General features: G+C 50.2%; 1 protein-coding gene across 4 annotated transcripts; it reads left to right on the top strand.

Moving 5' to 3' along the window:
- The first annotated feature begins 63,689 nt into the window (after positions 1 to 63,689).
- On the top strand, positions 63,690 to 255,490 carry SLCO3A1 (solute carrier organic anion transporter family member 3A1). 4 transcript variants are annotated; one of them, XM_054585186.1, is made up of 11 exons: positions 63,869 to 64,071; positions 109,278 to 109,743; positions 210,215 to 210,313; positions 217,203 to 217,466; positions 226,142 to 226,306; positions 229,624 to 229,822; positions 231,764 to 231,902; positions 241,002 to 241,177; positions 244,330 to 244,394; positions 246,974 to 247,216; positions 254,907 to 255,490. In XM_054585186.1, exons 1-11 carry the CDS (start codon positions 63,892 to 63,894, stop codon positions 254,987 to 254,989), a joined length of 2,079 nt encoding a protein of 692 aa, XP_054441161.1. In that variant the 5' UTR covers positions 63,869 to 63,891; the 3' UTR covers positions 254,990 to 255,490. The 4 variants fall into 4 exon arrangements, with proteins under 4 accessions (XP_054441187.1, XP_054441161.1, XP_054441169.1 ...); XM_054585194.1 differs by lacking the exon at positions 254,907 to 255,490 and adding an exon at positions 247,522 to 247,738; XM_054585212.1 differs by lacking the exon at positions 254,907 to 255,490 and having other exon boundaries at positions 63,690 to 64,071; positions 246,974 to 247,738.
- The last annotated feature ends 30,560 nt before the right edge of the window (positions 255,491 to 286,050 follow it).

Here is a 286,050-nt window from a genome sequence, read left to right as displayed (position 1 = left end):
TGGCACAACCAGGCTCTGTTTGGAAGGACAGGGCTGACTTGAAGGCGCTTCCAGTAATCAGATGCAAAGTAATTTGAACAAGAGTTAGTATAGTAACCCCTGGAATAAAGTAAGAACCCCTGAGTCCTCACTAAGATAAACAGTAAATGAGTACATAAATTAATGTCACTTATAAAAGCTTTCCCTAAAAAAAAAAAGTTCCAATAAAATGCAGAGGAAATTATACCATGAGAATAGTGCCATTTGGCAACTACTATAGTAATAGTTGTTTTGGATAAGAATTATCAAGGAGGCCGAAAGTCATGGGCAAAAGTGTGATGAGAAGTGGTGCATGTACATTGTCTCAATGTGTGACCTCACGAGATACCTGTTAATTCCAATGAAAAAAAGGAACTTTCCAGTGGAGAAATCTGGCAGGTGTCACCTTAAGTTAACATCATTAGTAATGAGAGAAAACGTCATTGTGTGCCTTCTGCTATGAGGCACTGAGAGGAATACAGCACTTTTGGGTATTCCTGACTAAAATGCATAGCATGAATTTAGACAGAAGGAAGCATCAAAGCTAAAATGAGGGACATTTTACAGAAGGTTTGCGTGCTGTGCTTATACTCTTTAAAAATGCCAACTCTTCACTAAAGAAAATATACAAATGGCCAATAAGCATATGAAAAGATGCTCCCATCCCAAGTCATCAAAATAATGCAAACTAAAGCAACAGCGAGATAACCGGTAGTCCCTATTAGAACGGCCAGGGCTGGGAGTCGGGAACACTTAAGGCACCGAATGCTGGCAAGGATGTGGAGCAGCAGGAACTCTCAGTCATTGCTGGTGGGAGTGCAGAATGGTACAGCCACTTTGGAAGATCAGTTCTGTAAGAAACTGCCAGACTTAACATACTATTAACGTATGATTAGCAGTTGCACTTCTTAGTATTTCCAAACTTTGGCCTTTAAAATTTCCTCATCACTAACTTATGTCTTACTTGTCTGCTCACACTGGCTGGTCCATTTGGATTATTGAGTCAATTTTCTGGTGTTGATCTGACATGCCCATGGGGTTCTGCTCCTAGAAACTTTCTGATTCAGGTGTGATAGCCTCAAGTGAGAGGTCTGCCTTCACTTGTGTCTCTCAAATTCAGGATATTGTAGTCCCAGCAGGTCAAGGCCTGAGGACTGGACATAGAGCGGTGGAAACGAAAGAAAAGAAAAGATTCAGACTTTCAAGAAACTTCTGAAAGCATTATTCACAGAGATTTAAGATACGCTTCTTCTCATTAAAAGTAATTCCATATCTCTAGATCATATTTGGCAAAATTTTCCATTTTAGTAACAGATATTAAGTATGAAATTGATGAAAACCACAGATGAGAGAGAACTTAGGGGTTACATGAGGCAACCAACTGCATCGAATCTGTAAACTGAAAAAGTGATTATTTCTTCAAATGATTATTTTCTGAGTTCACCCAAAATCAACATCTCCAGAGCACCCAATCAGTTCTAAATAACAGGGTTTGCGATTTTCCTGGAGCACGACATGGTGTTTATCATTTATGGTGGGTTTGTTTTTCAGAGGAATAAATCAGACTAGAATCAAATGTTTACATTTATTCTTCGGATATGTCCTGGCTTAATGATTCCCAATGTCTGCACTGTAGCATGGAATTAAACATTTTTAGAAGTCTTGTCTCTTTGTACATAGATTTTTCTTTATTTTCAGGGACTAATGTTAACAAGGGTATTGGTCTTGGGATTAGTATGTGAATCAGGCCAGATCATATCGGGAAGATCTGCTTTATAATTCCCTAAAGCTGTACACAGCGTATGTTAAAATACCTATAACCTAGATTCTTCAAATAAAACATACCTGTATTTGAAACATCTACAGGAAACTGAAAACCCAATTATATTGTTTTAATACTCTCACTGTGGTCAAAGGCAGCCAATGGCATTGTCGTAAATTAGGCAAGCTTTTGAGGGAAATTCTTAAAAATGGCATGTATGCATTGACAGCCGAGCAACTTTCCTGCTGTGCTATAGAAAGAGGTGCCAGCTCAATGAGGTGCTGTCGGAAGGACTGAAAACCACCTGCTGCCCGTTTCTACTCCACAGCAGGAAAACCAGCCTTCTTGCGGATTATCGCCGCTGGTCCAAGAAGAAAAATTGCATCTGCACGCCGTGCTCATTACGGTTAACCGGCTGGGGAGTCTGCATCCCGGCCTTGGAAAATTCATAGGACAGGAAGATGCCGAGTAACAGAAAGAGGACAGGGAAACCTGTGACAACACAGCCATTTATTCACAGGAAGTCAGGGAGGGACACAGGCTGGAGCACTCACTGCTGGAATGTAAGTGCTTCTTTAAAAAGTACATTTTTAAGTTAAAACAGTAATGATCTGACTTTTGAAAGCACCAAATATTAATTTTCTAGGAACCATGGCTCATTTGTTTGCCCTAGAAAAAAATTGTATGTGACTATAATATTTGGGAATTTTTTTAACCCAAAAATCAATTATTTTTATTTTTTAATATGACCTAATTTTGGACCATGTGAATAAATGGTAATATGAAAGTTACAATCAGAATGGATATAATAATTTATAATTCTTGGTTTAATAATGTAGTCCTGATAATTGCCTGGCATCTTTTCAGAATTATATTTAATAATAAATGCGTAATACCTCATGTATTTGGGATAAGTGGTATCTAAATTTATGAAATGTATGATCGTTTCTAAGTGTGGAAACTGAAAGCTAAAACATGATAAATGTTCCCAATTTTTCAGTGACATTGGTGAAAAAGAGTTAACACGTTTTTCTTCTGCAGAATTATTTTGTGAGATAAAATTCCAAGATAGGGTTATGGAGGTGAAAAGCACGAACCCCTAAGTGCGGCTTGCAGACGGTGCACTGCACACGCCCAAGGGGTGCTGCCTACAGTTTTCCATTGTGAGCGGCCCCCTTGCAGGTGTTCAGGGCTTCACCCGCGCAACCTTAGTGGCAGCCCCATAATGCAGCTCGAAATACTGACCCTTTGCTAGATCACTGTCTTACGGATCAGCCCAAAGACGTCTGAAAGGACAAACCAGACAGACCATCCCACTCTCCTGTGTAACTTCTTGTTTAAGGAATTAACTAGGGTTATAAGACCAGACTATTTAAAATCAAGAAAAGTAAAATTGGTTTATCCTTTCATAGAAATTATGAGTAGATAATAGTGTAGTGCTTAAGATAATTTTTTAGAGAAAATTAATAATCTGTGAATTTAGTTAAAATTTTACAAAGAATAAACATTTCAAGAGAAATTAAAGGTTGTAAATAAAGATAAGAAACAAATTTAGATAAATATATAAAAACATGGGAAATAATAAATAAATACAATCACTGCATCTAGGAAAACCATAATGTATTAAATAAATTGTTGGTAAATTTAGTGAGGGAAACTATAGAAAAATAATAAATGAACCACTTAAAACTGAGCAGTGTAAACAATCAATATAAAAGTGATTAACTTCATATAAATATTATGTTAATATATATTAACTCTGAACAAGGCAATGAATTATGTCTTATTTAAAAAAACCATAAATACCAATATGCAGGAATAAAATAAGAAGCCTAAGCAGATGTATGACCAAAAAAATTGACGAAGACATTACAGTTTACAAAAAAATCAGTTAAAAAAATCAGAATCTCATTCTTGTTTCAGACATTCAATAAATAAATAAATACTTCCTTGTTAAAGAAATAAATTGATGGTAAAAATAGAATAAGATGATAAAACTCTTTTATAAGGCATATTTCACTGTGATCTCCAAACTTAGAGAATATTACATATATAAATTTAAATTACTCATTTTTTAACATTAATTGGAGAAAGCTGGGATCAAAATTGTGTATATATAGTATGATTTCAGTCATGTAACAAAACTATACAATACAAAAAATGAAACCAGGAAGGAAAAATGTCAAAATATTAGGAATGTTTTACTCTGATTTGAGTGAGTGACTTCTTTTCGTTTTCTAAGACTTCCTATTTCTCACTGTAAGTTGATGGGTAGTGAGGACTGTTATAGGTGAATTATGCCCCCTTGCTCCCTCCCACCTAAAATTCACATGTTGAAGTCCTAACCCTCAGTACCTTCCTCAGAAGGTAACTGTGTTGGGAGACAGGGTCTTTAAGGAGGTAATTAAGTTAAAAGGAGGTCTTTAGGTTGGGCCCTATTCAAATAGGTGTCCTTATTAGGACACAGAAACACAGAGGAAAGACCACGTGGCAGATACAGGGAGGTGACAACCACTTACAAGCCAAAGACAGAGAGGTCTGTAACAGAGCTTCCCTTACAGCTCTTAAAAAGAACCAGCCTGCTGGCACCTTGATCTTGAACTTCTAGCCCCCAGAACTACAAGTACAGGTGTCTGTCTCTCTCTCACTCTTTCTTTCTCTCTCTCTCACCCCTCCCAAGATTCTTCCTTCCTTGATCATTCAAAATCATCTCATTGGAAAACATTGAAACAAACTTTAAAAGCATCTATTACTTTTACATATGGATTTTCTTCACACTACTTGTTAAGAACCTGACTGGTTGAGGAGAGTGATTGGGTTACTGGGGGTTGTATTCGTAATAGTATAATCAGCATTTGGAACCAACAACTTGGGCTAGGAGCGAGGCACTGGGCTAGCTATAAGGCAATTCTGTTTAAATGGCTTTGAGCTTTGTTCATCAGGTAGCAAATGTGCAAGAATGAGTGGAAGCTTTTTGTGCCAATAATAGAGTCAGTAAAAATGGGGGGGGGGGGAATTTGTTACTCCACATATCAGCTCCATTTGATCAAAACCGGATCACTCAATGACGTCAAATTTTTATAGCTGTTCTGTTATAGCTATAAAAATACCTTTACTCTTGATACTTCTGAAGGAAAAATAATGTTGTTGTGGCCAAGCCAAAACTGTAAACCACAAAGCATCAATTGCCTTTATGATTCAAGTCTCGGCAACACAAACGTTTCATAATATGAGAGTGGAAATTAAACTTGGTTATACTTAGAAAGAGAACTCTACAAGGTTTTAGTAGACTGTATCCTGGAGATTACTAAGTCAGAGGACCAGGCAGGTGAGCCTGATACTCGATGCATTGGTGTAAACTTCACCTCCACAAAGAAATAGGCTCTCTTCCATCATCCCTCTAAGTCTACCTTTTTATTTTCCTAAGGGCACATTTGCAGAGGACGGCCTCTCTACTGTAACGAGAACACACTGATAGCAGGTGGACGGTGCCCCTGACCCCAGTCTTCTTTGAGGAGAGGCTCTGGGCAGGCTTTCTGTCAGAAGGGCATGGCTGCCCGTAGCGTGGACTTTGCAAGCAGTCTGCCGGTGCGAAAGAGGAGAATGAACACCTTAGGGATCGCTAAGCACATTCTCCAAGTTTTTAGATGTTGGCTCAAAACAATTTCTACAGCACCCTGTTCACCGGGTTGATCGCTTTTCTGAGTAGGATGCAGCCAGTAGCGAGATAAAAAGAGTTATGCTCTGGAAGTCAGCAGAATGGAATCCGCCATCACTACTGCTGTGTGCCTTTATGGGTTGTACAAAGGTCTAACCACTATACTGTACACCTGAAAGTAATACAATGTTGTATGTCAGCTGTAATAGACATATGTTTTTAAAAAAGGTAGTTCAAGGTGAGATCATTGTGGTATTGAGAAGCTGGAAAGAGGGCACAAAGAGGGCCTCAGTCAGCTAAATACCAGGATGTGTTCTGCAACCAAAACCAATTCAGTGGCATGGCACTGGCGCCAAGATTAAACTGTCAATCCTCAGAAATAGATCAGTGTGTGACACGTTGCATAAGTGTTAACTAGTAATGACAAGGTAGCACGTTGAGGAGGGGAGAGTGAATTTATGTTTGTACATTATGCTATACATCAAATAAACTCTGGCTATATTACAGAGTTAAACAGATTTTAAATTTTAGTTTTAAAAACATATTCAAAGTACAGTAATTAGGGAAATTTGAGCAAGATGTTTTCAACATGAATCTGGGGGGGGAATCACTAAATGGAAGAAGGACCTTTTCAAATACATTCAACAATAATCTGATAAGAAAAAATAAAATTTAGCAGTACACAATGTGAAAAATTTGCATGAAATTTGATAAAACAACAGATTAATATTTGCAACACATGATGAGCTCATTCAATTTTATAGAGGAAGCAGGAAGACTCCTTAGCTAAATGGAGTGGGTGTTTTTTTGAGTGTTTTCACTGAGTCAAGCATTTATTTCTGTTAGCTTGTGTATATTTACATTAGCTCATTGCAACTCTGTGAGACAAGAGGTATTACTATCTCCACCTAACGGACATTATCCCACTTGGTCCCATAGACATAGGAAGCAGAGTTGGAAGTTTGGTGTAACCACAACTCTTTCTTTTTTATTTAGATATTCCAACAGCATAACGGTCAGAAATGTTCTGCAATTCATTGGCTTAATATTCATTGAACATCTATTACCTACCAAACCCTGGGCTGGGCACCTGGAATTGAGATGGATCAAGATACTCTCCAGATAGTCAGTGGAAGAAACAGGCAAGTAAAATAACCACTAACAGTATGATGTTATGTGCGTTCTACAGCAAAAATTAAAACAATGTTGGGGAACCATTTTGATGGCCAAGCCAACATTTGAAAGCTTTAAAGAACTGACGTAAATCTTTTAGAAAGCAATGTACTAGTATATATGAATGGCTTCAGAAAGCTTACTCCCTTCGACAGAGTGATCTCTCTTCTTCTTGGAAGTTTGTCCTAAAGAAATAATTCTTCACAAGGAAACAAAAGTATCATTTGTTAATTAACTTGATAAATATTTATTTGTGCCTATTGTCTACCAGATTTTGTGCAAGGATCTGAGGAGGTAAAAGTGAACAAAATTTCATTCCATGAGTCTGTCTCAGCATGCATTGTAACTAATGAAAACTGCAAACAACCTTAATACTAAATAATGGAGAGTTATTTTAGATATTATGGTATGGTTCATTGACTTGCATAATATAAAATATTAAAATTATATTTCAAAATTACATAGGAAAAAGGTAGTTTTCATGATACCATGCTAACTTATAAATATTAAATTCTGTATATCGTTTTGTTGCTGTAATAAATATTTATTTATAAAGCCAAAAGCTAGAAAAATATAGCTAACATGAAAAATTGTATTAGGGTCTGGGGATTGTGGATGATTTTTATTTTACAAGCTTAATGTTACTGCTATTCAACATTTTCAATGAAAAACAGAAAGAAGAACAAGAATTTCTGTAATCAAAGAGTGATCTTGGAAGAGATTAATAATTGATTACAAAGGGGTTTGCAAACACGAAGTTCTGTGTAGCAGCTCACAGAATGACAAATGAAAACTTTCAGGGGGTTGGGATCCTCCTGCCTGGCACAGACAGGCAGAAAGAGATGTTAGAGGATGGCGGAAGGGCCGCACTGACGTTCCCCCCGCAGAAAGCCATAATCACTCTGAAACGACTGGCTTTTAAAGTCCCACTAACAATTCAGTACTTGCTAAGGGTTGTCAAATATAATTTTATTCAGGATTCCCAAGGTCAAGTATTTAGCATAAAAATGTATTTTAACACACTTATGAAAATGATAAAACACTTCATTGATTCTTAGTCCCTTTGAGTCTTCCTCCAGTTGTCTAGCCCACTTATTTGCTCTTAAATCAACTGGCCCGCTGTTTAGAAAGCAGGAAGCCTGGTCCCTCTGTCTTTTTCCTTGAACTACATTCCCTTTTGCTGCCTTCCTGGTTTCTGATGCCTTGATATTCTTGAGTCTAAGCTTCTGTCAAAGAGTGAAATAGTGGAAAAAATAAGAAAAATATTCCTGAATGCAAGATCTAACATGGACTTCCCTGCATTGCACAAAGAAAGAACTCTTTGTGAGCAGGAGAAATAAAAGCGGCAAAGCAAGGACAAGCTTTTTCCCCAACTTTGGTGGCAAGGAGTGCATTCAACAAAGAAAAACAGAATATGTCAGTGAGGTAGAGAGTGCAGCTTCTGGGGTCCCGGGTGCTGTGCCGTGGCATCACTAGCTGTCCGAGTCAGCTGCGGACTTAGGTGTGTGTCTCATGATATCCAGTCCGTGGCTCGTGTAAACAGGACAGTAGACTGCAGTCCGACCAGGGGCTGGGACAGAATGAACACATCGGAGCCAGTGTGAGATGCGAGTCTGTGTCCAGGGTCGATTTCTGCTTGGCACGGGTGTGGCAGTTGGAGGAAAGCTTGGCTCTGTAGCCACAAATTACATCTGTATCTTTCCCAAATATGTCTACCTTGACCCATCGCTCTTGTGTCAATTCAGAATTGCCTTGATTGTTTCCTTTTTGATCACTAATATATTGGCCACAGATACCACTTCTGCCTCGGAGGAGGGTTGGTGGACCCCTCAGAGCCTGCGAGCAACACTGCTTCGTGCATACTTGGCAAAAGAGAATGTTATAAAACCAGTCAGAATTCTGCTTCTCTTTTTTTGTTATCTTTAGTTTTGTTTAAAATAAATGTTTTATTAAAGTATAAGGTACAAATAGAACAGTACCCAAATTTCAACTGCCGTGCTAAAGAGTCTTAGAAGTGAATGCATCCTTTTCACCAAAATCCAGACCAAGAAAGAGCATGAGCCAAATCCCCAGAGTCCCTTCCTGCCTTCTTTCAGCCATCATCCCCGCAAGTAACCCCTCTCCTGACTTCTGCCACCAGGAGTTCGTTTTGGGTGTTTGTATACTTGTGTAGATGAAAGCATATTGTGTGCACTCCTGGGTCCCCCTTCTTTTGCTCAGCTTATACCTGAGGTTGCCCATGATCACTGATTTTCATTGCTGTGTAGTACTTTGTCATATGACTATTTCACATTTATTTATCCATTTTACTACTCATGGACTTTTTGGTTGTTTACAGGTTCTGCCTATTGCAATAATGTTGTCATGAAGTTGTTGTATGTAACTTTTGGTAAACATCTTATAGTAGACATGTCTGGAGCTCGGTGCCCAGACCCCTGTGTGGCCCTCCTCCAGCCTGTGTGTGCCTTTGTTCTTGAGGCCCCAGAGCAAGAGGGACATAAATGGCTGGAAATTTAAATCATTGCCTCCCTGTCCCACCCGCGCCCCCTTAGCCAAAGCGTGACCTGAGTAGGTGTGTGAAAGCCTAGCTCCCTCGCCTCATGTGAGGATAAGCTCTGAGGCATAGAGCATAGCTCCCCCATAGGCGAGGCTGAAAGTACTCTCGTAGGACTTTGCCTGAACTCACAGCCTTGTTTGACTTCCTCCCCATCTCTCTCCAGCTGCCTGACTCACCCCTGCAAGTGCATCCTTACTACGCTGCTTGCGCACCGATCCTCACCTCAGGGTCTGCTTCTGGGAATCCTGCGTCACTCGCACAGGAATGCACGTCTCTCGGGCATATCTAGAGGTAGGACTGCTGCGTCAGAGAATACACCTGTGTTCGGTTTCCAATGTGGTTGCAGCGACTGGTACCCCCAGCAGCTGTTTATGAGAGTTCCAGTTACTTCAGATTCTTGTCAACACTTGCCAACGAGTCTTGTCCTCAGTTCCCCATTTTTCAATGGGATATCTTTTTCTTATTGATCTTTAGATGTTCTCTTTTATACATATTCTTGGTAAGAGCCCTTTGCTATATATATAAATAGTCCCATTCTTAATTTTATGTACTTGTACATTAGCAGGTCATCTGTGAACAATTATCATTTTAATTCTACTTTTTTAATTCTTGTAGCTTTAATTGCTTTCTCTTGCCTTCTTGTGCTATATAGGCCCTCCAGGGTGATGTTAAGTAGAAATGGTCACAGAGAGCACCCTTCTCTTAGACCCAAATTTGACTTTCATCATCACATGGGATATCTGTGGAAGAGTCTATAGATATACTTTATCAAATTAAATAAGTTTCCTTTTACTCCTATTTGTTAAAAGTATTTTTAGTTGATGTTTTCATGGTCAGTGACTGAACTTAATTAAGTGATTTTTATGCATCTATTAAGGTGATCATATGACTCTTCATCTTCTTTTCTGTCAGTGATAAAACTAACCTTGCATTCCTGGATTCCAACTTTGTTGTAGTGTATTATTCTTTTTATATATTGCTGGATTCTATTTGTTCTTTCTAATTTTTTCTTAGGACCTTTGCCTCTCTGTTCCTGAGAGATCTTAGCCAAAAGTTTTTTTATTTTATAATGTTCCCATCAGGGTTAGTATCAAAGTAATGCTGGTTTCATAAGCTATGCTGAGAAGCCCTCCCTCTTTTTCTCTTGTCTGGAAGATTTTGTGTAACGGTGTCCTTTATTCCTTAAATGTTTGGAAGACTTTATCCATACATTTTTCTTTTTTCTTGGACTTTGACCTCTGAAGTCCTGGCTGTTTTGACTAACTCGTGATCCTTTTACACAGCTATTTTTAAAAACTTAACCAGATTTTATAACTATTCTCAGTTAGATGTTGGTCTACTACCGCTGAATCATGATAAACTCCCTTTATGCGGGCCCTGTATAGATGGAGCAGAGATGATGAACAGTGAATGGTTGGACTTAGGACCATAAATATAGCGACGATGTCTGACATGAAAGGCAGGTAAGAGGCTGTCACAAAAGTTCAGTGATGAAGGCAAATAAGGGTCTGCCTAGGAGAGTGCAGTGGAAGTGTGAAAGGCTTCCTTCGAACCAGTGGTTCTCAGGGCGGGCACCTGGAGCAGCAGCAGAAGCTCCCCTGGGAACTTGGACGCAGCGCAGTCCTCAGCTCCGCCCAGGCCCTGAATCGCACGCAGCTCTAGGGCAGACGCCACCAGCTTGTGTGCTGACAGACCCCCGCAGGGATTCTGATGCCCATTCGGCGGAGGGGCCGTCACTTTAGACCCCAGCTTCGCCTCCCGCACAGGGAGACAGGCCCATGTGGCCGTGCCAGTTCTGGGCAGAGAAACGTGAGGGAAAGTCCCCTCGAGGCACTTGTGGGAGAGCTTTCGCTTTCTTGATAAAAAAGAACAGATGACGCTGGGCTGCCTGTTGTCCTTCCTCCTGCCATGGATGCTGATTGACCTTGTCACCAAGAGGCAAAAGGTCTGAGGACTGAGAAATTGAAGAGGTTGAGGATGGCGGGGCAGAAACACAAGAGTCAGGGGGCTGGATAACATTCAGGTGGCTCCCACTCACCCTGCACGGTCTCCCTTTACGTAATTAAGTGCATTTGTCATTCGATTCCCTGGTAACTGGCTGTTCTGCTGCTTGTGGCTAAATGAATTCCTGATATCTGTGTCAAGTTTCAATCACACCTAGTAGAAGAACCTAAGAGCTAGTTCCCCTTGATAAGTCAGAAAAAAAATGTAACCTACTTCTGAAGGAGAGATATCAGCTATGCATTTGTCTCCCTGTGGAAAGCACAGCTTTGAATAACATTTTATTTCTTCATACCTTGGGCAGAAAAGGCGTCTCGAATGTTGTAAGGTATTTCTTCACTGGATGAAGCCACTTCTGTAGGTGAGCCCAGAAAGCAAGGAGTCACAGGGCCACCTCTGTGGCATTACCACTTGCCTTTTCTCCACCCAGAAGGGGAAATCCATGGGGAATGAGTCCCACCCAGAAAGTCAAACCAGAGACAAGTCTTTTCCTCTCTAATTACTGCTCTTTGGATACATCACCGAATCCGATTTCCTGCTTTCCCGGGACTCAGTGATAAAGAGAATAGTAATTTCTGGCAAAGGAGTAAATTCCATCGCACGGTGGGCCGTGCCTGGCAGCTTCCTTGCTGTCTCTGGCTCACTTACTTGGAGCTCCCCTCCAAGTGTGCTCCAGATGGCAGCAGGTCACAGACATGCTCAGGCGGCATTTATGACTCGTGTGTGACAGTCCCTTTCTAAAGGGACTGACCCACAGTGCACGACAACAGTAACAACAACAAAAAAACCTCAGGTGGGAAACTTCAGCTGGGTGGCTCCCAAGGAGACTGCCTGGGAGTGCTATCCACATATCCACCTTCTGGCTCCCGATTTCTGCTTGGAGTTGTAGGCTATTCTGTGAATGTGTACAAATCCTGAATCACCGCCACAGAAAGCTTTTTGGCACTGACCACCCTGTTTAAAATTACAAACCCTGCTTCAAACTCTAACATGCATACTCCTCCATCCCCGCTTTATTTTTCAGCACAGTACTTATCACCATCTGGCATACTATATGCCTTACTTATTCAAGTTTTATTGTCTTTGCTTCTCCACTCGATTATAAGGTTTACGAGAGCAGTAATTTTTGCCTGTTCTGTTCATTGCTACATCTACAATATTTAGGAAAGTACCTGGCATGTAGCAGGTGCTCAGTAAATGTTCACATATGGATGGCTCCACACTGATTGGCTGCCAGGTCCTGACAAATGGCACATCCTCTTCCTGCCCTTTGCTGTTGTTTTTCTAAAGAATAAGCTTTAGAGGATATGAGGCTCCAAATTCTGCTATGATCTGCTCCATGTCAACAGGCACTGGTTGAATAATAATAATGATGATTAATAATAGCTATTATCTGTTTAAGGCTCACTGTGTAACAGATGAATGCTAGGTGCTTTAGAAGCATTTTCTTAATTCTCAGAATAGCTTTAGCCCCATTTTATCAGTGAGAACAAGAAGGCTCAGAGATCTCAGATTCAGGCTCTCACAGCTCATCAGTGGCAGAACTAGGGCTTGTACTTGGGGCTGTCTGACTCCAAAGCCTGGGGTTTCACCCCTCACTTCACTGGAGGACAATTACAGCCTTAGCTGACACACTTATATCACCCTGATTTCTCCTCCACTCTCCTAAAAGATGTTTTTGTGCAAACCCAGGACTCAAATGACTGATCAGAGATACCTACTTTATCCAGACCTCCCCCTACCTCGGTAGGTAGGTAGGTAGGTGGGTAGGTAGGTAGATTAGATAGATAGATAGATAGATAGATAGATAGATAGAATATTTGGCAGAAGTGAACTTGTGATTAAATGTTGACTCTTTAGATGTTTATGTACTTTCTGGAAGAAGAAAATGGAAGTATTTTATGTAGAATGAACTTATTTTGGCAAAGTATTTTTTTAAATATCCTAAGTCCCCAATGTTATGGATAGAATCTGCCACTTTACATGCAATGATGTGTAATGAAACCCATTTTAACCATAGGCTAGTTGAGTTCCTATGGCATCTCATCAACACTATAATGAAATAGTATAGAATGAAACAGCTCAAGGACCTGCATAGTATGAAGGCAGACAGTTTCAGAAGTCCTATTTCCTAAAGGAAGTGTGTAATATAACCAGACACTAGCACAAGTCGTAAAATTAGTAATAATAACAGTGATAAATACATAAAAAGTGCTTATGATGTGTTGGGCTTAAAATATACCACAGCCGAATGAGCAGACAGAAAGGTAAACTCATGTTTAAGCAGTTGCCTTTGAGGAAATGACTCACACTGTCTACCCCTCACCACTTCCCCCCCATGACCCACAGGTCATCCCCAGCTGCCCAGGTTGTTTCGTGCCTTCATTTGTACAGTTATCTCTTCCTGAAATGCTTTTTCCCGCTTGTTGTTGGCACTGGGGACTCCTGTTTCTCCTTTGGACTCACTTCCTCTAACAAACTGTCTTAGACCCTCTAAGTCTTAGTTATCTGTTTCTCCACTTGCATCCAGGGACCCTCTACTTCTCTGTGTAACACACAAGAATTGGTCATTTCTTTCCTTCGTTAAGGTAGGAACCTCGAGGGAAGGGACTGTGCCATGTCCATCTTTGCAACGAGTAACACCCAGGGTGATGCCTAGAACAAGAATTTTAAAGAACTGAGCTGAATCCAAAGAAGCTAGAAGGGAGTACATCATAACATGACTGCTCATGGAGTTAAGGAAGCCTATTGATGAATAATATACCCCAGGTGTGAGGCATCCGGAAGTCCCTCGCTGGATCATCTCTGCAGCCTTCGATGCTGCAGTTTTTGAGCATGTACTGTGGCTGTAATAGAGTGTTGAGCATAATCAGGGCAAAAGGGAGGTATAACACACGGCCCTTGAACTAACTCTGCACCCAAGGAAAAATGACCAAAAAGAAGAGCTCAGTGGGCTGCGGTCTGTTCCCTGGCCTGCGTCTCTAGCAGGTGGTGACTGCAGTGTGGCGTCTAAGAGACACATTCCATTGACCCAACTGCAGGAAATTGTTCAGATTTGATGCTTTAATTATTTTAGATCTAGACTAAAGGATTCCTCCCCTGGACTTTAGACACACCGCTTTGGAACACCTCAGCCAAGAGACAAGCTGACTGGCATTTTAATGGATTTCTCTGCCACAGCACTGACAAAGAGCTTCTACCCTCACTTTGTTCAACCAAGGGTGCAGAGGGATTGGCTTGGGTTCCACACTCTCTCCAGCATGTGTCTAGCAGCCGTCTCTGTGAAGGTGATGCTAGAACACTGTCTGAGAGTCTGAAGTGCTACAGGCTCCGTGCAGGGAGGAGACAGTGTGTTCACTAAGCAGAGGAATGTTTAGTTTGGGAACACTGGGAGGCAGCCAACTACCCACAGGATCTCTAAAACCTGACTTCTTTGGGAAAATTATTGAAATGAACTTTCTGCATAATCAGGGGATTTACCTCCACTTTCCAAATCTCTGTTTCTACAATCTGCTGTGAATTTCTCGTCTCAGCCATCTCTCCGCCCTGCACCCACGGAAGGGACTCTCTCCCTCTGGGACTGGGACCTGAACGCAGTTGGAATTGCTGACTTCGGCAACGCCGGGCCCATTCCTCTGTAGGGGGACTTCTCAGAGTCTCCAGTCTCCGTGACGTGTACGGAGCATGCAGCGTTTCCCAAGGTTATGCGACCATGGGGTCACTGCCTGCCTTTTCAGTGGAGTGTTTCACAGGGCTAGTGGGCCACATGTGCGCGCTCTGGGATAACCAGAAATTAGACCTCGTGTTCGAAAACTTTATGAGAGGCGCCAGGGAGCCAGTCATGAAAGACCGCGTGCTGTATGGTTGCTTTGGTACGAAATGTCTGAAACTGGCAAATCTGTACAGACGGACAGCGAGTGAGCATTTGCCAAGGGATAGGGGTGCAGGTGGGGAGCGAGGTGTGACCGCTAATGGGAGGGAGATTTCTCCTGAGGGGACAAAACGTTCTAAAGTTAGATTATGGTGATGATTGCATAATACTATAAATAATACTTAAAAAACCATGGAATTCTACACTTTAAAATGGTATGGCGTTCTGTGGTATGTAGATCAGATGTCAACCAAGCTGTTAAAATTTATTTTATAAAGATCCTATAGAGATCATTCCACTCCTTCCAATTAAACTAGTTCTTTGTTCCTCTTTGTTCTTTCCTCTCTTTTCACTCCGCAACCTTTTCTTGGTCTGCACTAACTCATACCCTGCCATTATTTTGTAATAGACTAATTTTGATTAAGAATGAATACATGTGCACAGTTTAAGAGTTACAGTGAGTTCTGAAAAGTACCTGCTGTCAACAGTTTATTCTGGGTCTCTTTAGAAATTGTTTACACATTCTTAGCCTGTGTCCATATGGTGCCTGTATTTTTATACAAATTGGATCACAGTCTATTCTGCATCTTGTTTGTCTCGTTTAGTGGTGTATTTTGGAGATCTTTTTATGTTTGCACATATATGCCAATTACATCTATTTAATAGCAGCATAGTATTCATTGAATATTTATGCCATATTTATATAATCAGTTCCCTATTAAGAGATATTTAAGTTGTCTCCAGAGGTGGGTGATTTTTATTTATGTTTCGCTATTACAAACTATACTACAATAAACATCGTTGTGTGTTGGTGCGGGGTAATTACTAGGAAGTAAAGCTATTCATATGGCTTTGAGTGTTGACAAATGCGAGCAGGTTGCCCTACAAAATAATGCCCCACATACAGTCCAGTCCTCCAGGAATGTAAGTGTCGTGTGCATTTTAACAGCTCTCCTTGCCTAGAGCAAGTTTCGTCCTCTCTCATTGCTTAGCCTGACCACACCCAAGCACTGCTTGGGCTGAAGTCCTGCACTGATGCTGTCGTGACCTGGTTCCTTCCAAGCACTCCACCCTCTTCACAGGAAGTACTTGTTCTCTCTGGTCTCTGAAGTCCGCTGTGACAGGCAGGCCTCCAAGACTTGCACAAGAGATGCAATCAAAATGCAAACGACCTTTTATTGTCTTGTCCAAGAAAGGGCCATGTCAGCTCATGTTCTGACTTTATGATTCTCTGATGGATGGTCCTAATTCGCCCTCTGAATTCCTGCTTATCCTTGAGGAAAGTCACGGCTGCAGCCTTCTGTCCCTGCATGGACTTAGTGGCTGGTCGGGATGGTGGTGGCAGAAGGTGGTGTTAGTCCTGAGTAGGGCTTCGAGTGTGCGTGTTGGTGGGGGGTGTATGTGGAAGCGTGCAGAAGGCCATGGAGTTGGGCAGATAACTGAAGAGCTATTGTTGAATTTGCAGGGAGCTAATAAAAATGTGGCTAGAATAATACTGTGAGCCTTTTCGTTTTCTTGGCGCACTCCGCTACAGCTCAGAGAGGCGTGGCCTCAGCCGTGACATAGGGCCCCCGCTCTCCAGAAAGGACTGGATAGAAGGGGGAAGTCCAAGCTTGCCGAAGGCTGAGCTCACTCGCGCAGTCAGGTCACGCCCAGTTGTATGACCCTCTTCCATGCTGGCAGTGGCCCCGGCTGCAGCCCCTTTTGTCGCATTCCCTGCTCTCAGGGTCCGATCCCCAGCCCAGGAGGGAAGAGAGTTGTGGTACCGTGTTAACGTAAGTGGCCTGGAAGTGACAACAGATGAAGAGAAAATACTCCCTGTTTTTAAGCTTTTGATCAGATTAAGCTCTGACCTCCATTCTAAAAAATGCAGGTTTGTGGCTCAACTGTGGCATTGGTATGTGGGGTGGGGTGGGGCGGTTTCCGCATAGTGGGCGGGAGGTAGTCCTGAGTTGTTCTGGACAGGTATTTCCTCAGCTATAAAATGAGGGTGTTGGCTTAGGGCCCTGAGCTGTATTTGCATGTGTGCAGCAGATCAGGGAGGCTGGACCCGAAGGGGACCTCACACCCCGCCCAGGGGCAGGGCTGGCTGCTTCCCAGTTACAGCTGATTGCTGCCCCTCGCTGGGTGAGATCCGGAGCCTGGGACACACCCGAGTGTGGCCTGCACGTCTGCAGGCTTGTCAGGTGGTCTCTCTGCCCACTGGCCCCGCTCGAACACTCTGCTGTTCTGATAAGTATAAAGTGAGAAGCATAGTGTATTAAGTATTCACTAGGCTTACACACTCTGCCAAGCACTTAATAAGAATTAGCTTATTCATTTCTCAAAACAACCCAATAAAGCGGAGACTGAAACTACCCCATTTTGCAGAGCAGAAAAATAAAATAGAAAAGCATATTAAGGACAGTTATTTGGGTCATGGTCTTAGTGTAGTCATATTTCTGCTTTGAAAATTAAAAGAGAAAGTATCTGAGGAATGGATTGTATCTGCTAGGGTATCTCCCCCATGATGAGACAGGAGACAGGATTGGGGGATTTGAAGCAGCCCTAAGAATATAATATTGTGCTACTAAGCTACAAAAATCCTGCCTGATTTGTAAATTTGCGTTTCCATGGTAACCCCTGTGTGTAGTTAAATAATCCTCACTTGTGGAGGACTGAATTCCAGCAACTCTTCCTAAACCTTCATCCTATTCTAATCCCACAGCTGTTGCCATGGAAATGATCAGATAAAATTCAGTCCTGGAAGCAGATGGGCCTATGAAAGCTAAGACCTGGCCTACATATAGCCCCAAAAATACGAGGTTTTGTTTTGATTTTTTTCCCCCTCAATCTTTGAATCATAGAAAGTAGCTACCTCCCAAGAGAGGTTAATGTCGCACATTGTCGTGAAAATCAGTCTTGGTGTTTTGGCATCTGGAAAAATGAGTCAAAGTTGCTTCCAAAACCCTGCTTCGGAACAGTCCTCCGACTCATTTGGGAAAGTCACTCTAAGAGACGGTCATGCCAGGGGGGCTTTCAGGAGAACCCACATCCCATTAGGGATTTCCCCAGGCTTCGTCCCACCCAGGAGGAGGAGGGGCCGTTCCCTTCCTTGTCCAAGAGGAGTGTCTTTCTTCATGGTTGATGGGAGTTTATGGCATGCCTCCAGGGTTCTCTCTGATTGTGTCAGCAATGTCCTTTAAAAAAAAGGAGTGACAGAATTTTTCAGTGCCTTCCTCAGCATCCTTTTATCATGCACATTCTTGAAAACAAATTGTTTGGGAAGACCCCATGTTTGAATCATTTTTTTTCCGAACCAATACCCAAATGAAGTTGGGCTTTATTTAAAACAGGAGCGATACCCTGTCTCTTTACTTTGAACCGTGTCATTATATTTGTTGTGACGTCTTTGCCAGATACTTCCCTTGGGGGGTGAGGTAAAGCCAGTCCCAAAGCAGTTGTGCCTTTCAGAGAGGCAAATCTGCTGGACTGTGAGCCTCAATATGTCCCATGCACATAAAACAAACCTCAGAGTAACATTTACTGAACGTCAGGAATGGAAGGGAACTTACAGGACTTGAGGCAGTTCAATACAGTGAGCAGTTTTCAGAGGAGGAACCTGAGGTTGGGGCTTCTAGTGCATCATAGTTTAGGATTTACTGCATTTTCCTCTGGAGCCTTTCCCACACTGCCCCCACCAGTTTAAGAAAGGATTCAAGAGTTACTGCTATCTTTATTTTCCTTTTTATTTTTTTAAAGATTTTATTTATTTTAGAGAGAGGGGAAGAGAGGAATAGAAACCTCAATATGTGAGAGAGAAGCATTGATCAGTTGCCTCTTGCACGTGCCCCTCCCAGGACCGGCCTGTAACCCAGGCATGTACCCTGACCAGGAATCGAACCAGCATCCCTTCGCTTTGCAGGACAAAGCCCCACCCACTAAGCCACACCAGTCAGGGCTCTTTTCCTTTTTCTTTTCCTGGGCAGCTCTAGCTGAATTCCTATAGTTTCGTTCTCATTGATTATTCTCCTTTAGAAGCTTTACATTCTTTCATAAATTTGCATTGTTTCATAAATTTTCACTTACATATAATTTGTTCAGTACATACCCGTTGAATTAATATATGTATTGCATGATTCGAGACACCAGGGCAGAGTGTTCGGAATAAGAAGCCGCTATCACAGTTAATATTTTTCTTGTTTTAGATGGCTCCTTTCACCGCAGTTACAGAACGATAGATAGTCAACTCTTAGAACCCGCTTGGTGCCTTCTGGGCAAGTTGTATGTTTTAGGTGGTAAAGGTGATGCTTCTCAGTGACACGAAGTAGAATTTCATTCTTGTTTTTCTCTCAATTTTCATAATTGCCAGTGATGTTGAAGAGAGACAAGAGCTGAATCATTTTTTGAAGGAAATGAAATGAAAAACTGCAACTGAAAGCTTGCCATTCTCCAGCTGACTTCTGTGACTCTAATCAGCACTACAAAATTACCTTCTGTTTCGCTGAGCACACATGTGGCTGTGTAGCCCTCCATTCATGCCTGAATGGAGCTCGAGCCAACGCAGGGGGCCTCCTTGTGTCTGACATTCAATTCTGATCACTGTTCCACCTCATGTTCATTTAAGCTCTGTGACCACCCTCTTCTCCTGAAGCTGAGCTGTATCTAACTTCAAAGAATACTCTGCATGTGCTAGGATGTGCACTTGTAATTGTGGTGGTGCATTGTGTCACTTGCACGGCCATGAGGAGGTCTGAGTTGGAAGTCCACAGTTACTGGGAGGAAGATGGTCCTAGACGTAGCCGTGCTAAATGCCTGTCTCTCTAGATCCAGTCAGTTCCAATCCTCATTGAGGTGCCTGAATATCTCTGAAATTCACCTTCTCTCAAGCCACTGCCACCTCTGTCCCTGGACAGCTGTGGTGGTCTGGATTAGCCTCCTGGATCCCCTCTTAGCCCGCACGGTGCAGGACCAGAGCAGTGTTTTTAAAAAATGTAGATCTGTTCGTGTCACTGTCTGGTGCGAGAGCTTTCAGTGACTCCTCTTTGCCTTGGATTGAAATCCCAAGCCCTTGGGATGGCTCTCCATGAGTGGCCCCCTTCCTACCTTCCTGGTGCAGCCTGGAGCCACCGTCCCTGTTTCCGTTGCCCCAGACACGCGCCCAGGTCTCTAGCGTGCACACTATGCTTGGATCACTCCTTCCTCTGCCCCTAGCTTTGGGGCGACTTCTACTCAACCTTTAGCCTCAGCTGAAATGTCGCTTCCCAAAATAAGCCTTTGATGAACTCCCAGGTTAGTTTGGGCCTTATTCTTGTAAACTCCCCTTGCACAGCATACATGCATTGAGAGGAATTTGCCACAACTATATAACCACATAGCAGTGGGTTTAGTACTTTATCTATCATCCCTTCTAGAATGTAAGTTCCATGAAGACAAGGACTGTGTTTGTCTTGTGCATCTTAGTCTCCCAAATGCGTGGCGCAAATGAGATGTCTAAAAAGGAGCTGTTAACATGAGAGACTGCCTTTGGCTTTGAACAGATTCAGACTGTTCAAGGTACATTACTGGCTAGGTTGCTGATGTTTACGAATAGATAGGGAATGAGGGATCCCTTTGGGTGCAGTTTAAATATTGAGCTCCTATATGTTCTGAGCCAGAAATCCTTTCCCTCAAGGAGTTCACAGTCTAATGAAAGTGACAAACCACAATGTAAATTATAGTGGAGACGTAGCGTATACACTTCTGAGGTACATGGATTCACTTGCAAGGGCCTCCTTCCACACAGAAAGATCCCCCCCCCCCACCCCATGCCATGTTATATGCCACAGCATGATTCGGGAGAGCTGAATATCCTATGCCTTCAGTCAGACGGGGCGCCAGCGGCATCTTTCCCCAATGAAGCTGATTCTAGAATTTGAAGAAGGGTATTTTTCTTATATCACTGGCCTTAACTTGAGCCAAATACTTTATCTGGCACTCAGCTAGAGCAGCCATGACGTGCTTCAGTGCTGGGGGAAGGAAGGCTGGAAACGGCGTTGGGTCAGGGGAGGAACTGAGTTTGACGCAGTCTCCACGAAGGCCTCAGCCAGCCCCACAGTGAGCGCTAGAGCTGGGCTGGCCCTCCGGAGCTGCCCTGGATGCGAGCAGTGGGGCTGGGCCTTGGCACCGCAGGCGGACAGCTATGTGATGTAAGGTTCCCCCACGGTGGGGGCACCTCAGATGAAGCAGCTTCGGTGGGCCGAGGGCAGTTCCTGGGGAGAACCCCAGCCAGCTGGGCGCTGGGGGAATGAGCGCCTCTGTCCTGAGGGTGGGCCTGGAGGGGAGGTGGGGGAGGTGACAGATTTTAGACACTGTTTGCTTCACAAGAACTCAATCCTTTCTTATCTACAACAGATAAGGTCAAGGTGAGCCAAAATGTCCTGTGCCTCCAGGAAAGAAATAATGTATTTCCTAAGGAAGAGCGCTGGCCGCTGACTTTTCCAGTAGGAAGAGAGAGGGACCTGCAGATGAGTCCCCCGGGCTCTTGTGGCCCCAGACAGTGCCGTGGGGCCAAGCTCTTTGTTCCCTTTGTACCTGTCTAGTTCTCATTTCGTTGGCCTTCTGCTGAAGGGCAGACTTGACTGTTGGGAGGGCACCCGGAGCTTCAAGCAGTCACGGAGATTTTGCCTCAGGCCACACAGGGCTGTAGGTGAGGCTGGCTTCACCGGCAGATCGAGGGCCCAGGCGGCCACCATATGTGTTTCAGAGCCCAGGTGCTCTCCAAGTCAGGTTCCAGCTAGTCATCCAAGTGGCAGAGCTGTAGCACTGACACGCTCTCTATCTTGTCCACCAATTGTACCTTCCAGGCAAAGGGTAGTTATTTATAACCACTCTGTTCTGAATAAATTGTCAGTGAGGCTGCAGTCCCTTCAGCCGTCCTGCACTGGTTTTCCAGGGCTCCAGCCTCCACCACACTCACGCCCCTTCCCTCCGCCCTTTGCACCCTGCTTGCAGTGCTGTGCAGTTATCACAGGGGCGGACGTCTTTCTGTAAAAGGGATGACAAGGTCAAGCAGGGATGGCTTTGCCACCTGTCTCTGTGTCATTCTAACATATCCCTGTCTAGGCCAAACACAATTAGGTGTTCAAATCCTTCCTTTTTAAGCTTATTATGGAATTTCTCAAAGCTCTGTCATCGCCCCAGAGAAACTGTAAAACGCTTGTGTTTCTGTAACCCCTTTTGAACTGCTGGGACCAACCTGCCACTGAGACCCCCCCCCGCCTCCCGCCTTTTCTTTTTTTGTAAAGACTGACAGTGTGGTTGAGGTTTAGATGGGACTCAGAATCAGGGGCCTTTAAAAAGTCAGCTAAAAGATTTTTATTCTTTTTAATCTCAGACTTGAAAACCTCTCATCACTCAGGAGGATCTGGAGGCTTTTTTATACTCACACATCTTCATTGAAAATAGAAGAAAATCCAGTTTAAATTTCTTTCGCCCCTACTACTAACCGGCGTTCCCACCTATCCCTTTATTCAAACATGTATGGAGCACCTGTTGTGAGCTAGGCTCCAGGCTCCATCCTGGGTTCTGGAGGCTGCAGAGGAGAGGAAAGGAGAAGGGAGAGGAGGGGAGGGGAGGGGAGACTGTTTACACCTTGAGGCTGTCCCATTACAGGACAAAATGCAGTGAGAGGGTGCCCCCTGGGGTTGTGCAAATGCAAGGACCACCTGCCCTCCACGACCTTAGTACCTAGGCCAGGGCTGCCCAGTGCTCAGGCACTGCCCACCTGTGGATGCTGAGCGTTTGAAATGCAACCAAGAGACTGAATTTGTAGTTGTCTTTAATTTCAGTGACATTTCATTGAAAAACTAATACTTGAATACTTTTAAGTATGGTTGGAACAACTTGAGAAAGTGAGTGTCCTTTTTGAACTGTTATGAAATATAAGTATAGATCAAGTATTTCTGGTGAAAATTTAGCACCCGAATTGAGATGTGCTATTAGTGTAAAACATACATTGGATTTCTAAGACTTCCTGTGAAAAAAAGAATGTATGATGTCCTATTAATAATGTATATATGTCGAAATGATAATACTTTGGAAATATTGTTAAAATATATTCAAATATTACAAAAGTATTTTATTAAAATTAATTTTCTGGGGTTTTATTTTTACCCTTTTAAATGTGGCTATTAGATAATTTTAAATTGCATATGTGGCACATGCTGTATTGGATAGTAGTTCTCTAGCAGGAAAAAAATAGGTAAGGAAATAGAAAATCAGCATTTTGTGTGGTAAGGGTTAGCTAGAGAGTAAGGAACAAATAGGTGGGGTATCTCATACAGGGATGTGGAGGAGTTCACAGACCTAAAAAACAAGAAGGAAAAGGGTGTTCCCCTCAGACAGTTTGACATGTACAATGACAAGGAAGCACATGGGACTAGAGATGAATGCAGTGTGAGAAACTGAAGAACCCTGTGTGCCAAACTAAGAGACCTGAGGTTTATCCTAAAGACAATGAGGAAGCACTGGGACCTGTTAAGGAAAGAAATGATCTGATCAGAGCTGCATTTAGAACCATCTCCCTCGTGGCCATGTGGAGGATGGATGGAAGCAGGCGGCCCAGGAGACCCTCCCACACGTGCGAGGGGAGCAAGACAGAAATCCTGGGGTCCTGGAGGAGGGCTGTTGAGTGAAGGCGAGGATGGGAAGTAATGATCTGGATTGTTCTGCTACTGTAGAACTATGAAGTCGGTCATAGATGGGAGTTTTTAGGAGAAGGAAATTTTATGTTTATGTTCATGCTACTTCCTTTTCAGAAAGACATCTAGTTCTTCTTAGAAAGTACAGACCAAACCTGTGAAAACTAACACATATACTCAGGGAGACAAGTTACAACCAGAAAACCCTGAAAATAAGAGTTTCTGACAAACCAAATCAATTAACTTACACCCTGTGGCATGAAAAATGCAATTACAAAAGACGGGGGGAAACTGGCCATGTTGCAAAGACAGATTTTCCAGGATTACTTCCAACCCTGACGTTACCCTGCGCTTGTTTATTTGAGGGCTCTGTGTGGTCAGGTCTCACTTTCATGTTCTTGGCCTTGAGACCCTTTGGACAAATGGCTTTGAATACAAGTATTTTAGTTTTTCCTTGGGACTCTCATTATATATTTGGACTTCATTATTAGTTCTAACCTCATTTTATTACTAATTTACATTTACTTTTGTGCTAGGAGGTCAGAGGGCTTTTTTAATAAGGAAATGTGAATTGCTGTGTTTCTGGTTTTTGTGAAGCTCCTACCACTTGGGAATTAGGTGTCATTCTCTAGCTCCCAAGAAGGACTGGATGAGTCAGAATTTAAAATGTGCAAATGCCGCAGCCTTCTTAGAGGGGTAATGTTCTGGAAACAAAGAATAGAAATAGGGTTTATCAGTGTCACAGGGAATGCCCTGGGCTTAATCAATGCAAAGGGTACCCAGTGATGGGGCGGCTCCTTGAACAGGTTTGGGAGCAGAAGTGAGGGGCTGGGTCTCCAGTCCTACTGGGCATCTGGCCTCCGTGCCAGATGGGCCGTTGACTTCATTGCCTGGGGCTTGCACCTCCTGGTGTGTGAAATTAAAATAATAATATCCTCCCTCTATACACCCCAGGGGTGCTGTTGGGAGAATAAAATAAACTATTTTTTGTAAAGCCAGTTGAAAAGCAGACACTTGCCTCTGAGTGTCACCAGAAGCGGCACATATTGGAGGACAGCAATGGTGATTATGGTGGTTGGTGTCGTCGTTTAATCTCTCCAAGCGCGGCAGTATGTCGGCACATGGCCCAGCACAGGCACTCAGTAAATAGGTGCAAATGGAGCCAGCATTCCTCAGGGAGTTCTTTTCATGACCTTATTTTGAGAGATCCTCCTTTCTAACCACAAAGCTGTCTTCTTTCATCTGCAGTTTATCCTCTTTGACTTTTCAGGACTGGCTTTCTATGCTAATTTCTCTCCCAGTCCCACTGCCTCCACTTGGGTCTCATCTGTGCCTTTCTCTTCGCCTGAACTTTGTTTCACCTTCCTCCCAGTTTGAGGCCTAGGACATCAGTCCCCCCCTCTTTAGCACACCCACAAATAACTGAAAATTTCAGTTCGCACTTAAACACGTCTACTGCTTTCTCCTGCTTTCCCCCTTCATATCAGCAAATCCTCTTTCTCTCGTCCTTTCTTTTGTCTTTTTTATGTAGTTCAGCTTTAGCACCCCTATAATCTTGCTCATCATGTGGTTTCCGTTTTGGTTAAACCTATTATTTTGGCACAGTTTGTAGCCTCCTTCCTTCCTTCTCTTCAAAAACTCGGCTCTTATTTAATACTAGGCTTCACATTGATTGTTTCCTTCTGGGTTACAGCCATTATTGATGCTGTAGTGTTTTATGATCATAGAGTATTTGGTCTCTTAGAAGTTATACAAGTGCAATGCATTTTGGAAAGGGCAAGCAAGATAAGACGGGCCACCATTTTAAAGGCACAACTGCTGTTTCTAACGGAAACTCAAATGGCATCACCGTCCGTTCACTGAAGTGCTAATTAGCCCTCTGTCTCACTAGACAGACTGTATTTATGTCCTTTCATATCTCTTTTTTTCTCATTACTCACTGCTTTGTTCAGTGTTATTCAGTTATTCTCAGCCAGGCAGAGGAGAAAAGGAAGTGATGAGGACAGTTGTAACAGCAACAACTGATTTTCTAGAGGCTTCACTGGATAAACCAGGCATTCTCCTAAACATGTTACATATACTAACTCATTTTATCCTCCCAACAATCGTATTGTGGGTGTAATTGTTATCCCAATATAAAGAAGGATATACAAGGCAAATTAATGTCATAGGTGTGTTTGCAGGAGGTGGGGCTGCCCGTGCCAGTGGGCTCGTGTCCCCTTACGGCACACCGTGGCAAGGGTGTCCTTGGCAGCGATTGTGGCTGATGTGGGAGCAGCTGTGAGGATCAGGGGAAGACACATTGGTGGGCCAGGCCTGCTAATCAGGAGTGGTAGGGCTTGGCTCATGGCCAGCTGCGTGGCAATCAAAGGTCAGAGTTTCCTCCCAGAAAATAGGTGCTGTCATAGTATGGCAGTCACGCTTTCTGATGGAAGTCCTGCTGTCCCTGTGGGCAGTACAGGGATAGCTCCCCTCGCACACTGGTGGCCCAAGGGGCACCAGGTCGGGATTCCTTGTCATGGCTCTGCAGTCCAGAGGGCCAGGATCTGGGATACTGTCTCTGTTGTGATCTTATTACCTGGTCTTTCTGTTTCCACGGGGCAATTCAGATTGGAGAGTAGGAAATGGAAGGGAAAAGGATCCGATTTTCACAGTGGGATATATAAACACTCACCTTCGGGCTAATCCATCCCCAGCATTGTTCAAAAACACTGCGAGTTATGAACTGAATGAGGCTTTCTGCAAGGAAGCTCACTGCCATCCCTCAAGCCTTTCCATGCCTCCTGTCTCTCCGGTGGTTTCCTGTCCATGCGCATACTGACCGCCCCTCTGGAAGCCTCTCCCAGTCTTGCCTAACTGGTAAGCCTCTACCCACCCAGTGCCTCTTAGTAAAGTCTTCCTGAAATGCACCTTTCTCTGTTTCCCAGCGGCACTTGTGCTTCCTCATTACAGCAGTTACCGTATCACACGATTCTTCTGTTTATTGCTCAGCTGTCAATAGGCTGTGAGTGTCTCTAAGGATCAATCCTGTGTACAGAATCAATATTACAGTCCCCTCGTGTTCAGAGCAAATGCATCACCCCCGTCTATACCTTCTTATTTCTGATTTCACACAGCTCAAGTGACTTCGAGATTTAACCTTCGATTCAGAAAACAAGGAAGGTGTCACCTGATACCCCTCCCAAACTTTTCTCACCTAAGCTCTCACTAATGAAAGAATCTGTACTGGGTGCTTGATTTTCCCCCAAATAATACCTAAGGGAAATGTTTGTGGGCGCTACCATGGACAAGGATGTGTTAAATTCTCAATGTACAGTGGTCCGTACCATCATTTATCACCTCCTCCCCCACCTTTTACTCTCACAGCTACGGTGAGATGCGAGTTTCATTTTCATACTTTTTACCAGAGAGGAAACTGAGGTTCAGTGAAGGTTAAGTGCCCCAAATATGTCCCGCAGCTAGGAAGGGGCTGAGCTGGGTTCCGACTGCAGCGTCGCCCATTGCTGACATGCCCGTCATGACGGCGCCACTCTGCATGGAGGAGTAATGACGGAGAGAGTCCCCGGGCACACATGGCCAGGGTCACGCACGCCTAACTACTGCAGAGCCTTATTATGCATGTTCATCTTCTTAGTGCTTTCTAATTAAAAAGGAGGGGAGTGGTGATCTTGTTGCTCTCTCACTTCTGTTTTCTCTGAGTGGGAAGCAGAAGACCCCCAATGAGAGCCTTTCCATAATAGAGCTTATTGTGTTGCAATCAGCTGGTTAAGTGCAGAGTTCTTCAAGGTCCCTCTTTACTAGAGAGAGTTAATTAACAGCACAGCCACTAATCACTTACCCATGCTTGGTCTTGATTACAGAGAATATGTGAACACACTTATCACCTAAAAGGCTAAAAGTGTGCCCCTACTGTAGCAGGCTTTAATGTACCAATAACAGTATATTTTTAATTGAATTTATGGGGGTGACATTGGTTGATAAAATCATATAGGCTTCACGCAGACAATTCTATAATCCATCATATGTATACTGCATTGTGTGTTCACCACCCCAAGTCTCTTCTCCCTCCATCACCATCTACCACCCCCCTTCCCCTCTGGTAACCGCCATGTTAGCAATAACAACGTCAACACTATCTGACATCAGTTGGGTGCTTACTAAGGACTAGATGCTCTGCTAAGTGCTTTTTATTTAATCCTCACAAGGACTTCAATTTGAAGCAGATACTACTCTCTTTCTCTCTGCCTTGCCTGTGGGAAGCCCAAGGCGAAGGTTAGGGTGAAAGTGAAAGCTGAGATTTGAACCCAAGTGCCACCTGAAGGCCCTAACGCTGGGTCCTGATGGCGTCCATGTCTTAGCCGATGGGGATAGTAAATCATTTCCTTTTATATTGTAGTGGAGCACCTCTTTACTCACATAGTAGAGCTCAGAGTCATGAAGTCTAAGAAATTAACAAAAGACCCTTTTGGCTGAAGTTACAGACCATTTAACTGTAACTAAGGAAACCTTCTTAAGACCCTTGAGTTTGGGTAAATGGTAGCTAGGCCTAAAACAAGCAGCAGTCTTCTCAAAGGGCGCCCCTATGACTGAGGCCTGAACAAGGCAGGTGTTGGCCTCCGAGTGTCCAAGTGCAAACCCAGGTGAGTAATACAGCTTATGAACTCTTCTAGCTAAGGCTGCTCCGGCACTGCACGGACTCTTCGAAACCAAAGGTGGGGTGGGGGGTGGGAGGTGGGGATCAGACAAAGGGCTTGGGATTATAAGACAGACATTTATGAGCATGATCAGGCCCTGGCTCTCTCCGCAGCCTTTCCCTGTGCCCACTTCTTTCTGTTGTTATGTTTGTGACTTCACAAGCTGTTTCTTCTGCCTAGAATATTTGTTCATGTTCATGCTCATCAAATTTTCCTCCGCAACTCCTGAGACCTTTTAGTGTCAGTTTTAAAGCTCCTTTTTTTTTCATGAAAACCTCTATTGACCCCCAGAAAAGGCGACACCTCAGCTTCCCCATGCCAGGGAACCCTCTTGTGTGTATCACAACCACGAATATGTATGTGTGTAATCGTGGATTCAGTATCTGTTGACAGTGCCTGATTGCAGGTTCTGTGTTCTGTCTGTAGCTTAGTACAATGCCTGACATATAATGACCACATCTAAATAGCAGCTGTATTAGTTGTGTATGACTTCTGTAACGAAGTACCAAGAACTGGATGGCATAAAGCAAAAGAAATTTATTACCTCACAGTTCTGGGGGCTAGAAGTCCGAAATGGAGCAGGGGTGCATCCCCTTGGACCCTTCCTTGTAGTGCACTGTGCAGGGAATGGCAGCGGCCCTCAGAGGCGCGGGGGTTAACAAGGGGCTTTTGGGTGAGACAGACCTGAGCTTGGGCCCTGGCTCTGTGGTTCCCTCTAACGTGGGGTTTAGTCCCCTAGAGTCTTAAGTTTCCTCATCCGTTGGGTGAGCCACCTACCCTTCCTCAGTTTTCCCACTGAGGGATGAGAATGATGGGCACGATACTAACCAGACCTGTCATTGTATGTAAAGTACCTGGCACATTGCCTGCTACATAATAAATACTAATGTGTTAGCTATTACACTTTTATATGTATATGAAAATTCCTGTTTTTAAAGCGCAAGGAATTACAGCAAAACTCAGAAAACAAGGCAGCTCAAATTGTGTTGGCATTCCAAGAATTTTTCAGGGAATAGAGGGGTTACCCTGTGTATTAATCTAAGTTGACCTTTTGTGCCTTCTTTAATCTGATTAAAGTGCTTTTCATTAAAGTACTTTTTATTTTTTACATAATGTTCATGATGGATTTTTTCCCCCTAGAAGTTTTAAAAAACAAACACAAGGATGTTGAGCTAGGTATTGCTGAACTGAGACCTGTTTATGCTTCCTTCGGCCCCATACGGGGGGCCTTCCTTGGAGACGCCCACTCCGATCTCCAGGGGAGCTTGGAGCATGGATGGCGGGCAGCTCCGGATTCCCCCCGTGCGTCCACCACTTGTGTGCCAGGAGCACATTTCCCCTACGTGGCTGACAGCCGATGACCAGGCACAGTAGGGGCCCTAGTGCCTGGCCATTCTGGCCGCCAGCATGGATTCCTTTACTGGGCAACTACTGCTGCGGGTTCCCGTGGACCTGGCCAAGTGAGACTACATACCTACCAAGCCAGTAACTCAAGAAGCGGGGGCTATAAAGAACTAGAGGATTAGTTTGTGTTGGTTGCTCCTTGCAAGGTTTTTCAAGAAAAATTGAGCTCCAGCAAGGTTTAGCAGTGTGCAAGCAGAGACGGAAGGGAAGAGAGTGAGAGAATCCAGGGATGAAGGTGTTCATTGTGCTAGAAAAGGCAGCTGCTTCTGTAGTTGGTTTCCTTGACTCTGTCCTTATTTACATGCTCAAAGGTGTCTCCATCTGAAAAGTAAATTATATGGTCATCCTATTTATGCCCAAATAGCTAGGTTTTTTGTGGTTCAAAATCTTTTTCAAAGACCTATTAAGATCTCCTAGTCAAACATTAGTCAAACGTATCTGTCTATCACTGGCTGAGAATCAAATTAAAACTGGTGCCTTTTAACACAACTTGTATTATTTCAAAAGGCTTCACTGTGCATCATTGTGAAGCCAAGGAGGAGGGTTGGATACAAAACAAAGAAAGCAGGTTTAAGACAAAGTCTAGGAAAGAACTCACATGTGGTTTCTGGCTTGGGACACTCACTAGAAGCAAACTCATTTATATTGCCACAGCAATGCTAAAATTGCTTTTCAGAAGTCTGCAACTACCAGATCTGTTAGCAATGCCCATATCCCCAGGTTCTCACACTAGCAGTGAGCTGTAAAAGTTGTGCCCCAAGAGCAGTGGCAATGACAGTGCTCTGGGGGAGGGAGAGGAGCACGTGGAAAAAACTGTTTTCTGAGTGACCGCGTGGAGCAGAACAGCCCCACTGATGCAGACAGTTCACTTGGAAACAGGTACAAAAGAGAGAAATAACCTGTGTTCTTTAAGCTACTGTATGGTTAGGTCTCTTGGCTGTTAAAGCTTAGGTTTGTATCTTAACTAATAGAAATGTTTTCAGTTTTTCATTGATCGAGTCATTCATTTATTCAAGCATCAATCATCACCTGTGTCCTGGATGCTCAGATAGGCACAGAAGATAAAAATATGGACAAAATAAATTCCTACGCCCAGGAAAGTCACTACCTACTAGGGGAGAGTAAAGAAACATACAGAAAAATATAGTGCAGGGTAATAAGAGCAACATAAGCAACATACTGAGGACGAAGAAGTGACATAGCCTAGGAATTTTTCTTAAAGGACATAATTGACAGATTGGGACTTGGAAGTTGAATAACAACTATCTCCACGAATGAATGAAAACCTGCTTTGTGGCAGGCCCGGTATCAGGTCCCTTAAAAACATAGTAATCTGACTTAACGCTCACAATACTTTTTGAGACAGAAGTGAAAACTCTACATTATAAAGATGGAGAAACAAATTCAGAGAGTTGAGTCATTTTTCTAGGACCACACAATTGATTGTCAAGATGTAAACCAGGTTGGCCCGACTCTAAATCCAATGTCCTTTCTGCCGTGGAAGCCATCTCTCTACCCCGTGAGCTTCAGTTTTGTGATACACTTAATAATGCGCCCACTGGATAGATGTCCTGCCTGCTCTAAACGTTTATTGAACTCATTGCTCAGGTCCGTGAGGGGAAGGGGGAGGAAAGCATGATGACGAGAAGCCACTCTCATTACTTGATTTATTTGCTTTATTTCTGACCAGAATAAGATGCTCACCACCAGCATGACTGCCCTTCTTATTTCATACCAGACTTGTTCTAAATGACTTTAGGCCGTTTCTCAAAAACGCCAAACTTAAAGGACAGAGAATTACCACCATGAAGGATGTTGAAAAGAAACACTTCAAGGCTCTGGCCACATTTAACGTCGCTGTCTCTGATGTTTCCTGGGCAGCTCAAAGGGGAAGGGAACCACTTCCCAATGGGTCTGAAGACCCCTTTTTTATGTATTTAATACATTTCTTATTAATTACAGTTGACATACAATATTATATTAGTTTCAGGTGTACAGCATACATTTATATAATTGACAAAGTGTTCACCAGATAAGTCTGGTACCCACCCGGAGTCATACATACTTATTACAGTATTATCGACTGTATTCCCTGTGCTGTACTTTGCATCGCTGTGACCGTTTTTATAACTGGCAATTTGCACATCTTAATCCCTTCTCCTTTTTCACCCATTCCCCCAATCCTCCTCCCACTGGCAACCATCAAAATGTTCTCCATCTGTGGGTTTGTTTCTGTTTTGTTTGTTTATTTTGTTTTTAGATTCCACGTATAAGTGAAATCATATGGTATTTGCCCTTCTCTCTGAAGACTCCATTTCTCTGTACCTGAGAAGGAGACAGTGTTACCTCTATTAACCCTAGGAGACATCTTCTAATGGCCAAGAATGTCAGTGACAAGGCCAACACTAACACATCCAAATACTAGATTAGCAAGTGAACAAGCTTGCAGCGCCCCATACAGCTCTCATTCTAGAGACTAACATGAGACTGACTGACATTCAGAGGGATTTTATCTGTGCATCTCCTTGGCATTCTAAGAGGGAATGAGAACTGAGAACTGTAGTTGATTATTAGAAAGGAATAACATTAGCTTGTTCAAACTTCCAGTCTTGCCCTTCTCTAACTAGTGTGCAGTGGCTAGCTTCTGCTGCTTTTGCAAATGATCTTTTATTTTATTTTATTTTATTGTATTAAGAAAGGATATTTTGAAGGTAAATGAGTTTTCAAAACAGGAAAAGCTGATGTCTCAGAGCGAGAGGATCATAAACTATGCTCTGTGATAGGCTGGCCATGGTGTGCCTGAGTTCGTAGGGAGAAGTCATCTATAATCACAAATTACAGGTAGACCACACAATGTCTTCCAGGAAGTTTCCAATGTTTGGCTCATTTGTTGTTCACAGAGTATTCACAAAAGTAAGTGTGTGGAGGGTGCATTGAGGCCACTGTCGCAGGGACAGAGACCAAGACAGGAAGTGATTATGCATACGATGGCAGAGAAAAAGGCACTGTGGGTACAGAGTCTAAAGTGTCTGGGTCAAGTGCCCACTCTAAGTGCCAGCCTTTTCTGTCCTAGGAGGCGTTTTTGCTTAAATCCGATACTGTCAGGGTGACCCATCTAATCAAGGTTTTACACAAACTTGATTGGGTATCGAGCTTGTCAGTATGCATATAAAATAAACCAGTTCACAAAAAGTCAAGAAATTATATCTCCATTCTCTCTTGGGGCAGTTCCTTAAAATCAAATCAGATCTGTTCACTGGATTTAGACCATTTGTAGGCCTCATACAAGGGTACAAGGGATATACCTTGATGAGCTTCATTGCTCCTTCAGATCGTAAGAATGAACTGAAAACAGAAAATACTTTTTGTGTATGTGAAGTAGTTTTTTCTCTGTTACTGTGAGTCTTCCAAGACTAGTTGAGAATTGGGAGAAAAGACATGAATTTTTCTATTTTCTTTTTTAAAGAATGGAAATACATTAAAGATATAAATTGCTCTGGGCCTAGAAGAATTTGTCACTTCTGTGTCAGAATAAAATCTGGCTCATCACTTGGTTTCAAGGTAATCCTGAGAGTGCCAGGCACCGTTTTTGCACTATCTCACCCTTAGGTTTGTCCTGGTGAGCGTGTCTGGGGATGTCCATTATATGCGGGCAGACCCCATTCCCTAACTACATGCACTCCCAAAATGAGATGATGGGGAGGGATGTAACAAACTAATAAAGTAAGAAATACTAAATTAACGTATCACATATCACTTGCCCAGAATCTCAAATTTTTCTAATAGTCACTGGGCGACTTGCATGCACGGATCTCCATTTCATACCCAGTAGAGGGGACAGGGAGTAGGAAAGGAGGCCTGGGTCTGGTGGGCAGGAGGCGGCCTTTGCGGGGCTGCCTCTGCTCCCAGCAGGCAGCCGCCGCATCATCCATCCCTCATTACTGCTGGCTTGTCTCCCTGCGGCCCTGTCGCCAGGGGAAGAAGGGCTCCAGTCCTCACAGCAGCCCCGCCACAGCCTCCAGTCCTCCTCTTACGCCCCCCCCCGTCGCCCCTGTCCTCGCTTCCTCTTCCTGCCTCCTCTGTTTGTGAATCTCCTCCGTTCCATGAGTCGTCCTCAAATTCCGATCCCACATGGTTTCCCTTTTCCTATTCCAGGGGGCCTTTTATCATCAGCCATGGAAAAACTGAGCCAGAGCAGCCAAGGGACGGCCTTGAGTGCAGCTGTGTCAGAGATGAAATGTCCTAGTTTAACTTGTGGAGTCGGGGGGAGGAGGCTTGGGGGCAGCGTCCCTGCTGGCCAGTGCGCCACTGAATGCAGCCACTTTCTTCTCTCTGGACTTGGACAGAGTGAACAGATTGGGGTCTTGTGTTTTCTTTCATTGTTTATTCAGCCTGTTTTCCAGCCTGTAGGTGATAAGAGAGGGCATCCCCATGGGCCCTCTCAGCCCCCAGAGCCCCCCACTATTCCCAGCTCCCATGGCCTGTCCCTTTGCACCTCCGCTCAAGAACCTTCCCCTTGCTTCTCCATTTGAAGAAGTAAGCTGTTTGGGCTGGACCAAAGGTAGGCAGCCACGGTTGGGGACCCCCAGCAGACTTTGCACTGAACCTGGTTTTATCAGTGTGCTGTGACTCCCAACACCCTTTTGTAAACTGAGATGACGAAAGTGCGGGTCCCTCAATGAACATTAGTGCTCTCCTGCTCTAGCATCTCCCTAAAGGACAGGAGACGGCTGAGAGAGGCTCACGGTTTCCAGTGGCTGGACATTCCTCAGGGCTCTAAGGAACCAAATGGAAAGAGATGGGTCACAGAAAGGGCTTCTGAATCTGTATACCAGAACAGAGAAGTTTTAGGTTAATTTTAACAAGGTTAAGTGTGAAGAAAGTGGTTCAGGACAAGAATAAATACAAATTGGAAATATGAATTGAGAGCCAAAGCTGTTGGCAAGTAATGGGCTCTGTGAAGACCGTGGAGTTGGACACTGAAGGTTATTTCTCTCACGCGCATAATGTGCGCACAATGCACGCACACACTTACACTCGCACTGAAACAGCAAGGGCGGTACCATTGTCACTATTCACTGGGAGAACTGACATACAGTCAGCTTAAGTAATTTGCCCAGTTTCACACAGCTACTACATGACAGAGCTTGAATTTCAGCCTGGCATCCTGGTGTCTGAGTCTGCCTTTTATTTTTTTGACTTTATATGAAAACGTTCAAACTATTTGAAAGAATAGGTCAGTGACAACCTAGGTACCCAGTGCCTGGCTTTAATAATTTTGTCAAATTTGCTTTATCTGTGTATATGTATTAGCGTATCATTCTTCTTGAGACATGTAACAGTGATTTTTTGTGCTTTCCCCGTAAACACTACAGCATACATCTCTTTACACTAAGAGGGTTCGTTGACGGGATAAGATGATTTATCACAGCTCAACTATTAGACGATCTCTGGCATCATCCATCACCCAACGCCCAATCTATATTAAGATGTCATCAATTGTTTTTAAAAATCATAAAGCTTTTTAAAAATCAGAAACAGTAAAAATTCACATATTACATTTGGTTATTTTACAGTTAAGACATAAATTGAAGAGTATCCCCTCAAAATGGCCCCAGCAGGGACCCCCTGAGGGAGGCCCAGCTCAGCCCTGAGTGCAGTTGCTCCCGCACGGGTGGCTGCGGCTGTCCGCCATTGGCTGGGCCTCAGCTGCTGTCCCTGTGACACCGACTGGGGTCAAGTGGACATGGGAACCGAGGGGTTTGATAACCCAGGCACAAAGGTCTGACAGAACAGGCCGCCTCTGTTCTTGATCTCTGGCTGCGGAATTTACTAATGCACTGGACTGAGCCCAGGTCCGTTCCCTGGTCACAAAGGCCCATTCTCACAAGGGCGAAAGGGGCACGCACATGCCCCCCTGGAATTCTGTGAAAACAGATGCCACGCTGATGTGTGTGTGTGCTTGCCCATATATGGCAAACATCTGAAAATGTTTTATGCTCCCATACTGGGTCATAGTTACTTAGATGTACTGCCTGATTCCAAAGTTCGTAGCTATTCTAGTTCACAGCTGGCTGTCTCATTAAAAGAGATTTCCTAGATTGACAGAAAATAATAGCCTCTAAACCACTGAGCTCTGCAGGCTATGTGATAAGTTGAAATAAAATATACCATCATAGGGGTACCTAATAATCAGCAAATGCTTATTGACACAAATGAATGATAGAATATTACGACTAGAAGAGACCTTACATTGAGTCATGAATTCAGCTAACATTTACTGAGAACCTCGCATTGAGTGTCCGCATTAAATACTCTGAGTATATAGAAATGAGAGAGATGGATTATTTGCCCTTATGGAGTTTACATTCTAGTATGAGATGCAGACAATAAAAAAGTAGAAAAATAGGTAAGATAAATTCTGCCCTCACTCCTGCTAACTCAAGGAAGACAGGAAATTCTTCCGCAGTGGTTTGGGCACAAGAAGTGGTTTGGGCACAAGAAGTATTTCTACTCCACAAGAAATAGTAGAAATAAAGGTTTCTAGAAGCAGACTTTGGGTTTGGGATTATGGTACATGACCTTTCCTTTCCAGAAAGCTGCCTATGTACACTCAAAATGGCTTAAGTTCCTATTTCTCTTTTCCCTGGAACTTTGATGTAGCTTCTGAGAAATAGTTGTACCCTTTCCTGGGCAGGCCTCCCACAGTGCCTTTCCTTCTAAGTAGTACACAGAGAGATACTAAAATGTCCCCAAAGAGGGCCTGTCCTAGCAGACAATGACACTGTCTCCGGGGCCAGCCTAAGCACGGCCCACACCTAGAGGAATGAGATCCTGGGTTTGCAAGTTAAAAACCACGTTGTTCTTCTTGCCCTTGTGGGTCATGTCTAGAGCTGAGTAGGTCTCTGGTACCATGGTGATATTCTGAAAGGGATCCTGCAAGCTGAAGTGCCTGGCAGGGTGGTGCCCGGTCTGTGACAGAGCTGAGGGTGGACACCTTGCTCTCGTCACCTGTTGCAGGACCTTGTCAATAAAGCAGCTGTGTGGACACGGCGTGGGGAGTGATACCACCTTGTGCAACAGAGGACGGAGCATTGTGTTCTGTGTGCAGCGCCTCCCTGAACGCTCATTGTCTCTCTCTGTCTCCTTCCTGCGGCTCTTTCCTTCCTCCTTTTTTTCTTTTTGCTTCCTTCCACCCTATCTCTTCTCCATCTAGATCAGCGCGAACATTCTTTAATACTAATCAATACCAAACCCTTGCTAGTTGGTGAATGGAATTTAGAGTTAAAATTCTTGGTTGGATTCGTTCTTTGTCATTCACTAATGGCACAAGCTTGGTCATCTCATTCATCAAATACTGTCTCCTAAGTGCTGGGTGCTGTCCTGGGCCCTCGGGCTAACACAGGAGAGCGGCAGGCCAGGCGGCTGTGCTGAGCAAGCTCAGTTCTTGTGAGCACAGACAGACCGTGAAGGGTAAATGCGGCAGTTATGTCGGTTAGAAAAGGACTGTGGGAGAAAGACAACATGAAGCTGGACTAGGAGGATGCACACTGGGCATGAGCGAAAACCATGGGGCGCCCTTTCCGACACTCCATGTGCTCATATATAAAATGTGGATGACGCCCCCTGGCTCTCCTTCCCAGGAAGAATGAGACAATATGGGTAAGAGGACCTTATAAATCATAAACCATTAGATGCACATTTACTGTGTGAGAAAGGATCCTCTCATCTGTGTGACCCAAACTTTAAAATAAATTCCTCATTTGGCTAAGAAAATGGTAAGGGACAGAAATTCACATTCGTGAGTGCCTGCCTACCTTGTGCCTTAGCTCTGGGGTCTCCTCTCTCTCCAAGGTGGGCATCATTACCCCAGCTTTGCAGCTGACAAAGGCAAGGCTCAGGGTAGAGAAACCCGCCCAGGGTCAGCTCACACGGCTTGGGGATCCAAGGCGAGGACCCATCTTCGTCTTTCCGAGGCTCTTTCCTCAGGGGACCTTAGGCGTTAACCAGGCTGGCTGACCTCTGAAGTCCCTCCAGTTCGGAGAGGGCACGATGTTTGGGTGATTGCTTTTCTGGGTGGGCATGATTGGATGACCCAGAGAAGAACATGTCTCCGAAGGAAATGAGCTCCTTGGTTTCTAATGGGAAGGTCGTTTCTCCACTCTCCTGGCAATGTGGATCTTGTGGACACAGGAGCTTTGACTCAAGGGACTTCCTCCATCTTGGGGGGTCCTGGACCCCTAGAAGAAAATAAGAGCATGAGGGATTTTGCTAGTATTTCCAGGCATTCTGATACAAAGTAAGAAGGATGGGCCACAGTTGAGGAGTCAGCTTCTGACAGCGAGGTAATTATCAGAAGAGAGCAACCTTGGCTTTCTTCTTTACAGAATTGAGCACAACACAGCTGAAAGTACAAGGTGGCTTAGGAAAGGCAAAAATGTATGTATCATTTCCAGTTCCAAGCTTGTGCACAGAAAGAATTGACAGGCATGTTAAATATTGCTCTCCAAGAAGTTAACTTGGAAAAAAGTGTTTTGTTCATGCTATTTTCCCAGTGTTTGAGGGTTTGAGATATTAAATCACTTAATATTATAGATAACATAGTGTTTTTCGGCTGTTATCTCATGTCTGATCCCTGCCAGGCTATAAATAAAGATAGTCTGATTTACATATTTATTAGCTACATTTTACAAGAAAACAGCAGCCCTGTACCTCCCATGGTCCTGAATCTCCACTGACTGACAAGGACATTTAAAATAAGCCCCTGTCACAAATTCTCATTTTATACTGGTCACAGTGATAGCTGTGCATGAAATTATAATAGGGTGAATCTCCCAAGTCTGAGCAGAATATCAAGTTTAAGTGCGATGAGGTCATTTGCTGAGTCTGTGACCCTTCTAATTAGGTAAGAGAGTTACTGATACCCCTGAATCCCTAGCTTGGGAACACAGTGGCCTCGATCGGCTCTCAGAACAAAAGTTCAGACTATACCACGCCCTGTCTTGCATCAGTGGTGGCATCGTGTTCTTTGCAGAGAGTCTCTCACCTGGAGGGGACAGTAAGTGCAGAGCCCTGTCTCCTGGCCCTGATGTCTGTGATAGGTTGTTTAGAAGGACCTGAACACTGCAGATTTGTCATTCTCCTGGGAATACCAGCTCCTTCAACCAGAAAACACTTAATACAATTAGTCTCCTAGTCCAGTTTTCTTTATCTTGCAGAAAAATATGTGTATATAAAATTTCCATGAGGGTTTGTCTTCCCAGACCTAGAAGGACTTGCAGAGTGAAAGGAATTTGATGAGGAAGTGCAGGCGCCCTGACTGAGGAGGAGGGCACCCCTGGTGTCTTTTTGTATCTTGGAGAAGAGATGCTCACCTGTGTTAGGTGAGCATGCCTGCAGGTGGATACAGAAGAATAAAACCCTGAATGGATCCAAATTTTCGTATCATTTCATTTGAGTTTAAATAAAATGTGTAACTTCTGATGTCACTGAGTGATGATTCGAGTATTGTGTGAGCAGCGTCGCCTACAGTGGCCCCAGATTGCTATGGAAAAGGAAATCTCTGTAACAGCCTACTGCTTAACTGTTAATCCACCAAGTCACTGACCCCTTGGCTATTTCTGTGGTCATGGGCAGAGCTATAAAACAATATGGATGTTTGGCACACAGCTTCTTCAAAGGAGGCATTCACTGCTGCTTTTCTCAAGGCTGGAAACAACTTTATATCCACTGCAAAAGGAGGCACTTTCTGAGTAGTTGGCCAATCCTAATTTGCATCCTTATCTAAGGAGAACATATGCATATAACCTCTGAATGTTTCCAGCACTTTCCATCCAGATAATATTCACGAAGAAAATATGTAGCATTCCCAGCTATGCATATGTGAACAGCTTCTTTCCTTTGAGAATTTCTGATACCTTTAAGATCATTAACATAATAATTCTGGTGGACTCTCCCTTCTTCTCAGCTGAGGTCCAGCTGATGGGCCATGGAGGGGAGGAGGGGAGGGATTAGGCTCAAGATTCCCCTCTGGCCCAGTGGCCCCTTGCACAGCATGTCTTCAGTTCCGAAGGGAGTTCCATCTGTCTACAGATGCAAGGAAAGCCACCCAAGACAGGCTCCCAGCTCCGTCACTTTGTCTGCATTCCTCTCCAGACCGGCTGGGTACTGTCTGAACTTCCTTTTTGTGTTCTAACGCGAGACCTGGTCCCTGCGACTCTGCATAGCCATCAATGCCGGCCTCACTTTTGATAACTTCTAATAAGTAACAGAATAAATTCATGATCATATTGACCATCATAAGCATAGCTCCATGTAAGAAATTCAAGAAAACCCAAGCTTCCTTCTTCTTGTCCTAGTCACATAGCTTTGCTCTGTGTCAAAACCTCGGGGCCTTGAAACTATTTTTAAGCATTTTTAAGCGACTTAGATTATGACAACAGTCTTCCCACTTTCTCACTTCCTACTTACCTGTCCCTACGCAGCCCTTCCTCTCTGCTCGCCACCCACCGTCGCTGCTCTCCTCTGCTGTCTGCTTCCCCGCATCCTGGAGAGCCGCGGGCCAGCACCAGGAGCCTTCCATGCTCTCGCATGCCTCGTGGTGCTTTGTGCTGCTGCCTCTTGTCCATGTTGCCCCTGTATCTGCGATGCTCATTCCATCTGACTATTTCCTCTTCCTCCTTTAGGACACAGCTCTGGTGCTGGCTGCAGGCAACTGGGAATTAATCCCGAAGCCCCAGAGTGGTCTTTGTGTGACAGAATGTAGCGCTGCTAGGGGACTTACTGTGTGATACTGAAATGTCCTACTTGTCTGCTTGCCTCTGCCTCAGGTGGCTTCTTCCAAGATGGACCCAAAGTCAGTGTTATTGGCTAAAAGTTACTGAGCATTATTAACCACCCTAATAATAACCTATGCTTTATTTTTATGTTTACTTTGTAAATAAAGAGAGCAAGGTTTGGAAAGGTTAAGTTGTTTATAGATTAAAAAAAAATTACATTCCTACTGCCTTTATCAGAGCCAGGGGAAATGAACAGGTCTTTTTATATGTGTAGGTTTTAAATATACTAATCTCATTTTTCCTAAGTGACAAGATTATCATCTTTCTCATCAGTACATTCAGACACAATACAAACTTCAGATAAAAGGGCTGTATATTTACTAATGTAATTTGTTGTTGACAGGCAACTGTCTTGTGCTTACACACCTCTAGACTCAGCTCTGAGACTCACATCATTGAAGCTAAGGTACATTAGTAAAAATTAAGGAGAAAGAGCTTGAACTCCATGTGCAAAATGTACCGTCATTTATAAAGGTGGCTCTCAACTGTTGCTGCGTCAGGGGTGCTCCTGTTCTGTGTCTCACTGTCCCTTTAAATTCCACTCTCTTGCTCTTTGGGGAAAGGGGAGTGATGTATATTTCTAATTATAACCGACCAGACTCTTGCCCACTCTGTTTGGTTCCCCGCAGGTTACACTATTTGCCAATATCTATTTAACTGTAGCGGTAACAGGAAAAACTCCCAAGTCTAATCAGCTAGCAGTTCCCTGGCGCTCTCCCACTTTAGTGGGATCATATTTTTGCACTGGAGGTCATCCTTAAATATGAGAAGAGAGCAAGGCTGGGGGAAGATTGGTATTAAAAATAGAGCCAAGTTCCAGACTCTCCCTCTCTAGAGCTCAAGGAAGATTCAGGCCTTTTATTATTCATGCTTAGCGCGGACACCATCCCCTCTGCCTCGGGAGAACGCCGGGGATCTTCACAGGGCCGGCTCCATCTTGCCAGCTGCCAGGGCTGGCATCTGTGGGAGGGTTTCTTTTTTCCCTTCTACCCATCGCATCAAGGCAGGGTGGTCAAGGTAAATGAGTGTCTGTCCGCCCCCGGGACCTGCCTCCCCGCCTGAAACCCTGGCCATGCCCCCCGCTGCTGCCGGCCTCATCCCCAGGCCGCAGGCTGCCTCAGCCCTGAACGCGGGCTGCCCTGGAGTTCACAGGTTAGGAATGGAGGGTACCAGCACTCTCACTCTCTAAGTTAAATAGAACCGGTGCTACCGACCAGAGAACATCTTCTAGTCAGAATAGTCAACTTTTACTGACTGTAACCCAAAACTCACTCTAGTGCTAGCATTAGATAATTAAGAATATAGTGTTTAGACAGGTGAGAGCTTTTTAGAAAATCTTGGGTTTGACCCCACTGTAACTGGCCCTGTGAGGAATGACTAAGTGAAAAAGCAAAAGGGGAGGGAGCATTGGTTGAGTGCTTTCCATGTAAACGCTATGCTAGGTTCTGAATTCAGAATGGCTTATTTAATTATTACCATATAAACATCCATGCTATTGTACCTGAGGATCCTGAGGTTCCAGGAGGTCAAATACCCCTTCGGAGCTCACATCCCTGAATAGAAAGCTGAACCCTGGTCAGGTGATCTCCAAAGTGCTGACTTTCACTTGACCCCACGCTGGGGGGACTGGGGTTAAGTGTTGGCCCAGGTCAGATGAAGGCACATCAAGTCCGGTTGCCAGTTGCTCTTGTGGAGAAGGGTTCATGGCCCTGTCTGTCAATCCAGTGCCTAGCCAGGCTAGGGGCTGTGCCCAGGCAAGGGAAAGGTGACTAACAAGGCAGGGCTCAGGGACGCCAGATGCATTTGGAGAGGCACAGGGAAGCAGGACAGAGGTTCCAGGGAGGTCCAGAGTGGGCTCCAGGAGACTAGTGCTCAGGGTCAGAGGCTCATCGGCCTGAAAGCTGGAGGGCAGGACAGACAACTGGGCTGATAGGGAACACTCAGTCTCTGGTCCAGACCCTCAAGATTGGGGAGGGATCTACCACAAACCTGGCCTGATGCTCCGGTGCTGAGCAGACATCTAGGACTCTATGCCCAGGTCTGGGAAAAGCTGATCCTTCAGAAGGATCTCTGGTATCCTGGCTTGGCTGGTTGGGAGACCTGCAAAATTATGCAGATGCGAAGGTCATTGACTCTGTGAAGACCTTGGGCAAAGTCTAAATATTACCACATTTTACAGACTCTAACAAGATTACTAATTCCCTCCATATTCAGTGGGTAAGCATATTACTCAGTCATCAATATTTTGTCATCTTCCTGTGCAGTGGATGTTGCTCTGCTCTAGGTATAAAAAGACAAAGAGTATGTTTTGTGCTACGTGTCGCAGTAGACGAGTTGGCAAGAGAGGCCCAGACTCTCCCCTAGCTCAGGCCTAGATGAGCTAGCAGAGAAGGAAGGACACAAATGGGAAAATCATAATACCAGGTCGGATGTGATGAAGACTGCAGCGGGGGCGCATAATGAGAGAATGGGAGGGGCTTCGGTGGATGGAGGAAGGAACAGGGGAACCGAGATGATTGCCGACTTTTCCAGGACCACGTGAACTTTGCTTTTAGGGCCACAAGGTGAGGTGTGGGGTCAGGAAGTGTAGGCTGCAAGACTGAGCTCAGGTGTGGGTGACCCTCCTCGACATGACATCTGTGCCCTCCGTCCCTCTCTGGCTGGTCCATTCAGCCAGGGAGGCAAAGCTCCTCATTATCCTTCATGTCGACATCTGACCTCAGAAGGCCAGTACCCCCTCTCCATGTTTTTCCAATGAAACATGCTTTTCTTGTGCTCACTGACAAATGACCAGTCCACCCCGAAGTTGTCCAAGACCAGGTCCCTCTGGCTGGACTTGAGGATTGAATCCCCCCTCCCTGGAGCATGTGGGGCCACATGGGGAGAGGTAGCAGGCCTGTCTTTGCCAAAGGGCGCCTTACGTCACTAAGCAGCAGGGCTCCTGCAAAAGGGGGTGGAAAGCCAACCTGTCAATCCAGTCATATTTGCTGCTATCCCAGAATGTCTTTAGTAAATGGAGTATGCTTTTGGAACACAGGTAATTCTACCCTATGTGTCTATTTTCTAAGTGTCAGTTTTGCAGGGGATGTGTCTTCCTCTTTGTGTGTCTGTGTGTTCTTGGGTAGGTATTTTCATCAGAGCTTGACTTGACTTAAAATCATCCCTCTCTTCAAATTGTGTAAGGACCTTGAGAGCAGAGAAGTCGTTTTCCCAAAAGGCTGTGGGCAGCAACACGCTGAGGTTTGACTGCTGGCCTGCCTGGCTCTGTGATGGTCTCATCTGACTCCGCGACAACCTGGGGGCTGGACAGGGGGCTCACTCTTTGTGGACACTGTTATGTGCAGGGGGCTGCACATAAGGATGCTTCACGGATGTCAACCCTTCCATAGGGCAACTTCGTTTAGGTCTGTTCTGCAAGGCTTCCAAGATTGACCCGTTGCAGGTTCCAGCTGCCTGAAGGCCTAGGGAGTCTCATCCTGTGGCTGAAGTTATTTCTCCTCCATAGCGTAGTGTGATAGGAAGGGAAGTGACCCCCAATCAGACAGCCGAGTGCAAATAGCACCTTTAGTAATTACTCACTGTGTGGGCCAAGTATTAAGTGTAATCTCTCTCAAGTCTCTGCTTATCTTTATAATGAAATCAGTACCTCTTTCACAGAGTGGTGAATATGAAATGAGTCTGGATTATAGCAAGCCATTAGTGAATGATAGCTATTTATAATATCCCTTCTTTGAATTTCAAAGTTTTAATGAAAATGATTTTTAAGAAAAAGTGAACCTATGCTTTTAACAAAACTATTTCAAGTGTACAGGATTATAGTTGGTTTGCTAAAGGGCTGACTTGAGCTTAGACACATCTTTATAACATATGTTCACGCACACATATACCCAGATACCGTGTATCTGAGGGTGGGTACATGTACACGCACATGCCCCACACCTCAAATTAATTGTGGATGTTACGAGTATTTGGTTCCAGCATTAATTTACAGTCCCTCCTCACTTCGGAATTGTCATTGCTAAACAGAATTAATGTCTCTGTGTCTTGTTATTGTAAATACACCTGCTGATAAGAGTTTCCCCAAGGCCTTTCGTTACCATTTCCTAACCTCAGTGCCGGCTGGGCTGGACCAGCCCCAGGTCACCTGGTTGCCAGGAGGGAGAAGCAGAGGACAATTATTTGCCAGAACTAACAAGCCCCTTTAGGATTTCCTCCAGCTCCCAAACAGGAGGAGGGAGGCCACACACAGCTCAGCACCTCCAGTGGGGGGTGAGGCGCATCTGCCGCCCTCAGGGAGGAGGACACCGACACCCAGCTCTGCTGATGGGTTTTGTTAACTAGATCGTATCACTAATTGAGTTTCAGTGTAATCATCCCTGCACCTGCCTTTCTTCTGTGCAGGACGAGCAGGTTTTTTGTGAAGGTGGAGGATGTAGTGTCGTTTCTGTGTCCACAGTGTCTAGCCTGCCTTGTGTAGCTTCTGGCACATACTTGATTAATTGGATGGACAGATGGATGGATGGATGGCTGGGGGGATGGATGATAGGTAGGGGGATGGATGGATGGGTAGGGGGATGCATGGATGGAGGGGGGGGGGTTGACAAAAAACAAAGGCACGCTAAGATGTGCAGCTCCACTTTCTGCGGGGTCTTTGACCTTGGGAGACTATGAGAGAGAAATCATCTGTGTTTCAAAATGAGCAGATGCCAGCCTGGTCCCTGACACAGTGAAGCTATGGTTCCTGCAACTGTGCATGGAAAACCGATGATCTTAAACTCTCCCCACTTCTGCACCTTACTTAGTGCCTTACGGGCACAGGGGTCCTTCTGAGCGCCCACGGAGGTCAGCAAACTCTCTTATAAGGGGCCAGACAGTGAATAGTTTAGGTTTTGCAGGCCCGAAGGCAAAATCAAAGACATGCTGTAGGCACTTACAGAACCATCTCAAGTGTAATTATTTAAAAATGTAAAATCACCCCCAACTCATAGGCCCTATGAAGACCAGAGAAGAGCGACCCTGGGCCCGCCACCGTAGTTTGTCCGCCCCTGGCTCAGAGGGCCGAGGGCAAGGCAGCAACACGGCGGCATTTTCCTGCTGGGAAAGAACGTCCCAAGCTTGGCTTGTCCAGTGTATGCTTTCCACATGTTTCCACGTGGGAGCACAGAATCCGTCCTTTTTGTGCACTTACTACAAATGAAACTGTTCGTTTCAAGTCTGCCTTTCCCACCAGCCCCATTGGGGCAGGGACCATACCTGGCTTACTCCTCAATTTTCCCCCGTGTTATGCCTGGTACTTACACTTGCCCAATAAATATGTGTAGTATGAATAAATTACAGAGCTACATTTTTACAATCCTTCCATTTGTTCCTGGGCTACCTGTTACATCCCAGGATTCAAAAATTTTTTTTTGTCCATCTGTCCCGTAATGGTTTAATTACCGTGGCTTTAGAGTTTGTCTTGCCATTTGGTGGTACCGTCACAGGAGGCGTGATTCAAAATGGTGGGCGGGGCGCTAGGGATACAACTGTAAATGTAGATGGATGGTCTCATTGTCCTCACGAGGACCGAATCCGAGCTGGATCATGGGGGAAGAATAGCTTAATTTCAAATGAGAAATGGACAGTGTTTCTAGGCCTGAGGAGTGAATGCATAAAAGCGGAAAGTGGGTAGAACTCTTTATCAAGGTGGATAAGCAGGTTCGCAGGCCAGACGCTGGCAAATCTTCACATTGGGGCTCAGGGTTTTCATTGGAGGGGAGGTTCCTGGGAGCCATCGGTAGTTTCTAATAAGGGCGTGCTACTTCCAGTCCCCAAACTAAGTGGCGGATGTTAGTGTCTGTGAAACCAAGACCAGGGTGAATTCCTGCCGAGATTGCCCGACCGGGGCGGTGCCCAGGGTGACTTGTGCATCTGATCCCCCTGACACAGCAGCAACACAAACTGCTCGGAATGTTCCTCTGTGCCCTTGTTGTAGACCAAGGGTTAAGTGCGGATTTAAATTTTAAACAGCTATCTGAGACAGTTTGGAGATGATCACCCAGTTGTGCCCTTGGCCGGGGCTTGCTTCTCCACTGCCCCAGGCATGGATAGGGTTGCTGGCTGCCCCAGATTTTGGAGGGTGAGATGGCGAGAGGTGAAAATGTCACTGTTCTTGGCCAAGAAAGGATGCTGAGACAGATTTAGAAATCTCGTCAACTCCGTGCGCAGAAGAGCAGTTGGACGTGTATTTTCATCTTTGCACCTTGGTTGCAATATTCCCGATATTTTTGTGTTCGTGTTGTGCTCTCTCACCATGAGCTTCCACCTCAGTGGGAAAAACTGGGCCTATCTTTCATTTTCTATTCCATGTTTTGGTGTGATGTTAGATTCTGACTGAATTTCCATAGCTGAAATCAGGCCTTTTGTGATTTTCATAGACTAACTAAGTGGAATTGTTTCACAATGCAAATAAGTCCCCAGTGTTCTGAGCTTTAAAAGTTGAGGTTTTGTTAAGCAAAATATAACCGTAGTGAAGGCTTACCTCCCTGTTTCTTTGCTGGCAAGCGTGGATGCCTGTGGAGGGACTGGCGTGTGAGATGTCTGGGTTGAAGTCTTAGGAAGGCGGGAGAAGAGCCTGCTGGTTTCTGTATTCATCTGCACGCTTTCGGCCCGGCATGGATTCCTTGTCAGAGCCTCTTTGCCACCTTCATCCTTAGGAGTTCATATCCTCTTCTTGCAAGAGAAGGGATTTCTCCTGGGTTCTTGGGATGAAAGCATCCTTGGCCCTTCCCAGTTCTCGCCCTTAGAGTAAGGCCAGCGGACAGCACCCCCAGAGCAGCCTGCTGTCCCAGATTCCTGGCTCTTTCCCTTGTCCCACACCAGGCTGTGACCTTCTGGAGGGCAAGGCATCTGTGAGGAATGATTGAACAGATCAAAGATGTTGTTTAAGGGTACAAACTGGCAAGTGGTAGCTAAATAAGTCCTGGATATCTAACACACAGTGTAATAAATATAGACAATATTGTGTTATAATCATCCAATTTGCCGAGAGACTAGATCTTAATTATTCTCATCATAAAAAAGAAATGATAATTATGTGAGGTGATAGGGTGCTAACTAATGATAAAATGGCAGTTATATTACAGCAGATCAGTGTATCAAATCAACATGTTATACAACTTAAATTTATACAATGGCAAATGGCAAATATATATTTTGGTGTAAAAGAGACAAGATGCATGAGGGAAACACAGGAAGTGGCAGGAATCCAGTTGAAGGGTACGGCGCGAAGCTTCTGGCCTCAGAGGTAGCACCCTTCATTCAAGTCCAGCCCCGGCACAAGCCTTTTGACCTTTGTGAGTTACTTTGCCCTCTCTCTCTTTTTTTAAAAAGACTTTATTTATTTTTAGAAGGGAAGAGAAAGAGAGGGAAAGAAACTTGGATGTAAGAGAGAAACATCAGTCAGTTGTCTCTTGCATGCACCCTGATCAGGGACCAAACACACAACCCAGGCATGTGCTATGACCGGGAATTGAACCAGCGGCCTTTCACTTTGCAGTACGATGCCGAGCCAACTGCGCCATACTTGTCGGGGCTACTTTGCCCTCTCTTTGGCTCAGTTCCTTCCTTTGCTTGGAGAAGTGTGGCACCTACCTCAGAGAAGCATTGTGGAAATTGTCCATGACATCATATATAAAGTACCTGGCACAGCCCCCAGTCCCGGCCCTGAATGAGAAGGCTCATCTCTGAGGACTGACTGTGCCTTGGGTCATGGCACCCGCCCCGCTTTTTTCTGTGAAGATGGTCAGGACCTCTGCCTTTATCCTTGTATTTAGGCTCAAATTAGCAATGAAGAAAAACTCCTCCTTCGTACATCTTAATAAAATAATCTTTAGCACTCATGTCGAGAGTCCCCAAATTCCTTCCTTTACTTCTGTGTTTCTGAAATAGGCTCTGTCGTTTCTGCTGAATGGCCCTTTCCCATTCCAGAGCTCAGTCCTGTTTCTGACTCTGTTCATTATCTTAGAAACAAGCTAACGAAAAAACTTTTTTTTAACTGAAGTGCACAGAAAAGTAAAGGAAATAGTTCAAATTACAGCTCAATGAATTTTAGCCTTTATCCTTTATTAATCCTATTATCTCTAGCATTTTTTCCTATTCTCCCGGAGAGGAATAATCAATTATCTATCTATAGATTTCACAGGTGCATACATTTGGAGGAATTCATTTTACCAGTGGGTTGAGTTTATTGGATCACCTTTTTGAGTTAAGAATATTATAATATGGTGTGTCTTTAAAATCATGTCCCTCCTCTCTGCTTCCTCAGAAGAACTTCCCCAAATACATTACTTTTCGAGGCTCTTTTGAGTCCAATTTATATCTTTTGGATGTTATGCTGTGCAGAAATCAGCCTCAAGGCCACCCAGAATGATTCTGTTTATATTTATTTGATTTAGTTTTACACTTTCTGCAGATATGGAAGAACAGCCCCAAAGGGGCCTCTGGAAATGGGGTTATCACTCAGTTTAAGTGTGGGACGCAATTGCCCCTCCAGCTGCTGGGAGGCGAGGTCTGCTGTAGAGGCAGTGATGGGTTGCATGTTGGAAACACAGACATGTGCGGGGGGATGGGGTGGGGTTTGCAGTTGTTCGCGTGGAAAATTATATGCATGTAAGGAAACTGGAACATAGGTTGGAAGCCAAGTGAGCATGGAACTGGGGAGGTTAAAGTAACTTTTAAACTTATGGCCTCCACCCTCATTATCTTTTGTCGCATTTCTTCAGACTAAGACTAAGGCCTTTTTCTTTTTCATAAGATCCCTACGTGCTAAGGTCGGCATAGATCTCTTGGTACAGCAGCCATGCACTCTTCCAAGGCCAAGCACGCTTGGTTCGCATTTGTGTGCGCCAGGTATTTTAAAGAGACCAAAAGCTTCTCAAAGAAAATGGTTTCTGAATTTTTTTTAAAGTCAAATATTTATTGAACTCTTACGTATCTACGAGGCATATATGAAGAGACAGCTGAAAAGGTGGTTGGGAATTTTCCCTCTATGCTTTTTACCCCGAAGTTCAAATGGAGAGTTATTCCTTTGTTACCACCGCTGCCCCCTTTATGTGGAAGTGGCTTTGAGGGGTCATTAAGAGCTTACCCTGTGATATAACTCATGTGAAAGCAGGAAGACAGTTGAGAAAATGTGTTGAGATTCATAGAATTGGGAAACAGTATAATGTAACATAATGTAATATGCAATCCAGAATTAGTGAATGAAAGGTGAAGGTTGGTAAGAAATGAGACTGAAGACTAGATTTTATGTGGTGAGCACACAGTAGAGTATACAGATGTCATAATATAAAGTTGTACACCTGAAATTTATGTAATGTTATTAACCAGTGTTACACCAATAAATTTAATAAAAATAAGTGTAGCTCATAAATAATAAAGACAAGCTATTATTTTTAGAGGTAGCAGGTCTATAGAATATTTTAGTCATTATTAAATCAAAGTCAATGGCTACGTGATGAGATCTACCAAAGCTTGTATTTCTTGCACTGTTTTGTTCTTATTATGGAAAGGAAATTAACAAGCTGTGGAAAGGCCACATCTGAGCAATTTCTCTGGCTTTTGCTATTGGTATGAGCCTCACGTCACTAAAAGCCTATTGGGAAGCAGCAATTATACTAGAAATCTAGCATTCTATCATCGTCATCATAATCACTTCCTCCACATGACACTAATTCAGAACAGACACAACATGGACTTCTTTGTGTGCAGAGGGGAATTTACATAATCTCAGGCCTTGTCCAGGTCAAGGGAGAGTTCCATTTTCTAGCACGTTTTCCATAAATGTACTGCAGAGGTAAATTGAGTGTTGTGACTTCAAAGTGGTCAAGTCAAGGGCATTCAGGATGTGAGGTGATCAGAGCAGGACCAAAGCTGCTGGGTTGAAAGGCTCCATTACTGCTGTCCGCCTTGGCTTGCCAGGGCCCTCCTGGGCAACAGGGAACCAGATCCATGGGTCCTTGCTGCATGGTCTGTTGAGGTAACCAGGCTAAGTCAAAGAGGTCATCTTGGCCTCATCTCTGTGTCCAAAGGAGACATTGTCTGAAAGTAGCTAATATTTTCACATGTGAGCTTCGGAGTAACTGGTAGATTGGAAAATGTGTCTCATGTTCACACGGAGGCATTAAAAGATAACAGCTATTTTGAGACCATGGTTGGACTGTGCTTTGTGAAAATGGCCCTAAGCTATATTGACCCTGAAGTCTAACATTGTCTTTGAAATTTACAAGTGGTTTATTGCTTTAAGTGCCATCATGGAAGGTCCCCAGTGCCTTGGTCAGTCCATTCAACTGAGGCATTAAAAGAACCACAAACTTTTTAGTGTTGGCTCCTCTTCCAGTGAGCTGGCCTTTTTTGCTAGCCACCAGGCCCCCTGGGACAAGTCAATTATGAAATAAGACCATAAGCTCTCAGTGCTAAGCATACCCAAGGTCTCTGTGAGGGTGGAGGAGGGGAAGGATATGGTGGACTAAATGCACCTTGGATGAGGTCCCACTATAAATGGGTCTCCCAGTTTAATGAGTTATTGTCACACACACACACAATCTCTGATTGGCTATTAAAACCGTTGGTCCCTGCACAGGTGTCCTCTGTCACCCCCCGCCTCTCTGTCCTTCCCATGCCCACAGCCCTGCTACTACCTTTCTAGTTACACCCTCTTTCCCGCATCCCACTTCATTCTCCGATTTGCCCGTGATCAGCAGGAATGGAAGTTAAACTCAACAGTGAGATGATATTATTTATGCCTGGCAATACTGAAGAAACTATAATCTTGTTTTACTGGGGGCTGGGATGGTCCAGACAAGGGCAACATCCAGGGTTTGGCTTCCGAGAGTAGGAGTTAAAGGGAAATACTCTCATAAGGAAACCAAGAGTGGAAAGGACAGAGGAGGTGCCTAAGATAAAGGCCTAGAGAAACAATGTGATGTGGTACAAAGGGCAAAGCTTGGTGTCCGACAGTCCTGGGCACAAGTTTAAACTCAGCCCCTTATAAATTGTGTGCCCTTGAGAAAGTCATTTCATGTCTATGAGCTTCAACCTCCTTGTCTGTAAACTGAGTATCATAAAGGGTTTTTATAATGATTGCAAGTAATCTATATGGTGTCTGACATATGAGGTATGTGAAAAATCTGAGTTGTTACTTTATGATCGCTATCATCATCAGAGCTGAGGACCAAGCAAAAGATACCACACTCAGCTGGCAAGCCCAGAGGGTAGGAACAGATTTAAAAAATAATAGACAAGACCAAGAATGGGAAAGGGAGTGAAGTGATCCCTGGGGCTTTCTCTCTAGATGGTTTTACACATGTCACATCCCCAGCATTCAGAGTGCCCAGGTGTAGCCAAGGTCCACCGGACTCTACCTGGATCCTCCAAACAGCACTCTCTGGGGATTAAGTTCTAAGGCTTCAAGACCCTGAACTGCGTTCCTGGCCCCTCACTGTGCCTGGATGGAAAAAAAGAGCTGTTGAAAATAAGGTTAAAAGAGAGTAGCCTACCAAATCCAATCTCCAGTCAACATGCAGTGAACGCTCACCAGACATGTTTCTGTCTTTATGGAAACCTGCATTTTTCTTTTAAAACATAAAAATCTTGAGTGCTAATGTAATTTATTAAGACTTAAGAGTTTCCTTTTGCGTTGTTTTGGGACTTGTTCTTTTGCTGATTTCATGAAATGCTGTATCTCTGGGATAAGATATTTAAACTTAGAAATACTCAAAGTAATCTTTGTCCTTATAACTGTATCTAGTGCTACCTTTAGAAAGGCTATTTTTTTTAGTGTGAAAATTAAGTTTTGAGTAGAGTCCTCGGAGCTTGTATGCCCCAGGAGAGAATTTCAAGATAATGCATTTTGGCATTTCCCTGGTGAGGCCCTTATTTTTCTGGTGTGGCAGAGTGGAGCTCAGAGGAAGCTGACACACTCCTGAACACCAACATCCCCCTGCCTCCAGTCGCATGACTAACCCTGGATTAGTAATAATAACCCCCTGACCCAGAGTTCACATGTTCTTTGCAAATGAAATCATTGGGCAAAACCTGCTGCCATTGTCTTATAAAAACTTCCATAATCTGCAACAACACCCAACACACCTGTCTGAAGAAGCCATGCTTTTTTCCCCCCAAAGCTTTTTGCTTCACCCATGTCTGTGGTCTCTTCTGAAAGACCCTGAGGTGCCCCCACCACAGGGCAAGTTCGAAACCAGTTCAAAGGCCCCCACCCGAGACCCTCCGGGGCCTGACCTGACACATATCTTCTTTTTTCATTTCTCCTTTTTCTGTTCATATTTACTGGGAATTTTACTGTGTATCGTAATTAAGAGAGTCCCCAAATCTTACCTTTTCACGCTGTAGCACAGAGAGAGCAGGCCCAGCCCTTGGGGTCAGACAGAGCTGCATTGAATCCGATGGTGGCTCAGGCCCAGGATGCTGAGCACAGCACCGGGGTGGCCCCTGTCCCTCTGCTTTCGTAGGAGAGTGAAAAAAATGACCTCATGGGTTTGTCATGCAAATGTAAAGGTCACGAACCAGTAACCAAAACTTGGCAGACTCAGTGATTGTAAGCTTTCTTCATCAATAAAAAATGATGTATTGACTGTATTTACATCCAGACTTTTAAGATTCTGGCACTTAATGCCAACGTGCCCTTATTCTTTCTTTGTATGTATTCAGATTTAGAGTAAATAAGCCTTTCAGATACTTTTAACATGAAAGCCCAGATGAAGTTATTAAGTATGTTTTGAGAGGAGGGTGCACACCTACCACTCACTTTGTCTAGTAGAATTTTACTGACAAGAGAAGAAATGAAATCAACATCAGTCAAATTGATTGACTTCTATCATTACCATTACATAGCAGTTCGAGTGAGCAAGCCCATTTCAGCCAAATAGTCCTATTCTCATGAGAAATCAGCCCAAAATTTAGCAATTGAAGGGTTAAGATGCTCCAAGGTACAACAAAGTGACCCAAATGTTTCATTCATCCATTTAGGTGGAAGGTCACTCATTTGGCAAATATTTCATCAGACAAATGTTTCACTATCCTAGAAAAAAAATGTAAGGCAGTATTTTTCATTTCCACATGAGAGAATTTGAAAGATAAAATAAAACTTGTGTCTTTGATATCTTCTCTTTTTATGGGGCCACATATTTTGAGAGCTGCAAATACTCCTCTCGGGTTCTGTATCCCTTCACCTCTTCTATATACCTCACCTCTCTATTATATACCTGCTCTACATGGAACACACTTTCTCAGAGGATCCCAATGCCTCTTAATTGCCCAAACAGTGGGCTTTTCCCCCTCAGCCTAAGACTTGATTTCTTGGTTTCCAGCACAGTTGACTGATCTCTTGATTTTCTCTCCTTTGCTTTCTCTCCAGGTTCACTTGCGTCTCTTCCCTGTAACTCATCATCTTCACTTTTGGCAGGTTTACTTACCTAAAATTCTCATTATTTTCCTGTTTAGAACCCTTCAGCATTTTCCAGTGGCCTATGGGATAAAGTACAATTTCTCTGATGTTGCATAGAAAGGCCCTTTGAATCCTGCTCCTGCTTTTCCTTGCAACCTTGCCTCTTATTAGACCCCCAGGAGCTCCGTGTTCCAGGGACATGAATCAACTTTTATGCAAGTTAGTTATGCTCTTCCAGCCCTTCAGTCCTCTGCGTATGACGGATTAACTGAGATGGATGGGGGCCTTTTACTTCCAGAAAATTCTTGCGTTCAACATTAATCTGCTGCTCTAGAACCTGTTTGCTGTGTACCTGTCTTCACCTTTAGTTTTGAATTACTTTATAAAAAGAACACATTTTCTCTTGATGATCCAAGGCCTAGTACAATGCCTGGCACATCACAGGAAAAAAAACAAGCCTTCATGTTAGATGGATGAGGTTGTGTTGGTTCACCTCTGCAGTTTCTCAGCTGTCTTTGTCCTCATTTCCATTCTCTCTCTAGTCTCCGAAACTACAGAGTTAATTCTTTAACTAGAATGGCACAAAGCCTTCTGTCCTGTGTTCTGTGTAGCCTCACTAATATCCACCCGAAACACAGAAATCAGAGTAACGTTCCTGACATATTGTGTGCACAAATCAATCCCCCAAAAGGGACAACTTGCCAAGTTTCACATACATATCCATGTTAGCAGAAATGTTGTTTTCCTATAGGTTGACTTAGTCATACCCTAAGATGATCTGCCCATTCATTACTAGTTCTGCGTAGTAATTAGAGTACTATCGAAGGCTCCCTTTCATTCATGTTAAAATAATCACAAAAATGTGAATGACCTAGGTGTTAAAGAATTGCATGAAAATAATTTACATTCATAGTAATAACCCAGAGGCATAAGGAGCCTAAAATAACTTCTGAATTAGCAAAGATTAAAATTATATTTAGCATTTTTTAGTGGTAAGTGGTTTTGATCCTGTTCTAATTCTCTGAAAACTGACAGATGGAGGTGTGTGTATGTACGTGTGTGGTGTGTATATGATGTGATCCAATTTCTTTCAAACATATAAGGAATATATAATTGTCTTTTTTAGCTACATGCAATATTCAGCAGTCTTAGCACCAACTGTATGCCTGCCATTCCCCTAACCCACACACATGATTTCTCAGGGGGAAAAAAAAGTAGAAAAACTGGAATTCTGTGGTACTTTGTAAATTCCCAAAATAAACTTCTCAAAGCTCTACAATTATCTGGACTGAGTTTAGACACTAGTTTTTTCTTCATTTTTATGTATTTCCATAATCAATGCATATTGCATTGGATTCCATAATGAATGCATGGAGATTTGCAGTGGATTACAAGCACACACAGCCACATTTCAAAAATTAATTAAAGTAAATATTCAAAAATGAACAAAGTAAATAAAGCAGAAGGAAAAAAAAAACCCTCAAGGGTCAAATGTGAATGAACACAGCAAAGACTGTAAGATCTGGTTGACCGCTTACTTCTTGGGTATGGCATAAACACAGGTCATTTCTCCCCAGCAACAGACATCGGGCTGAAGATAATCTTCTCTTTTTATACCAATTTTAAGAAATGCAGGCCCATGCTTTCCTCGCAGGTTTTAGTTTAGTAGCCGGGATTTCCCCACCCCGTGTTGCGGTCTGCCTCGGCCCGCGTGACATAGCCCGCCGTCCGGTTGCTGGGATGACCGGGACATTGGGATGACCTTGTCTGCTGGCATGATTTAAAACGGATGGATGCCACACTAACGACTTGTCGTAGTTCAGAGGAACTTCTAGAGGAACCACCTCCCGGGAGAGGTGGAGCCAGGGTTGTGCAGTGAGTGCTGCTGTTGAAGGTATTTGGCCTGTTCCTCTTGTGGGAACAGTTTTGCATGAACTCGCTGCTGAGTTGCTGTGTGTGAGCACAGGCGTCTGCAAGTCCCTCCCGCCTGCGGTTCTCTGTGCGTTCCCCAGGCAGCCTGGCTGACTCACAGTTCCCTGTATTTCTCCTTCTCTATTTATGCAGACAGACATTAGTTTTATGTCCATGCTTTAGAGTGAAACAGAATTAATAGGAGAGATAAAATATCGATTTATGTTAACTTCCTCTCATTAAAATTAATAAATAATTAAACAGGTCCCTTAATAGCCAAACTTCTATGTTCATTTTCATTACCTTTATATACTTCATATTATCTTTTCTCTTAGTATAATCATGAAATTATGGCCTTTCACAAACTCATCATATTTCAATTAACCACAATTATTATGCCCTTTTGGATGCTCAAATTATAATCTGGCCTGTGGGAGGCCTCTAAGCCAGCTCTTACATCCTTTCAGCCCATCCCTGGCATCTTCGAAAGTGTCTTTGTTTCTGGAAACAATGGGGTATTCCAGGCTTGTTCCACTCTGTGTGTGTGTGCATGTGTGGAGAGAGTGCGTGCGCAAGCATGCGCACACACAACCCGGAGCTCTCGTTTCCTTCCAGTGAGGTATTAGACATCCAATTCTGGCCACGCAGGATTTCATGTGAGAACAGGCAGTGGATGCAATGCTACTATTGTTGAGACACTTTTAGCTGGGAAAATACTGCTTTTCAATAACATGAGCTCACATTGATTTTTCCTATTAGTATTAACATAAGTAAATTGCTCTACTTGACGCTTCTTATGAGCATGAAGTTTTATTGACCTCTAAGACTTTCCAGTACGTTGCTACCACCGATGACCTCTGCTTGACCCTTGCTTCTTTCCTCATTCTAGCCTTGATGTTGGCTTTGCACTTGCCTTCAGGTCACACTGACATTCAGGACTTCGAGCACTTGGTCTTTGTTCCTCCATCTCATCCTGACCCTTATCGCAATGATATCCAGTCTCCTCCCAGGGTCCCTGGCCTTTGGGAAATGCACCTAAGTGGCTCTGGCCGGATGGTGGCATATTGCGTGTTTGCTGTTCCAAGAAGGGATATGGGCTTCCCTCAGCTCAAAGCCTCCTTTTTCTCTTTGGGATTCAGTCTTGGAGGACCCACACTTCCCCATATTTTGTCCATATTTCCTCTGCCACAGGTTCTGTCTCTGTAGTTTGCAGCAGTTGACTTCTAGCACATTTTAAAATGAGATGCGGTCTCTGGATACTCTCCTTAGTGAGACCATGGAGAGGACATTTAATTTCTGTCCACCGGTTGGGTGGGGCCAGAGACACCCTCCGCCTCTACACCTAGGAAGAGGGCTCTGGACAGGGAACTGGGAGAACACTAGCTTCCCCGACAAGAGCTATAGAGAAGATACAAAGGGATGCAGAGTAAGCATAGAATTTGGTGTTGGCCGCAGGCAGGGTTTCATTTCATGCCTTTGAGCTGGGGCAGAGTACGTGAGGGATGTCAGCTTGCTGCAGGTTTCCCGTTAAATGTGGCGATTTGGATCCTGAATTAGTGCATTCTGCATGCATTTTTAATATTAAAATTTATATTAATATTAAATTAATATTAAGAAAATTTAATATTAAGAAAAGCATGTGGATCAGGCTAATATTAAAGACAAAAATTAAATTGTAGTCATAACATATTTATTTTTTGAATGGTAACTCAGAAATGCATATGACTATAAAATCTGCCATTTATGAGCAGGCTCTATGATAGGATCTTGATCTTTGGTAAGTCTTCCAATATTCCTAATATGTTAGGACAGATACTATTGTTATTCCTATTGTAAGTCACAGCTTAGAAATGCGAGGTAAATTATCTCCGGTCATAACCGAGCGTGTGGTAAGTCATGATTCAGATTCAGGTAGTCCGTCTCGGACAGCAGAAGCCTTGCGCTAAATACGGCATGTATGCATGCCCAGCGTTGTGCTTGTATTTTTGTCCGTGTCTCTGATTATTTTCTTATGAATGAGTCATTGGAGGGAAATTTCTGAGCCAAAGAAAGCAACAATTTGAGCACTGAAATAGATATTACCACATCATTTTCCAGAGTTTGTAAAAATTCATACTTCTGCCATTATGAGGAAACCTATTCATCAAACTTTCATCAGCACAGAAAACTTCCTTTTTAAAATTAACTAGGTAATTTTATTGAATATATTGGGGTGACATTGGTTAATAAAATTATATAGGTTTCAGGAGTACAGTTCTATCACACATCATTTGTATATCGTATTGTGTGTTCACCACCCCAAGTCAAGTCTCCTTCCATCACCCTTTATCCCCCCTTACCCTCTTCCTTTAAAAAATGTTTTGCCATTTTAGTGGGTGAATAAAATGTATATTCTGGTTGTTTTAATTGGTATTTGATTAGTTATATATGAGTGTGCATGTTTTTGCATGTTTATTGGACTTCGCTTGTAAAAATTTGTCTGTGTAGATCCTCTGCTCATGTTTCTTTTGGAGAATTGGAGTTTTATTATTTATTGATTTGTAACAGTGCTTTAGGTTTGGATTACCCTTCTGGCTTGTTGCTAAACTGCTTTTCCCTGTTTGTGATTTTTATTGTGAACTATGTTTCTTGATGTAGAGGAGTTCTAATTGTAGAGTACTAAAATCTATCTAGCTTTTCCTTTGTAATTACTTTCATTGTTTTTCTGTTTAGAATGCCTTTCCCTCTCCAGAGATCTGATAAGTATTCACTTATATTTTTTGTCTATGTGTATTTTTTAATCCACCTTTTTAAAAACTGTTGTTTTAGTTTTTGGCTGCTGCAACAGTGAGGCTATGATTTGAGTTAATCAATTTTCTCAGCCATCTGATGAAAAACCTCTTTCTCTATTTTTCTTTATTTTTGTGTGTGCTTATTTTATTAAGCTGGGATAGATACCGGGGTCTATTTCAGAGCTGATTGTTCCATTTTGTTCTCTTGTTCAATCTGTCTGCCGTACCTTGAGCTGGGTCAGTGTTGCTTGGGCTCTATTGTAATACCTAGTAGTACATGACTCTTTAATTGCCCCGCTTTTCCTATTCCAGTATGTTTTTTTTTTCTTGTAATTTAACTGTATGAACTTTAGAATCACTAAGCAATACAAGAAAGGTAATAATGGCTTATCTTTTGGTTTTCATCATGTTATTGAAATGTTGAACATGGCACTACAAAGTCACAGTAGTATTTATTGTTCTTTTGTTCTGTATCTTTGTCAAGTTTTATGTCAGTGTTATGCTGGCTTCATAAAATGAATATTTCAGCTTTTGTTTTAATACTTGGAAAAATGTAATATGGAATTATCCATCTTTGTAGAAGTCTGAGAGTTGTCACTGGTGAAATTTTCAGACAGTGGAACCTCTTTATCAGTAATTATCTTAGGGTCAGGTAAAATTTGTCATGAAAATATCCATTTCCTTCACTTCTTAAAAATTTATTAACACTGTTTGTAAGGGAGTTTCTTATTTGTTAAACTTCTCCTGTTTTTATTTCATAGTTTTTCTACTTGTAATTTCCATTAATGTTCTTTCGTCTTCTGTTTCTCCATGTGGGTTTTGAATTCAGCATTTTAAAAAATTGCTTCTACACTGATGTTTATCATGTTCACTTCTTTGCTGAGCTTTAGAATGTATTCAAATTAAGAGATAATGTAAAATATAGGACATTGAATATTGTAAGTAGCAAACACAGGCTATATGGTAGGAAAAAAGCATGTGGACCAGGCTAGTTGCACAGAGGAGGGGCGGTGGGATTGGGGGGTGCGGCTGGTGAGAAGAACTCTGAGGAAGGAGAAATAAGCCTCATCTCAGCCCAAGCATTAGTTTTAAGCCAAAAGAAGTTGGCTTAGCCCTAATTCTGTCCCTGGTTGGACACAATATATGATGGGTGTATTTTCAGAAAAAGAAAAAAAAAATCCACCTATAGGGTAGACTCTAAGCATCTATTTTCCATCCCACTGACAATCAGAAGTCATTCTTTGTGTTTATTCTACTTCGTATTTGCCTGTGAACACAATTGAAGCTGGCAAAAGATGGTTCATGTGAATTACTGGAACAAGTTTCTCATTGTGTCGGGTCTACATGGAGGCTGCTTGCTGTGAAATCTTGCCTCAGCCCAGGAACAGAGGACGATGCCCTCCTTTTCTTTTCTGTGCCCATGAAGTGAACCCACCTCTCTCCCACATAAATGAATTGATGGGCCTTTCCAAAGGGGTGGTGGGGGTGGAGAAAAGCTCTCCAAATCCTAATCACAGCTTATTAATATTTTAGGAATCAAAAGCCAGTTTATCTTCCCATGTCACCCAACCTTTTTTATGCTTCCCTAGATTAGATTTCCAGGTTACATGGCTTCTCAGGGTTTGGAATACCTCTAGTAGCCAACAAAGTAAGGAGCCATGGAACCACAGCCTTAGCTAGCAATTTGAACACCTAACTCAGAAAAGTCACATGGCCCAGTAAAACTAATCACGAGGGCCCTATAGGCATTCATGGTAGCGACCGTTCCTAAATTCACCGCCTACCACCAGTGGGGTAGGTGGGTGAAAAGGCTCCAGCCGGGAAGGTGGGAGGCTGCTGTGTTCCCCAGGGCACTGTCTGAGGCTGCCCGGTTCAGACGGTGGGCGGGGCGGATGCTCTGTTTGACATGATGGCTCATCATCCATTTCAGAGGGGGCACCACAGACCGTGGGGGTCCTCTGTAATTCTTCCTCCTCCTCCTCAGCTGCCCCACCGGTTTGGGGTAGAGAACGCGGGTTTCAATTCCTGCCACTTGCTAGCTAGCTATGCATTCCAAAAAGCCAGTCGCTCCTTCTCATGAGTAAAATGGAGTTGATAAAATCAGCTCCCCCTGCTGGGAGGTTTGAATGAGAGGCAGGACCTCAGAGCACTCCCCGGCGTTCACGGGCTGCACAGGTGTGGCCGCCAGTGCTGTTTTTCTGCTGCTCCTTCTGTCTGCACAGGAGAAGAGCTGGCAGAAGCACCCCGAACCCCGGGTCTAGAGGTGAATAAAGGATGAGCAAGAGGGAAGGGAATTGTATGTGTTAAATTGTTTCTTTCTGACTGTCATGAGGCTGACAGTTAATTTCCTTCAGCCCAGCTTTGATTATTGTTCACAGGATTATTTTCATAGCTGCTTACTGTACTTATAGGAGGAATCTACAGCCCTAATGTGGCAGCAAAATGTTTGATTTCTCTAAGGAAAGTTAAGTTTTTATCTGAAATAAATGGTTGAAATGGAAAAAAAATAAAAAGCCTGTGCCCCTTTTGGACTGTGTATGAGGCAGAGGTATAGAGCAGAGAGCTGGACTTAGAGTCAAATCCTGTCCCTTCTGAGCTGTGTGACACTGGGCTAATGACAATAAATCTCTGAGCTGCCGTTTATAACACAGGAACAATAAGAGTCCCCCCTCCCCTGGAGACAGACCACTGGGTGGTCCGTGAGGTCACTTGTCAGGAGTCACGGACAGCCATGTGGTTCTGAACACCTTGGTTTCAAAGGCTGGCTCTGCTGTTTTTCTGGGTATGTGACATTGATAAGGTGACTTAACCCTCCTAGACCTCTGTTATCATATCTATAAAACAGGGCTAATAATAGTAAGTAGTCCAGAGGATGGCTGTGAGGATTAAATGGCGAGTGCAGGTGAAGCACTGGGAACAAATGGTGCCTGGCCAGAGGACGCAGACAATGAACATTAGCTCCTGTTCCCACAGAGTAAGAATGTGAATAAGACTTGGAGACTATATGCGGCCTGAGTGCCATTTCAGTAGCAGCAGGGTCACCGTTCCGAGACAAGGAAGCCGTCTCCACTCAGCTTTGCACTCTCAGTGTGGAGGCCGGGGAGGGGGCTCGCACACCAAAGGTCTTCTGAGGACACAGTCAGGAAGCGCTCCCAGGCGCCAGAGTGACCGAGGGGCCCACGGTGAAGGAGAGGATTTGTAGGAAAGTTGGCCGTGAGAGATGGCAGGGTTGGGGGAGCAAGGGAGGGGTCGCAGAGAGGTGATAAGACTGCTGGGCCTAGTGTAACCATGGAGACAGGAATTGGGGGAGATGGGAAAGACCTCCGTGACGGGAGCCAGTGCAGATAGGAGAGAGTGCAGACAAGGGCAGGGGAGCATCTGAAATGGACACCAGGCCCAGCTGAGATCATGTCTAGAGTCACGGATGGCTGAAGCAGTTTCTGTTTAACTGGCCCAGGAAGACAACAACCCCATCATACCCCACCCATTCTCCTTCAAGTGCTTTGGGGGTAAGTGAAAATTATGGCAGCATTAATTGCTATTCGGTTTCAAAGTTAAGCCTGCGTTGGTGCACAGGAGCCTGAGAGAGTGGATCATTTTCTTTGACACGATTATGAAGGAAAGGATTTTCAAATGATCAGTGCTCCGCACCAACCCCTCCTCGCCCCACACCCCTCAGGCCCTCCTAAGGCCCAAGTGGAAGATGCTGAGTGCTTCCTGGTACTTGTCCAGTCTTTACCAGTTTCCTCTGAGCTTCCAAAAGTCGTCTGAGGACTAGCAGATTCCAATGGTAGTGCCATGTGGTCCAAACTCCAGGTAATAATTTATAAAGAGCAGCTGCGGTGAGCCGGGACATTCAGGCCAAGGCCAAAGAAAGCGGCCCCAGCCACAAAACTAGGGGAGGGGCGGAGACCTGCGCAGGCCTGTGGGCTAATCGCTTCCCCTTAGTTGCAGGCCGGCTGCAGCATCCCGAGGAAGGGCTCCAGGCAGATGGAGGGCTTGACACGAGCCCTCTGCTAGGGTCGCTGCGACCCTGCAGCAGCCTAGACACCGTGGCTGAGGGGCGCCTGGTGTTCAGTGAGGCTTGAAGGATTAATGGAACTTGCCTCTAGCTGTGCTTCCATTCCTTTCTCTCCTTTCGGCCTGGGGCGGTTCGGGCACACCCAGTGGTTGGGAAAAGCTGAGGCCAGCAGGCTGCAGAAGCCTCCAGCAGCTCTGACCTCCGGCACTTCCCCAAGCCCCAAAGCGCAACGTCTGTCCCCAGAAATGCCCTGGCAGAGGTGAAGAGAGACCACAACCCCTTTCTGCGTACTCGGCCTATTCACTCTTCCTAGAAACAGCCCCTCCCCTTCTGTCTAGCGCCCAGATGCCGGAACTCTAGGTCCCCGCCCCGCGGGGGCGCCTCTGCACCCCATCTCTGCCATTTCTGCGCCGCCAGTTTCTCGTGCAGTACCACCCAGTGTCCGCGGGGGCGCCCCGTGCCCCGCAGCGCCATCTAGGGGCCGGGCACCGCCTCCCTCCCACCGGGGCACCCCCGGCCCCGCGCCCCGCTTACTCCTCAAGGACGCACCCTCTCCTGGTCTTTCGGGCTTCGGGACCCTCCTAGCCTCGGTCGCGGGGCCTCCCTTGGCGCCCCCAAGCCGATTCCCGTCGCGCTTTCCCCGAGGCGTGTAGGCTGCAAGAGGTGCACGGGGGCGGGCACAGGCGATCGGGCTCGGGCTCCGGCTCCTGTGTAAAGGCAGGAGAGGCGAGGGCAGGGAGGCCAGCGGGTCAGGGGAAGCCGGCGATGGCAGCGGCCACTGTCCGCAGGCGGCGAGGCGGCTGCGGAGGCGGCGGGCGGCGCGAGGAGCCCCTGTGATTGGCACAGCCCGAGCCGGAGGAGGAGGCGAGGGGAGGGCGGAGGAGGAGGAGGAAGGGGCGAGCGCGGCGGAGGCGGCGGCGAGGAGCTGTGCTTCCACCTCTCTAGCCCCGGCAGGACGGGGGCGGCCGCCGCGGGCCCGAGGTGGGGACAGCACGCAGCTTCGCCGCGCGCACCCCCGCCCAGCAGCGGCCCGGACACTCGGGGCGAGCGGGAAAGCGGCGGCGGCGGCGGCGGCGGCAGCGGCAGCGGCGGCAGCGGCGGGAGAAGGATGCAGGGGAAGAAGCCGGGCGGCTCGTCGGGCGGCGGCCGGAGCGGCGAGCTGCAGGGGGACGAGGCTGAGAGGAACAAGAAGAAGAAAAAGAAGGTGTCCTGCTTCTCCAACATCAAAATCTTCCTGGTGTCTGAGTGCGCCCTGATGCTGGCGCAGGGCACGGTGGGCGCCTACCTGGTGAGTCTCTGTGCCAACTCCGCTGCGGGGCCCCTTCCCCAGCCCCGCGCCCGGGCAGCCGGCTGGCACGAGGAGGGGACGGGCGGGCGTGACCTCCGCCCGGCGTGGAGGTTGGCGAGTGGTGCAGAGGCGGCTGCCGAGGGAGCTGCCGGCCGGGCTGCCGAGCGAGCCTGGGGCGGGCGGGACGCGGATGCCGGCAGCTGCTCGTGCAGCCAGCGGGGGCCGGGGGGATTCAAGGAGAGGCTGCGGGCAGGTGGGCGTGAAACCATTCCTCTCCCCTGGAAAGTGTAGCCAGAGGGCGAGTTCAGGAGCCTCCTTGGAGAGGAAGGGAACGCGGATTTCAGGTGATCCGCACATGAGGAGAAAAGCCAGTTAGCATCCTGCGTCTTCTACTCTCCATTCCGTCTGCCTGGAGAACAAATCCATTATGCATCATTTTCTCCGGGCGTTTTCTCCGTCCGCCAATTATGGGGGGTATTTAACAGCTTAGAGTAAAATGCTCCCGAGTGTGGCCTGATCCAAACCAGGGCGACTCGGGGACTGTTCCCGCTCCGTATCCCAGTAGCCATCCCTCAGCGTCTGGAATAAAGTTACCATACCTGGAGAGCAGCTGAGAGTTTGCGTAGTACTTCCCGCTATCCACTGTTAGACCTAAATTGCCCACCGTCGTCTCTCACCCACAAGGGGATTGCATCATTTTTCACAATGTATGTCTATTTCGTTTCCCTACTGAAAGGGGCTATTAATGCTTAAACGGCCCAGAGGTGCATCACGGAGCAGAGGAAACAGCTCGTAATGACTCAGCACTGTCAAACACCCGCTGTGCCGCCTTCTCGTGCCCCTTGCAGGTGGTCCCAACTTGAGTTCCAGAGAGTGCATGTCCAGACCTAAGTACAGTCTTGACTAAACATGAGAAGATTTTCCAGAGCATATAGGGTTAAATCACTACTTGACTATTGACCTGAAACTGGAATCAAATGCTACAGACTTTGAGTGTTAGTGAGCAAGTTTGATGGAGATAGAATTGGACAAGGTTTTGGCTGTTGGATAGCCACCTCCAGGGACAGAACTGTGCGCTTCCTGATGGTACCCCTGATCCCACCTTGCTGGCTGTTGGGTTACAGGTAATGAGGGCCAGGCGCGGGCGGCCCTGTACCATTCATAACCCATCTTCTAGGTTGCGGGGCTTGCTCTCGGAAGGAAGTGCAAGCAGGCTTGGTCTGTGGGGCAGGGAGCATAGAACCAGTTATGTGGTTCTGACAAAAGATTGTCCAAACTCAGCTCTGTTCCTGGGGTGACAGTTGCAGGGCTTCTGAAAATCCAGAGCATTTCCTTTGCCCCTTGTGAGATGAAAGATGTTGAAATACCTCTCTGCTCCTCTGCCTTGTATGCTGCAGATGAACCTTGTAGGCAAAAGCACATTTTGTTTTCTGTTGACATTTTTGTTTTGTAAGATGCACTTTTTTATAGTCGCTACACACAATTGCAGACAGCACCTGTGGCATTTGGTGACAGGGGTTAAGGGAAGGCTGTGTCTTGTGGGTCAGTTTATCAGACCTTTCTTGGAGAGACTCTCAGTGTTAAAATATTAAAAGAGCTATGTGTATTACTAAGATGCAAATGCACATTAATAAACATGTGTTGGTCTTTACCGGAGCATAGACAAAGTATATAATTCCTAACCGGGGGCTGGAAGCAGGGGAGGGGGGTGGAGGGGAGGGAAGTCTGTGTTTAAAAGAGGGTAATTAGCGTGCCCGTGGCTGCTGCCAGTTTAACAGTTTGTCCCAAACCCGTTTTGTTCAGTAGAGAGCAGCACCCATGTATGGCAGACACCAGCAGAACTTGGCACACCGTGAATGATAAAGACATGGGTTTACAGTTGGCTTACAGTGATCTAAGGGTTCCAGTCAAATGAGTGGCCTAAAGTCCTTGAGAAAGTTAAGAAGTAGAGGGCTGGCGGAGCGGTGGATGTGCAGAGGCAGGGATGGCGCCAGGAGATAGGAAGTTGACTGGAATCCTGTAATAGGCAAGTGGCAGCCTGAGGAATCCAGTCTAGCTGGTGGGGGCCTCCTGGTACTTACAGCCTGGGCTGGTGAAAAGCCTGGTTCAAGGGGTAGGGTAACAGGAATCAACAGGTGACTGGCAGAAAGCAGATAAGGCCCAGGAGAGCACAGGCCTCGGAAATTGAATTCATTTTGATTACTAGGAGCGGAGGCATGACGTGCTCAGGGCAGCTCCTTGCCTGGCTGCCTTCGACTCTCCACTGCCATCTGAACTTCATGAAAATAAATAGTTTCCTCGCCAGGCTTGACTGAATCAGCTTGCTATGTGTTTTGCTCTTCTGGCTCACTTGGGAGTTTTCATCTGTTATTTGGCAGGTGGCATAAAAAGTTTGTTATTCCTTCAGCTATGTGAGGCTTTGTTACGGATAACTGGAGAATGAAAGATTTCAGGATGCTTGCCGGAAGGCAGACGTCTTCCTTTTAGGTTCATCTCAGGCTCACTGAGGAAACCTGAAAACCTGTGATTATAGGTGATCACACATGCAGGGTCTATGTGTGAGGTGTGTGTTCTGCAGGATTGCAAATTCTGTGCCAGTGACATTATTTCCTACTTGATTCCAAAAGCCCATGCAGCTACTTTTTACTTTGTCTTCCCAAGTGCCATTTATTTTACACATGGAAGTTTCATTTCATTTTTCCTTTTCTTCTCTGGAAAGACAGATTGCCCAATGACTTGAGTAACGCAGGTGTAGACCTCCCAGCTGCAGAGCCGAAACAAGAAGCTGCCTGTGATTTGAGAAGCAACTTTGAAAAGTAGGACTCTGTGTGTGGGGGGGGGGGGGAGCGAGGGAGGGTGGTGTCCATCTATATATTCCTTTAAAGAACCTGCCCAGGGTGGGAGCTCCTATATATGAGAAAGCCACCAATTGTTAAGCAAGCCAGGGACCAGCGACTTCTGCCTAGCTGTTGGTGGTCTCCCAGAGGAGGACAGAAGAACACTGGCATTGACCCTGAAGCCCACACTTAGTGACCGTATGGAGAAGGTGGGGGTCATGTGGATTCTGAGGTCTGGTACTATTCCAGATACTTTAATTGGGATCATGCATCAGATCTGTCAGCAGTCCTAGGGAAATTCTCTCCTAGTCACTTAAACTGCCCGATGGTCTACAAAATATTTTCTCAGCATGAGAAGAGAGGCCCATTCAGTTTGTTACTGTGTGTGGCATATGGATTACAATTTAATTTTCCATTGGGTCTTTGCTTCAAGTTGCTTCAGTCTGAACTGACCTACCAGCAAGGTTGTAACATCTGCCTAAGTGTCAGGCCGTTTGGAGAGCACGTCAGTTTGCGTTCACTTCGTGGTGTTTTGTAGAGACCTACTGAGGTACTTCAAGCTGTTCATGGAGGGTAGTGGTGCTTGTAGAGGTTCGCATGTGCCCTCAAATTCCTGAGGCCGGGAGCAGACGAGGGTGTGTACAGGACATTAAGGCTTCTGCTGCCTCTGGACAGTTACGAGTGATGCTCACACAAAAGTGCATTTGAGTTCCCCCAGGTTAAAAACTTAAAAAGACCAGTTTCGTCTCTGCTTGGGGCATACAGGTGGTCTCTATGAACCTGTGGTGGGCATTTCCCTATGTAGAGTTATTCAGAAACTACATCTGAGGTTGTGGTGATGAAGCAGAGAGATAAGTTTAACAAGGTTCCGGCTCACTGCTTTGTAGTCGCTTACTTTTTTTTTTTTTTAAGACCTGAGAGCATCCAGTGGGCTGGCAATTAATGGATGAGGAGAAACTGCTGGATTTATTATTATTTTTTTCCTAAAGAAGCGTCATTTTGAAGATGGGCTTTTGCATATCTAACCCAGAATCAGACAGCTGAGAGACATTTTTGAATTCCTTGTCAAATTAGTAGGATGATGACTAAGGCAGCTGTATTTTACTCAAACAAATTATTTTATGCATTTATGGTTTACTCAAAGTGACAAATTCCCTGTCATTTGCCTAATTACTGTATAGCCTCAGGTAGTAAGAAATAAAATTACCCTAATTTTTTTTTTCTTACATGTGGGTTGAAACTCTTTAGCTAATGATTATTTAGGGGAAATATTATTTCTGAAAATTCCTTTCAACCAGCTTTGTGGACACACCTCAGTTTCTGTGGAGGGGTTTTTGTTTGTGCAGTTGAACAGACTGAATTAGCTGAAAGTGAGCCCGGTCTCCTCCCTGATTCTGCGCCTCCCTTTTCCCTATTAGATGCCTCCGCAGGCAGCGACCCAGTGGCCTCCCCACTGAGGCCGTGCCTGGCTCCTCTGTTGCTCAGCCTTTCGGCTCGTCGCTGGGCCTGCTGCTGGAACAGGGCTGTCCTGGGCTGGGCTGGATAAGTTTTCTCCTGCGCAGAGGCAGCGTGAGCAAGAGGGCCTCTGCGAATTTCTCTCGCTCATCTTAAAGCAAGTGTTGAGGGGCTGCCTTGTCCAGGGACCGGGCTCATTTAGCAGACTGGCCCTGGGGTAAGTGCAATGTCACAAGCTGTGGTGAGGGTGCAGCTGCATTTCACGTAGACGCAGGCCTTGAATGAAGACAAGATCTGTGGATGTTATTGGCTGGTTACAGAGATAGAGCAGAGGTTGGCATTGGTTCCAGGGTCTGCGCCAGGCCTTCCGCAGAGGCGATAGCAGGGGCAAGGACTCGTGCTGAGCTGACCTTGGTCCTTGGCTTGCAGAGGGCTCCCTGTGGTGTCAGGCAAGGAAGGTAGGGCCTGCCAGGTTACCATGGGCGGGCAGGCATGCAGAAGGTGCTCGCCCTCGTGGTGGCGGAGGGCGGAACTGTGTACATTTCTGTAGCACCTTCCAACTTCATGGACACAGTTACCTTGCACAGATATGACCTCATTTAATAACCACATTCCTCCAATGTAGAGAAAAGGACTTGTCATCACTTCTACTAACTTACATATTATGCGTGTAGTGTATTATATTTTGTACATTACTGTGTGCATTCTGTGTTTGCACGCACCCATGTACAGGGTCACGCACACCAAATATTGTACGCAGTACTTTCTGGAAGATATTAAGGGACATTTCAGTGGTGATTTTGGTTGCATGGCTTACGTGTGGATTTAGAGCTCCCCGGATAACAAGTCCCCTATATTTGATTCCTTCTCAGAAATGCCTTTGGTAATCTATAGGCTAGAAAGAAAGCATCCTTGTTCTTTTATTTTTGCTTTCGGTTTCTGTATTTGTGTGTACATAGTAGATAATCAGGAAAAGAGTGGAATTGCTGGCCTGGGTTCACAGGATAAGTGAAGTGATGTGGTTTGAGAACTTGTATTTTATGTGACAAAGTGCTTGTGGGTTAATGTGAGAGGAGGATTGCTGAATGGTTCAAACTGCAAGTTGAATGGTTAAGACTCCCAGGTGGAGAACAGCAAGACCCAGCATTCATTGCTCTGTTCTCCCTATAGCAGCCCTGTGACCTTGGGCTGATTATTTAACCTCTCTGTGCCTTGGTCTTTCATTTTAGAGTGGGGATCATAATAGTACCTGCCCTCATAGTGTTGCTATGGGTTGAGTCAGTACACATAAAGTGCGTTGAACACTAACTGGCACATAGTACTTGATAAATACTAGCTGCTGCTATTAATGATGGTTATGCATACTTACTATAAACATAATAAGTTTCTGGTACCCACCAATGAGAAATAAAATTTTATCAGTCATGGTTTGATTCTGGTGTAGTGAAGTATACACTCAGGTTGTCTCATTCTGCATGAACATTTTGTTTGGGAGTTAAACTTTTTTAAAAGCAAGAAATATAATTACCAGTTGCTAATTCTGTTTTTTTCCTTATTATAAATACAACAAATCCATTGTATCTTAAAGATGCTGTAAAAATTACTAGTCATGTGGGAGAGGAACCCGCCATAGTCATGGTTATCTTGGCCATTTAGAGTCAATGGCTACGTGGAAGTGAGTGGAGCGGGGATGGTATAGGGGCAGCTGGGAGGGACAGGTGCCCTGATGCCTTGCTGGGAAGCGCTCGGGACCTGTTGCTCTGGCCTGTGGCCACAGAGTGGAGAAGACTGGGACAGTGTCCTGGGTGGCGGGCAGCTGGGGAGCAGTGAAACAATGTTGGACTTGGAGTCAAAACACCAGGGTTTGAATGTGGTCCTGCTACTTGCCAGCTCCTGGTGACTTGGCTTACTTGTGCCTCAGTATCCTCATCTGAAAATTGGATGTGACGAGATTCTATCTTATAGGTAGTTGAGAGATTGAAGTAAACAGACACGTGATAGAGTGCTTCGCGTAGAGTGCAGTATTCAGTGATTGTTTTACCAACAATGGCATAACTCTCCTCAATGACCTTGGCACAGTGGAAGTCCCCTTTTGGGGCCCAAGGATTTGGAGTGGCGTGTGAGGCCTGGGCGATGTTTCCTAAATTAATGATCTGGGCCCTTGTGGCTTGCTCTGTTTCTCTGGATGAAAAGTGGCCACTTCAAGGCAGCCTGGGGTGTCAGGAGGAGGGGACCAAGGCACATATGTCGGGGACATATGCTGCCCTCCAGGCAGCCTCATTTAAGACATGTGACCTCAGAGCTCAGGCCTGGTTGCCTTGAAGGGCTCAGGTCTCCGCTGCACCCTCTGCCATCACCTGAGCCCTCTTGCAGTAGGAAGCAGGGCTCAGCAGGCCCAAATGTGGGCATTTTCCTGATCTGAGTCTGTTTTGGTTTCTCAGAAGCAGAGCAAATGAGCTCTGGATACAGTCTGATTTCCCTCCCTGTGGATTCGCCCATCTTGGCTTCTGGCAGTGGTTTAGGACATTACCTCCTTCAGCACCACTCTCCTTTCATCTCTAGGTTTGGAGGCAGCTTTCCTCCCCAGGCTGGTCACACCTGCCCTTGGGAAGGACAGGGAGTGAACTGGGCTGTTCTTCAATGAGTCAAGTTGGGCTTCACTGAGGAAGGGAGCCTATCAGCTTTCTAGGCGCTGGACCTTCAGCAGCCCAGCTGTGCGGTGAGAGGCTTGGGGAGCCTGCATTCTGGGCATTTTGGTGACACCACAGAGAAAGGAAATGTTCCACTGGATGTGGGCACAGTCCCCACACTTGGCTGTTCCTGACTTCTTCATTTCAGTTCTTTGTGGCTTTGGGTTGAGGCCTTCTGGAAGGGGAAGCCCTTTCGGAGGGAGGATTGAGTCCTGCTTTTTAATAGAAATGGTGCCCAAGCCAGCCGTTTCTTAGCTGACTGCACATTCCTCTTTAAACAGGGAGTTATTTCACAGAGAGACAATAGTTGGTCATTAGAATGTTCCTGCACTCGAAGCAAAAGTCTCATTTATGATTTTACACTTATTGTAAATATTTCAAATCAAAGGCAACTTAGGTTGCTCCAAGCCCTACTTTTTGACAGAGATTGGGGGTGGGTGAGGAAGAGGTGTGGAGCTCACTTTTTACTTTTTTTCCCTTTGCTTTCATGATTTCCTTCATAAATTCCCCTGGCAATAGCTTTTTCTTCTGGGACATCATATCCTAAGTGGCACTTTAAGTTACCTGGTAACAGAATCAAAGAGAGTACTGGCGGTAACAAAGATGTCTTATTTCCTTAGTGTTGGTTTTGTTAAAATCTTTGCCACAGTGCTCGGGGGATCCAGAAGCAGGCTATGCCCGCAAATGCATCCCGGCAGCCAGTGGTACCTTGGATGCACCGCCAGCGTGCGGCGCGAGGTCTAGGTTACTGTGCCATAGCATGAGTCCTCTCAAAAGCCTGAAGTATGCCCTTTGGTCTTCTGTCTGTGCATCTCTCTGTCCATCCACTTGTGAGAGTCTGCATGATGTGGTGGCAGATTCTGCTTTTCCTAGCAAGTTGCCCTTTGGGGCGGGTCTCTAGTAATGACCCTGGCTTCCCAGGTAACCCTTGAAACCTCTCCTTGGCGGGTATAAAGCCTGCAGTGGCTCTCACTGCATAGCCACCTAAGCTCCCACTTAGGCAGAGTTAGCAGAAATAATGAGTTAAGCATGTTTTCAACAAATAGTTCTGGGGACTACAATAGAAGAGTTGGCAAACCATGTACTCCCTAAATCACTGGCTGCCACTATAGGAACTTGAGGAAGGAAGAAACGATTACTTTTACTTTCATTTCTGTACTTGCAGCGTTGGTGTGGGGAGAACAGCGCCCCAATGGTGGTGTTCAATTAAAGTCTACTGTACTGTGTTCCTGGGAATGGCTGTTGTTTTTCCCTCCTTCCCCTTTGGAAAAAGCATGTGTGCGATGGGCGTGCTAGTTCTCTAATTGTTAGATTTGCTCCCCATTCTGACGCTGCTGCTCTCCGATCTCTGGCTGATTAGAATGAGAAATTACCACCTTCAACACAAGCAAAGTTGAAATTGGAAAGCTGCCCTCTGACTGATTATATAAGCTCTAAAATACTGTACCTGAAATCTTGTTTACCCTGCTTCGAATTCCTTTAATGAAGATAAAAATTTCTAACCAGCATGGACCCATATGTTTTTATTATGTAAGATTCAATTATTGTGATGCAACCTGTAAACTGAAAGATGGTGTTGATTAGTTAATCTCTCCATTTGGCTTTTTGAGTCAGAGCAGTGTTTGAGGTAGACCCACAGAGCCACCTAGAGCTGCCTCCTGGAACTTGGCACCAGGCCTCTCCTCTGCGGGGGCGCAGAGGCTGTCCCGGTCTGTGTCACTGCCCCTCTCAAGGGCAGGCGTCCGCGGAGGTCAGCTGGAGAGAGAGCTCATGAGGTTCAGCGGATGCCCAGGAATACGAACGCCGCCCGTCGTGATGGGCCCCGTCCTTTGGGAGGTTCATTTTCTGGAGGGCTGCCCGATGGCCCTTGGGATGAACCTCATCTTGTCCTTTGTCGCTTCCGTGTGTTTCCATGGGGTGCATCCCACCATCCTCTTCTCTAAGCCACACGTGCGTGGGGTGCACTATGCACCACACTGCACGGTCCATTTCGGGTTTCTGGCCTCCTGAACTGCACAGGTGGCCAGGGCGGGCCCAGGGCGGAAGAGACTTGATGGAAACCGGACAGTTGAAATGGATTAGGAGAGCTTCAGACAGGCCTTTCGTGCCTTTATGCAAGAAGTTGAGGGCAAGACTCTCCATTTAATAAACAGCACGTTGCATTGCCTCCCCAGTGCTGGTAAATACTGCCTGGGTTGTGAGGCGTGTGTGCTGCCAAAGGAAGGATCTATTTGGGAAACTTTAAAAAAAAAAAAAAAACAACCCATAAATTATCATCTTTCTTTTACCTTTGCCTGTCCATGGAGATGCATATAAATAGATCAGAAAGTCAGCATGCAGTTCTGCCACTTTGCGGCTTGTCGCTCGCGGGAGCAGATGGAGAGGCCCGCCCAGCTGCGCCCGAGCCCGAGCCCGAGCCCGAGCCGGGACAGCGCACTGGGGCTGAACCCGGATGCAGCCCGTGAAACGCCTAAGACACATGGGTACAGATGACTCTCCAGTAGGCCGCTAGTCCCTGTGCCCCATTCTTAAGTCTTTTCCAACATTGAAGAAGGTCTGCATAGAATCAGGGCACGGAATTAAGTCACCTACCCAAATGTTTGTTCACCGCCCTCTGCTCCCCCAGGCAGCAAACATCAGCCAGCAGGCACGAGCAGGCAAATAGGAAGAGCTTTATTTTTGGAAATGATTAAATATATAAAATATATACATGTTTTGGTAAGTACTAGAAAAAAATTATTATTTCTCTCACTTTTAAAACATTCCTCCTTTTTCTTTTCAATAGACTCAGTGTTTCCTAGTGGTCACTATACATATCCTTAAATTAGTGAAGAGATAAAAATACATACATTTATCTGTACTTTGGATTTCACTGGGGAGTGTTTTTTCACTTAAAAATAATGGCACCAAGGTAGCAATTAAGAATGACTCAGAGGCTTCTGGCACCCAGGCCCATCAGGGAGCCCTCTCAGTGCGACAGGTGAAACATTTTATATTCTGGAGAAGGGAGCTGAGTGTCCTCATGTTCAGGTCTGTCGCCTTTGTGACTGTTTTTCTGTTTGTCCCGAGTGAGCTGAGCTGTGGGGGTCACCAGCGGTCAGCGCGGCCCTGTCGCCTCCTGGTGGTTGATTCATTTTACTCTCGCCTCCCCCACTGGCCCCTGACCCCTGACCCCAGCACTCCCGTGCTGCCCCCGCACGGGCAGGACGTCACAGTGGACCTGCGAGGCCTCTGCGCAGGCCTGCTCCCGGGGGGCAAAGCCCACGTCCCTCCCCAGGGGCGCGCTCCTGCCCAGTGTCTGCCATGCCTGCTGTTTACGCATTGCTGTCAGCTCTGCCTTTGCATTTTATGTGCCAGTGGCAGTTAGGGAACGAGGTCTTCATATTTTATTGAAACTTTTTCCTTCTGTGGACTTCATGGGGCAGTTGGACCATTCTTGAACATTATCTATAACTCAGATGTTAGGCCAAAAACGAGTCATTGTTTTCCCTTAGATAAAGAAATATGCAATATGTAGTAAAGAGAAGGCAACTTGGACAGTTTGTTGTGAGGTAGACTCGGATCTGGAGGCAAGGAGGTGGATGAATATGTTTCTCTGGGCTTTTCTGGAGCAACAAACTGGGTGTGTTGGTTTGGGGCTGCCATAGCAAATGATCACAACGTGGTGGCTTAGAAAAAATGGAGTTATTTTCTTGTGGTCTTGGAGGCCAAAGTCCAAAATCAGGGTGTCATCGGGGCCATGCTCTTCCTTAGACTCTGAGTGGGATCTTTTCTTGCTTCTCCCCAGCTTCTGGTGGGGGCCCTTGATCACTGACATTCCTTGGCTTGTGGCTGTATTTTTCCACTATGTGCCTGAGGTCACAGGGCATTTTCCCTATGTATCTCTCCTCTTCTTACAAGGACACCAGTCAAACTGGATCAGGGCCCACCCACCCTAATGACCTCAACTTACCTTGTATTCACGTGAGGTCACATTCACAGATACCTGGAGTTAGGACTCATGTCCTTTTGGGGGACGCAATTCAACCGGTACTGGCAGAGAATAAGAAGAGCAAAGGACCCTAAAATGGTTTTCAGATACAAAGAGAAAAAAAATGAAAGAAAGAAAAAGAGAAGCTCTTTGCCCTCCTTAGGGTTTTGAGTTGGGTAGGAAGATTAGGGGTATTGGTTGGAGAGTCATCTTCAGCAGGAAGCCCTGTGCGCATGAATAAATGCTGCCCTGTGTCAGCCCTGGTTTCCTTGCTGGGGGAAGATGAGCGTGTTTCCTCAGGGTGGTGGAGGGTAAGGTCATGCTGTGGGAGTAGCCCGATTGCCTTGATGTGGAGCTTAGAACAAGTCCTTTCTCCGTTGTGGGCATAGCTGAAGGCGGAGATTGGCCTGGATGCTCATATCATCTGATTAAGGGAAAAAGCATGTTAAAAAAGAAAAGCCTAGACATACATGTGGGTGAGCACTGTGTGCGTATGTGTGTGCTATGTGTATGCGCATGCAGTACATGTCCCTGTTCCTTTCACTCTGGACTCCTGGTAAACGTCCCTGCTGGCCTTGTGGCCTCTCTGAAGCCCTGTCCCACTTGGCGAGACTGAAAGACACTGTCTCTGTGCCAGTGAGTCTCAGATTTGGTTCAGGTATGTGTTATGTGAGGACCAGGCATCTGCATCCTAATCTCAGTCGTCACCGTGTATTTCTGGGTGGAGGAGGGAGCTGTAGGATTCTTGGAATTTTTCAGCACAGGCTCCTTTTAAAAGACTTCACCTTGGTCACTGCCGAAGTAATTAACTTCCAAAACTTCCTTAAGTGCCTAGAGCGATACAGAGGAAGGTTTGTTTTTGGCCCTCCTGGAGTTTGTAAGTCCTAGTTGGGGGAGATGGCGTGTTTATACTTTTATTAATTACTCCTTCAGTAGACTGTTCCAGCTCCTGGCTGCCATTCCACAGACAATGCGGCTGTCCGCTGTAAAATCGGCGTCACAGCAAGGTGGGAGGTGGGCCCGGAGGGCGGGAAGATGTGTACGGTTACGGAGGTGAAAGAATTTTCTCAGCCTTGGTCAGGCTAGATGTAAGGAGGACAAGAGGTCGGGGCTCATGTTGAAGGAGGTTGGCTGGGGAGCGCCTTCAAAGGCGGGGCAGGCCTTGGTCACCTGCGATGGAGGAGAGGGAAAGGGGGCATGCTGGGAACGCAGGGCCCCAGCTGCACACAGGGGCCTGTTGGGGCTGACGCTGGGGAGCCTTCGCTCTAGCCAGCAGTGTGGGGGCTGTCGGCACCTCTTTGACAAAGCCTCTATCTGCGCCCTGCCCCCCAGCTTTGAAGTGGTGCCCTCATATGCTGCTTGAAGCCATTCTGCCAGCATGTGGCAAGAGGCCACGTCAGGGCATCCTCCGACTGCCAGAAACAAGCATGGCTGCCTTGCGTGGTGTAGGCGTGGGGCGGAGGATGCCGGCTGTCCTGGAACGCAGTGCTCACCGGGGTGGCGGCAGTGCAGGAGGGCGGGGAGCTCTAGCGCCCATGCACAAAGGCACCTCTGTATTCAGCCTCTCTTCTGAGTTTTCTACAAACACGATTTCTACAAGATGAGCTAAAATTAGGAAAGATCCTACCATATTTGACTTCTTTTTAAAACACTTTAGCTTGGCCTTGGACATGTCAGTTCTGGATAACGTTAAAGCTGGTAGCAGAACAAACTGTGTTCACACACAGGAAATGTCGCCAAACAAAAAGTGGGCGTGCAGTTTACAGTTTAAAAATTGGATGGAAGCCATTCAAAATTCCCTTCTTGTTCTCCTTGAGAAAAACTTGGCAAGCTGCTGGAAGGGGGCGCTCCTCCCGGGAACAGTCTTGAGGGGCCGGGGGGAGGCTCTCCTAGGAGCACAGCTGGCTGGCTCCTGGGCTAAGGCCTCAGGGGTGTACCTGGGAGCGTTGGCTGGGGCCTTCCTGAGCTGGTTGCCCTTCAACTTCAAAGCCCGTGCAGAGCCCGGCCTGGGTGCCGCTGGTCGGTTGGCCCTCACCTGCTGCCATGGATGGCCAACCCAAGCACTGGCTGAGACTTCAGAGCCCTGTGTGGCCACATCACTTGACTCTACCATGAACTGGAACTTGATGTTTATGCTTGTGGCTTCCCCCCCCCCGCCCCGAATATAAAGACATTACTGTTTTACTTTTTACACGAGGAATGCATATGTTGAAAATTCGGAAAATACAGATAAACGTAGATACGCTTAAAAAAATAAAAAAGAAGAAACGTCATCCATAATGCTGTGACCTGAAGACCCACTGTCAACACAGTGGCGTGTGTCCTTTCAGTCTCTCTGGGTCCGCCTGCATTCCCTCATGGTCTCAAGGGCAGAGGAGTAGAGGGTATTGGCTTTGGGAAGTTCACGACTGCTGCTTGTTAATCTTATGTGGCTTTGGGCAATTGATCTGACCTCTGCCACTTCCCATTGCATATCTAAGATTGGGATGGTATTTAACCAACTTCAACTGATGTTGTGGATACTGAGTGAGCTGATCCGTTCAATGTGTTTAGCATGTGCCTCTCCACAGTATGTCTACTGTTGTTACTATTTTTTATAATAAAGTCAGATGACATGACACATTCTATTTAGGAACCTGTGCTTTCTTCCCTAAACCATTGTGACCACTTTTCTGTAACATCAGATGTAAAAATAATACATACTCATTATGAAGAATTTTAAATTAAAGGAAAGTTAAGATAAAAGTATTTTAAGAAGTTCTAAATCCTGCTGTTCCACAGAATATCATGACTGATGCTGGGGTTTGAGGAGTGATAATTAATCACACTTTTCTCTGCCTCCTCCCGCGCCCCTCCCCCGACCCCCCGTTAAGAATCAGTTTGGGTAGCAGAGATACCAGCCAGCCATGGAGTATAAAAATACCAGCCTGGAGTTTTGGTGGAGAGATTTGGAGTTTGGTCTGGAAGACTCAGTTTGTGGCCAGATCCAGGCTTCTCAGCGCTTTGCTCCCAGTCAGGACGGCAGGCTTCATGTCCGTGCAGGGCCGCACCTGCTAAGCTTCTCTCCTGGGGCAGCGGAGAAGTGCATCTCCAAGGCTGTTACAGAAGGAAGGAGAGCGAGCCAAGGCAAGCCTGCTGGGTTCCTTCACGATGTTACCTGTCAGATGCCTCGCTCCAGCCCCCGTTGGGGAGGTCTGTGTGAGGACAGAAATCAGAACAGATGGTTTTTCTCTGTTACTTCTAGGAGGTAGAAGTTCCTTTAGTATGGATCAAGTATGAATTTGGGGAAGAAGAAAGAGAAATTCCCTTTTATAATTATAATTAGCGGGGTATCACTTCAGAATTCTCTCTGCTCATCCACGGAAAAATGGCTGACTGGCTAGATGTACTTTATAAAATATGTTTTTAAAATATGAAGTAGTAACTTTCACGCAGATTTAACAAAAGACCCAATTAAAACTTGACGTTACTGTTTTCTGCCCTTGAATATTGTCAGCCTGATTTTTCCTTCTTTATAGATTATTTGTGTATAGATGAGATGCCTAAAGAATTCTTTGTTAATATTTGACATAAAACAATCACAATATACATTCTGCTGCATTATGTGTGTCATATTTTTATGGAACTTGATGTCAATGGATTCAATCCTTCTATCATTCTCAAGAGAATTTTTATGTATTTTCTCTTTGAACGTTTTCTTGGTTCTATATAGGACTTTGCGTCCATAAGGATCTGCTATCTGTATGTTGGATTATCTTTGAACTCCATAGTTACTTGCTTTGCTTTGATTACTTTAATCCCTTGTTTTCATCTATAGTCACTGTCTTATTTTAAGCTTTCCTCTAGTCAATCAGTTGATTTAAAGCCATCGTTCTTTAGTTCTTTAAAGATTTTATTTTCTATATTACATTTTTAATGTTTATTTTAGTCCCCAGTTTCTTTTTTTTAAAAAAAGATTCTAGTTATATATTTTTAGAGAAAGGAAGGAAGGGAGGAGGAGAGAGAGAGAAACATCAACGTGTGGTTGCATCTCATGCATCCCTCTAGTGGGGACCTGGCCTGCAACCCAGGCCTGTGCCGTACACTGGGAATCAACTGGGTGACTCCAGTTTGCAGGCCAGCGCTCAGTCCACTGAGCCACACCAGCCAGGGCCCCAGTTTATTTCTTTAGGTTGGCAGTCCTCCCTCCCTCCCTCCCTTTTTGTTAATGTTAGCTTGGAACTCTTGATTTACTGAACTCATATTTATATTGAGTTCTGTGGCTCAGATATCTTTTGTAGGGGGAATGCTCCTCTTTTTGGGTAATGATTTCTTTCAGGCTGCCTTCTTTGTCTTAGATACATGCTTCATTTTTTCCTTTCTTCCAGGAATCTTTACTTAGAGATACCATGCCTTTTTGTTGGCTTTCTCAGTTTGTTTTTGCCTGAAGAGCCTGCCCAGGTCATTGTTGTTCTGGCTGTTGGTAACTTCTCAATTTGAGGCTTCTCTTTTCCCCCCTTGCCACCAAACTTGAGTGTGAAGGCTGGTGTTTTGTGTCTGTCCGTGCTTCCTGTAGCCTGAGGACACAGAGCGGCAGGGCTGACTGACCCGCAGCAGGCGGTGTGCAGGGTGCTGACTGGCCTTGGCCAGAAGATGCGGGCGTGGTGCTTCTGCTTCTGGGATGTCAAAAGGCCCTTTTAGGTGGGTTCTGTCATCCTGGGTGGGAGCGCTCGTGGACGCCCTCGGGCAGAACGCCAAGGCCCCAGGTCAGCCCGGGGTTCGTGTACTCTCCTGGAACCGTCCCTCACCTCCCGCAGAGAAGGTCAGCCCTGCGGCTCTGGCCCTGTTCCACCCTTCTCTCCCCAGTGTGGGTTTTCGTTATTTCCATCAGAAAAGAGGGATATATGGATAGCTACGCAGGGTTGCTTTTCTGCAGTTAGTGATACTAATGAAAACGCTCAGGGTTTTTATTTGTTTGCTGGTTCTTCTTCCTGAGGGTGGTGGAGCCCTGCTATTACACTGTTCTACTCTGCTCTCGAATCTTCCTTCGCTTTCCTTAGCAGGCAGCATTTGAATTTTATGACACTGGGGCGTGCTCATTTTCTTGCTTGTTTATTGATTGGTATTTACTTTATTTCTGCTTTAAAATTGTTTTAGTTAAGTTTTGGACGAGTGAAGCTCTGTATGGAGGTTTGCACCATTCTGACTGAGACGCACCCAGCGTCGTTTTACAGGATGGCATGGTGTCCTGTATCCCATTATATTTCAGCCCTGTTTTTGAATGGTAGGTTGTTGACAGTGCTTTGCTCATGTAAATCCTGTTTTGCCTTTCAGAATTGTACACTAAAATGGGGTGACGAGATTGAAAGTGCTGGTCCCAACTGTAGAGAGGGGAGAGGAACTGACTTTTTTTTTTTTTTTGAGGGTCTCACGTGTGCCAGGAGGTACTTAAACGGTCTGATTAGACTCTTGCAACAGCTCCGTGAAATGAACGCCATCATTTCCATTTTACAGGCAAGGAAACTAGGGCGCAGAGAAGTTAGCTTGCCCACGATTAGTCTTTGATCGTGGGTATCCCAGTTCTTTCTTGCTCTAAAATCACCTCTCTTTCCTCAGACCACACCTCAGGAAGTCACAGCTGAATTGAATGCTTATGCATGTCTGGTGTTTTGATAATCATTTTAACACGTTACTGCTTGTGAGAGAACACTGTTCTTTCTCTCTTTTTTTCATCGAGGGGGAAGGCAGTGCACGTTGAGCATGACTTCACTGGGGCCAGAGAACCGTGTTATCTGTCCTCCCCTCCCCGTGAGTACAGACTGTCATTTGCAGGTTTGGTGAGTTTCATTTTCTCTGAAAATGAACCTTTGTGCCTGCACAGGGCCCCGGCTCTGGGCATGTTGTTACCTGTGTGTTCAGCCCTCAGCTGCGTTCTCCCTCAGAACATCCAGCCACTCACAAACAAGGGCCATTATGTAATAATGCGGCCATAACAACCCTCACGAAATTACAGACTGCCCTGTGCCAGTGTGAACAAACACGCTAATTAATGTTTGCTTCCTCCACAAACGGTCATTTTTCAAACCCTTGGTACAAAATTACATGTACCTTATTCGAAAAGTATTCCACAGAACTTACCAAGAATAACATTTTGATACTTATCGAAAGACTCCCGTTTGAGTCTCAGTTTTATCATCAAAATAAAAAATGGGCCCATTGCTGCTGTGTGTGCATGGGGCATTCAGCGGCGTTCAGCGTGGTCGCAGATTTTGCCATTTCAGTCTTACACCAACGCTGAGAGGTGGGTGGGGCACCTCTACCCCACCTTTACTTTTCCCCCCCTTTATTTTTAATTCTAAATGTAAATTCTCAGACAGAACCAGAAAAGGGAAATGATGTACACACCCATGTACCCACCAGCTAGGACTGAACAGTTACTAAGATTTGGCATATCTGCTTCATCTATGTACATACATCCAAATATATACATATAACCTTTTTTTTTTTTTACTACTTGAAAGTAAATTATAGAAATGAGGACACTTCACACCTAAATATTCCATTATGTTTCTCCATAAAATACCATTATTTCCCTATAAAACTACCCCCTGTTTTCACCCCCCAGCGATCAGAGGGCTCTCGCAGGCCTGACTGGGAGTTGGCGCATGGGAGGGGCTCAGCACGGCGCCGGCGCGTGTGCTCCACAGACCTGCCCTGCCCCGGGCTGTCGGGCCTGCTGTGGGTCCCGAGGACAGTTTCCAAGGCCCTTTTGGCTTTGAGGCTTTGTCTGTGGAGAAACACTGGGGTGGCTGAAAGGCAGGAGCAGATGAGGAGCCGTGAGAGTGGCCTGTGAGAGCCAGGCCGGCGAATGACAGCCTGGACTGCCCGTGGACCACAGGCTGATCTCAGGAGTCCAGCGTTACGGCAACGGCCATACTGGTTCACTTATGTGGTGACTTTTACAGACGACAGCAGAGTTGAGATGTTGTGACAGAGACCAGATGGCCTGCAGAGCCTATAATCTTTAGTGTCTGGTCCCTTACAGGGCAGCGGGGGGTGGGCGGGGGGAAGCAGACCCCTTCTCTAGAATATTAAAGAGTCTGAGAGTCGCGATCTCTGACCTGGGGTCCTGGCTCTCCGGGGAAGATACTGCGGCCTCCAGAGTTTCCCCGCCTTCGGCTGTCATTCCCAGGAAGGGTGTTCCCAGTCTTCCCAGCCTTAACTGCTCCGAGCCCCAGGCCGACTCCTTCTGCTGGGGTCCCTCCTGCTGGCCTTAGCCTGGGGCGAGGAAACAAAAGGCAAGTGTGCCCACAGATGCTCTCTCAGCTGGGTGACTGGGGGTTCTGAAGGCCCCCAAACTGGAGACATTCCAGTGCTTGCCGGCCTCTCCTCCCAGACAGCAGGCTTGCTTGTGTTTTGCACAGCACCTTCCAGATGCCCCTGCAGGGAGCTCCTTTGAGCTGCCCTGCGTGGATCTGGTTCCTGGAGGGGCAGGGGGTGTGCATGGCAGAATCACAGGCCTTCCCTCTATTCATATTCCTGGCCTACGAACACTGTATCAGCTAATTATAGATATTTGACTTTTGCCGGTGTGTTTGGGGTCCTGCTGCTTGACCCAAATGGAACTGATTCAACTCCATTGAATGAGCAGCCTTATTTCCATATGTTACCTCTGAATTTGGACAGAAACAGACCCCTTTCCTAAAGTCCTTTTCTATTTTGTGTGGCTGGCAGTCCTTGATTTATTTCCTGGTCTTTAAGATAGTGTTTATTGATCTGAAGCATTAAATTTAATCCTGCTATGGAAGAATCCTTTCCCTTTTATTTTTATGTTGTCCCCTAACCACTGCAATAACTATTTAATGTTTTAATTAATTTGGCGTGAAACCTCTGGAAATGATGATGGCAGTTCTTGTATGTGTATAATAATTTGGATACCAAAGCTTGTTTCCTCTCTCAGCCTTAAAAAATTAAAGTGTAAATCCTGTGATGCTGCCATATTAATTCAGGAGCGATTTACTGAGCTTTGGTGATTTACCTGGCTCCCTTCTAGGTGCTGGGGACACGGTGCTATGAAACTCACAGAAATCTCTGCTCTGAAGGAGCTCATGTCGTGGTGCTTTCCTCAAAACCCTTTGCAAGTGACATCAGAGCAATGGCTGTTGATTCTTGAAAGAGTGCGTGTGGGCGGCTGAAGGTAAAAAGTCCCTTTGTGGGAATGGAAAGGAGAGGACCATGGAAGTGGATCCTGCAGAAAAATCAAGAGGAACAAAGAGCAGAGGGAGAGGTGCGCCCTAAGACAGGGAGAGGCCTCGGGCTGCGCAGGGGGCCCGCCTCTCAGAGGGGAAGGAAGAGGGCCTTGGGTGAGGGTGGCCATTAGGTAAGGGACTTCGAGATTCAGGCTTAGGACACAAACAGGAGTCATGCTGGGTTTTTGCAGTAAGTGGTGTGACCTGTAGAAAGAGGTGTTTCAGGAAGGAAGTAGCTTTGTGAGCCTGGAAGCAATCGGAGACCTATAGTCTGGTCTGAGCACATAGCCAGAAGTTAGGCAGGGCCACGCAGAGTCTGTCCAGTGGAAAGCCTTCTGACTCAGAGTTTTACTGAAGCACGGAAATCCGTGCTGATAAAATAGGACAAAAATCTAGCATCCTAGAAAGGAAATCATCATCATTTGAGCTCTTAGGGCAACTTGGGGCATTTCCAATGGGCTCCATTGTTCCAGCGGGCTTCCTAGACCTTGGTGACAGCCACGGGGCAGCAGGAGAGAGTAGTTCATCCTGTGTTTACAAGACATGGTGTCATTTCACGGTCTTTAAACACTGGCTTTCCCAGTGCAGAGACTGAAGGGTGGAACTTTGTGAAGCTTCTCCTAAGCACGTTAAATGTTAGGAATGACATTTTGACAGGGACAGATCAAACACGCTGTAATGTTTTAAAACCAGACCCTAGTTTTGTGTCAAATCATCCAGAATTGTTACCTTCTAGCTGCCTTCCTTACAACTCAGAGAATGGATTTTCATGTTCAGAAAAAAAATCTTTATTCACCAGCATGCAAACATTGAAATACCTATAGTAACTGATTCAGAGTACCCACACTTCATCAAAAAGACCCTCTGCGGAAAGAGAAGAATGCTGCATTTCGTGGAGGGTTTTTTTCTTATGTTTAGGAAATAAGAATTGAGGCTTGTTTCCTCTCTACCAGTTTTCTCCATTTGTCTCTTGTGAGCAGTCCCATTCTTTCTACCTGGCATTCTGGAAAAGCTCTTCTCACATAGGCATAATTACAACATTGCTATAAAATAAAGTACGTGACTGTCTTTTTGAACATCAGCCTGAGATCTGATTTTACCTACATTGAATTGGGCAGCCGTGTGCCCAAAGGCAATCGAGAAATTTGATAGGTCACTGTTACATAGAATATCTGTTAGCATAAGGGTTCTACTAAAATATTTATTACTTGTCCCTGAGCTGGTGCCCCATAAGGCAGGTACATTCTACATCGCCACTTACACAGTGATACGCTTGGTTTCCATCACTTTTGTCTACCCCTCCACCCCCTGCTTTTTTAAAGCCACCACCTACATTTTCTACTTTGAAGTACATTAGTTACTATGGGAAGTGATGTCATTGGTGAGGGTGAGGGTTAGTAACATCTACAGGGGCAGTTTAAAATTATTTTACTTAATGGTTTGAAATTTATATAATGGGAAAATTACGAGTCTGAGAGATTGCTGTGCTTACACTGTACAATGATAGCTAGCTTGATGCGTGTGCATGTAACAAAAGTCAGTATTTGTGTGTTTTTTTCAGTTGTGAACAAAAATATGCCTGAACATTAGGAAAAAAATTCAAAGGAAAGCAAAAGGAAGGTTGACAGGTTTCCCTAATTGTTCCAACTGCCCAGGGCTCTTAGTTACTAGAGGGACACAGAGATCCCTCTCTGGATGTGGTTTATATAAGGAACGGCCCGTTTCTCTCCTGTGAAAATACTGTTACATTATAGGTCTTTGGCTTTCTGAGTGACATCTGTGTTCCAAGCAGTGGCTAATTAATTCTGATGTGCAACTAAACTCTTTAACAAGACCCCTAAAGAGGTGCCGGTGCTCGTGGGGGCTCCAGAAGGAGAGCCGATGTGACTGCGGGCGTGTGGGGGACAGCAGAGTGGCCTGACAAGGCCTGCGGGCGGGCGCCGGGGCGCCTGTAGCAAGTGCTCAGGGTGCTGCTCAGTGTCTGAGTGGAACTGGCCTGCTTTCTTCTTCAACCAGCTTCTCTCTCTCTCTCTCTCTCTCTCTCTCTCAACTTTGAAGTTTGAAATACTTGTAGATTCACATGCAAATGTTAGAAATAATACAGGAAGGTGCCTGGTCTTCGCCCATGGTAGCATCTTCCCTGACTATAGTGCAGTGCCACAGTCAGGAGGTTGACATGGCTACAACTCACCAGTAAAGTTCCCCATTTTAAGTGCACTTGCGTGTGCGCTGTGTGCGTTAAATCTTTGCAGTTCAACCACATGTGTAGATTTGTGCGCCCACTGCTGCAGCCAAGGTACAGAACAGCTGCAACACCTGGATCCCTCCCTCCTGCTACCCTTGTATAGCCTCACCCTCCCCACCTGTTCTGTCTCCACAGTGTTGCCATTTTAAGAATGTTGCATAAATGGAATCAAACAGCAGTCAGCCTTTTGAGATTGGCCTTTTTGCCCCACTCAGCACAAACCCCATGAGGTCCATAGAAGTCGTAGCATGTATCAGTAATTCATCCCTTCTTATTGTGGAGTAGTATTCCATGCTATGGATGTCCCATCGCTAGTGTAACATTCACTCCTCGCAGGACATTGTTTATCTTCTTACACAGAAATCCTTGGAGAGGGCCGGTGGGCCCTAGCGGCGCGGAGTCAGGGAGCACTCGAAAAGCATCCCGTCTCCGGTCCCTCCTGGAGGTTTCAGCAGGGCTCCCTCCCGAGGTTTTAAGGCCCACGATATTTCAAAGGAGGGAATGAGGTGGAGAGAGCTGACTGGAGTCCAGGAGCGCTTACAAGCCAGGTGACACGTCCCTCTCCAGTGTGACTTTGGCATCTGATGTACTTAGTGTCCTCGCAGAGGGCGGGTCACGGCGTGCGCTCTGAGACCTGTGTTGAAGCACCTGCACGTCTCTTCGAAGAGCTCACAGAAGAACGCACCCTCCTGAAATTCGGGTGATAAATGGAGCTGTAACACCTGCTGTTCAGCCTGCTGTGTCCCCCAGGCCCTTTTGGGAAGATCAAAACCTAAACTCTTACTCTGGGATCAATCTCAGGGGGCATTGTTTTCTTGGTCTCACTGGTTGAGTTTCATTTTGAAAATTGTTCCACCTTGCCCTGGGGTGGTTTTAATGGTCACATGACAGAATTTAAACACCAAAGTCCTTGCTGGAGTACCGGCCACAGGTCTGTGTTTCTGCTTTGAGGTCCACTGGAGGTGGCCTGAGCTAAGGGACCCAGTGATCTGATACTTCCCTTCCCCATGAAAGATTTTACTTTACCCCGTGTTTTATGCGACCAGCAGACTCTCCCCTTGGCCTCTGCTGTTTAAAACTATTGACCTAAAGAAAGGGAGGATTTTTAGATTGGAGACGCTTTGGGTATTGGATCGGAAACTTTTAATAGTAACAGCTGTTGGTCAGGGTGTCAGCGCATAGACTTTGTCAGAGCTGAACAGGGGACAGAAGTTCCTGTGAGAAAGGGGCAGCCTGTGCAGATGGCCCACAAGGGAAACAGAACCTTGTGCCTTTGGCCCAGACTCTAGGAGATAATTTTTTTAGCCGAAGTCACGTGGTTTCTTTGCCTGGCAATCTCCTTGTTGCCTTTAGCACTGACCTGGGAAATCATGCTTGAGTGAGGTAGCCTGGTCCCCTCCCACGATCACCTTTTCCGCCTTTCCCTGGCCAAGTCTGGCGCCCTTCGTTGGGGGCCTCCTTTGCAGTTGCCCCAATTATAACCCAACACCATCAAGATCACTGCCTTGAAGTACAGTTGCCTCCTACTGGGGAGTTCGGTTCTGAAGCAGCCAAGACGCTAACGTTGCATGTGGGCAGGATGGCACCCAGGGGCGCTCCTGGTTGCCTGGAGGTCACTAGTGCATTCAGGGACCTGCTGTCTGGACCGCGCCTAGGCTAAGAGGGCACATGAGGACCGATGTGGACGGAAAGTTTATGTCTGCCGCCTCCTGCGCATGTTCTGGACCTGCCTTTACTGAGTGGAATCCGGGATGAACCATTCACGTTCCGTAAATAATGTACTGTTGAAGCTGTGCACTTGCTTATCTTTGTGTTCACAGCTCCCAGTTCAGGGCCGAACGCGTGGATGGTGGTGTTTGGTAAATGTTTGCTAAATAAATGAGTGAATGCTCACGCAGAGAGATGTGCAGTTTAGTAGCATGGAATGCGTGGGGGCATTTCCACCCTCCACTGTCGTGGGCACCACCCATGGCTTTCCAGCCCCACCCTGATTTTACTCGAGTATGTGCGAAAGGTGTAACTCCAGGGAAGCCAGTCAATGCTGGTCTAGGAAAAACCTGGATTTTTTTTTTCCAGTTAGGAGTCACCTGGCGTCCCAACGAACTATAATAGCACCTTTTTCTTTAAGAAGTTGGTTGGGCCGCACTCTGAGTGCCTGGTGAGTAAGGGAATAGCAGCTGGGCCAGCAGCCATGGTGCGGTCCCGGCGGGCGCCATCCCCTGTAAACAGAGAGACTAGCGGCGTGGTTTTGGGAAGAAGCCATGTGCTCCAGCCATTCAGATTCCAGGCTTCTCTATCAGCTCATCTTAATCTGCAGGTTGCCAAGATGCTCGGGGGCTAGTTGATAATAGAATACCCTCCCCCCTTTTTTTACATTTGGCAGGACGTGGTCTTGGTTTCACTTTCACAGGGTGCCCGGATGCTTGCTTTGTGAATCTGCTTATCCTGACAGGGGAAAGAGGGCTTGGGAACGAGACCCTCCGCTCCCCTCCTTCTGGCTTGGCCTTTTCATGCTGTCGGCTGAGGCTCGTAGGGAATGGTAGAAGCCCTAGGCTTTTCAGTGAAAGAAGTGCCTGTTGGGAATCAGGACTTCCAGGCTCTGCCTGGCCCTCCTGCCCTGATGCTGGGGCTCAGGGATGAAGGCGCTGCCTCCCTTTGGCTCACTGGGGCCTCTAGAAACTGCCTCCCTTTGGCTCACTGGAAACTGCCACACCCTCAGCTTTCTGGACCTTTGCATTTCCTCCCATGGAGCAGCTGTTTCCCTAGAGTTCCCCATCTGAGTGATTGACAGCTCCCTTTTTTATGCCATTACATACCCTTGAAATCACTGTTGATTATAAATTCCAAGTTGTAGTTCATATCTCTTGATAAAAGACTAAGATGATGCTTTCACCCTCTCCTAATATTTCATTTGCTCTACTTCATTTGTATTTAGAAACTTTGGTTCCAACCATATTTTTAAAGCAGAATTATGCTGGTCGTACCCCTGAGTGCAGCACCCTGAAACATGGCTGCGTCCGTCACTTCTGACTAGCCAGCACTGCACGCTGCGCCAGGAGTGGTGCCAGGCGCTTTTCATCTGTTGTCCACTCAGTGTCCCTCATGCACTCAGACACACGCGGAAACGTCACGTGGGGCAGAACGCACCGCCTCCGGAGCATCACATTCGGTCGCACTGATGGTCAACACAGTGACGGTGAGAAAGATTAGAATAGTGGTAATATCTGACAGCGTTCTAAGGTTTTTACATATATTAACCTGTTTAATCCACTTAAAACCTTGTGTAGTAAGTATGACGGTTTTCTGTATTTTACAGATGAAGACCCTGAGGTCCTGAGACCTTTCTTAGTGTCACATAGCTTGAAAATGGCAGCACTGGCACCAAAAGCAGGTGTTCTGACTCTAGAGCCTTTTTAAAAAAAGAATAAAAGTTGTTTTAAGATAAAGAAGCCATCATTAATTTCTTCATCTGAGATTATTTGAATCACTAAAATCAGAAATTATTATGAAATGTTATTAAATAGGGCTTAGGTGATTTCCACAATTTGCATCTTTCTAGAAAGCTTTGATAATTGGATTTTAGTTCTAATTTTGACGTTTCCTCTTTTTCAATCATCAGAATCGTTTGAATCAAGCAATTTGAATGCTTACTCTGGGCCAGGCCCAGTGCTGAGCGCTTTTAAAATATATTATCTCATTTAACTCTCAAAATAACCTTATTCTTTGAGAACTGAAGGAAGTGAGCCACACAGAGCCGGCTGGTCAGGGCTGATCCCACTTGCTTGGGTTCTCCAGCTGGAGTCCTCCCGGCGACACCCCTGAATTCCGGGGCGGGGCACTGCGGCCGATGCCCTGCAGTGTGTCAGCAGAGCCTTCCTGGGAGAGGTAACATGGGGCTGGTGGTCCAGTGTTGCTCCTTTGGTAGGGAAAAGCCTTCCCATCCCCTGTGGGGAACCGGGAGGGAAGTGGCTGATGGGAGGTGGGGACAGCAGGGTTCTGAGCCTGCCCTTCTGCTCCGGGTCACACGGGAGGAAGGGCTGCACAGAGCAGAGGCAGTCTTCATCTTCGTCTCTTCCCACATCCCCAGCCACCTCCACTCCTGGCTGTGCTTTTTCTGCCGTTTGCCCCTTCTCGGGGCTGCCTTCCCCGAGCTCGCTCTGGAAGGCAGGAGGCCGTGCTGGCTCCTCCCTGAGTGGGCGCAATGGTCAGGAGCTCCCCAAGCGCCTGTGTCAGCGAGACAGGACATCCGAGGCCCAAGTGCCTTTTCCGAGCTGCCACGGCCCCGTGTGGTGGGCTGGGGCTGGGCAGGGGCCTCTTCCTTTCAGCAGCCGAACGCCAGTGTCTGCAGTCACGCTCCAGGGAAAGGACACCCTTCTCTACCAGGCAGCTGGGTTCGGGGCCCCGTGGTCTCCTCGTGATGCTCAGAATGGGCCCTGGGCGGGTTTCTAACCTTTATAAGATTTCTACCCTTAAACTGCCATGGTGGCCCTTGCACCCTTCTCTGTCCTTGATTCCATTCACAGGGGGCAGTTTGTGTAGGGCCCCACAGGGAAAAGCCATATGCTTCCTGAATGTTTTGCTGCTAACGTATGGAATGGTAGAGAAGCACCTCTCAGGGCAGTTGACATTTGAGCAGATTTAAAGAAATTTTAGGGTCAAGTTATCCAGCAAGAGTGTTTTAGGAAGAAGGAAGAGGAAGTGCAGCGGCCCTGGGTTGAAGCATGCTTGCTGTGATTAGGGGATGGACAGGCTGGTGAGTCTCTAGTGAGTCAGGGGAAGGTGGTAGAAGGCGGCTGCAGAGAGGCAGCTGGAGAGCAGGTACTACCCGGTCCCGTCAGCCCCGGGAAGGCAGAATTGGTTCCTCTTAAGTATTATTTTGGGCTGGCAAGAATGATCGGTCCATTTCCCCAGGACCCCTACTGGCCTCTGTGTCTTTGCTTTCGATTATTCCTTTCCTTCAGTGTATCTCGCATGCCCTCTTGGTCTCTGTTGATTGTGCCGTGGGGAACTTTCCCAACAGCAGTGACAGCACAAAGATCCTCACTGGTGGGCTTCGAGGACTGCATCTTTTTCTGTGAGCTCTCTCTTCTCAAAAGCTGGAAAGTGACATCAGAGCTCATCTCCTCTGCTCTTCTTTTAAGACTTTCTCTCCACTCACCCCCTCAGTTCTCCCATCAGGGGAGATCTGCCTCCTGTGCCCCTGACTCACCGTACCCGCCCGGGTCAGGGCAGCCTCCTGCTCTGTCTGCCCTCTGGGCCGAGTGTGGGAGTCCTCTGTGGTGCCTCCCGCCCAGGAGCCCAGTGTGATTGTGAACTTGGACACGGTGATTTGCCTCCTTATGCGTTGCTCTTCCAAAGAGAGATGTCGTAGCCAGGTTCCCAGTGTCGGTTATTTGCACAGGGTGACCATACATATGTGCTTATGGGCTGCTAAGTAACCCTCGTGCAAGGATGCGTTCAACCTCCTTGTGTCTGGAGCTGTATTCTCAGGACCTCACACCCAGCTACATCCATCTGAGTCGCTCAGCTTAACCCCAGACGAGAATTAGGGTGAGACAAGGTGGTGCTCTGCTGATCCTTTTTAAAAGTTGTGAAGATAAGGGATAGTGGATATTTAATGAGCCCTGCAAGATGGCAGGTGCTGACAATGCCTCCCATCCTTCATTTCCGACCCGGAAATTTCTGTATTACCATTCAGAACCTGAAGCTTGGAGGTCAAAGCATCTGCTTCCAGCTGACATTGCAGTTCACTGGAAGAGGGAGCAGGGGTTTACGTCCTGCCTTCTCCGTGGGACCATTGACCGTGTGAAGGCTGAGACTCACTTTCCCTGTGGGGTCTTTGCTGGCTTTTATGGCCCTTCGTGAGGAAGCTCAAGGAGCCTGGGGTGACCGTCACTCTTAGGAGCCCACTTCCTTAGCCCTAGGTCACGGACAGGCTCAGAAATGCCTGAGTTAAATTCAGAGTTAATCCAGAGTTCAAATTCAGAGTGAATACAGAATAGGCACACAGACTGGTGACACTTTTATTCTTCACTCTTCCCTTTTCTCATTTAGAATATTGTCATCCCTTTCCCTCCCTCCGTCCCCCCTCCTTCCTCCCCTCCACTGTTTCCCTCCGGTGCAGCAGGGCTCGAGCCATTTGCTGAATGTGTTTGGTTTTGCAAGCGCCCCTGCCCGCTCACTCTCCCTGCCACGCGCCTGAGGCTTTTTAAGGTCCTCCTCGCCTGCCTGGCTGAGACACTGCAGCCACGAACGCTGTGCCCCTCTCCCACACTCTGCCCACCCCCCCGTGACATGGTACTGCCTGTGCACATGGAGCCCTGTAGCAGCTGGTACCGCACAATGCTCATTCTCATCTTGGCATCTTGGAATGGCCTGGCGGCTTCGGCCATTTAGAGCCCAGCTGGTGCCGGGGTTGCTGGGTTGCCCTGCAGAGGTGATTCGCCACTTTGTGCTAATAAACAGATTTCAATCCTTGGACCTTCGGAGGGCCTGCTGCTCTCACCTTGTCTCTGACAGTCTTGTGATGAAAGATGTTAGAGGTAGCCACACAGATTGATGAAAGCCGGCGGGACGCCACTGCCGAGGTTTTAAATAGCATCCTGCCACGCTAGCTGTGTGCCCTGGACAAGTTACTTAATCTCTCTGAACCTCTCCTTCTATGTCTCTGAATTGAAATTAGTAATTCCTATGCCGCACAGTTCGTGCCAGGATTCAATGAGATAATGTTTGTGGAAAGCGCCTCTTCCAGGTCTTGGCACACCCAATGTGCTCCGTAGATAATTAACTTTCTTTCCTTTCTCAGGATCTAGGATCCCAGGCAGGAGAAGAAAAGGCCAAATAAACCTCAAGATGTGCTGCTTTGCTCTGTGCACTTGGCAGATTTCAGATACTTTATAACACAAGTGAAAGAACTTTAGTTCCGCCCTTGTTTGTGGTTTGGTTTAGTTACGTTATTAACTGATTTGAGAATACTGCCCGCTCTTTCGCTGCTGCAAAGTGAAGGGCTGGCGGGGAGTCAAAAGCGGAGTCAGTACTTTCTCCTGGAACTCCCGACTCCCCCTGCGGTGGGACTCACGGAGGCGGATTGGCAGTGTCATCTGAACAGGGCGCGGTTCGGGGACGGGGCGGTTGAATCGGTGCGGGCTGCTTGCACTCTCATTACACTCTCACCGTGCGGGTGTGTCTTTGGCCTCTGTGGACACACTTGCTGCTGCTCTGTGCTTTGTGTTCAGTTAATTTCACTGGGCACCTCCAGATACACAAATGAAGAAAGCCCAACTGTGATATGTGATATGCAACAGGCAGACAGCTAAAGTGTTTAGTGCGACTCTAGTCCCACTGGCTGGGTTCCAGTCTCTGCTCCACCTCATGTTTATGAGCCTGAGCATATAAAACCTCAGTTTCTTTATCGGTAAAACAGAGTAGAGACATTGGCTTGTATGAGGGATTAATCTATAAAAGTGCCTGCTTAGCACAGAACCTGCTTCAGAGTATGTGCTCAGTAAAAATTGCTTGCATTATTATCAGCAATAGGTAATATTTGAGCACCTGCTCTCACAGAACAGGCATATTCCTGCTAAGTGGACATTGTTGGTTCTCTGTACGGAGAACCCTGTTACCCCTTGACTGAGGTTATGGCACTCGAGATGCAGACTCCTTAGATAAAAGTAAGTTCTGTGCCGTCACGGGGCAAGGCTGCGAGTGACCCTGCCGAATGTGGAAGTGCGTTTGCAGCGTTTCCTGGGTTTCAGGGCACCACTTGCCCGTCCTTAGGTTGGGACTCATTGCGCCTCTCTCCTCCCAGCCCCGGAGCTTCCTGGGCCTCAGCATCTGCACGCACACTGCCTCTCCTTACACACATGGGTCACTGGGCCATGGGCCTCGAGTGGCAGGTCACGCCTCGTCAAATGCAGTGCTGGTTCCGTGAGTTTACTATCCTGGAAACTCTAACGCAGGCGCATTTCAAATGGGGTTGCTGGTCACTTCATGTCAGGGGTAGCACAGTTGTGTTACAGCTAGGCTCTGCTCTGACCTAGCTGCCTGACAACATGGTGAGCCTGGTTCTGCCTGTTCACTTAGCCATTAGCCCAGGCAAATCACCACGGCAGTTAGAGTGAATGTACTTGATTTTTGTTCCTTTTCTTTTGTAGGTTCGAATGATTTCATTTTACATCATTCAGAATTGTTATCCTCTGACATCTAGTTTATAAATACCATTTGCCCTCTGCAACTTTCTGTTACATTTAAGAATAACTAACTTTCAGGGAAGATGGTCTGCAGCTTCCTGAATTTTGGAGTCTAGGAAACATTGCAGCATTCATTTCTTGCTAAAACAAAATACAAACTGAGATTGAGTAGCTCACCCTTTGTTTACATGCCCAGTCCTCTGCATATATTTTTGTTTTATTAACTTGTGATTATATTATATATGTAAAAATGTATAGTTTGTAAGTATGTACACCTTTAGCATGTGGAATATAGAAGGATTGAGATTATGTCTGACCCCCTCTGTACTGTCAATAATCATTGTCCCCTGTATTTTATTATGCAACGTAAGCAGTACAGGGTGGCAGGAGCTCAGGGGAGGGGCAGAGAGGACCAGGCAGAGGGGACCCACCAAGGCAGAGCCTACAGAACTTACTGGTGGAATTGGGTACATGTTGAAGGTCACAGAGTTTTTGTACATCCCCTCCCCAAGCAGAAACAGACAGTGAGACCGGGCGTTTAGAGTACCCACTGAGTGACTAAGCGCACCTTCCTTCCATCTTCCTCCTGGAGGCTGCAGAGAGCCTGGGCTTCGGAGGAGAGCAGGTCCTGGCTTGTAAGGCACGTAGCCTGAGGCAGCATCTCTCTGACTTTGAAGGGCACATCACAGAAGCCGACTCAGTAGGTCCGGGCCTAGACCGGGATTTGGCATTTCTAAAATGCTCTCAGGTGATGTCAGTGACACCCGTGCTTGAGCCACTCTACCTGGCAGGGACTTGCCCCTTATCCTATGCTCCTGATGCCGAGGCACAAACAGTGACCCCAGAGCCTGTGTGTCTTAGGAGCAAGTTGTAGCTGGAAGGGCCCAACTTGAGAATCAGAAACTCAAGAGTGAGTCTGTTTTACTGGACTGTGGGCATCTTGGACTCATGGCTGTGAGTCCTCTCCAGGGACTCAGGGAATTTGTTCACTGCTCCTTTGTTTGTCCTTCAGGTTCCTCGGCAATTATTTCACAGCCTGTAGCAGTGCAGGCGGACCTCTTCAAGTCCAATCTCCAGAGCTACATTTGAAGGGACGTATTTTACATGAAAAAGAAGTCTTTAAAGCAAAATGACCCATGGGCAAGGAAGCATGTGACTTCCTCTGTATGTGCATTGTTTTGTATTATTAACACAATGCATGTTAACTTGGTGTCTGTGGGGGGAGAAATGAGACTTGATCACCAGAGATATTAGTAATGGCGATAATCAGTTTCAGCCTAGAGGAAGTGAGATTCCAAAGCAGAGCCTCAAGCTGTGGTCCATTCTTTAGTGAAAAGGGAAAGGAAGTGACAGCAAGTTTGATATGATGCATTTCACTGCAGAGCATTAGTATAAGCGAAACCTATTACCAGGCTGTAGGATTTAAGGCTGTTTTAAAATGCATGCACTCCCTTGTATAAGGGGGCTAGTTCAACCGTATTGATTGTCCAGGGCCAGCCCAGAATGCTTTATTGAGGCAGGATTCCATATGGAAGCTTTTCGTAAATGAAACTAACATTTGATTACTGGGAGAAAATTACTGTGACTTCTCATCTGGTTTCCCTGCCAATACCATTGATTCGTGGTGCTTCTAGGAGTTCTTAATAATCTGTCCCATTTCATTTGATATGCGATATTGAAGCTGTTTTCTTGACTCCTCCAGTCTGAACACTCAGGGTTACTGTACCAGGCTTGTGTTCCAGCTTCCTCCCATCCAATCTTCTGATTTCCCACATCTTGTGGCATTTGTCATTAGAGGTTACTACATTATCAAGTGGTAGTTTGCATTTTTATTATGTTCGTCACCTCTGATAAGTGCAGATATTCCCTTTAGAGCCCACGTGGATTTTTTTTTTTTTTTTTAAACTCGCAGAGCAGGGCTCTTGAACTGTCTCAACCACCTTAGTTAAAACTGATCGACCCTTTTTTTTTCCTGATTGGAAAGCTACTCGGTAAAGCCACTCTGTTTGTGGTTTTACTCTCCAAAGAAGCTGGACTCCTCCAACTCTTCTTCTTAATGTTTGTTTTTCCCTCTTTTTTTTCTTCTCTTTATGGAATTACAGCTAACTCCAGAGATAGCTGCTTAAAAGGAAGACACAAGCGTGGTCTGAGTGGTCTCTTAGTGAAACGTCTTCCGTTTGTGATACAGCCCCAGGGTTCAGGCAGCCGCTTTTCCTGCGTTTATATACGTGCTTCCAACTTGAGCCTATGCACACCCCCCACCCCAGATTCTGTAAACCAGCACATACTGTTCTCGATGACGCTTCACAATGATGGTTTCGATTGCAAAGCTGAAAAAAATTTTATTTGCTAAGAAAAGTCAGATCCAAATTTGGCCACAGGTGCTTCCTAGAGGTGGAACTGCAGGCAGAAATGTCACGGGCAGGTGCTTCTTTTGGAGGACAGCCTTCCCAGTGTGAGAAAAGGGGAGCCTGACATAAGGCCTGCTGTGTCCTGTGAGCAGACGGCCGGGACTGTCCTTAGAAAGTGTCTCTGTGACGTGGTCCTGCCAAGGTGTAGCACAGGCTTGGGTTGAAATCCTGCATCTGCCACTCTAGCTGTGTGATCTTGGGAAAGACACATAACTATTCTGATCTTGAGCCTCCTCTGGAAAATGGAATAATGCCTCTGGGCAGCTGGGAAGTTGTGAGAATTAACGATAAAGTATGGCGAGTTCCGGCCACACTGTTCGACATCGCCTGTACAGATTGTCGCTTTTAAAATAACACAAAAAATAGGAAGAAATTGGATCTTACAACTGATCTGTTACCCTGGGTTTTAAATTCTTTGGAGCAAAACAAAGAATCAGCAGCCCTCCCCTGGCTTGTGACCATTTCCTTCGTTTTGCGTCTTCTGCCCGCCCCGGCGCACTCCATCGCAGGCGTTTTTCTGCTGATGTACATGCGGGGCTGTCATCTTGATAAAGCCGGTCTCCCTGGACACTGGTGGTCGAGTGGATTGGTTTGCTCCCAGGCGCCGGGCCCAGGCTCTGGCAGCGGAGTCCAGGGCCTGCAATTGCCAGACCACCTCCTCTGATTTCTGACCTGCCCAGACACCCCGCAAGGGACGACAGGTGAGCGTGGGGAGGGCTGCAGGAGCTGTAAGAAGCAGGGGCAGAGCCGGGGGAAGCGGAGCAGGAGAGCTCATGGAGCAGACAGTGCGTGGGATGTAGAGAGCACGTGCTTGTGGTTTGTTCCTGGTGTTCTCGGCGCGTGTGAAGATGTCTCTCTCAGCACATCTTGTTTTCTCACGTGAGGTCAAAGAGAGATGATGTGAGCCAGGTAAAGTGGTCGGACTCTGGCATTCCCAGGGGATACATCCATTGACCAGTCATCACACAGCCTGCCCCCCTGCTTGAGAACAGAGTCTTGACCCCAGGTCACCAGTACCTGGAGCAAAATGTCAGCTCTCGGGTCCCCAGTTAGTCAGTAGCCACTTTCTCACCGAGGCGAAGAACATACCGCTCAGTACCTTCAATTGGAAGAAAGGCCTGTTCTAGAAGCTGGAGATTACAGTTTTTCCAGAGAATGCATGTTTTTTTACACTTGGTAATATTTCATATTAGACCTGCTTGTCTATGCAGTTTCCCCAAATATTGTCTCTCCCCTGGCTTCTACTACAGACACAAACATCCTATTTCCACCATTGTTCTCCTTGTCCTGCCTGGCTCTATTGTTCTGTTCTGGCAGGGCCAAGGAGGCTGCACCCACCTCTTCATTTCCAGCTGACCTGGAGAAATGCCCCTAAAGAAATCTCTCATCTAGATCCACAAGGTGCTAGCGTGACATTCAGCGGGTCAGCGGTGTCGTCTCGTCTTACCGTGAGACCGCAGAGCATGCCTTCTTGGTGGGGGGGCGTTGCTTCTTGTGGGTAGGAGAGGGACATAAAAACTTACTCTTCATGTGTAAAGCATCGATGTACATACAGCATATAAACAGATACACTGCCTGTGGTATTAACATTTTATGAGGGGCATTAGGAAGAAAGGTCTAAAAAGGCTCTTAGGGGGGTGATATTGAAAAAAGGGTTGAAAAACACTGCTCTGCCATTCTACCCTCCACGCCTCATTTTCTATTCACAAAAAATAATGTGTAGAAGGAAATACTTTGCTCTCTGCTTAGGAGGAAGAGTAGGCAGGTGTAGTTCTGGAAGGAGGGAAGGCTGCTGTGTTTCCAGCTGACTTGCTGTTCAGAGCGCTTTGGGGAGAGCCGTCCATGAGTTTTGACTTCCATAGGCCTTTCTCTCCCCACCTCTCCTCTCCTCACCTCTGAGCTCTGGCAGCCTGGACAGTGTGTGGTTCAGCAGACGTACTCCAGCCTCTCCCCCGCGATGCATTTGCGTCCCTGGTTCTCTGCACTCGTATTGCCCTTGCTTTCACCCTGACCCGGCAACACTTGTCCCGCAAGGCCTGGCCTCAGTGACTGCCCTTGCAGGGCAGCTTTGCTCCCTCACCTCCCCCCATTTTCTTACTGTGCTTAGCAATCCTTCCTCGCGTTTTGGCTATTTATACACATTGTCTTTTTCTTTTGTTTTATTGAGGTATAATTTATACACCAGAAGGTTCATGCATTCTAACTACAAATTAAATAATTGGTAGTGAATTTATTAAGTTGTGCAGCCATCACCGCAGCCTGGTGCTGTGACATTCCCATCATTTTAGGAAGCTCGCTCATGCCCACATTTTCCTGAAGCTGGGTCCCTCCACACCGCCAGCCCCAGGCAACCTGCTTCCTCTCCCTGTAGATCTGTCGGTTCTGGACATTGTATATAAATGGAATAATACAGTATATAGTCTTTTTCATCCTGCTTTTCAATTAGTATAATCTTTTTGAGATTAATCTGCCTCGTAGTATGTATTGGCAGTTTGTTTCATTTCGTTGCTGAATACTATACTATTTTTTGCTTAGGGTATTGGAATTTAGTAGGTATTGGATTCACTGGATGGGATTAGGATTGGATTTACACATATACCACGTTTTGTTTATCCATTGTATACATATGTTTTCGATTCTCTTGGGCAGATTGGGGGTGGAATTTCTGTGTCATATGGTAAATACATATACTTTTATTTACATACTTTTTTAACTCCCCAGTTGTTTTCCAAAGTGACTTATAACCATTTCATCTTTGACATTCCTACTAATAATGTATGAATGTTTCTACACATCCACGTGAATGCTTGGTATTGTCGGTATTTTTTATTATATCCATTTTAGTGTGCAGGCTGTGCAACCTTGTGATTATTATTTGAATTTTCCTAAAGACTAATTATGCTAAGCATATTTTCAAAGTCATATTAGAGATTTGTTTGTTTGTTTTTTTTTTTTAGTAAAATGTCTATTCAAATTACTTGCCTTTTTAACATATTGGGTTGTTTGTCATTTTATTCCTGAGTTTTAACACTGGAAGAAAGTATTGTTCAAATCATCTTTATCTTTACTGATTTTCTGTCTAGTTGTTTTACCCATTATTGAATGGAATATTAAGAGCCTTAACTATAATTGAATTGTTTATTTCTCCACTCATTTTGTCAGCTTTTGCTTATGCATTGTGTCGTGGGGCTCTGTTATGAGGTTGATGTGGTTGGGTTTCCATCTGTCATATTTGTACTGCCTTTTTCTGTGTTAAATAGGTATTTTCTCATGTTTCATTTTAATTCCTTTTCACCATGTGTTTTAAATCATTTTCTTAGTGATTTCATCTACAGTATGCATTTTAAGTTATCATGGTCTACTTTGGACCAGTACTGCCTTAATTCCTATAAAAATGGAAACTTTGCCCCAGTATAGCCTCATTTCTTCCCTTTCCTTTGTGCCATTGCCGTATCTTTACATCTATATATATATATATGTTCTGAATTGGACAATGCAGTGTTTTTCTTATGCAATCCTATGCCTTTTAAGAAGTTAAGAGGAAATAGATATATTTCTGCAGCCTTTTGTATTTACCCACATATTCAAATTTCCTGGCACTCTTTACTTCTCAGTGTACATTTGTGTGTATAATTGAGTTTCTGTGTGGTGTCATTTCCTTTCCACCTAAAGGAATTCCTTTAGTATTTCTTGCAAGGAAGACCTGCAGACAAGACTAGGCAGGGGTTGCCTTCAAGGGGCTTTCGGCCTTCGTGAGAGATGCCGGACGGGCCCCAGTCACGACAGCTGCGTGAGAGTCTGTGTCGGGTGCCGCAGTTGCCCAGGAGAAGGTGGGGCGGGGAGGGTTCCCAGAGGAAGTGGCTTTTGAGCTGCCTGCGGCTGGATAAGTAGGGATTTCGGGGGAGAGTAAAGTGGGACAGGTGGTGTTCTGGCCCATTTGCAGACCAGGGGTCGAGAAGGATCCAGGCCAGTGTAGCAACGTGCGCACAGGGGTCGGAAGGCTGTGGGAGGCCCGGGAGAAGCAGGATGCGGTCAGATCCCGGCGGTCCTGTCACCCCAAGACAAGGAGTGCGGGCTTTTCCAGGTGGCGGGGGTGTCGCCAGGGAGTTTGAAGCAGAAAACCGAATGGGGATGGACTGGGCGAGGGAAGACAGGAAAGAGGACTGGGACCATTACAGATGTCCTTGGAGACTTCAGGGGTGAGGGTTGAGAGACAGAACTGAGGCAGGTAGGGTCTGGAGGGGAACCTGAGGGGCAGAGAGAGAGGGGAGGGGGTGCAGGGCAGTGGGATGTGAAGCCAGGAATGGCCATCAGGTTACTGGGGCCTGGGACCCATTTTCTTCCCATCCGTGTTTATCTGGCAGCCTCCTAAGCTTGGTAACCGTATTATTTCCTCCTCTGCTTATATGTGGGGTGCATTTCCAAGAGGATATAACGAGGTGGAAGCAGGTTATCTTGGTGTTTAGCACGTAACGCCCCCGTCTGGTGGTGCGCTCTAGAGGAATCCGTGCATGCTGATTTTGTGCTCTGCCCTGGTAGAGTAGTGTATTCCTGTGGAATTAGGGGTAGGATTTCAAGTCCAGGAACAAAAAGAAATGAATTGCTAATGTGCAGCCCTGGCATCCCACACCGTTGCTCCAGTGTGGCTGCAGGCTTGAGCCTGAAGCTCCTGGTAGGCAGAGCAAAAAGGGAAATACAGCTATAGTCACACTGCTTAATAGCCTTTGGTTGGAGGTAGCTAGACTGAGAAAAGGAATAAAAATATTTGCTAGGAGAAGCAGAGCTTTTTCTATACTTACTTAAAAGCATAACTGGCATTTCTAAAAGTATATAAACATATACATGTATGTATATATATGTTTTCTCCCCCCAAGGTATGTTCAGTATTTTAAAAAAAGATTCTATAGTTTCCATCATTAAAGAGTGTCGAGAAATACTAGACAATATTTTGATGGGTGACTAAAAATCAGTTTTACCATTTGGAAATCTCTCCTGTGTCTTGTAGTAAAGAAGCCTGCTTACCTTTTTTCCAACCCCAAATTTTCAAAATGATATGTGACTTCATAACTCTTTTCTTCTGTGCATTACTTTCCACACTAATTTAAGATTTTTTTCTGAACAGCAAGTTTGGTTGCCGGTTGCTTAGGGCTGGCTCTGCTTGCCTGAGCAAGCCCATCAGCCATACCCTCTGGGTCAGGGCCTCTCACGGGGGCAGAGAGACGGTGCTTCTCTGTATTCCGGTGGAGAGAAACTTTGTTCGCCCCCGGTGCACACTGCCTGTGTTCACTGTTGCCTTCTCTTGTTTTACCGTGAGTCGGTTGAGGACAGTTGCAGCCCCTGGATTAGTTCTGGGCGTGGCGCAGGTGCTCAGTGTGGGGGTTTCCATTTCTCTGACAGTAAGCCCGGTCCCTAGGGCACATGGAGAAGCCTGAGTCAGTGAAGACAGTTCCGCCCGTGTGTGTGTACACGTACGTACATACGTATGTATGTGAGTCGTTAGTGCGTTAGACAGAAATCTCTTTCTTAGGGCTGTATCTGGTCCTCTATGCGTTTTTGTGGAATGGTGAGGAAATCATTTAATTCCTCTCGTTCCTGAAGCTTCTGTAATAAAAGAGACCTGGCGGCACATAAATTGTGCATTGAAAAATTACCTGAAGTTGTTGTGTGAAAGATGCTAAACACAAACTATTAATAATAGTCAGCCTGGTGTAAAACTTCCTGATGTAAAAATATATGGCTTGATAACTGAGTGGGAGAAAATTCTATTAGCTGTCCTCAGCAGAGATGGAGAATTTTTGTTTTTCTATGAGGAACCACTGAGATACGGAGAAAAATCTGTCATGGGATTTGTAAGTAGGAAGCAATTAAATTTAGAGATTTTTTTTAAAAGAAGAGAATCATAAAATGTTACACATTATCATTGAATTAATTGAACATAAAATTTCACTAAATATAAAGAATAATAAAAAAAAACACGCTTCTGATGTACTATAGGGGCATTCAGGGAACAGAGTTATTGGGAGAATAAATTGATGAGAGAAACCAAGGAACAGGGTGTAAAGGGAAAAACAGTCTGAGAAAGAGGCTGGAAATGGCAGAGACCAAGCCTCAGGGACCAAGACCGATGAGGCCTCTCCGAGGAAAGCCGGGTGAGGTGCTCGCTCTCAGGATGGGCCAAGAAAACGAAGGTGCTTCTGTAAAGCCCCAGGGGCAGAGGTGCCCAGTGGGATGCTGCTGCAGGGGTGGGCGAAGCCGCGCTGCACATTCGCAACCCCGGGCACGGCCGCAGCCCCAGTGACGGCTGTTGCACAGGGTGTTGCCGCTCATTTGAACCCGGTGGCCCACCGAGAGGTCACAACTGTTGTCTCCATGTTACACACAGGAGAAAGGAGTTACAGGTGCCTAAGCCTCACAGTTAGCATGTGGTGCTCAGAATCTCTGGTGGTTTCCGTCTGCTCCTGTTCCTGCCGTCCGTGTGGGCTGGAGTCCAGAGTTATGTTTGCATTAGAGATTCTCCATGTAATTCTTACCTGGCTTTTAAAGAAGAATGGTTGTGAAATTACACCCATGTGCCCTGACCAGTGTGGTTCTGTGGGTTGGGTATCGCTTTCAGCAGAGCGGAAGGCCACTGGTTCGATTCCCGGTCTGGGCACAGGTCTGGGTTGTGGGATCAGTCCCTAGTTGGGGTGTGTATGGAAGGCAGTCTTTCTTGTGTTGATGTTTCTCTCCCTCTCTTTCTCTTTCCTTTCCCCTCTCTCTAAAAATAAATAAAATCATTTAAAAAAAAATTATTCCGCGTATCTATAATGTGGTCGTAATACAGGCTAGATTTTTCCATCAGAAATAAAGCAGCATTGACTGCATGTCTCTCTTCCCCAGCTGACCTGTGAGCCAGGCTGGTGGTCTCTTCGCCACCAGCGCAATAACGGGAGGTGTTTTGTCTTCTGTTCGCTGGTTCTGAAAACGTGGGTTCTGGATTCGCAAGTGGATGCCTTGGGTGTGCCCTTTCTCCTGTGCCTTGAGTTACTTGCTCCGAGGAGCTGCTGTTCAGATGAAAAGCAAAACTACGCAGTTTGCCGCACACAATGAAATTGCTGTGGCGGCTTCACGGAGGGCAACGCTCCTAGGCTTCGGTGGTCAAGTCCCTTCCCTGCTTTACTGCAAGAAGACGGGCCCGTGAGGGAAGAAAGTGAAGTTGGCTTTCAGATTAGTTTTATGGGTTATAAAAACAAACAAACTTGCACTAGAGTTGTGTCTGAAATGACTTTTTTGGTGTCAGTAGGAGGGGTGCGTCAGATTTGCTGTTAATGGCCACACACAGGAATAAGATGATTTCCCAAACCGCACTGGCAGAGCTTGGGCCGAGGCCAGCACACTGCTCGATCCTTTTCAAGTGTGATTGGAACACAGTTATGCTCATCGTTTGTGTGTTGCCTGTGGATGCTGCTTTTGTGCTAGGATGTGTCGAGTAGCGGCCATTGAGACCATGTTGCCTAGAAGCCTAAAACGTTAACTTTCTGGCTCTTTGCAGTAAAAAAAGAGTTCCTCCCTGTTCCAGGCTCCTTTGTGTGACTGCAGTCTTCCGTGGGGTTGACACCTCCTGACTGCTTTCCCTGACGTGGGCCCTGCTGCTGGGCATGTGGTTTGAGGCTGCAGCTTCCTCAGGTACCCAGGTAGCTTGCTGGGGTCTGTCCTGTCCCATGCCCCACAGAGCAGAAGTGCTTTTATTTGGAGGCATCTCTCACACAGACACCCTTCTTTGGCGTTCTGCCACCACTGCCCTGCTGGAGCCTCATTTCTCACCGGTACTGTTGAAACTGGGCACTTTCTTCTTTGTACTTCGCCGCAGCGCCAGGATAACGTGGCTGATGGATGGCTCCTACTCAAGAACCTCCTTGGCTCCCCATGGACTTCCAAATTAAGGGCAGCAGTCCCTCAGCCTGCGTTTAGGCCATTTTATCTCAGAAGACTCCTCACAGTGCTGTGTGGTCAAAAGGTCTTTCCTGTCCCCAGAGGCTGTCTGAACTTCCCTTCCACCAGGCAACGCCTCCTCAGGCCACTGAGCTTTGCTCTGAGAATGTTGTGACACCCCCGTTGCTCCCCCTAATTTTGCTACAATCCAGTTCATTCGTCTTGTACCCAGACATGGGCCATACGCAGTAGGTGCTGATTCCCTTGAGCCCTTTGCCACTTTCGTCATGGGAACAGCTAGAGGCTGTGCTGTGATTTGATTGTGCCTCTCCGCCCTCCTCAGACTGTAAGCTGCCACAGGCCAGGTGCAGTCTCTGTCGTGGTTAGGTCTCTTGTGTGTCCCACGGAGTAGGCAGTGTGCACGGAACGGAACCAAAACATGCATACCGGTGATGGGGCATGCCTGCCTACTGTGTGCCAGCTGTGATCACATAACACTCAAGTGCTGCTGTTCACTGTGCCGATGTGGAAACAGGTGCAGAACAGTTGGCCAAATGCTGTCAAAGCCAGATTCTTTTTTTCCGTTTTTAAAAATATTTTAAAATTAAGGCTTAAAAACATGCAAAGTGGATACATCGTGTGTGTTTAAGTCGTTGCATTGCGGCATATGCATATACGTATGTACCCACCATCCCTCAAAGGCAGATTTGACCTGGAGGCTCCCCTGCTCCCATGCCACACCAGCGTGACCAGGCTGCAGGGTATAGGGGTCTGTGCGCACACACACCCCTGCCTGCCTGCACATGGGAGTCACCTGGGGAGCTTGGACAAGACTCGTGCTCGGGCCCAGCTCTCACAGCATAGTTACATCAGCGCGCTGGTGGTGCAGGCGGGCGACGGGCGGCGGGCAGGCACAGGGGATTCCTGTCCAGGTGCAGGCCCCACTGCGCAAGGCAGAGGTGGGCCGTGGGAGGGCTCGTGCGCGCCGTCAAGCTTTAGGTGCCGCTCCGGAGAACGTGGCTGCTAACTGCGTTCCTGACAACCCCGACCCTGGGGAAGGTGAGCAGGGCTCATCTGTACCTGGTCTCTGATGCCTCCGGGCGTATCACATTCGCGGCAGCATGAGTTGGTGGTCTCCCTTTTGGTCTGGGCCCCCGCCTCAGCAGCTGGCCTGACTGCCGTTCCGGCCCCCTAAGAGGTGAGCCTTTCCAAAGTGCAGCGCTCCTTTCGTTTCTCGGGGAGCTGGAAAGGAGGGCGTGTTTTCACCTGGTACCTAATTTTAAAAAACAAACTCTTTCATCCTGAGCAGGGTGGGTTTGCTGTAGAGAGGGAGTCCAGGGGAGAAGCAGTTCTCAGAGTGCTGGCCCCGGACCAGCGCCATCAGCTCCACCCGGGCACGTGCGGGGACTGTAGCCCTTGGCCGCGCCGCGGGCTGCTGATCCCCACACTGAGCTTGGAGCCCGGTGGGCCGGTAGCCTCTGGGTGATTTTGCTGCCACCCAAGGGTGAGAACCACAGCTCGAGCTGGATGGCGAGTACGGGTGTGGACCTGCAATGCCAGTGGTGTGGTGCCCGGCCCCTGCTGGGCGTCGGAAACCCCGGAGTTTCACAAACCCTCGGACTCCGGGCCTCATCTCTGGGTCTGGGGACTGGTATTTATTCTTTTAACCAGGTGCTCAGGAGATTGTGAAATGGAAGCGAATTCTTTTTTGAATTGTGATAGTAGGAACCTGGTAAATATTACATTCTTTTAATAATAACAACTTAATACTCATTTGGCACACGGCAGGGACACTTCCTTTTCTGTTTTGCTCCTGGAGTTTCGTCTCCTTGGGCTCTAAGGATCAAGATGTTTTCCGTCAGTTCTGCTACCCATTATGTGAAGGTAGTCTTTCCCTTTAGCGTGTGTCATCTTCATCGATGGCTTGTTCATGGCCACATGAAAGCCACTAGTGGGCTTCATGGCCTTGTGCATGCTTCATTAGTTCATCTTCTCAAAATCATGTTTCAAGTAACTGAAGACATTAGCCTCTGATCTAATCCACAAAGTGTGAGCCAGATGGGCGTCCCTGAGGCTGAGTCACGGGGGTAAAGACCCTGCTTCTTCCTGTCACCCCCGTGGGTCACCCTGCCAAGAGCAGGTTTGAGGCAGGACAAGAGCTGCAGGCTCGCGCATTGGTGCTCTCTGAAAGGGCCAATTATTTTTCTTTCGACAACAACTGTCTCTATCCCGTCCACTCTTATCTGTCATCATAAATATCCATACCTGCGTGATAGTTTATGGCAGGGCACACCTGTTCAAACAGAGCGGCTGTCATGTTTCAGATGTGCTGCCAAGTGTGGATGTCGTTAAGCCTTATGGCAGAAATGAAATAGGGCTTCTGCTCTAACCCTCTCCCACCTGCCCACCCTTCCTACCATGTTCACGGCCTGTCACTGTCCTGACGGAGGTCGCTGGGCTGCAGAGCCACCAGACTGCTGGAGGTGACTGCAGTGTACCCAGGGGCCCTGCCTAGATGTGTCCCTGCTTGTTCCTGCATCCGGACTTTTCTGGGCATCTCTTAACAGTCACCACAAGGGCCTGGGTGACACCCTGAAGCCCCACCCCCCGGGCAGTCAGGCTGCCTTCCCTGGGTTCCGCTCCAGTGCTGCATCACCTGACAGAGCCTCTGGCGGAGCGCATTCCGTCGTGCTTGTCTGTGTTACGGAGGAAAAGGGTGAATAAATAAAAAAACCTGTGTGTTTACTCACCCAGACCTTTCAGAATGTTCAGGGGAGCATCTGAAAGCCACTTTAATGAGACCAGGACTTCCTGAGTTTCTTTCCTCCACAACTACAAATACTTGGTGTTTGAAAAATAGTAATCGAGCCGCACAAGTATGGCTGACTGAGTTGTGAGCTGGCCTTGACTGGGCTAGAAGGCACAGTGGAAACAGGAATCGGAACTGGCGTGTGGGTGACGGGTGCGCAGATGTCCTGTCGTAGGTCACGGATGGGGGCCCGTGCCTGTGTCAGGACAGGGCCGTGTAGAGCTCCCCCAGGACCCATGCTGAAGGACGAACTGCAGCTGTGTGTCCTTGTGGTAGCACTGTGTGGCTCATAGCGTCACCTGGGGGTCTTTGCTGAAATCTCAGCGCCTGGGCTTCTCCTGACCAATTGGTCAGGCACTGGGAGGGCCCAGGCACCTGAAATTTTTAGTGCTTTCCAAGTGCAAGGGGAGTCTCAGGGGCTCAAGGAGCCTGTGTAAATGTGTGGAGTTGGAAGTAAGGCCAAGAAGAATCACTGGGCTGTTGTTCGTTTCTACAATAAAGGCAAATAGAGCATCACCCGTGTATGCAGGGTGTGCACGTAGGCACCCATGCCTGAGCCTTCTGGGAGGTTGTGGACCAGTGCACGGACTTCTACATCTGGAGGAAGGCTAGATCCATGGGTCTCTCCTCCTCCTTTCCTTGGCAACACCCACCCTGCTGAGCTGACAGAGCCAGCCTCCCCGAGGATATAACTCTGCCTCTGCCGTGCTCAAGTTGTTTTGTTCATTTCCATTGCCACCGTGTTGACTCGGGTCTTTTCTTCTCTCTCTGCTTAATTGTAGCCCAGTCTTTTTCTCTGCTGGCATTCCTTCACTCTCCCACCATCCATTGTCCACACTGTGGTCACACCTACTTGTCCTCATATGCCTTAAAACCCTTTGCCGTTCCCCGCTGGCCTCAGAGGAGTGACAGGGGTCCCAGCTGGCCCTCCCCTAGCACTTGTGCTCTACTCCTGACCCAGCCTGAGGGGGCAGCAGTCTTACCCCCCCATTCCACGGATCGGGAGGTGAAAGCACAGGGTGTCTTGTCTAAGGTCTCAGAGTTGGAGGGACCTAGGCCTTCTGGTCCAGGGCCTTGGCTCTGCGTCCCCCTGCTCGGAGGCCTCTCCCTTGCACTCTCCGCCAGGGACAGAAAGTCTGCTCTGTGCAGAGGGACTTTGCATACACTAGTTCCAGCCTACACATCCGTCCCGGTAGGGAGGTATTCTTATATCATAGAGATCAATGTTGAACGGTTTAAATAACTTGATCAAAGTCACAGAGCTAATAAAGGAACTACTAAGTGGGATTCAAACCAGGGGTTCCTCCCTCCATGATCTGTATGCGATTGTCTCATTTCTTTAGGACAGCCTCTGTGGCTTAAAATTTGTCCCCAGTCTACCTTTCCTACTATTTTCCCTTCCACGATTAAATCGCCCTGCCCAACTTTTGCTTACACTGTTCCCTTTGCTGCAGAGCTGTTTGCCACCCAGCTGCGGCTGCCAGATCTTCCGTGACAGGAACTCTGTCTTGCTCATAAACCTGTGAGGAACCTGCAGACAGCAAGTGAGAAAGGGCATTTACATTTTCTCTCCACCTAAGAAGCCTGAAAATAAAGCATCTCCTCTTGACCCCCCTCAGCGTGATGTTTGCATCATTAATGCAGCATCCAGCTGCTCTGTGTGACAGTTGGGTTCCTGTGCACCTTTCTGCTATGTGGCGTCTTCAGTCAGGTGTCATCTCTTCCTTGTTTTCGTCTTTTGTGTCTCAGGCATCATCAGACCAACAGCAGATACCCAGTAAATATTTGTTAAGCAAATGCAAGGCAGGCCAGAATACACAGGTGGGGGAAATCATAAAAATATTCCCCCTGGGGGACCTTGGTGGAGCAATAGGGCATAGACCAGTCCAGAATGGGTTTACCTGGCAGCCTCTAGGGACACCTGCGTTGTTTGGACATTTCTAGAAGAAGGTGAAGAGCTAATGATTAATCTAACGAGCTCACATTGAGCTTGTCCATTTTGTCATCCAGGTTTCTGTTTTATCTTCTTCAGTTATGCTAACCTCCTGGTGAGAAGCCCCTTGCTCCTGTGTTCTCGCAGACGGGGCTTTACAAATAAACAGGCTGTAGTTGGGAGCATGTAAAAGTGGTAGACTTCTGGACTTTCACAGGATGCATGGGTTCACATTGCTGTGGAGCCAGGGAAATAGTGCTTCCTGAGTGAGCAGAACCTTTCAGGATGGCAAGAGGCCAAGAAAAACTTCTTTGCCAGCGAGAAAGTTAATTCTTTAGCTGTGTGACTAGGGTTATCATATTAAGTAAACGTTTTTGGACTCTTCAGATTTAAATCACCCTGCGCAGGTGCCTTCTTGCATCTGGTACAAACCTCTGGGGGGAGGGCTCGGTGCGCCAGGAGGCCCGAAAGGGGCTGCCCCACTGGTGTCCCCCTGGAGTGACTTGAGATGCTGTTTTGCCCCTGCAGGTGAGCGTGCTGACCACCCTGGAGCGGAGGTTCAACCTGCAGAGTGCCGACGTGGGCGTGATTGCCAGCAGCTTCGAGATCGGGAACCTGGCGCTCATCCTCTTCGTGAGCTACTTCGGGGCTCGTGGGCACCGGCCGCGCCTCATCGGCTGTGGGGGCATCGTCATGGCCCTGGGCGCGCTGCTGTCCGCCCTGCCTGAGTTCCTGACCCACCAGTACAAGTACGAAGCCGGCGAGATCCGTTGGGGCGCCGAGGGCCGTGACGTCTGTGCTGCCAACGGCTCAGACGGCGACCAGGGTCCTGACCCTGACCTCATCTGCCGCAGCCGGACTGCCACCAACATGATGTACCTGCTGCTGATTGGGGCCCAGGTGCTCCTGGGCATCGGTGCTACCCCCGTGCAGCCCCTGGGCGTCTCCTACATCGATGACCACGTGCGGAGGAAGGACTCCTCGCTCTACATAGGTAGGCGCGGCCCCGGGGCCGGGGTATGGTTCTCTTTGGTTCTGTGCTGTGTTAGTATCCTGGGCGTGTTGACAAAGGAAGGACAGGTGCGCCCGTGAACTCTGTATTTTGCCAGAGCACTGGTTCTCGAACTTGGCTTCAAAAGTCAGGGATTTTGAAAGCTGATGTCTGAGCTGTACCCCCAGAAAATCTGGTGTAGTTGGTCTGCGGTGCAACCTGAGTATAAAGCATTTTAGAAAAGCTCCCCCGGTGATTTCACTGTGCAGACCTTGAGCTCTGTTGTGCTAAAGCATCAGCAGACCTCAAGAGGGAAGACACAGTCAGGAAGAGTTTTATGTTCACTTACCTGCCCTTCCCAGTGCGTGTGGACTCTGGGCTGTTTGGACCAGGACAGACTTGGGGGTCAATGAGTTGGCATTTGGTGTCATTTAGAGTTGGTGACTTTGGATAATTTTTTTTTTCCTGTAATGGGTGTATATGTTGGAACCGGATATTTTGGAAAAAATAAGATACGTGTGAGTTTCTGAAGTTATTTTGCATTGTGCAAGTTTCTGATATTTTATACTGGAAGAATGGAAGCCATTTGCAGATATGGGGTTAAGAAATGTCTAAGTGGCAAATTGCTCGTATAGTAAATGGGAGCGTCTGCTGTTCGGAGGGGCAGGGGCACCTGGGTCACCAGTCACTGCTTCTGGGTCCTGCCGCACGGGCATTTGTACGGCGGGGCTGGCCCGCCCAGCACCTCCACCCCTTGTTTACCAAGTATAACTGGGCCTCCCACTAGCCGTTGGATTATATGACACATCCCCAGTCACCGAGTGCCAAGCTTTCAGAAAATTACCCATACCAGTGGAAGCTGTGTGCCTAGAGATACAAAGTCCACCATAAGGTGGAGGTTTGGGTTACCACAGAACTGAACAGGATTTGAGACAATGCTTCCCATCTGCCAAGCTGTCAGCATACACTGCTCAAGCTGTCCGAGCCAGGAGGGCCTGGTAGTGTCAGGACCTTCCTCTGTCCCCTTCTGTCCCAGCTATGGAGAGGATGCTTTTGGTAAACAAATATGTTGCAGATGTGTGTTTCATCCCTCCTTGGGCAGGCTCAAGGTGAGAGGGTCATGCCTGTGAGCTGACCCAACCATGGAACCCAAAGCAGAAGAGAAGACTGCTCAGTTCAAGGACGGCTGGTTCCTCTCCCCCTGTGGTTAGGGGCCCCCGCCCCTGTGTCTGAAGCTGGGCACAGTAGGGACAGGGGCCCAGGGAAATCATTTACACTTCGTTATGTTTAAAGCTTAAGTAAAAGCCATTCCATGTGACTCTGTTGCAGAGTAGGACATGGGCCACAGTGTGTATCCAAAATAGTCTCCTGAAGTCCAGCCAGTTGGTCTCTGACTTGATGGATGTCACCCTAGGACTCGGGGAGAAATGTTTTCTGGCAGTGATAACAGCAAGCAGATAAATCAGAGCACAGAGAAGGAACTGGAGAGTGAAAAGCTAAGTTCTTGTTTCTGATGGTAGGAATAAATAGAAAAATGTCTCCCCAGAATCTCTCCTTGAGTAATATCAATGCTAAATTACCTCTGCTCAGGGCTTCCTCTCCAGAGCGGCGGACTCAGAGCCCTCTTCTGGAAGTCTTCCCTGACCAGTTGGGCCGTGGCATTTCCCTGCCTTGGATGGGGCCTGGGTTGGGTGTGCACAGCTGTAGGATGAGGAGGTGTTTCGGTTTCAGGCGTGGGAGGTGGAGGCCTGGGCAGAGGGGCCTTATCCAGTTCTGAGCCCTTCTGTGTGGGATTTGCGATGAGCGTACGTTATCAAGAATGTTTTGGCCAAATTTCTACTTGGACGCCCTTTTCCTCTATCGTAGTTACAGAGTCAGAGAGCATCTGCTATTTGCATGGTGCATGGACATCTTGGTGGCTCTGGTCCATCTGGCCAAATTCCAAATCATGACAACACAGGGCCATGTAGATGGACCCTCAGAGTGTCTCCTAGCTGGTTTCATGAATCTGCGTTTTCAGGGAACAGCAGAGAGCAAGTGTACGGCACAGCCTGGCGTCGCTAGGTGGCCTTTTATTCCAAGCACGGTTCGAATTCTCTAGGAGCAATTTAAGAAGGCCATAGTATACGCAGAACATAACTGGTTCATTCATTTATTGTACAGGTCGTAAAAAAGTGTCAGTGATCATGAGACTATTTTAGCATTTATCTGCTGTAATAGGGAGCTTGTTCCTGAAGCCATTAACTTTGCTTTGGGAAGTATTCAGGGGAGCCCGCTGAACAGAATCGATATGAGTTACAGCCTCTTAAGTCCCTGCAGAGAGGAGGAAAGTGTGAAGGGACTGGCGCTGGGGTTGTGGGTGTAAATGTGTGCCCACTGGGGTGGAACAGCAGTGTGCCTCCGGGTTCAGCTCCTGAAAAGCTGGTTAAGATAGAGGCCCGTGACCAGCCGCCAGTTGGTCCTACGCTTGAAATGTGAGTGTGGACGGGAGGTTGAGAGGATTAGAAATGCGGCCTGTGTCACACACCGCTCGCTCGCAGCTGACCCCTTACCGTGGGTAACAGCAGGGAAGGGGATGAAAACCATGCAGCGCTCGGGCTGCTAGTCGCTGGTGACGAGACCCACCCCCGGGCCGCCTGTGTCGTGGGTTGCCGGATGGGGGCCCGCTGCACGGCTGTGGCCACATCTTTGACCCCGCAACAACCAGGGGGAAGTGACGCATTCCATCTTGAGTCCACCTAATATTTTCCACTGAAATGGCTATTTGCTTTGGCCTGTGTGGCCAAGCCACTGCCAACTCCTAGATTCCTCGATGGGCCGTTCACAAGGGGCTTCTCTGGCTGGCACCATTATGCGGCCGCTTCTTTCCAGTGTGGGGCGGGAGCCAAGGGAGCTCATTACCAGGGGACAAAACCCAGTGAATGGGGACATGGCTCTGCTGGCACTCTTTTTACTCCAGTGCAGTGTGGAGCCAAGTCTCGCGGTTCGGCTAGATGGTGACCCGTCGGTGACGCGTGGCACTCACACTCTTCCTTCAGGGACGATTGGGCAGAGTGGCAGTGGAAGCGACTTGACGAGTGGGTCTAAGAATTGACCCTCTGGGAGGCTGCCCACGCCGCCCAGCCGTGTGGGGACCTTCCCTGAGCCTGGTTTGCTTAGCTGCCCTGTTTCTCCAAGTTCAAACATGGCCCATTGTACTGTAGGCAAGAATAAGTAGCTAGTGTCCTGGACCTGCTGGGTCCCTTTGTTAGGCTGCTATGTCAGTTGGTGGTTTCTTGGTTTTTTTCTTTAAGGAGGAACAAGCCAAGATGGGAGTGTGAAAGATTTTGAAAATAACTATTTCTAGTTAAAAAGCATTCATGCTGTTGACATCTTGGGAAGTACAGAGAAAGATTAATTAGAAAATAATTACTCTTAGCTTTATGATTGTATAAAGTATTTTGTGTCCTGGTATTCTTTGCTACAAAAACACGTTTATAATAAACAGTGCTTTGCGATTTTATTTCTCTCTCAGCATTTCTGAGCGTCCCCTTGTCACTCAGAATTCTTCTCTGGCGTCATTTCTGTATACGCAGTATTCCCTCATGAATGTAAACCTTAGTATTTAATGGCCCCTTTTGTTGGGCATGGGGTTTTTGCATTTTTGCTGTTGTAAATGAAGCAGACAGGTAAACTCCGTGGTTCTGGGAGGCTAAGTAGCTTGCCTTAGATGGCTTAGCTGGGTGTTGCAGGGCTCCGGGTCTGCGGGTGCTCTTTCTTTCCAGGTGCGTCTGAATTCTGTCACAAGGCTGGCATAGGGGCTAGGGGACTGGTGGGTGGCCCTGAGGGTTAGAGGCACATCAGGGCATTCCGCAAGACAATCTGAGGACTTGAGAACACAAAAATTACAGGAACCAGGAAGATGGAAAGAGAGCAGTGTGTGTGGAATCCAAGGGGAGAGGTACTGTTGGAATGGAGAGCGGGTGTCGAAGCCAGACGGAGAGGCGGGAGCAGGAAGGAGAGGGCAGTGTGTTCTGGCTAACAGTGCAGGTTAGGGTTCCACAGAGGCGTTGCGCCATGACGCCTAGTGCTCTGCGGAGAGATGGGTGCAGCTCGGAACTGAGGCTTCTGAGCCAGGGGCAGCTGGTGCGTTCCACGTTGTGCTCGCCTCTCCAGAATCGTGGACAGCAGACCCTCGCGTGGCGGGTCATTCCATTTTTGAACACGACAGCCATTAGGGAGTTGTCTTTATGTTGTGTTAGAAACCTGTCTCCTTATAAGTTTCCACAGCTGTTCTGGTTCTGTCCTCTGGGCCCGCCCTGAAAAATTACGGTCCTCCTTCCATGTTTTGGTTAATTCCCCAGTTGGCTGAGCACCAGCCTCACATGGGTGGGACAGAGGGACACCTGAAATTTGCCTCTCTGTGCTAGGAGCTGTGTTCCTTGATGAAGTGGTTTCCTGTCTCACTTCAGCCACCCTTTCCCTCTTAAAAATGGTGCCAAGGACTGGGGAGCTTGTTATCAGGGGACAAAAACTAGATGAGTGAATGTGGGGACTGTGTTAGTGTGCCGGGGTAGCCGTAGCGGGACATCCAAGACTGGGTGCCCCAAGCAGTAGGCGCTAAATTTTTCACAGTTCTGGAGGCCAGAAATCCAAGATCAAGGTATCAGTAGTGTTGGCTTCCTCTGAGGCCTCTCTCCTTGGCTTTGCAGTGGGGCCTTCTCCTCCCTGCGCCTGGATATGGTCTTCCCTCCGTGTGCACACATCCCTGGGGTGTCTGTGTGTTGTAATTTCCTCATCTTACAAGGACACAAATTGCATTGGATTAGGACCTACTGATATGACCTCATTTAACCTTAATTACCTCTTTAAGGCCCTGTTTACAAATACAGTATAGTTACATTCTTAGGGTTAGGGCTTTAACATGTTAATTTTGAGGGGATGCAATTCAGCCCATAACCACACCAAGATTTCTGCCCCTTTTGTCCTAACTTTTCTAAAAGGAGCTGCACTCTTACGTCAGCTGGTTGGTTCGGTTTTCAAGAGATCCAAGGAATTATTTGAGGATGTAGGTTTTTTAAACCTTTTTATTTTGAAATAATGATAGAATCACAAGTTTCTCCAAAATGCAGGGAAGTCCCCTGTACCTTTCAACCACTTTCCCTCAATGGTAACATAATGCTTTACCCTAGTACAATATCAAAACTAGGAAACTATACCTGTTAGTCCATGGAGTTTCTTCAGACTTCACCAGTTTCGTATGCATTCAGTTCTATATGTCTGTGCATGTCTGTGTATAGTTCTGTGCAATTGTATGACATGTGGATGATGTTTTAAAAGTGCAGAATGGGATTAAGATGAAACTAGAACATTTTGAGCCAAGGCAAGCGTATCTGGACACACACACACTGACACGCGTGCACACAGATACAGGGAGAGCTGTAGGTGGAATGGGAACCGCTGGCCAGAGGAAAGTGGCTCTTTGAAGGGCACCGTCTGCCTCCCCCTGGAAGAAGGGGCCCCTTGCGGATGTCCAGATACACAGAGCAATTGCTCCGAGTCGGGAGGCGTACGTGTTAGACACGGCTGTGTCAAGTTTTCTTTGCCACTGCTGTTGGAACCCAGTGGAACCCTTTGTGTTCCAGTTAATGATGCAAAGAGAATTATTCTCACAATTCATCTGCCAATTGTTTGTTTAGCACAAAGGTCACTATAATACCAACCAGCAACTAGAGAGCCAAGTTTCCCTTCAGAGCCCTGGGAGCCTGGAGTTGTTTTTGCTTCTGATGAGTTTTTATTTTAACTTGACATTGGGTGAAATTGTGTTTTAACTCTCCAAAGAGCGTGGGTTGGGTATGGATCAAATACATGGCGACTGCATTTCATCTGAAAAAATAATTAAAAAGCTGTCCCTCATGGGAACAAGCATAGCTCATTATATTCTTGCAACTTCATTGATATTGAAGTTTCCCTCATTAATTTCTTTTTTCTAAAATTAATGACACTGTAAAATTGGTCAGTTTGTTTTGGCTGCATTCCATTCCCTCTGGTCACATGCCACTGTCAGTGTGTTCTAGCAACGAGCTAGGAACCGTGCATGTGGCTCTTATCTGGCGGTTCCATATTTTCCGGGCTGGTAGGTGTTTCTCATTCATTTTCAGCTGCTCATAATTCATGCCTTGTGGTTCATGGAATCACTGCTGTGCTCCCTGCCTGGATGACCTTGGACAAGGCTCCACGCTTAGGCCCCCAAGTCTTTGCAGCCTTGGGATTCAAACCCTGGCTCCTCCACAGACCTACCACTGGGATTTCGGACACATTTCCAGTTGACCTGACTGTTTCCTTATCAGGAAAACAAAGGCTGGGATCTACTTCGCAAGGCTTTGCCTAGGAGTCTTTTGCATCAGGTATCATGTCTGTGGCGGAGATCATTAAGCACTGTCCTGTTCATCTTAATGGTCACATCACCTCCATTTCCAAGTGTAGAAACTGAGGCAGGAAAAAGTTACTTAAACATGCAGGCAGGTCTTTGACAAGAGTAGTTAGATCCTGATTTTCAGCCTGGGAGAAAATTCATCTAGGAGATCCTGAGAATAGAAATCTCTTCAGTCCTGAATTAAATCAGCAGGGCTCTCCTTTGCCTGCAGACCACTTCCTGCAGCTCAGCTCAAAATGCATAATGAGCTCCTGTCACCCCAGGCAGCGGGCCGCCTGGTTTACACATTATATCTGGAGCGCCCCAGGATGTGCCCACTGCCCCCATGTGATGTATTGGTTGGCTTTCTGGGTTCCAGCACATTGCTTTTGAATATTGGTGCAGTTTTTTTTAAAAGAATGTATTCTCATTTTAGTAAAGTAGTGAAAAACAAAAGTATAATAAGAAAATTTAAATAGTTCAAGATCTAGGTACCTATAGAGTTACACTGTCAGTATTTAGGTATATTTCATTCCAGTCTTTTCCCCTTTGCATACATTTTTTACTTAGTGCTTTATATCAATTGACATATTATAAACTTTTCCCCCCAGATAATTGCATAATACTTTGTCCGCCTAGAAATGCTGGCATTTGCTTGTTGGACATTTGGGTAATGAACGCCCTTGTGGCCATTGCCTTGTCCACATGTGCTGAAAACTGTGACGAGCTCAGGTTAGTCCAGATAGGTTCAGTGTGAGCTGGAAACCAGCCATTTGGCTTTGCTCTGACTTTTTCTAGAAGATAAATGAGCGAGGCACGAGGGTGTCATGAAAAGCTGCTGGGCCGCCTCCGACTGCGGGTGTGCTTGGGTGGTCACCTCTCGCACGTCTGCCGTTCAGGGGCAGCAACCCCAGGTGCTGCAGGGGCTCGGCCAGCAGATGAGAAAGGCAGCCTGCGTGAGGCTGGAAGCAAGGGGCCCTGCCTCGCCCTTGGCCATTTGTTGCCCAGTGGGAATGCAAAGTCAGACTTGACAGATAGTCTGATTTCTAAGAGACTGGCAATCCATATTTTTCAAATGGCCTCCACCTCCACTGCCAACTCATTGACATCTTTTGCAAACCCTCTGTGGGTCAGCGACATGTCAGCCAGCTCAAACACATCAGTGGCTTGTCATTTTGGGCTCTGAGCTCTAGACTGTCAATTTCAGATTGCATTTGTCTTTTGACTAGCAAATAAGTAAATAAGAAAGGAAGGAAGGGGAAAGGAAAGCAGTTGCACATCCTGAGTGCCACAGCCAGAATAAACAGTGCTTCCGAATGCTCTGGGCATGAGGTTGGGGAAGGGGAGGGGTGCTCTTGGGCCAACACAGGACATGGTGGCAGAGATGAGGGAGTGCCTCCTGCTGAGCGAGCCGCTCAGGGCGCTGCTCTGGCTGGGCCTTTGCTTCCTGTCTCCTGAGAATGAGAATTTCAGAACGGAGAAGAAACTAAGCCATTTTTTCCAAGCTAAGCATGGCCAGATACAGAAAAAATGCCACTTATAGTTCTCCTGGGTGGGTGGGGGGTGGGGTGGGGAGGGGAGGCAGGGGCGGATTTAGGGCTTGTTGAGCCTGCGGACGTTACCGCCTGTTGAGAACATCTTCGTTAAGAGATTTCAGAGTCCAGCACCAAAGTGTTTGGTAGATAGTATGTAAGACCAGAGAGGTGCAGGCTGACCTAGAGAAACTTGGTGGGAAGCATGAAGCCACACCCAAGGGAGTTACCTTCTCTATAAGATCCTCAAAGACAATTGCTGATTATTCCTTCATCACGAGCCTCTTACTCTACCTACAGTGAAAACAAAATCATTTTTCTTTTCAGTTGCAACACAGATATCGTTCTTAAATGAAAAAGACACTGAGGTATTTTCCTGAATAACACACATTTTTCCCTTTAGATTATTTCTAGACTATTTACTTATCCTTTCCGAGAGAGAATAATCTTGGCTCAGCTTGCTTTTTCCCCTTTCACCTACAAGGCGCATTCTGTGCGAGCAGATGCCGTGAGGGTTGGTGCCTGTCGGGAGGACTGTGACTTGCTGCTGTGAACCCTGGAATCTGAGGTTAACGTCCTTCCTCTTCAGTGGGAAGTGAGTTCCTCATCACTGGGGAATTCTTTAGTGTTAGAACGCCTCACATAAGGGCGTGTGGATGTTTGCTTTTGTCTGTCCAGCACCTTGTTTTTTCACTGGGAAATGGCCTCTTCTGAGCCCAGGTGGTCCCTGCAGGCTGCAGAGGTGATCATGTGGCCCAAGCAGGGCCAGCCGTGACACGGAGAAGGGCCCTGGTCAGTAATGATAGGCTAACGGAGTCAGAAAGGGTCCACCCTGAGGTTTTAAAGATGGGCTGAGAGAGAGAGAGAAGGAAAAAGAGATCCCTTCTTCTTGTAGGACTGATAGCTGTAAGAACTCTGAATGAGCAGAGATCCCAGTGTCCATCTTTGCTGCCACACACAGAGAACTTGACCCAGGAGTGAAAAGAGCACAAAGAAAAGGACACCGGGGTGAGAGAGAGCAAGAGACTGCCCCCTTCCCGCCCGCGGATCCCGCTGTGCCGGAAGCTAGCGCTGGCTCTCAGAACCCCGGTGACTTAAACACAGCAGCGACCCTTCCCCACGTTCCCAGCCATCAGGATCCTGCCTAATCAGGCTCGGATGCCCTGCCACGTCATGTTAGTTTTGGACTGGATTGCTTTTGTCTTGAGCTTTGACCAAATATCTTCCCATAGGGAAGAGTGTTTTTGTCCAGGGGAATGCATGTAAGGTACCTGTTCTCTGATCAAAATGCTAGCTCTGTCATACCATCAGGATACTCACTCATGACACTCTAAAGAACTGAAGTACTCCTGACCCTCTACAATAAAAATGATCAGGTTGGAAGTTCTGGCTAGTTCTTCATTTCATTATTCCATAGACATTTAAGTTGCGGGACAAGGACCCAGAGGCCAAAAGTAGTGCCCCCCCCCCCCCGCCTTCTGCCTAGCCACCCAAACCAAACAAAAGTAGTTAAAAATAGCCTGTTGGCAGGCTTTGCTCAGGAACAGTGTTTAAATAGCAAATGGCTTATGTGGGCAGGAGGGTGTTGAGCATGCTCAGTTTATTCCGTAGTGCACTTCAGTGAATGGAAAAATCATAAGCTACCCGGGCCCCTTTACGCGCCGGCAATTGCCAAGGCTACCTGAACTCCGTCAGAGGACTTCGTATTGTCGGGGGTGGATAAGCTAACAAACACGTTCCATCCCCAGCTTTGCCGCTTTGTTTCTTCCGAGCCGTGTGTGTGTGTGTGTATGTGAGTACACATGCAGGCAAAAATCTAGAGATACCAAAGCATTAGGTGGCTAATGGACACTCATAAAAAGTCAGGTGACATCTTAGAGCTGGGATACAGGAAAGTGCCTTAACACTGTCAGGAGAAATCGAACTACCACGTAACTGAGCGACGTGAAACTAAAGGTGATAGCATGTGTGTTCGGGGACACCCACCACCTTCTGAAATTATATGGCGATGTCTGTGTAGTCATGTGAGGAAGCTTTCACTGGACTCTTGAAGAGGGTCATGACCAAAAAAAGGTTAAAACCACATAGAGTCCTTGCGTTGGGCAGACCCTGGTGACAGGCATCTGGGGTGAGATGAGCCGAGATAGCTGAGGTGATAGACTGTATGGAGTGGCAGGTGGCATCTGGGGACTGGAATGCTGTGCATGGCTCGCTCTCAGCTTCATCTGCTCCCTGGGGAGCCGCTGCACTTAAAACAGGAAGCACCTGCGCATCACTTAGGCCACTGTGGATGCGAAGCCAGGATGCGCGCTCTGTGCGCTGGAGACAGACTCCGCTCAGCCCTCCTCTTCCACCCCGCCTGCCCCCCCCCCCGAGACTCCTTTGGGGCTGAAATTTTCCATCCCTTCTTTCAGCCTAACCGTGGGTGTTTTGGGTAATATTCAGCAAATTTTCCCTGCTGGTTTGAACTGATGCACAGATAGGAAAATCAAAACTTTTATTTTTGGCTCTAAAAGTAAAAACATTTGAAAAATGCACTTGGATCATTAATAGAATCTGAACTCTCAAAGTCAAAATTTTCCATGTGTTGTTATGAAGAAAAATGCTCTTAGGGCAAGTAGAAAACAAACCAACAGGCACAAAACTGTGAGGGATACCCGCCGCCCCCCACCCCAAATCACCTGCGTACATGAATAAACTTGGCAAACTTTTTATGGGCAAAATTTCTTACACCAGCCTTTTGGGGGCAGTTGCTGCATGGGATAGAAAAACCTCTTTCTTGTCTTTGCCAGTTACCATCGCCTCCTATCCCAGGTGTGGGAGGTGCAAGGGGGCTTGAGGTTAGTGCATCCTGATCTTTCTCCTAGAAGGGATGCTTTCCTTCTTTTCCCTCTAATGTTCTGTGTGTGTGGTGCAAATGAACGCAATTTCCCACTGCTTCCCTTTCTGAGCAAGGCCTATAAGAACAGTCACATTTGCCCACCTGCCTTGTGGGTTGTTAATGGACTTTACAAAGGGAATTTGGGTTCCCAGCAAGAGGCCTCATTAACACAGCAAGGTTCTAATAGAGTCTAAAATGGTGTATGGACACTTGGAACCTTTTAAAGCCCACTGGTGTCTATTCTTAGATCTAAATCATTTCATCTACTCCAGCCTCAGTCTGTACGTTTGTGTCATGGGGGAAAGAACTTATCTTGATCCAGCCAGATCACCTGAGTTGGTTTAGATAGACATTAATCACAACTGTGACTCGGGGGGCTGAAGACAAGATTCAAAGGCCATCAGGCTGGATAAAGAACAAAGGTCTCCCACCTTGGTGTCTGTCTTTTATTTTTTTTAACGTTGGCCTTGTTACTGGTTGAGAGCATGTGTTTAGTTTTAGGATTCATTGTTATCACAAAGAAAATTTAACAGCTGCCTGCTTTTTTAGACAGGTGCGTTAAGCACATGTGGTTTTGAGTAATGACCATAGTGACACCGAATAGACCAGCTCTGTTCATGGGGTCACTGATATGTGACCGTCCGAGGATGGGTGCTTTGCATGTGGTCTCGCGCTCTTTCTTCATAAAGCCCAGACTGACAGGGGTTGTGTTCTCATTGCACAGATGAAGAAACCAAGGCTGAGGGAGGCTAAGCAGCTTGTCCAGGGTCACACAAGGTCATGGCAAGGCCTGCATCACTAGCCTGGTCTCCCCACAGACCATGTCTTTTCCACTTACGCTTCCTTCCTCCCCCATCCTTATGCACTGTTACGTCCCACCAGAATAATATAGGACCCAAGTGTGCTGCGCTAAGTATTCAAAGTAGCTTAACCCAACTACCTAATTATTTCTTGCTCTCGCTCTCGCTCTGTCTCCCCCACACCCCATGCTGAAATACCTAGAGCTGTTTGCTATTTTAGCCGTCAAGTATGCGTTTCTAGGTGATGTGTTTCTAGGGCAGGCCAGGTCTGATGGGTGTAAGGTCCTCAGGGCCTGGCTTCCCCGTGGGAATTTTTAAAACTCTCATCAGATAAAGCTTTGCTCCGACAGAAAACCCACGTGAATTGTTTTTATAATCTCCCTGTGGTAAAATGAGAGAAATGCGCTCATTGGAGAGCTTTGTTCATATTTCAGGCCCAGTCACATTTAATTGGTGTATATTTGCGGCTGTGAGGCAACTTGGACTTGAGTTTTTTTCACTCCCAGGCTTGGCTAAGCTGACTTTATAACCTACTAGACCACAGCTGGGACAAAAATGGTAAGAAGGTAGGATAAGAACACACAAGGAAGAAAACGAGATGAACAAGTTAAAACAACATAACCCCCAAGGCCTTTCAATACAGGAAAGCAAGTGGCCTCCACGGTTGTTTAGCCCTGGGATGTTGAGAAGAGCTTCAAAATAGAAGGTCCTTTGAAGTGGACTTTATTAGTGGAAAACAGTGTTTACATGGGATCAGAGGTTCACAGAGACCTCCGTAAAGCACTTCTGGACGGCATGATGTCCAGTTCGCTGAATAAGTCTTTAAGCCACACTGTCCCCATACCCGGTTGGTGTCCAGCAACAAATGGCCATCTCTTACTGGTCAACCCAGGGGAATGAAAAGAGGATTCAGAGGGCAGAAACTGGGTTTGAGTGGCCAAAGAATATTGATGCAGAGTTGGCAGTTTGGAAGACTGAACAGCTCTCGCTTGTCACTCCAGATCCATATTTCCAGCTTTTTAGTTTATAATTTAATATTTTTTAATTGTGATATTCACTGTTGTGCAATAGATCTCCAGAATTCTTTCATCTTGCAAAACTGAAACTCTGTACCTGTTAAACAACACCCAGCCCTTAGCAGCCACCACCCTACTTTCTGTTTTTATGGGTTTGACTTCTCTAGTCTCATAAAAGTGAAATCAAGCAGTGCGTTTCTTTTTATGTCTGGCTTAGTTTACTTAGCATAATGTTCTCAAGGTTCATCCATGTTGTAGCATGTGCCCAAATTTTCCTTCTTTTTGAAAGACTGAATAATAGCCCTTTGTATGTATATTCTACATTTTATTCATCCATTCACGCCTTGATGGACATTTGGATTGCTTCCATCTCTGGGCTATTGTGCATCGTGCTGCCGTGGACATTTGTGCGCAGTGTATTTCAGGCTTGTTAAAAGACATTTCTACTTGGGTGTCCTAAAGTGCACGACGCTAAGTCCAAAATTCAACTTCTTAATTTCTTCCCAACTTTGCTTTATCATTGCCTTGTCCTTTCCCTCCCAGCCCCTACATTTGAAAGTCACCACCTCTTAGCGAAGGTCCCTTGCGCCTGGCTCCCCAGTGCCCTCCACACCTCCCTTCACAGCCCCAGGCCGTCTCTGCACATCTCACCTGGATGATTTCACCCACCTTGATGAACCGGCTTGTGCCTGACCTGGCCTGTTTCCAAGTGGCTGCTGCTCCAAAGCAGGCTCTGAACATTTACGAACCTGGAGACATGCACGTTGTTCTGGAACCTTTGTTACAGAAGTACAAAGGCATTTTCATAGAATTTAATTGAAACTTTTTACGTGTCCAGTGAACAGTAACAATATGGTGTTGTATAATAATATAATGCATATGTTTAAGATAACAGTACTATATTTTTGAGACTTAAAATGACTTCTTTTTAACAGAGATGTGTGAAATTTAATTGTCTACATTTCATTCATTCACTCATTGCTTTAACAAACATTGAATGAGAACTTAAGCACGTGTCAATCACCATGCAGGGTACTGAGGATACATGGATGAATCGGACCTGTCACCAGCCTGTAAGAGTAACGATAATAATACCAACAAGCGTTAATGAAGCGCTTTATCTGGGCCAGAGACTGGGCAAAGTTCTCTAGATATGTTATCTGGTGTGATTCTCAAAACAGTCCTTTGAATTAGGTTTTATTGTCTACTTTTTAAGGAAAAAAAGGGACAGAGAGATGAAGAAGTAACCTGCCCGGTAAGGAACCACAGGGGGGCCTGAGCCCGGGCCGGGGGGGGGGGTTCCTTCTCCAAGTGATGATGTGTTCCTCTGCCTCCCAGCAAACTATCAGCGACTGTCATAAAAAGCAAGAGCGTGAAACAGGGAGAGGGCAGAATACACCACAAAGCTAACGGGAACCTGTGTGTGCATTTGTAGCTGTAGAGCTGGAAAATACCATGTGCTCAGGAATATTTTACAAGTGTGAGTAATGACTCAGAGCCTTGGAAAGAGACATGCTATCTTCCAAACCATGGGTGCTGTTAGAGGGGAAAAGAAAACAACGTTCTGCGTGTTCTCAAAGCAAGGACTCGTGTAAAGTCCGTTTTTCATAGATGTCACATGCTGTTCCCCGATGTAATGCATTATTTGGGCAAGGAAATAACATGACAAAGCCTCTCACCGAGGCTCAGAAAAGGCCATCCCTCAGAGTGGGCTGTCTGGATGTCTAGGAGAAGCGTTTTCAGAATTTGGGGGCGTTCACAGCTGGGGAGATGGTGATGATTTCCTGTGGATCATGGGGGGCCAGCTTGAGAGAGGCTACATAGAGTGAGTGTGTGCGCGCACGCGTGTATGTGCAGGTCGAACCCAGAGATTATCACACAAATACAGCATATTCTTTTAAGAGTGCATTTTGCTCCTGCTGGAGACTATTAAGCAAATAATCCATGAGCATTAAGCAGGTTTTTAATTTAAAGTCACGGTGGAAGATTACGTTCCCCCGCTTGCCATCTGCAATGGCAGTGACTTAGCGGTGGGAGGCGAAAGCCTCCCTTGGTCAAATGTGCGCAGCGTGCCAGCCTCTGAGCTCAGCGTGGCCCACACCATTGTCTCATTTCCTCTCCATCATGACCATTGTGTGGAGGAGGAGACTGAGACTCCGCAGAATTAAGGAACTGGTCCAGAGTGCTGTCTCTTAGTAAGTGATAAGAGCCAAACGTGTGTACTGATTGTGTCTGGCCCAAAAGTTGAGAGTCTGTGGAACAGTTGTGTGTTATGGGAAATTGGAAACCTATGCAGAAGTAGAAAGGAGAGTTGAATGACGCTCAGGGTGCCCGTCGACCAATGGTTTCAGCATGTGGCCTTTCTTCTTTCATTTTTACCTCCCCCCTGACCCATATCTCCTCTCCCTCATTATTTCATACATATAATTTTAAAAATTTCAGACGTATCATTTTATCTGTAAATGTTTAATATTTATTTCTAAGAGATAAGGACTCTTTAAAAAGGCATAACCATGGTATTGTGATTTATGTAAAGAATTAATAATAATCTCTTAGTACCAAGAGATACCTACTCAGCGTATGTACTCTCGGCACTCCAGACAAGATAGGTAGGAGTGTGGAGACCCACTGAGGATTGCTTCTCCCATAATTTTTTTTCCACCTGTGTTAATCATTTTAGAATAAAGAGTCCAGTTGGGTGTCCTATACCATTTCTTTGACAAATTACTGATTTTCAAGACTTTGCCAGTGTTCCCTGACATAGTTACTGTAGGTTTTATAGTTCTCAGATTCTGACTATAGCAAAAAAACAAAACCACAATCCCATTGAGATCTCTTTTGAAGGCCACTTTCAATACATTTTAAACCCTCACTATGGCTTTTTCTTTGTTATTTGTGACAGGTAACATTTTAAAGCCAGCCAGAGGGATGAGGTTGACAAGCATCGAGCAGTTCTATTACTACATTGTAGGAGGTTTCCTTTTTATTTCCTTTTCTGTTCCGTGGAAGAACTTCTTTTCAATGGGGAGTCCAGTTTTTCTTGCCAATAATTTTTTTGTACTTTGGTAAATTAGTGCCCTTCCTCAGACCCCGCTAACAAACATCACCTTTTCACAGTAACGCACCAGGCTTTGAATGGTAACACTCTCGGGAGGCAGCCTTCCCCCGCAGTGTGGCGTCCTCGATGATTTCCTGAATAGGTTTCTGATCTGAAATGCAACGTATGAAGGGTCCAGGCCCCGCATGTTTGATGGCAAGAAGCAGCCTTTTAAGTTGGGGGCGGGGGGAAGCTACATAATGAGCTTTTTGTAAATGTGGTCCACCAAGTCGTCCAACAACATCATTTTGTTACAACGACACTGAGATGCTGTTGGATCTTTAACTCTTGCTTATATCAATGAGCCTGTGGGAAAATTGTTTTGGTGTTTGGTGTTTTTTTTTTTTATGTTTTGCTTAAAGTCGCAGAACCTATTAATGATGGCAAGTGAGGACTCACTATATATCTCTGATCCACTGAGGAAAACTGGGAGCCAGGATCACAGAGGCATGAAGAGAGGATATGAAAACAGGCCCTGGCTGAGGGGAGGAAGGTCAGGCTGAGGAAGGCAAAGGCCATTCTTGTCACACAGTACCCCTCACCTTACAGTTTAGCCAGCTCCTATTCCTGTGAGGATGGGCACTGTTTAATTCAACCAGCCTGATTATTAACAGTCTCACATACTTGAAGGCGGACAAGCCTGTCAGCCTTTTCCTTTTCATGAATTTTAACAAAAAGCGGAGGAGTCTGGGGGTTGAAAGAAGGGCGTCCCTCAGGGGATGCTGGTGTGTGGGAGACCGTGAGGGGGCCGGCTCCTCCCTGGTGAATTCGGAGGGGGTGTTCTGCATGAGCGTGTTCCTGAACAGGTAGCAGTGTCTGTACACAGCCCGCCTTGTCTCGTAGGTTTTCACTTCTCGTTGGGCCTTTTCTTCAACTGTTTTCGTTTAACCAGGCTCGTGGAGTCTTTCAGGAACTTAAAGCTGTTTCGAGACAACTTGCCACAGTCAGCCTCAGGGACACACGAGGAAATACAAATCTAATTACTAAAGTTTTCGCAGGTATGAACGGTGAGAATAAGAGTGGAGAGAACGGACCCTTGGCGTGCGCGCAGCGCGGAGCGAGGTGTCGCAGGGGGTTCGTGACCGCACCGGCCACGCCTGGCCCTGACTCCTTAGCACTTACGGGCTCTGACTCAGTTTCCTCCTAGGGACAGCGGGAATGATGGTAGCTTTTCTTACTAGAGACGCGTGATTCGGGGAAGTGACTGGCGTTGTCCCATTACTGGAATGTGGTAAGTGCCCAGCCTGCTGTAAGTAGGCAACAGAATGGCCACACAAGCCCAATCGACTAATGTGTGTGGTTTCTAAGTATGGCCTGGAGCTGCTGCTCAGTATGGCACCCACGAGCCACATGTGGCTATTTAAATTAATTCAAGCCAAATAAAATGGGAAAACACAATCACTCAGTTTAACTAGCTAAATTTCAAGACTGAAGAGCTCCCTGTTGTTCTTGGCCACCATTCCGGACAGTGTAGAATGCAGGTGCTGGAACAGTTCTACCCTCACTTGGAGTTTTCTTGGACAGCTCTGGGCTAGAGGACTTGGACCCTGAGGGACTTGATGACGTTCTAGCAGCTCTTTAGCTCAGGAACCCTTTTTCCTGGTACCGATCCCCTTTCAGTGTCCTTTTCTGCAGATAGAGAAGAATGTCTATAGTGCCGGTATGGGCCAGTCCAGACTGTTTTGGTGACCACTGGAATAATGAATCCCTTGGGGATGAAGTTGGTGAGGAGGGATTACTCCGAGGTCAAGGCCAGGCAGTCCTGAGAGGCGGCTGCGGGCCACTCGGTGCTTTCGGCTTCGCGGTCCCCGTAGACCCTCCGGTCACGGAGGCGACAGTTCCTCCTGTGCTCTAGCCCCTAAGACCTTCTTGAATTGTAACATCTCCTTCTGTTTCCCTCGTAGGCAGTGTGTGTCCCAGTTTGTGCCTCTAAACTGTGGCCACTGTGAGTATGGGGCACAGAGGCTTTTCATTCGCAGGCCCAGCATAGGTAGTTACCACCGCCCAGGCTCAACTCCCAGAATGGGCGAGGCAGGGAAGCCAGCCCTAAAAGGGGTGGGGCACCTATGTCTCCCTGTCCTTTGAATTTTGTCTTTGAGAACGGTGTGAGCTGCATTCTGTAACAAAATCACCGGCTGTCTTCCCAGGCGACGATGGAAGAGGAAACCAACCACTTGCATTAAAATGAGTTTCTGCTCCTCGCTCTCGAGAGCTCATTAGAGATGGTGTTAATAAGGACCCCTGTGCTCAGCTGTCATCTTTCTGCTTTACCTCTGGAGCACAGAGCGTGGAGAAGTGCTCTCTGGGCACCAGGTACTGTGGGGAGCGGGCCTAGGAGGTACAGCTGTGGCCGCTCCCTGCCTTGGAGCAAGTAGCGGATGTGGTGAGGCAGCCTGGTGGAAGGGGGTTTCCAGACCTCATTTTACAGAGGTGGGTGCGGCTGTTAAATTGGGGGAAAGGGAAGGGAACATCTCAGGGATAACTGGTTGTGCAAAGTTTTAATTTGAGACAGTGAACAACTTAGTAAAAAACTCCACCACTTCCAAGTTACGCAATCTTGGGTAAGTTACTGAGCCTTGGTTTTCACATCCATAATATGGGATTGTGATTGTATCTGCCTCAGAGGGCCAATCTGAGGACGAACGAGTTAATATGTGTGGAGCAGTCAGAGCGTCGCGGGGCTCAGAGTGAGTGCCCAGTGAAAACTAGCTGCCATCATTGTCATCCTTCCTCCTCCTCCTGGTGTTTTTATTACTGTTACTGGGAGAGAAACAGGCTTTGGCATGGAGTTCAGGCGCCGGCCTTGCCACTGACCGTGCGCAAGCCACTCTGGCTTTCTGGGCCTTAACTTGCTCATCATTAACACAGGGATACAACTTCTTGTGCAGTTTAATGAGGTGGTGTCTATAAAATTCTCAGGCAGGGCCAGGAATGTAGAAGGTTCTCAGTAATGGCAGCTTCATCCTTTCCTCTTCCCAGCCAGCTGTCCTAGTACTCACTTGGCAACCCCTTTACTTGAAAAATGAGGGGGTGAACTGGCCGTTGAGTAAAATTAATCCAGCAGCTGTGTGCAGGATCGATGTGCTCATGTGCAGCACTGCAATTTAAGTAGAACAGTTTTTTTAATATGTAAGTATTTGTGTCATGGTTATAAGATGATTTCTTTCACAGTTACAATAGCTCTTTCCACATGCTAAGCTGCTCTGAATGTTTTACATGTATTTACTGACTTAATCCTCAAGACAATCCTAAGAATCAGGACTATTGTTCCCATATTATAGGTAAAAACACTGAGGCACAGAGAGCTGCAGTGTCTCGTCCACAGTCACCCAGCTGCTGTGTGGTGGTGTCTCCCCCTCAGTGGTTGACAGCTCTCGAGTCGGCAGGGGACTGCCTTGCACAGTGAGCGTGTACGTGGCCTGGAACATGGCACACCTAGGAGCTGCAGAGGCGGAGCCTGGAGGGTCGATGGAGAAAGAAAGCACGGCCAGGTGGTCAGGAGATGTCAGCGTTGTCCCGAGAAGCTGGGTACAGGAGGGCAGGCCCAAGGTTTTTTAAACTCAGGCCCTCGTGCCGCCCCTTCTCTGGGCTGACCCTGCGCCCGATGCCCGCGCTCCCTGCTCCTGGACGCTGCCCGGCGTTGTGGAGGGAGGCCGCACTCCCACAGCAGGGCTTGCCCGCCTACCAGTTTTGCAGGGCCAGAGAGCTCTCCCCACAGCTCTGTAGGGGGGCCAAGCTTCCTGTTCCCCATGGCTCACTGGCTCCAGCCGGCCTGGTGGAGGCAGCAAAGGTGGCCACAGCTGTCTGCTGTCCTGTCGGAAGCTCTGGCACCCCTTGATGGCGCCTTTCGTGGGGCCTACATGCCAGTGAGCAGGTGGAGCCAGAGGGGGTGCCTGGCTGCTGCTCCCGCGCCCCTCCCAGCGTTCTGGTCCAGAACCGGTACTCCCTCCCTCCTTGGCCTGCTTTCCCTCATCCCTCCTCCTCACTCCCGCCCAGGGCCTCCCCCGCTGTATAACCCTTAGCAGCCCCACATCCCAGAGTGCCACCCAGAGCCATGCCAGCCTGCGGCGGGTTTGTCGCAGCCAACAGTTCCTGAGCCCTCCCCATGGGCCATGCGCTGCTCTGAGCCCTTAGCCAGGGTCGCATGGCTGGGGAGTGGCAGAGGCTGTGCACCCAGCAGCCTGGCCCGGTGCCCGTGTTTCCAGCCCTGCTTCCCACTTCCCCTTCCACCGAGCGCTTTCAGCAGTCCCCTCACTCACGTGCCAAGGCCTTCCCTTTGCGGCCTGCCTTCCCCTTCTCCCCCCGCTCCCTGCCCCGAGCCTCCTAACATGTGTCCCTCCTGGGGCCGCACTTGGTGACCGCAGTCCCCACCTGGCATTAGAGGATTTAGGTCTCCGGACTTTTCTGGGCCACATCAGTTTCCAGAGCCTTCCACAGGGGCCTGACATATGTCTGCCTCAGTAAAAACAAAACAAAAAACAGTAGCAGTAGATAATAATGTCTACGGAGCCCAAGTCCACGCGGGCACCATGCTGAGCCCCAAGCCCAGGTTAAACAGAAGGTGGCAGTGAGTGAGGCCCGGCACATTGGCCTGGTGGGGCTGGAGCCCAGTTCAAACCTGGTCTCACCGGCTCCAGACCCAGGCCCTTTCTAGGGTGCCAGGAAGTCTGTCCCAGGGTGTAGAAATAGATGCATTGAAATAGTGAATTTCAAAGCAGTATTTGAACTAAGGGTACTTTATGTTGTCCAGGGGATTGTAACCGGGTGATCCGAGAGTGTCACTCTACCCCCCCTCCCCGCCCCGTCCCTGGAGGCACAGTCACGTGCCCTGGGAGCCGTTCTGGCCCCGGCCGTGTGTGCGGGGGTGGGGGGGGGTGTGCCCCTGTGGGTGAGGCTCATGGCACAGGAGCTCCCTCGACAGCCCCAGGGAGCCTCCTGCGCCCAGAGCTCCCGCAACGTACACCCTGTCCCTGGCCAGCGGGGGTGGGTGCTGAGGAAATCTCATCTTCCGTGGGGAGGCCTGGGTGCACATTCTGCGTCCTGACCGCTGCCTCCCGGTTTTTTGCCGCCGCTAGCCCTGGAGGGCCTCCGAGCAGGGGCTGCTAAGTGTTAATGAGGGGCCTGCCCGGGAAAGGGCCCCTTGATCTCTGGCTTTGGCCCTCACCACCTGCCATTTTAGGAGAGTGATTTATTGAAAGGCAGGCAGAGGTGGAAGGCGGAAAGGAAATCACCCTTTAAAATTTATGGGCAGTTGTGCCTGTATTAAGGCATTAACGTGCAAACCTCCAGACATGCAATTAGAGGTCGTTAGGAGCTACAATGCGAAATTAATTCTGCAGCACCCTCCCCCCCCCCCCCCCCCCCCCGCCTTTGTTTGTGGGTGACACTGCTCCAGGGCAGGGAGAAGGCAGTCTGCCTCACTGGCCTGGTGACAAGGCTGCACTCTTCCCCTGGGAAGTGACTGAGAGCTAGCTCAGAGAGCGTGACAATTGAAGGAGTGAGTAGGTGACCAGTTAGGGCTGAGCTCAAGGCTCTGAGTCCCCGGGAAGCAGGGGGGTAGGGGGCCACCCACTGGATTTGCCTGGGGGCAGGGGGAGGCGGGATCACCCTGGGAGGGGGCCTCTTTGTGGCCTTGGTGAAGGCTGGATCTTAACTCTTGAAGTTGGGTGACCTTGGTCAAGTTACTTAGTTCTCTGAGCCTTGCTTTCTCCTTCCTAAAAGAAGGATGATGGAAATGAGACAATTTAACTCAGCAAATGATCTTTTCTTTTCCTTCATCCTGTGGGGTTTGAAGCTTCTAATCTCTGATGGGTGTGTACTTTCTCTTTAAAAACAAACAAACGAACAATTTCCTCCCTTTTAATTTTTAAGTTTAAAATATCTTCTTCTAGTCATCACCCTCTGTTGAGCTCCTCTGTGTGTGTGAGTGACCACATCTCAGCCTCCACTGTGCCGTGTATACCGTGGGAGCTCCATAAGTGCAGAGAGATTCCCAGGAGCCTCCCAGTCCTAGAGAGGGGACGGGGGGCCGGGGGGCCGGGGCTCAAGGGGCAGCTTGCGTGCTGCGAACAGGGGCTGCACCAAGGCACCGAAGTGTGGTGCTCGGCCCGGGCTGCCCGCCTTGCATCCGGGAGAGACTGAGCACCACGTGGGTGGAGCCGAATTCACCCAGTCTCGAGACCTGTTCTTTATTCTGGGATAATACCCCAGCTCCTGTTTTGCTGTTTAAATGTACCTAGTTTTGGTTCACCATAGCTTTTCATTTTAAAATTATACTTCTAGACATAAAAAGAGGGACACTTTTGAGTGTACTAGTTGCTACCTGCATATCCTGCCTGCAAATACATCCTAGCAGGGTGACCTTGAGCACATTGCACAACCTCGCTGTGCCTCAGTTTTCCTCTTTAGGGTCGTTGATATATGTTGATACAGGTAAGGGGTTAAGAACAGCCACTGGCACATGGGGAGCCCCACAGAAGTGTCTACTGTTTTTGTTTTTTGGGGTTTTTTTTGATGGTTGTATGGCTGTGCAAGGTCCCTCTGAAGACCCGAAAGCTGGTGTAGGCCTCCAGGGCTCTCCATTTAGAGTGTGAGCCCCTCAGGGATAGAGCAGCTTCTGATTTCTGGGCTGGAAGGCAAGAGGACCAGGCTGACAAGAGGGGGCGGTGTCATCAAGGACGCCCTAAGGCCTGCTCCCCAGAGAGGATGCTCTGGGCTGCCCAGCCGCCCCCGCCCCCCGCCTGTGGTGGGCCCTTCTCCCAGTCCCGGTTTAGCAAGGCTGCCGCCATCGGGGAAGCTGGCCTTAGAGTGGCTTCTGTGCATACTGGGCAGATGACCTGTCACGGGTCCTATCAGGTCCCCCAGAGCCTGTCATTCTCTGCAGCCCTTGGCAAGCAGCCTGTGGGGATAAGACACAGCGAGTTCCCTAGGGTTTGGATCTCCGGTAAGGAGAATTCAGTGGTCGCTTCCCCTTCACCCGCAAGGTCCCTTCTGGGAGGAAGTGTGCCTCCAGAGCTGAACACCCAGTCACTCCTGTGCCCCAGAAGAGCATTTCAAAGGGGCCCGAGATGAAAAAGTAAGGATCTGCTTCACTGTTAACATCAGGAACTGAAGTATAATCAGAAGACCCTCATACAGGGCAGTGGTCCAGCGGATCACACCTTATGAAAAGGATGGCACATTTTGCAAACGTTAAAGATCATGGCAGAAAAAGATTGTTACTTTGGAATGCACAGGGCGGAGAAACAAGTGAAAAACCAGCTTCTGAAACTGAAGCACAGGTTGGGTGTACGGTGCAGTCAAGGGAAAGGCCTTGGGAGAATGATACTTTTTGTTTTCCCCAGAATGTCTCTAATGTACTTTTGTCCCATCAAAAAGAAGGAGTGCAATCAGAACCCATTTTTCCAACGTAGCTGTAACGCTGAAAGCCCAAGGAGAGAGCGCAGATGACCCGAGTTACCAATATCCCCCTCTGAGGGAGGACAGGTGTGCGCCCTCCTAGGGACCTGTGGCCGTCAGGGGAAGGAAGCCTGTCCAGCGCAGGGCAGAGATGGTGACTCTGGGGTGGAATCCAGCAGCAGGGTTCCCAGAGTGTTCTGCAGTCCCCAGCACTATGCCCCTTAAAGTGGCACGAAGGAAGCCAACTGTTGGGCCCCCGAGTGAAGGGGTACTGCAGGATGTGCCTCGAAGATGATAGGGACTGTGTGTGTTTCCTTCTCAGACCTTGGGTGGGGTCGCGGCAGACAGAACCACAGGGCGCAGGAAGCTGGCGCTTTGAAATAGCCACACTTGCCCTTTCCGGGACCTCCCTCCCAGTGCACTTCCAATGATAAGACTCCCCCCCCCCCCCGTACCAAGCCTGACCTTTCCAGAATGTTGTCTGGCAGAGAGCGGTGCTCACCCACACAGGAAGAGCAGCTTGTCTGTGTGGAAATCCAGTTTATGCCCAGGCCTGGCCTTTCCTGTGCGGGCTCAGGGGGCCTCAGCCTGATGGCTCTGGGCAGAGTGAGCGTCTTCCAGCCTCCCGCCCAGGAGTGCCATGTCCTCCACGTCTCCTTCCCTGTCTTCTCTGCCCTGGGGGTTCTGTGGCGCCTCTCTGGGAAGCTCTCCAGCCCTCGTGGGTCTCGAGGCAACGTCAAGGAGCTCGGCTGTCCTGGGCAGCACTCCGTAAAGTGTACTGTCTCCTCTGCACCAGAGGTCGGCAGACTGCCCTCAGCCTTAAGTAATTCTGTTGTTTGCTTAACCCCCTTCAGATTTTTATTAAAAATGTCATTTCCCGACATTAACTCTGGATTTGGGCTTTTCTTGGAGCAATAATGGCTGAACCCAGAAATGGCTGCCCTGTAGACAGGACTCACCTTCTCTTTTTACCAGCCGCCCGCCCGCCCAGTCTGCCTGTGTTGTATGTACCCCTTGTGGACAGGTGACTTTGGGGCCCGCGGTTGGCCTGTACACAGTAGCGAGCTATCCTGGAGGCTGCTTTTGCTTGCCCAAGCAGGCGCTAGGAAGGGGCTGCAGCCCACTCTGCAGGGGCCCTTTCGGGTCCACGTGAGTGTTGTTTACCCCCCCAGCTACATGCTCCAGCAGGGCTGTGGGAGCAGAAGCCAGATTCACACAGCACTGCCAAGGGGAGAAAAAGCAGAGCTCTCCACACCCTAGTACGAGCTTGGGCCAGTGGGAGGGCGAGGCCCTCGCCCCCAACAGTCCCCTGGCCATTGTTTCCGTGCCATCCTGCTAATGAATGCTGTCCCCTGGAAGACTGGTTCTGCTCCCGCTTGGTGTGGGAAAGTCATAACCAGCCCTCCACAGAGGGCCACACATGACCGTGCGTCACGCCCCTGAGGGGCCTTGCCATCCTGCAGGGTTTCGCGAGCACGGGTGCTGCCAAGTGTAGAAGGAGAAGCCCAGAGCGGGATGCGAGCCCCTCACCCCTGGCCTGCGGGTGAGCTCGGAGACCTTGCAGGAGTGCTGATGTGCCCACGGACCCCCAGGGTGGAAAGCACAGGTCACTGCTTGGAGCCTGGAGTGTTCTGTCCAGCTCCCGTGATCTCCTGAGTGCTGTTGGGAAGGGCTGATTGTAGCCATGTCTTTATAGGAAGCAAGCATCCTTGGGCTTTGGGTTGTTGCAGATAAGCTTGTCCCCAAGGTTGAAACGCTTTCAAAATGGTGCGGGGAATTCCAGCAGGGCTGCCGTGGGTGGCCTGCACCGCTGCCCGGTGTCACAGAAACGGGGGCTGGGCTTCTGCGAACGCTAACATCTATGCAGCCGGAGAGGCCGCGTGAAGGAGATGCACACTTAGTCCAGGGTGTGTGTAAGGGTGGCGGACAGGGCCAGACGCGGGTTCCGTATCCCAACTCATTCTCCCAGAGACACGCTGGGTGGCACGTGCCAGCCTCTGTGTCAGTGGTCTCAGAGGCTGCGAAGCACCCCACTCTCATCTTGTTTCCATTAATAATCGAAGGAGTGGCTTTTCCACAAACAAATCAGTACTTTGAAATGGGCTTTTTGGCCTCCTGCTTACATCAGCCTTTGTGGGAACAGTTCACTCAATGTTTATCCCTGTTGTAGACTCCCCGGCCCTCTGGCAGATGTCATCGCTGTCCTTAAACATCCTTACACAGTTCTCACTGGGTGCATCCTCTCCATGGGCCTGGGTGTGGATGGGGTCGCTGCTGGAGAAGGGGTTTTACAAATATCAAAAAAGGCTGGGGGCTCGGGCGCTTCTGTGCACAGATGGCCCTGCTTCACAGCAAGATAAACTCAGGAGGTGGCCCCGTGGGGAAGTATGCCATCCGCAGGCCCTGAGTGTCCCCTGTTCGATCCAGCTGCAGCATTTCCTGGCTGTGTGACCTTGTATCAGTTTCCTCCCCTGTAAGTGGATGGGAGTAGTGCCCACCTCAGAGGATGAAAAGAGTAACTTACACAGGAAGTGCTTTTAGGAGAAGGGGAAATTGAAGCTGCCCTCAAGGAAGAAAGCTGTAACAGGCACAGGAAGCAGCTGGGACAAAGGCAGAGCGGCCTGGAGGTGCAGGGCCTGCTTGGGTGCTGTGGAGGCACACTGTAGCCAGAGTGTGTCGTGGAGGGGTGGGTAGGCTGTGGGGGAAGCAGGAATCAGCCCAGGAGCAGCGGCGAAGCAGGGGCGGGGGCTGGCCCAGGAGGGTGAAGGGAGTCAGGTGTTCCAGGTGGCCCGGCAGCCAAGGGGTGTCCAGTGCCACCCCTGGCCCTTGCTCAGGGCCTTGCCAACGGGGCCTCTGATCCCAACGGGTGATCAGGGTGTCAGGAAGGACAGGTGATCCGCCACAAGAGAGCGGACTAGACACACGCAGGTGCGTGTTCCCTGGGTTTCGGCTGTGGGTACCATCCTCTAGTCTCTTCAGTTACTCGAGTCCCTAGTATTTAACCAGGTATTAGAGAAACTTAGTTTATCTTCCGTTCCTCACACACCACACCTTCCTTCCTTTGCTCCCTCTGGAACACCTTCAGATTCTGTCCAACTTCGTTTGTTTCCGTATTTCACCAGCAGGGCTCCTGCTCTTTGGGGCGGAGGCCGTGAACATGCTGTCAAGTTTGGCGATGCGGAATTTCATGGCATGTGGAATGCTGGTTCTGCCTTTAGTAATGTGATGACAAGGACTTCTTGGGAAATACAGCCAGGGAACCACCCTCTGCAACTTTAACAACAGATCGCTAGTATTCAATCTGAGAAAGAAAAAGAACAAGGAAAATTTCTCTGGCTTTCACTTCATTTGACAGGGGAGCTTACACTATTGTGCATGTTCTCATGCTAAAGCCAGTTCTCCCAGTCCAAGGGGTCATGTGGCTTTGAGGTGTTTGCTGAACCGCACCTTATTTATTCACGTCCTTCAGTTGGCATTACTTAACTGAGTTACTTATTTGATTCTTAGGAATAAGGCTATATGCGGCGGCGGCGGCTGAGGGCCGTTACTGGGAATAGGGAGAATGAAGTTGGCAGTCGGAAATACATTGAGATATAATTTGCCCTAAAATCCACCCTCTTAAAGTATAGCATACTGTGGTTTTTAGTATATCCATCACCATCACCTAATTCCAGAACATTTCTGTCATCCCCAGAGAAACCCCGTGGTGATTGCCGTCCATCCTCTCTTCCCCAGCCCCTTGCAGCCACACTTCTACCCTCTGTTCCTATGTATTTGCCTGTTTTGGACATATCGTGTAAATGGAATTACACAGTGTGTGGCCTTGTCTGGCATCTTTTACTTGGCATACGCTTTGCAGGGTTCATCTACATGGAACATACATCAGAATTTCGCTCCTTTTCGTGGCTGAATAATATTCCATTGTATGGGATAAACAGACTGTTTACTCATTCATCAGTCATTGGGCATTTGGGTTGTTTCTGCTTTTTGTTCTTAGAACTAAGGCTGCTGTGGACATTCATGTATAATTTTCTACGTGGAGATATGGTTTCAGTTCCCTTGGGAATAGGCCCAGGAGCGGGATGGCATGGCCGTATGATTACTGTGTTTAGCATTCTGAGAAACCGCCAAACTGTTTCCCATGTCGACTACACCATTTCACATTTCCACCCGTAATGTATGAGTGTACAGTCTTGTCAACGCTTGTTATTGTCTGTCTTTTTTTATTGTAGCCATGCTTGTGACTATGGCGTGGTTTTGTTAGCATTTCCCTAATGATTTTGAGCATCATTTCATGTGCTTATTGGCTGTTTCTGTATGTTCTTTGCAAAATGTGTATTCAAGTCGTTTGCCTGTTTTTAAATTGAGTTGTTAGTTTTTTTATCATTGAGTTGTAAGAGTTTTTTATATTTTTTTGGATACCAGACTTTAATCAGATATATAGTTTGCCAGTGTTTCTTCCTATTCCATTGTTAAACTTAAATTTGAATTAGTGCCTTTCACAGAAACTTGAGCCCTTGGTAGCCACAAAGGTGAGTGCCCGGAAGCTCTACCAGAGAACTTATATCTTACATCCCCAGCCTCTTGCCCACTGCCTGGCATAAAGTAAGGACCGGTGATACCAATAAATAAATGAATGGTTTCCCTTTGCCCTTTTCCTAGGGTAAACATGGATCTGAGTAAGGTAGGGGGAAGTGGGTGATGAATGGCTCAGCGAAACCGATTACATGCTGAAGCATCTTGTATCTGGATATTATTTACAAGATCAGTGAAGGGAACGACCAGAGGGCAGAGCTGGGCTTGCACCTGTGTTTCTGACGCAATAAATACACTTTTAAGAAATCTGTGGAGTGGCTCTGCAGAGCCCTGTAAACGTGGTGTGATTGTGCCGAGAATTAGTTGTCACGTATTGATGGTGTCCTCTCAGCAAGTATTTGCACATTTCCTCCTGTCCCCATGCCTCCCCCCACCCCACTCCAAAATCTAATCCTCACCGGACCCCTTCAGAGTGCCGAGTCCAAGAGGGAAGATAGGGTGAAGTACAGTGAGTGACGTACCAGCTGCACAGTTGCTGTGACCTTGATGAGGGAGAGTCTCAGATTGACGGACAGCGTGGGACAGCGTCCCTCAGAGAAGTGAAATAGAGCATCTGAAGAAATGGAGAGGTGCGGACCTCAGCGGAGGCTGCCGCGGGGAACAGCCTGAACTGAGGAGGAGAAAGAGGATTCTGCAGTGAAGACCCGGAGGGAGACTTCTGTAATCCTAGAAACAGGACCCAGGTCATCTCTGTAGAAGGAGACTTCTATTTATAAAGTGGCTAATGTCAGATAAACTGTCATCTTAGAAAGTGTAAGTCACTGACTCATTCGTTCACTCATTCACTTGTTGTTTCATTGATGGAATAAATGCTTGTTGGGCTCCCGGCATGTTCGAGGAAGGGCATTGCGCTAGGGCCGCAGAGATGAGTGAAGTACAACCTCGGCCTTCCAGGAGCTCGTCTCGGAGGCAAGTGAGCACAAGGAAGAAGCTGAGGTGGTGCAGGGGGTGGGCTCAGGCTTCTCTGGAAGGCTTAGGAGAGGCCCCCTGGGGGAGGGGAGTCTGCAGGGAGGAGCCGGTGTTGGTCAGGTAGCCCGGCGCCTCCCGGGTAGAGGGGGCGGGGGTGTGGGGACGTGCACGACGAAGCCAGAGTGGGGACGGGAACCGCAGGAGGTCTGCTGTGACGGCGGCTGAGTGCTGTCACTGGGAAGAGGGAGAGTGAGGTTGCAGTCGGACTTCTTCCTCCAGTGTTCAGCTCGACCCTGTGGAGGTGCAGGGTGGGGAGGTGGCAGGAGGTTCGGGAGGAGGCCTGTGCGGGGCAGGACTGAGGGTGGGGGGCAGCATCCTGCCTGTGCTGCTCGGCGCGTCTCTGGGAAGCTTGTCTATTCCTGTCCCTGAGTCACCCAGTCTCATCCAGTGGCTTTCCAAAGTGAATGTGTCTTTGAAACTACAAGCAGTGAGCAGTTCTCAAGTTTTTGTTCTCAGGGCTCTAACTCTCTTAAAAGTTACTGAGGACTCTGATAAAATTTTGTGTTTGCACGGGTCATATCTGTGGACCTGACTGTACTGGCAATTGAAACTGAGCACACGCAGGCACATGTCCCGTTAGCCGTCAGTGATGACGCCTTCACTCGTCCTCGGAAACCCCCGCAGTAGTCTGGTGAAAGGACGAGAGCGGAAAAGATGGATAAGGTCTTAGTGTTGTGAGTAAAGTAGTTTTGGTCTCGTAGACCCCCCGAGAAGGATGTTGGTGGCTCTCGGGGGGTTCCACTGGATTGGGAAGTACGTACTAGCTAGGTCCGCGTTCCACTCTGTCCCCGAGCCCCTTGTGTGTTCCTCATTGTACATCGTGTACCCACCGAGCTGGCAGGTCTTCAGTGCTATGTTGGGGCCAGGTACTGTGTCCAGGGGAGGGTGCCACAGTGAGTCAGGAACTCCTAACCTTTACACTTCCTAGCGGGTAAAGCATCAATAACTATATCGCAACTGCAATCAGGCTGTGAAGGAGGGGATGGGGCTCTACCTAATCAGGGGTCGACAGGTTCCTGGAGGAAGTGACTGCAGGTTCTGAGCTGAAGAAGGGGAAGTCGCATGGTTAAAGAAGGCCACAGGCGAGAAGGTGGCCCTGTATGAATTGGATTAGCATGGAAGCTCTTGTTGTTAGAGCCCAGTGGGCAAGGGGCGGAAGGGGCAGGTTTGGGGTGCGGTAGCCGCAAAGCACCCTTCACTCCCTCTCCCACCGCAGGGTCTGAGGGGAGGCCATCGCCAGCCTGCGCACTGCGCCCCCGCCGCCCTGCGAGGCCCGTGCACCGTCACACCTGCCAGTCCCTCGCCAGGCCCCTCCCCACCTTGCGCCTCGAGCCATGTTCTCCCCTCTGCCTGTGGACCCTAGTCAGTCCTCCGTGTCCCTCCTAACGCAGTTCATTTGCCCCCTGCACTGCCCCAGGCACCGTGTCCACCTTTGCCCCCTGCTCTGCCTCCCACTCTAGCTCATGCCTCACAGTCATAGCAGCCCCTTGTCACACTGTGAGCCGCTGTTCCAAGGGCTGTGCAGATATTTCCTTGTTCCGTCTTTACCACGACCCTGTGGAGTACACCTGACATTATCCTCATTTTCCAGGTGGGGAAGTGAAGGCCCAGAGAGGCTAGGACCGCACAGCTTAGGAAGTGCGGGGACAGGGATTTGAACCCAGGCAGTCTGGCTCCAGTCTGTGCTCTTAACTACTTCCCCGGGCTGGTTCTCCTCCTATGTCATGTTCTTTCCAGCTCTGGAACCACCTGTTTGTATCCCTGAGCTGCCACACAGAAGGTGCTCCTTAGAGGTTTGACCAGTGAAATCCATCTTCATATTCTGCTTTCTTGGGCATCATGCCTTGTGCATGTGCCCTTAATAAAGAAATGAGTAAATGGACTGAGGAGCAGACCCAAAGCAGATGAATACCACTTGTCAGTGTCTTTGGAGGCTGTAACTATTGGCGTTTTCCAGGGCAGAGGTGCAAGTTCGTAATGCCTAGACAGGTTCTAAAGCCACCCCAGTTGCTGATGACCGTGCTTAAGAGGTGACTTGGCGTTCTGTGAAGGCCCGTGACAACAGGAGGTAGTGTTGTTGCTGTTACCAAAGCAGAAGCCTCTTGGGGACGTGTGCTGTCCACGCCCTGGGCTGGGGCTCTCAGTTCAGGGCAAGGACAAGAGGAAGAGAGAGGCCCCCACCCCCAGCAGATAGTTCAGGCCCATCTCAGGGGGTGCATTCGGGTCAGAGACAGCTTTTGGAGAAGGAAAATGAGTTAGAGTCTGGCTATTGTAATTTCCTTATCTCTGACTCCCTGCTGGGGCTGGCCGGTGGCTGAGCCCCACAGAGTTCCGGTGCTCTCTCAGCAGGAGGCCTGCCGTCCAGAAGCTCTGCACTTGCCTGTGAGCAAATGATTGAGTGGGTCCTGATGCAGAACGGGCCCCTGGGGTCAGGGATGAAAATCGGATGTCAGCCCTTATCATTTTTCCCGCTTCTGGGCAGCCCCACTTGCCCTCGCTCTGTGGGCCTTTGCCTCCCACTCTGCAGATCTGCAGGCATGTTATTTGTAAGTGGAGTAAGCGGAATTTTTCAAAGGGAAGCAGTTTGCAAAAGATGAAAAGCAAACAACTTGGGATGAATGGTTCATCTGGCCATGGGAAATAGCCTCTGGCATTCAGAGATCTTTAACCTTGTCTGAGCAAACGGGGGAACAGACAGGCCTCTGTGCCATCTTAGAGAAAGAGCCTGTCCCCTCCTGAGGCTAGACCCGGGGCGAGAGCCTAAAACCCAGCAACCCAGCACTGTTGAGAATTTGACAGGTAGATACCTGTTGTCTCTGTCCAGTTAACCTCGGTGTCTCTGCAGTCAACTTGAAGTCCCTGCACTATTGCTCTCATCTCCTACCAGGGTCCCGACTTCTGCCCCAGCACCCTGTCAGCCGCAGCTGCAGACCACAGCCATCAGCGTGACCTTCTCAAAACAGAGGCGTCTGACCCCTTACCTTGGTGGGCAGAGCCCCTGGCGCTTTCCACGCCTGAGTAAAACCTCCAGCTCAGAGTAAGAGCTCCCTTTACCGTGAGGCACGTGGCCGCCTGCTGTCGGGCCCTTCTGCTTTCCTGTCCTTGTTTCCTGCTGCAGGCACACTGGCCTCTCCGCTGTTCCTCACGCACAGCAAGCTCATTCCGGCCCCAGGACCTTGGTCTGTGCTGTTCCCTCTGCCTGGCACGCTCCCCAGATCCTCGTGGATGTGGCTGCGGCTCTGCTCAGGTATTACCAGAAAGGGCCTCCCCGGCGGCCTTGTATAAATTGGTATCCAGGCTCTCAGCCCTGCCCCCCAACCCTCTTCTCACTTGTGTTTTCCTCCATAGAACTTAGCACCCCTGGCCATGGTACATACTTATATGTTTCATTTCTTTCCTGCTGCACCAAAATGTAGATGCCATGAAGCCAGGACTGTGTTGAATTCACTGCTGCATTCCCAGTGCACAGGGCACGTGACAGGGGCCCACCGCGTCTTTGGTGTACACGTGAGAGTGACTGGCTGAGTCTCCGCGTGCTCACCCAGGATCCCCCCACAGCCTTCCCCAGAGGAAGAGCAAGTGTTGCATTTAAGCAGCCCTGGGTTTGAATTCTGCCCCTTCCATTTCCTGAGCAGAACAGAAATGGGCAAGTTACCGCTCTCGCCTTCCTCTGTTCACTAGTGAAGTGGCAGAATGTGCCTTTCCCGTGGGGCTGTTGGAGGCATGGAAGCTTGGGGGAGCAGTGCTTTGTTGGCTGGTGCGCTGTATTAATTCAGTATTAAACAAACACAGAAAAGCCACCCCCCCAAAAAAAAAACCAGCTTTATTACGATATAATTCACCTCCCGTAGAATTTACCTGTCCAAAGTACACAGCTCAGTGGTTTAGTGTATTAGCAGAGTTGTGCAACCATCAGCACAATCCAGTTTTGGACTGTTTTACCGTCTTTCGGGAGGAACCCCGCACCCCTTAGCCATCATCCCCCAGCTCTCGCCCACCCGGCCCCGGAGCTGGCAGCTGCTGAGTGACGCTTGTGTCCTTACGGGTCTGCCTGTTCTTGACATTTCATATAAATGGAACCATACAGTGTGTGTGGCCTTTTGTGATTGGCTTCTTTTACTTACTAGAATGTTTTCAAGGATCGTCGACGTTAACATGCACCAGTACTTCATTTTTTTATGGCAAATAGTATGCCATTATATGGACATACCACCTATTTATTGTTTGTCCATTCACCCATTCATGGGCATTTGGTTGATTTCTACTTTTTCCCTGTTGCGAATAACACTGTTGTGAACGTTTATGTCCAGGTATTGGGTGGACGAAGACAGCTTTATTTGGAGGTGTCAGGCCAATTTGGACTGCCTGCTCTGAGTGGTGTTCACACCTTGAACCACGTCCTAAGTTCCTCAGTAGCTCCTGAATGCATTCTTTTTAAATTATGGTTGTACTTTTATAGAGCTCTTTTACTGATCCCAGCAGACATCCTTTTGATATAGGATTGATTTGTTATTATTTGTTTACAGTTTTATATGACCAGCTGGTTATTCATTTGATTTGCCCCCTGCAGTTGCCTTCTTGGTTCCTACTAGTTATCTTCATGATTCCCCTCCTCCGCTGCACTCTGCTCAGTCACAGGGCTTTATTCCACTCTGTTCTCAGAAATGATTGCATTACTTTCTCCCTTGAGTGGCCTTTTTATGAATGAAATTTGCCATTCTGCTCCGAGAACCCTCAACTTTAAGAGGACTTGTCTGAAATGCGATCTTTGACTTTGGAGTTCATCTCATTCCAGTCAATTTCTTTATCTCCTAATTGCATTATCCACAGCCCCAGTAGAATTACAAAGCACATTTCCAGAAGATTCATTAAGTCTTGACTGCTGGCGAGGGCGTGATAACAAAGGCAGCTTCAGGAGTGCCTTGCCAAGCACCAGTGTTTGAACTTTTCAGGCTCGTTCTTCTCTTTCGCCTAAAGAAAGGCCTGGCTTCCCCAGTTCTGCTCCGAAGGGCATTTGCATTAGTGGCACCACTTCTCAAAAGGGGCGTATGGGAAGCTCTCTGGTTCTCCACAGAGAAAATGAAGGAAGATATGAGTGTCAGGCATGGAGGTTTGTTGAAAATACCTCGGTCCAAAGTGTGTGGGATTCCAGAGATGAATCATAGCTCACGTTTGTTGAGCGCTTGTCAGTGCATTTTCTTGTACATTATATCATGGTTTGTACCCCAGGGCCTTTGCACTTGCTTCCACTTCACTGAGGCCTCCGTTTACCTGGCACCACATCATAAAGGCCTTGCTGGATACCCTCCCTCCTTCTACCTTCTTTGTCTCCTTGCTTGGCTTTCTTTTTCTTCGTAGCACTTATCTCCACTTAGCAGATTATGTTTGTTTATTTCTTGTTTCTCACTAGGATGCAAGCCTCATGACAGGGCATCGTTCACTGTTATATCTTTAAAGTGTGAAATGGTTCTGAGAACATGGAAGGACTCAGTAAATGGGCGTTGAGTCAATGCATGAATGCATTCAGCTTTATGAAAACCCTGGGGCTAAGGTACTATTATTGCCATCATGCGGGGGCAGACACCAGAGTCAGGTTACTTAAGAGAATCACTCAAGGTCATGAGGTGGGATGTGGCTGAGATATGAGTTGAGCTCAGCTTTTCTGGATCCCTGTGCAGCCATCTCTCAAGGTTACAGGGCCCAAGAGTGTCCTCTGTAGGTCACTTGAAAATTCTCCAAAAATGCCACAAACTAAAGAAGGAGGTAGCACAGGAGGTACCAACTGGAGTGGAAATTTAGAAAGCTATGGCGCAAGGATTCCCTGTGACCTGAGGAGGAGAACAGGAAATAGCTGAAAGCTGGAAAACCAGCCATGGAAGAGACTCGGTGCCGAGGGAAGGGCCAGTCGGGAAGTGCCAGTCAGGAAGGGACGAGGGACGGGGAATAACACTGTGCAAGTGGCTGTGGGAAGTCGTAACCCAGCGGAAAGCCCCAGCCGTGACGTTTTAGGAGCCTCATGATGAAGTGAGGCCCAGGCTGGCCCACGGGTTTATCTCAGGCCGTCCCATGCACTTTCCGCCTCAGTAGACCCAGATGTTTCATTAGTGAGGGTCTGGCACTTTGGCGGAACAGCAGCGGAGGCTGCCGCGCCCTGGAGTGCGTGCTAACGAGCAGGAGGCACAGAGACGGAGAACAGACACCCCCAGTCCCTCTGGGTCTGCTTGTGGGAGGCACCTTACCTGGTAATTGTCTCAATGGGGAATCTGCGTGTTGCCGATTTGTGAAAATAAGTTTGCAGGAAAACGGAGCTGGTGGTGATAATCTTGCCTGGGAAGACCCTTATGACCTCTGTGTGAGCAAGGCTGAACTCACATGACCTCTTCGTGAATGACCCTGAACTCTATAAGTAGATACACTGTCCCTGTCGCTTGTGATGGTTTTTGGGGTCATTTTTAGGTGAAACATTTAATAGTACCTTGTTCCATTTTGTGTATGGAAAATCTATTTTGCAATACTGACAGGTGCCATAACAAACAAACCCTCATGTGCGTCATCGCTTAGCTTGATACTCATTCCTTGCCTGTGTGGTATCTGAACAGGTCCTACTACCACGTGGGCTGCTCTGTGCCGAGGGGCGGCTCTTCTCGCCTTGGCATTGCCGTTTTCAGTACTTCATTTCCAAGGGTGCTGCGTTTGTCTGCGTCAGGGAGGGATGAATGTGGTGGAAGGGATGGGGGGAGATCTTTGGGCCACGCTGGGCGTGGCAGATGTCACTTCCAATCACATTCCAGAGCTCAGTGGTGTCCCAGGACACGGGGGAAGGGCACTCGGCCGTGTGTCCAGGAAGCAGCAGGCCCAGGGAGTCAGTACTTCTAACCACAATAACCTCTTTAAATTACATTGCCCTTTCTGTACATTCTAGCATGTTCTTGAGAACCATTGTCCTTGATCCTCACAGGAAAGTTGTTATTGTCCCCATTTTGAAGATAAGGAGGAAATGGGGTTTCAGAAAACTTAAGTAACCTGTTCATGGACACAGAGGATGGGGTGCCGGTGGCAGGACCAAAGTCCAGGCACTCTTAGCCCTTGTCCTGTACCTCATCCTGTACGTTCTTTCCACAGGTTGTTGAATGTGGCCACCGGCCCTACCTTGAGGCTTTTATGTGTGTACTGTGCCGCCTCTTGGGAGGATCACTGTCCTAACCCCCACTCTTATGTTCTCAGGAGTGAGTGTGGGCACAACTGCTTTGAATTGCCTCTACTCTAATTGACTATCTACTCCTGGGGGTATCTGGAAGGAGTGAGCCATGGTCAGTGGAGCTTGTCCAGTTGTGAGGACATTGATTTAGCTCCTAGCTGATGTTGAAGTGGGGAGGGAAGCTCAGATACGAGAATCTGCGTAGTCCATCCTTGCCTGGCTTATTCAGCGAGTCACCCGCAAGGTACCGGGGCTTCGTCGTTTTGGCAGCGGCAGGGCATTTGTGCCTGGCCAGTTACGAGCAGCTCTGATCTGAAGGGACGAGGCTGGGTTGAGGTAGGTTGAGAAACCACCCAGACAGAAACAGAGGCTCAGCCTGGCAGCCAAGCCACGTGGCGGCTGCACCCATGGCTCCAGATGAGCTCAGGGTTTTTCTGCTTTGTGACAGATTTGGGACACAGAGAAAAGAGGAGTCGAGGCTTTGTCCTGACGGAGGCCAGCTCTGATGCCGGTGCGGACGGGGTGGTTCACAGCCAGGGAGTGAAGCCTTCGGCCGCCCGGGGTTCAGGCTGAGGATGGTTCTGATTGCTGGCGCTTCCCCCAGTGTCTCATCAGGGTGGTCTCCCCATTGCAGGCACACAAGGTAGCACCGTCCTGTCCCTGAGGTGCTTGGGACAGAAAAATCCGATTGGAGCTGGGCGTAATACTGCAATTCTGAGCAGCTGAACCTTTGACTCCACCAAGGCATTGAACCCAGGGCATGAATTTTGTGGGCTGGGGTTTATATTAAAGCACCAGGCAGAGAGGTGATTTTCAAATGCAAATTTTAAGAACATTTATTTGAATGGGTCCTTTAGAAGCAGCAACCATTTTCAGATCCCAATTAACCTGAGTATATTAAAATGCCTCAGCAGTGGAAGGAATGAGTCCGTCCATGCCTGGGCCTCGGTGACACTTGTCAAAGCCAGCAGCTGACACATCTCATGTAATGAGGTGGTTTCAAACTGAATGATAAGGTGGCACTTTGCAGAATGTAAAAAAATTCAGCTCCTTGCTTCTGCGAAGAACTGGCTGCTGCACCACAAATCACATTTGTATGACATTTTACTTCCAAAGGACAGCTTTAGTTGTGGAAAAGACAAGATTTGTGTAGGTTTTTGGGGGAGAGGGGCAAGCATGAGAAGTTAGACATAATTTGTGTTTTTGAACTCTGCTTTCAAATAATTTGATACAGGGCTTAAAAACTGTCCCAGTTTGTTCAGGCTGCTATAACAAAGACACCGTCGACTGGGTGGCTTCAACAACAAGTGTTTATTTCTCCCAGTTCTGGAGGCTGGGAATCCCAAGAACAAGATACATGCAGGCTCAGTGTCTGGCGAGGGCCCGCTTCCTGGGTTCTGGATGGCCGAAGTGACAGAGAACTCTCGGGGGTCTCTTCTATAAAGGCACTAACCCCACTCATGAGACTCCGCGCTTGTGACCCACGCACTTCCCAAAGGCCCCACCTCTTCCTCTCATCACACTGGGGATTAGGGTTTCAACATATGAATTTTGGACTGCGGTGTTGTCTCCTTTCCTCCCAGCTTAGTACACAGGAGGCGACGTGGGGCAGGACCCAGAAGCATTGCTATGTGAAGAGGACAAATAGCACCTGACACGTAAAAATAATCCAGTCTTGGATGAGCGACATTAGTATATAGATTATCCTAGGCAAAATAAATTAAACCCATTTTAGAGATGGACCAACCGTTTGGTCCCGGTCCCAGTGACAGTCCTGCTCCTGTTATCTTCTGTGCTTCCTGGACCCTGCTGTCTGTCAGATACCAGAAGCACTGCTGGGGCTGTTCCTTTCAGCTAGCCAACCGTTGGGGCCCCTCGGGCAGAGTGACAGGAACAAAGGTCCAGCTCACTTGAGCATTCTCCCAAGTCCCATTGGCATAGCTCTCTTCCTGCCTGCTTTGTGAGATTCAGCTGCAGACAGACCCTTAGGCAGTTAAATCAAGAGGAAGGCTCCATTCCCTCCCCTTCTCGCTCCTCTTCCTGCAGAGATGCAGGGTGGCTTTGAAATGCTCATATCTTTTTCTCCTCTGACTGCCCTATTTGTTCAGATGCTTCCATCCTGAGCATTTTCTCCCTTCCCCTGCCTGATGGGCTCAGAAAATACCCAGGCAAGCCGCCCACAGCCCATCCATCCAAGTGCTGGGCACGTCTGCTTCCTCAGACAGAGGGCATGATCATAACGGCTGCAGAGGGGAGCACGTGTCCCCAGTCCCAGCGTAGGATCAGAGCCTGGGTGAGTCGCCCCTTCTCACCCTCCTTGGCCCCCTTCATTCCTCTACCTTGGGAAACAGAGGAGGAGGCAGGAGTTTAGCTGGCCTCATTCACCTAACGCTTTCTAGCCTCCTGTGAATGTTCTCTCAAGTCACCTCTGCAGCGTTCTGCTGGGAATCTCAGAGACAAAGCTTGAGTAATAGACCAGCCCTCTCCAATTCTCTGGGCTCTATTTATTATATGGCAGGGAAGTGTTACCACTAGCTCAGTGCCTCCTAATTTATCATGTCTGGTCACTAGGTGAGACAAGTAGGGCTCTAGGGGGGACCAGTTCCTCCAAATTTTGGTGCTAATGAAGCAAGTTCAATTCCACACAGGAAGCAAGAAGGAGCTGGGGTAGAGGCAAGTGACCCCCACTTACGCATGAAGTTTGTACCTGCTCCCCACACACAGACACACATGCACACACACGTGTGCCTAATGACAAGCACCATGCTGCTCTTAGTCACCGTTGGGGTGGCCCTGTTTATCGCTGCCTTCATGCTTCCTATGTGCTGGTTCCTCTGCATGTCATCCTCTTTCTCTTCCTCTATGAAGCCTTCTCTGCCCAGTACCCCTCACACGTACGCTGCGGCTTCCGATACACGTAGCATCGCCATCTTCATCATTGTCCTTCAGATTTGCATCTGTTCTCATGCACCCGTCCCCCTCATGGTTGAGGGGTAAGTCGTGTATTCCGTTGTACAAAACAGAGGAGGCCTCTCCTGGCAGCCCCAAGGAAAGCCAGGTAGCTCAGTACGTTTTGGCTTATTAGGGAGGGGGGTTGAGACCTTTTGAGAACGTAGCACTTTCTGGAGTCCTCAGACACCTCGGTAAAGAAGGGCCAGAGGCTGCTTTTTCCTTTGCAAGCAAACCTTATTAGAAATATTTTTAATGGTTGAACTCAAAAATTTATGCAGTAGACTCTAAACTCTCTGAGGACAGGGACCTTGGCTGCCTTCATTGGCGTCTTCCCAAACCTTGCCTGCGGCCAGGCACAGTGGAGACGCTCAGCAAACATTGAATTTTGACTCAGATAATAAATGTAGAAATAGTGATTATTGAATCAGATATTGAAACAATCTCCTTTTTAATTTAATCTTTATTATATCTTTTCCATTACCTTGTAGTCCCCTTATACCCCTTCCCCTCAGCAATCACCACACTGCGGTCCATGTCCATGACCTTTTCCTTTTCGCTCAGTCTCTCCACCCCTGAACCGCCACCGCCCCCCGCCCCCGACTAGCTGTCGTCTGTTCTCCATCTATGAGTCTGTCTTGAAACAGATAATCTCCTAAACAAACAAATGCTACCTTGTGCTTCTTGGTGGTTTTCTCCTGTCATCCAGTTCGGGGGGGGGGGGGGGGGGGTTCAGACTTCTGAGCTATTCTGGGACTAGGAAGCATGTCTGCTGGATGTCACTAGTCGAAGGCAAATACAGAAATCAGTTAACCCAATTTTCTGTCCTATAAGTGATGCCTTCAAACCCCTGTCATCCCATTGCTATTCATGAAGATAGATTATTTCTCACTTTTATACCTCCAGTCCTTTCATTCTTTCTTTCTACTGTGAACTAAGCTTATTCGTTCTTTGGTGAAATTGACACCATACATACGTTTCTGGCATCCACACAAGGAAACGCTCTCTGAGAACATGTGGCCTTCGTAATGAAAGCCAGTGATCTTTGGGGTTCTTAATTATCCAGACCACCATCTCATCTAAGCCCTGGGCCATACTCCAAAGAGGAGGGAAGGCTGTGGATGTCAGTTGAAGTCTTAGCATCTGTTTTGTATTCAAGGCTCAGAGTGCGGGAATGTACACTTACCTTTTTATTTCAGTGGAAAGCATTCTCCTTTTTGCTCCCAATGTAAAAGTTGTACTTGCCTTAGAATTTTCCCACTGGAGTCGACTTAATAATTACCTAGGGCTTTGCCTTTTGACAGTATATGCTACTGATCCTAGGTTCATAGAATAAAATAAACTCTCATGTCATGAATGAAATAATATTTGACAGTTGCTCTTAGGAATAGAGTCTCCTTAGGCGTCAAACTTTCCTTGTGTTACCGTCATCATTTGACCCATGGGTCAGCAGTCTGTGGCCCTCGGCCACATCCTGTTTTTGTCAGTAGAGCCTACAGTACTGCATCTACCTCCTTACAGGAACACTCGGCCAACCTCTGACCTAGGGCAGCAGTGAGAAGAAGCTGTGCCCAGCTCCCCCACCTACTGTCCCTATCTCTACCCCATCTCCGTCCTAAATCACCAAAGTCAGTGCCGTTCTCTGATCTTTTGGACTACTTATTCTATATGATTTCAGACCTCCTGTTTAACCTCTCTAAGATACAGGTGCCTCATATTCCAAAAGGGGGATATGTCCAGAGATTTTGGTGTTTGGTGTTGCACCAAGTGAGTGTACATATAGAAAGCGCCTAGCATTCTATTTTCCTTCCTTCTTGCTACCTCTTTCCTGAAGAGTATGACTATTTATCCATGCGAAAAGAAGACTGCATCACACTATAACATAGTAGGAAACTTGCAGTCACAAAGCCTGAATTTCAGTCACTGCTGTGTCACTTTCTAGCTATATGATATTGAACAAGATGCTTAACCCCATTAAACCTTCTCCAAAAATAGTGATAAAACCTACCTCCTGGTAATACTGTGAATGTTCAGTGAAAGGTCCCTGTCACACCCTCCGCATAATGCCTCGCACCCAGTGTATCCTAAGTGAGTGGTGGCATCTATGATTTTCATCATCAGTGTCACCATCGTTTTATTACTGAGGGTGCGAACTGCTGGTGAGGATTGTGGTATCCATCCGCTCTACCACATTTATCAGCCAGACTTCTGACACTCAGCTCCACGTTAGCAAAGAACACTTGTGTCCTCTTGGGGAAAGTAAATTCAGAGTTCCACCTTCCACATGCGGCGCCCTGGAAACACTACTAAAGTAAAGGAAAAGCAAGCGACTGATTTCCTTCCGCCCCCTCACTGCATTCCAGCTGGTCTCTCAGCCCTACTTGTCCCCTCAGGGCTCCGGTTTCCTCATCGTTTGCAGGGGCCGCCTGGTATGGGGGGAGTAACATTCATTCATTCCTTTGTTGCTTCATTCATCCACTCATTCAATATATATTTTACTCTTCTGGCCACAGCGATATCAAAGAAGATGACTAATTACTAGCCCTGCCACTGACGGGGTCATATTCTTGGGTCCCAATTTTGACAGTATACTGGAGACACAAGAGCGTGGGAGCTGGGAGCCCTGAGAGTTTTAAAGTAATCCACACCGAAGGTGCTAAGTGGGTTAACAGGGTGATGGAGGGGAAAAGGGGGTGCTGGGCTGGGCAGGGATGAAGCTTTAGTCTCTCTGAAATTTCTAGACTCATTCCCGTTTTGAGCGGATCCTTTGTCAACGTGATTCCTTGACTATAAATGCCTTTTGCTTGGGGATCATTCTGCAGAAGCTGTCCAACGCTGCTTCCCTTCACAGTGGCCTCCCTCCCCCTTAGCTACTGTTGAACACAGAGCAGGCTGGATCCACCTCCACGTGAGTGACTCTCCCCTGCCACCTCCCCCCAACGCTGAACAAACATGATGCCTGGAACAGCTGCTTTCACGTTTCAACACATGCTCAGCAGGAGCAGGTGGCCAACCCTCCCCAGGCCGGGACAGGCGGCCGTGCTCGGCAGCTCCAAAGAAGGAGGTGCCCCCTCCCGTCCTCAGGTCCAGGTGACACAGCTCAAAGCACAGAGAGTGGCATGGCCGTTCATGGGACAGCGGGTCCCACTGGGGTGGAAGTGCCCAGCAGCTGTGCCTTTCTCGTCAAACTCAGCCTGGGAGGGCCAAAAATAGACGGTCCTCGGACCGGCACGTGTGCAGGGAGTGGTGCGAGCGGCCGCCTGCCTGTGCGGGGGAGAGGGCGGCGCTCTCCTGGGGCGGGCGCCTGGGCTGGGGGGCATGGTTCAGGTGCCAGGGTTCCTGCCCCGCCGGCCAGGCCCTCCTTCCCTCCCAGCTCCATCCGTCCGTCCATCCCTCTGTCCTCACCCCCTGTGCTAAAGCTAACTCCTGAACACACTACTGCTCCAGTGGCTGGGCGCGCCATTGCCAGTCCCAGGGAGGCGTGAGCTTGGCCTGCGAGGCGCCCACGGGGACGCTTCCACCTCTCCCTCCACCCTCCTCGCACCCTCTGTGCTCCAGTCCCACCAGACCCCTCGACATTTCCCGGACATGCCCCCGCTTTCCTCCCTGGTGGCTCTTTGCTCTGGCTGCTTGCCCCTGTGCATTGCCTCCTCACTGTGGACATTCCTGAGGTCCTTCAAGGACCAGCTCACATGCCATGTCCTCCCTGTGTAAGGCCATCATAGCACACTTATCATTCAAACGGAGACTTTCAGGCAATATAATTCATAAGCCAGAACTGCCTGGGCAAAGCAGGTCGGGAGGCCACCCTATCCAAAAAGCCTTTACAAAGAGAAATCATAGGGCTGGGTCCCTTCCTGTCCGAGTTCTCTCAAGTCTTTCTTAGAAAACCTCACAGCACTGCAGAGTAGCATCCATGGACACATTTAGTTCCTGTCCCCGGTTCTCAGCTCCCAGGGGACCGTGATCCCCTCCCCAGCACCCTGGTTTTAAAGACGGGGTGTGTGAGTGTGTGTGTGAGTGTGTGTTCAAAGATGGTGTACACACACACATTCAAAGCAGCTGCGTGTTGGTGAGCAGGTTGTGTGCCAGGCCCTGAGCTGCATCCTCTGCGTGTGTTCTTGTATCCCCAGCACTGATCATGCAAGTTACACACGTCCCAGGTGGGGCGAGCCCACAGCCCCACAGTCTTGGCAGCTGGCACGGACCCTGCCTCGTCTGGCAAACGAGGCTCTCCCAACTTCGGGGAGCTGCCGGAGGAGTTCCCACCAAACTTGCGGCGGGGAGAGCTGGTGGTTGCCAGCTCAGGGGGACCGTGTCCAGGCCACGCCAGCCACACTTTCTTTTAGACAGGACACCTAGAGTGTGGCTTCCTGATTTGCGTCAGTAGATGCCTTAGTAATCAGACCGGTGAACGTAGCCTGTGCAGGAGAGCCTGTTGAAGCGACAACTTCACAGTCTGGCCTTGGCTTTGAGGAGGGATCCTATGAGCAGTAGTTGTCAGAAAGGCAACCCCACATTTTCTTTAAGAGCCCTGTTGGTGTTTCATTTGAGGGTTCATGAAATTAATCCCCACTTCCCACTACAGAAGTGATTCCAAATTTTCAATTTTTTTTTTTTTTTTTTAGTTAGGGGATCCTTTATTCAAACAAAATCTTAGGTGGATAGAAAACAACAAAACTGGAGCTGTTCTAGGTGGAGGGGCTTGAATTGCACAGGCGCCGTTCGGCTCCCTGGACAGAGCTTCGGAGCAGGCAGCACTGGGATCACCAGTGCTGAGGCTGCTGGCCTGGGGCACCAGAGAAGAGCGGCGGGGGGTAGGTGGACCCCCCGGAGGTGTTATGTGAATGCTGGTGGGCAGGGCCTGCCTGCATTTGCCCAAAGCCCTACGGCTCGATTGGGAAAGCAGACCCACGAGTCCCAAGCCCACGCTCTCAGCAGGACACTCGGCACAGGGAACAGGCCCCCTCCCGGCATGGTTTGCCTGTGTCAGCCCCACCCCGGACTCGCGGGAATTGGAGGGCGCTGTCCTCCCACAGAGGGGCATTGCCTGCGTGCGCCTGTGAGAGCGGCAGGCAGAGGCCGACTTCGTCCAAAGTGGAGTGTCCTCTCCGTATCTTCCCTGATTTACCTCCTCCAGGCTGGCGGCGGCGCTCGCCAGTCACGTTTTAACAAGCTACGTTTTACAAGATGCGCTTGGCCTTTTGTTCCTGTGGTCAATAACTGAGCACGCACTCCATGCCAGGCATGCTCCCGTGTGCTGTGCATTTCATTTTGTTTGCACAGCATCCCCATTTTATAAAGGTTGTCTGGGTTAAGAGTTTTAATAACAAGGCTTGGTGTGTTTCTCTCACATTTTTTCTTGAAGCATGGCCCTGAGAAGTCACGGGGCAGGGGCACTGTATTTGTAGAGACGCCCTCTTGGGCTGCCCCTGTGTGGACAGCCCATCTGTACCCTTCCCTCTCGCCCTTTGTCTGGACTAACGTCAGAGCTGCCCCAGCTGAGCCAGCCCCAGAGGCTTCTCTCCAGCTCCAGCTTAAGGTTTAATTGACTCCCCTGGATGGATTGAGAGCTGCAACCCGTCAGAAAGAAGCATGGGGCTGAATTTCCCCTGAGCACTCAGCAGACTTTTGAAAGTAAATTACTTATTTCTTTCTTGAGACAGTGAAAGCACATTTGCTTGGTTGTGGCACAGGGAGGCAGTGGGGACTATAACTTCATGAAAATCAAGGCTTAATATTTGTGACAAAAAGCAATAAAACAGCGATGACGGACGTGAGCGTGAGATCACCGTGAAATTTGCCATGGTGGCTGAACAGGGCAGAGGAAAGCCGGAATGCGAGAGCACGTGTACAGCGCTCTGATTTTGTGTCCTGTTATTAGATACTCACGCAGCGCTGCATTCCTGAGTCCTAGCCTCGCTCCCGTTTGAGCCTCGATGCTGCCGTGTGTCATCTCTGGTAACTAAGCCAATAAAACAGGGAGGCACAGGAAGATGGTTGCTATGAAAGGGCCAGATGCTTGTGAGAGTGGACGGGGTTCCTGGTCACATGGCTTTTCAGTCCAGCTGCTGTACCGCTGACCCTCTCTCCCAACCTAACAAGGGTTCTGTTTACCCAGACAGGGGGCTGTAGGGCCTGATTTGCACTCGGTTATTCCCCCTGAAAAGAGGGGTTTGCGCCTTCGTGTTAACTTGCTTGCCTGGTCGGGCCATGAGATTTGTGGTCCTCCAGCCTGTTGACTTTTCTCAAGGGCCTGGGGTGGGAGCCCAAGTCTGAGACATAAATCCTCCCTCCAGGCTATTTCTGAAGCTTCAAAAGGAGATAACATTACATTTGATAAGCTCCCTCTTCAGCTGTGTTTTCACAAGTACAGGGAAAAAAATGAAAATTTATAGAAGTGGATTTCCTGGGTGATTCAACTGTTCTTATTGGAAATTTACAAGTAATTTTAAAAGTCCGGAATTTTCAGTCTAGATATCTTTATACCCTTTTCCTGAGAGATAAGACAGTATATTATGTGGATGCATGTAGTTAAGTGTTTCTTAATGTTTTTGTTTAAACCCCACCAGTGAACACTTCTGTTACATATCAATAATACTTTATATATAAATTTTATACAGTATTAATGTTGAATGTAAATTATAAAACAAGCAGAAATGTACATAAAAGGAGAAAAAGATGAAAATTAGTATTTTATAGGCTGATATCTCAAAACATAAAAATATGCACTTAGAGTGATGTTTATTGTTAATAATTGAGTATAAATCCACATTTCAAATTATTTTTTCCATAATTTCACTTTTTTTTTTTTTGGCTGAATTTTTGTCACTGTTTTTAACCTTTTAGTATGGCTGAAAAGAAAAGCTTTTACTAGGAGGACAAGATGCCGTGTCTCTCTCTCTCTCTCTCTCTCTCTCTGTCTCTCTCTGTCTCTCTCTCTGTCTCTCAGGTATTTACTTGTATTTGTATTGTTAATGTTATCTTTAACCCATGCTTTCTTAGCTAGAATCATTTTTTTTTATTGAACTTTTCTTCCTTAATTGAAGTTTACCAAGCATAGAAAAAAAGCACTCAAGTTGTAAGCATACAGCGTGATGAATGTTCACAAAATATACACACCCATGTAACCAGCACCCAGATGGGGAAATGGAGTATTCCAGAAGCCCCCAGCATGGCTCCCAAGTCACTTCCCACCCCCTCTGCCCCAGAGTGACCGCTCTCCTGATGCCCATTCCTTTATGTGACTGCTACCTGTCTTTGAGCTGGATGTCCACGGAGTGACAGCATGTGTGCTCCTTTGCACCTGGGCCCTTTCCCTGTGTATCCTGACAAATTCACCCATGTTGCCCTGCGTGGGAGTAGTTAGTTCACGCTGTCTCGTTATCCCGACTCTTAGAAGATGTAATTACTCACAGGAACAGCAGATATTTAAAGCCCCTCTGGAGGCGTCTTTGGGCCATGTTTGGGGGATGTGGGATTTGGCGGGAAGGGATTAAAGGAATCCATTCAAGAACGTTTGTCGCAAATGGAGTGTCGCTCCAAAAGCCCGTTTCTGGGATGTTGTCTGTGACCTGACCAGTAATTGCTTCTTACTTACAGATTTGGGGTTTTCTCAGGCTGATGGGAAGGAAATGTAAATTTAAAAGGCGGCTTGATTTGAAAGTCTGGCCTCATCCATCAAGGAACAAGTAAAAAAAATAAATGACTAAGTTAATTTCTTAAGCATAAAGTAAAATTTGTAAAATTAAAAATCAAGTGAACTATAGGAGTGTTGCTCCATGAAGTGGTTCCTACCCCCAAGTTTGTAATTTTGTAGATCTGGGGTGAGGCCTGGAAGTTTGCATTTCTAACAAGTTCCTAGGTGCTGCTGCTGCTGGTCCAGGAGCCCTGCTTTGAGAACCACTGGTCTGTGTCACTACATTCCCTTGGTTTTGTTCACAGAGACTTCATGCTTTAGTTTCCTTTGGTTAATGCAAGGTTGGGCCACAGATTTATATTGCAGGAAGAGACAGTGTAGTTGCATCCTTTGTCAGGGGTACAGACCTAGGGAAAAACATCCACTATGGATATGGTTTCCATCGGTGCCTGAGGCTTACCTTGGCGTCTTCGCCTAGGTCACTCTGTCTCTTTGTGTCTCCCTGTGGGGATATTAACTTAGGCTCTCAGAAACCCGGCCCCTCCCCATGGCTCACATCCTGATGCTGCCCTTCTGCAGAGGCTTCCGTGGCCGGCACTCAGTTCCCCAGAGCCAGACGATGCTCTCCATTCTACTCTGCCTTCACATAAACTTCTTTCTGCATTAACTGCAAGGTTTTATTTCTCAGGAACCATGTTCAGCGGCCGCCTCCTGAAGAGGCTGTGCCTGGCTTCTCTGTCGTCTTCGCTTTGTGCTCTTTCTGTGCCTTAAATCCCCTGCTACAGTACTTCACCACATTATATACAGTCTGTAACGTGTATAGCTGCCTCACTGTTCTGTGAGCCCGGCACAGGCACCCGACCTAGCGGCCGCGGCGCTCTCGGCCCCCTCCCCAGCCTGCACGTGGCTGGTGCACAGCAAACATCTGTGGACTGCGTGATTGGGTGATTTGGTGAAAGCATCTCATGTTTCTCAATCTATAAAAATGAATAGAATGAAATCACAACCGATAAATACAATGCAGAGAGTTCAAGTAACTGATATTTGGAAAAGAGGTGCCGAATCTTGGGGCAAATAAGATGATAATGAGAAGTCCTGAGATTTCCATTACATTGCTCCCCATTTTACTGGAGTCTGAATCTAATTCTGCTTAGATTAATCGTTTCGTGGGGGAGCCAAAGTGTTACTAACATCCACTAATGAAAAAGCATTTTTCTGATAACATACCAAGGAAAATGAGTCAATTTTGCAAAATAGTTACCCGTAAGCACCTGCGATCTCTTTTATATTTTGGCTGCAGGGATAGGTCATCAAGAAAGAGCGGACCAGTGTCTGAATACTGAGCTCTAACATAATCACTTGGGGAAATATTTGCCAAGAGAGTGAAAAGATTGGGAATGAAAATTTCTCTTTACCTAGAAGAGAGTAGCTTTAGAATTGTAATCGTCCAGAATATTTAAAATCCCCTCAGAGGGTCCTGGATCTCATTCCTTCATTGTATTTCAGTCACAGCACTTGCTGCTTATTTGCTGCACTTAGAATCGATTTTCAAAGTCAGCGTGGGGAGGCAGCAAGTTAAGGGGAGGAAATGGGGAAGTTTCTTTGAAAACATTAGATGGAGTACAGTTTTCAGTGAAGGCAGTTTATTTTGAGGAAATTGTGGTGAGCTAGAGTTTTGCGCAATTGCTCTGAGAAAATTTGCCTTTTTTCCTAAGCCAGTTTTGCTGAGATAAAGTGATAGATTTTATTAAAAGAGGTGGAGATGGAGCTACTATATATTCAAGGACCAGTGCAGGTTAATGACCATTGTGGACAAACGCCTCAATTCCCTGTAACTTCCTGCTCACCACTCTCTCCACGCACCTCCCGTTGACCCTAACGCATCCTTCTCACACTTGAACTGTTTTCCTCTCACCCTCCTTTGCTTCTGGGTGTCTCTAAGGGAACTGTTCTTAATACCTGGCTCTTTCCTATATATATTCAGTTATATATTTCCAAATACCCCTGGGACGTCTCCATTTAGATGCCCAGCCTAAAAAGAAGATTCCCCAAGTTGAACCCGTCTACTGGAAACCCACCTCTCTTCCCAGGTCTTTCTCTGATTTGCGCGTCCCGTTAGCAGACCCTCCCACCGCCCTGTGCTTGCCTAGGATGCCTCCGGCCGGACTCTTGAATGGGGCACCCAAACTCAGATGCCTACAGAGGCAGCGGATTTGAATGTGTGAAGCTGCAGGGTGAAAAATGGCAGCTGACCTTCTCCCCAGCGTTGGGGAGCCATGGGGCCTGGGGGGGACAGTGGAACCCTGGAGCGGCAGGTCCTGACCATCCATGCCAGGTAGGAATGTCGGCCCAGGGTTACCAGATTGGTCTAGTTTCAAGGAGGATGTGGAATCCATTTATTTCTGATCACCTGATTTTGTAAGTGTTAGCTATTGTTTGAAATAAAAATTACCCTTTGTACTCCCATTGTACATGGCTCGTGCACACTGTGTCTGTTAGTCCTAAGGGGACCTTGGCTGCCAGTTGGCAATCTCTAATATAGAATGTCTAGTCCAGTTACATCCAGTAGCCATATGCAAACAATATGTGTGGTCTAAAATGCCCTAGTAGCCACCTTTTAAAAAGTAAAAAGGGACAGGTAAAATTAATTTTAATAGTATATTTAATTGCACCCAGTAACCTTGACCTCCCGGTAGGCATACCCTTATCCAGCCCCTACCCCAGTGAGCAGGGCTGGCCCGTGCGCCAACAGGATAATGCAGACCCGGGGGTGTGGGACGTCCGAAGCCAGGTGGACACAGGTGTTGCTGCTCTCCCCGTGCCCTCTCGGCTCACCTGCGCTGGTCGTGTGTGGTGAGTGCGCGCCCGCGTGGAGAACTGAGGCTGCCTGCCCGCCCGCCAGCGCCAGCCTGCCAGCCACGCGAATAAGCTGTTCTGAAAAATGTTCCAGCTTTGGTCAAGCGTACAGATGCCTGTAGCCTTGACCAATGTCTTGATTATGGTCTTATGAGAGACCACAAGCCAGAATGACTCAAATTCCTTCCCTATCCTTGTGTGAGATGATAAATGTTTATTGTTGTTTTAAGCCTCTAGATTTGTGGCAATTTGTTATACAGCAATAGATAACTAATACGCATCCCTTGCTGTGTGCTGGGCATTGTTTTAAGACCTTTGCAGATATTAACCCATTAATCTTTGTAACAACCCTTTGAAGTAAGTGCTGCTGCTCTTCTCATTTTATACGTGTGGAAACTGAGGCCCGGAGCTGTGTCAATGATTTTCCCAAAGTCACAGAACTTGTAAAAGGCTGAACTGGGGTTTGAGTCAAACATTCTGGTCAGAGTCCACATGCCCAACGATTGCGTTGTGTGGTCCGTAAAGAGGAGCATGTGTTAGGGGGTCAGTTGTAAACTCAGGTGGCAGATGAGGTGCCAGGGTGAAGATCCAGGAGAGGCATGAACTGGGTTCTGCATCCAGCTCTGTCTCTGTCCAGGATTTGGGGATCTGGGAGGTTCTTGGATAAATCACTTCTCTGAGCCTCTGTCCACTCATTTGTAAAACTGGGATAATACCATTTCCCATTTTGGGATGTGTCGAGGATTAAAGGAGATAAGTCAGCCCACTCCAGATGCATATCCTTTTCAATGAGATATACTAAAATAAAAAAAATTGTTTGTTGCAGAACATGAGAGGCACCTATGCTGATAATACCGTGTGTGCTAAGTGTTAACTCTGCGCAGGGTCGCTTGAATGACCGCATCCCAGCTCTTGTGTTTATATGATGGAACCAGTTAGTTAACTGCCCTGTGCCTCAGTTCTCACATCTTTAAAGTGGGGGTAAGGACACTTGTTTCTCTCACAGGTTGTCATAAAGATAGAAGGAAGTGGGTACATGTATCCCTTTTCCTCCATTAAGTTATATGTCTAATTCTCCCCAGTTGCTTATACTCAGGTAGTAGGAAATGCATCTTATACACCCCAACCCCCAGCTGTGTGTTTTGTGACATCTTGATGAGAAGGGCCAGTCTATTGCATTTTTTATTGCTATATCCCCCGTGCCTGGAACCGTGTCTGGAAGAGTATAGGCACCATGTGAATGTTCGTTCAGTGAACGCATGCATGCGTGAGAGGGGTTCAGTGAATGCTACTGCTTGAATGAAAAGCACTGATTTGCTGAAACAATTTGTACAGCCCGAATCGTCTCCAGTGTTAGTGTTAACAGGTATCCTTGGCTTCTGAGTACTGTGGCGTGCGTGCTCCTTTCGCTTACCCCAGTGCTTTGTTGTGATTGTTCTTCAGCTGGCCTGGCCTGTGTTGATCTCAGCATCCTTGCATTAAGCACCACTCTTCCTCAGTGGACACCTCACTCTTCCTTCAGCAGACACTGTTACCTTCTCTGCTGTGTCGATGAGAAGCCCCAGACCTTGAGGGAAAGCAGGGGCTGGTAAGTGAGAGCAAGCCCAGACCCCTAGCGGCACACACAGGTCTTTGTGTGCGGGTGAGGAGCTTTCCCACCTGATAAAATGTGTGCCCCACGCAGGACCAGTCAGCAAGCCAGATACACACAGCAGACATTCCCGCCTGGAATTCATGGATACAGGACCCAGGGTATACCCTCCAGTAGCCAGAGCATGACACCTGGTCAAATCACAGCCTTTGGGGTTGGCATTGCCAGATAGTGTGAAGCCATCAGCATTGCACAGCTGGGGACCAGCTGCACAGTTTCCACAGGGTCCTGCTGTCACCTGCTCCACAGCTGGGGCTGTCAGCCTTTATTTCCGATTCATGCCATCGTCCAGATTTACTGAAATGCGCAGGATGGGCAAGAGCCTCGTGGTGTATAACACCACGTGGTGTATAACCTTAGGTGCTTGCTATAGATGCAGATTCCCAGTCCCTCCTGGTTAGCTGCTGAGCTGCTGTGCTACCTCATGTTTGAGCATGTGATTGGGTGGTTACTAATCTGCTTTTAGTGAAACCTAGAAAGCAACGGTCAAAAAACATTCAATTAAGACATTAATTAGGTCTCACATCTTCCTGCCTGTGCTGGAGCTGCCTAAGAATTTCACCATCCTGTCTTCCTTGTTTGCTTGGGGAGAGCAGGGCTTGTCCCTCCCCCTCGTCCTAAGGCTTGACAGCCTGGCCTTAGCAAGGTCTGCACAGAGGCAAGGACAGCTAAAGATCTGCAGCATGAGCTAAAACTTCGTGTGAGCCCGGTAACACAATTCGTTTGTCAGGTGTAAGTGTGGTTTACTCAGCCTACTGTAGTTACAGAGAAAAGAGACATTTCTACTTTTCTGATAAAGAAAAGATAAAGGTTCTGCAGTTTGTGTTGGGGACTAGTCCGTGTGGATCAGACATATTTCTGCCTGATGCTGCTTGTCCTGTTTCTGGCACTCCTTTTTGTCGAATAGCTTAAGGTATTTTGAGTTCGGAAAAAAAAAGAAAACCGAGAAAAAAAAAAACCCTAAAAAAACAATTTCCTGTTCATGTAAATGACAGCAGTGGTTGATAAAGGCTTCTCTTTTCAACACGTGAGTCCCAGTATCCCAGAAGACAAGACGCAGCGAATTAATTAATGAACAGGACAGGCGCATTCTGCGCAGAGGCAGGCACCTCATAGCTGACTCCATCTACCTCATTACGCTTCCAAGTCCAGCCGTGAACGTCCCCTCTAGAAGAAATGCCACTTAAGATTCCTGTTCACGTCCTCACATTTATTCTCGTAGCAATATCTCCTTTTATTTGATCTCTGATTTAGAGGGCTGGGGGCCTTTATCTAGACAAAGTAATTTCCAAAGGAAGTAGCAGGAAGGCCCATTAAACGATAGTTTGGGAATTGTGCTACATTGAGTTATATAACTGTCCACGTCATACCGTTCTGATTCAGCGCTCTTGTGCATTGTACAGAGTTTACCTATGAAATAGGGAGCATTCCAGCCGATACACAAGAGGACTGGAGTGTGTCTGTGCTGAAACGCTCCAGACAGCCCGATTCCTCTTGTATCCCTGGTAAACGCCTGATTCATGTCAAGTGCTGCGCAGAAGGGAGATTACTGTTTGTTCTCCTAGAAGCTGTCTGGTTAATGCTAAAGTTGGTTGGGCGATATGTAAACACAGAATACACAGTCATTGTTCTGTAGTGAAAAGGCAGCAGTGTTCAGTCGTGAGGATTTGGAGCTTGAGGTGCATGTGTGTTGGTGCATGGCTGGAATGTTGAGGCTAGGAGGCCTCCCTTAGATTGAATCACTGAAGGCCCCAAGGAGGAAATAGGAGAGAAGAGGAGGGCTTGTGAGATGTACTTTAATGTTCAAACAGAGCAAGGGGCGTCTTTTTGAATAGGTAGCATGTGGAGGGGGAGGGGTCTTGCCGCATGACCAGTCACTGAACCGCTAAGGGACATATGCACACAAGTGGCCTCAGATAGTCAGAGAGGCAGAAGGAAGCTGGATTGTTTTAATTAGTGGTTTTTAAGAGACCTTAGGATTAGAAGTCTTTACTGAAAATCAGAAGAACTGGATGTGGTCGGAGGAGAGCAAGTGCTACATTTATATATCCTGTTGAGTAATTTTTGAGGCATCTCCAGTTAAATGCATTAAAATAATCTCCAAAGCATAAAACAAGAGCGGCTTGAGGTTAATATGAATATTTTGTCCAAGGAATGGAGATCTGAGCTCTCCTGATGTGCAGGATACTAGCTCAAAAAGAGTACAAGTTTATTTATTTTCTAAGTCTTTGAAAGCATTTCTTTAATAAAGAGCCACGCTGACAGCCTTGGGGGGACTTGCCGTTCCCGCATCAGCGGTGACACTTGACTAGTCTCCGACGGAGCCAGAGGGGTCGCCTTTGACGAAGGAGCCAGCTCAGCGAATGGTGGTGCCCCTTGCTGACATTATTTCTTGAATGAACAGGGCAACCCCAACCCTTAGTCCCCAGATGAGAAGACTTTTATTTTTCTTTTTGTAAATACATATACGCACAGAGGTGGGGGCAGGGGGAGAGGGAAGGAGGGAGGGAGGGAGGGAAGGAAGGAAGGAAGGAGGGATTGGAGCCTTGGAATTACTTCCACCAGGTCTGAAGTGGGTCCAGCTGAAGTCCTGGGCCCAGCGGTTGAGGACTCCTGTACCTCAGGCTTTATAGGAACACAGACCAAGGTTCACACCCCAGCTCCTGCCTGAGCGTGCAGCTCCCCGAGAGCAAGTCTGTCCCATTTCTGAGCTCCAGTTGCTCTTCTCTAAAGTCAGGATTGTTAACACTTGTTTTGCATGGGTTTTGTGAAGATAAAGCAATATTTCATAAAGCATGTTCATAAAGCATCTGGCTCATGAACATGTACAGTAGGCTAAAAAATTGTAGTTAGGATATTCATTTTAAATCTTTGACCTCCTTTCTGAGCTATTTATTTAAATAATCTAGATTGGTATTCACAGATTTTAGAGAGTCAACACTGACGCTGGAATAACAAGTTAGGTTTGAAATCCTGGGTTCACAGTGGTGGCACATAAGGATTATACATACACAGCTATAGGTGGTTTTCTAGTGATACTTTTCAGTGACATTGGCTCATGTGATTATTATGTGTAGAAAACAATAATTAGAAGTAAGAGCATTTATATGATATGTGTGAATGGACAATAAAACAGAAGCCAACAGTGAATCTTTTCAAAAAGCAGATCTGCTTAGGGTTGGGATCAGTAGTGGTCGAGACAGGCAAATAAACTCCCTGTCCATCCAGAAGAGCAATATTTCAGTTACAGGGACTCTCGCTCATGAGAGTTTATGGATTTCTGATGTGTAAAATGAGTTTGTATTATATCATAGACAGAGTCAATTATAGAAAGAATGAAAACTGTATTACTTCTGACATTTGTTTTTATTGAAGCGACATTTGTACACGATGGCATTTCTCATCACTGACTTGATTTCCTTCTCAGTGACCCCAGCCGTCACCCAGGTTCAGGTCCAGGGCTGCGCTTTGCCCCGGTGTTGCCCTCTGCTGAGCTGCTCGGTTACGGTGCGGAGGTCAGTGCACCTTTAAGCATCACCGTCAGAATGTGTTCAAGAGGAACAGCTCTGGAATTGAAATAAGCCACAGCCAGTTGTGCCAGCAGCTGGCTGTAGACCAAAGCCCACAGCTCAGCCATGGCAGAAAAAGTTAGTACGGAGGGCCTGCGCTCTGCCACGTCCCCATTTTCCTGCCCCACAGGACACTGGTTCGGTGGCTCAGGCTCTGAGCGGTGCCCCGGCTTAAATTTTTCCAGCCTGCTCCATATCCGGTGAGTGCCAGCCACTTTGGTAAGGTCTCCAGCAGGACCTGCCGCTTGTCGGACAGCCTGTGTGAAAAACAAACCAGGCACTGATAGATCAGTGCTGTGAAGTGTATCCAGGGTGCCCCCTGCTTCTCACGACCCCATCGCCAGTCACCCTGGTCCGAGCCATCCTTTGTCTCACCTGGGCCACCACAGGAGCTGCCCAGCAGCCAGCTGTCCCAGCGCAGCAGTGAGGGTGACCCTGCTCAACACAAGCTCGGTGGGGCCATTCCAACACCTGGAAGTGCCAGAGTCCCAGCAGTGGCCTCCAAAGCCCTTGTGACCAGGGTTCTTGCTGTCTTCCACTCCCCACCCTGCTGCACCCACCCCAGAATCCTTGCTCTTTCTGGAATGCAACATGCGGGTCCTCTCCCTTCTGCCTGGGACGGTGTGGCCTGCGATGGCCAAATGCTCGCCTCCTCACTTACTTTCGGTATCTGCCAAATGCCGTCTTACCCCAGCCTGTGCTGCTGTGTAAGCCAGCGGGCCAGCGGTGCTCCCGCTCCTCTGTCCCCAGTAGCTACACTCTGTCCCCTTCCCTGCTCTGTTCCCCCACAGCACCCATCACGCCCAACTTGTGATACAGTTGCTCAGTTATTTGTTTATTGTCTCAGCAGTGCACGGGGATGTCAGCTGACTTTGGCAGGGGTTTGGCCTTGCTCTCCTCGGTCGATTCCCCAGCTCCCAGCACAGTGCTCATCGTGCAGGCAGAGTTCAGTATCTGGATGTTAAGTGAATGAGTAACTGCAGTCACCATCCTCTTCGTGATATGACTGTGACAAGTTATATGCAAGAGGTTAAGCACCAGAGAACTTCTCCATTTGCTCTATTTCCAATGGCTCAGCCTGGCAGCTTGTCCCAGGGTCAGAGGCAACTGCTTCTGAGTAAAGTCACAGCCGAAGGTGAGAGCCAGCGCCTGTGAGCATGCAGGTGGGGACGGAAGCCTCAGGGGAGGAGCGGAGGCTGCAGGCAGAGCCCTGCACAAGTGCTGGCGTCAATGTGAGCAATTCACCCTCACTTCAGGCTGTTTCCTGTAGCCATAATGATCATTTGTTGCATGAGTACTTTCCTGCCAGGGTCTGTCCTTGCTGCATCTTGCAAATGCCATTGCGTGTTAATCTTCACAGCTACAGGCCTTTGAGATTGCAGTGGCTTGTGCCTGAGCTCACGGTGAGAGGTCCGGTTGGGTGATAAAGCAGAAAGGACAGTCTTCTGGGGGCTCAGTTTCCAAGCAGGGAAGTGAGTAAATCAGAAGTGGTGGTAGAGGCGCTTCTTGTCCTAGAACTTCCAGTATCTTGAGGATAGAGTCACCTTGAGGCCATGGGTCCTTGTGTCATTCATTTCATGACTCAGCACAACAAACAAAGCACTTAGGGAATCCAAGCTACACCTAAAGGTGGTGTTGGCTTTGAGGAAAGAGTGTCCTGGTCCTGCCACTGATGGTTTGGCTCTAGAAGTGCTTAGGCCCGGAGACTCCGTGGGCTGCAGCGCAGAACTCGTACAGTGGAAGGGGTCCTCCTGTGAGGGGCCCAGGCAGTGGGAGAGGTTCCGCCCCAGGCCCTGGGGGACTGGAGAGGCAGCTTCAGGGGATCCCTGGGGGCTGGACAGAGTACAAATGAGTCACAGATGAATGTAAGTCTGGATAACTTCAGAGAAGGTCTTTATGAAAAAGAAAATGCCATTTGTGGAATGTAAAAGCAGAACTGCTGGACCAAAACCGTTACAGACTGTAAGCTGGAAGATTCTGTGTCATGTGATCTGCCAGGAGCACGGCCAGTGGCTCAGCAAGTCAACAAAGTAGCTTCCTGAGAAAGAGGGGCTGGTGACTCTTGGCTGGTTTGGAGGGAGAGGGGGAGCCGTTTGCAGGTGGGTGGGTTGGTGCCCAGCAGACTCTGACACTAGGGGGGAGCAGCGTCTCCAGACCCCCCAAGGGGTGAGAAGGGGCCCTGCTCAGTACAATGGAGGCATGAATGCCTGAACTCCCCCGTTCTGGCAGTGACCTGCTGGGACCGACCGGAGTTTACCGGCACTCCCGTGTAACAGGTGGGAGTAGGGAGGCACCCAGGGTTGGCATCGCACCCCTGCAGCAGAGGAGAGGACGTTGGCCACACCTACTGGTCCGTGGTCCATGGCTTGCACTGTGGACCAGCTGCTGTGTGCTGGCTGCTGCCGTGATAATGAGGGAGGTGAGATCTGGTCCCCTCCCCACAGGCTCGGGGCAGAGGCCTCATGACAAAAGGCTGGATGTGTGGATTTAGTTCCTGTGGGCTAATGCTCTCCGGGGACGCAGCGCAGGCAGCCCGTAATTGGTGAGGCGCGCCGCGACCGGAGTCGGCTTCTACGTGTCAGCTGAGAACGTAAGCTATTAAAAATGTGCCAAAGGTCATTTTTCAGTGATATAGAAAATGTCACTCATAATCCAGCTTCATTACTTGGTTTTAAATCCACTGGAGACACAGACCCATCATAAAATTGTGGAGTCCGAAGGGACCTTCGGAGACCTTGCTGACAGGAGGCCGTTGGGGAAGGCGTTGGACTCTACCCTGCGTACTGGGTGTGATTCCTGGGCATGCCCGTCACAGCTCTGGCCTTGGGTAGGACGCCGAACCTCCCCTCCCCGAGCCGGCATTTTACAAATGATGTAAAAATAGTGCTTATGTAATGAGCGACGCAGGCCCAGCAGGAGTTGAGCAGGGTACGTAGAGGTTAGGCGTGTAGTAGGCAGGCACTCACTAAGAATAGAAACAGTGATGACCAGGCCTCACTGGACCGCCCCGCCCTGCCCCGCCCCCTTCTGCGCCAGGGTGGCACAAGCCTGCCCCCAAGGAGTGAGTCTGAGGCCTCCTCGCCCCCCCCCCCCGCCCCAGTCCAGGCCTGGGCTTCGTTTCCCTTTGCGGGCACTTTGGCGGGGAGGAGGATGTGGGGCAAGGTTAGTGCCTTCCTGACCGCCAGGGGAGGAGGAGGGGAAGGAAGGAGCCTGGGGCAGTTTACCTGGATCTCCCACAGGTTACTGGGCTGAGAGGGCAGCTGGCCACCTGCCGTCTCTTTTTACACGCAGCTCGGGTTTGAGCCAAGTACCTGGGCACGGATGTAAGCGTGGGTGCAAAGAGGCCGAGAAAGAGCTGGAAAGAAAATGGGCACTCCTTGGAGGGCTGCATGGGCGAAAATGCCGGACGATTAGGGTTTCCTTCCAGACATGCAGCTTAAATTACAGTCATAATTTATTGCTATTATGGGCACTGAACTGTACTTGCCCCGGGCTCTGCAAACACAGGAAACCAGCCAGGCCTGTTAGGAGTGGTGTTCAAACAGCACCAAGAAAAGGAGGCTTCGTGGTTGAAGAGCAGTAAGAGAAAGCAAGCCTGCCCTCTCCTCCATCCTGGTCACCAGGAGCGTTGCCCACGTCTGTCTCCTTGTGCCCACTCAGACACCTCCCTTCAACAATCAAATTAACAAAAAGTGCTCTTTGCCTTAGTGTTCCAGTCTCTGCGCTGGAGGCAGTGAGGGGAATGGAAACTTTGAGGCCATTGCCTTCTCCCTAGAGGGAGGACGGGGGTGGGATTCAGACCCAAGCACTCTGGGAATCCAGCAACATGGCCTGATGAGGGGAGCGGGACGAGGGTTAGCCTGGGGTCGGATAAGAAGGAAGCCAGCCTGGCTGGAGAATGGGTCCCTAAGGGAGAAAGGCCCCCCACCCAGCGTGCAGTCCCCAGAGGGGCTGCTGCGTTCTGACGCGGTGCCTTACCAGAGCAGGTACGGTGGACAGAAGCCTGGGCAGCAGGAGCTACCTGAAGGCAAGTGAGCTGCGGTTTCTAATTTCAAGTGGGAGAACATTTGGAGAGCCACATGACAAGCAAGGTCTGTCCCCCAGGGGCCCGAGGAAGGCAAGAGCTAGGCTTGGGAGTGAGCATTTTGGTAAATATACTGCCAGGAGTCTTCCATACATCATGCCCGTAGGCTTGCGTCCAGAGAAGCTTCCATCCCCCAGAGAGAGGGGAATGCTAAGTAGACAGGAGGCTGGGGCAGAAGCCAGTGTTTCCACTTGGCAGAGAGGCAGCGCGCGGACAGGCTGCCCTGAGCTGCGGGGACGGACCGGGGGGACTGCCCCTGCGTACCGGCCGTCGGATTGAGCCTCGTCTGTGCGCGTTGGTGGGACTGGGACATCAGCCCACTTCTGCTCAGAAAGCTCCTGGGGGATGGCTCAGAAACCTGGTGAAGGCAGGAGCTGGTAGTTCACTTGGACAAATAAATGGCTACCAGAGAGCTATTGTAAGCTGGTGCTTGAGCAGTTACCAAAGGAGTTGAAAGGGCAGTGCTCATCAGAGGATCGAAGAGTGGCGAGAGAGGATTTCAGGCTGGGGCACTTCCAAGGAGGAGGCAGAGTTTCTGCTAGGCTGTGCAGGGTTTGGTCTGGCCAGCGGAGGGAAGTGGGCCTTCTGGATGGGAATAGAGGGCGGAAGGCGCAGGGGCGTCAGGCTGGGCGTCAGCGAGCCAGCTCCTATTGGTGCAGGTTTGCCAGATGTGACTAGGAAAGGCCTCGGAAGCCCAAGGGAGGAGTCTGGTCCTGACCCCGCAGGATGGGCCGTGGCCATCCCCACGGCCTTTGTAAGTTGCCGCGGCAGCAGTGTACAGCAGAGCCAGGGCGGGGGCGGGGGGCACAGAGATCGGCGTGAAGGACGAGTGCCTGGCTTAGGGAACAAATTAACAAGACCCTGACAAGATGGTGACAGTGGGAATGGAGGAGAAAGGATGGGTTCCGGTGACTTGTCAAAGCAAGAGCGGACATGACCAAGAGAAAAAGCTTACAAAGACTGCGCGTGTGACAGGTGACCGTTGTCAAAGGAGGAGGAGAGGGTGGCGGGTGAGCTCTGAGCAGGCGGATTTGAAGCGGCAGTGGGCACCCAGGTGGCGTCTCGGAGAGCGTTAGGTAAGGGTGGCATCCGGGAAAGGCGAGGGCTGGGTCGGATACGGCGCTCTCCTCTGTGGAGAGGGTCCCCTACTCAACACCTGTGTATCGTGGGTGGAAGAAGAAGGAGCAGATAAAGGGGAAATCCAAGATGCGGAGGGAGCCATACAGAGCAGTTAGGTGTCATTTGCAAAGGAGAGAAAGAGCTTATAGAGGAAAACATCAGACGTGGGTAGTTTCAGCTGCTGCAGGGAGATTAGGGACAATGAGGGTTTAGATCTGGTTCTTGGAATGGATTCTTCAAAGGCCCTGAGGATTGTCAAGAATGTAGTTTATACAAAGCTAGCTGGAGGAGCTAGGACTAAGGGGGAAGGGAAGGTGGGTGGCATTGAATAAGTCTAAGTAGCAACAGGGAGCAGAGGGGTGAACGAGCTTCGAAAGCTGCCAGTGAGCCCAGATCCTGCTCCCCGGAGGGGGAGGGGCAGTCCTGCAGGAAGCAGGTTCTGGAGAAGGTGGGGGAGGCCTGCATACGAGGAGGGCGTCTGTCCTTAGGAGAGAGAGACACTCCCATTCTCAAATACAGGGGCACTAGGAGAAAATGGGAGAAGAGGTGAATATTTGGGGGTGCACAGGACGGGAGAAGGGGTGCTTGCACCTAATAGCCCCTGTCTTCTTAGAAACTTGTATCAAGGGCGATGGCTGTGGGTGGGAGGAAAGGGCACGAGAAGGCTCGAGGGGACATGTGGTGAAGGATTGGCTCCAGAATCAGTGAGAGGAGAGGGGAGGGTGGTGCGCTGCACGGTGGCTGGGGAAGGGGCGCAGGGGCCCCTGCATTGGCGTTCGGTCCAGCACGCCAGCTGGAGGGCTGGAGGCTTGCAGAGAGCTGATTTGTCCGGGGACAGGTGGGAGCGGGCTGCAGTGAAGAGTGGGGCCCAGGTAACGGGGGATTTGGAGAAGGCGGAAGGGAGCCTCTTGAAGGAGGGGGACTGAGGAGGTGATGGGTGGAGAGGACCGGGCCAGGCTTGCTGGGGAGGGGGTCTGCAGTCTGAGGCCACAGAGACAGAGTGGGGGGGGGGGAGGTGACATGAGTCGGGCCTGGACTGTGGCTAATGCCAAGCCGGGTGGGAAGGTTGGAGGCCGGAGGGGTGCTGAGTGAACAGGCTGAAGGTAACAGGGCCGGCAGGGCCTGGCGCAGGGGTGCAGACGGTGCAGTGGGGAGGGCACGGGATGGGAGCCAGGTGTATACTGCGGACTTAGGGGCTGTGCTGCGGAGTAGCTGTGTGGCCTTGGGCAAGTCACTTGGGGTTCTGTGTCGGGAGCTCTTGTCAATGCCATTCCTCCGTCACTGTGCAGGGGTCTAATGGGGACAGCAGTGGCCCTGGCGGTGACCCCTAGCAGTGACCTTGGGTGCTTCAGCCTCAAGGCTGCACATCCGGGGCTGCGTGTCCATCTGGCCTGTTTTGTGCTCCTGCACCCCCAGCCTGCTCATAGTGTCAGGAGCAGCCGCCGGCGACCGTCACCCCGCGATGCCACCGCTCCCCTTCTTCGACAGTTGGGAGCTCTGAATCCCACAGCCAGGGTAAAGCCGTCCCCTCGCCGGCCTCCTGCAGCCTGACCTCACCCTGGCAGATAAGGCAGGGCTGCCCCTGTGAGTCAGGAAAGTGGGCGGCTGGAGGGAGCACTGCTCGAGGGCTGTACGTGAGCAGGTGAGCACAGAGGGGAGCCTGGGTGCGGTCCGAGTGCGGGAACGCCCCCGTGCCCTCCTGTTGCCGCCCCGGATGTCTGTGGACCGGAGTGCCTGGCCACTGCGGCTGTGGGGCGTGACCCCGTGTCCCTCCATCACGGCTGCGTGACTGCAGCATCTGTGCCCAGCCTGGGACAAGGCATCCCGTGGGGACCTTTTTTCCCAGGAGGCTATTTTTAGAGTGCTCCAGCTGAACTGCTTTTGTGAACCACACATCTTAACTAGGGGTGTGTGTGCCACTAACACGGCGGGCAGCGTGCATGTCCTGGGGCGGGGGGGTGGGAGGGGCGCGGCTCCCAGGCGGCAGGAGCGGCTCACCTGCGCAGGCAGACGCGGAGCCTGGTGTGCGTCGGTTCAGCCTGAAATTCCTTGAGCGAGGCCCTCCGCACCTCCACCGTGTTGCGGAGGTGCGGGGTCGTGTCCTGAAGCACTGTGTGGGGCGGGCCCCAAGGCTGCAGCCTGTCCGCGTCCTGGACTCGGGGAGCCTCTCTGGGACCCATTTGGCTGACAGGCGCAGAGGACGTTTATGGTGCTCCAGAGGCAGACCGCCTTCCCCCGAGTGGTGCCTGTGCCACCTTCCAGCCCTGTGACCTTGGGCAAACTGTGCACTTGACCTCGTTCTTGAAGCCTTGGTTGCTCGTCTGTAACCTGGGATGAGAGTGCACAGGGGACTGTGTACAGGAAGAGATGGGGGATGCAGGGCACCTGAGCACACGTGCTCCCAAAGAGCCGCTGTCCACGTATCATTTTCCCCAGGATGTGTCCCAGCTACAAGGAGGGGACAGATTCCCCAACCCCCGTGATTCATGTCCAGGATACATGCTTCTCTCTCATGTCAAGCTTTGCACCACCTAGGGAGACTTACAACTTCAGGCAGTATTTTCCGCCTCTAGCACACAGCTTTGTCATGTCCGGAAGCTTCTAGTTTGAAGCAATGCTGAAGTCTGTCAGCTCAGTGAATTACCAGCTCTATCTCAGCAGAATTATTTGACAGAAACACGAAATTCCTTAGATCACGTAGGCTGGCCTACATGACCCCTGGCCTGGAAAAGTGAAAAAAATACATCACAGGTTTTGGGGCTCACTAGTATTGAAAAGCTGTCACATTTATTTTCATTTTTGTATATTTTCACAGTGACCCCCCCCCCTTGGACTCTCATGTACAGTTGTGTGGGGAGGCGTTGATTGAGAAAGTGAGCAGGTGGACAGGAGGAAGGGAGGGTGGTCCAGCCCGCACACCACCCAACGCTCCCTGCGGGGGGAGAGAGCCGTCCGTGATAGCCAGGTCGAGGGCGCGGCCTGGCTGCCTTCTCCTTGGCATCAGGGCTCAGAAGGGGTCTGTTTCCACATCTCGTCATTGTGATCAGCAGTGGAGAATCTGGCAAAGCCCGAAGGTAGCATAGTGCACAGGGTAGCATTTTTGGAAAACATAGATACTCTCAAACCACCTCAGAATTATTTGTAATTATTTCTGTGATGTAGGGTAAGTGATGTTAATGAAAGTTTAAAAACTTCGGCTCCATTGTTGCGTGACCTCCTATAAATTGCATGTCCTCTCCAAACCAGAGTCCTTGGCTATTAAAGGGGTGCTGATAAGAATAGCCACCTGAGAGAACTGCAACGAGGGTTACGAGATAATATACGCAGGTTTGCAGACACGTAGCAGATGTTCAGTGAGTGGCCCCCACAGTCCCGTCGTCATCAGCATGATTGTGATGCCTGTTGTTGTCCTTATTACGTCCTCATATTTTTGGGTGACCCACGTGTAAAGTGCCTTGGGCGGTACAGCAGCGGGCCTGCCCTAAAACACCGTCTCCCTCCCTCCCTTCCTCCCTTCATGTATTCATTCGTCAGAGGTTTGCCGAGCTCCTGTTTGCCAGGCTTGAGGCCACCAGCCTGAGAGACACAGCCCTTCCCGGACGCAGCTCGCTCTCTGCAGAGACGCTCACCCAGGCAGTCGCCGTGCTTTTGCTCTGATGATGACGGGCACCAGGGGAGCTGAGAACCCGAGGAAGGGGACTCCAGAAGGAGCCTGCGGGAGGGAGGTGGCGTGTCAGAGCTCCCCTGCTTGCCTTTCGGCGCCACCTATTACAGTGACACCCCGATTTTTAGAATCCAAAGGCCAAAGCCGATTTGTAATGAGAGCCTCACACCTGCTGGAAGTGGTAGGAAGGCAAAAGTCAATATATTTTATTGCTTGGGGACTCAATTCAGCCAGAAGGCATAGTGATGAGGCAGGAAGTCCTGCCTGAAATAAAAGGTCCCATCCGTTGGTATCAAATCCCGATGAGCCTTTGGGGAAGGGGAAGGGGGAAGGTCAGTAATATCCCAGTGATCATGAAAAATTCCTGACTTTAAAAGGATGGGATTTTTAAGTTGCATATGTAGAGGTACCTTCTTTTCAAAATTATTTTTAGCCTCCAACTACAGAGTTTTTCTTGTCAAATTGGGTCCAGTATGTGGACGAGGCTGATTGTCTTGGGGAGCGAAAACAAGCCACATTCTCCCATCAGAGGGTTGAGATGTTTTTTAAAATCTGAGCTGGGGGTTGGTCTCAGGAGGGCGACATCTCAGAGGGGGAGAACCAAGATAATAGTCCAGGGTAATTGTCACCAGTAAATAGTTACATATAAAACTATTAAGGAAATTGATGGCTTTGGTCCACTCCTTCTAAATTATGGGAAGTTCTGAGATGGAGGAAAAGGCTCTTGCCTCATAAGACTGGTTCTCTCATGATGCATTATTTTTGCTATATTATGACGTGTCTGTGAGAGAGGACATAATGCTAAATTTTTTCCTTTGTTTATGAATTCACCATCACATACTTACTCATGTCGTCTCTCTCTGGACCATACCTCTTGCTGCCTGTCCTGGGGCACAGCCAGGACTGTAAATATACAGTTAAAAGTTGCTTTGATAAGCGGTACGATAGGTACACAAGAAAGGTCAACAGGAGGGAGAGACTAACTGCACGGTCAGTCAGGGAGAGCTGCTTCCCGACATCTGAGCCAGGTGACGTCTGAACCCGGGCCTCGGGAATTGACCGAGGCTGCCGAGGAGGAAGGGACACTGGGCAGTGGGAAATGAGCAGGCTGTTCTGCACGCAGGGAGAACGTGGCCCATGGGCCTGGAGCAGGGCATGCGGAGGCTGTGGTTCCTGGAAACAGCCGGAGTGGACGGTTATCCCAGCCCCCGTTCACTTTACAGGAGGAGAAACAGAGAAACAGAAATTGCTGGCTTGCCCAGCCAGCATCACACGGCTCCAGAGAAGAGCCTGAGCCGGAGCCCTGACGTGTGTGCCCCGTGGGGCTTGGCTTCCTCAAGTGTGACTGGACAGGGTGGGCCGTCAGCGCGCAAATGGCCTGCCGGGGTTTCTTGGTCCCTCCCTGCAGCCTCCCAAAGATAAGACTTGGCCTAGGTGGAAACCACCTTTCTTTACAGAACTTATAAGGAGTCTCATAGCTGTTCGTATTCTAAATGGCCGCGTTTGTCAGTGTGCCTTAGCCTGGTCATGTTTTCAACACTAGGGGGTTGAAACTTTTTTTAAATTTCAAAATTTACTACATTTGAAAAATTCTCTTTCACTGTTTGGTAATCTGTATCAGAAGAAAACATGAGCTTTCAGAAAGTATGGCTGTGAAAGAGTGAGAGTGAGTTTTAACAAACAGCTTTGAAAGTTGAGACTGGTCTTACCCTTCTCCTTCAGGAAGTCTTCCTGGATTGCCGGATCCTTAGCCCATTGCCCCGTACCCTGAATGGCTTTGGGGCTCCATCTGCTGGGGCTGAAACCTCTTCTTGGTGCTCACAGTGGTGGCAGGCGGGGTGGGTTTCCAGTAGAGCCAGGCTCAGTGTCTGCATCCGGCCAGTGAATCTGCTGGGCGGTCTGCTCCCTGGTTCCCCTGCCTCTCGCCTGCCCTGAGCGCGCCCCCACACCTGGCGAGGCCCGCAGCGTTTAAATCGTCTCCTACCTGTGGTGGGCGTGCCAGGCGAGGCCCCAGACAGGCACAGGTCTGTCCCCTGATGAGTGACAAAATAATGAAAAAACAAATGGAAAAAATGGATATGACCTCACTGATTATGGACAGGGTTAGCCTTGGGATTTCTGTAGCTGAATCTCTCTCTCTCTCTTCGTGTCTACTTCACGGTCTTGTGAATAGACGTGACTGGCCGAGGCCTGACAGGGAACAGTGCTGTTCCCCCCTTCCTATCGGGCCTTAGTCTTCAAAGGAGACTAGGCCTCAGGTCCACTGGGAAGTTTATGCAAACATCATGCTGCCTGCCTAACCCACTGTTACAGTGAGTTCAGACTTTCTTTGGAAATCCATGCTAATCTGTATTTAAGTGGAATTTCTATTACCATATATTGATATATGTTGTGTATGTGTATATGCATTCTTCTACCTGCCTGTTTATCTAACAAATATTTACTGAGTCCTCGTGGCTTAGCACCCTGAATGTACTAGATACCCTACAGCTATTCAGAATGATGACCATGCCTTAAAAACAGATGGGTAAACATTATTTTTCTTTTGAGCTTTTTTGCTAAAAGAGAGTTTTTTAATGTGGGTTCTTTTCTTTTTGGTTTTGTGTTGTAAGAGTGATTTTTTTCATTTCCAAGAGATTTATAATTCAAGAAGCAATTAAGGAGCATATGGTTCCAAGCCAGCCAGTCCCTTCTTAAATCTTGGATTCTTCTGTGAAGGCTCGGGTGGTACTTCACAGGGTTCTTCTGAAGGACGGCCTGGGGCGAACTGCAGGCAGCAGCAGCATCACGACTAGCACCCACGCTGCCGGCAGCACCAGCGGCTGGGAGCAGGGCTGGGCGCCGGGCACGGCACTGTCCGTTCTCGGTTTCTAATTTTGGACATGACTCGGCAGGGCCGACCTACCCCATTCCACGTGGGAAGGAAACTAGGCTCGGGGTAATGCTGCTGTCAGTCCCTGGACCATCCTGACGTTGGGCTCCTTGCGTTACGCTTAAACTGGGATGCTGGAGGCTGTCTTCTCAGGCAGCAGAGGAGGAAGAACTTCCCGAGTTCCCTCTTCGTGAGACGCTGCTGTCTGTCTTGCCAATACTGTGTGATTCTTCTTGGAGCGGGAGTTAACATTTCCCAAGGGCCTGTTAGCAGCGGAAAACACTAAACGGGGGTAGTACCGAGGTTTCTAAGTTCCTTAACAGATTTTATGAACTGTTAATTACCTCATAAAGGCATTTTATTGGGCTAGGGTGATCGGTTATAGGCTCTGTTTGCATAGCTCAGTGCTGCGATGAAGTTCTTTGCATTTGTCATGTCTAAGTCAATGTCTATCACTGGTCACCAAATGAGGGGATAGGATGCTGGTTCTACATCCAGCGACTCTCCCAGTAGTATCATTAGAAAATTTAAGCAGGACAGCTACAGCCTGACATTGGATTGGTGTAATAGATTTGGCAACAGACAAGAGGTTTGGTTTTCTTATCTGCAAAGTGGGGGAAAGAAAAAGGTAGGTTCTTTTCTTTTTTTTTCAATGGGCTCTTTTACTTTTGAGTCTTTAAGAAGTTTCTCACCAAGGGGACAGAAATGACCAGAGTAGGTGGTGCCACCGAGCCCCTTGGAGGAAGGGAGACGCAGAGTGCCTGAGGGAGGGAGGGGGAAGAAGGCTTGGGGCGCGGGAAAGGGGTCAGGCTTGGGAAATTGGTCAGCCCTGTGTCAGGTGGTGTTGGAGCTGGAATGGGTGGAGCAGCAGTACAGACTGCAGGCCTCCTGGGAGTTTCAGGCGTTTGTTTCAGATCTGCAGACGGGGTGTTGCCTAGCGGGAGCCAGCACCCAGGCCTCACCACAGAGGAGTCACTGTGCTGCCGTCTGCCCTCCAGCCTGACCTTGGCCTCCGGGCCCAGGCACACGGACATGCACGCACCTGTTCCTGGACACTTAGAGGAGGCCCCCTGCAGTGCTCTGTTCAGCCAGTTCACGTATCCAATAAATTTTTATTGACTCCTACAGCACCGAAGGTCTAGGCCCTGGTGTTACATTTTTAATAAAGCAGAAGTAAAGAAAGAAAAGAAAAAAGAAAGAAAAAGATAAACATCAGCCGTTAAAATTGGGAAAAGTTCTAATCTAGAAAGAAGACAGACTGTTGGGATATTGGACCTCCTGCAATATCCAGACACTGGAAAGAATACATTTTTAAAGCTGTAGAATGGTCTGTATTTGGATTTTCTTTCTTTTAAAAAAAGTGGATTTTATTGCACAGCAAAATTGCTCCCTCTGATATTCATGGAGAACGCCCTGCCCCTAGGGTGTTCTCCATCTCTCCTGAGGCCAAGTGCAGAATGCCGCAAGCTGGGCATCCCGGGAGCTTCGCAGGGTCTGGAAATGAGGGCATGTGGGGTCTTGTGTTGCTTCAGTTCGGAGATCTTGACTTCTTGCTTCTGAAGCAGGCGTGTGTGTGCGCGCCCGGGTGCATGTGTATGTGTATGCAGACATGTGCTTGTGTGTGTATTTAATCATCAAAAAAAGGCCCAACCCACAGCCAGACAACCCCAGAACTGCCAGTTGCTTAGAAAAATATCTCATCTCTTCGGGCCCTCAGAGGGTATATATTTAAGTAAATACTTTAATTAAATTACATCCTGTTGCCAAGTAATTTCTTAAAGAAGGAGCAGTAAATGGAATCTCTTCTGGGAAAGTTATGCTAGAATCACTGGGAGCTTTCTTCAGGAGGAAAATGTTTATTTGAAAACTCTCTGCAGCCTATTGTTTGCCTATCAGATGTCTGGCCGGGGAAAGAGTGGAAACTTGTTCACTTCCAGAGGATGCCAAATTTAGGATTTGTCCCTGGCGTCGTGGGAACAGCTGGCAGGGACCACTCGCCTTCCGGCCAGGCCCTGCTGAGCAGTGAGCGTGAGCGACGAGGTCCCTGTGCCCTGGGAACTGAAAGGTGTTTGCTTTGGGCCACAGCAGGATCATCGTTGGGCTTGGCCAGCTTCCACACACAGATTATCCACTGTGCATCTTCTACCTGCTTCAAGTGCGGTCGTTTTCTGGGCAGAGACCCATGTGAACATTTGCTTTTGAAAAATGTTTATGTTTTCTCATAAAGGAATACATACATACTCCACGTAGAAAATTTGGAAACATCACAAAGGCTTAGAAGGAAAATAAGAATCATCTATTTTCCCACAACACAGGGACAGAGTAAAATTGTGTCTTTTTCCCCCTCAGCATTCTCCCCCAAGCTTGTATATGTGGCTGAGCTGACGCTGTGTAAGTGAATTATTTCATAGGATTTATTGAAAGTAAAGGTCAATGGCCTCTGGCCCGAGGCGTTGGCTTCCTGTCCCAGCTGCGGCCTGCCCGCTGGCCTTCACACATTGTAATAGAGCTCCTCTGCAGGGCTGGAGGAAAGGTAAAAAGGTCCGATTCACTAGGGCCCCTTCTTGGCTCAAGTGAGGAGTCCGGGCACCGCAGGGCAGCAGGCCCGTTGCTTGGGAGCGGCTCGGCTGCAGTCCGCTCACCCTGTCGCACGTCGTAAGGTGCCTTATTGCTCTGACGAGATCATCTCGACTGTAATTTTGTAACAGTTGGGAATAGGAGTCCCAAAGGCACTGGGCGTTTATCTTGAACACGGCTCTACCGAGGCCCCCACCGGCTAAGCAGTTTGCTTTCATGATGTTCCCTTGAATAATTTAATGCCAACAACCTGTTGATTCTTTCTGTGTATTTTATTCTGCAAAGTGCCCCTGAGGGTTAGTTGGTTTTCAAAAGCCGCATGTTAGACACAGTCGTTGGATCTTTTTCTTTTTTCCTCCTCTGGCCTTGAGATTTATGCATTGACACTTAGACAATTTCCATAGGAAAACACCTTTGCAAAATACGAAATTGCATCCTGGGATTCCACAGTGGACGGTATCTTGCCTCCTGCGGCAGCCGGGTGGCGGGGGGCAGGCGGCAGTGGACTCGGCGCCGGCCCGTCCGGTTGCACTTTTACACCAGAGCTGCAGTCAGTGTAGCACAGCTGTGACCAAAGTGTGAAAATCCTCTGTCGTGGCTGCCGGTTGCACCACGGAAACTCAAGGCAGATGCTGAAGAACGCTGACCTGAGGGGTAGAAGGTTTAGGAAATTTTAGATCTCATGGGGTCAGAGAGGTCCCCTAGTCCCAGAGCCTGGATTTACTGATGAGGGGAGTGAGGCTTCCAGGGCTAGGCAGCGTGCACAAGTCCGCGAGCCAGGCCTGTCCCGGAAGCGGGCAGTAGGGCCCAGGCCGTGCCTTTCGTGCCCCGTGGGACCCCTCAGTGCTCATGTTCTAAGGACACTAGACGTGTGTCCCTACAGTACCAGGAAAGTGAGAATCACCCTTGGCACAGGGGCCTGAGTACTGGAAAAACAGATGCCAACCTGTGGGGTTTTCACTCTGTTACTAACCGACATGAGTGTGCATGTTGGTGCATAAATGCACCACCAGCTGCAATTTGGCATCTACTCTGAGTTCGGTCACGCCCTCCAAGGGAGGGACATGTGGATGGCATTCCATGGACGTTGTGAACGTCTGTTACCCATTTAAAGAAATGTTTGCACGGAGGTTCCCAGTGTCTGCTTGGGCTTCCCTTAATTGTGCCGAGGCCCCCAGAGAAAGCCAGGGCAAGGGTGAGAAACGACAAGGGGGTCAGTGGAGGCTTGAATGAGGAAAAAATGGAAGGAGCTCAACAGGGTTTGTTTTTAAAAAAAAGATGAGTCAGTGGAGAAATAATAGCAATATAAAAAGAACTTGCAAATCATGAGAAGTAATAAAGAGTGTTAATTATACTAATCTTTAGGAACTTGTACAGTGCACAGCGGCAACGGGGAGCCTGTTTTGTCTGGCTGAAACCAGCCATCTGATGATAAGCTCTTCCCACAACCCCAGATCCCAAAGACGCGGCTCTTTGCTTCTCAGCTGTCCTGTTAAGGCCACAAAACATTTTCGTGGATCCCAGACTCAGGCTGTCTTTGGAATTTCCCTGTGCGGAAGGTAGGCGTGTGGAGTGTCTGAGGTCGGTGCCTTTGTCTGCCTTGGCCACGTGCGGTCCTGGGAGGGGCTGAGGGTGTGAGAAGAGCAGTCTTTGGACCAGACGGAGATGGGTTATCCTGGGCTCTGGCTCCCACATACCAGCTGTGTGCTGCTGGGCAAGAGGGAGAGACTCTTCTGTGTCCCAACAGATCATCTGTGAGTGGTGCGTCAGCTCTGTCCTCTCAAAGGACTGGATGCCATCAGCCAGCGATGACCGCGGCAGCTGGTGGTGGTGGTGTTCAACCTGCCCTGACCTGTGGGCCATTGCCCTGTGGTTTTCATTTTGCGTGGGGTTTCCACAGGAGCGCTCTTTGGCCAAGATGAGGACCAAAATTCAGAGTTTCCAAAGAGAAGGGGGGCATTACACTTGGTCCAGAATTGCCTCACACCCGGAGGGCCGCACCGGGGCAGGCGTGAGATGAGGGGATTGGGGGAGCCGCGGCGGGCAGGTGTGGGCAGCCGAATCCCCGCAGGAGCAACAGGAGTGTTCCCTCTGGAGGGGACAGCTGCAGGAAGGAAGGGTGGCGTGTTCGGTGCCATTTAGAGTCCCGGCCGGGCCGGGCCAGGCCTCCCCACCCGGGAGTGAGTGGAGGGAGGGGTGGTGAGGGTTGAAACGGAGATGAAGGCAAGAAGGGAGGGATCTTGGAGACGGCTGTGGAGTTCAGATTGTAATGAGCGGACCACCAGAAGCTTTGAATAGCGGAGATGCTTCGGGTTTTTGGCAGAAGGCTCTGGCTGTCGTGAATGGGTGGGTTGGAGCGGGAAGTGGCTGCAGGTGGCAGGGGGTGGGAAGGCTGTTGGGATGCTCCTGGCAAGCTGTCGGGGGACGTGGACCAAGCCAGAGATGGGTGAGGAGCCAGCTTCTAGGAACATCCCAGAAGTGCCCTGAAAAGATCAGATTGGGCTCCTGGGGACAGGAGATGGCAGTTGCTGTACAACGTCAAGTCCCCACAGCTGTGATGGGAAGTCGGGGTGGGGAAGGGGGCAGAATGGGAGAAAGCAAGCCGTGTCTGAGCACTTTGATTTTGGGGTGTCGAGGGGCACCAGGGCCAGTGCCTTCAGCACACAGCCTGGGGCAGGGGATTCAGAACATAGAAGGCAGGCCAGAGAAAGGAGTGCACAGGAAGTTCCATCGTGTTCTATTTGGGTGCATGTTTAGAATTCAGAAACCTCCTGTGTTTAAAAAAGAAAAACCCAAAACAAAAACCTACGAGGCCTTATTATTACCTCTGTTCCGTGAAATCGAGGCCGTGCCAGCGAAGAGTGGGTGGTCAGGACAGGGCTCAGGGTGCAGGCGGCTGCTGAGCACGTTGTCCAAGCTCCTTGGACACTGAAGGTCGTACGCACCTCCTCCCAGTATTTCTACCCTTTGGGAACGAGTGTCATCCTCCTGCCACCACAGTGTGACAAGGCGATACCTCCTTCCATGTTCTCCCCCACTTCCTGTCCTAGTGGTGGGAACACATCTGTATTCAAGCGTGAACAGCTGGATGGACACATGGAGTGAAAAACGGAAGGATGGTAAATGCCCAGACAGTTGTGACAAGAAGACTAGGGGACGGCAGAGGGTCACTTGGAGTTGGGACCTGTGTGTGCTGAGTCAGCTGGGGCTTCCACCACCCCTCGCCATGTCCTGAGAGGTGGGGGTATAGCACTGACCAAAACTGACAAAAAGTCACTCCCTCTCAGGTCTCTTGTTCTAGTGCAGGAGAGAGCTAATAGAACAAAACAGTAAATGCTGGGAATAATGGGGAGACGGCAGCGGTGCTGGGGGTACTGCCTTGCTGTGGATGGGCAGGTCTCACTGAGATGGGGACGTATGAGTAAAAGACTTCGAGGGTGTGATGGACAAACCATGCAGTTGTCTGAGGAAGACCGTTCCGGACAGGGCAGCAAGGCCAAGACACGCCTGCTTTGCCGGGAGGCCGGGAGGCCGGCCGTGTGCAGGGGTGGGGGAGAGGCGCAGAGTCGGCGGGGCCCGTGGCCGGTCGTGTGGAGTCGTGTTGGCTGTTGGGATGATCTTGGCGTTTATGCAGAAGAATGGGGAGCCACTACAGGGGCTGTCGAGGGGCGAGAGGGTGGCCAGGCTCCACGTGGTGGTCCAGGGGGCTCGGAGCAGAGGACAGCATGCACGTGCGGCGAGGACACACCGACAGGAGGTTCTGATGGAAGTCTGAGGAGCCAGGGAGGGCCCAGGCCATCAGATGGGTGAGTGGGGCCGCCGCTAGGATGGGGAGGGCGCAGGGCGCAGCTTGGTTGCAGGGGGCGATCGGGAGCTGGTGAGTCGGAGATGCCAGAGGACATGCAGCGGAAGGCAGCGAGTGGTGCCTGGGCGCATGAGCACGGCGGTCAGGGGGAGTGGCAGTTTGGGAGTCTTCAGTGTGGGAAAGGTGCTTCAAACTGTGGGACTGGGCGAGATGACCCGGGAAGTCGTCGTAGAGTGACAAAAATTTTAAAAGGGAGCCTGGAGCCCTCCCTTGCTGAATGGGCAGAAGAGAAGGACCAGGTCCAGGGACCATAGGGAGCAGCTAGTGGGGCAGGAGCGTGTGGAATCCTGCAGCTGAGGGAAGAAGGGGTTTCCAGGAGGAGGTCGGGTCACCTGGGTCCAAGGTGGCCCGTGGATCAAGTCAGATGACAATGGCATTGGATTCACCCACTTCCATGCCTGAGGTTGTCTCATTCCCATGTCCCCTCCAGCAGTGACATGTAGCTGTCACATAAGGAAGGGACCAGTGAGGATCATTCCTCCATCGATCAGTTACATTCCTCCTTTAATACCGATAGCCCCACTGTCACTTACTGATGTCCTGTTATGTGTGTGTCAGGGGATCTGCATTTCCTCCTCACGGCTGGAAGGTCACCACGTTTCACAGTTCAGGGAATGGGTTCACAGAGGTTCAATGTCTCGACCAAGGTCAGAGTTAAAGGGGCTGTGCAGGATTGAGAGCCCAGCATGATGTGGATTCACAAGCAGGCCGCTGTTCGTTCAGCGGGTAGGGGGTGTCATGCACTGGACTCCAGCTCCTCGGTGGTCTTACAGAGGGGTCTTCCTTTCCTCCAGGTGGCCTCACACGTCACCTGGAGGTCCTTAGATAAAGTCACATAAAGAAATAAGATCAGGTTGGTAATGACCTTCCATAAAACCCACCCTGTACTTGTATGTTATGTTGGTAGTGGGTACAAAGGTAAACTTGGCCAGAGGGAAATGTCACTCTTTCCTTTTACTTTTTCCTTTGTCAGAACTGTGTCTGGTAAAAAAAAAAAAAAAAAAAAAAAATCCCTATGGGATGTCCCTAGAGGAGGTAGGAGCCCATATCTGTTTAAATATAAAATGCATACACTCAAGGAACTACAACACATGAAGAGCTATGAATTCTAAGCCGACTCTCAGGCAGGCGCAGTGACCTAGGAGGACCACAGACCAGTCTGCAGGCGGCCTGGTTTTAGTTTCCAGGACAGGGAGCTCACTGCAGTACAGCTCAGGACCTACCATGATCACAGCCGGGGTTGAGCTCTGGCGCCCTGGGAGCCCCAGCACCCAGAGCCCCGACTCAGGGAGGCCTGTCCAGGAGATGTCCCCTCCATGCAAGGCCCCATCCATGTGAGTCCCTGCAAGTGCGAGAAGCAGCCCTCGTGCGGTGTCCCTTCCTGACCCAGAAAAGGCCTCAGTCTGCTTGTTTTTCCTCATGCCGTTGGCAGAACCTGTGGGGGCCAGGGGCCGATGGGGGCGAGGACAGGCGTTTCAGCAATGCCAGTTCGGCCCCGTGGAGGCTGGTCCCCACCCTGAGCTCGTCGGCGAGGTGGGGCACTCAGGGAGAGCTTGGTGCAGCCCATGGTGTTTGCCGGGCATGGCCAGGCTGGTGCCAAAACACGGCCTCCTCGTGTGCCTGGGGCAGGGCCACAGGCTCGGGCCCAGCGTCGGGGCTCCCCCGGCCACGTTGCAGTTAGAGGAGGACGCCCCGTCTGTGTCCTGGATCTCCCCTGCGTGTCTGACAGCCCCGCGAGCCAGCTGGGTTTCATGCAACCCAAAATGGGTCTTGCCCAGAGCACATTCTCTTCTCATTTTTTAAAGCCAGTCTGAGAGTTTGTTCTGGGAATTCTAATCTGTGTGCTCCCTTTGCCAGCCTATTGTTGAAGAAGGGCTGTTTAGTATCTGAGAAACCTTCTGGGGCTTTTTAATGATTATGTTCAAGTTTTTCTTCTCTCATTGAAAATTCCACTTGACCAAGAATTAGAGATTGCGTCTTCTACCGGCTTCCCTTAGGGTTAGAGACTGACAGCCAGCTCTGCCTCTTCCCTCCTGAGCAGAGGCAGCACTTAATCCAGCCATTTCACCCACCTTGCTAGGGAGCCACATGCCTTCCTCAAAGCCAAAGTCTGTTCTTCCTAATTAAAAAGACAAAAACCCCAAACCAGCATTGCTTTAGTCACCACTCCCTGCTGCTAACCAGTTATGCAACGACGCCCTTGCCTCCCTGGGCTTGAACTTCATCCAGTTGCTGGAGGGGCGAAGTCAGGTGGCCTTGAGATTTCACCCAGCCCTAGACTTGTGACTGCGTGGGTTCACAGCGTCCCGCCTTGTGCCGTGCTGGGGACCACCCAGGGCTTTCGCTTGTGTCCTCCGAGACAGAGGCAGTAGGGCAGGCAGGCCTGAGCACTTTTGGTTAATGTCGACTCATAAGTCCGGGTTCCAGGTTCTCGTGCATCCCGGTGACCATCTCCAGAGGTTCATTATTTCAACACACAGTGACTTGACTGCGTTCCAGGAGCCACGCACTGTTCTGAGTGCTGGGGTGCTTCAGCGAGTAAACAAAAAAAGCCTCTCCTCATAGAGCTTGTGCTCCAGCAATATACCCCGAGATGCTGGACTCAAGCATTCTCCAAGACTCAGAGCCTTGATCCTCCAGGCTTGCAGCCATCGTCTTTCAGATCCACAGTTACTTTCACCCACATGGTATTTTGGTAATAATGTCTATGCCAAATGCTGTGTTTTATAGCCAAACAAAACTGTGTTTTTTTTCCTGGCCTGACTTGGGGAATTCATGCATTATTCAGTAGACCCTCCAAACAACTCGACTCACTTGTGAGTAGATCGGAACTAGAGGCTCAGGCAGGTGCATGGTAACATTTTAAAAGAATGGGGAAGCAGACTATGCAACCCAGATTTCTAATTCTAAATCCAGGCTTCTTTCAACAAAAATCTCAATAGTAAAGTCACATATCTTTAAATAGAGAGTCAGCTTCTAGAACACTAAACCTAGAACTTGTTTTACAGATCCTGTTTATCAGCCTTTACACTCCACCCCAGCATCAGGCAATTCCTAACAGATTTCTAAAGCTGTCTTTTTATTGCTGTAACACCAGTTTTTGAGTTGCCAAAAAGCATGCTGTTAATGTCATTCTCCTTCGTTCTCATTCGTGGTGTGAAAGTGACTGTGGACCTGAAGTTCTCTGCAGCTCACACTTTATGGCTCCAACAGTTCATTCAGTTGCTAGAGCATTAGCAAGTGTCCTGGACATGCTGGTGCGGGAGGCTTCCTTCTTCTCAGCTTCCATTTTTTTCCCCCTCTTCCAACTCACCAGCATAACCGCCTGGTGGTGAGCATTCCAGCAGGGTGATGACTTCGGGACCATCCCCTGCATCTCTGTTAGATGACAGGGTGGTCGGCCCTTCACCAGGGGCACTGGGCCACTAGTGTCCCATGTAAGGAGGAGAAGTCAGCCTCACAGATGAAGTAATGGCCTTGCAGGTCCCTCCTGCTCACAGCCAAAATTATTCGGAGATGGGCATGAGCCTCTCCTTTGGATCCAGTGCAGCAAAGCAAAGTGCTCTGGGGCTAGGAGGCCCGTGCCCCGGTACTGCTTTCTCTCTGGGAACAGGTAGGGCCAGGCGTATGATCATGCCGCCTTCCCTCCACAGTCCCGTGTCTCCTCTGAAATGGAGATGATGATGGTCTGGTCTGAACCATCTCCCTGGATGGGCAGGCAAAAACATGTAAGCCAATGTGAGTACGAGTACTTGGCACATTATAAAGTTCTCTACAAATGTGAGAGATTATTACTCGTCTTGTGTAAACAGATGAAGCCGTCTGGAAAGAGGAAGATTCACGGGAATGGAGAAGCAACTGGTGTTTTAAAGAACACATGCAATCTGGACGACCAACTTCACTAATACTAGCTTTGTGTCTCCATACACCTTAATATTTTCAATAATAATTACTGCAGTCTCAAAAGAAGATAATGTCTCATGAAAGCAAGGCGGTCAGTCCTTTGATACTTCAGGTTCCATCAAGATGTTGGTGACCATGCCAGGCCAGGGGATAGCAGGGATCCCTATTTCTAATGGGCATTTGAATCGGGAGTACCAGGTGCCGTCCCAGGGCGAGATGACAGCAAGCACACGTCTTCCTCCACTTCCAGACCAAGGAAATGGGAGTGGCTGAGGGCAGATGACCCAGAGGGGGAAGGCTCACCCCCCTAAGTCGCCTGAAAGCCGCCTCCTGCGACCTTGCTGTGGAGTGGCTGATTGAGGTGCTGCAAACCCATCTGTGCTCCAGTAGACGTGTCCCCTGACGGCACTGGTGCCGTCCTCTCCCAGGGACCTGCTTGGTGCTCTGCCTGTGCAGTGAAGTCCAAGGGGGGAGTGGTCAGGCTTGGACAGCAGGCCCCACTTCTGCCATCGCCTGCGCCCTAACAGGGCGTCCGGGAGCGTGGGGTGATGACCGCTGATGATGGCAGCTGGGTGGCTCTTAGGTGAGCCCAGTGGGCGTCCACCTTCTTTGTGGCTGCCCTTTGCCTGTGGGCCTCTAGCATCAGGAGCATCGGGGAGCTGTTTCAAGTGCCCACCTCCAGATCCCACTTTTAGAACCTCACCTTGACTTGGTCTGGGGGGGAGCCTAGGATTTCACATTTTTGACAGGTGCCAGGGTCGATTCAAATGTGAATGGTTTGTGCAATCCTGGACCCCTGTGTGCGTGTCCCGACTTGTCCCTAAGTGCTTGTGGGGCCTGGGTCCCAGCGGCCCTCGGCCCCGTGGCTTCCTCCTTGGCAGTGGCCACCCCGGGGCCGCTGTGAGCGTCAGATCGAATGCAGTGCTTTGCAGAGCACGTCCAGCCTCAGTACCTGTTGGTGCCGCCCCTGTTCTTACAGCAGCTCTGGAGGCATTTCTGATTTTGGGAGGTCCGTGACCGCTCTTGATACCCCTTAGCCCTTCCTGTGCATGTGTAGTGCGGGTGTGTGCCCATCACTCAGTGGGTGTTTATTAAGGACAGTCACCATGCTAAGCAAGCAGGCGCACGGAGGGAGACACAAATGTGTGAAAAATTATTGCCAGCGCCATGGACTAGAAGCCCTGTTTTTGGAAGTGAGACTTCAGCACACGAATCACATGATGCTTGCTAAATTAACAGAGCTCTTAAGTAATCAGCCAGTGTGTAACAGCAGACCAAACTGTACCGTGTTTTACACACCAGGAATTCAGAGAAGAGGGGAAGCAGTCATAGGCTCTGCCTGCCCCTGGCTTCCAGGATGCACTGCACGGTCTTCTGACATGCACATATTCAAGGCCGGTGGAGACAGTCGGCTGCCACCAAACATATGAGTGCAGTGAGTCTCCACGAATTACAGAATCTGAAGGGATCTCCCACTTACCTGGAGGCCCCTCGACCACCCCCTGCCCTTCCCCACATGCCCCATGTTAGAGATGGGAACCCCAGAGGCCCCAGGAGCACAAGTGTCTTAGCTGCACAAAGGGGCTCAAGATTTGAAGCGTATAAACACAGAGGGAAAGTGGAATGGCATTTAAATCCTTAATTTTAATCTGTGTGCCATCGATTCCTAGCTAAGTGATGCTGAACACAGCCTAATCATGTAATTGGAGTGTTGGCAGGAAGGCATAGGGAGGTTTATTTAATTTAATAGCCAGGGGGCTCAGCTTCAAACCTGACAGAGAGCAGGATGCGCCTCCTGAGAGCAGGAGGGAGCAGGGAAGAGGTCGCGCTCTCAGATGAGCCGCAGGTGGCTTTCCCCGAAGCCCTGCCCAGTCCCCGCTCTCAGCCAGATGGTCTCAGCAAAACAACAGGTTCTAAAACAATGTTGTTTTGTTCCGTGCTGTTTCATAACAACATTAATGTGCTGCTGTAGGAACTTTACTATGTTTATATCAAGTAGCCTATGTGTAAAATTAGATTCCTTATATATTATTTCACTTAAAGTCACAGGAGCTATTGATGATGTTGAGGACTTGCTGTACATCCCATCTCAACCCAGCCTCTGTCTTCTCTCCTTAAGCAAACATCCGGAGGCCCTGTCCCAACACGGCTTGCGGGGGCTGCCCCCGCCCCTCCCCGAACTTCTGGGGGCCGAGATGGGCCCTGACTGCGTTTCCAGCACGTTCCCACGGTGATGCTGGCACTGGTGGTCGGGACCGCACACCAAAAATCGTCACCTTAGGGCATTAAAAAGATATTAGAAGACAAGTCTATGGCATTTTTAGCCCTTCTATTTAGAATGTCAGACTGTATGTGTTTCAGTCATTCACTCCTTCATGTCACTCAAAGTCTAAGGTGCCCTTGGCATTCTGTTCCAGACTAGGAACTGGCCTGGCCTTCTGCCTTCCTGCTCAAATTCAGGCCCTCCTGCTACCAAGTGCGTTTTCAGCCCGACCCCACGCCTGGCAGCTTCCCAAGTGCCCATGGGAGCAGCAGGGAGAGGCTGGGCTCACCTAGCTGCCCAGAGTCTGGGGTCCTGAGACCTGGTTAGGTCCACTAGACACACGTGTGCTCACTGAACCTGCTGGCACCCAACTGTGCCCCTAAGCTGTCCAGCCCTTTACCTGGTCCTGGAACGGCCACCTTATTAGCCTTTGACAGTCTCTTCTCTACAGGAATTCCCCTGCCCCCCGCACCGTCCCTAGGTGGAATTTGAGGTCTGTCTGAGCTGCCGCAAGCCTCCCTGGGACCCAGTATCCAACGCTTGGTATCCGCATTTCATGGTGGCCTGGAGCTTCTGCTGTCACCCCTGCCCTTCTGTCAGACTCGGGGCTGAGTTCACCTTGCCTCATTTGACCGTGAAATAGGGCTCCCCCCCACCCGCCGTCCCCAGACATGCACCTCCCCTGGGGAAGGCCCTGAAGTTCTGCGGTCCTGGCGCCCCTGGGGCACTCCCCTTCCTCTGCCATCCCGGGGAAGTGCCTAGGCTCTCATGGCCAAAGACACTGAATGTCGTCGCAGTTTTTCCTTTCACTCTGAGATCTAAAACCTTCCTCCATTTCCCCAGCGATGCTGACTCCTCTGTGGCTGAAAGAGCACGTGTTTCCCCGCCCTCTGCCCAGCGCGGCGGTCGCAAGACCGTCCACGGAGAGCTGGACCATCGGAGGGCCTTCTGTGGTGGCAGGTGGGCACCACACCTCAGTGCCCGGCCTGCCTGGCTTCCCTGTGGGCTACCAGTGCCCCGGGCAGGTTCTCTGTGTCACCTCCCTCCCCTTCACATCCCCTCCTCTGCAGACCCGAGACAGCCCATAAGCGAAGCCTTCACCCCTCTGTCTTTGTTATGAGGTCCCCAGTGGACTTCTCCCCAGAGAGAAGAAGGAACCCTAACCACAGCCTGGCACAGGGGACTTCATTTTCTTCAAAATAAAAAAAAAAAAAAGATGGTTGGGTTGGTGGAGAGGAAGAATGATGGAGCAGGGGGTTAGGGGAGGTGTTGTGGGGGACACAGAGGGCCTCAGGAGGGGTCACTGTAAAGGCACAGTTGCTGGGGTGACATGTGGCCAGGAGTCCTGGCCCAGTTGATGGCAGTGATCCAGGCTTCGTCGCAGAGCTTCTCGCTCAGCACTGTTGACATTGGGGCTGGATAATCCTTTCTGTGGGGGGCTGTCCTGGGCATTGCAGGATGCTGAGCAGCACCCCCGGCCTCTACCCATTAGATGCCAGTAGCCCCGTCACCCCCTGCAGATGTGACAACCAAAAACATTGCCTTCTGTCCCAGGAGAGTAGGGGTGCTTAACCCCTCCATACACCCTAACAGAACCGTCCAGTAGGTGTTACTGCAGAGCAGGTACTTTCACGTGCACCTGCTTGTTTGACCTCACAATAACCCCATGGAGTGAGTGGCATTGGCCCCATTTTACAGACTAGCGAAGTGAGGCCAGAGAGGTTCCATGTGTGTGGATAACATAGTAACTGCCAGGACCAAAGTTTGAATCCAGGTTAGTCTTGACGTCAAAGCCCATTATATTAAAGCAGCATGGTTGGGAGGAAAAGAAAACCTACTCATAGGGTTTATTTTAAGGATACAATGGGATATTTCATGGCAGCTTAAGACAGGAAATGAGGTTTGACTGGGCCTTCCAGAAATAGAGTCAGAAGGTTGAGAGCCAAGTTCACGCTCTCGTCTCGCAGAGCTGCATGGCTGGGCTTGTTACACACAGTGCCTTTCCCTCCTGGTCTCTGCTTCCCCCATAGCTTCAGTGCCAGCCCTGTCTCCAGTCTTGTTAAAAGGCCTCAATTAGTGATCCACGTTCCTGGGAGAAACAGTGCAGGTGTCTCAGCCAGGGCGAGTGGTTTGTTCTGGTCCAGCCGGCCGTGTGTGCCCGGAGCGGGGCAGATGAGAGAAGTGCCTGGCCCCCTGGATACCCTGAGCTTTCGCCACTGCCCTGGCTCCGCTGTCACCGTGACAGCAGAGGCCAGTCTGCCCAGTACCTCAAAGACCAGGAATTTACCCACTGGCACCTCGGCCGAAGCAAAACCACGGGAGATGTCAGCAGACACATCTGGTTCTTCCATTTAGCAAACACTTGGAGCCAAATCAGCCCCCCAGAAATTGATCTTTACCAACACTCCATGAAGAGTTAGCTAGTTAATAGCCAAAGGCTGTTCGGGGTCTGACAACCCAGACGTTAACAGCAGCAGTGGCCGACTTCCAAGAGATTACTGACATTCAGGGCCATTTGGGAAGACATCCCCGGGAAAATGTTCACAGAGTTGTTTCGGGCACAGCGACAGAGGACGGAGGAAGAACAAGTGGCAGCTGGGTAATGCATGGTGACACTGCTGTCTCAGAGCAGCGGTCCAGGCTGCTTGTGGAGCCCTTTCATCGCGGAAGAGTCACGAACAGGGAGCAGTGGCTCTCAGCAGAATTTCCTCGAGTGCAGAAGGGGCCCAGCAGGCCCCAGAGCCCCAGAGCCCCTTGCTGTCATCCAGAGTGACTTAAAGTCTATGTGAGTGGTTCTAACCAACACACGTAGGTGACGGTCACATGCAAAAGAGCATGGCCCCTTGTTCCTGTGGTGCTGCCCTCCGTCCCTGCCAGTGTTGGCCTGACAGCCGCCGGCAGGCATCAGCGGGCTGATGGTGCGCCTGCGGTGGGCCGTGCTCTGCCCTCGGGGGGGCATGGGGCTCGGGGGAATGGCCGATTTGAGGCTGCAGATGACAGTGCAGTGTGCCCTGAGCTCTGACAAATAACAATAGCGTACACTTTCTGGAGCCTGTCGCTGCAGATGCAGTGCTACTGTAGAGAATCTACCGTGGTGCGCCATCCAGAGAGACCCATAAAAATGGGCCCCTGCTCCCCAAGAGCTCGCCCTGGGTGCAGTAGAGAGGTAGTCAAAGGGCTGCACCTCCACCCCTGCATTCATCCTTTGATTAATGCGCTTAGCTCTGTCTCCAAATCACACCCCAGCCCCCCACGCTCTCTGTCTCCTGCCCACCTTCCTCACCACCGTGTCCTGTGCCCGTTGCTTGCTCTGCAGTCGGAATTACAGCATAGCCTTGCGCAAAACATGCTGGTGGCTTCCTCTAGGGAGGAACCCGGACCGCTGATCAGGAGCCGGGAGAAAGAGCCTGTTTTCCCCTGACCTGTGTCCTTCTGCTCCGCCCCTCCTGGTCAGGATGCAGCCTCCCGGCCCCTCTGGCTGTTCCCGAAAGGATCCACGTTCACGCCCACCTCAGGTTTTCACACTGGCTCCTCCCTGCACGGGTGCTCTCGGCCCCAGAGACTGCCTTGTTCTTGACCACTCTTCCGAATGTGCTTCCCACCCCATGCGCTTCTGTCACATTTTCCCTCCTGCGTTTTCTTTGTTGTATCTGGAATTGTCTCGTGCATTGGTTTTGTTATGAGAGAGGCGCAGACACTAAGAACTCGGTAAGAAATGCAGTATGCCCAGGCAGCTCAGGAGGCGAAGGCCTCAGTGGCATTTGAGCTAGAACTTGAGCCAGAGGTATGACCTTCCAGGCCCAGATGTGGATGGAGGGGATTTTAGGAGCGGGAACAGCATTCGGCGGAGGCAGAGGCCAGTGCGTGTAGCACTCCAAGGAAATGGCGTCTGGGCCTCCCGTCGACCGGACTAACGGGAAGGCAGGGTAGGAGTCAGCGGTGGCCGAAACCCCACGCCAGGGCCTTTGACCTTCCATTCTGTGCACAGTGGGGGTCCAGTGCACAGCGAGTGACACACTAGACTGCCTGGATTTGGTCGGCGGAAGCGAATGGAGTTTGAAAGTGAAGCTGAGTTTTTTCCTAAAACAGGCAGAAGCACCCGCGAGCCAAGCCAGGTGGGGGAGGGAGTGTGCTGAGCTCAGGAGCTCCGCCTCAGAGCGAGAGCCAGGCAGAGGCTTTGGGGAGCAGTGTCATTCCCTGAACCCGTCTTGAGTTGAACAGCCGGGGGGCACTCCACTGTGTGCTGGGTTCAGGCTTGTCCCTGATACAGCAGGGACGGGAGCAGCCCCCAAACCAGCAGGGGAACTGTGGCTGTTCCAGGAAGGCAGGCTCCGTGGCCCTCGAGGGTTTTCTCCCTCCCCTGCCAGTCCGGGCCACCCAGAAACACCAGGGCGGCCCGATGAGGGTCAGGTGCTCCTTGCACTGCCACGGCCATGAGTCTTTTCTGTCACATCCAGATGTCAGTGCTATTCTGGGCAGATGTTCTGGGGAACAGTTGGTGATGATCTCACAAGGGTGTGACTTTCAAGACCAAATGACACAGCCATACCCAGGGAGTAAAGAGAGGCTCAGATCCCCTTGTCCCTGCGTTCCTGGGCCCTCAGATTCAGAGCAAAGGCAGGACCACTGCTGAGTGAGCTCAGAACTCATGGTGGTAACCTGGGGACCAATTTCGTAGACCCAGCCGGTGTCTTCCACCTTGTGGTAGGATCACCCCTGTGTGACTGGGGCAGCCTTCTAACTTCTCTGAGCCTCTGTTTTCTCATCTCAAAAAAAAAAAAAATGAAAGAAACAAAAGAAAAAGAAATAGTAATCTCTCTGGGGAGGAGCTGGGAAAGAGTCAGGGGACATCACGGGTGCTGGAGCATCCTGCGGTGGCGCGTGAGGCGTCCTGCGACCGTGAGGCGTGGTGGCAGGGGCTTCCAAAGCGGGACTTCCAGGCTCAGAGCTGGGCGAGAACTGGGCGGTGGCCCGGGGCTTCGTCCAGGCTGAGACCCAGGTCGGTGGAAGAGCCCTTCCTCTGGGCGCCTGCAGGGCCTCACGGGCGGCGGCCTAGATTCCTCCTGCCCCTGCCTTGGGGGCTGGCTCTTTCCATGGCCCCGTTCCTGGAGGTGGGATATGATGGCAAACTGAGCTGTCTTGGTCTTTGCACTTCAGGCATTGCAGTTTGATGGGGGACGTGGACAGCTGTCAGAAGGCTCCGTGAGCAGGACTGTGGGTCCCCAGGTGGCCCCCAGAGCCCCGCCTTCCTCTTTTTAGTACACTTGTTATTTACAGTAGCTGCAGTTTCACAGGAAAGCTGTAAAGACAGCACAGCGAGTCCTCCGGCCCCACACGCGTTCCTGTGTTACCAGCATCTCGTGTTAGTGCAGTGTGTTTGTCACAGTCAGTGACCCAGCATTGATACGTGGTCATTAACCGAGGTTGGCGCTTTATCCCGACGTCCTTAGTTTTCTTCTGTCCCAGAACGCTGTCCAGGCACCACATCACAGTTGCATGTCCTTAGACTCCTCCCAGTGCTGGCGGTTCCTCGCACCTTCCTTGACTGTGTTGGACCTGGCTGTTGGGGGATTACTGGCTGGGCTTTTGTAGGTGGTCTCTCAGTTGCGATTTGCTGTTTTTTCTCACAGTTACACTGTGGTTAGGGGCCTTGGGCAGGGGGCTGGATTTGGTGCGCCCCAGCCTTGGCGCACCTCACTTTCTCTGGCAGGGGGCACACTTTCCGGGAGGTGTCGCCTGCCCCACCCCACCTCCGTCAGCTGTGTCCAGCGCCTCTCCCCAGGGCTTGGCTGGACACAGGCCTGGCCTGGTGGGGGAGCTTGTCACTTCACTCATTATCCAGCCTGTGAGCAGTGCTGGCATCGTGCCCACCATGGGTTCCATGCCCCCGACCAGATGGCGCAGGAGGAGCCCAGGGCCACACGTGGCCCTGTGAGCCTGGCAGCCGGCTTTCCTGGACCCAGGGATGGAAGCCTTGGTGGGGGAGGGCGCCACCGCTGCGCTGGCCTCTGCTCTGCGGCCTCTGTGGGCACGGCAGAGCCTGCTATCACAGGGCACCAGCGGGGACCGCTCTGCGGCTCGGACTGTGCGGAGCCTGCACAGGGAAGATCTCCATCCGATCAGTGCTTCCTGCTGCGTTGGGCCTGAGCTCCTGCAAGCACTCGGCCCCACATTTTGGGTTCACAGGACCTGACGATGCACCTTACACATGTTGTTGCAGCTAATGCTTGTGAATTGGTAACCTTTTCCCTTTTCTTTGGGTCTGGTATATGGTAAGTGTCCAGTCAGGGAACTCTGCTCTTCCGGGGTCCCCTTTGCTTGCTTGGGTCAGGGAGTGTTTAGAGGTGCACAGGCTGATGCCGACTCCTCAGCCACGTCCGCATGGTAGGCCCGCAGGGACTGGCTGCGAACCATCAGAGGTGGATGTAGACCTGGGCGAGAGGGAGAGCTTGGCGGAGTTCCATCCAGGACTCAAAGAGGAGGAGCAGCAGGGCAGGAGCAACCCCTTCACGTGTCAATCAAACTCCTGCTTCATGAGCTGCTGCCCCTCTGAGAGTCAGAAACTGAGACTTCCCCGTGGTCCATTCACTGAATCGCTCCAGAGGTGTTTCCCTTCCATAATGAGCTGCTGTCTCTAAGGCCAGCAGGGCTGCGGAGCTGCTGGGAGGGTCCTGGGAAAGCCGGGAGGGCGCGTGTCCACACTGTGCTGGCCCTCTTGCTGCAGTGGGGGGTTCGGGTCAGGAGGTGAGCAAGTCCCCCAGGACCACCATAAACCCACCCTGGAGATACACCCGGGGCCCACAGGAACCGTGGTGCTGGCGGTTGGCTTTCCCTGGTGCTTCTGAGGAGCACAGCCCATCTTGCAGAGAAAAAACTAAGGGATCCCCGTGTGTGTGACCTTTCCTGAGGTTTGCCTCCCTCAGGCAGCAAGCCCACCGTCCAGCCTTGCTCTTCTGGGAACAGGGCCTCCCTGCTGCCTCTAAGATGAGCAGCGGGAGGGAAAGCAGCGATAACCATGGGCTGTGCGCCACCACGAGGCCAGGGCCCCCGGGGGCACGAGGAGAGCATTGGCTCAGAGGAAGGCGGGCGGGGTGACGGGCTGCATTCGGGCCCTGGGACTCCCAGATGAGAGGCAGTGAGCTTGACTGTTCGCTATTCCCTGGAGGTGATGCATTTTGTGAGTTCACAAACCTGAGCTCGTTGGATCACTCGTTACAAACGCTCCCTGAGCACGTACGGGGATGCAGGCCCTCTGCTGGGCATGACAAAGATGAAAGGCCCAACTCTTGATTTGTGTCTGGCATAGAAGTTAAGTGAGCTGATCACAGAGCCAGCCTTTTAGGGGTTCACGACCGTCGTCTCTACCATGGGTCCCTGCGTGACCCTGGGGAAATGCCTCAACCTCTCTGATGTTCCAGTCTTTTTTCTGTAAAATGCAGACGAAACTAAGCTGCCTCTTGTTGGCCTTTGTCTTATTATCCTAAATCAGATAATGCTCTTAGCCCTGAGTAAGCACTTGATAAAAGTTCGTTCTGAATAGGTTGTTGCAAGGGGGCCATCGGGTGCAACTCCTTCTGGTGTCCCCAGGATCTGTTCTGTTCCGCTGCTTCGGAGGGCTCTGCATGGGTGCCTGGACGTGGCAGCCCCCGAAGCGGGGATGCCACCAGCTTGCCTCAGCCCATGGCCATGTTCCGCCCTGGGCCCGGAAACCAGAGGGGCTCCAGGGTCAGTCCTCGTCCTCTTCGCGTGGAAGAAGTTCGTGATAGAAGAGGACCCTGAACATGGCTGTTGTCAGCCCTGGAGCTGAGTTTAAATTTCTCTACCATCCAGTCCTCTCAAGAAGGGGATAGGAGTCCGACCCCTCCACACCCAGGGCTACTTGTGGTAGGACCCAGCTGTCAGCCACACAGGCCTTTCTGTCATGTGGCCGCACATTTCTGATTTTTGTCCGTGGTGAGTGGACAGAGGTCTTGGGCGAAGGGCATAGTTTCAGGGCCTTGGGTTCCCCTCCAGTAGATGAGACCTAAGGGCACCGCCTGGGCGGCAGCAGACATTCAGAGTCAGCTGGGGACGTGCATCTCTGCCTGCACCAGGGAGCAGTCTGTTCCTGCCCTTGTCCCTGGCATAAGGCTGAGAGGTCCCTTCTTCCACTTTCAGCAGAAGCACAGCCAGAACCAAGTCTCATCAAGTCTCATGTGGTGTGGTTAGTAATATCCTGTCATACCGTTATAAAAGTTAACATTTGGAAACACTGTCAGCTTGGTGGGGGGATGAAAACCCAAGGCCTGTCTCGCCTGTCTCAGGGAGGCCTGAGTTTGCCTCTGTGCCCTTCTCCCCCTCTCCCTGCGGTCGGCCCTCCCCGCTCCGGCCCGCAGTCAGATTTGCACCCAGCAAGCACGTGGGCAGAGAAGCAACAGTGACTTAGGAATGCTTCTTTTCCAGGTAAATTTGCATATTGTAATTGAAGGTGCAGTCCTTCAGTTAATTCAGTGCAGCAAACTTGGGTTGAGCATTTCTTCTGTGCAGAGAACTAAGAGTCTACGAGTTCAGTGAGGCAGGTCGGGACAGAGTTCTGGGGGAGGCGACGTTTGAGTTCTGTATGAATTTTATGGGATGGCTCGGAGCAGCCGGACCCTGCGTGGGTCAGATCGGTCCTTGTGAGAAGCACAGCGACCCAGCGGCCAGCAGTGCGGCATGGTAGGAAGAGGGCTCTAGGAAGGGGCGGGAATGTGTTTTGAACCCTGCAGGGAAGTGTGGGTTTCTTCAGGGAGGCAGGGAGACACTGCTGACCAGCTTTGAGCAGGGGCTGGTGTGGTCTCAGACGTGTGTGCAGGGGAAGGCAGCTCTGGGCTCCGCTGGCTGTGCTGTAAAAAACTTGGAAAGGGCGGTGGAGTTTGGCAACTGGGAGGCCAGTTGGCCCAAGGAGTGAATTTCTAATTGTGGACTCTCAGCCACCAGCAAGCCGTCAGGACAGTGACTTGGGGTTGGTGAGATCCAGAGACATAGCCAGAGGCAGTCTCTGACAAGCCAGGCCACTTTCTGGGGCTCCTGCCCATGTGTCCTGCCCATGAGGGAGGCTTCTGCGGTCGGTGTGGTCCCGCCGCCCGGACCCTCCGTGGTCCTCATTAATGCTTGCTCTGAAATCAGCGTGCCTGGAAGCCGTTGGCTCCCACCCACCCTCGCTCCCCGCCAGGGCAGCCCTGGGAGAGCCTGCCTGCCTCCCTTGGGCCCCTCTCGGTATGTCAGGGGCCACGGCTCTGTAACTGGGCCAGTCCTTTTGAAGTCTCAGCATTTCTCAAGGTAGGAGTTGGCGGGAAGAAAACACCAGGACAGAAAACATTAGCTCAGCCTGTGCTATCAGATCACCCAAAAAGGACAACGAAAATGGGGAGCTAAAAATAGCCCCTCAGGGCTAGTGCAGGTTCTGCTTGTAAGTACTGAGCTCCCAAGCAAAAGGCAGTTTAACCATTTAGGAACCCGATGTGCTGTGATATCTCACTGGCGCTCATTTTGAGCATGTTGCCATGACAACTAAGAGTGTGGAACTCAGCGAAGATGTGTGTTTTGTGGCTGTGACAGATGCATCTTGGGGCCCTGGTGTGTTCAGATAACCAGTTAAACCCATTCCAGCACCCTGGGCACAAGGGCAGGGTCTTTGTTGTAGTGGCATAACAGAGCAGCAAGGACCTCGCAGTGAGACAGGCCTGGGCTCCAGTGCCAGCTCCGCTGCCTGTGAGCCGGGTCCCTGGCCAGCGTCCTAAGCTCTGGGAGCCCCTGGCTCCCTGTCTAGGAAATGGGAGCAGTCGGGGTCATGACAGGGGTCATCGTGCGCATGGGGTGGAATCGTACAGACACACCGCCAGCGGCAAGGCGAGAGCTCTGCGTGCGCCTCACAGTGTCCCTTAAATGGTCATCAAGCCAGGCATGGTGAGTGTTTGTTTGTTCCCACCTGAAGTAGGTAAGCGAAGGAGTCGTCACTTCATAGGTGAGACGAACGGCACTTGGGGTGCGTGCGTTCACTCGGAGCTTGCTGGTGATCAGCTGACCTTGCAGCCTTCCAGGCCGTGGGTCCCGCATCAGACCGACGGGCCCTGCTGGGGCGCCAGTAAGTGACCCACCGTGGGCGAGCCCTGTGAGGATGCCGCTTTTCGCTCCGCTTCGCTTCGGACCTCCACCACCCTCTGCCTCCCGCCCACCTGCCGAGCGTTGCCAGAGCTTGAGTGTCAGTTGGATGAATTGAAGTCCAATTCCAGTTGTTCCTTGAGGAGAAAGGGAGAGTGGGCTCCCTCTTCAGTTGAGTTGCCGTAACTGTGGGGCTGGCCTTGCCCTTGTAGCCCCTGCCTCCTGAAGTAATTAAAGAGGATCCATATGCTCAAACCCTTTTATAGCTTTTTAAAAACCTTCTTTTCTTTTTTTTTTTTAAACAGTGTTATTGAGGGATAATTTATATACTATAAAATTCACTCATTTTATGTGCACAATGTATAGAGTTGTACAACTATCACCATGATCTAATATTAAAACGTTTACAGCTCCCCTATTTCTATATAAAAGTGGATAGAAAGTTAAGTGCCAGCCCCGTCGAGCCCATGACTAGAGAGTTTAAAACAAAGAAGCTGTGCGTTTTTCCGAAATGAAACGACAGTGTGCATACGAAAGGTCCAGGAGGTAATGAAGGCTCGGTGCATAGTGACTTACACCTTGACTTGACCCTTCCCTTCCTTTTCCCCATCCACCCCTCCTTCCTTCCCTCTTGCCTCTGAAATTGTTATTACCAAAGAGAAAGCAGCTCCCGAGAGATGCAGACCTTGGACACACTGTCGAGACACCTCCGATTCCTCAGGGGCAGTGGGATGTGTCCCCCTGATGGGTTCAGGTCCACATCCTCTGCCTTGCTGTGTCTGTGTGTGCTCGGGACAGGTGGCTGAGCTCTCTGAGCCCTGTCTGCGAAGCGGGCCGGAGAACTGCGCCTGTCTTGTAGAGCCGGTGGGGGCTCCAGTGGCACAGTGTGTGTGGAGCTTAGCCACTGGCCAAGGGCCTCGTAGATGCTGGCTGATCTCTGTGGATAGAAAGTTCCAGGTTCTTCAGTTACCATCACAGGGTCTGCACGAATGTCAGGTCAGCTGATCACCAGCAAGCTCCGAGTGAACGCACGAAAGGACAAGCCTGGTGAGAATGCAGATGCAGTTCTGTGGTGTCTTTGACTTCTCTTTTCTTCTGACTCCCCTGAACAATGCGCGGGGTAGAGGTACCAGCCCTCCCTTGCAGTAGGAAATCCATATATAACTTTCAATTCCCCAAAGACTTAACTTCTACTGTTCTACTGCAGCGATTTTCACACGGTGTGCCGTAGGAATTTTTAAAATGTGCAATACCTGACCAGTCAGCGGCACTGCCCTCTTTTCCCTTAGAGTGTCAAATAAAAACAAAATAGCAAGTCAACACAATAGCTGTACAGTGTGTGTGAGTGAGAATTACACCTGCATTTTTGTCAGATCAGAAAAAGTACATGTTTCGGCACGCCATAGGATTTTAGCAATCAGTTTATGTGTGCCGTGAGATTCAAAAGCTTGTACGTCCGCGGGCCTGCTGTTGTGTGGAAGCCTTACTGATAACAGAAACAGCCAATTAATACGTATTTTGTATGTTACATGTATTGTATATTGCATTCTCAAAATAAAGTAGGCTAGAGTAAAGAAAATGTTATTGAGAAAATCATAAGGAAGGGAAAATACATTGACAGTAGTATGTGTGAGTTTGTGTCATCTGCTTTGGGCTACATGTTCACCTGTGAGTGTTTTCACATCATCGACTGAAATAGTGCTGTGTACAAGTGGCCCTGCGCAGTTCAAACCCATGTTGTTCAAGGGTCCACCAGACGATGGCCTTCTCACGATCGGGGGACCTAAGGCATGGTGTGCTTACGACCGTAGACCTGGTGTCAGGTGTCAGCAACTGAGTCATTAAATAAGACTCATTAAGCATCGCAAGTAGACTGTGCTGTACCTTTGGGGGCTGGCTTTCCAGAACTGGTGGCATTGGTACACGGTGCTGCTTTCCTTTGTAGCCATTTGACTACTTGTAAGTAAGTCCATGTGCCCTAGGCCATCTCTTAAGGACACTGCTGGGTGACATCAGGGGGCAGGCATGATTGCCCTCAAGGGAGTAGGTGCATGAAGCTGTGATTGTCGTGATTGTCATGGCTTTAAAGGGAAACCTAGCAGCAGGCCTGCAGTGATGGAGTTAAAACTTAGACTTTTCTGCTGAGCACTTCGGGTTCTAGACTGCAGGCCTTGTGAGTCCATCCGCCACCTTGTTCCCACTTTCAAATATGAATCAGAAGGTTTACTCTGTTCTACTTCCTCTTTGAAAAGGAAACCAGACTCCAAACCTAATTAAGATAGCACTTCAGGTCTGTAACTAAATTCATTCACAGCCCAACTGCACTGAGGTGCCAAGCTTCCTCTGGCTGCCTCATATTGCGAAGCTAATTCAAATCATTCTCCTTTATTCAGGTTTAAACTACTAGAGAGATTTTTAAAAATTAACCCCACTCTTCTCATGCTCAGTAGGACCCCGTGGCTCCAGTCACTTTGATCCCATCAGTAGGAGGCCTCCCACACTCCTCATTAATTAACAGCTGCGGGCATTTGGAATGTTCTGGCCAAATGGCGTTAACAGCCTCGCTCCTTTGGTGCCCAGAGCTAGAAAGCTGAAGAATTCCAAATGAAGCTTTTTGGAGCTACAGGCTAGCGCGCCCCCCTGCCCCCGCCCCCATGCACAGGGTTTGGAGACAGGGCCGGTGGCAGCCGTGCCACTCACCAGCTGCGCGACCCCGGGGACTGGCACCTTCTGGGCCCCATTTGCCCTGTCTGTGATGCGGTGGGCCTCACGCCTGTCCTGTGGGGTGCGTCTTAGGGGTGCGTGAGTATTTGGGGCTCCTCATGTGCACCAACCCCCTGCTGGGCTCCAGGGGAGCAAAGCAGAATGAACAGAGGTTCCTGCCCTCCGTGAGTATGTGCTCTGCATCCGTGGTGCTCGGCCAGGGGCACTCCTGTCCCCAGGGGCGTTTGCACTCACCTGAGACGTTTTGGGGCGTCAGGACTAGGAGCCTCTGACAGGCCGTCGCCAGGGGCGGTGCTGACTGTCCTCCGAGGCGCAGGACAGCCCTCCACGGCCAAGAATCCGGCGCCCTGTCACGGCCGTCGGGGGCAGCTGCGGCGCCCTGGCGTGAGGAGAGCTGCCGTGTGTGGAGGCGGTGACTGCAGCGCACAGTGACGGGAGCCTTGCGAGTGAGACGCAGCGCCCTGCAGGCGGGGCCTGGGCCGCCCAGCCTTAGGGGACCTGGCGCCCTTGCAGCGCCCTCGAAACAGAGAGCCGGGAGTGCCCTGTCAGTAGGGGCCAGGGCCCGAGGGGCAGAGGCAGCCCAGAACAGGCCAGGCCTGCTGGCGGGGGGTGGGGGGGGCGGCCCTCGGCAGAGTGTCCCTTTCCATTCATCCGTCTTTCTCATCTAATGGTCCCCGCCACCCCGCCCTCCACAAAGCTCTGCAGAATTCTGAATGAGTCACCCCGTGACTCACTGGGGAAAGCCTTCCCCACGGTGGCTGAGAGCCCACCCAGGTGACGCGAATCTGTGTCCTGGTTCCTTTCTTGCCTTCCTCAACCCAAAGGACTAAAAATAAAATGGAAGGTAGTTAAGATGACTATTGGATGACAGTAACTTTATTTTGTTATAATAAGAAAATAAAGTGGTGGTTCGTATAGAAGGCAAGCTGGGCGGCTACCCAAATTAGAATCTGGGGAGGCCAGAGAGCGCAGTGGAAATCTGCTTCTGTCGCGTGGGCACCGGGCTCATTCAGGAATGGCTCCTGCGAGCAAGTCACCCCCAAAGAGGCAGAGGGGGCGTGGGAAGAGCATGGGCTCTGACTCAGGAAGCCTCCTCCCAGCGCTGGCGTTCTGAGGGCATCACTCAGCCAGAGCGTCGACCGCTCAGGCTGCGTGCGGGTTTAGTGCGCCTCACAGGGTGAGGAAGGCCCAACGTGTGAAGGGGCTTTGGAGAGTAAACAGTCTCCTGCAGCTACTGTAGAATGTTGGGCATGCCGCGATCGCTTTGCGGTTTTGTTTTTCTCTTTTCAAGAGAGGTCCTGAAGCAGTAAGGGGCAAAGCGATGTCCGTCCGGGGCCTGCCTCAGAGTAACACAGAGGCAGGAGGAGTCGGTGGCGGCGAGGTGGGAGATGGGCCATGAGCTCGTAACAGCTGGGGTTTGTGGTGGGTCTCTGGGCCTTCGTTACTTTTTTCTGTTCTCTTCCCTTGTGTATTTGAAATTTTCCATCCCTTAAAAATATCTGTTTTAGAAGGGAGTTGCGGAGATTGTTTGCACAATGATATGAATATGCTTAACACCACCAAACTGTGTACTTCAAGGTGCATAAGGTGGTTAAACTTTATGTTATGTGAATTTTACCACAACTTAAAATTTATCTTTGTGTATCTTTTAAGGCAGTTTTTCAGAGCAGCAGTATGTTTGGGGCAGAGGGGACACAGCGAGCCAGGACAGGAAGGGTGCAGCCCGGCCCTCGAAGTTTCGGAACACTGGTGACAGGAACGCCCGCGTCCTCGTGGGGTGGGGCTGGGACGTTGGCAGTGCCGTCCTGGGTGGCCGCTGGAGCTGGACCTCGAGAGGCGGGCGGGGGCGGGGCAGCCGGGCCTGGCACCCGCCACGGGGCATGAGGGTGAAGTGGCCTCGCATCGGGCAGAGCCCCAGCCCCCTCTGGGCTGCAGTGCAGCACGGGCCGAGGGGTTCGGGGTCAGGACGGGGCCCTCTGCCTGCCCGGCTGAGTGACTGGGACTCAGGAACAGATGAAATGTGAGCTCCTGTCAGTCCCTCTCCAGCCTTTTAAAAAATGTGCATCAGAAGCAGAGTCCGTTGAAGCTCAGTGTCATCTGTCTTGGAATAATCCTCCTCCAGTGTTAGGGATAATCAGCGGCACAGAGCGCACTTCGCGGTGGGCGCCACCGAACCGCCCCGGTGGGCGGGGGCACCAGGCACGCTGACAGGGCAGCAGGTCCTGGAGCAGCGGTGGCCTCTCTTCTGGTCCTCATTGTTCAGTGTGACACCTGGGGACACGTCACTTCCTCTCTCAGGCCCTTGGTGCCCCCACCTGTGAGGCGAGGAGCCAGGTCACCTCTGAAGTCTCTGATTGATTGCTCTGTGACTAAGAGTTTATGGTGACAGGCCATTTGTACGGTCATTCTCCGCAGGCAGATGTCTTTGTCATGATTTAGGGACCTGGATGTGACGAGCTTTTATTCCTTCTCCTGAGTAACCTGAACCTGGTGCAGCTCTGAGCTGGGAGCCCGGCTCTCTGCAGCTGTCCCCGAGGCTCGGTGGTGGCACTCATCCGCCCCTCCCTGTGAGGGGCGCTGCGTGAGACGCCTGGCCCATGGCGACCGTGCCCGTGCGTCTCCCTGTTTCTCGTGGATCCCAGGAGTGTGTCTCCGTTAGCTCATAGTTTCAAAGCAGTTTGGATGGAGCGAAATGGAGGCTGTTTCAAAAGAACTGGGCAGTTCTCAGTAAGGAGAGCACCCCTTATCCCTCCCCCAGCTCAGATTCCGAATCGCGTATTTAGGAAATCGGGCTCAACCCATCGATCGCCCGCCCTCACCCAACAGTTGTTTTCTGAGTCCCTGTTACGGATTTCACAGAAGACCCAGGGGAGGCGGCCCAGGGGAGGCGGCCCAGGGGAGGCGGCCCAGGGGAGGCGGCCCAGGGGGGGCGGTGATTTTCAGACCTTCGGCCGTGGGGCCTTTCTCTAAAGAAGACAGTGTGAGTGTCCAGGGGCCGCCACGGTCATCGCCACCAACGGGGTGGCTTAACACAGCAGGAACATGCATGCTCATGGCTCTGCAGGACCGAAGTCCGGAACCAAGGTGTGGGCACGATGTGCACCCTCGCAGTCTCAGGCATCCCTTGGTTTGTGACTGTGTCACTCCAGCCTCTGGCTTCCCACGGCCCCTTCTGCCTCCATCTCTTCTCTGTGTGTTTATTGCAAGGACACTTGGATTTGTGGGCCCATGGGGATAATCCAGGATGATAACATCTCAAGATCCTTAACTTAATGACATCTGCAAAGATCCTTACTCCAAATAAGGTCGCACACACAACTTCTCAGACATGCACAAGTCTTTTGGGGACCATTACTCAGCCGCTGCAAACCTTACACAGAAGTCCACACAGCAGAGTAAGAACAAGGGGTCCCTGGTTACAGCACAATCAAGGCCTTGACGTCCACCCATTCAGCCCCCGCCCAGGCCCCTGGCTGGCAGCCCCAGGAGCCCGGGTTACAGCCAGGCTTGCGTGGAAGTCAGGGAGACTTCCGAGTCCAGTCGTAGGAGAGCAGTGGGCCGGGCATAGCCAGCCGATGCGCCGTCCCCATCGCACCACCCCGGAGGTGAGCTGTGTTTGGGCCGGCCCCGCGGTGTGTGGTCTCGGTGAGTCCAGCCGTGCTCGGGCTGTTCCTCTCCTCTCTCCCCAGCCCACGACACCCGGCCCTGTGATGGGGAGGGACGCGTCTGACCTCACAGTGGGTGGGTCAGGATCCCAGGCCACGCGTGCTGCCGCTGGCTTTCCGTGACAACCAAGAGCGTCTAGAATTATAGGGACCAGGGTTTTCCCCTCGGACAGAAACAAAGGTGCTCCGCCAGCGCGCTCAGTTCGCAGGGCCAGGGGACAGTCCACTCTGCAGAGCTGCTGGTGTGGCCCGCTGCAGCGCTGGTCTCGCGCAGGCGCACGCAGCCTCGGTGCAGGCAGCATTTCAGGCCAGGCCATTCTCTGCCGCGGGGGCTGTCCTGGGCGTCGTAGGCTGCCAGCATTCTTGGCCTTGACCCACCAGATGCCAGCAGCTCCCCTCACCCTGCTGCGACAGCCAAAACTGTCTGCAGGTGTGGCCAGACATCCTGGTTAAAAACCTCTGCTCTAGAGAAGCTCTCTGCGGAGCTCTCGCCTGTCGGGTGCCAGAGCTGAGGCAGTCGTCCTCCTTGTAAAAATTAAAAAGAAAGAAAGAAAGAAAGAGAGAGAGAGAGAGAGAGAGAGAGAGAGAGAGAAAGAAAAGGAAAGAAAAGGAAAGAAAAGAAAAGAAAGAAAAAAGGCTCACGTCGCTGCCTGCCCAGTGCTTGGGGGGTTAGGCGGAGGCCATCCAGCCCTTTCAGCTAACCCCAAATGGAGTCACACAGCAGAGGCATTGTTTTCTGGCTTACGTACCTGTCTCCTGTCCCCTGACCTCCCCGCAGGACCAGAAGCGACTTTCCATGCAGAGGAGGCTCGCAGAGTTTGGTCCCGTCTGCTCTCCGGTGGGCCTGGGGGGCAGTGTCCAGGGCCTGCCAGGCGGGCGTGGCGCTGCCATCCCTCTGTCTGTCTGTCCTTTTTCCTTTTTAAATGTGGACATTTCCTCGTCTGTGCAGATAATTTTCCAGAAAAGCCGTCTTCCAGGGCTGAGATGCAGGTCAAGCAGCCAGTACTGATTCAGCCTCAGAGTCCTGTGAGCAGACCTCAAAGCCAGAGGTGACATGGCTTTCGGGTGGACTCCGCACGTCCTGCTTTCCAGGTTGAGTTGACTCGCTTCGGGAAGGGCCTTCACACCCACATGTGTGGGGCATTTGATGAACAGGGTCCCCACTCCTCCCTGTGCCTGGGATGGGGGAGGGGGTTGCAAAATTCCTGGAAGATTGCCCAGATGTTAATCCTAGGATCTCACATCTTACCTGCCTTCTTAGCACCCAGCCAGCAGGGAAGACCTCTCCTTTTGTCCCGACAGCCAGTCCCTCGGCCTCCGCTCTTGCACACCCCCAGTGGTGAAGAGCTCACTACCTACTAAGAAAGCCAGTGCACCGTCCCCAGTGTTCCTGATCACCTGCTTTGTCATAACCGGGGCCCAAATCTGGTTCTGGCCTCTGCAAACACACACAGCAGTTCAGCGCTGTTCCTCCAGGGCAGCGTTTAATCGCATTAGTTCTCTCTGTGGCTTGTTCCTCCCGCTCAGTCCTTTGGCCATTTTACTGCATGACCTCTAGGCCCCTCCTGCAGGTACCCTACCAGGAGGTAACCGGATGGCCTGGGCTGACCGGTGGTGGGGCTCACCCTGTGAGGGTAGGGAGGCTGCCCCTTTGTATCCCAGAGTCTGTCCACGCCACGGAAGTGGCACTGGCATCAGGGACAACTGCGTGACTAGTGGGGACTTAGGCAGAGACTTGTGACCTTGAGCAGCTGGTGCACCACACCCCCCCAGCCCATCCCAAACTTCCCGCACGTGAATGCTGCCTGTAGTCGGCCCTGATCATTTGGGTCCCCGCATTCCGCCTGTTATATTCATCCTGCGTCTTCAGTCTTTGACTTTCCCTGGGGACTGGGCATCACGGGCCAGTGAGTCACTGCACGTGGAGGGGACGGGACAGGAGTGACTCCCTCGGGCTGGACGAGACTCCGTGCGCCCGCCCTGCCGGCCGAGGGAGCTTTGTCGGCACTGGGGCTGGGTCCCTCACGCGCACAGCGCGGGTGCTCCTGTCCTCCTGTGCTTGTCACAGGATCTACTCTGTGTGTGGCTTTCCCTCAATCTGGTCAGCTCCTGACCCCATCAGAAAACAGGAGGGAACGAGGCTGGCCCAGCAGGGTGTGTTGCTAGCGAGCTCTGTCGACGTCTGACAGCGGCGGCCTCCTGTTGCAGACCGCGTGAGCGTCTAACACCTGCCCCCGCGTGTCGGCCGGCTCCAGGGTCCCCAGGCTGTCGTGTCAGCAGGCGGGCTTGTCGCCCTTAGTGATAAGTCAGGGTGAAGTGTGCGTTTCACTCGCACCTGGGCTGTTGTCCGTGGTTCTTCAGACAAAGCCCCTGGCACAGGGGTGCCAGCGGGGCCGTGTGCCCGTCGGGTCCATGGGCTGTCCCCTCCGCAGTCGGCTGTCTTGTCCCCGTTGGGACACCTAGCCCTGCCTCTGAGGAGCGCTTTTTTGTTCATCCTTTTAAGGTTTTTATTTATTTCTAGAGAGAGAGGAAGGGAAGGAGTAAGAAATGGAGAGAAACATCAATGTGTGGTTGCTTCTCGTGCCCCCAGCTGGGGACCTGGCCCGCAACCCAGGCACGTGCCCTGACCGGGAACTGAACTGGCGACCCTTTGGTTCGCAGGCTGGCGTTCCGTCCATGGAGCCACGCCAGCCAGGGCTCGGGCGAGGCTTCCGCAGCGCGGCCTGCTCTCGGAGGCTGCTCCACCACGCACCGCGTCCAGGGCTGTGCCGCGGCTGTCACGGCCGTGTCCCGTCTGACACTGCTGGCTCTGTGTTATGAAGTAGGGTGGCCCTGGTGGTCAGGTGGAGGGGGCGAGGGGAGGAAGATTGCACAAAATTTAGGAAGATTGTACAGACCATACCAGTTGGGGAGGTTGAGGCACAGTGGGCAGTGGGGGCAGTCGGTTGTGTTTCGAAGGCCCATGTGCTTTGGAAGTGGTCATTTTCTTGCCCGACACAGTATGAGGACCTTCAGTAATGACCACAGATCTGCCAAATCATTTGCCACCGTATTTTCCTACGGGCAAAGAAGCCACCTTGGAGGAGCTGGTGGGTGACTCTCCCACCCTGAGTGGAGAACCTCCTGCCACACAGGGAAGAGCAGTACCTGCATGAGAAGGTGTATGGCGCCCTCTAGTGGCTTACACGAGGAAATGCGTAAGCACGCTCCCTTTTCCACTGACGGTGGACCAGGCCCTTGTTGAGTTGAGGAGGGGTAAAGTTAAGGGCCAGAGATCCCCCATGGTTACACACACCACCACCACCACCACCACCACCACCACCACCACCACCACGCCCCCCCACCTCCACGTCCCCGTCCCCAAACTGGTTCCTTGGTCAAGGTCGGCAGGGGCAGAGACTGTTGGTTCTCAGTCTGGCTGCACATAGAATCGCCTGAGAGCTTGGGGGAAATCCCAGTGCCCAGGCTACGGCCTAGACCCGCTACATCAGATCTCAGGGGTGGGACGTAGGTAGTAATACATTTTTAAGTTTCCCAGGCGATTCCACTGTGCAGCCACCCTGGAGGCCCCCAGTGCAGCTGACTTCAGAGGGGAGAGACCTGGTACTGTGGAAGGGATTCATAAACTCCGGCACATGCCGTAGGGCAGAGCGACATCAGTGTTTTGTTTATAAAGTTTGCAGTGGGGATAATCCTTTTACATCAGTGTGTTGAGTGAATGGTCACCTCCTTGGCCCCTCATCTCCCCCAAGTACCCCCCCACCCCCCGCCAAGATGAGCAGCATCAGTGCCACAAGGCTGTTAGGCACTTGGCAGTGGGCTCCAGACACATATGTATCCCATGTCTTGCAGGTGTCCCACTGTTCATGGATCGTGTTCTATTCATGCATGTGTGGTGCAGAACACTCCTTAGGGGAGAAATGTCAGCCTGCATATTTGAAGACAGATGAATACATTTGTATATATTGAGGGCATGGAAGGCAAGTGGGAGTGAGAAAAGCAATGTGCTGACCAGAGGTTCCACGGGCAGGTAGGTGGGAAGTGGAGAATGCAGGCCGGGACTCAGAGTTCTCTGGGCTGATGCTGCCCTCTAGCGGGGAAGAGCCACAGCCAACCTGAGCCTCTCTGCACTCCAGCCACTTGAATGGACTGTTAGTCCATCCCTGAGAAGTGTCTTTATCCTCTTTGTTCCTGGCTTTATCTCCGGGAGCTGGAGGGCTGCCAGTGCTTGGGAAGCATCCACCAAACTGAAACTTAGTCCAAGAGGTAGAGACTGCGGGTTTCAATGTGAGCGATTTTTCTGAAATGATCCAAAAGATTGGTGCAAAACTCTAGGCACTGTATCCATCGGCTACTATAAGCACATGCCTAGTACCAGCTTTGTAAGTCCTGTGGACAAGCCTAAGTCCTGAGCCGCTGCTAAAACAACAATAGATAGCAACTCCAAAACCCGGGGAAGCTGTAAAACTGAAATGAGTAAATACCTAGTCAAATGTTCTCAAAGTACGTACTGTTATGTCAGCTTTGATACTTGTGAAATTTAATGCCCATAAACATTTCTTCACATTTGAAAATAATTTGTAGCTTCAATTTTTCTTGCTTTACAAAGATACCTGCATTTGCACAGTGAGTGCTGAGACATCTCAGTCTACCATAAATTAAACAAATTACAGAACACCAAATAAATGAAAAAGCAAAATTCTCTCAAAAATGTTTATGACAGGAAAAAAAATTGTTCAATGGCAGTGTGTCTGTATTTTAGCATGTTTTATGTGATGCAGGGGTAGAGTCCTCCAAGAGTAGGTGTACTTGGGGCCCACAAGTATTTTAAAGTGGCCTACCAAAATATTACAGAAGTCCTGAATAGTACCGAGTGCTTCAGTAGAGTTTCCAGAAATTAGAAATACAAGCTTTCCCCCTCTTGGATTTTTAGACTGATTCCTGCAATGCCATGTGTAAATCAGACATCTCATATGATTGATGTAAAACAGTTTTCCTAACCTTTGATGGTTTTGTTCATTGAATGACCTCTGTCTTTTTTAATCTAATCTTTGTTTCATCTTTTTCTCAGGAATCCTGTTCACGATGCTGGTATTTGGACCAGCCTGTGGATTTATCCTGGGCTCCTTCTGTACCAAAATCTATGTGGATGCTGTCTTCATTGATACAAGTAAGGCATATCCCCCAGCTTCTGAACACCATCCATAAGTCTTTCCTGCCCGCCTTGTAAGAGCACCATCAGCCTGTGGGTTCTGGGACCTTCCTGCTAAGTGACAGCCTTAATGCATGCTCGCCTGTGGTGTGGGTGGCCCACCTGAGATGAGAAGGAAGGGGCAGGAGTTGCAGGTTCCAAGGGCCTGGGCTCAGGCCTGTGTTCTGCCAGTACCTGCTTGGAGGCGGAACAGCTCCCTGTGGTTGATTTTAGCCCTCACCTGTAAGTGAAGGGGAATGGTGATTGTATCTTCCTTGCAGGCCATTGTAAGAATGAGTGAGAGCCTAGGTGCGGGCATGCCTGGCGTGCACACGTACTCACTGAATGCTGGTCCGTTAACCTACACGAGGACCCCACTGTTTAAACTGAAAGTTGGAGCAAGTGTTCTGGAAGTGAATGTGTGCATGTGGGCTCAATGAGACAACGTTTGAAAGTCTTTCCTGTGTGACACTTGTTGTGGCGGCCTTCAGAAGGAAGCAGTACCACGTCTCAGAACTGATTCGGACACCTTTTGTGTTCTTAGCTGGAAGACCACATGTACTTCTCAGGTTGCTTCAGGCCCCCCAATTCCTTCGCACACTGTGAGCAGTCCGGCGGTCAGGACGGGCTACGTCATGCAGCACTAACAAAGAGTTCCCAGTCTGAGTGGTTTTACACGACCAACATGCTCCTCAGTCACACTGCATGTCCAGTGCAGGTCGGTGGTGCTGGGGAGGGCGATGCTTGGCTCACTGTGGTCACAGAAGTTTCCCTTGATCCCAGCCCACACAGTTGTCAGAGCAGGAAGGCAGACAGTTGCAAGTTGGCAAGTTGTGCTCTCACTCTGGAAGCTTCTGCTCAGAAATGACTCATTGTTTCTACTCACATTTAAGTGGCCAAAGCAAGTCCCTTTGTGCATTAGTTTTCTATTGCTGCGTAACAAATTGCCCCAAACATAGTGACTTAGAACAATAGGCACTTGTCTCAGTTTGTGTCTGTGGGTCTGGGGTCCAGGAGCAGCTTCGCTGGTGGTTCTGGCTCAGGGTCTTGCGTGAAGCTGCAGTCAGCGTGTCGGCCTGGCCTGCAGTCACCTCACAGCTCACCTGGAGAAGGTCCGCTGTCTAGCTCTCTGCCGTCGGCCCTTGCCCTGGGCTACCTGCGTTGACGTGAAGAGCCCGAGAGAGGGCAAGAGAGAGACCCTGCGACACGAGTCACGGTCTCTCTAACCCAGACGCGACACCTCATTGCTTCTGAGGCATCCTGTGTGTGAGACCCAGGCCACTTTGGTCTGGACTCAGGAGAAGGGATTATTATGCGGCTGTGAATGCCTAGGGGCTGGGATTGTTGGAGATTATCTCAGTCACTGTCTGCCACAGACGGTCACACCTCTACCTCAGCCCCAACGAGAATGTTGCATTCCTGGGCCGTTAAGCCAGGAGGGAAGCCGCGTTTCCTTTCTCTCTGAAACAGTGTGAGGGAAGCAGTTCCAGCTGCTTCTCCTTGTTGCCCATCCATCTTCGGGATCAATGAGAACCCCTAGTCCCCACATTCGCCATCCATCATGTCCCGACAATGCTAAATTTACTAATTCATCCCAAAGAAATGCGGCTTTAAATCCAATCAAGTCACTTGGTGATTCGCTCCATTAATCCCACTGATGTATTTACTTGTAGTTAATGATGTTACAAATTTCCTAGAGGGGGGAAAAATACTCAAACTCAGGCTTATTTATGTATCCTTTTGAAGTGCTGGGTCTGCTTGGGAGGTGGTTGAGGGCTGCCATTGTGTGGGAGTTGGTCGGCCCTTTGAACCGTATTTCCGAGTGAGATGAAAGTCAGAAACAACACAGGAAGCGAGTCAGCTGCCATCTCAACTTATGTGGACAAAAACCAGAAAGCCTCACCGGAGGCCACACAAGACAGGAATGGCAGACGGGTCGGGGAGGGCGCGCACCCCCGGCGTGTGCGACAGGGATGCCACTGAGGAGGGGCGCCGCGGGGCAGGCCGCACACTTGCCTGGGCCCTGAGCAGCGGCCCCCTCGAACTGCGGCCTGTAGAGACCCAGAATCCGAACCAGAAGGAACCCCGCCGTCATTCTTGTCCAACTCTCTCATGATGCAAGTGAGGAAACCGAGACCGAGAGATGGGCAGGGATATCCCCGACCCACGGGGCGCGTCTGCATAGACCCAGGAGTCCCGAGCCAGTGGGGGGCTTTCCCTCTTCAAGAGCCCCTCACCGAGCCCCTCCCAGAGGACCAGGGTGGACGGGTGGCGGCAGGGACCCAGCTGCCCCCTCACGGCCGCCGCAGCGTGCCCTGCCTCGGCCCCGGCTGTGCTCGCTGCATCCTGATCATCGCCTTCCATCCGTGCAGGCCCAGTGCGAAGCCGCCCCCTCCGTGGCTCCTCCCCAGGCTCACGGGTAGTTCAGACCCTCCCCCCGCCCCCATGAGTAGGGCACTGAGCACATTTCCCTTCCGTCTTGCTGACAGCAGCCTTCCCCTCAACAAGTCAGTAGTGGCCTCCGACCTGCCGTGTCTCAGGAATGGGAGGATGCCTTCTGAGTCGCTCCCTCTCTTTGTCTGCATCCCCTCCGAAGGCCACAGTGTGCCGGTGCTGCTCCTCACCAGCAGAGGGCAGGAGAGTACAGTTTACGCTGCTGGGGAGCCAGCCCCAGAATTCTGAAGTCCCCAGCAGTTTTTAGTTTTCTATCCTGTGACTGAAACTTGTTCTGTCTGGGAACGGATTGGGGCTGTGTTTTAAGGAGGGGGTTCTCAGTTCTTTTAGGGACAACCCCTGACTCTCCCCTCCTCTCCAGCTAAGGCAGAGCCCCCTTGTAGGACTGTCCAGTCTGGGGGAGCGTGTCCTCAAGCGTGACCATACAGGGGCCCTGCACACTGCCACAAGGTTCTGAAATTTCACCTGGGAGCCAGATGGGGACCGGGAAAGGCAGCGGCCTGGAACTGGGGGCCGGCCAGGCAGGCCCCTGTGGCGGAGCAGGAGGAGGAGAGGGTGAGCCTTCTCTAACACAGCCGGGCCCCAGCTGAGGACGCAGGGTCGGAAGGGAGAGACCCCGAAGGAAGCCTGGGTGTGAGGCCTGTGAGCAGGCGACGGGGGTGCGGGGGACGGTGGGTTGTAGGGCAGCCTGCGGTGGGGCGGGGACACCCCAGGGACGGCCTAGGCACAGGGCTGCCGCTGCGCCCTCGTCCGTGCGTGGCACCCCTGCCCCCTTCTGAGGGAGAGCAGGTCCCTCCTCTGACAGCGGGGAAGGAGCGATGTGTCCCGCCGGGGTCGCCTGTTAGGAGAGCTGGGGGGAGGGAGGGCAGTCGAGAACGGAACCTAGAGCAAAGGGCCTGGGAGCAGAGTGCGCCCCAAAGCACCGAGCTGGCCGACCCTAACGCCGGGCCTGTCGGCGGAGGGAGGGTGGCAGCAGCCCGGACGGACCGCCTACAGCTACGCACGGATGGCCTCGTTGGAACCTCAGAAACCCCCGCGGGGACGTGCATCCCACTCAACAGAGGAGGCGCCCCCCACAGCGACGGGCTCTCGGTCGGTGCTGGCATCCACCCGAATCCCAGCCACACCCCGACGAGCTGTGCGGCGTAGGGGCCGGGGCTCTGTGTGTGGGGGATGTGCGTTCATCATGCAAAGCACTAGTTCGTGTCCAGCATGTCCTGTGCACACGGGACAGCGACGTGCCATGAAAAGCTGAAGGGATTAACTCATCTCCACAACGGGCAGGATTCAGACCCCGGGCCTGTCTGGCCCCAGGCTGAGCAGCTTGCTTCCCCAGACCCTCTCCAGGCCTTGAGCCAGGAGACTGTGCTTCACCCGGACGAAGGCTTTGCCCAGATGACCCAGGCTCGCCAGCGTGTCCGTGCAGGCTTGTCCTAAGGCAGGTGCCAGCCAGACCCACAACAGCTGCTGGGTGTGTGCAGCTGGAATACGAAACGTGCTTCTGTTTGCTTCAGGGAAAAAGGTCGGGAAGCAGAGAGGCCCGCGCGGCCTCTCTGGGGCTGGCGCCGTCCCCAGACCCCTTCCTGTTGGGCTGAGGGGACCCGGGGCTCGGATCCGAGTGCTCCACGCTGCCCTCCACCCTCAGCCTCTTCCTGTCTCCAGTTCCTAATTAGGTCTGTAACTTAATGGTACTCTTGGAATTCTTGGGTCAGCAGAAGTTTCACAAACTAGGTTAGACAAATAGGTAAATGGACTGGAAAAAAAGTCCAGAAACTACCCAGAGAGCCATAGTATCGCTTACTCATCAGCCTGGCCCAGGAGTAGGAAGCTAATGTCCCCAATTTGCTGCGATCTGCCCATCTCACAATCTCAGGTATCCTCGTGGGTTGGTCGATTGGTTGATTTCAAGCTGGTTCAACCCCGATTTCCAGTGATTTTTCTTCCGGACCCTTAAGGGTGACGGTGTTGGGAAGCGGGAGGCAGTCAGCCCTCTGGGTTTGCGTGCCCTTCCACAGAGGGAGGGCACAGCAGCCAGGAGCTGGCCCGTCCTGCCCAGCAGAGCCGTGGGAGCCCTCTGAGTGTCGGTGGCCAGGCTGAGGGAAGGTTAGGCAGCTGGGGGGTGAAGCAGGAGCCTTCTGAGCCAACAGACACCCATGCACAGGCAATCCCACGCTGTGCAGGCCGCGTGACAGGCAGACGCTTCAGTCGTGGTGACGCGGCAGGAGTTGCCCTCACCCCACTTCTCCCCCCGTGCCAGCATCTTCCCTCTGCCTGTGGTGCCCTGAGGACCTCACATCTGGGATACTGTCCCCACCCCGTTTTTTTGTTTGTTTGTTTGTTTTTTAACGTCTTTCTCCACCCGTGGCTCTAGTTTTATTGGCACTTTGATACACCTAAGTAAGTGGGACAGACCAGTTCTTTCCGATTTTGTTCTGGGCATCAGACTGGCAGCAGCCCTTGCCAAGAGACTGAACCGGTTGTAACTTTCTAAGATTAAGACACTAACTAGAACCAGATTGAAAGAGAAGTAAAGAGGTTTTCATGCCTTGCCCCAAACTGCACCTCAGACAGCACTTCCGCTCTTCCACACCTGCACAGGACCGCCGTTCCTAAGGAGCATGGTTTTCACTTGCTAAGCCTTCTGTATTAGTCAGGGCAAGCGAGGTTCTGCCGTGAAACAAACACCCTCAACAGTCCAGCGACTCAGAAAACTAAAGGGTTATGTCTTGCTCATGCTGTATACCCAACGCAGGTCAGCGGGGACCTTCTGTCTCTTTTAGCCTGTCAGACACCGCCCCAGTTTAGAGGTTCCATGGGCGCCCAGGATCAGGAGGGGGCAGCACGTGGCAGCAACAACACACCAGTTGAACCCACCCACCTCCGTGCAGAAGCAACGTGACATGTGCGCCCCCGCTCACATTTTATTGGAAAAACTGTGGTGCGTGGCCATACCTCGGAGACATAATCCTTCTTGTGCCCAGGAGAGGAGCTCCACGTGCAGGTCTTGGTGACGCCTCCCACACCACGGTTGGCTAGCCGACGTGGACATCTCCCTCTCAGCATCGAGAATGCCGAGCGGCTTCCTGCTGAGCAGGTTGGGGGGCAGTTCTCCATACCGGCCAAGTGCCTCATAAAATGCCATTTCGTTGTGGAGACAGGCAGCGAAAGGAGGGGTCTTAGGAAAGACAGGTCTCAGACCAGGCTCCAGTGTCACTTGTCTTCCTGAGAAACGCCAGAATCAGAACGCAGCGCCGCTCACCAAGCCCATCCTGGCGTCTGTGGTCATTTTTATTCCCAGGTCTGTCCGTCTGTGTGGCCCAGGCCTGCAGCCCTGCTAGTTCTTAGCTCCTCTGCCATGGCCCAGGTCTCCAAGAATTTCCTTCCAGGCTCCAGGGACATGGGATTATCATCAAAGAGACGTTTCTAAGCAGCTCATCTGGGAGTGCTGCCATGAAAGGCGCTTGTAGAGACAGGGCAGGGGGAGGAGCCTCTACAAGGAGTGGGCTGTAGTCGATGTCTTCAGGACCTCAGCTGGCAGACCAAAGCAATAGCTCTGTGAGACCGCCAGGCCGCAGGCATGCTGCCTTCCAGCAGGCAAGGCGGCTGCAGAGCGTCCCAGGAGAGGACCGGCCTGATCCACAGCTGCCCCCAAGGCTTGAATAAGCCTCTCCACGGCCAGATAGGAAACAGGGCCCCGGCCGTGAGCACTAGGCTCTCATAGATCAGGTGCACAGGCTCCTGCAGGCTCTCTTCCCCGCACGCCAGGCCTGGGCACCGATTGATCTTGCGCCGCACGCAGTGAGGCCTGTGCTGCTGCCGCCACCCCTGCTGTGCAGGTGCCTCAGACGAGGCCCCAAGTTCAGATAAATCCCTGGCTGGGGGTTGTGCAGCAAGAAGGGGTCGGATTTCGGCCCAGCCATCCTGGCTCTAGACTTCAGTTCGGTGCCATGCCTTATGACCTGTGACCCTGATGTTAGACAGGGAGCGGGGTCTTGGACAGGATCTCGGATGAGCTGCTTTTTATAGGGGGAGCAATTGAGTATACTTAGTAAAAATGATACCCTCGAAAAATGAATATTTCTATATCCTTGTGTTTTTGTTAGCTCACTTTGGCAGCTCTGCCAAGCCAGTGGGTCCCATCCAGTGGGACACCATTTAGGTGGGGTCTGGCTTCTCAGATGATACAAGCACAGGGTAGGTGAGAAAATTAAGGAGCAGAAGCGGTCAGCCTTTGGCTTTGGGAGGAACAGAAGCACCGATGTGAAGCAACAGGCTGCCTTGCCCGGCGTCCAGTTCCCCCAGCCCTAGGCCCTGTCCACAGCCCTCGGCCCATCCATACAGCTGACCCCAAACCACGGCCAAGCCCCGGCCCCACCACGTTCTCTTCCGCTGACTGTGCTCTTTCTGGCTGCAGGTAACCTGGACATCACTCCGGACGACCCCCGCTGGATCGGAGCCTGGTGGGGCGGCTTCCTGCTCTGCGGTGCCTTACTCTTCTTCTCCTCCCTCTTGATGTTCGGGTTCCCACAGTCTCTGCCCCCGCATGCAGACCCCGCCCTGGAGAGCGAGCAGGCCATGCTCCCCGAGAGGGAGTACGAGAGGCCCAAGCCCAGCAACGGGGTCCTGCGGCACCCCCTGGAGCCAGACAGCAGCGCCTCCTGCTGCCAGCAGCTGAGAGGTGAGGTACCTCGGCCACGGCGACCGGAGTGACGGGGCATCAAAGGCGGCGGGGCACAGGGTGGGGGTTCAGTCAGGACTGGCTGCTGGGGACTTGCAGCAGAATTGCATTTGTTTTGCATGACTTGCTCCTCTGGTCCTGTGCATAACTTACTTCTGAGAAGTCAGTGACCTGACTTGTAAAGTAGCTACCAGCTAGTGAAGGGCAGCAGAATAACGTCCCCAGCAGAAGATCCCGTGGCTCACGTAGCAACGGATGTATCATAAATATAAATGTTTGCAGAAGGAAGAGGGTGTAAGAGGGCAGGAGGAGGCTAGGCATTTCCCGGAACACGCTTGAACTCCTTCACGCTGCTTATAAGTGCATCGAAGCATTAAAGGACCTCTGAAGTTGGCTCCCTTTGCCCGATATGGGCATTCTTTAAAAGCCACAAAGTACATTCCTTTAGATTCACTCTGTCCTCCCTTCCCCTCCATGGAAGAAATATTAACTCCATCTGAATAAGAGTCACACTGTAGAATGTGGCAAAGCACTCACTATCACTTATAAAAGGAAAAATGCATCTTTTCTGACAAAGTGGGGACATAGAATGATGCACAGTGAGAATGAGAGGTCCCCCCCCTTCCTCCCACCTCCAGTTGATTCCACATTAGGCACGTTTCGTTTCTGAAAGGTGAGGAAAAGGACAGTGTAGCCTCAAAAGCTGCTTCTGATCATGACCTCCCACTGAGAGGTGTGTGCAGTTTTCCTTAATTCACAGGACCCTGCCCTCGGGTCCCCTGGAGAACCTGCTGGGTTTTAGGAACGAGCAGCGGCCAGCAGCCTCCGACGCAGCCCTGCTGTGCTCGGCAGAGTGCGGCGGCAGCCTCCCGCAGAGCCCTGCGTCACGAGGTGCCCTCTGTGCAGGTGCCGTTGGGCCAGGGCCGCAGGCCGCCTGCGGCTCAGACTCCTGTGCTGCTCGGGACCGGCCCCGCAATCATTGGCTTCTCCCGGCTTCATTTCCACGAGTAAGAAGCGGTGGCGCGCCCCTCGGTGAGGTGCAGGCCTGACCATTGCAGCAGGGCCCACAGACGGCTGCCGATTGTGCCCATTAGGCCTCGAGGAGTAGGAAGAACTCGTGTTAATTCCCAAAAGAGACTGTAATTTAATAACCTGATGTGTCTTACCCCATGGCTCATGAGGGTTTCCACCGGACTTTCCGTGTGGCATTGTGCGTAGAAGGCTTAGAATTCATCCCCCCTGGTTCCAGGAGGCATTGGTAGATGGGAAGGCCACTCGCTTTGTGGTTCCTTGGCTTGGACCCCCAGGAGTGTGTGCCTAATACAAGAGCCCTGCCACGGCAAAAAGCCAATGGCCACCTCAGGAGCCCTGGTGACCAGCACAGGAGCTGCCGGAGCGAGCGGGGCTGCCGTGAGAGGGGGCCCTGGGGGGCACCCCCGCCCGGGGGGCAGGGAGGCAGCTGCGGTCCTGGGTCTTTCCCCGTGCGGGGGTGACAGTCCTGCCGGCCTGTGGCGGTGATTGTTAGAGCCGTTCAGGTCCTACCGCATTGTTCACCTCCGGGTGTGCAGAGGCGAGAAAGATGTGGCTCTGCCATCAGAGGGCTCGCCAGCCAGCGCGGGGCAGACTAGCCAGCCAGCAAAGCCAGTCCAGGGCGGCGCGCACTGCATGCCTAGCAGCCCAGAGGTTATAGAAATACGGGGACAGGTGGGGCAGACCCCGCCTCCTGGGTCAGAGCCGGAGCTGAGCAGAGTCTTGAGGGCGGGTCTCGGCTTCAGGATTCTTGCACTGTGACTCAGTCGCTCATTAACTCGCCTGTTCAGTTAGTATTTACCGAGACCCTGCGGGCCGTTAGGGGCAGAGCATGGACCGAGGCAGCTTCTATTCTGCGACCTGTGTTGGAGCAGGGGAGGCACGCAGGAGGCAGGGTCCCAGCCGTGGCGAGGCGAGCCGTGGGCGTGCAGGGGCTGAGCCTGGTCAGTTTGTCCGAGACTCACGGGACCGTACGTGATCACGTGTACACGTGAGCTCCACTTCTGATGAGAAGCGGCTTTTCCTGTAGAATTAGCAGTTCCCCAAGACAGTAGGTCTCTGAATGGATGTGAAGGATGTCCCGGCAGGAAGGGAAGGCAGTGTCTCTAGAAGTCCCAGGAGCCAGAGTGTGGTAAAGTGGGCTGTTACGCTAATCAACCATTTTACACATGCCAGCTCATGGCGAGGGCCCACGGTGGCTTACGTCCTGCATCCTTCCGCCTGAGACAGTGCTCTTGCCTTGTGGATGTTTCCACCAGCAGCGCCCCACCTTGCTCCCTGGCGCTCCCAGCGCCGCCGCTGCTTGCGCCCAGAATGTGGTGGCCCTGTGCAGCGAGGTACACGTTCTGGGTATAGATAAGCTGAGCAGCCTTTCACACAGCAGGGGACGTGACATTGCTCTAAAAATCTGTGTGTTACCATTTCCCATTTGATTGGCTTGAGCTTGCAAACGGGTTTCTTCTTTGGCCATTAATCGGTGTCCCCTCCATGCTCTGTAGAGAGAAAAGGCTCCTGAAAGCACTGGCATTGCACCCAAAGCAGCGCCTCCATCCCTCCCCTGCTGGGGCCAAGGAGGTCCCCGTGGGCTCACGTCCAGCCTGGCCGCTTCCTAGTCAGGCAGCCTGGCCGTGTCGTCTGACCCCTTTGGCTTTAACATGGTGTCTGGTTTCATCTTCACAGCAGCTGTAGAAGGTCAATATTACCACTTTCCTGTTTGGAGATGAGGAAGCCAGGCTCTAGAGATACAGGAGTTGGGGTCTGTGGTTCGCTTTTCCGGCTACTCTCCTCCAAAAGCAGGCTCGAAGGGTCTGTTCCCGACGGAGTCGGTCATCACTTGGGTTTGCAACTCTTAGGAGAAAGGCTAGAGTCTCCTTGTAGAGCTGTGTGGACCGTTGTTACTTCTGATGTCTCGCATAGTCCATAAGGCCCCACCTTGATGTGACTGTCACGTAACCACTTTGTGAAGCAGGTGGCAGGCAAACAAATGCTTGGATTAGTGAAATTCTGGTCTCCCCTCCAGGTGGAAGCGTGCAAATTCAAGACACATTTTTGCATCTCGGCTGTGCCAACAGACAACTTCCCTCGTACAGCCCAGCTCCAGAGCCCCTCCTTGCTGGTCTCATTCTTGAGATGCCCCAGGGCGCCTGCTGGTCATCTTCCAGGACCCTTCTCGCGCCCTTGCACCCTCCTCCCTGCGTCCGTCCTCTCGTGTCTAGAACTGTGTCTGCTCCCCGCTCCCTACACTGTGAGCTGTGGGGGTGGGGGCGAGGCCTCCCATGTCCAGAAGCTCAGAGTTTGCAGAATGGCTTGTGGAAGGCCAGGCCCAGAGGGAGGAAGATGTTCAGGGGACTGTGATAGACAAATGCACGGTCTTACACCGGCTGGCGTGTTAAACCTCACGCCCACAGGTTTGCATGTCGTTGGAAATTGCCTCCCGAGTCACTTGCCCTGAAGGGGCCGTGATGGTGGGGCTCGGGGCCCCCTCTGCGGTGGCACATCGGGGCACCCTCCCCATTGTGCTCTGGACAGTTTCTGGAACCTGTCAGGGGCTCCCCTCTTTGCCGCTCTTCCTGCCTGGCCCGCCCTCCTCCCTTGGCCCGTCTGCGCCGAACTCAGTCCCCGCTTTCCCAGGAGCCCCGCTACAGCCCCTTCGGCGCATGTGGCCCGTGGGCCGCCCGGCCCCTGGAAAGCACTTGCTAGAGCCCTGCAGGGTGACCTCTCTGCTTGTCTGCATCTGCGCAGGGCTTGTGGGTTCTCCGGGACAAAGTTCTCGTCACCTTTTGTTTCCGCTGCACAGCACCGTGCCTGGCGTGTAGGCACTATTGGCTGAATGAACGAACGAGGGAGCGCTTCCCCGCCAGCATGCACATGGTGTGCACACCCAGGCGCGCACACACTTGGGCAGCTAACGTTCGCTTGCCATGCACTTTTCTGTTTAATTCTCTTCGATCCTGTAAGGCATTGGTAGCATCTTACAGATAAGGAGACTGAGGCTTAGAGATGAAAGGAAAGGCTGTGAGTCCTGGCTGGGACCCAGTGCCCATCCTCTTTGCTGCAACGTTATAGTGCATCTTTGGGTAATAAACCAACTCTTTCTTAAAGGAGTGGCTTCAGCAGAGTGTACGAACACCCCTCTGGCTACCGCTCAGCAGCACAGAGGCCCCCTGAAACCATGGGCCTTCGAGGCAGGGGCACCTGCTAAACAGGAGGGAGACCCGCCTGCCTGCGAGCACTGTTGGCACGTCCTGACTCGGACGGGCTTTCTCGCTGGATGAGTGTGACTGAACCGGAGGTTTAAAATCTGAAGGCAGAGCTTTGCCTCTGATCATTGAAAGAGCAGAGCAATCAAAATCTGAGCACTCTTGTCCCTGTGCTTCGCGCGCTGACTGCCAAGTGGCTTCTTCGCATCCCAGGAAAGAGAGCTGCACCAGCCGGCAGCGGGGGACAGCTGAGCTGGCAGGGAGGGCGTGGAGAGCAGGCTCAGAGTCTTAAAAGCCAGCGCCCACATGTGGAGGGCAGTTTATGACTTCCGGAGCACATGCGAGGACCTCCCCCGCTTCCTGTCCGGGAGGTGGGAGCAACTGACCTTCGTGCCAGCCATCGGCACAGCTGGGAGCAGGCCCTGGTCTCCACACTCTAAATTCCAAGCTCTTACCAGTGTTTTGCATAAGGGTTCACTCAGTTTTAATGAACCAGCTGAGGAGGAACAAGGACGTCAGCTTGGGGTCGATGGAACAAAAGCCCTTTTACGTTGTCAATGCGCAGCACCCAACTCAAGAGGACCTGTGCTTTCGGGGGAGATGAGGTCTGCTTGGCTCGGTGCCTTCTCCGCCCCTCCTGCCCCGCTCGTGCATCCTCGCTGGGTTCTGCCGATTCTGTCACCTGGCCTCCAGCCTGCCCCGGGCTCCCAGGCTTGGCGCAGATGACGAGCGTTTGGGGACCCGTCACAGCCTGCCTTCGCCACACCTTGGCCACCAGGGAGCCCCGCCCCCTCAGCCCTGGGATTCGGCCACGTCCCAGGAGTCTTGTCTATAGGGCCCCAGAGGCCAGTCCGGTCACTGGCTTTGCTGTGTATTGTCCTGTGCAGATGGCTTTTTTGTTGTTCACGCAGACCACGACCTTCTCTATAGGCAGGTCCTCTAATCTAAAACGTTACAATGTTGGTGAGATGCTGTAGGAACTTAACTCCTCTTTGCATCAGTTATCCTCTGGTAAAGTTGCATTTGTTACATATCTTTTCACTTAAAGTTGCAGAACTTATTGAAGGTTTAGTTAAGTGAAGACTTATTACACACGGGACGCATTACATTCCACCTGTCACCTCACCGAAGGCGGGCACACGGGAGCTGGTAGCCAGCAACTTCCCTCAGAGGTGACAGTGAGAGGGAGCCGCGAAGCCCCCTGGGTCCTCGACAGCCAGGTGCAGGTGGGGGACAGGCTCACCTCTCGCAAAAAGGTCGGAGTGGGCCCGAGGCTGCAGGTTTGGGCAGTAGTTTTCCCTCTGAGCCGGTGTGGCTGTCGTGCGGTGTGGCTGTCGTGCGGTGTGGCTGCTTCCTCTGAAGGTCGTGATGCGAGCACTGCGCTGTGACCGAGGCGATGGAGCGGACTCTGAAAGGGTGGCCGAGGGCCGTTCCCCGGGGCTGCCCTCAGCCTGCCTGCTGGTTGTCAGCGTGTTTCCAGAGCTTAGAGCGCTCCGTTCCAGGCGAGCCCCCGATCCAGCAACTGTGCCCTTACCTGTCAGAATGCTGCCGGCCACAGCTTCCGAATTCCTTCACGACGAGGAGGTGCTCTTGTCACCCGGCAGGATCCTGGCCTCGCTCTCTGCAGTGTGAAGCTTGCCCTTCTGTGACACAGCCAGCCAGTCCCTTGTCACGGGGACATTGCACCATCGCAGTGCGCCACCCCATCGGGCACGGCAGCCTCCCTCAGTAGCCTGGCCTCTGACGAGGGAGGCTTCCGTGCAAGGGGCTTGTGTACGTGAGGGCACAGACTTTCCTCATTACCTTCTGTTGATGCCCCGTGTATTCACCTTTGTGTTTTTTTTAACAGTCCACATTTTTTAAACATGACACAATCAGTATTCCTCTAAGGATTTGTACAATACTTAAAAAATGTGTACTTAACAAAGGAAAATTCCAGAACATTGAAACACAGATTTTAAATGCAAACACTTGCAGACATTATTTGAAACATTTAAAAAGTCAGTTATCCTAAATGTTTGAAGCCCTGTAATAAATAAATATACATATATGTTTATATTTATATAAATATATAAAATACATATATGCCAGCATACTTGCAGAAAAGCCAGATATCGATGGGTGAATACCATGGATGTAAAGCTGTTTCCTCAGAATCTTTGTTCTTACACCTCTTTTAAGGCTTTGCTTTGTTTTTCCTGTGTGTGTGGCTCGCGTTTATTTAGTCCAGGAGCTGCCTCCCCCTCAGGTTTGGTGATCTCACAAGGACCCACGTGGGGCCCCTGGTGGCCACCCACCCCTCCCCTCCCCGGGCCGCTGCCGGAGGCTCCTCAGCTGGGGCGTCGTGGGGCTGGGCACCCGCCCACAGCGGTTCGGATTCCCCAGGCGCCGGGCCAGTCCGTTCCCATCGCTGAGTGTCTTTCGGTGTGTCGAAGGGGCCTTATCTCCCTGTCTTTTTGAAACTTGATGTCTCTCCCATGAATGATAAAGTTTCAGTTCTGTGTGTGTGCCAGTTCCTGACCCATTGTTCTGTCATTGTGATTTATTGAGCTTGTCGGTTAACATTATTGAAAACTGATGTGTCCTTGATTCTTATTTTATTCTAATTAGTTGGGCCATGTAGAGGTCTCGCCTCCTGGGAGAGGAGATGGAACCTGTCTGAGTAGGTCTCCCCTTCAGGGCGGCTGGCGCATTCACCGCCTGGGAGTAGTGGTGGACCCCCGCTTACCCGTCACTCGCCTGGCCCTGGTGCCGACGGGGACTCCCTAGGCTTAGCGTGCCCTTTGCTTCACCTGGGACTGAGAGCTGCCTTTTCCTCTGGTGCAGGGGAACGAGCACCGTGCGCCCGGCACTGCCCGCCGCTGTGCCTGCCGCAGGGCGGGGCCCCTGACTGCGCTCTCGCGCACGCCGTCCGCGGGCGCGTCCCTTCTCTGCCCACCGCCGCTTCCATCCTGTACACGAGACTTTCCTGTGAATAACGTTAAGCCTGGTTGACGTAACCTGGCATTGTCTTAAGCGATGATGGCTCTGACAAGCCACGTGCTGTATCAGTTATGTTTCAGCTAACTTTTCTGTAGGCGCTTGTTAAAATAACGGTGCGGATATGGAGGCGGCCGGGTCGGCCGGGGGTCCGCAGAGCCCCATTGCGCCCCGGCAGGGCCCGTCGTCACTCGCAGTGAAGGAGACCTGGCCAAAAGGCCACGTGCCAAGGATGTGAATCACTGGAAATACCCAAATAATGATGTTGTTTTTGAAGGATTAAAAAGAAACCAAATATCCCATTTTTAAAAGCACTAATGTAAAAGGAAGTCTTAGTGGTTTAGGAAATGACATACTTTAAGAAAAATAGAGTACAATAAAATGAGATTAAAATGCATGACCTCAGCAAGCCCTGCTTTCTGGCTCTGGTGGTACTTAGGGGAGCGCAAGCCACATCACACTTTCGCATCAACTTTCATCTGAGCCCGGAGCCAGGGGCTCGGCCGGCTGCTGCTCGCTCGGCCTGGGTACTGAGGAGGGGACACACGTGCACCACAGACCTGGGGGCAGGGTGCCCCCTTGGAGGGGGCAGCCCAGTGCACAGATCTCGGCGGGGAGGCCTGGGTGTCAGGAGGAGCAGTGCCAGGCAGGGGGGCTGGGCTGGAGGGAGGACGGGGTCGGGTAGGAAGTGGGGCCGAGGGGCCGGCTGCCGCCATGGCACTGGCCCACGGTGGAACGGGGAGGAGCAATGTGAGTCGAGCTGATCCCATTGGCTGCCGTGTGGGGATGGTTACACTGGGTCAGGAGTGGAAACGCAGGCCCTAGTTGGGTGTTTCAGTAGTAATCCCCCAAGTGCGGGCTTGCGGTGGCTTTGTCCAGGCAGGTGGCCGTGAGGGTGGGGGCCACAAGGAAGTGGCAGTGGGTTTTACAGATCTCTAAGTATATATGGGAGAGCACTAGAATTTCATTTCTTTCTTGAAACTCTTATTTAAGATTCAATATATTTCCTTAATGCACATATACAATTGTAAATATTAATTATATATATGTATGTATATACTTAGATATGTTGATAGAACATAGTCATATTTTTATAACATATAATTAAGCCATATTTTCCCTTTTGAGAAACAAACCCTAAACTCCTTTTATTTTTTTTTTTGGGGGGGGTGTGAAAATAAGGTGTGATTCCTTATTATAAAACATTTCAGTGTTTCCGGTGAACTCTGCTAAGAGGCACATCATAGCATCTCCCGTTCGGGCATCAGGTTCACTGGCAAACAGCGTATATTTGGAAGCTGGAGTTTTGCAGTTGTGGGCAACCTCCAGGTGACAGGTTTTGGCCTGGGGGACTGGGCAAGTCCTGGGCTGTTTGCTCAGGCTGGTGGATGTGTGACGAGAAGGGGTCCTGGGGGCAGAAGGCCTGGGAGGCAGCTGTGTGACCTGTGCCCTCCGCCTCCTCCGCAGTCATCCCCAAGGTCACCAGGCACCTGCTCTCCAATCCTGTGTTCACCTGCATCATCCTGGCTGCCTGCATGGAGATCGCCGTGGTGGCTGGCTTCGCCGCCTTCCTGGGGAAGTACCTGGAGCAGCAGTTTAACCTCACCACCTCTTCTGCCAACCAGCTACTTGGTGAGTGTGTGCCTCAGCGCCCCGGGCGGCGGGGCGGGGCGGGGGGCTGCCGTGCCTGTGATGGATCCGGCTCGGAGGTACTGAGGCTGCTCCTGCACAGCATGTGTGCGTGGCCCCGCGTAGCAGTTTCACAGGCCTTTCTCCAGGTAAGATTAGCCCGCCTGAGGCAGTTACTAAAAAAATACATGATAATACAGAACTAAAATATAAAGTGTGCGCAGGAAGCATTGTGACAGGCCAGGATGCTCGAGCATCTACCAGACAGACGTTGGCAAGCGTTGGTGGGGAGGTGGAGCAACTGGAACCTGCTCCACGGCTGGTGGGTGTGCAGAATGGTGCAAGCATTTTGGGAAAATCCGCAGTGGTGCCCGTTCAGACCGAGCATACGCATATGCTGGGACCCAGCCGTCCCACCTCTGGGCACATACCCAACAGAAACAAGTGCGTAGGTCCACTCATTCGTTGTTAGATGCATATGTAGCAGTATTCATAGCAGCTTTATGCTTAATACCCTCCAACTGGAAACAACCCAAATGTCTGTCAGCAGTGGACTGGGTAAATAATTTATATAACGACTGTCATGCAGCATGAAAAAGCAAGAACTTTCCTGTGTGCCTCAGCATGGTTGAATTTGACAGAGTTCAAAGGTATGGGACACCAAAGAGTCCGTACTTCAGTTACAAAAAGAGGGAAAGTTACTGAATGTGGCAGAGGCCAGACTGATGGGCAGCCTTGGGGGAACTACCTGTGGGAGCCTCCTGGCCCCCAGACGTGCCGCAAGCTTGATCTGAGCGGCTGGCGGCTGTTTAGGAGGGCAGAAATTCACCGGCTCTTCCCTAGGCTTTGGCACCGCACGAGGACATAAAAGATGAAAGTCCATCCGCCGTGATGGGGCCAGATCCCAGCACGTCTCCCTGGAAACCGCTCAGGAAACACAAGTCTTTTTTTTTTTTTCTTTACTAATAACTCTTCATCATCCACTGCTTTAGAAATGTTTCTTCTAGGAGTGATTAGCAATACGCAGCCAGCCCTATAATACCTGCTTGACAGAGATAGGGTGAATGCCTCTCTTTGTAATTAAAGTTATAACTTCTTCATTATAACTAGCATCGCCCCAGCTCCACCTCTCACCGCCCGGAGAATTTCTCATCTCCTGATCGCTTTGCTGCTCTTCCATTTTGATTACAGTTGCACAGTTGTTTGAACATTGGGGTTGTTTTCAATTTAAGATTAGATTCCTCAGTTTTCTGTTAACAAATCAGTAGTTTTCAGGGCAGAAGCTCTGGAAAACAGCTCCGACTTCTGGCGCCTGTTTCTCTCCCAGCGACTCGTCCCCGGCTGTCAGAGCAGGCGGGGGAGGGCCTTCCCGCCACTGTGCGGGCAGGCGGCCTGGGCCTGCCCTGTCCCCGGGCCCCGCCCCGGGCATCACTCCCATCAGCGTGGCCTCCGGGGCCCTGGCTGCCAGGGGGACCCCGCAGTGAGACGGCGAGGCCCCGGGAGCGTAAGCCAAGGCTCGGGCATCCGCGCGGGCTCCGGGCCACCCCGGAAGGCGTCAGCAACTGAGGCAGAATTCAGAAAAGTGCAGCATCAGTGCTGAAGGGGCTGGTGACAACGACTTATTCATGAGGATAACAGAACTCGGTCTGCATAGGTGAACCGAATGAGTAAAGCGTTTCAGGAACCAGTCTGTGACCAGCCCAAATGCGAAGGGCATAGTTGCATCAAGGAGGGGCAGGGAGGTGAGTGATGGCTTGGAGAGAAGGTGCCAGAAGCCTGTTACTGTCATAGTTACTGTCACCGCTGGAGGACAGGCCCACCGTCTCTGTTTGGACAGGAAGCAAAGCGCAGGCCTGCTCTCTGCTGTGTGCGTCCCAGCGCGCTCACTCCCAGAGGCTCAGCAGGCTCCCCCCGCCACGGTCCCCGCAACAGCCCACGGTCCCCGCAACAGCCCACGGTCCCCGCAACAGCCCCGAGGGCCCCTCTGGCCAGGTGCGGGGAGCCCTGACGGACCGCAGAGGATGGAGGGGGCTCCTGTCCTCAGGGAGCCTGCAGTTCCGCAGGGAGAGAAGGAACCAGGAACAAGACGACCAAACACACAGCAGGCAGTTTCTGACTGTGCAGGAGCCATGGAAATAGGGAACCCTGGGTGGGGTGCGGGGGCCCGCGGGGCAGTCTGGGAGGGCCTCTCTGACGGGGAGCGGGGCCAGACAAGTCGAGGCATGGGGCAAGAATGTTCTACAAGAGAGGGCCAGGAAGCTCAAAGCCTGGGTGCCCGTGCCCGGGGGAGGAGAGGAGGGGCGGTGGGCGTGGGGCACAGCCACCGGCCCTGTTGGTGCGCGGGGCGGGGGAGCCCAGCAGAGGTGTTCCAAGGGCATCCGGTAACACGGGAGATACTACACGGTTTTTTAAATGTAATTTGTGATGTTTTCTTAACAGAGCTTAGCCTCCCTGGTTATATATTTCTTAGCCTAATACTAAAATTAGTACACATTCCCTTAGCACACAGCAGCTGGTTGATGTAGTCGACTGACCTCTAGGTCTCCTGATTGGCAGGGAGGGGCAGCCGAGGCAGGGAGGTTGGCTGTGCACAGTGCACCCATGGGTGAGCAGCGCTCCGGGTAATTTAAAGCCGAGTTTTAGATGATGTGGGTCGAAACAGCGCAAAAGCAAACAAGAGGCTGGAAGCCTAGGACTTTTGGGTCCTCCTAAAATCCCCTTAGTCTCTGAGAATGAGAAATAACAGGCTATGGTTCTGTTGTATTGCAGATAGCTGTTTATTAGACAGAAAACATTTTATGCCAGTCACTCACCAAGAGCCACAAAATGTATTGATTTGATTGACGGCCCTTCCTGAGAGGTCATGGGACTGCCTGAAACGCCGTCCCCACGGCCGTGCGCTGTGGGGCTTTTGGTTAAACAGCCCCCAGGCCCTTCCTTGAAGCCCTCCTCGCCCAGTTAGAAGAGCAGGTGGAAATCACCAAATGAGCTTTGGTCCCACGTCACCTCAGAAATGCACGCAGAGCACATCACTGCTCCTTGGCACTCACTTCCCTGACGTGTGTGTGTGCGCGCATTGCCACTGAGTGACTTCGTCTTTGGCAGTCCCCACGCCAGGCATGTTTCTGTGCGGGACCCCCCTCAGCACAATAGTGGATGCACTTAGACTCCCGTGTGTGTCTGCCCCGCTTTCCGGGAGTTCCTCGGGGGGCCCCGCAGAGGTGAGGCCCGGACCGCGACTCCGGGGCCCGGCGGGACCGCAGAAGCGTGCGCGGACGGCTGCTGTCCTGGCTCACGGCCCGCCCTCTGCTTGCCCGCAGGGATGACCGCGATCCCCTGTGCCTGTCTGGGCATCTTCCTGGGCGGCCTCCTGGTGAAGAAGCTCAGCCTGTCCGCGCTGGGGGCCATCCGGATGGCCATGCTCGTCAACCTGGTGTCCACAGCCTGCTACGTCTCCTTTCTGTTCCTGGGCTGTGACACGGGCCCCGTGGCTGGGGTGACCGTTCCCTATGGAAACACGTAAGTACCAGTGGCGTCTGTTCCCGCCCCTGGCTGCTCAGGGCACCGGGCTGCCCCTCGGGTAGGCTGATGGCGCCAGCGTCGTCCCTAGTGACCATGGGCCAAGAGGTGGACGAGGCCGCTGCCGCTGCCTCTGACCCCCGGGGTCAAAGAACAAGTGTGACCGCTCCGGACAGAGAGGGCAGACCGTCCCACGCCGTGCGGTGTGGCAGGGTGGCTGGGAGACGCTGGGGCCGGCGGTCAGCCGTCACTCCCCGGGGGGCCTGAGGTGCTGAGTTTGGCATTTGACGGTAGAAGTGATGTGAAGATAGAAAATAAAGACGGATTTCCTTGTAAAATTCAGCTTCAAATGAGACACAGAATGGACTTCAGCAGTTCCTTGGACTATCAGAAACTATCATCACACTCCACTCCCATAGTAATTACAAGCTCTGGCCCGGCTGGGAACTGATAAGTAGGAGGGCAAAATAAAAAGGAGAGAGGGGATGAAGGGAAGGAACTTAGTTTTTGTGGGACCATTTTTCTTATTATGTAGCTATTAGCCTTATATATCCCATACCGACAGCTGTTCCCTTTCCTACATGGGACCCTGAGGCCGCACTCAGAAGCCAGCCTGGAGCACCGAGACTGTAGCACAGCTGGCCTGCAGGCCACCAGGCCCTGTCCACGCCCACCACCTCCTCCAGGCAGGCCACCAGGCCTCCCCCTGCAGGGAGGCCAGAAGATGCAGTAGGGCCGGGCTTACCTGCCACCCCTCGAGGACAAGCAGGAGAAGTGGGAGAACGCAGGCAGAGGCAGCTCTCTGTGCATGATTCACACGCACAGGCGCTGCGCGCCCCTCTGTCCCCTGCACTGCCACCAGAGCCTCTTCCAGTCCCCATGCCAACACAGCCCCTCCCTCTCACACAGGGCGCCTCCTGGTTTGCACGTGCCCTTAATACTGGTATTTGGCGGTGCTGCCACCAGCCTTGCCGCGGCCGCTCTCAGGTGGTGAGCTTAGGGCGGTTTAAAGCACAGGCCCTGCTCTAAGGAAGTCACTCTTCAATGAAGAAGGGGAAAGCTTGGGGCCTGCAGTCCCTCCGCCGACTGCCAGTCAGCGGAGTCCCGGTCCCTTCTGCCACATGTAAGTCAGGCACGTTAGGGCAGTGGCGCTTCCTGGGGGGGCCTCGTTTCCTGCGGGGTCGCGCTGAGGGCAAAGGAGAGGGTGCATGCAGCACCTGAACGGGGCCTGGCTCGCGCGCCCGCCCGGTGTCCCTGTCCCCTCTTTATTAGGAGGCGCTCTGAGCACTGGGGACTCCAGTGAAAAGAGGCCCTTTGTCTCTCACGGCACTGAGAACACCCCCTTCTCCCTTTTCCTCTTTGCAGGTTGCTGCTCTAGGTAGCTGCCTTTAGGGGTGTAAAAGAATTTAAAGTATCTTAGTGCTGTTTTTCACAGGAAATGGACTCAATCAAGCGGGCACAGTCATCGCAGAAGCGGTGTAGCCACAGTAGTTTGTTAGGATCACGAGGCACAGGGAGTGAACCAGAGACAGGGACCAACCCAAAGAGAGGGGGAGCAAGTGTCCGGCCGTGCAGGAGGAGTGGTCGGTCCAGTGGAGGCTGCAGTAATAGGGGGCATCGTGGAGGAGGCTGCCCTGAGCAGGGCCCCGAGCGTCGCCAGCCCAGAGAGCGCGTGGCTGCGAATGAGAAGAGGGCTGCTGCTCCTCCGGCAGACAGGCTCCCTCCCGGCCGGGCGCCTGGTGCTGGGGACATCCCTCAGCGCTCTCAGCGGGGACTCTGGGCTGGATCTTGTGGGACAGAGGGGGTCACCGGTGAGTGTGGAGGAGGGAAGGACGGGCGCCAGGCCACTCGTCCCCGTGGAGGGCAGAGCAGTGTCACTGGGCGGGTCCTGTCGGAAGGGGGCCATTCTCTGACGGGCTCCCTGTTTCCTTCCTCTTTCAGCTCAGCGCCTGGCTCGGCCCTGGACCCTTACTCACCCTGCAATAAAAACTGTGAGTGCCAGACCGACTCCTTCACGCCTGTGTGTGGAGCGGACGGCGTCACCTACCTGTCCGCCTGCTTTGCTGGCTGCAACAGCACGGTACGGCGGTTTGCTCACGGGGCCTGCGGGGCGGGGAACGCGGGCAGCCGGGGCGGCTCACACCTGAGGTCCAGGGCGGGTGGGCAGCCCACGCCTCCCCTGCTCGGTGTTCTGCGCGGTGGCGCTCCTCGGCCGCTGCCCTGCTTTGGGAAGGGCCTTCCATCCACAGGTTGGGAGGACTGCTGGGTCCTCCTTGCTACATCCCATAGGTTTCCAAAAAGCATCTTTAAGCAGATGACGGTAAAAATTTAAAGGAAATTATATATATGCCAGAGAAATAGATAGTGGTTCAAGGCACTCACAAAGGGTATCAGTGGAATACGATGACTCCACAGGTAATGAGCTCCCCATCGGCAGAAGTATGTAAAGAAAGGCTAGAAAACCATTTATCAGAGAAGACCTCTTCCAAACATGAGACTGCCTGCCATTAATTCAGCCTCATCCCTACTCAGTTCCCTCAGTTTCTTCTCACCTAGATGCCTCCCACCCTTTTTGTACTCCCACTATACTTTTTTTTTTTTTTTTTTTTTTTTTTGGCTCTCTTCCTCTTGGCTTGAAACACACAGTTGGCTGTCAGCCTGCAATGACAGCCTGATGCCAAGCGACTGGTCACCAGCTCTTGCTGATCCTGCCTGCCAGGCGTCTCTTGAACCTGCCCTTCTGCGTCCACACCACCACTGCCCTGCTATGTGCTGTCCTCGCCTCTTGCTTGGACCAGGGTAGTAGTTGCCCCACTGGGACTCCCAACTCGGGGGGGGGGCTCCCTTCTGGTCTGCCTTCTGCACTGCAGCCAGAGTGATTTCTGCAATACTGCAGATGACCCTTTCTAGTGCTAATGTATCAGCTAGCAGATGGCTCCGGGCTCCGATCTAGGTGGGATTATGCCTCAACATGGGTCTGCCCTCAGCCATCCTCCTCCGCTCTGCCTCCTCTCGGCCTGCGGCGTCAGCTTCTCCCGCACGCCAGGCGCATTTGCGTACTGCTCCCTCCCGGGACGACACCTGCTGACCCGCTAGCACGTGGCCAGGCCCCTCCTCTGTCCCCTTCTGAGCCTTAGGGGCCCTGCCTCTGTGGCCTTGGTCCCGGGGGCGGGCGTCCCGTTTCACTGCAGTGGCCCGCGGGGAACATTTGTCACTGCCCTGACCTGGGCTTTCCTGAGCAAGGACTGGCATCCGCGGGTGCTCCCTAAATGTCCAGGAACGCGTAGAGGGAAAGCCAGAAAGGAAAACAGCAGAGTGGCTGCTTTCAAGGAATTAGAGTAGAAATCGTGTGTTTCCTCTCCTTGCCGCATCCTGTGTCTTTGGGGAGCAGCAATTTTCCTGAAATAAGAAAATGTGGATAATTTATTTTCATTCCCAAAGATTTAGTTTTTTCCTTGCTTTTAACATTTAGATTCCTGGCCAGTTATTAACATTTTTCTATAGAGAAAATAAATCTCCATGGGTAGGGAGGGGGGAGGAACAGATTTTTTAAATTAGATGATAAAGCAATTTCTTTATGTGAGTGGAGATGAATTTTTTAAAAAGGGATGGAATCTGGAGAGCAGTTAAAATAAAAATACAAGCTATTCTTTTTCATGACAACAATGTCATTAATATTCAGAAAGTTGTATTATAAATCATTGTTGGTTATTATCCTGTTATAAGAATTAAATACAGGCTAGAGCCCTGATACCCAAGGAGTCTATTCCAGAGCATTCTGTGGCCCAAAAATCGTCTTAAAAATTCCCTCTCACATGTGTGTTCAAGAGCCTTACTGCATCAGAGCCCAGCCAGGCCTCGGGTTGCTTCCAGCTGCCGGAACAAGCAAGCCATGGCTGCAGCTGTCGGCCGGCGAGCATCTCCACTTCCCTCTGGCCGCGCCGTTTATTCCCCAGACGCCTGCCTGTCCTTCCCGCTCCTGGAAGCCTCAGCTCGTCCGTGGGGTGCAGGCAAGGCGGGGAGGCTCTCCCCCTGCCCTTACAAGGCAGGGACTGGAGAAGCCCCAGACCCCAGGGCGGGGGTAAGAGTAGCGGCCCTTCCCCATAGAGACAGGCTTCAGCGCCCTGGCCCCCAGAAGGCGGGCGAGGCACTGGGGGGCACTGAGACACGATTCCTGGAAAAGGGCCCTTGGGACAGTTTAGCCGTAAACGCCACCACAACTGTGAGGCTTGGAACAGCAGCTTTTCCAGGAGCCTGCGCACCCCGATCAGGGCCTTCCACGCGTCCCTCATGGCCCGGTCAAAGGGCTCTCAGGCCGCCGTCCGAAAAAGAAAGCAACTGCCGTCTCTTAATCCTCTGCTGCAGTATTTTGAGAAAATGCCAAAAGGCAGATTACGTTCCTGGTTCTTGGTTTACTCTTTCCTCTTGTCTCCAAGCTCTGAAAAAAACTGTCCCACTCACCCAAGGCCCCCCCGCTCCGCGCTGGCTTCCCCATTCCCTCCGTTCGTTCCGTCACCATCTGCTGGGCTACTCCACCCTGCTCAGTGCCAACGGGCCACGCGTTCGTGTGCGCCCCGCCCTAGGTGTTACCTCGCGGGTCCTCTCGGTGACTTGGGAAGGTGTCGCTTATTCCCTGATGACAGATTAGTCACTTGCTGAGGATCACACCGAACATGTGCCGGCATTGGAGCGTGGAGTCCGTAGAACCCCAAACCCAGTGTTTCCCGGTCTCTGTGACTTCCTCCTTACGATGCCCCCCTTTATTCCACCTGAAGGGACCTCTTCCTGCATCCGCCTCCCAGCCGGAAGCTCCTTGCTCCCCCACCCCTGGGAGGGGCCCTTGCTGTGGTGACCGTCCTGGGCTCCCCCGCACACCCAGCTCCGCAACGCCAGGCCTCTGCGTGCGCTCTCCCTCTTATCAGGGACCGGTTGTCCAAGCCCCTCGCACGCCCAGCGCCCCCTTATGGGAGGCTGGGGGGCCTGTTCCCCCCCGCTGCCCCCATCGCAGAGCCCCCCACGCTGTCTCCCAGTGAGTCTCTCCCCTGCCACCCACACCCCACACCCCCATTGTGTTGAACGGCTCCCCCCTCCTGCCTCTCCCTCACTGGGCCCGGTGTACGGGGTGCGGCGGGGGGAGGCTCTGTGGCGACTCCCGCGTCCCCAGAGCAGCCGCGGCCCAGGCCTCCTGCGCGGCTGGTGCCCCGTGCTGGCCTCGGCCTGGGCCGCGCGGGAGACGGCACTGCCGTCTCTTGACTCAGGATCGGCAAGTGGGTAGGTCGGCTGGTGCTGACGTTTATACTTGAGACCCAGTCCTTGTGTATCTCTCAGCACTTGATAGCTTCCACCAAGACTGGTGAAGCTTCCCCCTAACTCCATTAGATGTGAGTCATTCACCATTCAGATAGTTCTGATTATAAGGGAATCTGGTTAGTGTTAGCAGGTTGCTGACAGGAGACTTTCCTTCCTGCTCTGGTTTAGGTTTTGTTTTTTATTTTCTTGTAGCTCCGTGACTGACAGCCATGGAAGTGTGCGGGATTGCATTTAATATGTGGTTTGTAATTCTGGAGCGGGTGACCAGGAGGGGTGACGAACAGACTGCAGGCTGGGTGGCTTTGTAAGCTCCCTGTGGCACGAGCATGTTGTCGAGCTTGCGTCTGTACCTCTCGCTCTCAGAAGCGGTTATTCCAGCAGAAGGCACGTGGTGTGCTGCTGGCTGGCTGCTGGAAGCTCTGTCCTTTCGACGTACTGAATAATTGACAAAAAAAATCTTACAGTGGCCGCCGGTAGAACATGGGAAGTCAGTAGGAGTCTGGTTTGTGGGGCCCTCACGGCAGGCGACCCGTCTGTGCCGCCGTCCGGGCAGCAGATGTTTCTCGTGCGCCTGCTGAGCCGAGCCCCGAGTCCCTTGTCCGCGTAGGGTCCATGGCTTGTCACCGACTGTCAGGGTTCTCAGTCCTGGCTGTGCGTGAGACTCACTTGGGACCTTTTCAGTAATGACGCCTGAGCCCCATCCATAGAAAGTCTGGTTTCCTGGTTCTGTATTCAGTATTTTTAAAGCGCCCGCCCACCCCGCCCCGGGGCTGAGCGCGACTGCGGTAACCGGTGCCTGCACCTCAGCCCTGTGCATCCGGGCACTCTTCTCTGTCCTGGGAGGTGCTCTGCGGGCTGGAGGGCGTTCAGCGGCTTCCCTGGGCTCTGCCGCCAGAGGCCAGTAGCAGCCCCACCCCCAGTTTATGAAGCCACTGGTGTCGCCAGGTATTTCTGTCATTCTGGGGTGGCCAGAATCACCCCCAGGTGTAAGCCACCGCTCTGAGAAAGGGGCGAGCTCTCAGCACTCTCTCAAGAAGCAGGTCAGCGTCTGAGCAGACACTGAGCGTTCTCCCTTTGCTCCCCTTTCCTTTGTCACCGCTCTGTGTGCCCGCGGGGACACCGGGCTGGAGATGAGCGGCACCGTCCGCGCGCTTCTCAGGGGAGGCCCACTGCTGCTTGTGCGCCGCCGCGCCCGCCCCGCAGACGTGTGGGCTGCGGGCTGAACCAAGCCTGGGTTTCGTCCACAGATCCCGGTGTCTCTCTAGACGTTGAGCCGTACCTGGCGTGGCACCGGCACCCCGACAGGGCGGCAGTTGGCTGCGGCTGAGCGGCGGCCGCCCCGCCACGGCCGCCCCTTGCACCCGGACCATCTCTCTCCGCTGCTTCCTGTCTGGCTCTCAAAGGCTTAGAGCTTGCAAACCCGCTTAGATAGCCCGGCCCCGTTTGCCAGAACAGGTTGAAAAGTTTGTACTTACTCTGGTGATAGCCTGTCATGAAGGACTGTTCTGAAATCCAGTCCCCCTGGGGGTGCGGCCACTCAGGGCACCTGAGGCGTTTGAGGCCCGGCCGGGCCGCGGGAAAGGCAGAGACTCCTGTGGAAATGCAGGAAGTGAGGAGCGCCCGTTCACTATAAAGTGAGATACAGTCGATTCTTAGAATTTACGTGCAAGGGCACAGCCAAGTGCAGGCGCCAGCCTGGCTCATGTGTTTGCAGAATAGTATTAAGGGGAAAGAATGCATTTAAAACTTTGTATAGGTTATGATCCCTTTTCATCAAGGAAAAAAAATCTAAATATATGTATATCTTTGCATGGAAAAATATTGGAAGGATACATAGCCCGCTGTTCATGGGTTAGCTCTTGCTGGGGACTGAAAAGTTAACTTTTATATATTTCTTTCAAATTTTCTGTTTATTTCTAAACTGTCTGAAATGAACATGCACCCTTTTTCCAATAAGGAGAACCTTTTTTATTAAAATAAATTTCAACATTGAAGGCTAGGTGGTTCCCTTCTAAGAGATGGAAGGAGAGAGGGAAGAGGCGGAGGAGTGAACTTGCAGGTTCTGCCTGCCTGGGTGGGAGCTGGTCCCGGGCGGGGCGGGGCCAGAAGGAGGGAGGGCAGGCGTTCTTTCTGGAGGAGGGGAGGTGTCCTGGTGGGGGCTCCCTCGTTGTCGGGGGTGAGCGGGGACATGCCTGGTGTGGGGGCCTGGGCCTCATGGCTTGGACGGGGATTCGGCCTGCAGACAGGGAGCCTTCGGGGCCTGGGGATCCCCGAGCGCCACCGCCCTCCTGGGCCCTGCCGGCCCCTTCCTGCCTGAGTGGCGGAGCCAGGAGTGAGCCTGGGGGTCCCCCTGGGGGCGGGAGGCAATGGAGGCTCCGCCAGGGTGTGCCCGGGCCCCTGCGTGACAGATGGCGGCTGAGAGGCCGACGGAGGTCCTGCTCCCACCTCGGAGTCGTCGCCCCGGCTGGCGTCCTGCAGCCGCGACCCCGCGGGGGGAGGCGAGGGTCTGTACCTCTCGGGGCTTCCCCCCACCCGCGGCCTTGCGGCGCGGGGGCTGCTGGCAGGGCTCTTCGTGGATGGTGGGCGCCAGGGTCCCCGCCTGGAAAGAGCGCCTGGGTTGGGCGGGCCAGGAAGGGGAAGAGATTCTAAGCTACGGACGGGCAGTGAGAAGTGACGGGCAGCGGCCGAGGGACTGCCCTGAACCGGGAGAGAGTCATAAATGTCTCGGACACACCGGGATGCGCTGCCATTCAGAGGGTGACGTCCGCATCCACGTGGCGGTGCCCTCAGTGCTGGGTCCCCTCGGCGAGTGGGACGCCGCCGCCGCCAGGGAGGGGGGACGCACAGGCGCGAGCAGGCGGACCCGCGCTCCCTGGGGGACAGCCGCCCTCGGCCGCCCTTGGCGCAGGACCGGGCCTGGCATCTCGCAGACATCGCCGCTCCCTCCCGGTGGCTGACTGCGGTTCAGGCAGACACGCAAGCCCAGGATCCAGGCTGCCGGGAGCCAGCCTCCGCTTCCCCGTGTTCGCGTCAGGCTCCTAACACAGGAGCGCCCGCCCCCGGAGCTGTCCCCTTAGAAAAGTAGTCTTCCAACCTAGGAATTAATGTGTTTGTATGATTAATAGAAATTGATCCATCAGTATGCAATGTGAGGGGAAACCCAAACAAAAACAACTTTATTTGCCAGTATTTTAAAACACTGCTGATGAGTATTTTGTGCTTATAATATGAGCTGTCAAAACAGCACGCTCACGCTTTTCTTCAGCAGTGGAAAAGGAGCCCAAGATTCCAGGGAGTAATTTTTCTCTCTCTCGAGGTCTCCAGCGTTATTGTAATTATTTATCCCCACCATTGTGTGTGAGTAGAAGCATTTCTCAATGTAAATTAATGACTGAAGTGTGGAACAGGCGTATGATTTTCAATGACTGTACTATTCTTCTTTCATTGGTTTGTTTTTTAAAGTTCTAGACTTCTTAATTTTTTAAGAAATGATACATTTATATGGTTCAAAAACCAAAGCATGAGAGGGAGGGCATGGAAACTGTCCTGTCTACCTCGGCCTCCCATTCACTCGCTTTTGAACCCACCATGGTGCCCGAGAGGCGATTCCTGTTGGTAGCTTCCTGTGGTGTGGCTCTCTGGGGTTCAGTGCGCGTACCCAGTCTCATTCTGTCCGTGTTGGGGGGGGGCGGGGAGGATTTGTTTGTGATATTCTTGGCGGTCCTTCCGTGTTAGTACATAAAGCGCTTTAGCTCCTGCAGGGTTGCGCCTCCGGTTAAACTGTCGCCACTTTGTGCCCAGGCAGATCCGCCTGTCGGGTGAGTTCCTACCGAACGCACAAGCCGGCTCCGCCTTGCCCCTCAGGTCACCCAGCCTCCCGAGCGTGGGAGGCCGCTTCCTCTGTGCGGGGCACAGTGGCCACCTGAATATCGGCAGCTGTCCAGGCCGCAGTGCCGTCCAGTAAAGCCAGGTCCGCCCACCTGCCCCGTCCAGCCCTCCTGGAGGCAGGGAGCCGCCCCGCCCCGGGCGCAGCGGAGAGGAAAGACCGTCCTGTGAGACGGGGAGGGAGGCTGCTGTCGTCCGGGTCAGGGGTTGCCCCTGAGCGTGAGCCCCGAGCCCGGAGCCCTGTCTGACTGTGGTGTACGGGCAGGGGGCGCACTGGGACCCCATCCCGAGGCCAGGGGCTGTCCCTCCGCATCCTTTTTCATTTGTGACACTACCATGGAACTCCATTGGAGGGCGCTGTCTCTTCCACTTAGGCACCTGAGAAAGATGAAACTGTAGGGCCTGCCTTTGTGGTGCTTCCCGCCCGACTCGGACCGGTGGGTGGACGACTCTTCCCCGCCGCCGGCCCTGTGCACCCAGAATCCCCAGCTCCTGTAGCGGAGCGCCCAGGCCCACCTGGGCTCCCACCTGTCACGTTCGCCCAAAGAGACGTGATCCCCGTCTCCTGCCAGGGGCTGCGGGCTTGGCACTCCCGCAGACGGGCTGGGAGTGTCCCGGGAGCGGCCCGCGTGCGGGAGCGGAAGTGCTGGGCGCGGGGCTCGCACAGGTGGAGGCAGCAGCCTGGGATTTGAGGACCAGCCAGGACGCCCCTGGGCAGAGGGGCAGGACCCGCACCTTTGCGCCTTTGAGGGGATGGCGGTAACTGCCGGGGGTGCTGTGAAGTCCACGGGAGCCCCTGCTCTGCGCAGCCGGCTTAGGGAAAAGGATCCAACCTGCGCACCGTCTCCCTCCGCCGCGGCCCGGCCCCTGTGCCGAGCATAGCATAGCCGTAGGGGGCGCTCCTGTTGGGGCGGGGGCACAGAAAGGCTTTTGGACACCCCTGCAACCATCTCACGTAGCTTTATGGGGTAAGGAAAGCGCCATCCGTATGTTCTTGGGGAAAGAAAAGAAAGGAGCAGGACTTTAAAGTGGGGGGTGGCCCTCAGGAGCACTCCCCCACCCACCCCGTGTGTGCTCTGAAAGCTGCAGCCCAGGAAAGAAAAGCAATGAATCATTTATGGTTGTTTTCATTTTGCATTCATTAAAGGTCCCTGCACTGTTATCAGTGAACCTTAATTGGCTTGGCGCTGGCTGGGCTCTGCCGCTCTCAGCCCCTGCCCCTCCCTTTGCCATCAGAAATTCCTGGAGCGTGAGCGAGCACCGTGCCTGGGAACGGGGCTGCCGGGCGAGGATCCCGCGAAGATCAGATGGAATGCGGGGGCTTTGCCGCCACCTCTCCCATCACAAATTCATCAGTGTGTCTCCCTGGGCTGTGGCCGGCTCCGCGGCACCACCCTGAGCTGCCCGCGTCTCTTAGTCCTCTGCTTTCTCAGCCGCTCAGGAACTTTCCCATTAGCTCCCCCTCTCTGAGCCCCACAATGGCAGCAACTTCATGGCTCGCAGAGCACGTCCTTTGTTCCCAGTGCCGCACTGGGCACCAAACCAGCCACAATACGCAGGTTACCTGATTTACTTCTTTTAATACACTTCAGTGTAATTATAACTGCATGAAAGAGAGGACAAATTGGCAAGTAATTGCAATGTTAATTTGGCAATGTTTTATCATATTGTGGAAGCGCAATTTCCTCCCTAATTGTGGGGGGGGGCTGCACATTTGTCCACAGTGCAGCTTGCTTACTGAGGGACACTTGAGCAGGGAAATGAAACACACAGGAGGCGGGAGCCCGCTCTCCTCCCTGTAAATACTCCTTTATTTGTACGTGTTTTGCAACCTCCTTAAAAGCTCACCCGTTCGCTCAGGCCTAATTAACGGGATGCTCCGGAATGCGCAACGGGGCTGCCGGAACAGCGCCAGCCGGACGGTGGCTTTGGGTTTAGGCACTGGAGGGACCCCCGACTGAAAGGGCTGCCTGCTGCTTTTCAGAATCTCACCGGCTGTGCGTGCCTCACAACTGGGCCACCCGAGAACGCGACCGTGGTTCCCGGAAAATGCCCCAGCCCCGGGTGCCAAGAGGCCTTCCTCACCTTCCTGTGCGTGATGTGTGTCTGCAGCATGATCGGGGCGATGGCGCAGACGCCCTCGGTCATCATCCTCATCAGGTAAGCTTACCAGGGCCCCCGGGGCCAGCCTCCCGGCCCCCCCCCCCCCCCGCCCCCGGTGAGCGGCGGCAGGTCCCCTGGAGATCAGAACCTTGGGCTGATGCGTAGACTCGCCCTTGGAGCCAGCTCCCCTGTAGGCCCGCGGGAATCCGTGACATCAGGCGCCGCACCAACAGCAGAAAGCAGGGCCCGAGGGAGGAGCGCGCCAGGTAGCGCCCTCCCGAGAATAGGTTCTGCCGGCGATCTTGAGGGACTGTGGGCCTGTGTTGGTTTTTGCGCGTGATTGGAGCCAGATGAAGATGGCGTTGGGCTAGCCGAGTCCCCGAGGCCGGCCCCCACCTGGCCACCGAGTGGGCACGCTTCTCAGACCTGCTTTGAATCTGGGCCTGGGGGGGTGGTGCCAGCGCCGTAGAGATACGAGGGCCCTCAAGGAGGGCGTGACGCTGTGCCGAGTGGCCCGTGGAGGTGCGCGGTGACTGTCCTTGTACAAACAGATGGTCGGGGAGAGCCACCCCTCGTTCTGTGGTTCCCTCTCTCAGGGCCTGTCCTGGGCCCAGGGAGGCGCCCCAAATGTGAAGCGTTGAGTAATATCCTGAGTCGCTGGCACGTTTGATTAGTGTGAGGGGCCTAGACGCGGAACGCGTGGAGCCCCGGCATCCCTCCGACCCAGAAGTGGCACGAGACACACAGCCCCTCCCCGGGTGCAGCCACCTGAACACACCCATTCAACCCCGAGGGCCAGGACCGAAGCGCGTGCAGGCGACCGGCGCACGTGTGCGCCCCCAGCTGCTGCAGCCAGCGTCTGCCCTTCTCGCTGTGCCACACAGTCCCTGGTGCCCCTCGTGAACTCTGGGGGGAGAGGGCTGAGAGGAAGCGCGGAGTGGTGTCTAGAAGGCCATTAGCAAGGCCTTGTTAGTGTGCAGGGGCGCCACGGGTACAGGAGCAAAGTGCCATCGAACCCTTACGGAATGTGAAAGGGGTATTTTAAAAATTCACACCCAGTGTTTGAAAGGCTGTAGCAGAACTGGCAAAACCACATGCAGCTGGTGGCATTGAAGAGCATGTCGCTCCTTTCGAAACAGCAATAGGGCATTGTGAATCAAAAGTCATAAAAATGTTCGGGGTTTTTTATGCAGTAATCCTGACTTTTGCTGCTTATCTTAAGAAAATACATCTCTACGAGAAAAAAAGCTCAATGCAGACAGATTTTTATTACAATGTTAAGTATAATAGCAGAACAGCCTGAATTGGAGTTAAATTATAGTACCACTGTTGAATGGAATAATGAAAATTCTTAAGAATGTGAGAAGTGTTTATGAAGTGAACTTTTGAATTTAAATTGTATATGGTGGGTGATTCTTTGTCACGTGTATGTGGACAAAACCCATCAGATCTCAGGTATGGGTTTGGGGTGGCTGCATTTCCAGTCATTTATTTTTTGTTATTAGAAATTCCCATGAAGTTCTCTTGGGCTAATCACACAGAAAAGCCACCAAGAAGCAGGAAAAATGACCCTCACCATTAGCAGTGACTGGTCCCCTTTCCTTCCCTATGACCCCTCTGCAAAACCCAGCCCAGTTGTGGTGACAGGCAAACCACACACACAGGAAGTCGGCTGAAGGCTTCCCCCCTCACGTCTCAGCCTGGCGAGCGCCCTTAGACACCCAGGCAGTGCTCGCTGCCGTTTCAGTGGTCCGGTCTCGCCGACCCGGCTGCGCCTCGCTGACCTCGTGGCTCCGAGCTCTGCTGGGGCCCGTGGGGGGCACAGGTCACGCAGGCCTGTGTTGGGGGGGGGTGCGCCTTATTTCGCCGCCCCCACAGCCAACTCTGCCATCACAGGCGCTCCGGGCAGACACGGCACAGCCTGAGCTGCTCCCAGACGTGTGCAGCCCTCTGCCCCGTCCCAGAGCAGTGGGCCCACTGCCGCGCCAGACAGGAGCTCGCCTGGCGTCCAGAGCGCTCAGGACGCCCCAGCAGGGAGGCCGCTGGCACCGCCGAGCCTCACGGGCCAGCGCCAGGCTCTCATTTTAATTTCTGCGTGCACACCTTTAGTAGCGCCCCCTCTAACAGACGGGGATACGGAGGCTCCGAGGGTGGTTCCCAATATCTGAGAGGCCTCTCCCCTAGCAAGGCGGGCAGCCTCGGCTGGGTCCCTGGCCTTGCCAGGAACTTTGAATGACAGACCTGATGCCGCCATTTCTGCGTAACTGTATCCGAGGACCACCCCTCCTGTGGGAGCCAGCCCCTCAGAGGATGGAGGGGGACCCCAGCTCCTTGCTTACCTTCCTGCTGGTGATGTGACAGCTCGAAGGGAATCGGGTTTCAGGCGATAAACATTCTGGCTCATTATGCCAGCATGTCATCTGGACAAGGAGACTTTTCCTTTGTCTTTCAGTCAGTCCTTTCAAATGAATGTGCAAAAAAAAATGAACCGTGGAGCCAGTAAGTTTGAAGACCTTGGGTTTTATACCATGCACATTCCAGAGAGAACCGACGGTGGCCTCGCTGATACAGTGCCGGCGCCCCCTTCCTCAGCCCGAGCGGCGCCCCCAGGCACCGTGGCACTCGGAGGGTTTCAGGACACATGTGAGGCGCTCATTGTAAGGGCCTGTCTGGGTGACCCGAAGCCATGGGCGTGGAGTCCATTCAAACCACGGAACTGGGCCGTGTGAAGGTGCACCCGGCGGGAGAGGACCTGGGCCTGCGTGGGGACGGGTCCCACTGCCAGCGGCCCCTCCAGGGTGTCGGACCACGCCGCTCTGGTTGACCTCTCCAGATGCCCCGGGAACGACAGGGGTGTTTGTGGCGCTGGCCCGTTGGTGAGCCACATGGGGGTGGTCTTCCCAGGTTTCTCACATTGGTGGGACCTGTTAACCTAAGATGCATCCCTGTCCTGGCAAAAACAAGGTGTCTTTAAATGAAGATGTTACGGCCAAATTTACATTCTGTCCTTCGAATGACAAGGTGAGCTCTAGTTATTAAAAACTTACCTTGTCACTACAGTTACCATTATTTTTCAGGCTTGAGGCAGGGAAAGCAGGAGGAAAAAACTATTGCTAATTCTCTGATGCAGGGTAGCGAGCGGCCCCGGGCCTGTTAATTAAAGTGGAGTGGTAAGACTCTCTCTCTCTCCTTCTTTTCTTTGCACATAGGACAGTCAGCCCTGAACTCAAGTCTTACGCCCTGGGAGTTCTTTTTCTGCTCCTTCGTTTGTTAGGTACGTATCATCTCTTTACTTCCTCAATAATGAATTGGATGCTAATGACCAGGTGAGTGAATCAGCGATATCGTTACATTTCTTGAGTTTGTCTTTTTCTGTATATTCTATTGAATTACAGAAACTTTAGAAATCTTGAAATGTGTAAATTTTGCTTAGGGTTTAGACCTAAACTCAGGCACTTGCTAGACATGGCAGTTTTCATTTCTATCAACTCTGCCAGGCCACTCTGGATTAATTCTCCTGGGCACAAGGAGAAAAAGTGAAGGCACCAAAGGGAAGACGGTCTGATGGTCTCATTCGGCCCCTTCAGGAGTTACAGGGCAGTGGGCACTCTTTACTGCACGTGAGATGGTAAATACACACGAAAAGGGAAAATGGCCCAAGCGTGTGTTTTCAGAGTGAAAATACTCATTACTCAAAATATGTAGCCACAGCCCTGGCTGGCGCGGCTCAGTGGATTCAGTTCTGGCCTGTGAACTGAAGGGTCGCCGGTTCGATTCCCAGTCAGGGCACGTGCCTGGGCTGCAGGCCAGGTCTCCAGGACGGGGCGCGGGAGACACAACCTCACATTGATGGTTCTCTTCCTCTCTGCCCCTCTTAACAAAATAATAAACTCTTAAAAAATAGCCACAGATGAGCACAAAGGATGAACTATGGAAATGTTTATAGAAACATTTCTGTAAACGGGGAAAAAACGCTATAATCAATGTCCAAAAACAGGGAATCAGTTAAATCCATTGTAAACTATCTGTATAACCCCAGTAAATTTGTTCCTCTTTACAATTCTGGAATGCCAAATACTTACACAATTGTAAAGGGCACGTGAACATCGTGGCGGGGAAGAGGTGTATGAAATGCTACATATGCAAATGTTTTTAATGTGTATATAAATGGGGGAAATATTGAAAAACTACACATGAAAATGGTATTGGTTGTTATATTTGAGTAGTAAGGTTAACAGAATCTCAGTTTTAAATTTGAATGAATGTATGTGCTTATTATTTCATGAGATGAATTCCTACATAATTGCTATATGGAAGAAAATATTCCGCCCTTGGATCCATGAGTAAAAGTAGATCCTCCCGGGGGCATGGCAAACGACTTCCAATCACTGATCATTCCTGTTACACCCAGGATGCTTAAATGACATATCCAACTTAGTGCTATCTCATGGGAAATAGAAATGTTCAAGGAGTGACAATAGCCAGTTCAGACTAGTTCAGCAGTAATTTAAACGAACACATCTTGGCCACCTGGACAGTGTAGTGGCTGTTGAAAATGAGCCCACAGTAGTAATTACGCCGACTTTTCTCATCATTGGCAAGGTAAGATGTGTGTGGGTTATGATGTCCCCTCCCCACCTTCACCCTGGTTTGGGCTGATGGACAGATGAATGTGTACTACCTAGTAGCAAGTAGAAGACCCTTATTTATGAAAAAGATGAGAACATTCCATGAAACAGTCATTCCACAAATACACCTTTATTCAGCACTGAGGGTGTTGAGTGCTTCACAAACCAGGCCCCGGCGAGCGGCACAGCCCCGCTCCTGGGCGCCCTCTTGCCTGCCGACTCGGGTCTCATGCGGTCCCGCAGGTGCAGGGTTCATGCAGAAACCTCTACGCATCTGACAACAGGAAAAATAGTTTTAGCATTCACAGTAACACTGATACAACAAAATGAAAAAATTTGCAAGACATTACTTAAAACTGAAAATTTTAAGACATTGAAAATTATAGAGCATGTGTAAGATGACACTGTTAAGATCATTGTGTATTGCCTTAAAATTTCATTATTTCTAGGTCTGTGCCAAGAAACCCCCCGTTCATTCTCTGCAGTCATACCTTGCAACTTCTGTTCCTAAGACACGCAGCAAGAGAGGAGCTTGGCCACTATGGTCAACAAGAGCAGGAGGCAGGGACAGAAGGACCCGGACTAGCCTAGAAAACCAGTGTGTGGTCGGTAGGAAGGCGGCCTCCCCTGGAGCCGCCAGCAGAGCCCCACGAGACGCCTGTCGGCTGGACCGGACAGGAGCACGAGGGGCAGGGCTGGCTGTGGGGCCCCCAGCGGAGCCGTGTCAGAGCAGCGGCTCAGTCTGACCCACAGGCCGCAGCGCATGGTGTGCGCAGGTCCCTCCCTCAGGAAGGAGACCCATCTCAGAAAGGAAGCCGCCTGCGCCGGTGGCAGAGTCCAGGGGAAGGGAGGCTGTCAGTGTGCGCGCTGGGTTTTTCTTCTTTCTCAGGCTCTCAGTGATGATCATGGCAGCATCTGTCATTTGTTTCATGCTCAGTTTAGCGTGTTCCAGGCGGTGATCCAAGTGCTGCTCACACATCCCTTGCCTCACTTTCCCGCAGCCTGAGAAAGAGCGACATGGTTACCCCCTCGGTGCTGGTGAGGAAACCAAGGCAGAGAGGGCTTGTGCAGGAGGCAGAGGGCAGAGGCAGGGTTCCCACGCAGGTGTCGCCGCCCAGCAGGGCCCTTTCACCGGCGTGTCGCAGCTCGCGTGCCTGTGACACTGTCCCCCTGGACATCACGCCGGCCGTCAGAGCCGGACACCAAGCGCTCTTTCCCCCGACAGGCTTCATCCCTCCCCCGCTCATCTTCGGGGCCGGCATCGACTCCACCTGCCTGTTCTGGAGCACGTTCTGCGGGGAGCAGGGCGCCTGCGTCCTGTACGACAACGTGGCCTACCGGTACCTGTACGTCAGCATCGCCATCGCCCTCAAGTCCTTCGCCTTCATCCTCTACACCACCACGTGGCAGTGCCTGCGGAAAAACTATAAACGATACATCAAAAACCACGAGGGCGGGCTGAGCACCAGTGAGTTCTTTGCCTCTACTCTGACCCTAGACAATCCGGGGAGGGACCCTGTGCCCGCAAACCAGACGCATAGGACAAAGTTTATCTATAACCTTGAAGACCACGAGTGGTGCGAAAACATGGAGTCTGTTTTATAGTGACTCAAGGGGGGCTGGACTCTGCCGAGCAAGCAAAGGGTCATTTTTCCTACAAAAAGAAAAAAGGCTTCCAAAAAACAGCTCAGTGTACACACACACACACACACGCGCACGCACACACGCACACACACACCCTACCACCACCTTTGTCCTTTTTCTCCAAATCAGAGCCAGACGGGACTCAGAATGAGAGCGGGGACCATGTGTCTGACGTGTGACCTGCCGGGGCTCAGGGCCTGCTCTTTGATGCCACCGCGTGGTGTCTCAGGACGCTGACAGCTGCAAGCAACAGGCACTGCCAAATTCAGGGAACAGTGGTGGCCAGCTCGGAGGACACACCTCTGCAGATACACACAGCATACAAAACAAAACACTTTTCAGAGCAAGTCTACTAAAATACACAAGGTGACCGCATTGCCAGGATCAGCACTAGTGACGCTCCCTGTGACAGCACCCCCCCGCCCCGGGGGGTGGGGAGGTGCCCAGGCCGGAGGCGTGGAAGCCCCTGTTCCCCGACTTCCGCAACGCGGGCCCCTGCGCAGACGCCCCAGCCGTCTGCACGCGGTTCCTGGCCCCCGACTTCACTCGGTGACGCGCACGGTGGTCCGTGCCGGAGTCTGGTGGGCGCCTCTCACCAGCTCCATTGCCGTGTTCAAGACCGAGGGCCCGAGGGGCGCCGGGCAGGGGGGGCCGGCACCTCCCCTTCCCCTGAAGCACCTCCCAGCGGTGGGCGCCCACCTCCCCCGCCCCGCAGAGCGACCTCAGGAAGCAGTGGGCCTCGCCTGGCAATGACTGACTTCACTCAGAGCCGGTGAAACCCAACACAGTCCAAGTCATTTGCCTACATTTGCCAAACATTTTGCCATTTTTTAAAAAATAATTCAATGCATATGAATTTCAAACTGTTACATGTATAAACCTCTCATACTATTTTTAACTACTTCTGAAATCTGTGTTAACCCTTCAGTCACTAACACAGTTCTCTAAACCGAATTTACTATGCTGATTGCTTTTACTTTCTTCCTTTTTTAATGCACCAAAATATAATGTGATTCAAGGGATGAAATTAATCTATTGTAATTTTTTTTTATCATTTTATCTTCATTCGGATATTCTTCGAACAGAATATACAATGTGTCGCATGTAGGAAAAAAATACTTGGAAAGAAGTGTATGTACAGCCTGCCTTTTAAAAGCCCCACCTTTGAGACAGAGGGCCGGGAGCAGGAGGAGCTGCAAATCTGCCCCCAGCCCTCCTCCCCAGGACCCGGTGACGCGGTCACAGGGGACCTTTTCTCCTCACCTTTCAAGTCTGGGGGCCTTTCTTGGCCGTGAGCAGAGGCGCTGCGCTTGGGCGGGGGTGTGACTGGCGCAGTGCCTCTGGGGAGGGGACACAGCCTGGGGCTCCGTGGCAGCGGCCTGCTGAGTGGCCTGCGGTGTGTGTGGTGGCGAACGGACCGACGCACAGGCTCCGGGAAGCGGCGGCGCGTGCAGTGCGTGAGGGTCCGTGAGGGTCCATGAGGCTGCCAGGGTTAATCTTGGACTGAGACACATGTGTGGCGGGGGGTGGGGGGGAGTGACGCAACCTCAAACAGCGCAAGCCTGTCACTGTCTGAGGGGAGAACGATGGGCAACACCTCTTGAGCCAGCAGGCCTGGGCTGCCGAGGCCCTTTCCAGAAGGGACGGCCTGTGTGAGCGTGCGCGTGGGCACGCACGGCGCGTTTACTTACCTGCCGTGCTTCCTCGGCGGCCTCTGTCCAGGCTGGCCACGACCCTGGGAAGGACCTCAAGCGCTGGTCGGTTGGTCGCGTTGCTTTTCTGCCTCAGGTACCTAGCTGCAGTCAGTGGGAGGGCAAGAAAAAAGGATGAAGAAAAAGGAGAATCAGGGAGAAAGAGTGTTGTGCCAAATTTTTAACAAGCGCTGTAAAAAGGGAGGGTTGAGTGACAGCCCCGAGTACAGACCATGCCCCGAGAAGGACAAGGCTGGTACCGTGGTGCCAGGCCACCGGGATCGGCTGCCTGGGACAGGGTGCTCCCGAGACAGCCCTTTCCTCGCTCTAGTTGTAGCCTGTTCTTGTTCACGAAAAACGGTCAATACGTTAACTAGTAAAGAGCGGGCTTGCTCTCCAGCTAACTCGTAAGGCACGTACGCTGTCACCCCTGAGGCTCCAGCCCCACTCGGTGCTTCATGGGGCTGCTTGCTGTTAAAAACACTTAGACTCCTTGCATTCTTTCCCCCCTAAGATTTTTAGATGAATGACAGATGTTGGGACAACAAACGAAACCTCCAGGGCTCAGTATTATCAACGACGGGGCAGGAAGGCAAAGCCTCGGGGGCAGGAAGGCTCTGAAGTGTGCTGCGTCACCTTTTAAAATGGTCACTTCTCTCGCATACCACAGAGCAGAAAACTTAGTGTAGTTTTAATTTTTCTTTTTGTGCTACAAAGAACCATTGTACATACAATGGCAGGTCCAGCTCCTTGGTTACTTGTTTGGTGCTGAGTGGTATTTTGAATAAAAAGATTTCCTGGTAAGATCTCCACTGGACTTACTGGAAACGGAAACCTGAGGGACAGAGGCAGCCACACAAGGGAGTGATGAGGCCTCTCTCCGCTGCGACCTCCTCCCACATCTTAGCTGAGCCAGCCCAGGGATGGATGAAAAAGTCTCTCTCTGCTACAACTTTTGACAGATTTTTGTAACTCCTGACTGTAGATGGTGAAGTTTTTTTACGAATGTGATTCATGCAGACGAAGTAAATGTATTTTGTGAGAGTCTCTCTCAGGAGGACGTGGTTTGCTGTCTTCCTTCAGCCCAGGCCGTGGGCTTGTCGGGAAAGACAGGCAGCTTCGCTCCCTGCCTCTCGCCTCTCACGGGAAGGTGGGGAAGCACCTGGGCACCCTGCCGCCCCACCAGGAGGCCACAGCAGCGGGCTTCCCTCCCAGCTAATGAAGGCGCAGGGGAGGCCTCCTTTCACGGCCCCCTAAGGAGACTGCTCGTGGTGCTGAACACAGAATAATAAGGGAAAACCAAAGGCTTCTAAGGAATCCTGTAACAGACTTCCTGCCGTGTTCGGAGCAGGAAGGAAGAAATGCGCTTCTCCATAAAAAGCACTTGTTTCTCACCCCCTTATAGGGCAATAGCTTCCTCTAAGGGTGGTTTTGAGGTTTGGTCGGGTGGCATGCCACACGCTCAAACCCCTGGCTCCACCTCCCTGTCCCCAGCAATGCGCCAGAGCCCCTCACTCAGGCACAGCCAGACCTCCCACCGACCACGGCCTGGGGTGACAGCCACGCCACCCTGAGGAACTGGGGCGGGACGACTTGGCCGCGGTCGCTAATGGCTTCCTGTGCGGCGTCCCAGAGCAGGCCTCGGCTGCGCGCAGCAGCAGAGGTCCTCGTGCGGAAGCCAGGGCAGCTGACTGTGAAGTCCAGGGCTGAGGGAGGGAGACGGGACCAGTGGTCCCAGTGCAGGGGCATCACACTCTGTTTTACTGCCGTTTCTGTACTTGGTCTAGTTTGGTGGAGATGAGGGGAGAGAACCAAGCAAGCCTCGTTTCAGTCCAACAGAGAACACCTGCTGTCTTGTGCCAAAAGAACATACCAGACACCCGGTAGGGTCTCCCCTCAACCACGACCTCCCTTATGCTCTGGGTTAGGATCCAGGTCAGATACCTAAGGGGCGCCATTTTCTGAGGGAGAGTGCCACCAACATGAAATTCGATGTAGGAAATTAGTTTGGGAGATAAATATTGTCCATATCTTCCTCGCTCATTATACTCACCTCTCCCTACCAGTACAAAGCCTTGAGTTCGGAACAGCCCCTAGGAGCGGAGTCATCTCCTAGCGCAGCTGGCCCCAAGTGAAGCTTTTGGTCCCAGCCCCTGGACACCTGTGGAGCAAAAGTGTCCTCTGGTGGAACAGGCAAAGACGACTCCCGTTCACGCACCTGTGGCTCAGCACCACCCGGGCACCCGCGGTCCGCACACAGCGGCCCCCGCACACCCCTTCCTCACGCAGGCAGGCGGCCTCCGCGCCCTCGGGCCCCGCAGCGGGCAGGGCAAGTGAAAAAGCCTAGCACAGAAATTCAGAAAAGCCAAGACTGCCCCCCGCCCCCGTACCTCAGAAACCTGGGACCCCGTGGAGACAGGGACAGGACGCACGCGCCTCGGGGCATCCACGCGGCAGCACCTGCCCGGGGCTAGCGTCGTCGGGGCCGCCCTGTGGCCCCCATTTTCAAAGCATGTGTGTATTCATTCCTTTGTGAAAGTGGGGCTACGTGCCAGGCCCTGGACCAGATACAAAGGCTAAAAAATAATAGAACCACGGTCCTGCCCCCTAGGAAGTCACAGTTCAATGAGCCAGACAGACCTGGACACAAACAAAAGCAACAGAATAACAACAAAGAGCCCCGCCTGAGTGTCCATCGGGGTGCGAGAAGGGCCGATTCACGGCGGTGCTGGGGGCGGGCTCCTGACCCGGAGGCCCGCAGAGGGGCGGGGCGGGGCCGGGAGGACAGTGCGCGGGAGGCTGCCTGGTGGTGCCGCCTGAGCAGGTTTACAAACAAGGACGGGGCCTAGACATTTTAGGCTCTGAGGGCCGCTTTGTAACGAGAAGGCGACAGTGGCCTCAGGCAAGGCACGAACAAGTGGTAGCTGTACCTGCAGAGGCGAGGGCTGGGTTCGGCCGGGGGCCCACTGGGCTGGTCTCCGCTCTGAGCGCGGCCCAGGCCACACGTCGGAAGTGTCCTTTAGCTAGGTGACCATCGACTCTGATACTCCTGCCCATTCCGGGAATCCAGTTCAGGTATCCCACGTTCCAAGAATGATGTATGTGGCTCATTCTTGTCAGGGTCCAGTGGTAAGAATGGCATGGAAGGGAAGACGTAGAAATAGGAGAAAGAGGAGTGGATGCAGGTCCTGGAGAGTATTCCCCCCGCCTTCCCATCAGCACAAAAATGGCACAATAAAACTGATAGACACATGCCAGGCAGAGTAAGTGGTAAACACTAATAAAAACTAATAATAATAGTTGCTAACATTTTTCAAGCACTTACTATGAGCCAGCTTATTACCTGTGTTAACTCATTTCATCTCAGTGGCCCCATGAGTCAGGAACTGTTACAATCTTCACTTTGTAAGAGACGAACACGAGGCTTGAAAAGCTTCCAGAATTGGCCCAAGGTCACAAGCACAGTGGGGATTCAAAAGCCAGCTCTGAGCCCAAAGCCCGCACGCCTGGTGCCACGGGCACACACGCCCTACTCGGCAAGACGGCGGGACCCTCCCCACCTCCAGGGACTGACCAACCAGGAAAACTGGCTCGAATGGGCTGTGGGGCCCCGCACACCCTCCCGGCCCCGGGGCGACAGTCGGGGCCCAGCGGCAGCTGTGCTCCAGGGCAGCCTTCCCTGCTGTGCTGTCCCTGGTCTAAGCGCAGAGCCCAGCGCCTTGTTTGCCCAGGGACGCGCTGCCGGAAGCAGACCAGCAGGAGGAGGAAGTGGGAGATTCCTCTGCCCTGATGCATCCTGAAATGTTCTTTCAAAGCACCGGGGTACAGGGGAGACACCCCTCCGTGCTGGCCATCTGCTCCAGTGCGGGACCCCCTCGCCCCGCCCAGAGTCACCGGGGTTCACAGCACGAGCCTCGGGGGCTCAGCTCTGGCCCAGGGCCTTCGGACACACCGACGCTGGTCCCCGGGTGAGTGTCTTACTCTATTATCAGATGCGAGGCTTTTAGAAACAGTTTCTAGACATTTCTATTTCTGCGTTAATGATTCAGGCCAACAATCAGTACTTGATGATTACCTTATGGAGAAAATGTTCAGAATTTATGCTAAAGTGATCATGTTCTTCCACTATGAGCAAATGGAACAACATAGTAAATTCTCTGGAGGTTTAATATTCTGTAGGTTGAGATTTTACCATCCCATTAAATCCCTCGAAGTTATGTTTCTCTTAAATTCACGCTAGCTTAATGGAAGATAGCTCTCACGAAGATGTATTTGTCAACACCGTTTGATTTTAGAAGCTAAGATCATAAAGGGAATTGGAAGTACGCAGCATAGGAAGTTTCATTACAAGAGAAACCCACCACAAAGGGAACTCTAGTCCCAGAGGGGAGGGGCTGGGGGCTCGAGTTCAGTAAGAGCCTGCTGCCCGTGTGGCCGGTGCCACCAGGTGACTCTTCCAGCAGCTTCCTCACACCAGCCCTGCAAGGTAGGTATGTTCCCCACCCCCCACCCCCACTTTACAGGTCAGAAAACCAAGGCTCAGTAAACCCAAGCTTCCCAAGGTCACGTAGCTAGTTAGTCCCCGAGAGCCGATGCCAGTTGTCTGACTCCTGAACCAGTGCTTTTTCTGCTCTATCACGTGGCCGTCACAGTAGGGACACAGAGCTGCCTCCTTATGAGCTTTGCTGAGGCCAACAGGGCATCTACTATGGGGAAAACCCCCAGAGAAGTCTGTAGTTTTTGTAGAGAATGAACCCAGAGGTGGGGAGAAAACCTCAGCCAAATTTTGCCCACAAGCACAGGAATCTAAAATAAGAAAAACACTTTTTGTACTTCAAAAATTGAATATCAGAGATATTTAAAACCACTCCTTCCTCCTTCCACCAGTCACTGGGTAAACCTCTGCCTTACTCATTCTGGGCACAAGAACAAAGCCGTGCGCTCGCTTCTGCCCCAGCCTCCCCGCTCCCTGCCCCTAACACACGGGGCAGGATCCCCGGGACTGTGAGCCTTGAGTTCGTGAAGTTCAGGAAGGGCTGCTTCCATAGGCCAGAGCTCAGCTGCCACGTTCTGAGCAGCGCAGCGGCCCTTGCGCAGACAGGCTGCATACCGCCGGGTCGGAGGCTAAAGAGGACCAGTAAATGAGCGAGCAGGGACTTCCCTGGCCCCACGGTGCCTGTTGCTAAACAGGAAAGCTGCCTGCCACCGTCACTGAGACCTACACAGCTTGTAAGTCATCGCAGGGATGAGCTGGGTTTCTAGAGCCTTTTAAATAGAGCCACAGCATCTGTCCGGGAAGCGTGGCATGGGCTGAAAGCCTCGCTCGGGCGAGATCGCTCCTCTCAGCACGCGGTGAACAGCCGCAGGGGAACGAAGCTGCACGGGCCACCAGGCTGGAGGAGCGCGCCTGGGCTATGACGCGGCGGCTGCTTCCGGCACTCGGCCACCTGCCTCGCAGTAGAGACTGCAGTGACACTTAGACTCCCAGAACAAAAGGTCCGTGGCTGCTGATTTATGCAAGTCAGTGACCTGGGTACGTCTTACTCATCCCCACAGAAGCATCCATGTGAATGTTGCATAGATACATCGATAAGTATGCTTCTCAGAGGGATGTGGCCTTCAAAAGAGGCCTTTGAGCTTGAAATCTGTTTCCTTGGGGTTATATGGAGCAAAACCCAGCATTTTATTGGCATGACTTCCTGTTCTTGTCCATGCCACTGGAAAGCCACAGTGCTATTACGTAAGCCTAAAAAAAAGTAGGAAAACCAGAAAAGACCGACCTCTCTTTTTTCCTCTTGGCTCTTCTCTCCCCTCCCCCTTTAGGCACAGAGTACCAAGACATTGAGACTGAGAAAACCTGCCCCGAGTCACATTCACCTTCAGAAGATTCCTTTGTGAGAAGCTGAGGGCCTGGCCCTCGTCCTCCTGCCGACAGCGGCCCATCAGCACCCACAGACCTCGCGGGCTGGCTTAGCCTGCTCTGCCCGAGAGCCCGAGGGCCCCGGGGGGGTTGCCCAGCCAGAGCTCGGTCCTCTGAGGTGGCTGTGACCAGCAGGCCTCCGACCCCTCAGAGCGGGCGCCTTTCCCGGTCGCTAGAGGGGTAGCGACCTGGCACGCGACTCCCTCTGGCCCAGCCCTCCCCTGGCGCCCGCGGGGGTGGCCCGCGGACGCGCTTTAGACCCCCCTCTGCAGAATGCTCCTCGGACCGAGGCTTCTCCCACAGCTCTTCCGAAACCCACCAAGGCTGGGCTTCAATAGCAGGGGTCGACAGCCAGCCTGTTTCACAGAATGGAGGGGCAAGCACATGCTCAATAGATTTTGAGTGTGTTATTCTGTATTTTTGCAGCTTCTATTTTCTAGATGAGCAGTTTAGAGATACGTGATGTAAAATACATACTGTATGATTGCTGAAAATTATATTAAAAGCACTATTTTAATTCTTCTTCTGTCTTATGCTGTAATCTCTATTCTTTCTCTCTGTGTCTTTGGGTAGAATGATCCTAAGAGATTCTGTAGGGGAGTGTTCCTGGCTGTGTGTGCTCTACATTCCTGGCCTTGGAACTGGTCCAAAGAGCACGGGCTCTGGAGTCCAGAGAGGCCTGAGTTCAAGTCTGCACCTTAGCACTTGCTGGGGTGGGGGGGGGGTGGCACTGAGCGAGTGCTCTGCCTGCTCCGAGCCCCAGTTCCATCACCTAGAAAATGGGACTGCTGACGCCTGCTTTGTACCAGCGTGCCAAGCTAGCATCTGCTTCACCTTTCTGGTTCTCCCACTTCCTATATAAGCCGCGGGAAGTCAGGGAACAGCTTTATCTCAGGGTGCACCCACAGTAGAACGCGTGGCACTTGGTAGAAGCTCAATACACTACCGAACGCACGGGTGAGTGAATGAGTGAATGATGCACAGCCAGTGGGGCTTTGACTTCCGTCTCACTCCTCAGGGGCAACAGTAGAGCCTGCCTCGCCGCTCAGGCCCACAGACCCTCCGACAGCCTCTCCCTGTGGGTGGAGGCTGGTCGCCCTCCCAGTCCTTGCCGGGCCTCTTCCTAATTGCCTAGCTTCTCCACATCTCTCCTTCACTGGCTGGGCTCCCGCTGCAGGTCGACAGGTTGGCGAGGTGGATGCCTGACACCGCCACGCATCTTCCAGTCCCGGCTACGTTCCTTCCTTGGCTGGGGAGGCCGGAGCTCCAGGACTAACAGTTGTTCTGTCTCCCGGGCCCTAGACCGAGGGTGGCCTGCTCCTCCTGTGGGGTAGCCCTGCTACCTGGCGCCCTTTCTTCACAGCCCCTCCAGCCTGGATTTTGCCCTCTGCAGCCCCATCATGCTTTGCGGTTGAGCTGTTGTGAAATCAAAGCCTCTCCAGCTACTACGCTTGAAGACAGCGCCCGCCGCGGCCCTGCACTGTCTTTGTGCTCTGAGTCCGGAAGGAGTGCTTGCAGTTCCCTTTTCTAAAGCCCTACCACCTGCCTGTTAGCATCTCAGGGACTTTTTATTTAGCGCAGCCCTGTTATTTATGTGATTGGCTTTGTTTTGTTTTGTTTGTTTTGGGGTTTGTTTGGCAAAGCAACATGATTCATTCTCTCCAGCATAAAAATCCCAAGAAAATGCAATTTCAACCTGCTCTGTCCTAATGTGAAAAGATGCTGAAGCAGCTGAAAAAGTCAGTGGCTCCTCACGGGAGCTGGACTTCATGCACCAGAAATTCAGCCGGAGGCGGGAGAAGGAAGCAGGGATGGGCTATTGCTTAAAGCGTCTGTGCTTTCAGTCCAACATTTCCCATTTGTTTTTCATCTATAGTCTAATTTCTTTTCTCTTGCTACCTTTTCCCTCATGAAGGTGGAAAATTTATCAAAAACTTATTCTCCCTCTACTTTATCTTAGCTTCACAAAGACGTATGATTTCTTATTTGGAGTCAACAGATCATCCTTCAGTATGTAAGCGGGTCCATGAGAGCTGTTTACACAGGTTGTTCAACCAACTCAGAGAATAAATCTCTGAGATTAAACTCCAAATGCCATCTGCTCTCAGCATCCTATCAGCTGCCACGGCCAGCAAACAGGTTTTGAGCTACACACACCTTGGGTCCTTTTGGAACCGGGTCTGAAGTCCAACTTGACCCCTTTCTCCATCTCTGTGAAAAGGCTGGTCACACAGCCAAGCATTTAGCTCAACCCAAATGAAAGAGGCTGTTCCTGTGGCCTTGAACAAGGATTCAGAACCCTTCGCACATCCAACTTTACGAAGACCTGTGCATTTTTCGCTTTAGCCTTTGCTACTTCAGAACTACTGCTAGGGAAATGTCCGTAGCTAATCCACAGGATAGAGGCTAAATGTCACCTTCCAGAGGGCACTTAAGAAAGTCTCATAACCCTCCTGAGTCCTGGCATGGGATGCACAAACGTGCGTTTATGGGACCCCTAAGGAGGGCTTCCCAGGTCTTCAGGAGTGTTTCCATGGGCTTCCCTGCTTGTCTGGACTAAGGGGTGAAATGAACAAGGCCATTCACCGGGAACACAAAGGTGGGTGACAAATGCATGAGTTTGTTGGATCAGCAGCACAGGAAACAGCCTTGAGGACCTGGCCTTGGCACAGCAGAAGCCATAGGTCTCCTTTGGAAAAGCGACATTTTCCTGTGAGGCTCCTCCATGCCACGTGTCACTGAGAACGTGGCCACGATCCACAGGAACAACTGAACCCTCTTTCCAGTGACAAAGAAGAGGGAGACCTTGTCCGCAGGTTTACCCCCAACTTAGTGCCAGGCGCCTGCCTTTCCCCAGGTGCTTCACTTGCCCCCGAGGCTGCCCTTCAATTTCTCTGGCAATTGTTCTGTGTTGAGGCAACTACATTTTCGCAGTGAAATCAGTGCTCATTATGGGGGCGGGGGGGCTGAAAGAGAACATCGGTTCCTCCAGTTGCTCCTAAAATTACCATTGCTGAGATCTCCAGGTTTTATGCAAATGATGAGGCATTACAACACAGCCCTGGAAAAGGAAACCTAGGCTTTCAGCAGGACACTCCGTGAAGATTTTACTTAAACCTCTAAACTGTGACCCTTCAAGGAGCATATTGCTATTGGTCATTTCTTCAAATATATCAGCACCTCAATCCCCCAAAATCACTGAGGCCGCTACTGGGGAGGACATGGAACTGAGACCCACGCTGGGTGAGGACAGGGCTCCGCCAGCGCCCGGGCCCTGGCTCTGATCTGCCCCACTGCTGTTCTCGGCGCCTGGCTCCCTGGGGACCTGCGGGCTGGGGCGGTGGGAGTGCGCCCCCCATGCGTTCCCTGCTCAGCTCAGTGCACTTCACGTAAAGCCAGGCCGTGGTTCCTCGTTGGCAGGGAGAGGCTCAGCGAGGTCCTCCACAGCAGGAGAGCAGTGACCGGCGTGGGTCCCAGCTCAGCTGCTGACCAGCCTTGCCAAGCCAGCGAGCCGAGCCACAACCCTGAGCCCCGTCTTTGTGTGGCTCTGGTGTGCGGAGGCTGCGGACGGCCCGGCAGAGGTGTCGCGAGAACGCGGTGCACGAACAGCCTGGCGTCAGTCCCTGGGGGCCGGATTCACTGAGAAGCCTCATCCTAGGCCACAGAGAGACAAGGCAGCTTCCGTTGACCAGTATCTGCCACCACACTGCTCTGAAAGCCTTCTTCCCTGCTGGGTAGATGCTCCCTTAGTGACTTCTCAGTTAATTCTTTAACTTTTGAGTCATTTCTACCTGATAAAAAAATCCCTGCTTCCCCTAAAAGGGCCCCGACTTAAGCACCCGAGCCCATCCACAGGCAGGCTCCGGGGCCTGGGGGAAGAAGGTGTCCGCTCTCTCCCGCGGTCCCTGCGGCCCCAGGCCCAGGTGCTCCAGGCCCCCACTGGCAGCCAAGGGGGTGCCACATTCTGCTTCCCAGACTGTCCCAGGGCGGAGCCAGGGCCGCCGCTGGCAGCCCCTCCAGGAGGCCCAGCGGGGGAAGCTTCCCTGCCAAGGTGCCCTGGCTCTGCAGCCCTCGATAAGGAAGCTGCTCTGGCTCCGGGACACCCCGGCCACAGGGCTCAGCCCCGTGGCAGGCACCGTTCCCCTCAATGTACCAGGTCGGTCCCGGGAGCCCTGCGGCCTCCAAGCCCGCCGGCCCTCCTCGCCGGGCTCTGGGCGTCACCCCATGACGGCCCTGTGGCCGGCTGCTCCCCGACACTGCCTGGCTGCCCTACGCCTCCCTGCTCCAGTGCACGCCGCACCCGCCCTGAGGGCAGCAGGATGGGCCACAAGCCCGCCCCCTTCCTCTCACACCTGGACCCTGATGAGCAGTTGCTCTGGGGGCCTCCCCCCCCTCGACTCGGCGGCAGAAAGCCAGCGAAGGCCTGTCTTCATGGGCGTCCCTGGCCCGTCGTGCTGCTGTCACCCCAGGGTGCGGCAGGGCCGGTGATGTTCCCTCCAGAGCAGTCGCCCCGCTTTTCATGATCGCCACCACCTGGCGCCTGAAGGAACCCTCACCCCTTCTAGCCTCAGGCAGCTACGCGTGTGCGGGTTTTGCATGGAGAGACTACGACCCGGGCGAGTGCAACGCCCTGCTCCCGGGAGGCCCTGGGGAGACCCCGGGGTGCCCTGCACACAAACCGGCCACGGTGCCGGGCGCCGGACCCTCGGGCGTCTCCAGGCCACACTGGAGGAGTAAGAGTTGTCTTGGGCCACACATTAAATATGCAAACGCTAACAAAAACTGATCAGCGAGAAAAACATTTTAGGTAAATTTACGATTTTGTGTCAGGCCACGTTCATAGTCATCCCGGGCCACATGAGGCCTGCGGGCTGGACACCCCTGGAGCCTCCGTGAAATAAAAAGACGCCTGCGACGCACTACAGGTCAGGGGCACATGAAGAAAAACAGAGACCGGAGAGCAGTGAGGATTCAGAGGGCAGAGAATGCCAGGTGAGGCTTTCTCAAGGAGGTGGGGGGCGTGCAAAGACCCCCAGGGAAACCCCTCGCATCCAGGCTCCAGGCAGGATGCCCTGCTGGCTGCGCGGATGGGTGTCTGGAAGGAGGCAGGCAGTGGCTGCCAAAACTGCGCCTCTGTGTAGGGCCAGGAGGCAATGAGAACAACGCACCAAGCACTGGGCTGAGCTGTTTACGAATGCAGCCTCCTCCTTTAAGCCTTGCAAACACCCTGCAAAACAGGCATCATTTCATGCCAGTCTGTTGGCCTGGGCTGGAGTCTGGACACCCCTGCCTTACGAAGGAAAAGGAAACCGCGCCCACTTCGCAGGAATAGAGTGAGGGTGCGGCGGGGCCCTGTCAGTAAGGCGCTCAGACACCCAGAAAACGTCCGAGAAATGTGAGGGCTGCCCTGCCACACGAAGGCACAGGAAGCGCGTTCCCCCCACTGCCCGGTCGTCTGAGGGAGGATGAAATTTCTAACAGCGCCCACCCGCGTGGGTGAATAATTATAACTGCAATTATCTCCCCAAGGACAATTATTCGCCGTCACCATTTGCACCCACTGAAATTACATGCCTAAGAAGCAGAGTCGCCCATTGGCAGATAAACATAATTAAATTGGAAGAATGACATCCAATGGCTGATTGGATTAATAAAAGAAATTTATTTCCCAGAGCTATTTCAGAAACGCTTCTCCGAGCTGGATTTTTTTTTAAAGCTTGTACTCTGAATTCAAATTATGTATTAATTCCTTTCCAAAAACCATCATGCATCCAACCTTTATAAACACCATGTACCCCTCTCTGAGAAGAAATGACTACAACGATTGTAAAGCCAGAGACAGACACAAATCCTCTTTATCTTTGTATAAGAGTAGATCTACAAAAGACTATTTGATGGTAAAGTCAATTCACCAAGTATTTCAGCTGAGCAGTATGTTTCCTTGTTTGATAGTTTTATTTTAAATAGAGGGCAAAGAATGTGATATAATGTGACTTCACAAATTTAAATAATTTTTCTGTCCTCAAACTGGCCATGATATCAAACGATCATTTACAGATTAGGCTCCCAATCACTTTAAAAATTGACTTTACAAACTCTTTAATTCTCATGAATTCCACACAAAAAAAACCCAAACTAGCAATGATTAGCGGCACCCAAATATATTGTTCCTGAGGGACAGAGGATTTCTCTTTCTCCTTTATGGGGAATGCCCAGCACTCTAATTGTTCTTATTCTTAAGGACAGAGTCCAAGCTTCCATTTCCAAATCTCTGCCTGCTGCCCCTCAGGACACCGGGCATCTGTCAGTGACACGCACCCATGTGCAGCTCTTCACGTTGAGCTTTGGGGGCAGCCTACACGGGGGCACGTCCTAGGTGCTGGAAATACTCCCGGGAGGAAGGGATAAGCAAGGCATAAACCTTCATTGAACCAGCGGAAAAATCTCAAGAACAAAAGGCACCTTTCCCAGTACTGGCTACTTCGCTCCTGTCTCCAAGGAGAAGAAACCCACCTGGTCGCCGAGTTCCAAGACGGAGGCAGAGAGGGCCGCCGCCGCACTGGCCTGAAGAGCAGCCGCAGCACTCCGCATCCTCACACCTGTAAAACGGGACCTCCACGCGCAGCCACTGAAATAAAAACGGGCACTGCCGGTGTCTGCGGCGCACCCGAAAAGGCCCTTGGAGCCCAGCCGCGGCCGGCTTTGGGAGTCTCCCGCCACATAAAAATGTGTCCCAGGACCGAAAAAAGTTCATTCATCACCTAATCTCTTAAAGCTCAAGTACAACCAAATGGTTCTATGCTCAACTCTTTAGAAGACCATTTAATGATCTTTCTAAATATTCACCTGAAACAAACTTTTGGTATTAGAAATATTCTTATTTTTTCATTAAGAGTAGATCTCTTAAGAGTAGATCTACAAAAGACTATTTCATGGTAAAGTCAATTCACCAAGTATTTCAGCTGAGCAGTATGTTTCCTTGTTTGATAGTTTTATTTTAAATAGAGGGCAAAGAATGTGATATAATGTGACTTCACAAATTTAAATAATTTTTTAAACAAACTTTTGGTATTATAAATATTCTTATTTTTTCATTAAATGTAAGATTTTCTGTTCCACAGACTACTGTAAATGGCTCATCTCAGTAACTAGACCATCAGTAAGTAATCGTGTGTATATACTAATAATGGGGTGAATTGAAACAATCAACAAAAGGACAACCTATTGAATTGGATAAATATATTTGCCAATGATACATCCAATAAGGGGTTAATATCCAAAATTAGTAAAGAACTCATACAATTTAACACAGCAAAAAAAATGTTTAAAAAGTGGGCAGAGCACCTGAACAGACGTTTCTCCAAAGAAGACCTACGGATGGTCAATAGGCACAGGAAAACATGCTCGCATAACCCATCAGAGAACTTCCAATTAAAACCACCTGGAGGTGTCACCTGATACCCGTCAGAATGACTGTCAGTAAACCAACAGCCAACCAGTGTTGGTGAGGATGGAAAGGAGGAGGAACCACTGCCTACCTGGCGGGACGGCAGACGGCAGGCAGTGACTGTGGGGAACAGCACGCAGGGTCCTCCCAACAATTAATAGAAACAGCCATGCTGCTTCCGGGAATGTATCTGAAGAAATCCAAAATAATTCACGAGGCTGTACCCGTCCCTATGTTCACTGCACGGTTACTTAGGATAGCCAAAATGTGTAAGCAACCCAGGCGCCCATCGACAGACAGTTGGATAAAGAGGATGTAGAATACATATACAACGGAACCCTACTCGGTCATGAAAAAAAAATGAAATACTGCCATCTGCGACAACATGAGTGAACACAGAGGGTATTAGTCTAGGCGAAGTAAGTCAGAGAGAGGAAGCCAAACACCATGTGATTTCACTGACCTGTGGCATCTACAAACAAAATAAATGAACAAAACAAAAAGACTTACGGATAAGAGAATAAACTGCCAGATGAAAGGGGCTATGGGGAGCTTCGTGGAAAAAGTGAAGGGATTAAGAAATGCAATTGGTAGCTACAGAATAGCTGCGGCGACATAAAGTGCAGCACCGGGAACGGAGCCAACGACACTGCAACAGCCATGGACAGTGCCAGGCGGGCACTAGGTTTATCAGCCGGATCACCTCACAAGCTAGACAGATGTCTAGCCACTCCGCTGTACGCCTGAAACTAATAGACTATTAAATGTCAACTCTCACTGAAATGTTTTTACATAAAAAACCTGTGAAACCATCTTCAAAGACAAAGGCAATAACTTGAAAAATAAAGAGTATTACTGTATTCCAAGATTAGATGATTAAATACTTGAAAAAATGTGATTTCCCCCCAAATTATTTCAATGACCCAAGAAAATATTAATAGGCGCTTCTATGGAATTTCACAAACATTATAAACTTCAAGCGAAAGTGTTTAAGAAAAGCCATGGTAATTCTGAAAATAAAAATAACAAAGAATAATAAATGAGGAGTTCTCAAAATCACCATGTTGATAAAGCTATAGTACTTTAAAAAGTATGTCATTTGCACAGGACCAGAAAAAATAGATTAAAGGCTCAGAATAGCATCCATAAATGTGTGTGTGTGTGTGTGTGTGTGTGTGTGTGTGTGTATCTTAGAGTATGTTAAGGAGAGCATTTCAAATTATTGGGAAAACACTGGACTATTCCACTAACAGTTTAGAGAGACGATCTCAAAATGACTTTGATTGATTGCTTCTCACCAATGAAAATGGAAATCCTATGTGGTTTATAGAGCTTAAAGTGTTTAAAAACTATGAAGATTTAGGGAAAACAAGAGAGGTCCTGGCCAGGTAGCCCAGTTGGTTGGAGCGTCGTCCCAATGCACCAAGGCTGCGGGTTCGATCCGGTCAGGGCGCGTACAAGAATCAACCAGTGAGTGCATAAAGAAGTGGAGCAACAAATCTCTCTCTCTCTCTCAAATCAATCAATCAATCAGTAACTAAATAAAAACAGGAGAACACATCCATGGTTTGAGGATTTTCTATAAAGAGCCAAAGTACAGGAATCCATAAATAAAAGGACTGACAAATCTATTTCAAAATTAAAATATCTGTACAATCTAAACAGCATACACAAAATCTAGAAAGACGGAGCCTATTTGGAATATCCATAAATGACAAAGAATTACTGTCGGAACACGCCAAGAATCCCTGCAAACCAACAGGAGAAAGGCAAACCGCCGGAGCCGCCACGTCACACAGTCCCAGGAGCCCGGCGCTGTCCCTGCGGAGCCGGTGGAACACGCAGCACGTAACGTAACCAGGAAGCGCAGGGACGCGGAAACACGAATGTCCTATAAACTTACCAGCAATCGAGGAAACACGAATCTTTGAAAAATTAAAGAACATTTTTACCCATTAGGGTGGGGAACATTTTTTTTTCTTATAATGTCTCCTGTCAGGGTACAAGGCACCTGGCATTCTCATGTACATTGGTAGAGCTGCCCCAGAAAAAAATCTGCCAATGTCCATTCAAGTTTTAAGTGTTCCCACAGTATGCCCCAGAAATGACATTCCTGCACAGCTGCCCTAACGCAGGGGCAGGGCGGGGCGGGAACGGAGGAGGGGTGTGCTGGCCTGGCGGGGCTGGGCACCCTTCTGGCTCCTCGGTCACCATCTTTCCCGTCGTGACCAGCGTACAGGCAATGGCTGGGCTCCCAGCTTCCGTTCCTTCTGATGGACGTCCCTGTTAGAACCCCGCTGCCGCTGTTCGTTTATATCTCAGCTGCCCTTCAACATCAAGCAAAAACACTATGGAGAACCATGGCGTTCTCTGCGATGTGCTCACTACGCTTGGCTTTTGGCCAATGGCTCAACATCTAGTTCCTGCACAGTTTTCCTGCGATGTCCTGCCCGTCCCAGTTATCCCAGACGGTCACATGAAGCCATCTCCTAAGGCCAGGCTGGCCCCTCCCCTGGGGTGGCAGATGCAGAGGCTGGGCTGGGGCAGGCTCAGCGCGCTGGTGAGCCCAGCGGCGGGTTTGCCTCATTTTACCAGGAGTGACAGCTTCCCAACAGATCCCATAATCCTTTGCTCTCATGGCACTTACACTCATATTAACAGTATTTAGATCCATATGTTATAGTCCTCTATCTTTAAAAAGACTTTATTTACTTTTAGAGAGAGGGAAAGGGAGGGAGAAAGAATGAGAGAAACATCAATCCGTTGCCTGTTGTACGTGCCCCGACAGGGACCGAACCTGGAACCCTGGCCTGTGCCCTGACCGGGAATGGAACCGGTGACCTTTGGCTTTGCAGGACGACACCCAACCAACTGAGCCACACTGGTCAGTCAGGGCTGTTACAGTCCTCTATTGGGACATATTCTTTACAGACAATATCTAGGTCTTGCCCTGCTAAAACCTTATACGTATGAAGGCACATTAAATATTTTTAATGCGTTAAGTATTTTTCCTGTCCAGAAGCCAAAAAAAGGTAGGTAGCATTGCTGCGGGGAGGTCTGATGCCCGGAGCCTTTCTGGCCGCACCCGCCTGCCAGGGCCGACCCAATCTCTCCTAGGGCCACAGGGGGACAACCAGAACTGGAAGTGCCTTGCTGTTCTCCATCCCCTTTCCGCTCCATCCAGATCAGCCATTCCGATCACTCCTCGTGCCCAGGTGGGACTCCAGAGTCCCCAAGAGAATTCAACTAGCAATTGGGATCACTCTTGATTCTCCAACAAACCAGAGCACTGCCTGGAGGTCTGGGAGTTAGGTGGCTTGCCCGAGGTGGGCTGGCTGGTAAGTGACAGAGCTGAAATTAAGGGATTAGTGGGCCTTCCTCCAAGATTTGAGTGTTTCTCCTTCTGCCACAACATCCCTTCTGTCCTTGCAGGCAAGTCCGAGGTCAGTTCCTGACCCGAAGTGCAGGTGGATGGATGTGGGACAGAACCGCTGCCCAGCCTCTGCTCGGGGACACCCAGCTTTCATTTTCCAGCAGTCGGACTGCACGGGCCCCGGGAGCTATAGATTTCACGGCCCCTGGAGAAGGGGTGGATATTATCTCGGTTCTTCGAGCGTCCGGCTAGAGTGGAGCCCTGATGACCGGGAGGGCAGTGGCAGGCAAGACCTGAGGGGCCTTTGGGGCTGGAGTCTTCTCTGAGCAGGACCTGCGGACCACATGCTCACACACTAGGGCGTTCAGCACAGGCATCTTCTGGCTGAGTGGCCAGCATCACTTCCTCTGACAACAAGGCAAAGCGTCCTTCCAAACTCCCTGTAGTCCAGGGACATCCTGAACTGGAGATGGGGCTGGCTCTGGCTGCGGTGCGTCCTCCTGCCTCTGGGTCTGGTTCCCTCCTGTCCCTTTCCAAGATCTACATTCTCCCAGGATGCTCTGGGCATAGCCTGAATTGTCTGTGCGTTTCCTCTAATCTCCCTGATGCTAATTCTTCCGAACGGGCCATTCTTCTCCTGGGAGAGGGGGGGTCAGCAGCACACTGAGGCCCGCTTTCGGGGTTAAGGGGAGCCCCCCACGAGCGCTCAGAGCTGGGAGGCTGCGCCCCCGGCCCTGCCCCTCCCAATAGGCAGCCCTAGGCTGCTACCTGCTCCGCCTGCCCCATGTTCAACTCTTGTGTGAACGGGTTTGGGGTCCCCTCTCCAAAGACCCTCCGAGCGACCCCAAGGGGCACTCTGGAATGCACCCCCTCCACACACTTGAAACCACAGCTGCAGCACCCACCGCAGGAAACCAGGGCCGGCCTGAGGCCTGAGGCGGCTCGCCCAGGTCAGGTAGGACGATTTCTCATCGCGCCGGGCGGCAGGACCGAGCGGCCTGTTGCACTGGGAGCCACTGCTGTTCCCCCTCCATCCTACTGTTCTCCTCTGAAAATTCAGGCTCTCCCAGGGGGCAGCGGAAACGTAAAAATAGCAGCTGTTATTCACGGAGGCCCAGTTCTGTGATAGCCACTATCCTAGGTGTTTTACACTTATTCCTACAACCAATGTCATAAAGTAGGTGCATTTAATTTTTTTTCAGAAAAGGCAAGATGTGCCCTAAGTCCCTGCTAAGAAAGGGGGGAGCGGAAGCCCCAGCCTCCACATCTATGACTTCTGTCTCCACTAGAGGGCACTGGCCTCCCCTTTTCTAGTCTTAGTTGGAAGTTGATGATTTTACAAAGAACGGTAGATTCTGGGGATCAATACAACCCTTAGGTTCTCCCTGGAAAACTTCTTATCCCAGCATGACCTGGACAGCCAGCTCCTGGGAGGCTCGACACCATCGTCCACGTCAGCCGTCACGCTCCTCGCCCTCAGTGGGCCCTGTTGGGTGGGCATGGGTGTCCCGTTAGTCTGGACTGTGCTTGTCATGAAGCGACTCAGCTTTCAGCTGAGCCCGCGGCCAGAGGAGCAGGAAACTCCCCCAGGCGACCGCCCACCCTGAGGCTCCCAGGTTGCTTCACTCAGCTCCCAGGGGTCAGAGATGGTGGTGGCAACAGCAGCAGGGAGACTGGACGTGACAGCCGAAAAGAACCACCACCACTCAGTAAACCTCCCCACGTCCAGGGGCACGCCAGCTCAGAGACCGGGGACAGGACTCTGGAGGCAGCCTGTGTGTGCGCGCACGTGTGCAGGAAGAAGTGGTCAGTGGTCACTGTTTTGGCAGGAACCTGGCAAAGGCCTCAGTGCTGATCTCAGTGAGGACGGACATGCTGCGCTGATCAGTCTGGTTGGCACTAGCCACGCGTGGCTTCGGAGTGCTCAAAAGGCGTCTAGTGCAACTTAGGAAATCCATTTTTAATTCAATTCTATTTTAATTAGCCCTAAATCGCCGCTTGCATATACCGGCCGCTGTGCTGGGCAGTGCAGGGCTAAACCCGCACTGACCCCTGAAAGACGAACAGGCCGGGAGGTGTGACCTCGCTCTCCACAGACGGCCCTAGTCAAAGGGCTAGACTGTACACCAGGCAAGTGTTAGTGCAGCTTCCTCAGGAGGCGGCAGCCACCGTCCCCTTCCCTTCCACCGGACAAACTTCCTGCCGCAGGTCAGAGACGCGGAGGCCGGGCCGCCGCTCTGTGACGGCCCCCAGCGCAGCCCGAGCCCGGCCTCTGGCCGCTGCCCAACACCGCTGGGGGCTCCGGCAAACCTGTGGAACTGCTTCAGGACGCTTCTGCCTGAAGACATGCCAGCAGCCATGTCTAAGCTCTCCCTCCCCGCGCCAGGCCGGCTGTGAGGGGCTCCTACACAGCCTGCCAGTCCCCGGGCCCGCTCAGCCGCAGACGGGCAGACCCGCGAGCCATCCCCTAACGCCCAGGGCTCCAGCGTTAGACGCCCCCCCCCCCCCCCCCCCCCGCCACCCTGGAGTGACTGACAGGGTCTCAAGGCGCCTTCTCAGAGCCACACCGGAGCCTGCCCCCGTGTCTCACCCACCCGATTCTCTCTCCTCTCCCTCCCCCGTCCTGAAGGATGTTTATTCCGTGCGCAAGGCAGAGAGAGAAATTGCTTCCAACCTGCCACCATCCTCCAAGGCTTTGGGTTTTGATCCTGAAAGACCAAGCTGGTGCACCGTCCCTCGCTTTTGCTTTTCTGCTCCACCTCTGTTTAGGGAGAGACGCGCCTCACAGGCTAGTCTAATAGGAAAGGACTGAGATATTTTTAACAGTGGGCCGGGTAGGGAGGAGTTTAACTAGAAGCATGGTGTATTGTTGATGCTACAAAATAGTTCCATCCCCTCCGAGGCATGGAGGTGGGCTCAGAGGAGGTCAGAAGCAAGATTCAGAGAACCCTGACCTCTCATCCGAACCTCCAGCTGCCTCACAGCTGAGGCAGCACCTACTCACCCTTCCTTGAAAATACAAAAGTGAGTACCTAGGAGTCCGGCTTGTTACTTTTCCACGCCCAGAGTCTGGCCCTGGTTTGACCTGATGTGCAGGCCGGAGCCTGAGCACGTCGTTTCCCTCAAGGCCCGGCCCAGGGCTGCAGCGGAAGGGCGCTCTCGCCTGGCGCGGGCGTCGGTGGGGTGAGCTCCTGGCCAGCCAACGCGCTCCAGCGCCCTCTGCCTGGGTACCCCCTCACTTCCTCCTCCCGGGATCAAAAGGACTCGTGCTCAGCGTCTGTGCTTCCGGAATGGGGCAAAGTGTAACCTTCCTTTCCCACGCCACAGCCATCGAACAGCGCCCACCCTGGCTCCCGAGGCCCGCGGCTGTTTCTGACGGTAACCGCATCCCACGGGCGCTGAGAGACACGCCTGGTTGAACACTGAGTGAAGCCTGAATGGAGTGCCCTGTTCCAATCCCCCAAGAGAAGGAACCAAGAGGAACAATCGATCTAGGTAGGGTCAGCCTAGAGACACACTGAGGAAATGACACTTTCCATGTCATTTCTTAGGGAAAACCACAACAAAGCCGGGAAATCCAGAGTGTAACTCCACTGCTGTTTTCTGACCACCGGGGAAGGCCCATGCCAGGCCTGTTCCCAGACACACTCCTCCAAGGAAGCTGCGGGCGGAAACACAGAGACCGAGAGCGAAGCACCACAGCAGCAGGGCCTTTAACAAGGGCAGACAGCACGGTGTGGCCGTCCACACGCCTCTCACCCTGAGGAGCAGGTAGGCCCTGCAACAGCCTCGGACAATTAAACACGCCCAGCCCCGGCCACGGCACCGTCCTCAACGCCTTAAGCGCTTTAGCTAAAATTTACTGCGCGCCAGGTCTTTGGAGCATCTGTGAAGCTGGTGCTTCTTGACTTTTAAACAGAAGGGCACAGGGCTGTCCCTTCTGGTCCAAGGTGGCGCCGCATCCTCAGGGTGCGGGAGGCCAGTGCCTGCGGCAGCCCCTGCAGCCCCACCACCCAGACCAATGGCTGCGGCGGCCAGGGAGCCCGAGTGGGGGGGCCGGGGGCCGGGGGCCGGGGGCCAGGGGCGCCGCCCCGCCCCGCCCCAGCGCGCCTCTCGGACGGGCTCTGCCTGACCGCGTGCCCATCCTCCCTCCTCCCACGAGTCCTCTGAGGTGTTACTGTACTGATGCAGCAGCATAATGCTTTAGCCATAGAGACGATTTTTTTCTCTTTTTTTTGTATTTACTTTTCTTTCTTGGCCCTTTTCTCCTTTCAGTCGGGCAGGTTAGTTTCTTTAGGGGAGGAATATAATACCAGCGAGCAAAGAGCCATTTCAAAAGCCATTTGGCGATGGAAGTCCCTCATGCTTGAGAGCTGCCTGCAGTAATACAAGTCGCTGCCTCCGACTCAAAGCCATCGAGGCACCGCCTAGAGAAAACGTCCCTTAGGTTGGGAGGAGGAGGAGAAAAGCAGCAAGCGAGCGCATAGATGTTGGGGGGCCCTGAGAAAGTGGCCCTCTGTCCTCCCTGGGCTGAGCCTGAACAGGTGGGAAAGCCACAGGTTCATTTCTGGGACCTGAGCGCAAGAAGGCTTCTGTCTCTCTCCTGGGGACGGCGGCAGGGAGGCAGCCCCCCTGCAGAGCACTGGTTGCAAGGTGTGGCAGTGGGGCCTGCCGGCCGCTCGCGTCGACTGGTAATGCGTGAGGAACTTTGTGAGCTGATTGTTCGATCAGGAGTGGTTTGCAAGCAGCCATGGCAGGAGTACTGACACCCCGGCAACTGGCAGAGGTGACCAATCAGAACCACCCCCTCTACCTTCCACCCCTCCCCCAGGGCTGGGTGTGAACACTCACCAGCACCCCCCTGGAGACCGAAAGAGCCCGAGGCAGAGTCAGAGAATGAAAGCTGGCCTCCCAAAAATTGCTGAGGAGGAGAGGAGCGAGGTCCAGGTGCCGGACAACAGAGACCCACAGCAGGGAGAAAGCCCAGGAGGTGCCCGGACGACATCAAGAATGATGGCTTTAGGTACGCCCCCAGAACGCAGATGCAAACCTGGGGAAAGCACACGCAATCCCCAACTACTTGACAGTGCATTTCCTTCACCATTCCAAACAGGGACTCACGATATAAATTAAATTCTTACAGAAAAAAATGACAATTATTACACACCTGAGTTTTTCAAATCTGTATCTACTACATCTATGCAGATGAGAAACGTGAGGGTTAGGGGGCTGCCTCTCCCCAGAATTCTGCTGTTTCTACCACGTGGGGGGGACCAAAGGTGCAGGTGGCGAGCTGGGGGTGTGGGCAGCACCACCTGGGGCTCATGTGCAGAGCAGGGCCTCAGGCAGGTACAAGCCACAAAGAAGGAAACACTCTTCCAAAATCCCAAACCCTGCGGAGAAACCAGCTCCCACACTCCTTGCCTGGCAGAAGAATAAAAACCATTAAACAGGAATGAAAGGCCTCCTTTGAGCTAAGCAAGTTTTGCTCAATAATTCAGGAGCCGAGTTTGATGGAGGGGGAAGAAGAGATTATTAATTCAACTGATGACGGAGGGAGGTCAGGGACCAAGAGAGGAGAACGTGCCACAGCCCCAGGGTGGGAGGGAGGGGCCCACTGTGCGCAGTGGCTGCAGGGCCCTCGGTGTGGGTGCTGAGCGTGCCCACCGCCAGCCCCCGATAAGCCTCGGAACACGGGGAACGGATGCCATTCAGATGAAGGGACAATGGCACCCCCGCTGTGGTCCCGAAGGCGAGCTCGCTGCGGAGCAGAGAGCGTGCGCGCGACAGCGGCCCCAACGGCACGGCTGGAGAGGGTGGGCCCACTTGCACACAGGTATTTTCAGTAAACACTGTATATGCATTTTCTCTTCCTGGGGCTTTTTCTAGCCTGCCCTAGCCTAGCAGGGACTCGCAGGGACTCGCTGAGCCGAGCCTCCCCATGTGCCATCGTGGGAGATACTCGCTTCCTACGTGACTGCACCAGCTGAGTCTGGGGTTCTGCGACCTGCAGCTCCAAGTCCCTGTTGAACTCCCTGAGGGTCCCAGAGGAGCGGGGTACCCTGCCCGGTCCCAGTCAGCGGTACAGAGGCCGAAGGAGCAGAGCAGGTGACGCCGAGCCCCTGACTCAGGCCATCCATAACGCCCTTCCACCGCTGGGTCCCGTCCCCGCCGCTCCTCTCAGAACGCAGGCTGCTGCGTTCCCATCACCCAAAGGGGTCACGCCAAAGCTCCCTGGCAAGACAGGTGTGAGTCCCCCAGTGCCGCCCCACCCGAGGCCTCCGTGAGGCTTCGGCTGCATGGGCCGCACTGCCATTACGTTCCGCCTGGACCCGGCCAGGCTCTCCTCCCCCCGCCTTCAGGCGACCGAGTGCTCTTTCTTCATCTGTACATTCACTGTTACCCCAACCATCGCAAAATGTCATCAGTCTGCCCCTACCTCTTTCTCTTCTTCAGACTAAATCCTTTCTGTCCAATCTCAGAATCTCTTTATAACTTTTTAACTATCACTCAAGTCCAGTCTAATTCCTCCAGTGGCCAAGGCTGGAGCTCCTTCACACGGGTCGTCACGGGGCAGTCCCAGCGACGTAAAGTACAGCCCAGGGGACGGGCACACAGTTGGTGACACTGCAGCGAGTACGCGTGCGGCCAGTGGGCACTGGGAGTATCGGGGGGCCGCTCTGTAAAGGGCATGTTTGTCCAAGCACAGTGCAGGTCCCCGAAAACTAATACAGAATGATATTCACCATTGACTGTGATTGAGACACCAAGCAAAACAGTCCTTCACTTGCCCACAGTGGCCACGAGGCCTGACAGACACCGGGCCTCAGCACCAGTGGAGGGCACGGTCACCAAACAGGGAAGGGGCTGGCCGCTCACCGCCGCTGTAGCGACGGCCCCTTCAGCCCGTGTCGCTCCTCTGGCTGCTCCTGCAGGGCTGCTGTCCTGGGGGAAGCCCCTGCTCCCCACTCCGTTCCTCCTCCGCCTACCAATCTGTGCATCTCTGGTCCTCAGCAAGTCTCGTTACCTGGGCTCCATTCCCTCTGAAAATCTGCAACTTAGTCACATAACTGAGAAGTGATCAACAGGCCCTAGGCCGAGTCGGGGGCTGTTCTGGAGACACAGGCAAGCGCGGAATTGAAAAGGTCGGGTTTTGTTCCTACTGGTCCCTTCCTGCGTCCCAGTGGCCTCACAGGCAGGCTGCCCCGTCAGAGCCCGCCTGGTGTGCCCGCCCGGCCCAGGGGAGGGACCGCGGGGGCTGTGCTGGGGACTGGCCCTCTGCTGTCTCGGCGGCGTGTGCCGGCACAGGGAGCAGGCCTTGCGACTCCCCCTGGGCCCACCGTAAAAGAGGCTTCTAGGACCGAGGCGCACGCAGCTGCGGGGCAGCCCTAGACAGCAAGGAGGCACGGTGACGGGGCTGACCGCTGTGCTTGCTGCATGTGGCACGGCGCCACAGGCTTCTAACAAGGCCTCCACCCACCCCCCAGGCTCCCTGTGCCTGGCCCCATTTAACTCGTGTGGCAGATCCACCAGGACGATGTCAGCTTGCATGCGCCCGTGGCCACACCAGGTGTGAAAATACTGAAACGCTTCCGGGACCGGTAGAAGCAGCCTCTGCCCGGAGGGAGGCTTCCAGAGCCCAGCTCCACACTGACAGCACTGTCACCGTTGGCCAGGGCCTTGCTGTTGTTGACTATTTTGAACATCATCTTTGATGCGTAGTGTGTCCAGGGTCTGGCACAAATAACGCCTCTTTTTTATTACAAAACCTTTTCCTACAAAATCATAAGCATGTCATTCTGTAACATAAAAATAGCACAGTCACGTACACCGTACGGCATTTTAGGTGAAATGTTCACATTAAAACTATAAACAGTGACGCCCGTATTATCACACTGCCGGCCACACTCAGGCCTCACTTCTGCCGGGCCCTGTGTCGTGCCCACACTATACAGGTCAGGGGTCTGTGACAGGGGGCGCTTGCTTACCCGCAGGGGCAGTGATGACCAGGGAAGTAAAATCTGCCCTATCCTCAGTGGAATATTACTCGGCCATAAAAAGGAATAAAGCACTGATACGTTACAACATGGACAAGCCTTGAAAACTTTACACTAAGTGAAAGAAGCCAGAAACAAAAGGCTACATTCATATGACGCTGTTTATATGAAATATCAAGAACAGGAAAATGAATAGAGACAAAAGCACATGGGTGGTTGCCAGGGATGAGGGAAGAGGGTGCAAACTGGGCAAGGTGACAGCTATGGGATCACAGGGGATATTGCAAAAAGCTGATCTAAGTTACAGACGCACAACTCTGTCACTGAATTGCATATACTTTAAATGGGCGAATTGGGTGCTTTGTGGATTAATGCCATTTTAAAAATTACAGGATGCAACCTCCATAAACATTTACTAAATTTAAAATTATACATACATGCACACTAACCCACCACTGTGTTAACGTATTAGATGCACTGTAACACAAATATAGACACTAGCCTTTTACAGGCAGAGTCAAAAATGACGTTTCAGTACCTGCTCCCTGTGGCCCGGGGCTGCTGTTGGAGACGCTGCTCTAGAGCAGCCGCCGAGGCGCAGAGCAGAGGCAGAGCTCGGCTGCCCTTGGCCTCGCTCTTCCCAGCAAGGCCTGCCGATCCCAGGGCCTCCCGGGGGTTATGAGGGGCCAGGTGTGCTATCTTTTGAGGCTTCCCGTAGATTGAAAAGCTAAGAAATGTCAAAGCAGGGTTAAATATCAAGAACTATTTTCATTGTTTACATTGGGGGAAAAAAAACCCCACCAGACCGTAATATAATTGTGCTATTCACAAGACAATTAGAGCTTTTCTGGATAAATTAATTCCCAGCGCAGGGAGGCAGTGGAACAGGAACGGAGGAGAACCGGAAGGCTGGGCTTCAACACTTTGCTCTCTGCGGCCACTCTCCGGGTGCGGCGGCACCTTGCCGGCTTTGGCAGCTCAGCCCCCGTGAGCGCGAGCCCCCCAAGTGGCCTGCAGTGACGGCCCCTGGTGCCTGTGCTTCAGGCAGGATGTGGGGGCCGGAGGGCGGGGAGGGAAGTGGCCCGTGCAACCTCATTTTGGCAGGACTGCCGTCCTTCCCCAACGAACGACAGTCGCTGGGAAGCAAAGAGAAGTGGAGGGAGGCTGTGGGGGGGCCCCCGGCCCTGCTGGGAGCAGGGACGTCCCACCCACTGGAGGCAGGACAGCTAATTAATTCTTAGCTGCCGGGATCCTTCCTGGTGGAGGTTCATATATTTTTTTTAATCAGTTTTCTTTTTACCAATGATACAACAGAGGCGAGGGAAGAAAACTGTCACAGTCCTTCCTTTATGCCTTCCGTTGCCCCCAACATTTCCAAAGCCACAGAGCTCTGGAGAAAGGCAGGGTCAGGTCTCCCTCAGGTCTCAGTCCTTGGAAATTGAGTCCCTACTTCATCTGGAGCGGCCCACTGGTTGCCATGGCAACACCACATCTGCTACCCAACTCTGCTCCAGTGGTCACTGGGTTTGGCGTCCTCCAAGCTGTTGCCGGTTCTGTGTTTGCCTGATGTGCTCCTCTGCTCTCTGCGGAACGCTCACACCCTTTCAGCAAAGGAGCACTTATTCAAAAGGCAGGTTACACAGACAGGCAGGTTAAATCTGTGCAAACTGCAGTTCTGAGAAAGCAGGCGCTCATGTGTGTGGGGCCATTAACTCTGCCAATCTTTGGATTAATGTTCTGTATCCGTGGATCTCAAATCCGACTGCAAACCGTCCTCCTAAGGAGCATGCGTTATTAAAACTTCCATAAACATTTAACATAGATCTAAATGCCAGGCTCAACTCCCTTAGTTTCTCATTTTAATACATTTCAACTTTAATTGCTTGTCTGCCGTTCTTTCTACTCACCAATTATTTTGGAAACTGAACAATATAGAATGTACATATAGGTTCCCTGCCTACGACTTTCTCCTACTCTGTCAGGTAGCATCTTTATTACTCTTGAAAACATATGATTTGCTTCACTTGCTTAATAGTTACAACTCATAGATGGTTTATAAGAAACCGAGGGGTGATGCAGTACAGCAAGAACGCAAACTCTGTCGTCATGGGAATTTAGGACTGGCCTCCTGGCAGGGGTGAAGACACATCCCAATTTGCCTGGGCCATGCCCAGTTTCTGCGATGGACGGCACCCCCCGGGGAAACCCCGCAGTCCTGGGCAAGCGGGGACAATCGGTCACCCTCTGCCCAGCTCCCGCACCCTCTGGCTGTGTGTTGTCAGGAAGTTCCCTTTGCCTTTCTGACACTCTGCTCTCTTATTTGTAAAGTGGGAATGGTAACAAGATGCTCCTCAAAAGGCTGTGGTGAGGATTAAATAATCCTGGTGAGTGAGATACCTAATGCTAAAACAGAAACCCGTGCCCAGTAGCTATTATTAGTAATCTTAGAACACTACGAATAATCCTGAATCGCTCATCCAATTACAGCTCAGAAACTGGTTTGTCCGGGCCGTCCAGCTTTTGAAGGGTGGCCGCAGGGCCTGGCCTAGGATGGGGCGAGCCAGGTCCCGGGCTCAGCCCGTAAGAAGGAGCTCGCTGCGGCCGTCATGCAAAGCGCAGGCTCTTCTGCGAGAACAAGCCAGGTGCCCGCCTGCTCAGGCCCACTCGGGTAATGCCGTCAGACCAGGGCTAGAACTCAGGGTCGACTTAAATAGGGAGGTCGCAGTCTCTGCTAGACAGACTCTCCATATTATCTTGGGGGACAATTTGTTTCTAATAGCAACAGTGTTACTAAACCATCCAAACCCTTGACTGCTGCAAAATACTTTTATTCTCAGCATCATTAAAATGGCGCAAAACAAAAAACCTAGATTCTCAATAGACCTTGTGAAGGGAATTATTTTGCCAGCCATTTCCCAAATGGCATTAAATTTTCTTTTGTTGTTGACCATATTTTATGGAAATCTTTCTAAAAGATATCACACATGTCCATGCCTTTTCCTTTCAACTATACTGCTTATTTTGAAATAATCATAGGTTCACATGTAGTTGTAAGAAATAATACAGAGATACCATGTCCTCTTTACTCAGTTTCACCCACTGGTAACATCTCACAAAACTCTAGTAGAGTGATTTTCAACCTTTTTCATCTCATGGCATACGTATGCTAATTACTAAAATTCTGTGGCACGCCAAAAAATATATTTTCTTCCTGTCTGACAAAAACAGGTATAATTTTGATTGACTTACAAAATAATAGTAATTACCTACCCTTTTAGTTCCAAAGTGACTTTTTAAAAAATCAGGTGCCTATACTCGTATGTAAGGACTTCTAATACCAAGAATTAACCAATCAGATGCAACCTAATTGTGCAATGTGACCAGTAAGATGCAACTCTATTACCTGTAGCAACTATATTTAATAGTGGAAAATTTTAATCTTTTCTTCTCAGACTGGGAATAAAAAAATGATGTTCACTCAACACTCCTATCTAACATTGAACTGGAATTCTTCATCAGTACAATAAAAAAAAACAAAAAAGAAATTGCATACTTATAGATTAGAAAGGAAGAAATATAACTGCTTCTATTTATAGGTAACGTAATTGTCTATGTTATTTTAAAGAATAATTTTAAAGAATTAAAGAAAATTTTAAAGAATCTACAATTAAGTTTCTAGAACTAACAAGTGAGTTTATCGAAGTCACAGGATACAAGATCAACAAAAATCAGTCACATTTGTATATGCTAGCGATGGACAACTGGAAGTAGAAAATATTTGAAGTATGGCTTACACAAAAATTCATTAAAGGATTAGGTACAACTAACAAAGTACTGTAGGGTCTGTAGTTGGAAAGCTGCATAACACTGATGAAAGAAATCAGAAAAGATCTAAATAAGTAGAGATATACCATGTTCATGGATTAAGAAACAATATTGTTAAAAATGTCAATTCATCATAGATTCAATACAATCCCTATCAAAATCCAAGCAGAATTTTTACAGATATTTATAAATAAAGCTCTCACTTATATGGAAGGCAAACAAACTAGAATAGTCAAAACAATTTTGAAAAGGAAGAACAAAGTCAGAGGACTCTTACCACCTGGTTTTAAGACTACTTTAAAGCTACAATAATTGAGACAGTGTAGTATTTGTGGTTAGATGATTAAATCAAAGAAACAGAATAGAGAACCCAGAAATAGACCCACACAAACAGGGCCAATTTTTTTTTAAACAAAGACACAAAAGCAACTAAATGGAGAAAGCACAATGTTTTCAAATGTTTCTGGAACAAGTGGAGAGTATATGTACTCGCACATTAAAAATTGACTAGAAATGATTTATACAGTTAAATGTGCATCTTACGACTGTAAAATTTCTAGGCAAAAACAAATGGGAGCATAGGCACATGTGTCAAAGAGTTCTAAGATACAACTCCAAAGGTATGATCCATGAAATAAAAACAATAAATCATTTTTCTCCAACATTAAACATGTCTGCTCTGCATGCCATTGAAAGAATGAAAATGCATACCACCAACTGGGAGGAAATTATCTGCAATCCAAAAGGACTTGTACCCAGAATGCTCAAAGCAACAGGCAAATAATCAACCCAATAAAAATGGACAAAAGATTTCAACACATTTTCACAAAGACAATATAGATGAAACCCTGAAACAATACTCAAATCACTAGTCATTAGGGAAATGCACATTAAAACCACAATGAAATACCTCTATACACCTTTTAGAATGCCCAAAATAATTTTTAAACAAACAAACACAAAAAAACAAGAACTAGCAAGGATGGAAAACAATCAAAGCTTCCATACATTGCTGTTGGGAATGCAAAATTGCACAGCCGCATTTGGGAAAACCGAAAACTCTGTGGAAGCAGGAAAAGGAAAACACATTGTCAAACACTTCATAAAAAATGTAAATGGTACATAAATAACTGGGGTGAAGTGTAGAGTCAGTATTAAGAAATGAAAAGTAAAATATCAGGGAGATACTATTCTTCACAATTCACCACTGACAAGGATTTTTAAAATAAGAACACTCAATATTTGTGAGGATTCAGCCAGATATATATTCTCATAAACTATTGGTGGCAATGTAATTTGCGAAAGCCCTCTCCAACATGATCTGTAAATATTTGTCATAAGCAATAAAAAAGTGTCATCTTTGAAACAGCAATTTTACTTCTATGAATGGGCCCCAAGGAAGTAATCAAAAATGAAGACAAGGGAAGCAAACTTAGTACACAATTTAGCCATCAGGAATATTTATAAGGCATTTCTGACCATGTCAGAAAGTCCTCAGAATGACACTGATAGTGTCTGGATATATGAATATGTATGTATGATTTTTAAGAAGGTTAAGATTATTTGTATATGGGTATATCGTGTGTGACTATAAAGAAATGCAACCATTAAGCCTACTAGACTAGACTTTGCTGTTCTATTTTTAAAATATTTTTTATTTCTCCCAGCATTTTCACATTCTTAAAAATGATACTACTTTTATAATCAGAAAAAATAATCACACTGGTTACAAGTACTGTTTTTCTGTCTAAGGTAGCCTAAGACTTGGCCTTCATGTCAGCTCCCACTGGAGACCCACAGTTTCATGACATAATCAGGTCCACAACAGAGATGTCAAGGATGCCATTCTCCTCAGGACTGCACAGTACAAGGTTCTCTGCTCCCTAGACAGTCATGCAAAGATTAGTTTGTAGAAGCTCAGATTTTTATGGACACCCAATGTCCATAGACAGCACAAGAATACGTTGCGTTCCATCCCAAGAAACACAGGTGCCTTTAAGGAGAGACGGGGCCTGAGGACTTACCTCTGAAGTGGGGTCAACCCTGCCAGATACCAGCGAGAATCCAGCAAATACTTTTACCCAAGGACTAGACACCAAGAGTGGGCTAGAGAAAGTGCCTCCGTGGGACAAAGACAGCATGGGAACCCGCACCCACCTGCAGGCCGCCGCACGTCTCACTGGAGACAAGCCTGCGGTCTCGGCCACCATGGGGGGAGATGGCCCTTTCTAATGGATAGGGAGTGAGCTGGTTCAGCGGGTCACATTAGTTCACCAGTGACAGCCAATTCCATCAGCAATATTAGTACTCTAACTCCCTCAGTGAGCACCTTAGTAACAAGGTCACTTTCTTGCAGCAAGGCCAGAACCCTGCCCTGGGACCGCAGAACACCGGGTTCGCTGCCCCGCCTTAGTGGAGCCTGTGGCGAGGCACGCGACGCAGGGCACAGGGGCGCGGCGGCTGCCCGCGGCGGAGGGATGCTGCGTGCTCTGCACTCCCGCGCTGTTTAGTTCTCCTCCATGAAGCCTGTCGTTACGCACACCTGGGGTCACTCCTGTGTAGGGCACCATGCAACTTGACGACATGTGCTTGTCCTATAAGCCCTCTCCAAATAATACCCCAGGACCTCAAAATCTCTGAGGCCCCCTGAGTCTCTAAAGGGGCAGAAAACAGACTTCTAGGGCTCTAATTTGGAAATGGAACGGGGCTTGTTAGTAGAGTCTACTAACTGTAAAATGTGGACGGAGGGGACTGGCTGTCCCTGGTCCACATGAGAGTCTATTCGGCAAACTTGAACCTGCAGGTACTGTTTATGTCCTGACAGAACGGGCAAGTTGAAGTAGCTCAGACGGGCCCTAACACGGAATGGAGTTACTGGTCACATGGCTGTTACCCCTCCTCATGGTGCCCACTGGCGTTTACTTAGCATAACTGGTCCCAGGCAGGGGGACACTCCCCACTGCATCCAGTCAGCCGCAACTCCGAGAGGCGCCCCACCGAAAGGTAGCACACACGTGGCTTCAAATAGACACCCCCTTGTGTTGGATTCCTCCAAGGATTCCGCTTAAACTGAATAAACAGGGAAGATATGGAAGCTAGACTTTTTTAATTTCAGAAGGAAAATTATCTTTATAAAAACCAGGAAAAAAAGTCACTCCTAGGAGCCTTTCAGTAGTTTGGGTCACTCACCGACCTGTGCATAATCACATTGCCTAACGCCCCTCCCCCACTCCGTTTTCCTGTGCAATCAAACACCAGCAGGGCCAGGCATGGATGTTGAGAGGTTTCCTGCAGGGTGCCTTTTAAAAAAAATTTTTTTTTAGACATGATTCAGAGCTGTGAGAGACTTTTACCTAGAAAAAACATTTTAAGCTAATGACTGTTCCAGCTCTTGTGCATCAAATGTCATTTACAGGGTCAGTGAGTGGAATAAAAAGGAAAATGACAGGTTTTGAGGAGACACATGGCTGGCATTTAACTACCAAAAAGCACAAAAATGGAGAGTTTTTTTTTTTCCAGAAGCCCGGAGTACAGATTGTGAAGAGAGAAGGCAGAGAAAACGTTTCGTGATTTAGGAGGAAAAGATGAGAGGCTCAGGGAGCTGTAGAGGCAGGGAAAAGGAGGAGGAAACTGGGATGGGAGAAAGAAAAAGGGCGATTTCTTGGAAAACTTCTGGTCTCCAAATGGAGATAGATTGGAGCTTGGGTATTTATTTCACCTCTCTCCTAGAAACTCATTAGAATGACCAAGGAGATATAAAAATAAGAAACACATCTAGAGCTGCACTGAAAAATGAGAAAGGAAGAACATGAGGGAACAAGAAACCTTGAGGGACTTCGAGACAAAGGTGAAGCACGTGCTTGTGTTCTAGAGAGACAGAGAGACTGACTGACTGACTGACTGACGGGTCATAAGGAAAAGGCTCCATTACGGATACTGACACATCCCAAGGTCTGCAGGGCGAGCGGGCAGGCTAAAGACCAATGAGGGAGATGGCAGAGCTCCTGCCTGGAGGTGGGCAGGCTCAGGAGCCAGCCAGAGACAAAGCTTCCGACTGAATCCTGAGGCTAGAAAAAGGCCACGCTCAAGCCTGAAGGCATCAGCAGGAGGACTTCTCCCTGATTGGGGGGCGGGCGGCGGGGGGAGCCCTTTGTTCTACATGCAGGCCCTCAAGGGACTGGATGAGGCCCGCACTCATGAGGGAGCTGCGCCTGTCCTCTGCCTACCAAGTCAGATGTCACGCTCCTCCAGAAACACCCAGAATAACATCTGAGCAAATATCTGAATGCCCTGTGGCCCACTCAAGATGGCACTTCAAGTTAACCATCACAACACAAATGAGATTTTTTTAAATAAAGAAACACTCACTTGTGATGTTTAGAACATGATTCCCCAGCGACACTCATTTGAGGGTTGGGGCACATGAGCAGTTGGCAGGACCCAAATAAAGGACTTCTTGTGACTTTGGCCAAGTATCTGCCCTCAAGACTTGCTTGGTATATATGAAACTAGAGTTACAAAAAAGCAAAAAACAAAACAAAACCCCCCTGAAACACACAAACACATGGAGGCTAAATAACATGTTACTAAACAATGAATGAGTTAACTGTGTGATCACAGAAGAAATAAAAATGACAAATGAAAATGAAAACCAACCCAAAAATCTGTGCGACACACAACAGCAGTCCTACAGAGACATTCAGAGCATTGTAGACCTACCTCAAGAAATAAGAAAACTCTCAACAATCTAACCTTACCTTTGAAGGAAGTAGGAAAAGAACAACAAACAAAGCCCAAAGTGAGTAGAACATGAGAAGCCATTGAGAGTTGTTAAATAAATACTGACATAGCCAAACCTCTCTAAGAAGATTTAAATAATTGCTTTTGAGCACTTATGTGCAATCTACTGTGTGTGTGCGCGTGTGTGCATGTGTGCGTGTGTGCATGTGTGCGTGTGTGCGTGTGTGCGTGTGTGTGTGTGAGAGAGAGAGAGAGAGAGATGGCGACATGCAAAACAAACCAACAAGACTTAGGATGTGATCCCTACCCTAGCGACTCATAATCCAGTTGAAGTTAAAGAATGTATCCCCAGGGATGGAGGCCAGATTAAATCAACAAGACAGTTCTCCAGCTTCTTTTAAATAGGTCCTAAGAGTATGGCTTGCTTATCTGGTTAGAATTGGTGTGAATAACTAGAAGTGCCCAAATTAAAGTACAAAGGCAAATAAGTTTCTGCCTTGCTCAGCACACTACAAGTTGAACCTAGTGGTTAATTAGGTAGAAAAATGCTAGGCGAGAGCTCATTATCATCTCTCAGGAAATGCACATTCCCATTTACAGAACCACCGCCAGATATGTGTCCATAAGTCCCATGGACCCTATTTGTAAAGTACAGACCACAGGAATCTCTGCAGCCACATGGTGTATGACTCAGTGTGATGCTCGTCAGAGGACGGATGTGCCGTCCCTGGGCAGCAAGCTCCAGGGAAGGAACGCACCTGCCTCTCTCCCAGGCAACGGCGGGTTATTGATGCTGAGTGTGCCAGACAGAATCCTTGCACGCATCCCTTCCGCTTGATCCTCAAATTGCCTGTGCTGTGAAACCCCTCATCTATCTGTCTGCATAAATGTGCCAGCCTGCCTCGGGGTGGCAAGGCAATCTACTTATGTTTATCACTAAATATTGACTGAGATTTTGATGACACGAAGCAAGTTGGGTCTCTTTTCCTCTCCGCTTATCCATCATCCCCAAACACCAACACAGCCTATGGAGAAGGAAGAGGTTGCCAAGACATATGCTGAAATTATATTGTATTTCATCTTACTCGGGAGTAATGAGATCGTTTAACATGAAATGTAATTTAAAAGTGCAATGGGGCTTTTTCTTTCTCCTCCCTTGGTAATAGCCTCAAACTCTGCATGCAGCTGACTGACACGTCAGTAACAGGTACGGAATGAAACCTATTCCTTTCAGAAAATAAGTGTCCTCTGAGAGAGCTGCACAGAATGGGCAACGATGCGCATTTCCCAAGACCGTGCCTGTGCCTCAAGTTCATCTCCCAACAGGTTCAGGGTACATCCCTCTGGGCACCACTCAGAGCCAGGTTCACAATGAAGACGAGCCTTCAAACACGCACAGGATGCTAACTCCAAAGTGAGACAACAAGAATCAGCTAAAACCACGTCCGTTCCCCGCCATCACTTTAGAAAATGATACACTTACTTTTTAGGACACAGAAATACAACAGTTAATTCTGATCAAAAGATACCAGAGACATTAACAGGATCAGGTATATTTGTTACTTCTTGGGGATGTAACAGGAAGAGCTGGCAGCACTGAGCGAGGCTGGAAATAGAACCTTCTGGAAAAATGTCACATTCAAGATGAAATCAAATATCATAAGGCAGCTAATAGTTTTAGATCACATATTTAAAAAGAAAATGGTAATTTTATGATAAAATATTAGCAAAGCTCAAAAAATAGAACTAGAACATCTTGGTCTCCAGCAGGAATAATACATGATGTGTGACGTGCTATCTGTAGGCATCAATAATAACATCCTCTACTGCTATAATTTAAACGTGATCAACATAAACATTAATACAGTATAATACAGAGCTAGAGAGACCCATGCTAAACACATATTAGAGAAAACAACGGCATGAGAGGCTGGATTCTGGCTTGCTTCATTATCACTGCTTCTGCGGGTGTTTGAGACGCAGTCCACACTCATAGCCACGTAAAGGAACGCAGGTAGGGTCTCTTACCTGTCTGCTTGGCTTCTGCAGGAACCGGACATGCAGCCTTGAGCAAGTCACTTCATCTTGTTCAGCCTCATGTTTTCTCACCTATAAAAGGGAGCTGTTATTAGTATGTAACATAAGATGCTTATGTAAAACACCTTGTATTTATTTTTAGTGCTCATTATGTGTTTTTAAGAAATATTTTTACGTGCCCAGTAGAGCCCTTCTTATGCACAGTGTGGTCCATAAACCTACCGCATCCACAAGTGCTCACTAGACACGTGCACTCACAGGCCTCATGCCAAACCTACCTAATCAGAGTCTGCATTTTAACGAGGCTGAGGTGGCTCACACTGCCCTCTTGAAACATAACATCAATGGAGCCGCTTCAGAATCAAGTCAGAGTTGCCATCCTGGAGGAATCGCCTTGAATGTCTTATTCCTAAATAAGACCTTTGAAATGCTTAAATGGGGTAAAATAACTTTGATTAGGGCTAAAGCAACACAGCTTGGCAAACAATGGTTTCAAATGCAAACAGGAAAGGAGAGATGATGACCAGACATTCTTTAGAATGAACACCGTCATGTCCAGCTGAAGGACAACTTATTGCACCTATAAAAACTTCTTCCTTCTGTGCATGCCAGTGTTCCCCTTCCCTTTCTCATAAAACCCCTCGTCTCTGCCCCCAACACAATCTGGGTTTCTGTCTGAATCAGTGTTTCCCAAATAGCCATTTCTTTGGATGTGAAACACTTTCTGCCTCTCACTTTGGCCTTTTTGTTCTTCGGTTAACACTTTTAAAATGAAGATTCTGATTCAGTAGGTCTGGCAGGGCCTGTGTTCCTAACAAGATGGGGAGCAGGGTCTAAAGACTGCCTGGCACAGAGGAGGGGCTTAAACAATAGCCCACAGCAGAGGTTCTCACACTTGGCTCATCAGGATCGGCTCGAGGGCTTATTAAACCACAGATGAATGGGTACTACCCTCTCGGAGCTCCTGACTCCCTGGATGTGGGGAGGACCCACGGTTGGCATTTTTAACAAGTTCCCAAGCGACAATGAGGCTGCTCGCCCAGGGACTGCATTTTCAGCATCACTGGTCTACAGCCTTGAGTGGCAAACAACAAAAGATTAACTGTGACAAGATAAGGGAAAAGCAAGATAATGAATGGGCACAGTATGACTTTCAGTTATAAACAGCTTCCATGTTAAAGTCCAGAGAAACGTGCAGGAGAGGTTGTTTAAGGAATCTGGGCTGATGGGAGAATCTGGGGTCGGCGTTGCCGAGTGTCACTGACAGTAGAGCTCAGTCCCCCTCAGGTCACTTCTTCCCTCCTGAGCTGCCGTTTGGGAGCAGCAGCTCTCCCGAGCTCCTGGCCTTTCTCAGGGACAGAAAGAGGTCACTGGCTCTTAGAGACCAACAGGTTGATTTGGACAGAAAAGGGGCAGGGACTAAGAAGCGTGGGGCAGGGGGCAGTGATTATAAATGAGCAAAGTGGGTGAGCGTGTGGAAGGCTGGGCACCCACATGGGTTCAGCCAGGTGGGTGTGCCCGCAGTGTTCATGCTTTTGTTTTGTTATTTAGGCACCACTGTGCTCCTAAGAGGATTTAAAGTATTCTGAAAATGCGTCCTGGCTTCATTGCCCTCAAGGCGGGGAGCT

Source organism: Pteronotus mesoamericanus, unplaced genomic scaffold, assembly GCF_021234165.1.
Source record: "Pteronotus mesoamericanus isolate MK-2021 breed Mesoamerican mustached bat unplaced genomic scaffold, CSHL_Meso_final contig_1205, whole genome shotgun sequence".
Classification (NCBI taxonomy): Eukaryota; Metazoa; Chordata; class Mammalia; order Chiroptera; family Mormoopidae; genus Pteronotus; species Pteronotus mesoamericanus.
This window is presented reverse-complemented; position numbering and strand designations above follow the sequence as displayed.

Bases quoted from the DNA above. Each gene is read 5' to 3' on its own strand.
- SLCO3A1 (XM_054585212.1), top strand. From the start codon at position 63,892: ATGCAGGGGAAGAAGCCGGGCGGCTCGTCGGGCGGCGGCCGGAGCGGC. The intron at 64,072-109,277 runs GTGAGTCTCTGT...TTGCCCCTGCAG, and splicing joins GCACGGTGGGCGCCTACCTG to GTGAGCGTGCTGACCACCCT. The intron at 244,395-246,973 runs GTACGTATCATC...TTCCCCCGACAG, and splicing joins TCTGCTCCTTCGTTTGTTAG to GCTTCATCCCTCCCCCGCTC.